We start from the raw sequence: 288,358 nt of genomic DNA, 5'->3' as shown, positions 1-288,358 counted from the left end.
AATGAACTAAGTTATAGTCACTGTAACTCCCTAATATCATCTGTAGTGTCTTTATGCATGTGCAAATGAGGGGACTCGGAATTTGGTACAACACATCTCTCTGTCGTGCCTGCTGCTAGCATGTGCTAAATGAAATTGAGCACTTTCGTCTTTGATTTACAAACTTTGATCTACCACTTAATTCACTTTCTGCTCCTCCCTGTGACGGGTAAAGAAAAATCTACAGAAAAGCCACACCTCATTATAAGCCACATTGTTCAAATCGTGGGGAAAAAAGTAGTGGCTTATAGTTTGAAAAATACAATAATCAAATTTGGTTTTAAATTTGATTTTAAAAATCCACACCTGCACCGGTGTTCCTCAGTTCTGTCTTGATTTCTCTTTTTTCACTCGCCTTGGTGATGTTATCTCTTCCCAATGATTCCCTTAGAACTGCTATATCACTGATGTCCAACTAATTAGGCTTCTAGATGCTACTCAGCATGTTTGACTGATGTCTCATTGTGGATGGCAGCCCACCACATGAAACTAAGTCCTAACAAGAGCTTCTACACAGCCAGAGAAACTTATCACAGATATCTGGACATCTCTTTTGCAAACTCATTTATCGCTCCCTCTGAGAATGCAATAAACTGTCGTGTAATTGTTGAAGGCCAGCTGTCATTTTCAGATCATGTCACAAAGATAATTCAGGCATGTATTTTCCTCTTAAAGATTCTGAGAATTTGTTCTTTTCTCTCCAGGGAGGCAATCATAGTACTTGTAATCTCCGAGCATCAGCACAGCTAATCTTCACCACTCAAAAAACATCATTCTACTATTCTATTCATTTCACTGGCTTTGTCTACCAGGCCAAAAATGGTCCTCTTCCATCCTATTCAATGGTGACTCTTGAATCCCAATTACTCTGAAAAGCACTTTAATTAAACCTAATGAGGCTGTTTAAACAAGATATTTTCACAGGTTGTTTAATAATTGTGTTTGAACAGTATTGCACATTATAGCATCTTTCTGTAGCTTTCATTCTACATTTTAGCACTGACAGGGTATTTTTTAATTGACCTATTTGTGCTAACTAAGGGTAAAATGATAAGGGTACAGTATACAAATACTGTACAAAAGGCCGGGACTCTTATTGTAGGATTTCTTGATGTTGCGTATTGTTTCCTGTTTCATCAGCCTGTATTAGAAATGGACCGGTCTTTTCGTTGGGCACGCTCAGAGTTCAATTCTGAATCTTTCCTTTAAGCAAAGTTCATTTTAGTTATTTAGTTAATTGTGGTGGCATTTCTTTACAGTCAATGACGAGAAGTAAGTCATGCTGTTGTTTCGTGGGTATCTGTTTCGTTTACTTAAATCGTCTGTAAATCCGTATGTATGCTAAGTTAGTTAGCATATTGTTCGGATGTATTGTGTAGCCTATGTTTCCCTAACGTGCCTACAATGTTCTAAGTACAATGCCTACATATTTCTGAGTTGCCTGTTATTAGTGTATTTTCTCGTACAGCACTATCGGCCTCGATGCTGTATGAAAATACTTAGAGTGAAGTTTTCATTTGTCCTCGCGAGATAGACGTTGTATTTGCACTACCTATTTTGGCCTCTAGATGGCTCCTGAGACTGTAAAATGCCTGTTTCGTGACTGAGCTGTATTTATTACTATTAAAAATCGCCAGTGATTTGTATTTATATTGGTAGTGTAATACAGGCACTTCACTGTTGACGTAATTACAGATCGTTATTTGTATTTTATAGTGCCTTATTTCTTACTTCTATTTCTTGTTTCATTTACCCTCTCAGACTGTGTGTGAAATGTCAACTCATCTCGCTTTACTGTGAATGTGAATTCACAACGTCAGTCTATGGGTATAAAGCTGTAGATATGAATCAGTGTGGATGTTAATGCTACCGGTTTCAATATTGAGTCAGAATACAATTCATTAACCAAGCCCATCGTCTCCTCATCATTCCTCTACCTGGCATTCTGACCAATGTCCCATGTTGGATGACGCCTAACACCTAAACGAATTAGCTATCCTTATATCTCCCCAACATTGGTCCTTCGAGCCGGATAGGCGTATTCAAGATGGAGTTTGGTGAAGAGACCATGCCTGTCGTGCGTCCTAAACGGCAAATACGTCAACCTCCCTGGCTTGATGACTATGAAGTGGACCATTACATGGGCTCATCACCTCCTGCAACAGGAATGCATTCAGGTAATTCAAGGCCCCTAACCTCGCAGACTCGTCCTGGTAGCCGCCAGAGTGATGCTGCTCACAGTGAGATCCCTCAGCTAGCCATCAGCTGCTTCCAGAGGAGGGATCTGACCAGTGATGACCTCCTACCTGAATACCATCACCTGCAACGCTCACACCTAGGCCCCCACTCCTCAGCGGAGTTTAGAGCCATCCAAGAGGAGAACGCTAAGCTGCTCCAAACAAGGCTTTACTTTGAGTCAGGCATAGCAGAGCTCAACAAGGCACGAAGCGAGATCAAAGAGCTAATAGAGGTGGCACGCTCACTGAGAACAGAGATTGGGCAGTCCAATGCCCCCGCATCGAACTACCCCACTCACCATCCCCCTCCACGCAGTACTGCAGATCCAAGTCGTTCCCTCACGGTACAGCCTAGGGCGGAAGAGGAGGAAGAGGAAACATGGCCCGACCCTTCAGTGTGGTGCAAGCCTGAGGAGGAACTGAATGAAGGTGTATACAACCTAAAGCTTGAGGCACCAAAGCAAGGCTACAGCCAACCCTCCTATGCCTCATTAGAACCCATGTACACACCTTACAAGCCTCCACCTCCGGTGCAGTCTCACCCCTCACCTCCCATGTCTGTGCTTCGTAGAAGGGTACCAGCCTACTACGCACAGGCAGAGTACCCCCAACAGCTACCTCAACCTCCTGTATCACACTCACAGCCAATCGCTCATCCTGCTCCAGCCTATGCCAGGACATGGCCTGCAGTGTCTAGCTTAGTCTACCCTCCAGCATCATCCTACAGAGTGGGACCTGCGGCACCTACACCTTACCTACCACCGCATCCCTCAGTGCCTGAAGAACATTATAGGGGTCCGAAACCCACTACCCCCAAGTTTGCTCGTCCAGATCCTAGTGACTTTGCTCGGCTACGCATAGCTCTGGGAAACCTGCTTCCATCTAAAGCTACAGAACTCTTTAAGTACCAAATACTTGTAGACCACCTGAAGCTAGATGAAGCTAAGCTCATCGCTGATGCCTACCTGAACTCACCAAAACCTTACTCTGACACAATGGCTGCTTTATATGATAAATTCGGCCAACCCCATCAGCTTGCCCTTAGAAGGATACGGAGTGTCCTGGGGGGCCCGGAAGTCAAGCGCGGTGACATACCCGCTTTCGAGGCGTTCTCCCTCCAGATCCAATCGCTCGTGGGCCTATTGCAGAACGTAGGACCCGAAGGGGAGATTGAACTCCACTGCGGCTCACATGTAGCCAACCTTCTTGGTAAGCTCCCTCCTGAACTACGAGCCAACTTTCGCCGATATCAGTTAAAGCACTCCAGAACCGCCCACACGTTGTACAACCTGACAGAGTGGCTCCGCCATGAATCCTGGTGTCAAGGCACAGACGAGCAGGTTCCTAAGAAATGCAGTAAAGAGAAGCAGAACACAAAGAGTGATGGCCGTCAGGCAAAGAAGACAGTGTCAGTCCTGCATGGTGCGGGTGAGGTCCTACAGTCCGCCTCCCAGTCACCTGTGCAGAAGAAACCAATGAAGAATGCCTACTGCGCCTACTGTGAGAGTACTGAGCACTACCTCAGTCAGTGCACTGATGTTGCCAAGCTCTCCAAAGATCAACTAAGAGAGTGGATCCAAGTCAACAAGCGCTGTTGGCGCTGTGCCCGAGCCCACCAGGCAGCACAGTGCACACTCAAGAAATCCTGCAACCTTTGCCAAGGGAAGCATCTCCTCGCCCTCCACGAAATAAACATGAGGACGGACAAGGCTCGGAGAGATGTAATAGCTAAAGAAAGTAGCGCCGTAAACAGTCCTGCCTCTGACACACTCTACCTGGACAGACCCGGCGCAAGCAACCGTGCACTGCTGAAGGTTGTGCCTGTGCTTGTGCACTATGGTGGAAGGACCTTCGACACCTTCGCGATCCTCGATGATGGGTCTGAGAGGACAATGCTGTTGCCCTCCGCAGCTAAGTCCCTCGCCATACGGGGAACTCCTGAAGCCCTACCACTACGCACAGTCTGTCAGGATATCCAGGTACTCCACGGACACACAGTTTCATTCCGCATCTCTCCTGCTGCCACACCTCAGGTCAGCTACAAGATAGATGGTGCCTTCACAGCAAGCAATCTCACCTTAGCTCAATACACCTACCCTATTGAGCATCTTCAGCACAAATTCAGACACCTGCGTAGCATCCCCCTACCTGCATTCCAGGGAGCCAAGCCATGCCTCCTGATTGGCTCTGACCAGCCTCACCTAATAACCCCTGTCGAACCTGTAAGACTTGGACCACCTGGTAGCCCGGCAGCCATTCGTACTCGCCTGGGATGGACTCTTCAAGGCCCTGTCCAACTCATGTGGCGGCCATCAAACTCCACAGAGTGCCTGTTCATCTCTGCCACCCCACCGCCAGAAGAGCTCTTCAAGCACGTCCAACGGCTCTGGCAAGTGGACACACTACCTCACCAGCGAGAAAAGGAAGTAACCAGGTCAAAGCAGGACAAGCAGGCAATCGCTCTGCTTGAAGCTCAGACCGTCCGTGTCAAAGTGGAAGGAGTCCACCGGTATGCTACTCCCCTGCTGCGCCATACATGTATGCCGCCACTGCATTCACCTAAAGAGTCAGTGATGCCGTTGCTGCGTAGCACGGAGAGGTGCCTCCTCAGAGACCCCCAGCAGGTAGATGCGTACAAGGTAGAAATGAACAAGCTCATTGAAGCCGGTGTGGTGAAGGAGGTCAGCGAGGAGAGTTCCTCAAACTCTCCTCTGTGGGCAACACGGTGGCTTGGTGGTTAGTACGTTTGCCTCTCAGCACTGGGGTCTTGGGTTCAAGTCCCTATCTGAGTGGAGTTTCCATGTTCTCCCTGTGTTTGCGTGGGTTTCCTCCGGGATCTCCGGTTTCCTCCCACAGTCCAAAAACATTGAGGTTAGGTAAATTGGCAGTCAACAAAAAATTCTTCGAGTGTGTGTCTGTGTCTCTATGTTCAATAAAAAGTAGTGTCTGTGTCTGTGTGCGTGTGTGCTTGTATGCCCAGTGGTGGATGGTGCTTTGCCACTAGGGTCTGTCCTCTCTCCCCTTCCTGCACCCCATTCAGTCCCCCAGAGGGCTGTGGCTTCCGGTAGAGAGTATGCTGTGCGCAATTGGCTGCCGCTTCTCACCAGTGTGTGTGTGATTGATTGTCTGTGACTTGTACCTGTGTTAAATTGTAAAGCGCCTTGGGAATCTGGAAAGGCGCTATATAAATCGAACATTCATTCATTCATGTTTCACCAGGTCCACCTCCTCCCTGATGATTGTCACCTCTTAAGATTCCTGTGGCGTGATCTGAAAGTCAGTGAGCCTCCTAAAACCTTTGAGTGGCAAGTCCTACCATTTGGTACTACCTGCAGCCCCTGCTGCACTGTGTACGCACTCCAACGCCACATAATTGATCACACCAAGCCTGATGACAGCCTGAGGTTCTCCGTGGAGAACTGTTTTATGTTTTTAACTGCCTGCAGAGTGTACGATCAACAGATGAGGCCAAGCTGCTGGTGGACCGACTCCAGGAACTGCTGGTCTCTGCAGGCTTCCAGCTGCGACAGTGGGCCTGCAATGACCCCAGCGTACTGAGCCACCTACCTCAAGAAGCCAGATCAGAAAGCCTCGACCTGTGGCTAGCAGAGGATAAGTCCAACCCGCTGGAGTCCACCCTAAGCCTCAGCTGGAACTGGCAGACAGATACCTTCGGCTACAAACACAGACCAGTTGTATATGATGCCCCAACGCTGCGCAACATATACAGAGTCGTTGCCACACAGTATGATCCCCTGGGCTACCTGTTGCCCTACTCCACCCGGGCAAAGCTCATTATCCGGCAGCTGTGGGACAAACAGCGTAGCTGGGATGACTCCAACCTGCCAACTGACCTCCTGCAATCCTGGTCCACTTGGGAAAGTGAACTCAAGTCCCTACCCCACATCGCCTTTCCTCGTCCTTATGCGCCAGCCGAAGCCAGCTTAGAGGCTGCTGCACGAGAACTGCACATCTTCGCGGACGCCTCAGAGCAAGCCTATGGTGCGGTGGCCTACATGAGGACTGAGAATGCTGATGGCCACGTGGACCTGTCGTTCCTTCTTGCACGCTCTCGAGTAGCGCCGAAGCGCATGCAGTCTATCCCACGCCTGGAGCTGTGTGCTGCTCTGGTTGCAGCCCAGCTAGCTCGCGTCTTTGAGCGAGAGCTCACCTTGCAAGTGTCCCGTACTGTATTATGGTCCGACAGATCTACAGTACTAACCTGGCTACACTCTGAATCTTGTCGCTATAAAGTCTTCGTAGGGGCAAGAGTAGCTGAAATTCAAGAGTTAATGGAGTACTGCTCCTGGCGCTATGTCGACTCGGCGAATAACCCTGCCGATGACCTGACTTGGGGCAAATCCCTAGAAGCCCTTGTGGAGCCCAACCGTTGGTCTCAAGGACCTCCGTTCCTGCTCCAGGGCCCAGACACATGGCCAGAGCAGCCTAGTGCAGAGCCACCTGAGGACAAGACAGAGCTGCGCAAGTCTGCATTCTGTGGAGTGGCAGTCACCTCTCCCATGACTCAAGCATCTGATAAAGTATATAGCATAGATTTTACTGCATGCGAACTCCAACAGAACCCCAGCAGCTCCACCCCTACTGCTGGGGAGTATCGCCAGGCAGAGGTGATCATTCTTCAGCGAGCTCAACAGCAGTCATTCCCTGATGATTACCGACTACTCTCTGCCGGGAAACCTGTCCTGTCTGGTAGCCATCTCATTACCTTGGCTCCTGAGATGGACAAGTCCACAGCTCTCATTAGAGTTGGTGGACGACTCAGGAGACTGGAAGGGCAAAGCGACACGACCTTGCAACCTGTTGTCCTGGATGCCTCTCACCCAGTTACACGTCTGCTCATCCAGAAGTACGATGGAGACCTACATCATCCTGGTCCCGAATGTGTCTTTGCAGAGCTGCGGCGGTCGTATTGGGTGATACATGGAAGAGAGGCGATCCGAAGACACCAGCGAACCTGTGTGGAGTGTCAATGCTGGAGAGCTCAGCTGGCCGTCCCAAAAATGGCTGATCTCCCCGCCGCCCGTTTACGACTATACAAGCCAGCGTTTCATTCCACGGGTGTGGATTGCTTCGGCCCCATGACTGTGAAGGTGGGTAGGCGCCATGAGAAACGCTGGGGGATCATCTTCAAGTGTTTAACTACCAGAGCGGTATACCTGGATCTCCTGAACACTATGGACGCTGATGCCTATCTCATGGCTTTAAGGCGCTTCATTACGCGGAGAGGCACTCCAGCTGAACTGTGGTCCAACCAAGGGACTAATTTCAAAGGAGGTGAAAGGGAGCTTAAGGAAGCCTTTGCCAGTATGGCACCCACCTTGAGATGAGCGAGGTTTAATACAGGGAATACCAAAACCAGAGTCGATAAAACAGGCAGGGGTCATAACATTAAAGCAATCCAGACACGAAACATGAACTGACATCTTGAGACAAGAACAGGGAAGACTCACGGACTAGGGATCAAACAGGCTGACAGAACAACGCACGAACCGACGGAATGACAAAATGAACAAAGCACAGTGTAGACAAAGCACAAACAAAACCACGGATGACTCGACTGGGGAATGACGGGACTTAAAACATAGAACCAAAACAAGGAACAGGTAATAACAATGACACGGGGGCGTGGCAATAAACAAGGGAATCACAAGATAAACGAGCGGGGCGGGAACAACAGGCACGCCGGAGTGACAGCCAAGGGAGGGGGCGAGGCCATACGTGACAGTTGGCCTGTAGCTCGTGTAGATTGTGGTGTGTGTGTACATATTCAGAATGAAACCTCATGTTAACCCATTTGCATGGCTTGCATTGCAAATAAGTAGGGGTGTATTCAACTAAGGATTTTCATAGTCGAATCTGATTAGTCAGTTTTTCCCTTTAGTCGACTAATAGTCGAATTGGGTTGTTTTTATTTTTTTTATTTAGAGCACCTTAAACGGGATCCCGTTCTCATTCAGGACTTTTTTCCTCTTCAAAGAAAAAACCTAAAACACTCAGATAAATGAATAAACACGATAGGTTGGCTTTATTCAGCTTTTATTTATTTACTTATTTATTTTTTAATTAAACGTTAGAGAACATTAACCATCAGTGCCATCAACTGTTTTTTCGCCTTACACATTTTAAATGGTATGCCATGTTGGTTGTTGTCGTGCAAAATGAAAGACGTTGATGACATAACTTTACTTTGATTCATCTTTATCTTTTTCAAAATACTTTAGAAGTTTTTTAGTAGCCATTATAATCTCGGCAGATGCTGCGTATTCTGTAGCGTGTTCAGCTCCGCTCGTTTGGATTGTGCAACTGCAGGGTGTGATTTATTAATGTGCAGTAAGCAAGATGCCTATTGTTAATGCGCAAACATTTTAAAATATTTATTAACAGAAATTAGGATGATTTTATTTGACAAAAGGCTAACAAAATATATAACGAAAACAAAGACATTTCATGTAACAACTAATGCTTAGCTGCATCCTTGGGCACCCCCATGCAGTTAGAATGGTACATTCGACTATGACGTTCATAGTCGACTAGGGGGTATAGTCGACTATAGTCGAATCAGCGACTATTGCAGGTCACCCCTGTCAGGGTTGGACCCAGGCGCTTTCCTCCGGTCGCCACAAGGAGAAGCCCACGAGCTAGACCTGGGGGCAATCAGGCGCAATAGGCGGCAGGTGTTTGCAGCCTACTTAATGCGAGCAACTTCAGCAGTCCATTGCTGAAGTTGTTTGTTGTTGTTACACTCACAGCCCAAGCCGTTTGTTCTCTCTGCGTCTCATTCACATTCTCTCTGGTTCTTTCTTGCTGAGTGTTCTCAGTCCCTCTCTCTTTGTCTCAGTCCCTCTCTCTTTGTCTGTCTTCTTCTCTGCTGTTTCGTTTTTCTTTTGTTTCAATGTTGGTTTGTCTGCCAGTGTTCTGGTTGACAGACCGACAGGTAACCCAGGTAGAAGCTCCAGGTCTTGCACCTGAGCTTCACGTTCCCTCCCTTGCCTCTTATATTACTCCTGACACGTTGAGCTGTTCTCCGTGTATTTTTGGTTTTCCCCGTCTTTCTTTTCAGCAATGCGTTGATTATTATTCCGCGTGTTTTTCGTTTGTTATTTACTTACCTGGTTTGTCGCACGTCGAGACTTCTCCGTGTCATTCTGCTGTTATCCCTTCGGGGTTTTTGTTTTCGTTTTCCCGCAATCGCAGAGGTTTCTGTTGGCTGTTTTTGGCATTCAGTTTTAGAGGTTTGCACTTGAGTCCACATCACGTTAAAACCAGCGCATCACCGCCGTGTTCGGAGGCAACGCGTTACAACTCCTACAAATAAGTAATCAAAAGCACATGTAGTGTCTGTGCCTATGTAATACTTTATGTAGTGATTAAGTTTAAACTGTAAGTGTCTAAAATTCATTTCTCTTCTTGCTTATGGTGAGTTGAGCTGGACAAAGAGGTTGAAGAATGTGGTTTACATATGTTTTTTGGTTTAGGTGAAAAGGGGCCCTAGTCTAAGGATCAAAGGTCTGGTGGGCCCTTTTTCCTGTCTCTGTTTAGACTAAGTATTGAGGCCCTTTCTCACCCTACTCGTCTTTCTTTTTCAATATGTATGATATGGTTTGCAGATGTGAGGGTCCCCAATTGGCCTGAGACATCTCTCAAGCAAGACCTAGGTGCTTGATTCGATACTGTTCTTTTGTAATAAATGTATTATTGACAACTAAGACAGTGTTGACGGATACTTCTTCATTCATCATCACAGCATTGCTAAAGAAGAAAATACACCTCACACATCTTTTCATAAGCTTCCATCCAGCTGATGGATAAAGTGGCATTTCGTTGGGTGAGTCATATGAGTGACTTTAAGCACTGCAACCTCTATTATTTCTCCACCTATGCATTTTGACAGGTGTTTGAATCTTATCAGATCCTGAGATTTTTAAGGTTGCTGGCAGCTACTGGCTTGCTTCTGATCTGGAGGCTACTGACACTGACCAGACCGCCATCACCTAAGATCATTCACATTCTACTTCTTTTGGACGAACCAGCTGGCCTCCACACCTCACTCTACCACCAACACAGCTGGTCCCCACACCTCACCTTGCCACCAACCAGCTGGTCCCCACAACTCGCCCCACACCTCACCCTAACACTAAACAGCTGGTCCCTACATCTCACACTGCCACCACACAGCTGGTTCCCACACCCCTGCCTCACTCATCACCCCACACCTCATCCTACCACCCACAGAGCTGCCAATCAACTGCACATGTTACTCAGCCTCTGTGAGCAATGAGACTGGGGTGGGTGATGGACAGGTGCACCACATCTTTGCAAAAGAAAAATTTTCTGAGGTTTTGCATCTAAATAAAAGCAACATACACACACGTGCATTATCCACGTGCGCACACACTCATTTGCCATATGAGGAGGGCAGGTAACAAGGTCACAGCCTTGCAGATGATTGTGCTAGTGACAGTTTTTACCTCCACATGTTCTTCACTCTGCAAGGAACATACACACACACATACACACATACAATCGCTACAGGTAACATGCATGCACATGCATTCAGGCACACACACACACACACACACAAGCACACACGCGCACACACACGCACACACACACACTCAAACATAGGCCTGGTAGAGGTGGTAGCAACATTAAAATGCACAAGTAAGTAGCAGTCTCCAGGGAGCTGTTCTACAATGCATGCCCTACCACTCTACTCCCCCCTCAAATTAGGGCTATAGCCATTACACAAACTTAAGAAGGACAAATTCTGTTTAAGACCACACTCTCCTCTGTCATCAACACAAGTAAAACCCTGTAAAGTACTGGTAATTAAGAAAAAGAAGACAACATTCAGACAAAGAAAACAGCCAGCATCTTTATCATTGTTCTGAAGACAGCTTTCGCAAACTCAGGCCTAAACTTCACTTAAGAAGACAAACTGTGTTTATCAGGATAAACCCCTTAAAAACTCTGCCTAGAACTGGTGACATAACCCTGAAGAGACCATTAAGCAGTTTAATGGATATTCTCCAAATGTGTGAGCAAGAGTGACTTCAGAGCATTCGTGGCTTATATATAAATGTGATTTAGGAGTTCTCAAAAGATTTTATGTCACCAAATCTTCAATAGGAGGCATGTACCACAGTTACAAGATATAGCTAGTGCAAATGTTTAATGATCACAGAACCTTCAGCTTCTGACAGGATTCCTCTCTCACATACTGTCTTACATAGAGAGGGACTGAAAAAATCTGTGACTATGAAGAAAAGGAGCACATCTTGTTCTAAAATCCCTCTCAGATAGAAACTCACACAGAGCAATTTGTTCCAGTTCAGAACTGTCTGTGTCATGAGAGTATGTGCAAACCCCTCTCTGACGGAGTTGTTACTTGCCATATGGCTGTCACAGCCGAGCCTAGGCGCACACTCTGTTTCCCACCTGCTCTGCAAACCTCTCCGACAGCTGTTGAGTGCCCCCCTGTGGACAAAACAAGCATTGCGGCAAACACCTGCATACAAACATGAGAACAGAATGGCTGGATAACACCTCCACACAGCATAATGGCTTGCAGCTGCTTCCGGGAAAACACACACACACACACAATTCCTCTTCACATAAGAGGGAAGTTGACTTGAGTATATAGGCGTGGTAGTGCAAAACCTGGCACAGCTAACTCATTCTCACCCCATACAATTTTTGCTGTATAACATACAGGAAATTTGCCATTTGAAACATCTGAAACATGTCACCTCTGGTGATTTTTAAGGTTATATTATGCCTCAGTTGAACAGAACGAAGTTGCTTCAGGTGTGCTTCAAGATTTTAATAATTTTGTATTATTTATTTAATATATTTATTATTATATTAAATAATGTCAGGCATGAATATATATTTAATATATTATTTATTATTTATTACTATGAATTCAGCTTATTTTGTATTGTGAGAATTCATCATTGTGAATGTTTTCACCACATACATATGTTCATAAATAAATATTTACCACTGATTTTATTTCAGAATTCAGCTGTTTTGAAAGAACCGTTCCTTACTGCTCCTGCTCTTTGACTTAAATAATTCACGTAATGGGTGAAAGAACTCCATTTCTAAGTACAGTCTTAATACAGTCATCCACAGACGTCTGAGGTACAGGGAAGAGCAATCAGAACCGCATTCAGTGAGTCACCAACTGCAGGAGCAGCAAGGAACTACTCTCCTCTCACACATCGCCTGATCCAGAGAGCTTATCTCCTAAGATAGCTTCTTCCTAACACGCCAGTGGGGGTGGTTAAGTGATACCGGGAGAGTGCGGGCACAACAGGAAGAAAAAGGAGTGGATTCCTAATAAGCCCCTAATGGCTTGTGTGTAGATCACTCCTTATCTGTTATAAATGTCAGTCGTCATCTGTGTATTTTTGCCATAGTGCGACATTCATGGGAGAGAAACCAAGTCACTCTCTCTCAAGCTGTTTGTCACATGTTCAACCCTCTTAATCATCCCGTTAGCTTTGATACAAAAACTGTATATGAGCAGGAATTTTTTTTTTTTTGTGGCCCACCTCAACCCCCATCTTTGGAGGACAACTTTGTTTTTATGCACGGATCAAATTATAACAATTCTGTATAATACATTATAATAGTGATAACAATAATTGGGGTTAGGTGGATCATACAGGAGGAGAGAAAAGAAGGGGAGAGAAAGAAAAAGGGAAAAGACAGAAGGGCAGAAAAAAAACCAGCTCAAATTACCACTGCAATGGTTCACCAACTGCGGCTCCTAAAATAAGAGCAGAAAGTGTACCTAAGACATACAGCACAAATGACTGTGATGTAAATGCAACATAGGATAAATGTACGGAATGCACTTACTAGCAAGGGTAGAAAGTTGCAACAACATTCCCCCAGAGGCCAGAGGCAAGCAGATAAAGACCAGGGAATCCCACCCACCTGGGAATCCCACCCACCCGCGGCCCCTCCAGGAGTAGTGGAGTCCCAGGGCCGCACTTCCTAGTGACCCCCGCATGCCTGCCCCAGTGGGTGGGAGAGGGAGACCCCGGACAGCACCCTCACAACCACGGAGCGCAGGTCTGGGGGAAACAAAGGAAACAGAGCCACCCCCAGGATGCCCCCCCACCCACGGGCCAGCAGCAAGGCCCCAGCACCACACGCCCACGAGAGCCACCCATCACCCGGCAGGGCCCCCCTCAAGCGGAGGTTCCCCGCCCCGGACCACAACCGCCCAGGGGAGCCCCCCCCTCTTTAATTATATTTGCCGGGCCCCGAAACACCAAGCCACCCCCCCTCTGGAGGGGAGAAGTAACCACAGGGGAGCAGCCGGGAGAGGACTGGGCACGAAAAGCCCCAGACCCAGAGCCAGCTGTCCTCACACATACACTCAACCTCATATATATATTCACCCCTATATATACACCCACACACATATTCACCCGCACACCTTCACCCCCATATACACCCACACACCTTCGTTCACACCCACATACACTCCTACATACATATACACACCCCCTTATATACACCCTCATTATATATACACCTACACACAACCATATACACACACACACATACCCACCCACACTCACCCTCATATATAGACCCTCACACATATATACACCTACACGCACATGTACATCCACACAAACATATACACTCCCCCACACATTCACCCACACCCATATGCACTCTTACGGACATATATACACCCACAAATGTACGTACACACTGACCCCAATATATACAAACACACACACCCATATATATATACACCCCTCCCCCCAAACATGTACACATTCACCCACCTATACAAAAAGAGACAAGGACAAAGACACACACTCATCCATATTTACACACCTTCTGAGACGGGGGCAAATGGATGGTCCAACCAAGATCGGCAGCAGCCCCAGGACGCCTCTAGCCTAGCCCCGCACCAGCGTCCAATTTCTGTCCCGGCAGGGAGCACGAAGTGGGTGAAGGAAGGCGTGTGTAGGTGTTGGTGTACATGAATGTATAGTAGTGCGTGAAACTATGGTGCAGTTTAAATTGTGGGGACAGGTGCTGGAACAAATGTGGGCAAAGCCCCGGGCCACTGGTTTATCCACGCTGTCCCCTCAAAAGCCCTCAATGTCTAAAGTGCAGTAAAGAAATGTATTAAATCTACCCATAATACACCAAATTGTCACTGACAGGGTATATGAGGCACATGCATGAGAGAGACACACACACACCTTGACCTTGAACTCTTGAGCAGATCCAGGCATGGTCTCCAACAGGCGCAAGATGCCTCCTGCTGTTCTGGAGTACATTAGGAAATAGAGGAAGGAGAAGTGGCACAGCTCCACCCCAAACACAGAGCGGATACACACTCCAATCTCCTCTGTTAGTTCTGCAAGTAGAGCACAACACACACACACACACACACACACACACACACACCCTATTCATCAAAACTGTGTACAATCAAACCTGATTATAAAAACAAATGTCACTAAAAGTTATTTTTTCCCCATCAGTTTCAGCCTTGGTGTATTTGAACCACATTGGAAATCACATCTGGTATAGATAAGATAACATGCACCTGTAACTTTTAGATTTAGTTCCTTCTATTAGTTCATATTAAATCAGAATTTGATTAATGCTTGCTTCTTATTGGCTTACTAGCATTATACTAGCATTATGTAGGGCAAGTTTAATGCAAATAAGGGCAGTACAGGCCACAATCTTTGCACACCCTTTGATATGAAAATGAGAAACCAGTGTTGTGGTGTATATTCTCTTGCAGTTTCACAAATCACTCATTGACCACTTCATATGTCACTTAAACCTGTGTATAATTTCTATGCACTACTGCTGAATAAGCGCCAATATAAATGCATTAAGATGCACAAATGTTAACAAATATGCTTATCTAAACCTTTTGAGTTTTTTTGCAACCTATCAAAACTGTGATAAAACAAAATGCAGTACCCCATGAGGAGATGACATGGCTACTGATGACATTGTTGTGAAAACGAGAAAGGAGACAAACAGAGGTGATTAGGGCAATAGGGGAAGGACAGCTGTAGCAGTGTGTGTGTGTGTGTATGTGTGCAGATAGAAAAAGATTATGTCAGTTACTGAGGATTCATCCAGGAAAGAGGAGGGGCTTGGATGAAGGAGTCCAGAGGCCTGATGAACAGTACTTACTAAAGAGTTGTTCTACGCAATCCACCGAGGTCCAGAGGCAGGTTCCATTCCATAGTTCATAGGACATCAATACCTCTGTTACTACTGAGAACTCCAGCACACCTTCCAACAGGAAGGTGTATCTGACATTTTCCAGAGGAGTGGTGAAAAGCAGGAGAGGGTGAAGAAAGAGTGATGAAATTAAGATACCAGAGAGAGTAATGGTGCAGTAAACCAGGCAAAATGGAAGAATGTGAATAATTATATGAAATGCAGAATGAAGGTTTGAAGGGAACAGCACGAAATACATGAAATAGTTTAGGTATTTGTAAATATGGGATGGCAAGATTTGGTTAGTTGCAGAAAAAGGAAAAGTGATAAGGATAAGGTATAGTGAAATCAAGAGGCAAACAGAAATAGAGCCAGTTCAACATGGCACGCAGAAATAGAGAGACTCCTCCAGGAGGTAAGGTCACTTAGAAAGCAGTGGAGGTGAGTAGCGGAGGAGGAAAGAGAGGTTATTAATATACCACAGAAAGGGCTGATAGGTAGGCTGGTAGTGCTGAGGAGAGCGGTCTGGAGAACAAGGAGATAGAAGGGGCGAAGCAGCCACCTTTAAGAATCCTTGTGTAGTATGGAGAAATTTGGGAGCTTAAAAGTTGGAAGGAATTTTTATTTTTTTAAAGGTGCCATATAAATGTAATTTTTTTCATTCATACAGCTTTTTGATGGTGTATATATATATATATATATATATATATATATATATATATATATATATATATATATATATAAATTTTTCACACTCCTAAATATTCCACAGTCAACTGTCAGTTGTATTATAAGAAAATGGAACTGTTTGGGAATGACAGCAACTCAGCCACGAAGTGGTAAGCCACGTAAACTGACGGAGCGGGGTCAGCAGATGCTGATGCGCATATGAATGAATGAATCTTCAACTTATATAGCGCCTTTCTATATACCCAAGGTCGCTTTACAATTTTAACACAGGTACAACCAATCACACTCCAGCGAGAAGCGGCAGCCAATTGCGCACAGCGTACTCTCTACCGGGATCCACAGCCCCCTGGGGGACTGAATGGGGTGCAGGAAGGGGGCATAGTACGAAGAGGTCGCCAACTTTCTGCAGTCAATCACTACAGACATCCAAACTTGTGGCCTTCAGATTAGCTCAAGAACCGTGCACAGAAAGCTTCATGGAATGGGTTACCATTGTCGAGCAGCTGCATTCAAGCGATACATCGAGTGCAGTGCAAAGCGTCGGATGCAGTGGTGTAAAGCACGCCACCACTAGACTCTAGAGCAGTGGAGGTGTGTTCTCTGGAGTGATAAATTGCGCTTCTCCATCTGGCAATCTGATGGACACGTCTGGGTTTGGTGGTTGCCAGGAGAACAGTACTTGTCTGACTGCATTGTGCCAAGTGTTAAGTTTGGTGGAGGAGGGATTAAGGTGTGGGGTTGTTTTACAGGAGCTGGGCTTGGCCCCTTAATTCCAAGACATTTTGGACAATTCTATGCTCCCAACTTTGTGAGAACAGTTTGGACCTAAGGGTTTGAAACTACACTTATAATAATTGCACATTGTTGCTTGTTTCCCTTCAGCATGTTATTGATTATATTATTCACTTATAAAATTATATTATTTACTATTATTCACATCCAACTAAGCTGGGTTTGTATGACTTGTCCATTGCCTATGTTTCCATAGGCAAGGCTCATGTAGCTAATTTGCTGCATGGGTTATATAAAGGAAAGAATTGTATGAAATAACTTTATGCTCATGTATGGAGTGAAGGTGCTTGTGTAGGGTCACATTATTTAATGGATCTCTCTGTGTATCTCTATATCTCCGTTAACGACCCCCGAAGTGTATGCCAGGTTTTGCTTCTTATGAATAATTCCCTGGAGCAGTCACGTGATTGTGTGCCGAAATGAAGCTTTGGACGTCATTATTCATATGTGATCACATGATCAATGTAGAACGAATCAAGCATCGGCAGTGATAGTTCTCGGTTTACTTTGTGTATTTAAGTCCTGTGTTTTGTCACTTTGTTGGTTATTGTGAATACATGTTGTAAGTTTGACTGCAAGCTGTCTTGCTATTTGCCTTTTCCCCATTTATCTGTACATATCTTCTACGTTCTAACATGGTTTGTATTGTTTCCCTAGTGCTGTAGTGTTTAGCTTCATGTTGGTTTAGTTCTCCAGTATAGAAGGTATCAGTTCCTTGTGTCCTTATCCCCTGAAAGTTCCTTACTGTGTGTCTTCGTGCTATCTGGTAATTGTGTTTGTTATCCTTGGTTTGGTTAGGTATTATGTTCTTTGATAGTGATTTTCTTTCTGTTGATTCTTTATTAAATACTTTCATTCGTACCTGCTGCAGAAATGTTACAATGTGAAGGATAAGGTTTACTTTAGCTTGAATGTGTGGAGACTGGCTGTATACTTTAAAGTGAATGAATGAATCGATATGTCTGGCAGGGATTTCTAGTTGTGCAGGTTGTTTGGATTATTGCAGTATGAACTGGCATCAGATCCAAGCAGAAAACACTTTTTGGACTTGCATGTGGTTTTCTTAGATTTAGCTAATGTGATGGGTTAAGTGCAATATAACCTCTTAGATTAGCTAAATATCTGTTTCGAAGGCACCTGGGTTCTTCCAGATATGGTATAACATTAGACTGACAAAAGCTTATTTTGAAGCTATTCTGTTTTCTTGTAATACAGAAGAGTATGTTATGTACTGGCAGTGATAGGAAACTGGTACACTGACTGGTTATACCATTTAGCATTTACACATGAGCATTTACAATAGCAGTGGAGGTAATAGGGCTTTAAGTGAACTGTAGGTGTAGAGTATCTGGAAACAGTTCTTGGCTTCCTCCAGTTATGGCATACATGGTTCAAATGACAATACTGACAACTACTTTGCCATGTATCCAGCAGCTGCTAAAGTTAAACAATGAGTCTTTGATGTACAAGGATGAAAGGTAAACCTAGCAAGTTTAAGTCAATCGTTAATGGAAAACTTGTGTGGAAAGATTTTCAGGTGGAAGGAGGACTGATACCTTCTATACTGGAGAAATCAGAGTTTAGTTTAGAAGCGTAGCATTAAATGATGAACTTGGCCTAAAGATGGAATTGGTGAAGGCTACTGAGCTTTAAGAAATTGTTTACTAGAAAAACAAATTGTGGGGCCTTCAGTTTGGTTTCCTGCCTCATATTAGATGGCCGTTAACAGTTTGAGGTCCCTGTTACAGAAATAGAGAGGCTGGAAAGGACTGTGACCAAGGTTATAAGAAAAAGGCTAGGGATGGTGTGGTGTTTTAAGTACTGAGGTGTAGTATGGGACGGGAGTGCTGGAGATGCCACTGACAATTTCATAGTTGAGGAAATTTTAGTGCTAAGGCAAATCATGAGATGATTTTGTTGGTTTAAAGCCCCCCAGCGAGCAACTAGCTGAGCAAATGCTCACGCGGTCAGAAGCTACGGTAGCATAGACCAAAAGAAAATGGCTGGATTAGATAGTCTGACAATGAAGAAATATTAGGTCTTGTTACCATAAGTACCACGTGACACTGAAGTGTCATGTGACACCAAGCAAGCTTCCAATTGGCTGGTGACAAAATGTTGCTGAGCCAAATTGCTCAGGCGAGCGCACAAGGTGAGATTTCGGGCATACATGCCTAAAAATATCAAACATGTTAGATAAATGTCTCACAGGCATGAGAGGCAGAAAATGTTGTCTCAAGCGTCCGCACACGACAAGCAACTAGCTGAGCAAACGGGCAAACTTGACCATTTGCTCAGCTAGTTGCTCGCTGTGTGTGGGGGTGCTTAAGGATGCTGTAATAAAATAGTGACCAACTTGGCTACCCATGGCCAGAGAGGTGGGGTGGTTGACTGCAGAAGACAGACAGACAATTAAAAAGGAGGTAATGGGGGTAACTTTCCCAGAAAGAAAGCCTGAAGGCAAACACAACAGACAGCAGTACCCCAAAGAACAGGAGAGAGGTAGACTTGGGGCGATTGGGCAGCTGAAAAGCCGGTGGCGCTGGCTGGACAGGACCAGGGGAATGCTCCTGTATCAGCCAGGGAAGGTGTGTCGTATTGTGAGGGCATGTGGGGTCCTGCACAATGTTGCACACAGGTATGCCATGCCATTGTTGGTGGTAGAGCAACCAGCGGACCCATAGCCAGGACAAATTAATGCGCAGCCTAACCCAGGTGCCATACAAGCAAGGCAACAAATCATAGCTACAATATAAAAAGGTAAGAGACAGCATTCAAATTTTAATCAATTCTTTTATTGAGTTGCTGATGTGAGCGCATCGCTGATATTTCTTAGGTGCATTATATCATTCTGCCAGTGTGACAATTTTTTTTTCCGCGCCTCTACCTCATTCAGGAGCATCTCCACTTCACATTTGGTGAAGTTCCTCTTCTTTCCCCGTAGACATGGTTTGTGATAGATCAGAGAGGAAACTCCTCCGGTGCAGGGCAAATTTAAAACCCTTATATGGTCCAAGGGTCTGTGGGACCCATTTTTTTTAAATCAGCTTAAAAAAATTCTACAATTTTGATTCATTGGTCCTTTGCTCATTTTCCGTGAGCAACATAAATCAGAAAATATTTTCAATGACCACCCCCCCATACCCCCCCCTTCACATTTGTATTACATACAGGGTCCAGGGTCCACTGGGCCCAGGGCTAGTCAAAGTGGGCAATCAACATTGGGTTGGGTAGTTGATAGTCGTCTGTATGACTTTAAAGGATATACAAACAAAGGACAGAGGTTTTTGGCATGCAAAGGTGGGCAACCATCAACACATGGTTGCCACATCAGGGGTTGATTGCATATTGTCAGACAGCAGACGAAGAATCTCTATAGAGACAAAGGGGTGAGATCTGATAGAAGCATCTTTTCTCTCAGCCCTCATTATCCCTCCCTCCTCTCTGGACCTGTGTGTGTGTGTGTGTGTGTGTGTGTGTGTGTGTGTGTGTGTGTGTGTGTGTGTGTGTGTGTGTGTGTGTGTGTTTGTGTGTGTTTCACCCAATCATGGGGACATGATACTATAAATGCTAAAAATGCTATAAAAGATGGCAAAGCTATTCTCAGTTCAGACTGCCTTACAGCTGATATTGGAAGAGACAGAGGATTTTGATGGTGATTCAGAAGAAGAAATTTCAGGATCACATTTCTGAAATATCAGAGTCTGATAGTGATAATGAAAAGGAGGATGAGCAGCAGCCAGCTCCGTTAGCACCAGCCCGTGAGCAGCTAGCCATAGGACCAGCCTGTCAGCCAACATGATTTATGATTCATTTCCTTATTGTGTTACATTTTAATAAAAAAGTAACTAATAAATAAATAAGAGCAAACTAATTTAACATATGTATTGTTTATTTTACTTGCAATTGGGCTAAATCTGCTGATTATTTTAACAAAAATTGCAATGGGTCCACCACACCCAGCCAGACCCCAAGGGTGACGAAAAAGCCTGGATCCTACCAGGGGTTAAATGAATTTGCATATTTAAAGGGGGGCGTGTCACAAGAGCAGCCAGCCACTCTCGACTGGGATGTACCAAAGAAATGTGCGTGGATTCTGGCATACGCACGGTTTGATACATCCGGATTTTTTTTTTTTGCTTACGCCATTTTCTGGATTTGTCCGTACCCCAATTTTCAGTTAAAAATCCAAGTCTTTGTACATGAGACCCCTGGTGAGAATTGTGGGTGATGGATGTGAGTCACACCAGGTTTGTGCTTGGACCAACTTACAACATCCTTCCAACTCTCCAAAACCCTGCACAGTGGGTAGAGAAAGACCCAATGGGCAGTTATGAGTGTGGGCTGGCATGCTGAAATGTCATCAGCGTGTAAGGTCACAGGGACAATATACGTGGAGACATAATCAAGTGATTAGTATAGCATATTTGTTCAACAGTAAGCACCTAGAGGTAAGCATATAGCCTAGTGGTGACAGTAATAAAGTGGTTAGGTTTGTGCATGATGGGCAAAGTATTGAAGTGCAAGTGTATGAGCATATGAATGCTGGATGCAGCCTGAGGAGGACAATATGGTTTTAGCCCAATAGGTTAGGAAGTGACAATGCAGTTGTGTGGGCTATTGGCTTATTCTCTAAAGTCCATCTAGAAGTGGTAGCACTGAGCATGCAGTGTCAATGGGGCAGGATACAGCCTTATTCACCAGAGGTAGGGCAAGAACCAGGGCAATCACATTCGTCCTACGCTATCTGAATTGCACTTGCTCCCAGTTAAATATGAAACTGATTAAAACATTCTTCCTTTGAGTTATAAAGCACTCAATGGGCCTTAATATGTGAGTGAAGTCATTGCATACCATAATCCAACTCGCCTGCTACGCTCTCAAAATACAGGATTTCTCTTAGTTTTGGAAAATGAGCAAGACTACAGCCAGAAGAAGCAGAGCCATCTCCTTTAAAGCCCCTCAGTCTTCCAGCTCAGGCTTGCTCATTAGGGATCTGGATAAATGCGTTTTGTGACACCCTGGGGAAAAAAGCACTTAATAAATGAATGAATGAATGTTCGATTTATAAAGTGCCTTTCAAGATACCCAAGGTTGATTTACAATTTTAACACAGGTACAAGTCTTACATGACCAATCACACCAGGGTATCTGCACATTTTTAAATCTCAAATTCAATGAGTTTTAAGACCTTTTTAATACCTCTCACAAGAAAAAATAATACTATTACTGGGGATGCAGGTGTGTTCCACATCGTTGACAGGGGGGGGGGGGGGGGGGGGGGGGTTGTGAACGAGAATTGTTGACGGGGGGGGGGGGGGGGGGGGGTGTTGGCGAACGAACGTTGTTGAGGCCGTATACTCCAACGCTAGGAATCTAGCACTAGGACCCTGGAGCGGTTATTTTCTGCATGGTCCTAGCGCTAGATTCGGCAGAGTTCACATCGCGCCAGAACAACTGAACAACACACACTTATAATAATTTAATGCCTCCCCTCATAAAATTCCAGACATTTTAAGACATTTTTAGGCCTTGAATATGGAAAACTAAATTTAAGATATTTTAAGACTTTTTAAGGTCCCGCGGGTACCCTGCACACACACCAGCGAGAAACGGTAGACAATTGCACACAGCGTACTCTCTACCAGAATCCACATTCCCATGGGGGACTGAATAGGGTGCAGGAAGGGGAAAGAGGACAGAACTTAGTGACAGCACCATCCACCACTGGGCATACACACATACACAGACAGAGACACAGACACAACTGTTTTTATTGGACATGAAAAGACACACAGTCACACATGTGTCAGTTACTGCCAATTTACCAAACATCCAAACTTTTGGACTGTGGTGGTTGAAGAGAGTGGGTTGGCCCTCTGTGAAGCTCTAATAGATTGGCATTGTATATTTTACATCTTACCCTGTGCATAATTTACAAAGTATTTTACAAATTTTAAAAGTACTTCATATATTTAAAAAAAAATTCAAACACTGCTTTCCATGTCCATGTTTTTCAGCCGCATACATAAAGCCCAGAGCTTTGAAAATACAAGTACTGAGCAATAAATGCATTACAAAGTGCAGCCTTCATGTTCTTCATGGTCTGAATATACAGATCACGAGTAGTGTGGGTATTTTCCTTCACTTCTGTGATTTTGTATGTGATCTCCTGCCTACAGGATCAGGGTAGTTATAGAGCAGGCGCCTCACCTGTAGTCCAGATGTGCCTGTCCATGAAGGACTGGAGCACCATGCTGTCCAGGTGCTCTGTGTTTGGTGTCGTCATGGGCTTCTCCACAGACACAGTCTTACAAAAACGTTCAATCTGATGAACAGAGAACAAAGCACAACAGATCATGGTTTAAACACCCTGGCAGTAAAAACCTAAAGGGGTGCTTCAGTGCAACACGTAGGGCATTTTGAAACACTGTAACAGTAAAAATATAAAATCGCATGTACATTTTATGCCATCTGTTACTAAACTCAGACCTAATCTTGAGGTAGCTGCTTCAGGATCCCCCTATTCATATTCAATACACCAGGGCATCAGAGTTAATCTATACTGAAATTCACCACTCCTCATAAGACATGGTCTGAGTTATTACAGAAAGGACCAGAGCTTGACTTCATCTCTCCCAGATAAAAAGAATGCCATCTGTGAGACATATATAGCATACAGCACACCAGAAGACAGAGAGACACTAAAGTAATTGCATTTGTGAGGAACTAAGTGATGTGATGTGAATTCACACTAGTGACAGCAACCTACTCTCCAAGGAACTGGATAAAGTCCATCAGCACCAGAGGGGAGAAGGAGGGGATGTTGGAGGTGTAAGTTCTGATTTTAGCATTAGCGCCACCCATGTGGTGAATCTTCATGCCCTCTGTGAACTGGGGGTAGACCTCCAAACCAAGCTTTTCTGTGAGCTCCATAACATGTGTCTGTGAACTGAGGGAACAAGAGATTAAATAAGATGGCAGTGATGATGAAACATGAAACATGTAATGTTCTCTAATATTCCTGTCTGATACAATCTGCATTTAAAATTCCGTTTGTTTTTTTCAAAGAAACTCAAGATTTCTCTGATATAGTTGAAGTCAGTGCCCATGTTCTCAGTTAGTATGACAACTTGTTCAAATTATCTGCGAGTTACTCGGAGAAATACTAGCATCGAGTTTTACTGTAATAACAAATATAAATGAATGCTAAAAACGCTGCATTTTCAAATCCCCACCTCAGAGTTATTATCAGGGCTCTCAAGTTTTGGATTCATGTCAGAGTGCAGGGTTGCCAACTCTCACGCATTGAGCGTGAGACACACGCATTTGACCGTTTTAACACGCTCTCACGCCACACTTCCGATATCTCACGCCGAAAAAAAATATCCAGTTTATTTACCTCAGATCCACATATATGATTCAATACGTTACTAGTTCGATAGCTCTGGCGCCATCCACCGGCGATATAACACTGAATCTGTGTCCATTTTACGTTCGCCACCCCCCCATTAGTGATGGGATTTTCGGCTCTATTTTGAGATGCGGCTCTAACGGCTCTTCTTACTGTGGAGAGCCGGCTCTTTCGGCTCCCAAACGGCTCCCCATATATATATATTTTACATTATTAATTAATTAATAGCTTAAACCTAATTTTATAACATTTTGTTTCATTATTGACATTGTTAAGCACTTGTGATGAGTAAAAATGCGGCATAACAATGCTTTATAAATAAAACTTTTATTATAACCAATTATTTAATTATCACAAAATAGCACCAAAAAGAACGCAATACAGCTTGGCCAATTGTCTGCCTGTTTCCACAAAAAAAGTGGAGATAACATGTTTTTTCAGTGTTTTCCCACCACGTTATTAACTGAAAGCTGCGTGTGATTGGTCAGATGTGTGGAGCACACGCATGACATGCGGGCAGTGGAGACATTCTTTGCAGTGTTGTCCGAAATGATATGTGGTAGTATAAAGAAACACCCCTCAAAAACAGGGGAAGGAATTTACCTGATGTTGCATTGTGTTCCAGGTTTGAAAAGTGCTAAAGTAGGCACTACAAGTACTTGAAAATGCTTGAAAATGTAACTGCTTGAAAATGTAACTGTATTTTGTTTCACAACAAATAGCTGTCTGACTGAATCGATGTGATAAAAAAGCGAATAATTTCGAATAATTTTGAGTATATGTATAAATATTTAACTTAAGTTTAAGGTGCTGGGAAATATTGAAAATGGACCTTGAAAGTGACGTACAAGTGCTTGAATTCCACCTTGTAAAGGTGTATGAACCCGGCATACATAACTTTGTTCATTGCGCTGAAGGTGCACGACCTCGCTTCTCACGGGTGTCCTCACGCAGGGGCGGAGCCACCGCGATTGCGTCATTTTCGGCGCCAAGGACTGACTGAGGAAATAAACTCTCCGCTCTCTACCACTGGCAGAAACAGAGCAATACGCGCAAGGAGAGGGAGAGCCAGCGAGGCACCGAAGGACAAATAAAAACGATGTTGGGAAAAAAAACTGTGGCACTTGCAGAGCACAAGCGCAATACTGAAGGAAAAAGCGGCTCCCAAATAGGATCCTAAAACGGCTCCCATTGTGGAGCCGGTTCCAATCGTTCACTACAAAGAGCCGGCTCTTAGAGCCGGATCGTTCGCGAACGACACATCACTACCCCCCATGGAAGATGCTGAGTTAAGGTTAGAACACATACGCGGCTTAGCGATTAAAACTACAGTATTAAATCAAATGAGTATTAAAACCCAGGATTAAAAACACATATCGCAATCATATCGCATAAACCGCTTTGTACAACATTCCACAAAAATACTTGAGTGACCGCACCTTTGCCCTCCAAAACTAACACTTTCCAGTGTTTCTGCCTCTTCAGGAGGCGATATACGGTCTCTGGTTTGAACCCCCGCCCCCGTCTCATTCGTGTGTTGCGCAGAAAAGTTTGAACATTAAAAACTGGAAGCAGACGTTCGCTTAGGCCCGCCCACGTTGTAATTTGGGAGAGTTTTTTGAGGTTTTTTTTGCGCATCGCGTTAGTGCTTCGTGAGCAAGTATGTCTCGAAGTGTAGTTTATGTAACTTTACACTTAAAATCGTTCCTATTTTACATTGAACAGTGCTCTTGTCTTCGGCATCCGATTGTTTTTCTTTCATGTTTTCTAACCTTTTGTTTTGCTGGGTGGAGTCAGTCACCTGAGACCTGTCTTAGAAAAGCACAGCCTGTCGTCATGCCACCATTTTCCTTCTAAACGCAGGCAGCAGGTTACTCCTGCGTCTAGGCGTTAGTGTTTGGAGCTCTGCTTGTCTATAGCGCGAATATGACAGCTGATCACTGTGAGTATCCTTCTTTATGATGCTTTACTTCTGTGTTTGAATCTGGTAGAGAATAAAACTACTGTGTCAGTTGACTGTGTAACCTGTTCAAAGACTGTACATATTTTGCCTCAATAAATCATTTATGTGAAACATAATCTCCACTAGAGTTGGAAGACATCATCCGCTTGTTTATTTGTGTAAAGCCTGTCTGAGAAAGGCACACAGACTCAGCATGTTATTAAGAGTAAAGTATAGTGAAAATCAACCAAATGATTTTGATGTGTCACTGCAGGAAGACCAGAGGCTTGGATGTTTGGTTTTATATAAAATGGCTTCAAGTCAGACCTTTGTAAACCTTGACAGGTAACTTCTTTCTTCACTCCAAACAGATAGCCTATAGTCTATTGATCTCTTGTTTCTGCTTTCCGGTGTCAATTTTGCATGGAGGTTTCTAGTGTGATTCTGTTTTCATTATGTTTTGATGCTTGGTTGGCAAGCTAACCGTACAAGTGTGCTTACACAGGCATTTTGTGTAATCAGTATATGCTGATGTCTCACTGTCTCTGGGTAATGATGGAAAATGTACGCTCAGATATGATTTCTCTCTTTGTTGTTTGGTTTCACTGTTTTGTCAGACACAAGTGTTCCCCAAGAGATCAAGTGAGATGAACACCCAAGCACCAAATTCAAATCATAGTGTGCATCACAGAAATCCCTGTAGCTGCCTAATCTTGTGATCATTATATTTCTCTATTTCCCCCCCCCCCCCCCTACCTTCTTTCTTTTATCTTGCACAGATATCTAGGAAGGCTCAGCATTACATACACATGGTCTCCATGGTCTTCTTTTGCTTTATTGTATGCAGTAACTGTATATCTCAGTACAGGTATGTTCCCAGCAGTCTGTCTTTAATTTCCTCACGCATGTGTCTGTGGAATTTAAATTATTTTACAGTGTCTCCAGCAAAGGTTGCTGTTCTGTTAGTAGTACCTTGGCTAAGCCCAAGTCGAATGACTCTGACCTCTATGTTTTCAGTGAGAAAAGGACTATTTGTTCAAGAAGTGCACTCTCAGAATGAAACATTTTGATTAGAAGGTGATTTTTATTTTGCAGAGAGAGAATAGAATGAGACTCTAAAGGCCTTCGGGCCTTGTGTCTGAAAAGAGTCTATGATAAACACATTATCTCCTTTAAAAAAAATCCTGATGGACACAATTATGTAAACATCAGAGAACCAGTCCTTGTTGTGCACCGTTATTCTCAGAGACCTGGTAGTCATGGAATAAAGCTGTGTTTGTAATGGATCCATGTCTTTATGGTGCGCAGACATGACCCTGGCAATGACGGTGACGTCCAGTGGACCTCAGACCTTACATGTGGCCCAAGAAAACCCAGCAACACTAAACTGCATCTACACACCTGATGTTGAAGACATGGGAGACCTGGACATCGAGTGGGCACTGATCAGTCCAGACACCACCAAAAAAGACCAGGTGGTGAGTAGAGGGATATCTCAACATTAAGACTGAGTGGTTCCATACCTCCTTGATGTGCTTTATTTTTGTTTATTTTTGTTTTTTTGTTTTAATTGAATACACTAGCTAAAATTTGAAATGTGAGCAAAATTAGGAATTTGTAAAATAATTTGAAAGAATAAATGTTGCACTTGAATTGTGGGGACATGTGAATGGGGGGTGTCATACACTTCCTTTGTGTACTTAGAAATAGGGAGTTATTACAATAATGTATTATGCAGAGTACACTACTAATATTTACGCGATTCGATGCAGCAGTAAATTTGTCGTTATTTCTTTTTATTTTTTACCAGATCTTATCGTACTCAGGTGGACGTAAATATTTCCATGGTGACCCAGAATTCATGAAACTTGTGGACTTTTCTGCCAGCGATCCATCTCAGGGTGACGCATCCCTCGTCATTGGCTCTGTGACAGTTACCCATGCTGGAACATATCAGTGCAAAGTGAAGAAAGCTCCAGGAGTGGACATGCAGAAATTGTCTCTAGTCGTTTTGGGTAATGTAGTGCTTTTGCTTGTTGGCTTGTAAGCTTTGAGTTCAGAAGGTGTAATTCTATAGATGTGAGTGCACAACAAGAACTTTCCTTAATCCAGTAATGACAGGACATTCATTACTCCAGTAATGAAAGGCCTTTTCTAGTGCACCTGTCAGTTTTGTTCTTGTTTGGGGGAGGGGTGTTACAAAAATGCTGAACACACATTGGGACAAGTCAGGCTGCTTTAAGCTGCTAGGCAAGATTTACAGACGTCCCTTGAATTAATAGAGTTTCAGTTTCTTATATAACTGTGCCACTGAAGACTTCCATTTCCATAGACAAAACATTTGATTTCAGTCTTCTCCTGGAGATGTAAATTTACTGTTGTAGTTCCTTTAGAGCAGGTTTCAACCTGCATTTTTTTTCTGTAGAACCTGCTGGCAAGGAGAGCCAACACACAGCCAGTCATAACCAGGGCCAGTCATAACCATGGCCTTTTCACACTGCAGAATTTGGACTCACCAGACTCACTGGTCTGAATGTTTAGCATACTAGACATTTTCTGGGACTCTGAGTGATCGATTAGATTCAGAGATAATATAGCGGTCAAGAGTCTCACTAGGTTGTTTAATTTTAAGTAGAAAGGGAGTGTCCATCCCTAGCAGTAGCTTGTTAGATAAAAATCTAATGTTACCAAAATTAAAAGCCAGAAAACGTACAAAACAATTGTGTATCATTCATGCATTTGGCATAGTTTGCCAATTGCTAAACGACATCACAATACTGTGGGCAGCAGAGAACCGATAATGTTCAGTAGAGACAGTGATGACAGTTATTCCATAAGGCAGAGAAACATGTGGAGGGGAAGATACGATGGCGCTCTGAGCTCTAGTGGTTTGGTTGGTCACAAATGATTTCATTCAGCCTTTTCTACCCTCAAAAGTCTTGTTAACCAAAAGTCTTCTACCCTCAAAAGATGCACTGTTCTAAAAACACAATTTCCAGTGTCTAGTTAGGCCACTTTCTAACTATGGTCACTATGGTTATACAAAGAAACTTTAGGTAAAGGCTACTGTGACCTGCGGCGGCATCAAAACAAGCTTAATTTATTCAACACACCCTGTTCCCATCACTCTTGTTCACATTTGGCTTTAGTGATATGACTTTTCCACCTCATCCTACTGTAAAAGTCTTATGTGTGGAAGATACTCACCTGCCACTTTATTAGGTACACCTGTCCAACTGCTCATTAACGCAAATGTCGAATCACATGGCGGCAACTCAATGCATTTAGGTACGTAGACATGTCCAAGATAATCTGCTGCAGCTCAAACCGAGCTTCAGAATGGGGAAGAAAGATGATTCAAGTGACTTTTAATGTGGCATGATTGTTGGTGCCAGTTTGAGTATTTCAGAAACTGCTGAATTTTCACACACAACCATTTCTAGGGCTTACAGAGAATGGTCCGAAAAAGTCAACATATCAGTGAGCGGCAGTTCTGTGGGCGCAAATGTCTTGTTGATGACGGAGGTCAGAGGAGAATGGCCAGACTGATTTGAGCTGATAGAATGGCAACAGTAACTCAAATAACCAGTCATTACAACCAAGGCATGCAGAAGAGCATCTCTGAACACACAACACATCGAACCTTGAGGTGGATGGGCTACAGTAGCAGAAGACCACACTGGGTGCCACTCCTGTCAGCTAAGAACAGGAAACTAAGGTTACAATTCACACAGGCTCACTAAAATTGGACAATAGAAGATTGGCATTGCCTGGTCTGATGAGTCTCAATTTCTGCTCTGACAATTTGGCGTCAACAACTACATGAAAGCATGGATCCAGCCTGCCTTGTATCAACGGTTCAGGCTGGTGGTGGTGCAATGGTGTGGGGGATATTTTCCTGGCACACTTTGGGCCCATTAGTACCAATTGAGCATCGTGTCAACGCCACAGCCTAAGTATTGTTGCTGAAGTAGCGGATATATTGATTAATTATGAATTTTAAAATGAGGCACCATCATGATCGCTCAGGAACCAAGGTTTTGATAATGGGAACAAGTGGAATATTGTTGAAGTCTTTTTATCGAAGGGTGAATACTGAATCTTCGCAGTGACCTAATACCATCGACCAAAATATGTATTTACTACTGTGATCAAATTAATGAATAAATGTTCAAATTTATTGAATGGTTAATATCACAATTATAAGCATTACATGTGGGATGATTTGGCTCAGAAGAGTAGCTAATCTTAAGTACGTTTGCTAGTACAAATCAAAAGGAAAGCCATAAAATAACTCATTATTAGCTACATAGTCCATTTATAGTTATATAAAGTAAACTTTCCGTAAACAACATGGGACCAAAGGGAAAGTAAGGACTTTAGGAAGAAATCAGAAAGTGCTTAGGAAGAGCACAAAAAACCCCTCGACAGTGGCCAATGGGAAGGGCTAATCGTATTAAACCAGACATTATGGAGGGAGAGATCAAAAGACTGCAATCAATCAAAGACTGGCACCCCAAACGTGATAGCGGCTTACTTGGAGAATGAGAGGAGTACACGTACGTGGGCGGTCAACTGTCAAAAAGTTCATGGCTGACTTATATCTGTGTGCCTGCTTGAAGTGTGGATCTTGGCCTTGCAGTTAGCGCTTCCATGACCCAGGTCACTTCTTCGATACTAGTTCTCAGACATTCAGTATCAACCTCTTTCAGGCTGCTCCCAACTTCCTTGGGTACCGAAATCTTCGCAAGGTATCATTGCGGTGGCTCGCAGGTGCTCAGTCAGACATTCGTTTGCGTTGGTTATCTTGCCATGGACTAACTTAAAGCTACACTTATATCAATTACGACCAAACCAGATTAACTTTAATTCAACTGAGTGAAAAAAAAAATTGACTTAAAAGACTAGATGAATGAGAGCAAATTTTGATGACATAAACTCAATTAAGTACTTTTCTCAAGAAATAAACAAAGATCTTTCTTGCAGACTGGAATTAAGTTTGAACTTAGTAGCAAACTTTGGCATCAATCCAGCTCAACGATTCCTTCACGAGAAATGCTATTTAACTGTCTTTTAGGGATGTGATCGTAGTACAACTATTGCCGACTATTGGAACTTAATAAATTACCTCTGTCGCAAAGCAACCTGTCCTTAAGCGCAAGAGAAAAGATGGAAGTGTTGAAATCACGGGATTTCCCCAGGTCCAGCTAACAGATAACTACAAGTTGACTAAGCAGAAGCAGAAACGTGTTTCTCTGAGACAAAGAAAATCTCCTACTCCTAAATAAATTGACTATCACTTAGCATAATTAAGTATTAGTTTGGTTCCTTGTCATTCTAAACACTGAGCCATCCTTCATTTATGCTTTTAGATGATAAATGGAACCTAATGCATAGACAGACATGAATCTGAAGTAACACACTGAAGTACATGGATATGCATACGTTTGAAATAACACAGCACACATACCTCGATATGCCTAGATTTAAGATAACATATCATACTTTAAAATATGGTTATGCCTAAACCTAAAAACACACAGCACACACTAATATCTGGTCATGCATAAATCTAAAATAACACAGCACATGCATATGAGCATATGATCATACAAGAGTCCACAATATCCACAATGGTCCACAATAATCAATCCATCAATCAAAATGTATTTATATAGTGCTTGTTACAACAGTTGATTGTTTTGTCACAAAGCAGCTTTACAAGTGTCTGAGTCCAAGCCCCCAGTGAGCAAGCCAAGGGTGACAGTGGCAAGGAAAAACTCCCTAAGAGCATGAGGAAGAAACCTTGAGAGGAACCAAAACTCAGGGGGGGACCATCCTCCTCTGGCTGATTCCGGTAACCAGAACAACAATTACAGATACATAAACAAAGAAAAGATGGGAAAGATAAATAATTCTCATCTTTGTGTGTATTTACATACATGAGTTCCCTATGTAATTCCTATTCAGTCCTAAACAACTTGATGGTTGGTAATAGTAGTCCAGGGCAGTGGGTTGATCCTTCATCATAGCTGGTTAGGTGGCTGGCCCAAGGTGGATCTTGGGAAAGGCTTGTCTCTTCTCGTCTCAGTATTTCTCGGGTAGGCGGGCAGATATTTGGAAAAAGATAAGAGGGAAAATTAGTTCTGTATGGGATCATATGTGGGACAGATGAAATGTAAACATTTCTGGAGTGTGGCAGCAACTCTGGCATTAAATGATTACAGCCTAGATAAAAAGGCAGAAGGTAAGATAGATTTGGGAGCATTCTGAGACATTGGCATCCATCCACTACACCATCAACAAACTTGAGTGACCACGTGCAGTGACAGGATGACCTCACCAGCACCCCAGTTTACCATATAACCCTGTGCTCATGAACCCCTGGATCTGTAGCCTTTATCTAAGGGGGCACAAACGCTAAACTAAATAAGTAAGTTTTCAACCTAGACTCAAAGATTGATAATGTGTCAGAGTGTCAGACACGTTCTGAAAGGTTATTCCATAGTTGGGAGGCCTTGTAAGAAAAGGCTCTTCCTCCTGCTGTGAGCTTATTAAATGTTGGAACTAATAAGAGTCCAGCATCCTGTGATCTTAGTGGGTGTAGGGGTTCATAATAGGAGATAAACTCCTGGAGGTAATCAGAACCAAGCCCGTGCAGTGCTTTATAAGTCTGTAGAAGAATATTTAAATCAACATGGAATTTAACTGAGAGCCAATGCTGGGCTGATAGGACTGGCCTGATATGATTGAATTTTCTAGTTCTAGTCAGAACCCTGGCTGTGGCATTTTGAACTATTTGAAGTTTAGTTTTAGATTCCTGTATGAGCATTGTTGCATGCATGCGCACTTTACAGGACTAACTCGATAGGCATGGTGTTTAATCGGAGGATGATCACCTACATCAATATTATGAACCATCTCAGTGGTCTGAGTAGGAACATCCGAGAACAGACCAGGATAACGCAAAATTAACCCCTTTACTGATGTTCGCTCAGCCGATGTGAGACCCGATAAAAACTCATCCAGATCTTTTCAAGTTTCAGAGTTGGGCAAACGAGCAGCCAACATGGGTACTGAGGGAGATATTTCATCTTCTTGTTCAGCACTTTGAGAAGAGATAATTTCAACAGCACCTACTGGTGACAACTCAACTGTTGGAGAACAGCAGGATATATAACGCTTTAGCATACTAATGGGGCACACACAGGTTTTACATCTCTGATCAGGTGTTTGAATTATGTAATTGGTGTCACTTAACTTGGATACCACTGGGTACGGACCAGAAAATCTCGCTCCCAAAGATTAAGCAGAACCAACACCTCATCTCCTGGTTTAAAAGAACATGCAACCACTCATTTGTCATACGTTTTTTTCATTTCATCTTGAACTCTGGCCAGTTCTTTCTTTGCCATTTCACAGGCAAACGTAGACGTTCTTTAAAACAGCTCACATATTTGAGAAGATTCACGAGAGACGTTGCTGTTTAACCATTTCTCTTTTAAAAGTTTCAACGGTCCTCGAACGGTACGTCCAAACACAATTTTGGCTGAACTAAAACCAAGAGACTCTTGTATGGTCTCCCTCACTGCAAATAAAACCAAAAGAACACCCTCATCCCAGTCATGACCAGTTTCTAGACCAGTGGTTTCCAAACTTTTTTCCTTGGAACCCCCCCTACTCAAGTCCAAAAAAAGCCAGCCTACACAAGCATGTCAAAAGAATAAAGGGATTAGAAATTAACATTTATTTATATAACAATAAAGAATAAAGGGCAACAAGTGTACCATTTACAACCGGAAAAACAAAACTATATGCACTATATTAAATATAACATTTGAACTTCAAAACTGTTTCATTACCATATTAAATCTACATTCTACAATATATTTTCCACTTCTGTTTGCCTCTAGGTGTAAGAAATAAAAACTGAAATCACTGAAATGACCAGTCCCATGTCTCTCAACCAAAAATAGTGCTTACTTTTCACAGCTGTATCAGCACCCAGAACTAAACATACAACTCGTCATACATACATGCACAAAGAAAAATAACTGTAACTAAAAATGACTGCTGTGCAATCATTTCAATAACAAAGACCATAGCCATAACCAGTAATAAACATAGCTAAACACACAGCAATAAAAGTATTAACTTTAAAAGTACTTTTTACACTTCAAATCTGTTCATTTATAAACTAATGGGCACCTTGGGCTTGCATATCTTTGCCAGGGATGCGATGTTTGGTTTGATGGTTGTGACAGCCAGTCTAAAGTCCTGGTGAACATCGAGTCTGTTTCTTGCTTTTGTTTTTATTGTTACCAGAGCGCCGAAAGCTGACTCCGACAGGTACGTAGTGCTAAATGGGAGAATACCTTTTGTTATTGCGCGTTTGGCAAGTGTAGGAGCGACAGCGTGTCCTTTTGGCAATACAGAACTGATGAGTTGCTCTCCAATATTTTGTGACTTTTTAGTCTTCGCAATTAACAGTGCACATTCAAAGGAGGCCTCCGTGTCTCTGTGTTTATCACTACTTAGGCCTACTCTCTCAAACACTTTTCGGATGTCACCTAATTTTCTTGACAGTGCAAGCTGTTTTTTCCTCTCAAAATATTGTCGTGCTTTACCAAGTTTCGCGGTGTCTCCTCTCCTGATGTCGTTTTAATTTGCTCGGCTTCATGCTGTCATTAGCTAGCTTCTCACCACAAATTACACATTCTGGTTTTGTTTTGTCCTGTCCCTCCATAAACCCAAAGTCCAGGTAGCCATCAAAGTATTGCCTTGTCTTTTTTGATGAGGAGGAGGACTCATCTACACTTTTACGTTTCTCAGCCATATTTAGGCATGTGCTGCTGGCAGAAAGTGCATGTCTGCGTGATGCGGTGCCGCAGCCCTAGCTTATTTAGCTAGCAAATCTGAGGTTCAGAGGTGAAAAAGTTTTGTCATAAATAGCTAAATATTATTTAATTGTGGAGCTGAATGTTTAATTTAATTGATAAACATTGCAGTAGTAGAGAATTCAATGTGTGTATAAAAAAAAATGCTCAAAAATATTTTATAACCTCAAAGCAGCTAGAGCGCCGCGGACCCCCTGTGATCTCTAGGGTACCCCAGGTTGGGAACCAAGGTTGTAGGGGATGACCATTTACTTGCCTATGGGAATAAATGAGGATATTTTACATTAGGAACTATTTTCAGTAATTTAGCAGAAGGATTACAGTATAAAAACAAGTGGTGAAGTTGTTTCAGTAAATAAATGAAAACAAAAGACAAAAACGAGAAAGACAAAACATTTATGATCCTATTAAATGATTACTACAGAGAGCTCCAGTGACTTGTATAAGATCCAGAATCACACAGAATGAGGTGAAAGAATCTTACTTCTACCAATTCGAAAAGATCAAGTCCAATTCAGTTTATTAGTTCATATGTAGATATTACAGACCTATTATCTTTATACTTCGTCTTTCTTCAAAGCAGACCGCTTCATAAAAGAGACAATTTTAAATTTTGATTAAATTTGTGAATCTGTGAAGTATCAATGGAATTGGACAACGCTATGGCTTTTGGAAAACCACATGATCAGTATTATAGATTTTTATACACTTGTATTTAATTCTGTAAGGGGACGGGGTCTACTTGTAGATCTACTCGTGGACTTTACTGGGCTGAAGCACCCTAGCACTCCAGCACGATTGAGATGCTAGCAGCCCTAGATTGGATACACTGACATTGTAATGTCCCAGAGCATATACAGTGCACCATATACAGTCACCATAACAATTATAGAGATAGATATATAGATCTATAGAGAGATATACATATACAAAGAAAAGATGGGAATGATAAATTATTCTCTATTATAAGAGAATGATAAGTAAGTCCTAAACATCTTGATGGAGTTTATTTTCTTTGACAGAGTTTTAGCAGAACTGGTTCTGATTGAGTTTCACAGGCTGGTTCTTTTTACATAGCATAATGTTCCACGTGGATGTTCTGTCAGAGAGACCATCGGTGCCAAAGTGTTGGGTGGAGGGAGACGAGGCCGTGGGGAAACCTGTGTCCCTTCACTGCAAGTCTGATCAGGGATCTGCGCCTCTGTGGTATGTGTGGAAGAGAGAGACCAGTGGGCCCCTTCCTCCTGCTGTTAATCAAAGTGAGTCTGACCTCTAGTGGTGGAATAACAGATTACAACAGCTTTACATATGCAGAGTTACTGCTGTAGAATAATTTAGACATAAATGTTAGAATTAGAATCAATAAAATATGCATTGCTTATTATATGAAAATGTTTTTTTATCTTTTTCTCTGAAATTAAAATTCTCAATACCATTAGACTTTTACACAGATTTCACTCCCAAGTATGTATCCAAGTAAACAAAGCACTGCCGTGGTGTTTTTTTTTTTTTTTTTTTTTTTTTTTTTTTTTTTTTTTTTTTTTTACTGCCTTGTTTTTTTACGTGTATTTGTCATCAGACACCTTCCAGGGGCAGCTCTTAATCTACAATCATTCTGTGGATTTTGCCGGTGTCTATTCCTGTGAGGTGACCAATGCAGTGGGGAGACAGCACTGTCGAGTAAACCTGCAAGCTATAAAGCGTAAGAATGCCAGCACACACAACACAAAATAGTACATGTAATCCAAGGGTTAATCTCTCTCTCTCTTTCTCTCTCTCTTTCTCTCTCTCTCTCTCTCTCTCTCTCTCTCTCTCTCTCTCTCTCTCTCTCTCTCTCTCTTCCTCTCCACATGTGTGTATAGCTGCTAACAGGGCTGGGGTCATCGCTGGAACTTTGGCTGGATGTCTGCTGCTCATTATAATCGTTTTCATTATCATATGGCTCATTGTCTTCAGATGGGAACGAAAAAACTACGAGAAAGACTTTTCCAATGATATCAGGTAGCAGCAGCGTTGTATGGGACACACTGGGGTGGCATCAGTAGTGTTGTATAGGATACACTGGGGTGGCTGATAGCTTATCAGGAAGACAAATTTGACAGCCCATATTTATAATAATTTCTTGTCATATTGAAGCTGGAGAACATGGCTGTGGTTGTGGAAGAGTTTCTTGCTCGTGCATTTGCAGGTCACACAACACAATTCACAATTCCCGCCACACTAACTCAGAAGATTGCCAAATGCATCAGCTCATATACTTTGACCATCCTGGACCATCCTGTGTTTTGCTTTCCTCTATGTAAGAAGCAGAGTGCTTCTCAGTCCTAAACTTTGCCCCATGGAGCCTTCAGAGGACTCTGTAAATGTACAGTAACTGGCAGCAGAGATATAAAAATGTAGTTACTGTAATTAGTATTTACAACACTGTGCTGTAATGTTAGTTTACAGTGGTGCTCTGTTGCACTTTTTTACGATTTTTTTCTTATAATAGGCTATATGCACTATATTAAATATAAATAGAGGCAATTTAAAAAAGTCAACATTCTTAAAAGAATGCAATAAACTGTGTTTATTATTTAAGTTATGTAAGTTAGTTAACCCTCTACTGCACGCATTATTACACCAACATGCAAAAAATTTTTACAGTGTTTTTTATCACTTAAAATGAACTTAGATTTATATATTTAAAGTTTTTTTAGAAATATTTATTTTTTAAGGGGTACGTTTTGGTACGTTGCCATATGGCAACATTGTGCAACAATGGAAACAAGATCATACAGATCATAGAACTTTCATAGATGAGTATAATTAGTTTTGTTCACTGGAAAATGTTACAATTGATTAATCAATAAGAAATTTGTAATAAAAAGTGACATCTCATTCCTAATCCATAGGGTTCAATATGACGTTGGTCCACCTGTTGCATCTAGAACAGCTTCAATTCTTCTGGGAAGGCTGTCCACAAGGTTTAGGAGTGTGTTTATAGGGAATATTGACCATTCTTTATAAGCGTATTTGTGAGGTCACATACTGATGTTGGATGAGAAGGCCTAGCTCTCAGTTTCCGCTCTAATTCATCCCAAAGGTGTTCTATCGGGTAATGGGCAGGCCAGTCAAGTTCATTCACACCAGACTCTACCATCCATGTCTTTGCGTTACTCCAAGGACCTTGCGTTGTGCACTGGTGCACAGTCATGTTAGAAGAGGAAGGGGCCAGCTCCAAACTGTTCCCACAAAGTTGGGAGCATGGAATTGTCCAAAATGTCTTGGTATGCTGAAGCATTCAGAGTTCCTTTCACTGGAACTAAGGGGCCAAGCCCAGCTCCTCAAAAACAACCCCACACCATAATCTCCCTCCACTTGTACATGCATGGCTTGGATGCAGCTGCTTGTCCATGGAAACCCATTCCATGAAGCTCTCTGTGCAATGTTCTTGAGCTAATCTGAAGGCCACATGAAGTTTGGATGTCTGTAGTGATTGACTCTGCAGAAAGTTGGCGACCTCTTCACAGGTCTTCAGCATCCACTGACCCCACTCCGTCAGTTTACGTGGCCTACCACTTTGTGCCATTTATCTTATGACATGGTACACAAAAGAATAAACATATTTGTAAGCATATAAGCATATCTGTAAACATATCTGTCTAGTCCTACACCATTTATCTATCTATGTGTCTGTCTAGCTCCACTGACTATATTGTTCCATTGTTGCACAATGTTGCCATTTGGCAACGCACCTAATTTTTTGAATAAAAAGACAATATTATCATAATTTAAACATTTTTCTAATAAAATTAAGTCATAACGCCCCACAGAATCTGTCAGTATTTTTTGTAATGCTGTAAATGGACGAAAAAATGGCAAAATCATTGTAGATTGAGCAGCTCTTCGTCAGGTGACCTCAGTATGGGAACAGTGTGGGAAAAAGCACGACTTTGGAAGGAATAAATGTCATGTGATGTCCCCCAAGCACATAATTGGTTAAACTAAGGCCCCAGGTTCTATGTAAAAGCCAATCAGTATTGAAGTTTCTTTTTAAATACCAGGAAATTGCAAAGAAATGGTATGTTGCCATATGGCAACACCGTGCAGTAGAGGGACTTTGCCCCATGGAGCCTTCAGAGGACTCTGTAAATGTACAGTAACTGGCAGCAGAGATATAAAAATGTAGTTACTGTAATTAGTATTTACAACACTGTGCTGTAATGTTAGTTTACAGTGGTGCTCTGTTGCACTTTTTTACGATTTTTTTCTTATAATAGGCTATATGCACTATATTAAATATAAATAGAGGCAATTTAAAAAAGTCAACATTCTTAAAAGAATGCAATAAACTGTGTTTATTATTTAAGTTATGTAAGTTAGTTAATACTAGCTCATTAGTTGCTACAGTAATTTTGACTCAACTGAGCCGTACTTGAGGTTTGAAATACTATCGCATTGACCATTTTCTCAAAACAAGGTGCTAGTCCATTTCTGGCCTTGTAGTCGAGCAGCACTAGGGTTTTAAATCTGGTGTGAACAGCTACTGGAAGCCTGGTAAGCGAACATAGCAGTGGAATGACACAACTTTGAGTGAACTTCAAAAGACTGAAGATTAGTCATACTGCTGCATTCTGGATCAGCTGTAGAGGTCTGATGGCCTGCAGAGGAAGACCTGCAAGTACTGAGTTGTAGTAATCTACAGTACGTAATTGGCAAATGTACTCATCAATTACAAATATAAAGTTTCTTTATTGCTTCCTTTTGGGTCCTTAGTTTTAAATGTACAGCTGATGATGTACATTGTACAGCGCTATACAAATATATTTGATTTGATTTGATGACACTGTTATCAATTTACTACAATATTTTTTAGGTTGACGTTACAGTAGTCATACAGTAGCCATAAAGATCTTGCACTGTGCCACGTCTGTAAATATTTGTTCAAAATGCAACAAAGAATCCTGTATGAAACTATAAATCACATTTAAAGTAACATAGTTTTGTTGAAAATACAGAAATTCTTTACAGTGAAGGAAAACATAAATCCTGCAGTGTGGGGCTGGACTCCTGAGCTGTAATGTTGTCTGGATAAGTGATGCCATGTGTCCATGTCCTTTAGGGAGGATGCTCCAGCACCCCAGAGTCGGTCTGCCAGCCGTGGTCCAGGATGTGGAGTGGCCTACAGCCAGATGGGTCAAACACACAAACAGCACCCACCATCCACCAGTACCAGCTACTTCACCTCTGCATATGATAGCAAATATGACAGTAAATATGGACACATAGTCTGACAGATTTGCAGGACTTCTCATTGTGCATTTCTTTCAAATTCACTGGCCACGGCTGTACTTGATTCAGGACTCTGTGTGGTATGCTGTGCACATAAGGACTCAAGTTTCTCATTTTAAAGTCTGAGTGACGTTTGTGAAAATTATTATTTATTTTATAATTTTGTAATTGGGGCATTATATTGGTTTTGTGAATGTACATTTTTAGTAGCAAACTGATAAATAATTATTATTTACAGATGTTTATGTTTTGAGTTAAATCACACATGATTTATGTAAAACCTAATACCCATGATTGTAAATAAGGGTCTGCAGTAGACTGAATAGTTACTGGGTCTAGCATTTTGACACATGACAACCAGGTAAAGAATGATGAAAGCTCGAGTGCTTGGATCTTGAAAAAAAAATCTGTGAAATTTAGTGAGGCATCCAAAAATTCAAGTTAAAATTCAGGTTTAGGTCGAAATTCAGGTCGGGAAAGCATCTGGGGTAGAAGAGCAAACAAACTGAGATCTAATCAAACTGCATCTGGCCAATCACAAAACAACTTGATCCACTGGGTCTTGGTTCCCAATGTCAGGATGTGGGGGTGGCAATGTGATAATTTTACAGCCCCCTGGTATAATTCTGCTGTTCATCTAGTCCATAAGGAGGGTAATGAAGCCACTTATTTGGGATTCAGGATTCTGCACACTTTGTGGAGTTGAATCTTATTCAAAATTTTATCAGATCACATATTTAATTGAAATGTATTTATATATGTGATAGCGGTTTTGTTAAATTGTAACAGTTTAAAACTGTATTATAACTTCTGAACTTCATCTATAGTCCCACTGGCTATGACTATGCTGTAACTTATTTTGCAGACTGTAAATTGCATAAGTCCAGGAAGGTAAAAGCCTGAACAAAGCCAGGCTAAGATATTGTAACCCCTTACCTGAGGGTGCCAGTTATTAAACGCACAGTATCGTAAACAAGAACTCTGTACATCCTGCTTCCCTGTATCATATTTTGACATTGGAGCAAGGCAAGCTGAAATACCCTTTTCATATGCCTGCAGTACTATCTCAGGTTGCCATGTATGCATACTGATCCTTTGTGAAAACATGCTAAACTTTGTAAAGTAACTACATCTGTCTTGCTGTAATTTGTATGCATATGGGCTACATGCAAAATTACATAATGTTCAGCAATTAAATCAACAAACCATATGAATGGTATGAAGTTTATACACTAAAATGTAAGCACTAATAATGGTACAACATCAGATTTATTCCATTGACAGGATGGACTAAGAACAGTTCACAATATCTTTTACATGCACTCAGTGTCCTTTCATCTGAAACTCACATGAGGTATTACACATTTTACTGTAGAACACTGACGTATGGACAAACAGCAGAACACCCAAATGTAATGGCACATACAAATATAATTAAACAGCATAATGGCAAATGTTCATACATAACAAATAAATACTGTATTTATGAAATATGTAAACATTCTTCTGATAAGTGCAACATAAAACTTTTAATTTACACAATAAAGCTCAAAAACGTTCAATGTACAATGTTCAGCCAATCAAGAGACCAAAGGCGGTCGACCATTACAGAATGTGTAGGAAAAAAGTTTCCTTTTTTAGTTCATAAAAATGAAAACAAAACAACCAATGCATAATACTACTAAATGTTTAAAACCTAAAAAAAGTGTACAGTAAAAAGCATACAGCTCCATATGACTCCTACAACAAACTATGAAATGGACAATCACACCATAGAACACGATCATAGCATCCTAGGATTTGGTAATGAATAGTATTAAGAGGAGCTGATGTCAACCCTGATGTCAGCTGGCACACTTGACAGTCAGTGACAACAGTCCAAAAGGATTTACATGCAAGGATTTATTTTATTTTTTATTGAAGTCACCTGTGCTAAAATTAGTGTTGTACTGCTTTCCAGTATACATGGTTGTCCTGGCAAGACAGCCAATCTGTTCTACTGAAGAACAAGGCAATACAATCACTCTGTCCATAAAAGGACTAAAGGTTTCCTCTAATAAACTAGTTGCAATGTTGTTTTACACATAAGGCAGCACACAGGCATCTTATTACTGCATTGTTGCAACAATTTTCACAAACTTTATATAACGGTCTGGCAACAATTACATAATATACAATGACCAAAAGCAGAGACACAGGATGTTGAAGTACAGGGGAGAGAATAGGAGGGCCAGGTGTGAGGAGCTGAGAAGAGAAGGCCAGGAGAGGCTCAGTGTTTGGAGTCTCGAGGGTAGAACTCTGCCAGCGTGTTCTGTGGAATTCTCTTCAACATCTCTTTGGGGAAGATTCGCATGAGCTGCCAGCCGATGTCCAGGGTTTCATACACACTTCGGTTCTCATATGCCCCTGCACACCAAAGCAGCAGTGACACAGCGACAATACAGCACTGATTTCTTTGATATTACCTGTGTCGTAAGACACACAAATATAGCACTATGCAAAAATATTTGGCCACCCAAGATATTATAATCTTATTATTATCAAGTAAGCAAGTATTTTTGGATGATAAACAATATATAATACACTAAACATATATAATAATTGGAAATTAATACAAACAGAGAATCAACAAGAATTAGTTCTCTGACATCTTATGGTTAGAAGACAAAAGGGTCATCTCCACAAACATCTCCTTGATATCTTTGAACGAAACTGAGATCCACAGATAAAAACTGGGGCAGTCATGGCCTGGTGGTAGGGAACTGGTCTTGTGACCGGAGGGTCGTGGGTTCAATTCCCAGACCTAAGGCCATGACTGAGGTGCCCTTGAGCAAGGCACCTAACCCCAACTGCTCCCCGGGCGCCAGGCTAGGGCTGCCCACCGCTCTGGGCACGTGTGATCCACAGCCCCCTAGTAATCACTAGTGTGTGTGTGTGTGTGTGTGTGTGTGTGTGTTCTGACTGCACAGATGGGTTAAAAGCAGAGGACAAATTTCGATTGGGGTGTAAAAATCACAATTGACAAAATATGGCACATTTACAAAAAAACCAAACCCTTTATTTACTAGGAAGAAGTCTACCTTTCAACGTACGTAAAGTTGGGTAAGATTACTTGATAAAAAATAAAGAACAAATCTGGGTGAATAAAAATGCATTTTTGAGCAAATAAATCCTTAACTGAACAACCTTTTAAACATAATTTCCTTGAATGGTCTAGGACTTCTTCAAAGTACCATTCTTTAATTTTATTCCGGAATGTCATCACAACCCCTCTCACATGCTTAAGGCACTTACCTTGAGATATGAAATTCTTCTCAAACTTCTGGAGAAACTCCAGATACAACAGATCATCAGCAGTCAGGGCCTCCTCACCTACCACAGCCTTCATGGCCTGGACATCCTTCCCAATGGCGTAGCAGGCATACTGGCATCAAAGGAGCATCACACAGCCTTAACATTGTTGTATAGTATCTTTCCTGTGTACCTCTGGCCAGTTCTAAACCTGTCATAAGGAATTTATTTCAAAAACACTACTGCAATTCATCCTTGCATACTGAAAGTGATTACCGTTTTGACACAATGAAGAAATTGTCTCTGTGATTGTACTGTACTGTGTGATCAAAGAAAATAATTCAGTACAGCTTCGCAGAACTTGACATCCCATCATGGTGTCTGCCATTTTGCAAAGGCACAGAACACATATAGAACTATAGAGTGTGTGCACAGAGCACAGAAGTGTACTGTGTGTGTGTTTGGGGGGAGCTGGACTCCTTGGTGAAAAAAAACATTAATTTAACAGTAAGTACAACATACTCTCAAAAGCGGAAACAAAATGTGAAAAAAATGACAAAAATATATGACAATCATATAATTAATAATTTAAATGTAGAAAATATTCAAAGTGTCCTCTGTGTTTCAGGGATGAAGGCTTTGACCAAATTTACCAGCTGGTTGGACACGTCCGAGTGGTCCCTGCGCGTCATGCCCTCACCGATGGCCGACTTCATGAGTCGAGACAGAGAAGGTAGAACATTGATGGGGGGGTAAATCTGCATACAGATGTGCAATAGTGGTTATTATTCTGGGAAATAAATAAGCATATGAACCAACTTGTGGCTGCTTGAAACATCAGGACAGATCATAGATTTATTCCTAGTCCCATGGGGAAAACACTTAACCCACAACTTGTTCCAAAGGGTTGTCCCCACAAACTTTGGCTAACAGGTTTAATGTTGGCACAGGCTTACAAGCCAAAAGAATTAAGCACCGACACACATAATGGGTGCTGGTGTCACGACACTGACATACTACACATGTAATGGGGGATGGTGTTATGATACTGACACACTACATGTAATGTAAAACAGACAATGACCTGTCTGTTGTGAAGCTGTCTATCCACATAGATCTGTCCCTCTGTGATGTAACCAGTCAAGTCAGGAATAGGATGTGTGATATCTGTGGGAAGCAAAGAGAACGAACACACACACACACACACACACACACACACACACACACACACACACACACACACACACACACACACACACACACACACAAATTAATATCATACAGGTCCCAAACAGTCAGAGTTTGTTGGGCGTATGTGTGTAACATGTGTGATGTGAAGTGAGCAGCCAATGATATTCTGGGAGGTACTGATGACCCTCTGAAGGGCTTGCCTGTCCAGAACTATGCAACTGATGTGCCATGTACAGGTGCTTTGCAGGCTCACCGTCGTTGGGCATCGTGAGGATGGGGATCTGGGTGATGGAGCCATTGCGCCCCTCCACGCGCCCAGCTCGCTCATAGATCGTGGCCAGGTCAGTGTACATGTATCCTGGGAAACCCCGGCGTCCAGGAACCTCCTCCCTTGCTGCTGACACCTTGGAAGAAGGTTAAAATAATGACATTGCCAAATCACAGATTTGTAAATAATCATGTATGACTAACCAAAAAAAAAAAAAAAACAATATTGACCATTTGTGTCAATCTGGATCTTTAGGAACTAGGATGAGAAAAAAAAAAGATGTCTAGGCATGAGATAAAACAACATCATAATCAGTGACTAAGCTCCTTGTCCTTCACCTTTATACCTGGGATTGAGATAAGGATTAGCTAGGATTGGGGGTTTATGGTGAGGATTAGTGCAGGCATGGCGGAATGGTTGTTTAAAGTTACGGTTGGGTTAAGGGAGTTCATGGTGCTGTTAGTGCCAACAGCGGCGATTCCTCACACCTCTCTTAAAGCCTCGGCATAGGAACTCATATCTGTCAGGATGACCAGCACGTGCTTCTCACACTGATAGGCCAGGAACTCTGCGGCGGTCAGTGCCAGGCGAGGGGTGATGATGCGTTCAATCCTGCACATTAATTCCACTTTATAGTGCAGACTCACATTGCCTCAAGTCCATCAACAAAAACATTACGACAAAAAGGAGTCTAAGCGTGAACAGAGTGTCACGAACACTAATATCTGAACCCGAATAGATATTCTGTTTGAAAGATCAGAAAATCTCTATATGTGTTTCAGAGAGCACTTACGTGGGGTCATTGGCAAGATTGAGGAACAGGCACACATTGTCCATGGAACCATTCTCCTCAAAGTCAGACTTAAAAAATCTTGCTGTCTCCATGTTGACCTAAAGACCAATTTAAGGAGTTATATAGAATATAATTTTCTAGTCGCACTTGTAAGAATAGCGTTTAAGGATGGTTATGGTCCTCAGTGTAAATTCCCACTCACTCCCATGGCTGCAAACACAATGGCAAAGTTATCTTCATTGTAGTCCATCACGTCTTTGGACTTCTTTACCAGGCCAGCCTGCCGGCAGATCTGGGCCGCAATCTGGATTCACACAATGTACAAATCCTACATCTCTGATGCTTTAGACATCTGGAGTGTCAAACTGTAGGTGGAGGAGAACTGTATACTCTAGTGTAGTTCATTAGCAAGTCATGAACAGAGAAGAAATCCCACTGAAATATGCAATGCTGTGCCCACACAGGACAGATAAATTATAGAAAAGCTACTAAAAATTGGACATCAATATAAGGAACATCTTGGAAAGGAAGAGAAACATTTCTCATTTAACCCAGATTAAATTTAGCTGTGTCTTGTGGTAAATACAAGGATGCTCAATAGGAAACTCAGCACTGAGAATAGGACCTCGTTATGGGGGAGACCAGCTGCAGAGAAGATGGGGATCTTCTGGCCCCTGGCAATGCTGTTCATCCCATCGATGGCAGAGATGCCAGTCTGGATCATCTCCTCAGGGTAGATACGACACTGTGGGTTGATGGGCTGGCCTAGAAAAAGCAAGAAAATCATCTAGAGACCAAGTATAGAAATATTCCAACAACAAAAATCCAGAGTAAATAAAAATGTAAAAACTTTGCAAAGATGGAGGCTCAACATTCCTTTAATGTTGCATCCCACCTTTAACCCAGACTAACAAAGTATATGTGGGTCATAACACTGTCCACAGAGCTGTGACAGATTCAAAACTGGACACCAAAATCACCAGTCAGTACAGTACAGTACTGGTCAGTACAGTATAGTAGTCATTGTATCATACTGAAGATAACAGCCTCTGTTTACCCATAATGTCTAAGTAGTCCTCCGCCAAAACAGCAGGACCCCGATCAATCGGCTTCCCTGACCCATTGAAGACACGGCCTAGGAACAAATTAGATTTGACCAAAGTTATGTTATTATGAAGTTTTTATTAGGTATGTAACAGGTATGATTGACGCTTTTGTTGTTCTTACCAAGCATGTCCTCCGACACTGGTGTTTGCAAAATATCCCCTGTAAATTCACAGCTCGTCTTCTTTGCATCGATACCCGATGTTCCCTCAAATACCTAAAACCACATTACAGATGATGATTCACATCAGAGATGAGCTGGTCCAGTGCTTACATATTCCGATGCTACACAGCTTCATAACACCTCATGTTTCCACCATAAACCAACAGGGAATGATATTTGGTTGTTTTAGCCATATTGGAGTCAGACAGTAAACATACAGATGAATTAGTAACCACAGGTAAAATGCACATTAAACTGGTTCATCACCTGGACAACAGCTTTGGAGCCTGTGACCTCCAGCACCTGCCCGCTACGTTTGGTGCCATCGGGAAGGGTAAGGTGGACGATCTCGGCATACCTGGGAAACTGCATCAGACATCAGATGCAATCTCAGTAGGTTCATGTCATAACAATCATTATCAAAAGACTACCTTTTAAAATACTACTTAATATAAAGGTTCCAAGGTCAAATGTCTAATACAATGCTGTGCTGACCCTATAGGCCATCTAGTATATTTTGGTCTGTGGTGTAGGCAGTGGCACTGGACCCAAGTGGTGAACAGGAGCCTGGGTCTTCTCTGCTCCATTTTGTTTTATTTTTCCTGTTTGTAAACTTTATTTCAACAGTTTAATGTGAATATAACAACATTTTGGTTGAAACCACTACTGAATGCTTTCCCCATTTGTTTGTTATGAACAACTAGCTGGACACCAGCTCATAACACTGCACTGAAATCAAATTCAAATTTCAAATTTATTTATATAGCGCTTTTAAAAACACATGGGTCCAGATCCCTAATCAGCAAGCCATGGGCAAGGAGAAACTTCCTAGGCAGGGATTAAGAAGAAACCTTAGGAGGACCAAGACTTGGAACGGAACCCATACTCCATTGAGTGGCCCAGCTAGTCAACTGCAACAATGCAAAATGGCATCACATGCTAGCCTGACAGACAAAATAATTCCATATGCCCCAGATGAATCATCAGATCATGTAGCAAAGCCATTTTAGACATATGAGCCATGTTCTAGTATAAGTCATGTGACTATCATCCACACAGTAAAGCAGAGCAAGGTACATTGGTCTTAGCATAACCATTGGACCATATAGTTTCCTCTTACCACTTTTCCATCAAGATTTGGTGCCTGTGCCTGTTCCTGCAAACTAATAAACCTTTTAGGAACAGACCCACATTTCCAATGGTTTGAGAGCCCAATGATTACATGTGGAAATGGGTGTTCCAAGTCACGAGGCTTCATATAAACTACATGGCCATATTGCAAGTAATGCGACTGTTTCTTCCATGGACAAGTGCTGATCCATTACAGTGAGTCCCAGCTTAACGACGGAGTTAGTGACTGAAAAGTCTATCGTAAAGCAGTTTTAGTCGTTAAGCGTGACCCTAGATGTAGATACGCTTTGATTGTAAATACAGTATAGAAAAAAACTAACAATGTTCTCGTGCGTGTGTACAGCGTGAGAAAGAGTGATCGCGTTGCCTAGATGGGCTGCGGTAGAGGCTCAGCTTATCATACACAACACTCCACAACACTCCGTGCACTGCGCGAAATTTTTAAAAAGTCGGTCGTAACTCCGGTCCGTCGTTTACCAGACCCATCGTTTAGCGGGGACTCGCTGTACTGCGATTCTTGTGCTTTCAGTTGTAAATGGTGGTATGGTCGGTAATCAGCTCTACTACATGAAGCCAGGACCAACCCCTCAGGCGCATGTCACAGAATGGTTATATTAAATACGCAAATTTAGTGCTCAAAGAACAATGTATCTCTACATCCAGCATAGGGCATAAAGCACTCAGCACTTCTCAGTTCTCCATGAGATGGTCTGCATTTCTGCTATGTCCCACACATTAAGAATACAGAATATACCCTAAAAGTGTACTGTGGACTGGGTTTGAGAACACAAGGTCAGGCAGATCCCAAGAATCAGACTGATACACACCGAGTACGGTACAAACATTAAGATACAACAGAACTGTGCGATACCTTTACTTGGTCCAAAATCACCAATGGGCCATTGACACCAGACACAGTTTTATATGCTGTGGACACAAAATGCTGGTAAGTTCACAGTGAACAAGCATAGTTGTATATTTTGTTCCAGTATTACACCACAATCTATGACCGCTGAATTTTATGATACATAGTTTGATTTGAGATGTCTTTTGTTGTTATCCTACTTTATAATTTACATTTCATTAAATACAATTTACACACAAATGGAAATTCAAAATTATAAGTATCATATGGACCAATCTGCAATAGCATGTTATATTTAGAAAAAAACAAATATTTTTAGATTCATCATTCTTTCATTTCTTCAGCCAAAACGACATTTGTGAATAGACTTTAGAAAATAGCTGTGCCAAAGATCCAGAAGTCTGGGCATACACCTGTCAACACACAGCACCCATAAGTCAGCACGCTGGACCAACAGAATCAGCCCATTAACCTTTCTGCAGAAGCGCCCCCTGCTGGGCGATGTGTTATGTCACCTGTTCTCGAATTGCAAAGCTACATCTGTCTACTCTTGAATTCTGTCGTTTTTTTATTGGACTGGAGTGTGGTGGTGGCTTTGACAGCTTTTCTCACCTCTGCCTTGCGAGGTGTGAATGGTGGAGGGGTAGTGGGCCAATCAAGTAACTGCAATAACGACAAGCTGACACGTTTGAAGTGATTGATAGCTGTTCTAACCAAGAGTTCACTCAACGCTGAAAAGATTAACACCTCACTTGCCATTCGTGAATGTTTGTCTTTGACAAGGACATGCGCAAAACAACAAGCCAGTTGGGTTGTAAAACCAAGGATATAATAATTAACGAAAATGAATGAAATTACGAAATCAGGAATTGAAAAAAACATTTTTGTTAACTCAAATAAATAATAACAGTAATTAAAAGGAAAAAATGATAACTAACTGTATTACATGTTTACAAAACTAAGTCTTGTTTATAACTTGTTTATAAGTCTTATGGACATGTGGAACACTTCTCAAGGGGAAAACCCCCACAAATCTGAAAGTCCATTTGAAAAGCTTACACAAGAGGGCTAACAGCCAGTTCCTTGCCAAGCTAGGCTCTCTGAGTAGCTCCGATGAAAGAGAAAACATCACGGCTAGGTAGCTGGGAGACAACCATAATGGACTGTTTTCACCAGTGATCAAATAGCTGGTTAGTTAATACCCAGGAAAACAGCAAGTGGGAGGATGCATTGGTTAATATGTTTATTGAGACTGGAATGTCCACACAACTGTGTTACTCAAATGCCTTGAAAACATTTAGCTTTTTACTCACACCAAAATTCACCTCACCAGGTGCTGCAAGAGTGCATAACCTTATTGGATCTGACCTGTTTATTTAGCAATTAATAAACTCAAAATAGACAAAATAATAAATAACAAACAGAAATTACATCAGAAAACCAAGACTTAAAAGCCATAAGTGCAAATAATATTGTAAATTGTATTTAAGAAAAAGTGGCAGTTTGTCAAGCTTCGCAAACATTTCTGCCAGTGTTAGATGTGTAGGACCTTTCTTTTTGTCTTCGGTGGTATTTCGCTAAATACTTGATTAGATTGGATGTACTAAATGTTCTTACAGCTTTACGACAACGGTTGACTTTATTGTGGCATATGTTGCACTCTACCTCTTCGTCTTTGTCGTCCTTTAAGGTAAAATAATCCCACACAACTGACATTTTTACCGATAATTTCAAATTTACATAGCCGTCTTAATGGTTAGGTTGTGGAGATTCTATGCTCGTGTGCTAAAGGTTTGCTGGAAAATGCAGACCGGATTTTACTCTCACTGGTGAAAACACAGCAAAAACTGGAATGGATTATCTAAATGGGTGCGCTGGAAAACCCGGATCGGACTTAAAAAAAAAAAAAAACTGGATCGAAAGTCTGGATCGGCATTTTCTCGTGCCTGCCGATCTGATACATATTTTTTGCAAATATCGGCGGCCGATCCGATCCAAATATCAGATCGGGACAAGCCTAATAAAAATACAAAAAAATTTATGAAAAGTCTGCCAGCTTTATTTTAACAGTGCCACATAGAATATCAAAAGAAAATTACATGAAATGATAAAAAATAATTTGCATTTCATTGAGTGAAATAAGTATTTGATCCCCTAGTAAAACCATGACTAATGTTGGCTCCCACAGACCACTGACACACCCTAATCACAGTGAAGTCGTTACCTGGATGAGAGACACCTGTCCCAAATTGTCACCTGTATAAAAGGCCACCTGCCAACAGTCTCAGTGACACTCCAAAATCTCCACCATGGTGCAAGACTAAAGAGCTGTCTAAAGATGTCAGGGACAAAATTGTTGACCTACCCAAGGCTGGAATGGGCTGCAACACCATAAGTAAGAAGCTGGATGAGAAGGTGACAACTGTTGGTGCAATTATTCGGAAGTGGAAGAAGTACAACATTACTGTCAATCGACCCAGGCCTGGAGCTCCATGCAAGATATCACCTCGTGGAGTCTCATTGAGCAATTGAGCATGAGAAAGGCTAAAAATCAGCCAAGAACTACACAGGAGGAGCTGAGTAATGATCTCAAGGCAACTAGAACCACATTCTCCAAAAAAAACACTGGTAATACACTGAGAAAAGAGAGCCAAAGTGTCCAGTAGAAATGGTATTGCACATAATTTAACTATTGCACTCAGTTAAAAAAAGTTATTGCACTGTTAATGTTAGGTGATCCTTGGAGTTATAGTGTATAGTAGGCCTGTCGCGATAATTACATTATCGACTTATCATATAATTTTTTTAACTGCGATCATTTTCTGCTGATGTCGATAATTGGCCATTGGGTTTCCGCGCAAGTTTGTTTACATGAGAATAAACCGCAACTACGTTAGATTTCAGAAAGGCACGCAGTGCTGCTCTCTCGCACCCCCCGTGCAGTACACGGAGAGCGTATGCGTCAATAACGGTGCCTCCACACACACAGGTGGAGATGTGTTAGCTCGCGAACGTATTCGAGGCTAATAGGACTTTATATGATTCGAAATAATTCGCTTTTTATCACATTATTTAATGCTTGTTTATTATAGTGACCATAGCGCGCGTTTCCGCACACCTCCCGCGAACCTCAGCGAACGGTGGAAGCGTTGTTGTTCGAAACAACAAGAATAAAGAAACACCCCTCAAAAACAGTGGAAGGAACATTTACCTGACAAATTTTAATGTTGCATTGTGTTCCAGGTTTGAAAAGTGCTGGACGAAACATGAGAGAACGTGAAGATTGGGCGTTTTGAAAAATAAACAACCATTAAATAATGTGATGAAAAAGCGAATTATTTCGAATCATTACGAGTATATGTATAAATATTTAACTTAACCCTTAGATGCATAAGTGGGGTCAAAAATGACCCCAGGGGGTTTTATTCTTCAAAATCTCTGAGAGTAAATTTTTTTATACTTCCATATTCCAGGTAGTCCTCATAAAACTTGTTTGTGACTTGAGGCCATTGAATTTTTTTGTTTGTTTTTATACATTTTATGAAATTGCAGTTTTTGTGTCACTACCCCAGTCTTCCATAAGTGGGGTCAAAAATGACCCCAAACAGAATCTCATGGTTTTGCATTAGGAACCTTTGTTTCTTACCAACTGTGACTGTTGTCAACTCCTGAATGCATGGGATGAAGAGCCCATCGGTGGTATTGATTCTGGATCTGATGTCTCAGATATTGAGGATGCAGAATATCGTCCACCAGAAGAGTCAGCCCAGTCTGCCACAGAGGAGTCGTCTGAATCTGCCGAAGAGGAAATGAATGTAGATTCAATCAGAATGAGCCGCAAGGGATCTTACTGGGCAGAATTGCCTCCCACTCAGGCTAGAACACCAATCCACAATATAGTGAGATTTCGGCCAGGGCCTGCACCTGGGTTTAGCACCATCTAGTAGATGCATGGAAGCTATTCATTACGGATAATATACTGGAAGAGGTGTTGACTTGCACAAACATGGAGGGGAGAAGAGTCGCAAGAAACAAGGGCAAAGAATGGAAAGTACTAAATAAAGTTGAGCTCATGGCCTTTATTGGACTTACCATTCTTGCAGGATGTGAAAGGAGCTGGGACGTACCAATCCGTGAACTGTTTGGGAGTCCTCTACAAAACCCCATATACAAGGCCACCATGGCCATTGGACGGTTTGAAGACATTCGGCGTTTCCTGCGCTTTGACGACAAGAGAACCAGAGCCACACGACTGGAAACGGACCACATGGCAGCGTTCCGTTATATATGGGACATGTTCCTCGTCAACTGCAGGCAGAAATTCATCCCAAGCGATTGTGTCACAGTGGACGAACAGCTTATTCCATTTAGAGGGAGGACCAAGTTCTTGCAGTACATGCCAAGCAAGCCTGCCAAGTACGGCATCAAAATCTTCTGGCTTTGTGATGCACGCACACCGTATGCGGTGGATGGGATTGTGTATACAGGGAGACAACCCGGGGAAGAAGCGCAAAAGAACTTGGGTGAAAACATTGTCCGTCAGCTGTGCAGTGGTTTTAGACACACAGGTCGCAACATCACCACGGACAACTTCTTTACCAGTGTGCCTCTTGCAGAGCATCTCCTGGAGAACGGGCTGACAATTGTGGGAACGTTGCGCCAGAACAAGCCAGACATCCCTCCAGTGATGAAGGCTTCTAAGTCAAGGGTAGTCCACAGCACTGAATTCGGATTCAATGGAAGCATGACCATGATCAGTTATGTGAGAAAAAAGGGAAAGGCTGTGATGCTTCTGAGCACAATGCACCACAGCAAGACGGTGCATAAAAACACCCCAAAGAAAAAACCAGAAATCATACTCTTCTACAATGAGACCAAAGGAGGAGTAGATACTGTTGACCAGATGGTTGGCAACTACACCTGCAAGCGCCAGACACAGAGGTGGCCCATGGTGCTGTGGTACAACATGCTGGATGTAGCGACTCTAAATGCATACTCATTTTTCAGGGCTCAGCACCCTGAATTTTGCCAAGGAAGCTCCTGCCGACTTGTCCTCATGGAGCTCTCAAAGGAGCTTTTAACTCCGCAAATGAAAAGTCGCTTGGAAGGTACCCCGAACCTACCAAGCTATGTTACTGAGGCAATGGGAAAGTGTGGAGTGGAAAAACAGCAAGAGGAGACAGTCCCAGAGGGCAGTCAGAAGAGAAAAAGGTGTCAGATATGTCCAAGAAGTAGGGATCGGAAAGCCACCCGTTGCTGTTATAGATGCAGTACCCCAGTGTGCAATGCTCACAGCAAAACACAAACAGTTTGTGACAATTACACACAGTGAATCAAGAATTTATCATTATGTGTGTGCAAATGTGAGTGGACAGGGTTCTGGTGTTATGCATGTTCATTTTCATTGGATTTATGTGAAATATTGTTATTAATATTCATTTATTTATGCTTAATTTTAATATTTATTTGTTCTTTCTTGTGAAAAATAAAAAGTTATACATCTGTATGTTAATTACTTTTGTTCACACAAATACAATAAATATAATCACTTTATTTTTAGTCAATTGCAAAAATACACGGGTGGGGTCATTTTTGACCCCACTCATGGAAGAGTATGTTTTTTTACTTATGCATCTAAGGGCTACTTAGGTTTAACGTACTGGGGATTATTGAAATGGACCTTGAAAGTGACGTACAAGTGCTTTAATTCCACCTTGTAAAGGTGTATGAGTCCAGCAAACATGACTTGTTTCATTGCAAATTCAAGAGGTGCATGACCTTGCGAATCGCCAGCGCGCACGAGCGGAGCTACTGCGATTACGTCATTTTCGGTGCACGGAAGTATAAACCAGGCTTTACTTTGCATAGTGTGGGTGCTTGCATAGCTTAGAGGGAGGGATCGTTGATCCTCTTTTTGACTTCAAGGCTCGAGATCTCACAGAAACATGGTTATCCGAAGAGGTCCCTGACAATGCCATCGAACCCGCGGGGTTCTCTCTGCACCGTGTCGACAGATCCAAACAGCTCTCCGGGAAAGGCAAAGGAGGAGGTGTATGTTTTCTGATTAACAATGCTTAGTGTGATCGGAGGAGTGTGCACTTCATTGAATCTTTCTGCTCACCGGACTTGGAATACCTCATCGTGTTTTGCCGACTGGCATGGTTGTCGTGCGAGATAATGGGTCTGTGTCTGGTCGCGGTGTACATCTGTCCGCAGGCGGACTCGGATCTCACGCTTGGGAAGCTACACGAGGCTATCAACAAGCAGATGACCAGAGGCTGCACTTATTGTCACGGAGGACTTTAATCGGAATAACCTGAGAACTTTCTGCCCATTCCTATTCCAGCAGGTAACATGTTTCACTCGGGGGAACCGAACTCTAGACCATGTTTACTCAAACATCCAGAACTCTTACAAATCCCTCCCCCGACCCCGTTCAGCAAATCAGATCACTCCTCCATCCTGCTCCTGCCCACCTACAGGCAGAGATTGAAACGAGGGACGGTCACTACCAGGGAGGTGCGCCGTTGGTCTGAAGAGCCTTCAAACGGGTGAACCTGCGCAAAGCAGCAGGACCAGACGGCATACCCGGGAGAGTGCTGAAAGCCTGCTACAGGGAATTAGCAGGTGTTTATGCAGACATCTATAACACCTCACTGTCTGTCTCTATCGTGCCAGCTAGCTTCAAACTAGCCACCATTGTGCCAGTCCCAAAGTCAGCCAGCATTACCTGTCTGAATGTCTGGTGACCTGTGGCCCTGACCTCCATCGTAAGCAAATGCTTTGAGAAGCTGGTCAAGAACATCATCTGTTCCTCACTGCCTGCCACCCTGGACCCGCTGCAATTTGCGTATAGGCAAAATGGATCCACCGATGATGCAATTGCGCCGACACTAGGGGTGGGTATCACCACTGATTTTCCATTTCGATTCGATTTCGATTCACAAAGTCCCGATTCAATTCGATTTTCGATTCGATCTGATTCAATATCGATTCTTGTAGGGACATTTCAGTTACAATAAAAAGTGTAGTTTGAATGTGAAATGTTGTAATGATACAAGGAACACTCAAACTTTATTAAAATGTATTAAGATATTAGTGTTTATACTGTGAACAACAGTTACATTCTTTTTTAATATCAATTAATGCACACTCTTCCACATAGCTCCTTTACCAGAAAAGGCATTGAAAGAGGTTTTGAACAGCCTTTTAATGTGCAAATTAAGTTTTTTTTTTTTTACATGTAACAAAAACATTTATGAACATAGTTCTGAATATTGTAAACATTAAGGTCCAAAAACTAAGATTTATTCATGACTGCTTTTTGACATCTTGGAGATTGTCACATTTTTCTGCAAGAAAAGGAGCTGATCAACATGTTGAGGAATGAGACAGCTCCTTTGTGCAGTAACAATATTGCCAGCTGTTGAGAAAACTTCACAGCTTTATACTTGACGGGTCGCAACGGCGTGAGGGTCCGCGCGCCGAAAACGACGTAATCGCGGTGGCTCCGCTCGTGCACTGTCGCTTCACGAGCTTGTGCACCTCTCGAATTTTGTAACTTTGCGCGCGCGCTGCACTTCAGCGCAATGAACAAAGTCATGTTTGCAGGGTTCATACACCTTTATAAGGTGGAATTCAAGCACTTCGGTTATTTTTTTGGCATGGGGAGAACTTGTAGATAGTTTAATCGCACATGCCTTCTCTAGTGGAGTTTGTTTGGGTTCTGACGTTTTTTGAATATCAGGATGGTGTCACGTATTATATTATTAGTATTATATCGCGATCGCTATGCTAGTGTGCTGAAGGTGTGCTGGAAAATGCAGACTGGATTTTATTCTCACTGGCAAAACTACAGCAAAAACTGGAATGGATTATCTAAATGGGTGCGCTGGAAAACCCGGATCGGACTTTTAAAAAACTGGATCGGATTTTTTGCTCCGATCCACGCATTTTTTGCTAATATCAAATTTTTGATACGCATTTTTTGCTAATATCGGCGGCCGATCCGATCCAAATATCGGATCGGGACAACCCTACTTAAAACAATACTTATTTTTATTTTCATGACTACAGAGTAAGATTTTATATGTACATACACTAGCTTAATTGTTTGTAACTTATACATCTTTGTAAATTGTGGAACTCACACACAAGTTTATCACTCACCTGTGTCCCTGTACTCTGGTAATGTGACAATAAATCTGATTTGACTTGATTTGATTTTGATTTGATAACTTCTATTGGAATTTTCTGTTCTTTCTGTAAGATGTCCAACATTGTTTTGTTTTAGCAAAAAAAATGCTCTTTGATGATGGACCAGAGTCTTGGATCAGGGTGTGCCACATTTGGACAAGGGTGTGGTACTATGGACATTTAATGGGCAATGTTGTGTAAGGGTTTAATGTATTATCCTGTTGTAAATACCATGCCATGGGACTGGTATGAGCTGTATGGAAGCTGTACTGTCCCTGTGGCTTTTATATATCTGCAGCTGGTTGGTTAGGCTAATTCCTCCCTTTAAGTGCCCTGTGTGACTCTCTATAATTATCGTTAACTGATAATTAAAGTACCGGTATGCTGCTCTTTTCGTAGGTGCTATTCAGGGTGTGGTCCCAATAGTCCCCGATCTCAGCTCAGCCACGTTTGCTGCAACATGTTCTCATGTTCTAACAGCAACTGTCAGAAATAGCAATCCCTCCGACGAGCTGTGTCTGTAAAGATGAGTCACAAATGCTTTATTGGCTGAAGACATGAAGGGAAGGAAATAATTAAATGTTTTATTTCTATATTATTTATTCAAATTTTTATGCAGGTCACCTAGGTTGTTCAGTATACTTCTGTCATGAATTGTGTTTGGGCTTAAAAAGTGACTGGACAGTAACTCACGTGAAAGGATTTGATCAATGTTTCGCCTTTGATCGCTTACAGTGAGGTCATATATTCTGGCAACCACTCATAAATAGTAGTCTAGTAGACTAGTCACCGATTCTTTCATATTTTTGTGAATATTTAAAGACTGTTATTTATCATTCACTAATACTTGGTGTTACAGGTCAGGTTACAACCACCAATGTTGCTTTTCTTAATGACTTTACTTCGACGGTCACAGATTTAGGTGAATCCACATCTTTTCTGTGTACTTAAAAAATATTGAGCTAACATACCTCAGACACCATCGAATTAAACCGTGAAAATAAAACTTAGCTGCATTGACCGAATACAGCACCACCGACTGACTTATGTGATTGTAACGTAATGTTCATGCAAATCTAGTTAGGCCTGCAGTGCCACTATTAACTCACTGAGGTTGAGCTGACATTCTTCGCAAAAGCACAATCCTGCGCGTTTAGGCACACAGGCTAACCAGACATGTGGGGACCTAACCAGCTTCAAATTGTATGTCTGATCATCTTGGATGATGTCCGAACCATCACTGCTACCTAGAACTGTCAGACCAGTACAGGACAGTCGACATGTTCACCAGACCAGTACAGGCAACATGTTCATCACAGACCAGTACAGGACTGTCGACATGTTCATCACAGACCAGTACAGGACTGTCGACATGTTCATCACAGACCAGTACAGTCGACATATTCATCAGACCAGTACAGGACTGTCGACATGTTCATCACAGACCAGTACAGGACTGTCGACATGTTCACCACAGATGGCGTGCTCAGGGTTGTCTTCGTCTTCATGCTTCGTTCAGCCGTGCTGCTAGTGCTCCTAGTTTAGCAAGCGCAACTGGGTCTCAGGCCACCGTAGCTTAGCTGGCTAACTAGCTAGCTAGCTGAGTGGCTACAGACTTCTCATTTTTGTAATAAATTCGCTACTCACTTAATCTTGGTTGGGAGATGTAGTCACGACTCACTGCAAGGGCATGCTCTCGAGCAGCAGGGATCTTGTGTCCACTGACAGCCGATGAGATTTCGCTAACGGCTCCACTCACCATTCCTCGAAGAGCCTTCATGATTACCTACGCTGAGACAAGAACGTCGTGACAGGTCTGCTCATGCGCAGTTTTGCCTGCATTCCCTTAATCTTGATGCAGTTTGCAGGTACTGCCTAGTGCACAGGTGTCAAACTCAAGACCCACCGCGTCTTTTTATGTGGCGTTATGACAGCTTAAAAAGCCTAAGTGTCCAGAAATAAAAAATCAAATACATGCAGTGACCAAAAACTGCATTTCCCACAATTATGTTACCCGCGACGTGACGGCATCTCAATTTCGGCAGTGTTTCCATAGGCTATCGATGCGATTTTCCCAATAAGTGTAAGAAATGCAAATAAAGATCCCAAAATGTCCAGGAAAAGTAAAATCGATGCAGATGGTAGGGTGTTTCTAGGTCGGCATTTTGAGACCAAACACGGATAAGTACTATACCAAAATTAGACATCAAGAAAAACAACATCGCAACAGAATGGGTTCACAACCACAAACAATGCGGCAGTAAAAGCTGAATGTTGTGGCTGAATATGCCGCCACGCTTTTTCAGAAGGAGCTTTTTTGAAGCACAATTGCTATTTTCCGTTATTTGATATTTCAAGTTTTGAACAAAGTAAATGTGATATCTTTGATGTTATTTTTCTTTATTCACTTGGGCAGTTTGATCGTTGATTGATGGAGTAATGTGGGTTTCATAACCTAACACATTAAACTAATAAATGTTATAATAACATAGAAAAAGCAAACATATTTTTTACATCTATGCCAATATATATGTAATTGTAACTTGAATAAGTAATATATTCAGAGTTATTTAACATTAAGTAGTTTATAGGTTACATGTGATATGGCCCCTCTGTGGGCAACCATTATGCTGATGTGGCCTGCGGTGAAAATGAGTTTGACACCCCTGGTCTATATGGTGTCCATGTTCTATGTAATAAATGTCTAGATGTTTCCACCACTCGAGTTCCCTTCCCTGTCATACAACGCACATCGTGTATATTACTGTAAATATTACATATTATATAATGTATAATATTATATACAATAGACTACTGTAAATCTAGCCATAGAATCCCAGATAAAAGGATAAATCCCAAAGGAAATACAGACAGGGTTATGTGGAAAATCAGAACATCACTGTTCTCAGTCAACAGTCAGTGACAGCATCATAATGCCAATTAACTCCTGGATCTACACCTTTACATAAGAGCAGAGGTATTTCATAAAATGACTGACTATACAAAGGTTATGAGCATAACCTTAAATACTGAGACTGGTTAGAGTCATGAACAATGACAGGAAGATTGTTCCATAGTGTGAGAGCTTTATAGGAAAAGGCTCTGACCCCTGCAGTATATTTCCTTGTTCGTGGTACTAATAAAGAGCCAATGCAGTGTAGCTAGGAGTAAAATGATGAACTTTCTAGTTCTAGCAAGAACTCTGCTAGCTGTATTATTTTAGGACAGCCTTTTGCTATCGTTCCACATTGCAAAGACAAAGTAGTCAAATCTGCATGGACTAGCTTTTCTGCATCATGTCAAGACAGTATGTTCCTAATCTTTGCAATGCTCAATAAATATAGTAAGACTGTCCTAGAGATACTACGGTACTTACATGAGGTTTCAATGAGAGACTGGGATCCGTAATTAGACCTTTAACTATTAAAGATGGGAGACCAACAAGATTACACAATGATTGGGAGTCTAATAGATGTATTTCTGTATTGTCAGGATCTAGTTTCAAGGTCTTTTACACATTCCTCATTAATTTTAATATTATATTCAAGGATTCAAGGAGTTTTTATTGTCATTCGCATCACATTTGCATGGGGTGGAACGAGATTTTTATACTCAAGGTCCCGGTAATACAAATATACATTAATTATCTAACAAACAAATTAAAGTAAAGAGCAGTAATGGAAGCTAGTATTTTAGAAGAATTATATATATAATATATACACACAAGGCATAATTTAAACGCAAAATAGTAAGTCCACAATAGCAGCAACATGATGTAAAGTGACCAGAGTTCAATAAAGTGACCACAATAAAGTGACCAGAGTTCAATAAAGTGACCACAGTGAGTAAAGTGACTTGAACAGTGTCAGAGCAGTGAGTTTGTTAGGTGGAGTCTCACAGCTTCCGGAATGAAACTGTTCCTCATTCTGATTGTCCTACACTTTATGCTCCTCAGCCTTCTACCTGAGGGGAGCAGGACAAAAAGTGAGTGAGCTGGGTGTGTGGGGTCCCTCATGATGCAGGTGGCCGTCTTCCTGCATCTGGAGATATAAATGTCCATGGTGGTGGGGAGGTGACCTCCAACAGTCCTCTGTGCAGCCTTCACCACTCTCTGTAGAGCTTTCCTCTCAGCAGCAGAGCAGTTTCCGTGCCACACGTTGATGCTGGAGCACAGGACGCTCTCCACCGCACAACTGTAGAACATGGTGAGGACTGAGCTCCCAAGACCAGATCGTCTCAGCCGCCTGAGGAAGTACAGTCACTGATGTGCTTTCTTCACCAGACTAGAGGTGTTGTTGCTCCAGCTGAGGTTGTTGCTCAGGTGAACACCCAAGTATTTGTAGCTGGAGACAATCTCCACCTCTGATCCTCCGACATGCAGGTGTGTGTGTGTGTGTGTGTGTGTGTGTGTGTGTGTGTGTGTGTGACTGCTCTTTCTGAAGTCCACAATCATCTCCTTTGTCTTATTCACGTTGATGCAGAGGTTGTTGTCACTGCACCAACTCTCCAGATGTTCCACCTCCTGTCTATAGTTGGACTCGTCACTGTTTGTGATGCGTCCAACCACTGCTATGTCGTCCACAAACTTCACAATATGACAGCTCGGATGGGTAGGTGAGTAGTCATACGTGAGCAGTGTGAACAGGAGGGGGCTCAGCACGCAGCCCTGAGGAGAGCCAGTACTGAGGATTATGGTGGAGGAGGAGATGTTGTGGATCTTCACTGACTGTGGCCTGTTGGTCAGGAAGTGATTTGTGTGTGACTTGTGTATTTGTCTGTATTTTGTGTAATTTGTGTGTTAACGGGCCACCCAATGGAGGATGGGTTCCCTTTTGAGTCTTGGTTCTCCCGAGGTTTCTTCCTATTCCCCACCATCATAGGGAGTTTTTCCTTGCCACTATCGCCTTTGGCTTGCTCATTAGGGTTCTGGACCTGTAGTATTGTTAACCTTTTAAATCCTGTAAAGCGCTTTGTGACAACATGTGTTGTGAAAAGCGCTATACAAATAAACTTTGATTGATTGATTGATTGAAGTCCAGGACCCAGTTGCAGAGGGAGGAGTTTAGTCCAAGTGAGTAAAGTTTGTTTACCAGTGTTTGAGGAATCACTGTATTAAATGCTGATGTGAAGTCCACAAAAAGCATACGTACATAAGAATCCTTTTGCTCCAGGTGGGTGAGTGCATTGTGGACCACAGAAGAAATGGCATCCTCTGTGGACCGGTTCTTCCTGTAAGCATACTGGTGTGGATCCACAGTGACGTTGATGGTGACTCTGATGTGTGTCATAACCAGTCTTTCAAAGCATTTAGCGATTATCGGTGTGAGGGCTACTGGTCGATAACCATTCAGACCGGTCACTGTGGAGCTTTTGGGTACCGGGACAATGGTGGCAGCCTTCACGCAGGTGGGTACAGCTGCCTGGGTGAGGGAAGCATTAAAAATGTCTGCTAGAACATCTGAAAGCACTCCGGCACATTCTCGTAGTACCCGTCCGGGGATGTTGTCTGGGCCAGCAGCTTTCCGGGGGTTGATCCTTCTGAGGGTCCTCCTTACTTCCGCTGGAGTCACGCTGAAGGGTTCTTCTCCAGGTAAGGGGGGGGTGGGGTCTAGTGCTGGAGGGGGCGGGTGTCTAGGTCCTCAAAGCGGGCGTAGAATTTATTGAGGGCTTCCGGCAGGGAGGGGTCATTTGGGCATCGTGCATTTTTGATTTTGTAGTCTGTGATGCACTTAATGCCCTTCCACATGCTCCGTGGATCCTGGGATGAAAAATGTTCCTGGATTTTCTGAGCATAGGAAGCTTTAGCTCTTTTGACTCCTGTGTCCAGCCCTCTTCTAGCCCTCCTGAGTTCCAGTGAGTCACCAGACCTGAAGGCAGCATCCCTGGTTTTCAGCAAGGAACGCACCTCTGCATTCAGCCAGGGTTTCTGGTTCGGGTAGCAGGTCACGGTCTTTGTGGTGGTGACGTCTTCTACACATTTGCTGATGTACCCGAAGACAGCAGATGTGTACTCCTCCAGGTGTAGCTCCCCTTCACTCTCAGCAGCGTCCCTGAAGACCTGCCAGTCCGTGCAGCCAAAACAGTCCTGCAGCACAGCATCTGCATCGCTAGGCCACACTGTGATGGTCTTCTGTGTGGGTCTGGAGCGTCGCAGATGGGGGTGGAAAGCGGGGGCCATCATTATGGATATGTGGTCTGAGAGGCCAAGGTGGGGGAGGGGTACGGCTCTGTATGCGTCTTTGATGTTGGTGTAGACACGGTCTAGTGTATTGTCTCCGCGTGTTGGAATGTTCACATGTTGGAAAAAAACGTGGGAGACGGTCAGTAAGATGTACGTGATTAAAATCACCTGCAACCACGTAAAACGCCTCCGGATGCTTATTCTGAAGAGAGCTGATGTTGTCATGGAGCTCCTTAAGTGCGTTGTTAGCATTAGCATCCGGTGCTATGTAAACAGCAATGATAAACACAGCCATGTGTCATAAACACACATGCCTCCTCCCCGTGTTTAAGATGAGCGCTGGTCCCGGTCTGCTCGGAAGAGCTGCCGGTCGGTGAGCTGAAGAGCAGAATCAGGAATGTTGTCCTTTAACCAAGTCTCTGTAAGACATATCACCGCACAGTTCCTCATCTTCGCAGAAACATTCATCCTCAGCCGCAGAATATTTGTCCTCTGGTTTGGCTGAAACATATTACTCAGTATCATTAGCATTGCTGTGGAAACTAATGCAGAAACAAATAATAGTCAAAGTCAAATTTCTTTATATAGCGCTTTTCACAACACATGTTGTCACAAAGCATCTTTACAATCGTATGGGTCCAGATCCCTAATGAACAAGCCAAAGGCAACAGTGGCAAGGAAAAACTCCTTATGATGGTGGGGATTAGGAAGAAACCTCAGGAGGACCAAGACTCAAAAGGGAACCCATCCTCCATTGGGCGGCCCGTTAGCACAAGTCTGTGGTGCGCAGGATGGTTCTACAGATAAAGTTAAGGTCCTTGTTCCTTGGCCAAGTAGTCACAGTCCCTTTGGTGTAGATGGTGAGCCTCGGGTGGGAGCTAGCATCAGCACGTCCTCTTGTGGAAATTGCACATCCAACCCCGGCATCAGTACATCCACCGGCAAGCCAGACCATCTCCCAGGTGCTTGTAGGTGCTTGCATGCAATCGTCTTGGGTGGAAGCATGCTAAAAAGATAGACAATAATACAAACTAACATCACTGTACTGTGTCAATGCAAAGCAGGGTGGATTGTCTGGAAACAATAAGGTATTTAATGAAAGGTATAACATTTCTTTGCAGATGCAAAAAATATGTTTAACATAGAATGTAAATCCAAACATGCAGTGTAACATGACAGTGTAACTGGACATAAATAGGTAGGCCAGGATCTTGAAGAGAAGGAAGAGTTGGAGTTTAGGGCACCACTGCAAAATAGGCAGGGGACCAGACTGCAGGCCATTTAATACAGGACTGGACAGTGACATGGATTGGACAGAGATCTGGACCACATGGATAAGGACAGTGACAGAAATGGACACAAAGGCAGACACTGGGATGGAGAGGGTGATGTTGATGGGCAAAGTCACAATGAAAGTGACTGGGACAGGCCACCTGGCTGGGAAAAGGGGGCATGAATCTGGAGCTGGACTGTTAGGCAGACTGGGAGGCAAACTGAGAGAAAGCCCTGCTTTGGCTCCCTGCTGCAGTACTAAGTGACTGAGGTACTGTCTAGAGTGCAGGACGTCATAGAGACAGGGCCCGTTACAGCGATGAGGAGTCAGGTATGGGTAGAGCACCTGCGGAAGTGCAGTGATGGTCTCCTTCAGGCACACAGCCATGCATTTCAGCACTTTGACTTGGAATGTAGGATATAGTAAGAGAGAGAGAGAGAGAGAGAGAGAGAGAGAGAGAGAGAGAGAGAGAGAGAGAGAGAGAGAGAGAGAGAGAGAGAGAGATGGGCCCATCAAGGAGCTTGTAACGCCACCCCCCTCCCCAACTCCCCAAAGGAAATTCCAGGGCAGTCTCCCTCTTCCGGGCATATGGGCAGCTGAGCCACCAGTATTGGTGCAACAAGAAGCTCTGGCCCAAGCTGGCTAAGCATACCAGAGTTATCTCAATTGGCCTCCAAATTGGGAGCAGTTGAGGGAGGTGACAGGTATTGAGGTTGGGAGAGTCATTACCTCCTCCCTCAGAGGAGTTCCCTTCTGGATCAGGCCTGCCTCATGCTTGTCTAGAAGTGCAGATAACTGCAGACAGGAAGGGCCAACATGTGATCTCCCCTGCTGGTGGAGTCCCTCCCAATGAGATTAGCCAGACACATACCTCTCAGCATCATAAGCCCAATCGTCATCAAGCAATCCATCCAGTACTGGGGTCCTCTAGCCAGCACCTTCACTGCACTCTCTCTTCTTGGACTCGTGCATCCTTGGTGCTTTGGCTGTCCAGTGAGTGTGAGACAGGATGAAAACATGAGCTGGACAGCCAAAGCAAAAAATGCTCACACTAAACATGAAATCAAACATGCATTGTAATACCAACAGTATCAAGTAATTCACAGAGATATTCACCGACAGTGACAGAGCGGCATTGGGTATCTGCTCCTGTTTGTGAAGAGAAGCCAGAGGAGCACTCGCAGCATCCAACATAATGACCTCCAACAGCTGTTGGTGTTTCTCACCAAACCTCTCACCTCAGACTCTATGAGTGTGTCATGTAGGCCTGACATTCTCTAGTGAGACCTGAGAAACCAGCCCAGCACTGTGTCGCTCAATTGGCACTTGGTGGAGAACACCAGAAATGACAGGTCCACCACTGCCATTGGTGAACATTATACATGCTGCAAGATAAAAAAAACACCATTCAGCATGACTATGGTGCGAGGAGGTAAATCCATGGAGGGTCGCACAGTCATCCATGTGACAGCCAATGGTAGCCTGACTGCTGTTAGGTACTGGGCTGAAATCCTAAGAGACACTATCAGACCACACCGTGCCTCAGTGAGCCCTGGTTTCCTTTTGTTGTAGGATAATGGTCAGCTCACTGATGGAGAAAAGGAATATAAACACAAGGCACATGGTGACATGCTGACAGGATGAGGACGAGGGGATAGAGGAGGGAGCGATTAAATATACACCAATAAACATCTCCAAATGTGGCTTTGAATAACCAACTATTATTTTCTGCACCTTTACTGTACCAGCTACATTGCCTACACTGCACCATCTTTCCTGAACATATGACCCTTCCTTACAGATAATTGACCATTGGCTTACTGAATGCTTTATTGCTTGACATACATGAGACCCTCTGCAACAATCTTGCCAATATGTGTAAATTACAATGACTCAGTGGAAGTGTTATGTTGATGCAAAGAACCCTCCCTCATGCTCAGTGGACAATAAATAAGAAGTCTAACACAGGAAAAAAGCATGCACTCATCTTCATGTAGATGTCGTTTAAACCAAGCTCTACATTGATTTGTATTTTTTGTTCTAAAATGACCTTATAGCATGGCCATTTTACACAGAAACGGAAATTCAACGTTTTGTATTTTAATTATGTCTAAAGTAAAGCACAATCACATAACAAACGTTAAGTCCAGAACATCAGATTCATAGTTATAATACAAGATAATTATAAGGCCTGAAAAAACGTGTTACGTTAATGTATTATATAAACTACATTTTCTTTTAGAGGTCTTGCGTAAAGGTGCCTACGTCGATGACGTCAAAAAATATCCGGGTTTAACCTACGATTGTGTAGGTTCACCCAACTCAAACTTCACAGAAGTTGAGCGTCTCTTGCCAAGTATTTCCCCTCCAGCTTTGGAAACATGAGTTTAAGGAAACACATTTTGCTGGTACTGCTGGCTGTTCAAGGTAAGTAATGGTTATTAAAGCTATGACCAGCGCATCGGTGTTGGTGTTCTTTCAGACAGAATCAGTAGACTCTAAAGAGAAGGCTTAGATTAAGGCGCTCGTAGGAATTTAACTTTTCTGGTACTTTGCGCAGCACACGAAACAATCAAGTCAAGGCGTAGAATGTTCATACGATGCTGTGGGAAACTCTTTATAACTGAGCCATCTGCCCTGTTTAATATAACGTAAGGGATTCGTGAACGCTTACGGAACAAATTACAGTAAATCCATGGAATGTAATAATATATCCTTGAAAGAGTTGTAGCATGTAGAGTAAAACAAGAAGCTTCAGGTAAAGTGCATATGAATATACGTAGTATACAGGTATTAACAATAGAGTTCGTGCCAGAATACCAAGAGGCAAAACGATGCTGAGGAAAATATTACAGTACATACTGCATGTACTAGTACAAACGGTACACAATACTGCTTATATTCTAATATTTAATATGCATTCTCTTTTTCTCAACTGTTTAATCATACTCTTACTCTCAATTGTTTAATATGAGATCCGTTGTTTCCCTCAAATTTGTAAAAAATTGTTTAACATACCCAATTCAAACTTCATTGAAGTTGAGCGTCTCTTGCACATTTTGTTGGTCCTGCTGGCTGTTCAAGGTAAGATATGGTTATTAAAGCTATGACCAGCGCGTCTGTGTTGGGGATCTTTCAGACAGAATCAGTAGACTCTAAAGTGAAGGCTTAGATGAAGCTACGTTTGACGTTTGATATAAAAAACGTTTGATACAAACACCGGCCAGTAACATAATATAATATAGATAATATAGGTATTCTTTTTAAAATGGGCTCCGTCGGAGTTGTGTAATTTTAAACAGCAACCGGCGTGATTACGTTCCTGAAAGGGTATGAACATCTGTGCTCCCGACAGCATCTGAAAGGAATTATCTTCAAGAATGATCATTTTGTTGTAGGGTGGTTCGGTCTAGTTGTCTTTTCAAAGTCAAAGCTGCAAAAATGATTTTAAAAATGTTAAAAATCGTTTTAAATGAACAGAATTTATGTAGTACGTTTTATAATTAAAAAAACAAAGGAATGCATTAGCCTACAGAAATGTGAGACTTGTGATTGCAAGAATGGAGAATTACACAGGGTTTTGTGACTGACTGGCTACAAAGCAGGCAGTGGAGTGGAACCACATTGAAACAGAATCATCATGGTCAGTTAGTAGGAAACCTGCTTTCTCTCTCTCCACTTCTCCCATATCTTTCTCTACCTCTCTCTCTCTCCCCCTCTCTCTCATCCTGTCTCTCTCTCTCGCCTTCTCAAACAATCTTTGTCTTAATCTCTTTCTCTCCTTTTCTATATCTGACAGTGATCTTCTGCTTGACCCATCACATTACATTCCTTAATCTGCCTCAAGTCCTTTTACCCAACCCACCCGTCCTCTTGTTTTAGCAGTCTCTAATGCTGGCCATTAATGGACTCTTTGTGTGGTGAAACTTCCTGGGCCTTTATCTTTGCCTCAAGCCCCTGTCTCTACACTGACACATTACTTTGTGGTTATGTTTAAACACAATTTTGTTCACAAGTTAGCTTCTATTTCTAAACTGAACTACAACTGTGTAACTCTAGTGTAAGTACTGTAATGTAAGTACGTATAGACTACAATTATGTATATATGTAAAACTTTTAAGTGTGTAAAACTTAATAGTGTTTCTAAATCTTGCATCTACACTAACAATCTCTGACTGTTTCTCTAAATGAATCCTAAAAAACCCAATACTTTAAAGCTCAATGATTTTCCTGGCATCAACACCCTTGACTGAAATGACCCTTAAAAACAGAAATTAAACTATTTTGTGCAGGTGTGTAGTGCTCGCAATAGAAAGGAAAGAGTTCAAATGTAGACTCTTTATAAATGCAAAAGTGATGATTGTAGGATCGGCCGTAATGTAGCCCTTGCTCACTGAGGGAGTGTCACTTGGTTTGAAACATGTGCACAGGTACACCAGAGCAGGATGAAACCTGCCTACACAGTTCACCAGAATATTGGAATGGTGCGTGTTTGGTGCACAGGCTTTTAACCATCACAGCTAGTTGTTTAATTCTTTATAAGTGACACAAAAACATGCAATAATATCACACAAACTGTCCACTAAATCCAAGAACAACTGTAATGTGTTTTAATATGTCCAAACACAGTTTTAATGTGGTTTTAAATGCAGATTTTGAATTTTTTTCCCTAGAAGATAACAGATATTATATAACAGATATGTGATTTTGATATGTGATTTTGAATAACCATCCTCTCTAAAATTCTCTGAATACCTGTGCTATAGGTTCACATGTTACACTAACAGATCCTCTGTGAAAGATTACCAAAGTACAGTTTATATGTTCAGTGAACTCACTAAAGCTGTAATTGACAGAAATGAGCACATGTATGCATGCGCGCATGCACACACACACAAACACACATTCACACACACACAAAATACACACACACAAGCACACACACACCTTCCTTGTTACCACTATTACATGCCCACTCTTGTGTTCACTCCCTTGTGTAGTGTGGAGTAACACTGGCCAATGACGTGGCTGCAGCACAGAGATAAGCAATGTATGTGCTCCAACTGAGTTTAAGCTTTCACAAGTCCTTCACAAGCCCATCAATAATTTACCATGCAAAAGTTATAAAAAAAAACTATACTAACCAATACTAGCAATTGCTTATCTTAAATTAGAGAAAATAAGAATAAAGATAAAAATACAATTATTCACATGCCATGGTTGTTCCTTGTTTCTGATAAAGGTCTGTTTGTTTGAGGCGGAGTACACTCATGGAATCTGTGCATGTCTAGTCGAGAATTGTACTTGTCTCTGCAGGTTGGGTGTGGCGGCATGATGCTACTCTGTGTTTGTGTGTGTGTGTTTGTGTGTGTGTCTGCAGGTTGGGCCGTGAATCAGTCCTGGGGTTTTAATGTGGGGACAGCAGGAGCTAAAGTATTCATTGGACCAGAAATGGAGGAATTTGGATACACAGTGCAGCAGTTCAGCAATCACCAGGGCAAATGGTAGGAATTGTGTTATCACTAATCAAACCGAAGTCTATTATTCTGGTGTATATGCATGGATCATTTTGTTTTGTCTGCTTTTTTCGCATCACCAGCATGCCCACATTTTCATATCTCCATACATGTCCAATGCCAACATTCAGGCAGCTAAACTTAAAAGAACAACACATACAGATGTTTCCCGTCTGGCTCTATAATGCTGTATGCACAGTGGCGATTACTATGGGGCCCAGTTTCTTTAGAATTTATCTCAGAAGAAATGAGTTCCTTCCTTGTTTGGCAACACAAACAAACATGATTCTTTTGACCACATTTTTCAGTGTGGCCACAGATATAGCAGCCCCAATGAGAGCCAGGCACTCTGCTCCAGCCTTTATGTAAAACATGGAACCTAAAGGCTTTTGTCCTCAACCCTGATTCTAAGCATATATTTACATTATGCTTTTGACACTAACAGTTCCTCCAGTTCTTTCAGCACCTTGCATCATTGTCCTAGTCTAGTAGGTGTGTGACATTGTGACTTCCATTCAGGGCAAATATTTCCTGGTTAATCTTAATGGTGGTTACATAATTATTATTTCATTGTTATTCAGAGTAAATTCTAAATAGAGTGTAAGAGAATTCCCCTTCTGAGTTCATAATAATGATGCGTTCGAGGCTCGATGAGACATTTCCTGTGTTTGATTGGCCAATAATGGTCAGAGCTGATACAGTCACTTCAGCCTCACTCCTCAGATTTAGCTGGCTACTCATTCTGACCCAGTCACACATATCCAAAAATAGGACTTCCTGTCTCAGAAAATAAACCTTTTGTTCTCTTTACTGGAAATGTTTCATTCACACTTCACACTGTTTACTGAACATGCTGTGCTGCAGCCATTAGACTGGACAAGGCAACTGTGGAGTCAGACATTTTTATCATACTCTGTGAAGAACTATTGTAAAAGTACTAAAATAAGTATTGTAGAACATACTGTAGAACACAAACCAACTATTGATAAACTTCTGTAGTTTTGGTCAATATCATCTAACTGATACTTCCTGGCAGTTCTTCAATGTGGAGGGGACAGGAGTCCCCTAGTCTCAGGTACAAATTTCAAATGCTACAAATTAGAAACAACCATATGTTATATGTTTTCTTAATTTCCAAGTGCCCCTGTCCTTCTCCTGTCCTGACTTGTCCATTAAACATGAAGGATCCCTCTCTTGGTTTCAGTTAGTATTGTAGATAAGATTAAATTTAGGATTTAGAAACCCTAGTGCCAGACCTAGTACTATGTCAGGTGAGTGTGATCAAAGTCTGTGTCATGACTTACTGCCTCTAGGGTATGTGTAATGGTGTGGGTGTGTCAGCATCCTGCAGTGTGCAATCAAATTTATTACACACACACACAAACATGCATGCACACACATATTTATGATTTTACTAATTTTCACTTAACTACAGCTACATCTTTCTAGTTTAAACCTATATAAGTTTATTAAATTGAAATTGGCAATTGTTCCACCAGTAGGATTTGTATATATGCAGTGACAAGCCACAGAGAGAGAGATAGAGGGAGACAAACCCACATGCACATATATCACATACTAATGTAACAATAGTGGCTGGGACAGATACTGTTTTTATGCATTCCAGTCCAGTCAGATCCTTTTAGATTTCATACTCTCATTTCTTGTTCAAGCTTATAACCTGCAGGAGCTTTCAGATAAAATATATATTACAGACAGGCTTAAGTTTGTAAGATCAGTAGATCAGTAACAATTGTTACAATGCGTGTGTGTTGTAATCATGAGGCAGACACACATGCTGAGGAGAGTGATTGATATTCTTATTGGGGTTTCACATTTAACATTATTCAATGTGACAGATGTGAAACGGGCAGAATGCGAACGTGGCATGGTACACACTGTATACTAACTGAGAAACGGAAACAAGGAACGTTAACAAAGACTTAACCAAATACACCAGACTACACATTAACAACCACGCATACATTCAAACTCTCAGGCATCATACATGCAACAATCAAACTGGGAAGAACCCTGAAACAGACCAAAGGATTTACAACCGGCTAACATAAAACCACGAACCAGAAACACTAAACACAAAGATTTTAAACCTGAACTCTTTACAAAGATGTACTACTCGAAAATCCTATACCAGATATTCTTACAATACTCTTTAGAAACAAGACGCCTCGAAACAAACTCCTAAGACAATGAAACCCGAGGGTCAACTTTTTACTCCTACTATATAATCACATTAAATTAGGGACTGAAGTGAAACAGCTGTGTAGGCCACGTGTAGGGGCATGGCACAAAGAAATAAAAGGAAATCACTGAAACATAGGTCTGACAAGCGTGTGGGGGCAGGGCCAGGCGTGACACTTTTCTTAAGTGGCTGAATCTGTGACTTTGAAAATGTGTGTGAGTTATGTATGATGTAACAAGGCTGAAGATTAACTTAGAGGACCACACCTGAAACTCCTTTCTTACAGCTAAATTCAACCTTTTCAGATTCTTATCTTCCCCTACAGATCCCAGTCAAGAAGGTTGCATATATATCTACACACATTAGAAACCCACCCTCTCCAGTCTTACCTTTCCTAGATTTGATTTTTGAAGTTAAGTTGCCACATTTTGTTAACTTCAAAAGAGTGTGATTGTGGGCAGTCATGGTCTTGTGGTAGGGAACTGGTCTTGTGACCGGAGGGTTGTGGGTTCGAGTCCCAGGCCTGAGGCCATGACTGAGGTGCCCTTGAGCAAGGTACTTAACCCCTACTGCTCCCCAGGCGCCAGGCCACAATTGACAAATATGGCATATTACATTTCATATATATTTTTTGTTGTTGTGCAGGTTACTGGTGGGTTCTCCTTGGAGTGGTTATCCTCAGAATAGGAAGGGAAATGTTTATAAGTGTGAGATCATGGGTTCTCAGGCAAGCTGTGACAAACTCAACCTTCAGGGTAAGTTAACACATCTGCTGTCTCTGTTAACCCCTGTGTAATGTTTGAACAAATCCTTCACAGAAGTTCAAGACATCTGTAAACTTTGAGGTTTCAAACTTCTATGTGGTGTCTGGATTTAAGTCCTGAGTGTGGTTTATGGAGCCAATCCTATGTGTGGTCTATGGATTTAAGAGGACTACTTAAATTAAGGCAATGTAACACCACTTATAAACTTATTATAAACTGCAAAAGTAGTTTGTTTAGTAAGCATTCATAAAAGCATAGAGAAAATAGTCTGTCTTGCTAGAGGATGTGCTGATACTGGGGATGGATGTGCCATTGCCACCAGCGGATTCAGCGATGCAGACTCCTACCAGAGGCTCAACATTTACATTTACATTTATGGCATTTGGCAGACCTCCTACCAGAGGCCCAACATCCACATTGGAGGCACTGTGACTGAGAATGAGTGCCCTTGTGAGTCTTGGTCCTCCCAAGGTTTCTTCCTAATGTGCGCCTAGGCAGTTTTTTGCCATTGTTGTCACTGGCTTGCTCATTAGGGATCTGGACCCATATGATTGTAAAGCTGCTTTGTGACAATGTGTTGTAATGTGAATAAAAAAAATTGCTTGATTTGACATCCTGTACATTTAACCACTCATTGTTTCATCAACATATTTTTCAGACTCTATCAATATTCAAGATGTGCACAGCATCAACACAAACATGAGTCTAGGTCTGACCCTCGCACGAATAAGCAAAAACAATGCATTCATGGTAAACCTGTGCCTGGAATACGTTTCATATTGTACCATTTTATATTATATCATATTATACCTTTTTCAGGATGTATAGATTTATTTACTGTGTGCGACCATGTTTCAGACATGTGGTCCACTCTGGGCCCAGAGCTGTGGCAGTCAGTATTTCTACCCAGGAGTGTGTGAGGAAGTGAGCCCTCTGTTCACTCCCCAACCTGCATTCGTCCCTGCACTTCAAAGTAAGAATGTGACCTTATCTCCCCTCTTCTACTCTCTCTCCCACTCTCTCTCAATAACAATACTTCTAATAAGATTATTATGTCCAACATTGCCACTATAAGTAACATAGTATTAATAATAACAGTATTAATAACAATAATAGTAATAATATTAGTAAACATTATAATAGTAACAACAATAATGATAACAGCAGCTACAACAACAACAACAACAACAACAATATAGCCACAAGCTGCGATTGCGGGTTCACATGAATAGGCATTTTGGCCTCAATAGGCAACAAGAGTTCCAAAAGGTCCATTAGACCTAAAAGTTAAATGATATGAAATGGATAAATGAATGAATGTTCAAAAAATTATTCAATTGAAGCACTAAAGGCTCAAAAGATCAAAAGAAATTGTATTGGCAAAATGATTCAGACAATAGAACTAAATCACCTGCTGAGATTAGCTTTGTGTGTATGTGTGTGTTTGTGAGGTGTTTCATGTAAGCAATACTTTTCAGTCAGTTCCAATATTTGGCCAGTAGATGGATCCCAAGTACTACCATACTGACATTACAGTGACAGTGTAAGACATTTTAGTTCATTAAAAGGTTGATTTCTGGTCAGACAGTGTACTTTTTGTTGTGTTATAATTACAAAGTTATTTAGCTCATTGATTTGCATCTTACAAGATCCATGTCTGTATTCTGCGTAAAAGGATCGCAGTGTGGGTTTTTATGATTTTTGAGGTTTTGGGTACTGTAGCGCCCCCGGCAGGCCCATTTGAACCAAACTTAGCATACTTCACAAGACCTTCAATGTATAAAACTATTTCAAATTGAGAGTATATCACTTGTATTGTTTATACATTTATTGTTCGTTCGATTGATGCATATTAATCTGGTAGCCCTCCGCAATAATCAGTATCCAAGAAGTAGCTCCCAGTTTCAAAAAGGTTGGTGACCCCTGCAGTGGCGGAGCCAACAGAGACTGTGCCACCCCTAGTGCCACCCCACTTGCGAACCACTAGCGATTGGTCGATCGCGATATAATACATAATTTGTATCCATTTTACACTCGCAAACCCCCGTCGACCCCCCCGGTCCACATCATTTGTATATGGACCCCTCTGATAAAGCCTTGGCCACCCCTTGAAAAAAAGTCTAGCTCCGCCACTGGACCCCTGATCTAGAGATTAGGCCCATATCAACTTTGCCATGATGGGTAAAATTCCTAGGAGTAACCATTTTCTTCATGTTAATGCGTCCCCAATTGGACAATCTTAGCCAGCTTTGACCTCTCATCTTAAAGTCATGTATCTACTAACTGTTGTAGTAAATTAGGCCCCACCTCAGAGGTATTGACATGTGACAGACAGACTCTATGCAAATATCACAATTTTTGTTGATGATTATCGATAATGACATTCTTGTGAATAGTGTGACACCAAGAATGTGGTATGTGCTTAGGTAGTCTGTCATGCTGTACTGTTGATTTAGGACAAAATAACACTTAATTTTACTCTGTAATTTTGATTGAAATTTCCAATAAGTAAAATAGTTTTGTTTAAGTTGTTTTGTGATTTGGGTGATTCTAACTGGGTTTGTTGTTACTTTCTGGACCTGAGTATGTGTAGAGGTAGTGTGCTGTGTTAGGGATGCACTGAAATGAAAATTTTGGGGGCTGAAACCAAATCAAAAAGAAACATTTGGCTAAATGCCAAATATTTAACATGACTAAACCCATGACAATTGCAATATAAAATGATTTATTGAACTGTATACACTGAAAAGTGAAAAAATGAAGTACTTTATTGCAACTACACAGGGTATACAACAAAGGAGCAGCCCCGGGACTGACCTGGTCATGTCCCTTACAGTGGAGGTCTGAAAATGCGGCTAGTCTAAGGTGCTTTAGTCCCTACTGAATTTTCCTCCACAATAGCCCTGCCCCTTGTAGGGCACCTGTTCCTTGTCTAGTTTGGTTAATCGGTATGTATTTAGTTCCAACATGTTTGATCTGTCTTTGTGGGTCAATGTTTCATTGTTCAGGGTTCTTGTTTCTTGGTTGTCATAGTTATGCTTGGTGTGACGCGGGGATTGAGGCGGCCGAAGGCGGAGGTTGTATGTTACACAGTTCAACACAGTTCAAAAATGAAGAGCAGTGAAAGCTTGAGGGTGAGCAGGTCCAGTGATGCGAGGATTTCTCAAAGGAATGTGCAGTACTAGAGAGTGCGACCTGTGAGCTTAAAAAGGGTGATAGGCATAACAAGACACAGGTGCTAATAGTGAGGTGATTGGGACCTGGGGAGTGGTTTGGTGCTCAGGGGAGTGTGCTGTGTGGGTGTGTGTGTGGTGGTGGCCCAGCCTCCTCACCATGACACTTGGAGATTTATGGTAATCATTCGCTATTCGTTCTGATGGTAATCAAATCAAATCAAATCAAATTTATTTATAAAGCACCTTAAAATCAATGTCATTGGCCAAGGTGCTGTACACAAGTAGGAGCATAAAATACATATAAAAGACAACCACAGTTACAACAAAAACAACCTCTCAACACACACAACATCTCAGACTGGGTTAAAAGCCAAAGAGAAAAAATGTGTTTTAAGAGCACATTTAAAAGCAGAGAGTGAGTCAGCCTGCCTGATATGCAAAGGGAGATTGTTCCAAAGTTTTGGGGCAGCGACTGAAAAGGCCCGGTCACCTCTCATCTTCCTCTTAGTCTTTGGGATGACTAAAAGTGACTGATCAGCTGACCTGAGTGAGCGTGAAGGGGCGTATGAGTGGAGGAGGTCAGATGGATACGATGGGGCAAGGCCATGAAGACCCTTAAAAACCAATACAAGAATTTTAAAATCAATTCTAAAACGAACTGGGAGCCAGTGAAGTGAGGCTAAAATCGGTGTAATGTGCTCACATTTTTTGACACCAACTAAAAGTCGAGCAGCAGCATTTTGTACCATCTGTAGTCGTATGGTATTCGTATGGTCATAATTATATTCGTATGGTCATAATTATACTTATACTGCTTCCTGTTTCTGTACGATTTCCTGTTCTATCTATCTATGATGTATTTTTGAGTAGTTATTGCTAATTTGGTTTAATAGTCACTTATGTTATAGTGTCCTACGTCTTGTTCTCAGGGTATGTTTCAAACTAAATGTATGTGTATATTCTACAGTATGGGTTTATTGTTTATTGTGGTTCATGTCCTTTGTAGGTTGTTTGTATCTTGTCTTGTTACGCTGGTATGTTAGTATCACCCCTGTGTTCTAGCTACTTACTCTGCATTCCTGTCTACCCTGTCTCTCCCGGTTGTGTTTGAGTGTTAAATACATATTATCTTTCATTTTTGTTATTTCTTTGTGGTGTCTTGTTTATGATGGTTAGCTCATTTTATCGTTGTCTTTAGTGTCTCCTTTTTATGTTTTTCCTGTTTTCATTTCGTGTCACTGTTTCTCATCGGTTTTCATCATGGCTCATCATCCGTGCACTATTCCTTTGTCTTTGGCTAAGATAAAGCAAGATGTTACCAATAAAACCCACCCACTCTCGTATGTGTGTTTACCCTATACTCTCTTAGAGCCTCCCACGTCATACTTTGAAAGAACTACCCAATATTTTTATGACAGCCCTTCACGCTCTTGGTGTTCTGCTAACCAACTTAATGCAGCAGCACCTATGATGCTTTTCCACACATGCAAAGCACTTGTAGAGTGAGGAACTAAAGTTCAGAAATAAAACCGAGGGTTCATTTAAAATTGTCTGTGCTCTCCCCACCCAGTGCTGTCACTCCTTGCAGACATAAGCCCTCTTGACAACTCAGCAGAACAATGTCTACAAATGGCTTCCACGCAGCCAAGATGTTTGCTGCAGTTACAAAAAGTGCTTCACTTCACATCAGAGAGTTCTTCGTAAATTCAGCACAAGCTAGGTAGGAAGTCCAGGTATCAGGATGTTCATGGAAGTAAGCATGGAGAAACCTACCCACCTGCCCCTTAGCCTGGTGATAGTAACTAGAAGTGAGACTCACCATTACATTGAGCTTTCTGAAGAACAGCCTAGATGTTAACTGGACCTGTCTTTCTGATAATCTGTGACAGCACTGCTCCTACTCCTATGTCTGAGGCGTCAATCTCAACAACAAAGAGATGCTTCGGGTCTGCCTAGTGCAGTACCGGGGCAGAGGCAAACGCAGAGTTAAGAACCTTGATTGCTCGCTCAGCCTCCTGTCTCAACTTAAGCCACATCCCTCCACACCGGAGCAGGTCAGTGAGAGGCTTAGCTAGGGTGCTTAGCGATCAGATGAATCGCTGATAGAAGTTCACGAACCCCAGGAACCGTTGGAGCTTATGGTGCATCTGGGGTTTCTTCCATCTGATCACAACCTTTCATGGTTGCATGCGCACAGAGTCCTGCCTGATAATGTAACCAAGGAAGCCCAATATTGTGTGTGTCATAGGAAATGCAGGGACTTTGTGTCTGCAACCAAGGGAGGCAGAGTGTGACTGCATAACGTATATCAGGGAGTATGTTGAATGAAATGTGCTTGGTATGTTGCTGAAAGGATAGACAGGTGCTGGGAGTGCGATGGGGTATGAACCCACTGCCCACAGGTCTGCCATCCAGTGCTAAAACAAATGATGTGAGAGGAACCAGCTGCATCCCCTGATGGTCGGCAAAACTCCGGCTCATCAGGTTGTCAGCGGTGCCCAAGTCCACTAGGGCAGACAGAAGGAAAGAACGTCACTCGTATGATACCGTGACAGGCAGAGTAAGCAAATGAGGAAATGGCTTGTCACTTACCCTGCTGCTCCCCCATGGTCTGCACGGGGAGCTGGTGATAGAGGATGGGTGACGCCCAGCTGCACTGGCTCTGGGGGAGTGGCCGCAGCAGCCGGGATGGATGTTCCTTGATGTTGGAAGGGGACCATTCTCTGTAAGCCCTAGTGTGGGTCGATCGCGAAGGACATGTGGGTAGATCGCATGACATTAAAAAGTAGTGGATGAATGACAGGCTATCGTCCATTTGCACTGACTGTTGTATTTTGATTGACATACATGGTAGCCAATCTGACGTCTAGGGTTTGACACACATATGCCCTCTTAAAGTATGTAGGCATACAGTATTATTTTCATGTTTAACTGAATAAACCGTTGAACACGAGTAGCCTACATTTTATTGAGCATGTTTTTTTTTTCTTCAAGTATTAAAGTAGAACAACTTTCTCAAGCAGTCATTGATGCATTTTGGAAACAGGAGATGAGCCCCTGGTCTAATGCACCCTTGGTATTAAGAAACCCTATTTCGAAAACTGACTTTTAGTCATTACTTGGGTAGCACGCATATTCTGAATGAGCCATTTTTAGATTAAGCCATAGATTAATCTAGATTAATTTAAAGATTTCAGTGAAATTAATCTAGATAAAAAAAAATGTATCTATGCCTCACCAGGATTTTGCCCAGGCTTCCTGGATTGTGTTGATTCCACTAATTTTACCTGGATTGCTAATTAGAAAATCTAGCAAGCTTGAGCAAAATCCTGGTGAGGACTTTTAATCGCGGCACCTGGAATTGACAGCACTAATATATATATATATATATATATATATATATATATAAAATCAGTGGGGAACCGTCAGGGCCCTCTATGCCCTCTCAGAGGGCCTAAAAATATTCTTAAAACATAAATATATATAATATAATTTATCCAATTTTATTTTATCTACCTACAGTTTGACAATCGACATCTAAACAATTACAAAAATATAAGCAAATAAATTATTCAGCCGGTGAGGGGTTAAGTGGAAGCCTGTGAGCCTGTGTCTCCCCTTATCAGGACTGTGATGCCTCCGCAGAATGGTGGTGATTGGTGGGCCCGCTGTTCATTTACAGAGGGCCTGGCAGTTATAATTCAGCGCAATACCAGTTTCAAATGACAGCAAAATTGACCAATCATATCTTCCCTCTTAGTGGGCGGGCTTAACTATATGATAATTTCTGCCCACTGTGGTGACCCTAGCTGGCGTTAGCGTACCACCGCTAGCTAGTTTCGATTCATTCCTTTGATGCCCTCGTGCATGTTGTATACATATTCCGCTTCCGAGGAACACGGAGCTGTGAACCTCATTTTGTTGGAACCTTATTTTGCTTAAGAAGTTATCTAGTACAGATATTATTGTTTATTGCGTTTCTAAAGCTGTACTGTCGTCTCAGTTTTTTTTCTTTATTGCAGTTAATTAAGAGAGGAAAATTCTTTTTTTTTCGGGGGAGGGGGGGATGGGAGTGGGCCCAGGTTTAATGGTCACGGTTCGCTACTGATATATCCTCTGTCTCCCCATTTCTGCCCCCTCATTTGTTCTTTCTCACACAGAAACATTTACTGCTAAATACTAGGGGTGTGATGATACACTCGGCTCACGAGACGAGACACAATATTGGGTTCATGAGAACGAGACGAGATTTTAAGAACACTAAAATGACAAATTATATGACTGGCCAACAGACTTTTATTTAACTGAGTTAAATTTTGAAATGTTTTAGTATAACTCTTAACATGCATGATGTAAGCATGAATTTTTAATAAACTTCTTCCTCTACAAATTGAAATTAAATTAAAATTTCATAAAAGTTAAAATAAAATTAAATTAATATTTCTCCTTTTTTTCAATCGCAAACAATATTACAGTGAGTCCCCGCTTAACGGGTTAGAGACTGAAAAGTCCGTTGTTAAACGTAACCCTAGATTTAGATATGCTAAATTGTAAATACAGTAAAGAAAAAAACTAATAATGTTCTCGTGCGAACAGCGTGAGAGAGCGATCGCGTTGCCGAGATGGGCTGCGGTGGAGGCTATGCTGCCTCAGCTTATCGTGCACAACACTCCACTGTGCAGCCACTACTCCTCAGAAAAAAAATCGGTCGTAATTCTGGTCCATCGTTAACCAGACCTTTGTTTTCATACAATGTTTGCATATGGTCCGTGTCTTATCAGTCACTCTCTTGCCATTTATCATTTCCGCCGGGTACCCAAAATGCTGCCAAACAAACGATTTGAAAGTGGCGGGGGCATCTTCAATAGTAATACCTGTATTTTTGGCTGCTTGCTGGATCTCAAATCCCACGAGACGAGAAATATCGCTGAGTTACGTCTCGCGAGATCTCGTGACACGAGATCTCGTCATACACCTACTAAATACATTTCTATACTATACATTTATAAAACCACCTCATACATAATAATATCACTTGATATGTTTAATTTCCTACAGCTTGTGGTGGTCCAGTGGATATTGCTATTGTTTTGGATGGATCAAACAGTATATACCCCTGGCCTGATGTTCAGAAATTTCTTCACAAACTTCTGTTGAGTCTTGATATTGGACCTGGCAAAGCTCAGGCACGTGTTTACACTTATTCCTAGTGAAACCTGATTTAACCTGTCTGAATTTTATCCACCTTGACCATCAAGATGATTGTTGCTTGTTGCTGTTTTGCTTTCGTCAGGTCAGTGTAATGCAGTATTCAGAGGATCTGGCTTTTGAATTCTATTTGAACACATATAAAACCCGAGACGGAATGCTCAAAGTGGCTAATAAAATGGACCAGAAAACTGGACAAGTAACAAATACGTTTGCAGCTATTGATGCTGCCAGGTATGTGTTCCTTTCAGGTCACCATGAGCAACCCTGCTGTCATCTTGGAACAACCTTTATATTCACACTCTACAACTATGAGATCAGCTGGAATGTTGTGCAATAGGGTGATTTGCTATAGCAGAGTTTTATATAATTTTCTCTGCTTTTGTCAGAATATCAGCATTCTTGCCTAAGAACGGTGGTCGCCCGGGAGCCACCAAAGTGATGGTGGTGGTCACTGATGGAGAATCAGCAGATGCTCATCTGAGTGCAAGCGTCATGGAGCGCTGTAACAAAGACAAGATCATTCGCTTTGGCATTGCTGTAAGTCTGAGACTAATGAAATGGTAGTTTATATGCAGTCCACTTAAATCCAAATAACTGGAGTAAAATTTTAAGAAATAGTTCGGTAAAAAATCTCTAAATCCCTAAGTCTGTTCTTTAGTTTACACGCTAGTTACAAGGCCAATATGGTGGTTGGGGTTGTATAAATAAATAAAAAAAATTAACTTGTTACTGTGTTATTGGTGTGTTTAAACATATGCAGATCCTGAAAGAAAGTGCAGATATTAAGAAATTCATTGAGGAAATTGAGTCAATTGCAAGTGACCCGAAAGAGAAGCATGTGTTCAATGTATCATCGGAGGCTGGTTTAGTTAACATAGCGGGAAGTCTTGGAGACCGGATTTTCACCATTGAGGGTAAAGTATGCATCATGGATTACCTAATGTAATTGACCACCACTGGCATAAATACAAGTTAAGACCATATCAAATTAACATTTTTAAAACTAACGTGCATGTTCAATGTCGTTGAAAGCAGTTTTTTGGAGTTTGCTGTGTATTTTATTTTTGTGGGATTGGGGCGTGGCTTAAAGGCACAGGGAAGGGTGAAGACTTCCAGATGGAGATGTCCCAGGTTGGCTTCAGTATTCACCAAACCATGAAAGAGGTGTGTGCATATAACATAAAATTGTAGTTCTGAATGAACAATATATATTATATAGCAAATATGGTGCCATGTCTTCCCCAGGGTGTGGTGATACTGGGTGCTGCTGGGGCATATGGATGGTCTGGAACAGTTGTCCACCACAGTGCTCAGGGATCAAAGATTTTGCCGAAACAAGTGTTTGAAAGTGTCCTGGAGGACAAAGGCCAGATGCACAGTGCCCTGCTGGGTGAGCTCGCCTCTCTGAGCCATGCAGACGTCCAGCTGATGTCTGGTTTGTTCCTCCTTTAGAAGAAGAATATGGAAATCAAAATGAAGTGTGAACATTGAGTGTGAAAAATCAAATGTTGTAACTGGGTAGAAAACTATAGACTTGAAAAAAATGGCACTATGTTGACACAGTGTTGAGTTTTTGTGTATTTTGTAAATAACCATTTGTTGAGATGCTTTAATATATCCAAGTTCAATTTTGTGTTGTCAGCCATGTGAAATTGTAACATTTCTAAAAGATCAAATTTACTTACATTGCATACACTGCACAGTGTAAATGTAAGTGAAAAAATGGGTGCTTAGCCCCTTATTACATTTCAGCATTCGATGTAATAAGAATTATTTTTATTATAGTTATTATTCTCTTATTAATCACTACATTACAGCAAGGATATGAATGTCCATGTGAGCTCTAGACATTTTGCATGAGTGCAGGCCAAATATCTGTACACTTAATAGATACTACTCAACAACCTAGTCTTGTAAATTAGATTCTCAAAGTTTCAATCTTACATGTTTGTAATGCATCATTTGCAGTGTCTGTGATAAAGTGTAATTTGTAGTGTTGCTTTCCTGTGCTGTGGCTTGTTCAGGATACAGTGTGACCACACTGACTGATGGCTCCACCGAGTACTACGTGGGTGGTGCACCTCGCTCCAACCATACTGGCCAGGTTGTGGTCTATACTCTCAACAGCCAATGGCAGGCCAAAATTTTAGACTCCCAGAGAGGAGAGCAGGTACTGTGTCTGAATTTGCTCTGGTTATACCGGAATACATTATTTTGTCCAAAAATATTCACATTATTAATAGTCATTGTAAGCTCCCAGTCCAATACAAAGCAGGGAGAGTTGGGTGTGTACCAAGGATTCCCTTCTTGGCCAGAGTATGTGCTTACTGGTAATGGAACTGAACAGCTCAGAACAAAATTGTCAGGAAGTCGATTTTTTTCAGCTTTTCTCTCCCTCTTGGCCCCAATTTGTTGAAATTAAAATAAGATTAAGATAAAAGAATTAAGAATTAAAGAAGATAATAATAAGTAAAAGATAAATAAAATAGGCTACATTTATGGCACCTATACTAACCAAAAACCAGTCCAAATAAGTTTTTATCTTGGATTAAAAAACATACAACATTGGAACTCTTCTGGTGTCTTCCGACAGCTGGTTCCATTTAGAAACAGCATAATAGCTAAATTCTGCCTCAAATCAATGCTTAGTTCTTATCTTTGGCAGGACTAACTGATTAGTCCCTAGTGATGTAAGATTTTGCCTGGCTCACAGCTCTGCAGCATGTCAGATAAGATACACTAGTCCTACACCATTAAGTGATTTATAGAGCAGTAGTAACACCTTGAGGTATGTCCTGTATTGTACTGGTAGCCAGGTTAAGATCTTGAGAAAGGGGGTGATGTGATCATTTCTTTTGCTGCTAGTGAGAACTCTAGCAGTTGCATTTTGAATCAGCTGTAGCTGTTTGATTGTATTTTCTGAGAATCCTGATAAGAGGCCATTATAGTAATCAACCTTTCTAGAGACAAAAACATGGATAAGTTTCTCATGATCTGGTTCTGATTTTATTGATATTCCTAAGATGATAAAAGGCTGACTTAGTTACTTATTTTATGTGACTGCTAAAACTGAGATCAGAATCTATTACAGTTGTGTGCAAAATTATTCAAACCCCATAGCAGTAAAGGGTTTTAGCAAGTTTAACATTACATTTTTTTTATCTTCACAATCAGATCAAATAAGGGTTTGGCTAATAGATAATTGAAACTTAAATTGCAACTATTGCAAATATTTCTTCTAGTATTCCAACAAATGTCCTTTTTGTGATTCCTTCTTCAACAAAATTCTTCAACCCCTTAGACACATTCAACATTAGTACTTAGTACAACTTCCTTTGGCAGTAATAACTTCCAGACATGAAACATAGCTTGACACAAGTTTCTTGCAATGATCAACAGATATCTTGGCCCATTCCTCATGGGCAACGGCCTCTAATTCATTGACATTCTTGGGCGTGTGTGTTGCATCTGCCTTCTTCAAGTCCCACCAGAGATTTTCTATGGGATTTAAGTCGGGTGATTGTGATGGCCACTCCAGAATCTTCTAGCCTTTCTGCTGCAACCAAACCCAGGTAGAACTGGAGGTATGCTTGGGACCATTGTCTAGTTGGAAGGACCAACATCTTCCAAGCTTCAGCTTAGTCACTGACTGCATGATATTTCTACCCAAGATCTCCTGGATTTAATGTCTTTCCTATCTTCTATGTCTAGAAAAAGCAGTGTCCAAGTTCTTTTAAATCTGCTTAATGGCTGCTCAATATGGTTGTATTCACATCTACATGTTCGAAAACACTTGATTAAAACCTCTGTTCTTGAGAGTGATTGTGACGGGGGTATAGAGGCGGCTGGAGGCAATGGCTGTACGTCATGCTCTTTATTATCCATGAAAGTACACAAGCAAGAACAAAAGCAGAAGCAACGTAAAGGCGTGTTGTCCTCGGGAATGTGCACAATAACCCTGCACAGGTGTTAGTAGTGTGGTGATTGTGACCGGGGTAGTGGCTTGGTGCAAGTGGGCATGTGTCGTGTACGTGCACGAGTGGGTACACGCGCCCTCTGGTGGCCTCCTGGCCGACCCACCGGTGGCCTCCCGGCCGACTCTAGCCAATGTACTCTCAGTCTTCCAGGACCCCGAGGCGCAGGACTGTCAGGATGAGCCCAGTGGAAGAAGGCGATGAGGGAGGGGTCCAGCACCTGGGAGGCCAGAACCCAACTGCGCACTTCAGGCCCGTAGCCTACCCAGTCCACCAGATACTGGAGCCCCTTAGCTCTGCGCCTGGAGTCCATCAGCTGGTGTACATGGTACGCCGGCCCATCTGGAAGTTGCAGAGGGAAGGGTGGCCTAGCAGTGTCGTCGTCGCTCAGGGGCACTTCCCGTAGGGGTGTCAGTGCTGACACATGGGAAGCTCAGGAGACACGACGATCCCCTGGCAGGCTGATTCTGTATGTCACCGGGTTGAGGCGCCTTGTGATATCATACAGACCCATGTAGAGATCCACCAGCTTACCTCTTGGGCCTAGACTTCCATCCCCCATGGAGACCCAAACCTTGTCAAACTATGCTCTCAGGAATCTCCCCAGCTCCTGGTTTGTCCTCTCCACCTGCCCGTTAGCCTGTGGGTGATAACTTAGACGTGAGGCTCACTGTGATGTTAAGTTTAGAAAGGAATTCCCGTCATACATGCGAGGTAAACTGCGTTCCCCTGTCTGACACGATGTCCGAGGGCAGGCCGAATTGCCATAACACATGCCGGAACAGCAGATCCGCAGTCTCCCACGCGGTGGGCAGGCCGGGCAGGGGCACGAACCGCACCATCTTCGAGAAGGGGTCCATGATGGCCAAGATCGCGGTGTTGCCTTCTGAAGATGGGAGATCGGTTACAAAATCCAGAGGCTGTGCCGATCCGGGCAGAGGGAGCAGCTTACCTGTGGGTGGAGTGCGGGGAACCTTGCTACGCGCACAGTCAGGGCAGGAGGCTACATGCGCCAGCACATCGCGGTGCAGCCCGGGCCACCAGTATCAGGCGCTTAGCAGCTGGGCAGTCTTGGTTGTTCTCGGATGCCCTGTGCCTACTGACGTGTGTGCCCAGCTGATCAGGTCAGTACGCTGAGCTGGAGGCACATATTTTCGATGAGGTGGACAGCTAGTTGGGAGATAAAACCGGCCCATCGCTGGTAGAATCCACACTCACGGGAAATGAGTGGGACAGGGCATCCGCTCAAGTGTTCTTTGAACCGGGCCGGTAAGTCACCTGAAACTTGAAGCGCAAAAAGAATAGTGACCATCTCGCCTGACTTGTGCTTCGTACTCTTTAAGTATTCCGGGTTTTTGTGATCGGTGATAACTGTGAAGGGATGTTTAGCTCCTTCTTGCCAGTGCCTCCTTTCCTCAAAAGCTAGCCGCATTGCTAGTAACTCCCTGTCACCGACTCCTTAATTGCACTCTGCCGTTGTCAGCTTCTTGGAGTAGAACGCTATTGGACGTAGTGAGCCGTGCTTCTTGAAGCGCTGTGATAACACTACTCCGACGTTAGAAGCATCAACTTCGACAATGAATGGGCGTTTGGGATCAGGCTGCTGTAAAATGGGAGCTGTAACGAAAGCCTGTTTAATATTCTCAAACGCCTTCTCCATGACCTCAGTCCATTTTTAGCTCCCCTGCGTAACAAGTCAGTCAGAGGTCTCGCTATCAGGCTAAACAAACAGATGAACCACCTATAAAAGTTCGCAAAGCTGACGAACCTCTGTAGCTCACGCCATGTGAGCCATGTGAGGCTGCGTTCATCCTACCACCGCCTCTACCTTTCCCGGTTGCATGTGTATGGAGCCCGGCCTAATGGTGTAACCTAGGAAGTTCACTGCCCGTAGGTGGAACTCGCACTTCTCTAGCTTACAATACAGATGATTGCACAAGAGAGTGCCCAGGACTGCTTGTACATCCTGCACATGTTCCAGGGTATTCAAATAGATTAGGATGTCATCGATATAAGCAACGACGCATCTATTCAAGTATGCCCTCAGAATCTCGTTAATAAACGCCTGGATGTACGACGGGGCGGAGGCCAAGCTATAAGGCAGGACCTGGTACTCGTAGTGCCCAGTGGTGGTACTAAATCAGGCATGAAAATCTGTCACCTTTCGGCGAAATTTGCCGTTTTGAAGTTGAAAAGGGTAACCTACGTGAATCGTGTAGATCCGGTGAGTTTTTTGTTTGGGGGGGGGGATCGGGTGATTATATGTATTAATTATCATATTGACTTAATAAGCAAACAGAGCACTTCCGAAATCGGCAATTTCAATGACAGTGGCGAGCAGTTTCCGCCCAGAACCTTCATAGAGGCCAAATTGCGTTTCAATCAAACGAACGTTCTTCATTCATGTTATTCATTTACTGCTAAGCGGGACGAGAAGCAGGACCTAGTGCTACACCGGGGACAAGTCAGAAGAGCGTACATTTACCACTACATTTACCAGATCGTACATTTACCACTAAATTTACCAGATCGTACATTTCCCAGTGGATTTAATTGGGTTATTAATGGTTTCAATCGTTTTCATATTTTGCGGTAAAACAAAGTTACTGTCGTTCGCTACAGCGTTGAACACTATCAGATCTAGCCACAAGCTCTTGTGATAAATAGGTAGATAGATGGGCCTATTAAGTTCGCGTCAACCCCGTGTAGTTAACGGTGACATAAAATAAGAATCAAGATATTTTTTTTCTAGTGTGTCTGTAGTTGTAACTGGTGAATCCAGGGACGTGAGAGGACATTCGCGCCAGGGCTGAAAAGGTTGAAGATGAAGTTGTAAACGCTTGTCGTTTGAGTCTACCCTGTGCTTTAGCCCATGTTAGAAAATAAAAACACGTGAACCCTGGTATTTTACACTCATTTTCGCCGATGATGTATTTATTGGTTCATTAAGACGTAATGGTTTTGACTGAGCCATCTGGAATGGCGAAAGCGGCCTCTCGGGTTTACGGATCTGGCTCCATACATTGAATCCATTGACATGACAGTCAAAAAAGTTTTTTTAATGGATTTTACTATATTTTACGGAGCCCATAAGGTGACATCATGTAAAAAAAAATTAATAACGTGTGGCCACGACTTATTAACGCATGGGAACGAGATACTAATGTCGCCTTTCACACACGGCAACAAAGTTTATTTTTTCACAGCAAAGCAAGCAGATCCCAGGGATGTTCGCGAACTGACTGCCCAAGGAAGGTAAACATGGCTTTATATAAAGTAATACTTAATTATCTTGTTCGCACGCGTTAATTATCTCGTTCGCACGCGTTAGTAAGTCGTGGCCGCGTTATTATATTTTTTACATGATGTCACCTTACGGGCTCCGTAATATTTGGCATCACCTGTCGCTGTATCCCCATACACCCCCCCCCCCCCCCGTATACCCATGACGTCACATGTCAACGCCCCGTCGCCATATCCCCATGACGTCACATGCCCCGCCCCCGGTCTTCTCACCTTTTTAACCCCTGACCCATTTTCATGCCTGTAAATGCTGTCTTCCACTCATCCCCTTTGCGGATGAGGTTATAGGCGCTGCTTAGATCTAGCTTAGTGAACCAATTCGCTGACCTCAACTGCTCCAGTGCCGAAGGCACTAAGGGCAGAGGGTAGGAATAGTTGACTAAGAGGGAATTGAGCCCTCGATAATATACGCATGGCCTCAAACCTCCGTCTTTCTTCTTTACGAAGAAGACGATGGCAGAGGCGGGCGAGGTAGAGGTAACCCTGAGCGAGAGCCTCCTTAATATACTGACTCATCACGCGTTCCTCCTCCTGGGAGAGAAGGTTTCTTTGAGCTTCTTTGAGCATCACGCTACAGTCCCAGGGGCAATGAGGAGGAAGGCGTGTCACTTTAGCCACGCTGAATACTTCCCTGAGATCTCGATAATGCGGGGGTATGCTTTGCTGAGTCGCGATGTTGGGGCTATGCTGGTTGATTCCGCCAGCACCTTAGGGGGGGGGGGGTCTGACCTTCCGGAGGGGCGTGACCCACCCTACCAAATGACCTGTGATCCAGTTCATGCTCTGGTTGACAGGATGACGTGTGACGGGAAGAATGTAAAAGCTAATGAATTAAGTGCAACCCTGGATGCAAATACGGACTGGTGCAGTGCGTTGTGAAATGACGCCCCTGCCCACAGGCCGGCCATCCTGTGCGTGCACGCGACTCGGCTGGTCCAACTTCCTCAGGGGGACTCCGAACTCCTCCGTCAGGCTCTGCCGCATCAGGTTCCCCGACGCTCCTAGGGTCCACTAGGGTGGAAACCCCAAGAAAAACAACCCCATAAGAGATCTGAATGTGCCCGTTTCCCTGACGGGAAAGTAAATTGCCCATCAGGGATGTACTCACCTGGGGGTTCTACTGGGTTCCTCTCCTGGGTGGGCTCCGGCGTCGGAACGGGCATCGTGGGTGTAGGCATGGGGGTTCTGGCACTCTCCTGCAGGAGACGGTCGAAGGTGATCACCAGTCTCACCACCTCGTTAAATTACTGTTGCTCTGGACGACAGCAAAGTTCAGCTTTCAACTCCGGCTTTAAACTATTCAAAAAAACACCTGTGAGGGCTGCGTCATTCCATCCAATTCCTGCTGCCAGGGTGCGGAATTCCAGAGCATGTTTGGTCGCAGATCTGGTGCCCTGTCGCAGCCGCAGTAGGCTCTGCCTGCATGCATGCCCCTGGCGCAGATGATGGAACACCTCATGGAGTTCTTTAACAAAGGTGTCGTAGTTCAGGGTGAGGAGCGAATCCCCTGAAATTAGCGCCGCACCCCAATTAAGTGCCTTGCCTGTGAGGCAAGAAATGACATAGGCCACTTTCGCCTGGTCCGTGAGTTGCGGCTGATAAGTGAAATATAGCTGGCATTGGACAAGGAAGCCCTCACAGCCTGGAGACAGCCCGTTATTGAGTACATAATATTTCTCAGCTCATTTAATTCCTGCTGCTGCTTACCTATGGTCTGGCTCTGAAAGGCCCGAACCTCTAAAGGTGATGTCTCGCTGCCTTTGGCAATGGCTGTATGTCATGCTCTTTATTATCCATGAAAGTACACATGTGAGAACAAAAGCAGAAGCAACGTAAAGCACAGTAAAAACTCACAAACAGCAGAGAACAATTACAAAAGTGTAAACAAGACTTCCTCTCCTGCAGCGTGAAACTCACGTTAGGCCTGTCGCGATAATTACATTATCGACTTATCGTACGATAATTTTTTTTACCGCGATCATTTCTGCTGATGTAGATAATTGGTCATTGGATTTCCGCGCACATTTGTTTACATGAGAATAAACCGCAACTACGTTAGATTTCAGAAAGGCACGCAGTGCTGCTCTCTCGCACCCCCCTCCCTCCTTAAGGGAAGACTAATCTGTGGTCAGAGAGCGACATCTACCGGTTAGGAAATGAGTGCGGTACACGGAGAGCGCATGCGTCAATAACAGTGCCTCCACACACAGGTGGAGATGTGTTCGGGAACGTATTCGAGGCTAAAAGGACTCGAAATGATTTGAAATAATTCGCTTTTTATCACATTATTTAATGGTTGTTTATTATAGTGACCGTAGCGCGACTCCGCCTACCTCCACGAACGGTGGAAGCATGTATAATTGCTTTTCTTTGCAGTGTTGTTCGAAACGATATGTGGTAGTATAAGAAACACCCCTCAAAAACAGGGGAATGAACATTTACCTGACGAACTTTAATGTTGCTTTTGTGTTTCAGGTTTGAAAAGTGCTGGAATTTGTTCGTTTCACAACAAATAGCTATCTGACTGAACAGTTCTCTTGTATTACGTTAACAAATATGAGCCTCTTGTAATTCCAGGACGAAACATGAGAGAACGTGAAGACGTTAAGATTGGGCGTTTTGAAAATAAACATCCATTAAATAATGTGATAAAAAGCTAATTATTTCGAGTATATATATAAAGATTTAACTTAGTTAAGTTTAACGTGCTGGGTATTATTGAAATGGACCTTTATAGTGACGTACAAGTGCTTGAATTCCACCTTTTAAACGTGCATGAATCCTGCAAACATGACTTCATTGCGCTGAGGCGCGGCGCGCGCGAAGTTACAAAATTTGAGGTGCACAGGGTTGCCAGGTCCTACAAACATTTCCCGCACAAAGTCAGTGTAAAACCCGCCCCTCAGAAGCCTAAACTAGATCAAAGCCCAAAGTTGTTGGGGGGGGAATTGCAACTCTGGAGGTGCACGACCTCGCGCACGGGCGGAGCCACTGCGATTACGTCATTTTCGCCGCGCGGACCTTCACGCCGCTTGCGACGCGTCAAGTATAAATATAATATTATTATATTATTATTATTATTAAATTCTGGGACAATATATCGTTCTGAAAATGTTGTTATCGTGACAGGCCTAACTCACGTAGGAGGCGCGTTGTCCTCAGGAATGTGCAGCACTGGACTGCACGACCTGTGGGAAAATAAAGAGTGTACAATAACCCTGCACAGGTGTTAGTCTGGGGTAGTGTCTTGGTGCAAATGGGCATGTGTTGTGTACATGCGCCCTCTGGTGGCCTCCCGGCTGACCCACCGTGACGGTAGTAATCTTTAAGGGGTTAAATAATTTTGTCAAAGTGGAAATCACAAAAAGGACATTTGTTGGTATATTAGAAAAAATATTGTAATTTAAGTTGCATTTGTATACAGTCCATGACATAAGTTCTGTCGCTTATCCATGTTGTGGAAACAAAAGCTTATAACCTGACTTTAAATTCATCGATTGGTTTTAGAAATGACTCATATGAAAGCTGAAACCCTCCCAAATGAGATTTATTTTATGAAAATTAATTTGCTTTACTGCAGAAATATTGATCATTTAATGAACACAGAAAGGTCAGATTTTGGCAAGACAAAAGTTTTGTCACCCACAGAAAGTAAGGTGAAAATTAAACAAATAATTCACTTCATATACAAATATATGCTTCATAACACTGGTGAATGATGACGTGGTGCTATTAGAGCCATATTTAATATTTTGTGTGACTTCCACAAGCTTGAAGGACCGCATCCATGCTCATTTTGCTTGTGAAGTGTAGTTGTTCTGTGACTGATAAACCTCTTCTTAGACTGTAGCATGAGAGGATGGATTTGTAGCATAAAAATGCTTTACAGCATCTGTATTATTTGTCTGTGTATTGTGTGTTGCATTATGGGATGGAATACACCTTTATTTGGACTTCGGGACAGATCGGCTCGTATTTTGGCAGTGTGATTTGTCCTTTGGATGTGAATCATGATGGTGTTACGGACCTTTTGCTGGTTGGTGCACCCATGTACATGAGTGCCACGAAGAAAGAGGTTGGCAAAGTATACGTGTTCTCCATCACCAAGGTAAGCTGTTTATTGTCAAACTACAGCTTTGGCTTGAAAATCTCAGCATGTACAGCTACAATCATTTTAGGTGTATAATTATATATACAATATTATAATGTATAATTGTGTTTTGCAACTACGTATTTCTACAGAAAGAGTTCAGAAAGAATATGACAAGCAAGATGAAATGTCATTCAGATTAAACCTTTTTATCTTCCTCGTTTGTTTTGTCATTACCACATACCAATGCGCAAGGCGAATAACAGGGTGTGCTACCGCTAACAAAAGTAGATCTATCTTCAACACTACAGTAGTGAAATATAAACATATCTATTTAATTAGCAAAATAGCGCATTAGTGCTAGTAAAACACCAAATCAAAAGTGACACACACTTAAATACACAGATAAAAAGCAAGACATGGGTGCAACGCATAACGTTGAGGAGACAAGGAACAGGTGACACGAATTAATACAGACACTCACCGAAACACACACGATGTATGTATATGGACATTGGGGAAGCAACAACGAACACACGCGCAAAAGGAGGAGTGTACTGTGACACTAAGAAGAAGCCAGCCTACACATGTGTTTATAGTCTATATTTACAAACACATATAGAGCCATAGACATTCTAAATATCTTCTAAGAACTCTACTCCTGTGTGGATGAGATAAAGCCAATTCAGTTGTGAGTGATCCTAACTTTGAATAGATGGAACTTTAAAGGAAGCTAATATTTTTCTGAAGTTTTCATTTGTGAATCTGCAGGGCATCTTGAATAGTCAGACGTCTCTGGAGGGTCCCTCTCCATTGGTGCATGCTCGTTTTGGGATGGCCATCTCTGCTGTCCCTGACCTCAACTTGGACGGCTTTAATGATGTGGTTGTTGGAGCTCCACTGGAAGAAAACAACCAAGGAGCCATTTACATCTACAATGGAGACAGGAAGACCATCAGAAAACAGAGCTCACAGGTAGAGCAAATGCTGATAATGAATTTAGTTGGACCCCAGCAATACTCGATAGCATGAGACTTCATTTCTGCTTTTATTTTCCCAAATTCCAGAAGATTCTTGGCGCTAAACTGGACCCATTATTGAAGTTCTTTGGGCGTTCTTTAGATAGTAGTGGAGACATTAATGGAGACTCCATCCCAGATGTGTCCGTGGGGAGTTATGGAAAGGTCCTGCAGCTCTGGTGAGAGTATCCCCTGTGCAGTATATCTTTCCCATTATGCACTGATGAACCAAGATGTTAAGATTAACATTACATTTTTATAACATTACAAGATTATTGACATTACAGTTAGTTTTGTGTTTTTGTTTTCAAATAAAGTTATTTATATTTCCCTTGTCTTTTAGAAAAAATATTAATTTCTGTTTTTTCTTGTGTACACAACAGGACACACATTTGTAAACATCTTAGCTTTGTTATTGTTGCTAGCTGTGCTTAAAATTGTTTCACCATAGTATTACAATTTTGAAACCCAAAGATTGTATGTGTACAACTAACCAATAAATGTGACACCGGGACAGAAGCAGCAGGAGGCAGAGGCTGTGCACAAAAGGATTTATTTTCCATAACAGCAATGAATGAAAACACTCAGGCACTAAGGCAGAACGAACACAACAGAATACTCAACATGCACGAAGTAACGATGAAAGTCCCCAGACTAGCAGTCCAAGTGAGAAGCAGGTCTTTCCCACGTAGCGAGGCAAGGTTGCAGACTGAATGCACAGCACTGGACAGTGCGACCTGTGAAAATTTAAGTGGGCTTAACCCGATTAGTGGCAGGTGTCAATATTCAGGTCATTGAGATGGTGGGAGTGTCCGGGGATGTGAGGGTGTGCACTTTGAGGAGGTAGGCGTGCTGGTTTGTGAACGAGTGCGTGTGCGCGCCCTCTGGAGGCGTCTAGGCCGACCCACCGTGACAATAAAAAAGTGAAGCAAGTGTATACTTTTAAATATTGATAATTCAGTTATTCTCTGAATATGACCTTGGCAGGTTATTAGTGGCTATTCTTAAGGTGTCTTCAGTGAGGAGTCTCAGCTTTTCTACAGCTACAGGTGACCTGTTTTTATGTGGCTTCAGGTCCAAGGGAATTGCAGTTCTAACGGCCAAGGTCACATTCAGCCCAGACAAAATCAGCATTCTGAGTAAGACCTGCAGCTTTGGTGGGAGAATGGTGTCCTGCTTCACCGCTAGCATCTGCTTGAACGCAGCATTCAGACCTGCAGTCCCACTCAGCCCAGCAGGTACTATCTCACTCCCTCACTTTGAAAATTGGAAAAATGTCCAGATTGTTACTACTAAATAAATTCCTCTTCTTTAGATGCATTTGGATACATTTTATAACTTTTTGCACATGGAATAATTTAGCATGTTTATATGTTTTCTACATATTTTATTGAATATTTTCTACATATTTTTAATGCCACTACCCTATTAAAGTATTTATTTATTTATTATTTAAAATTCCTGCTTTTGGGAAATGTTTTGGGAAATATATAAAAATATTACCTTACACATACTGAATGTGTAGTTTAGTATACATCAACCTGTATGTTTTTAAAATTAGGCATCAGATACATCCTGACACTGGACACTGACCTACAGTCATCTCGAGTCAGTTCCAGGGGTCATTTCAGTAACCTAGAGAGAGTCGTCCAGCGGAACATCAGTGTGACCACATCAGAAGTCTGTGAGGACCATAAGGTCTATGTCCAGGAGTCTCCTGACCTCGTTAACTCCATAGCTGTGCGTGTCGATGTCAGGCTCCAGAACCCAGACCTATCCAGTCACGTCTTGGACATTTTAAGTCCTACTGCATGGGAATTTTTTGTGAGTGTTACCTTCTGACTTAGTCAAGGTTTTGTATTTTGGAGCAGTTATTTTATTGACAGTTATCTTCATTTCAGATTCCATTTTCTAAGGATTGCGGTCTTGATGAACTATGCTACTGTGACTTGGTTTTGACCGCACAGAGCCCGCCTCAGTATGTATAATAAAACTCCTTGTACCAGATTTTAAATGTGTAAATGAAATGTGTGTTGCCATTTATGTAAATACTGGGAAAAGAGCAGAAAGAGTAACTGAATAGATTTACTTTTGCAGTTGTATTTCTTTTAACCATGGTACAGACCAAATATGTTCCAAATAGAAATTTGCCTTTATAAATCCTTGCCCGTTAATTAAAGTAATTTGTGTTATAAACTACAATGAAGTTCATTGAAGGTGTTTTGTTGATTGTTGGTTTAAGTTGGATGAAGTTTTAAGTTGATGAATTACTGGGTGTAGGATTAGTGATCATTCAAGTGCCTTTAAAGGGTGCTGATTGCTCATATGCCTTTGGAAGAGGTAGAGCCTCAGTTTATTTTAATATCAGCAAGGCACTCTGCTGTATGTACAGGCAGTGAACATTTATTCCACAGTTTACATGCTAGTGAAATAAGAGTTAGAGTCTTCATTTTAGGCCAAATAGTTGAAGACAAACTGTAAACGAGGCATGAAGGTGGTGAGATACAGTGTGGCATGAGACGAGTAGGCAAGGGCATGACAGTCTACAGGAGGCCAGGAATATAGCAATGGAGTTGGGAGAGTGAAGGTGCCCAGTAGATGTACGAGACTTTGGAATAGGATATGTAGAATATGAGATGTGCGGTTACGCTCTGCACCAGCTGCAAGAGTCTAGTGGCATGTACAGACCTGCCAAGAGTTTGTTGCCATAGTCCAGTCTTTCTACCATTTCTACGAAACGCTTCCAGTGTCCAGGGTAAAGGATGGGGTCACTATATTGTGAAAGAGAGTTGAATACAAAAGATTGTATTCATCTAAAGTTAAACAAATTACATGACTTTGTTAGGGGGGCTCATCATTGCACATGATCTTAATGCTTATTAACTAAAGCCTCTTCTCTTTTACTATATACAGTGTATATGCAATGGGGAAAAATAATTCAGTCAGTCACCAAGATGACAGAGGCCTGTAATTGACATCATAGGTAGATCTCAACTATAAGAGACAAAATGAGAAAACTAAATCACATTGTCTGATTTTTTAAGAATTTATTTGCAAATTGTGGTGGAAAAATCAGTATTTAATCACCTCCAAACAAGCTTTCTGGCTGATTTCTGGCTGTCACAGGCCTGTAACAACTTCTTTAAGAGGCTCCTCTGTCCTCCACTCAATACCTGTATTAATGACACCTGTTTCAACTTATCAGTATAAAAGACACCTGCCCACAAGTTACACTCCAAACTCCAAATATGTTGTAGACCTGCACCAGGCAGGGAAAACTGAATCTGCAATAGGCAAGCAGCTTGGTTTGAAGAGATCAACTGTATGAGCAATAATTAGAAAATGGAAGACCTATGAGACTACTGATAATCTCCCTCAATCAGGGGCTCCACACAAGATCTCAGCCTGTGAGGTCAAATCCCAGAACCACAAGGGGGGACCTAGTGAATGACCTGCAGAAAGCTGGGACCAACGTTACAAAGGCTACCGTCAGTAACACACTACGCCACCAGGAACTCAGATCCTGCAGTGCCAGATGTGTCCCCCTGCTTAAGCCAGTACATATACGGGCCCGTCTGAAGTTTGCTAGAGAGCATTTGGATGTTCCAGAAGAGTATTGGGAGAATGTCATATGGTCAGATGAAACCAAAGTAGAAATGTTTGGTACAAACAGCTCGTCGTGTTTAGAGGAGAGTGAATGCTGAGTTACATCCAAAGAACACCAAACCTACTGTGAAGCATGGGGGTGGCAACATCATCCTTTGGGGTTCTGTCTCTGCAAAGGGAGCAGGACGACTGATCCGTGTACATCAGGGGTGCCCACAGTTTTCAGCTTGCGAGCTACTTATAAGGTGACCAAGTCAGAAAGATCTACCGGGGGTGGCGGCGAACGTAATTTGCTGAGCGGGGGGGGGGAACGTAATTTGCTGAGCGGGGGGGGGGGGGGGGGGGGGTGGGGTGGCGACCGTAATTTGTTGAGTGGATTGCAGATTGGCTACCGTGAATGTCAATCAAAATACAACCGTCAGTGCAGATGTGCGATTCATCTACTACTATTTTATGTGACGCGATCTACGCACATTCCTTCGCGATCGACCGACACTTCCTTCGCGATCGACCCGGTCGATCGCGATCGACGTAATGAGCACCCCTGGTGTACATGAACGAAGGAATGGGGCCATGTATTGTGACAGCCTCAAAACATCACTGCTCTAGAGGAGATCTGCATGGAGGAATGGGCCAACATACTGGCAATGGTGTGTGCCAACCTTGTTAACACTTACAAAAAACATTTGACCTCTGTCATTGCCAAGAAAGGATATATAACAAAGTGTTGAGATGAACTTTTGCTATTGACCAAATACTTATATTCCACCATTATTTGCAAATAAATTCTTCAGACAATGTCAAAGTCAAATGTATGTATATAGTGCTTTTTACAACACAAAAAGCAATCTTATGGGTCCAGATCCCAAGCCAAAGGCGACAGTGGCAAGGAAAATCTCCCTATGATGGTGGGGAAAGAAACCTCGGGAGGACCAAGACTCAAAAGGGAACCAATCTTCCATTGGGCGCCCCCCCCCCCCCCCCCCCCCCCCCCCCCCCCCCCCATAGCCATTGATTTCACCAGATGATTGAGTCTCATGTATTTCCTTGTCAGCCTTAGCATTTATCCCTCATTTCCTTCAATTTCTTGTTAATCTTAGTGTTTTTCCATGCCTGTTTATGTTTACGGTCTGAGTCTCAGTCTAATTCTCCTAGTGTTACTCCCCTTATCTCCCTCTATTTCTCATGGTGTTACTCGTGTGTTTGTCTATATCTGCCTGGTTTGCTTCGTTGTGCTAGTCCAGTGGGCAGAAAAGAGTACAACTGAATCACTGGGTAGTGGAGAAACATCACCTGGTCAGAGCCATCCTTTCTGTTGCACCATGCTGAGATGAACAGTCAGAATTGGACTGTGTGAATCAATGATCCCTTCCTGTGAGGTGTCAAAAGTTCATGCTGGTGGAGGTTGAGTACTTACTGGATTGTGGAATGTTTTCCTGGCGCAACTTGGGTCTTCTGAGGCCTGTGGATGGATGTTTGGACATTATGATTTAACTATGTAGTTCATCTCTTCAAAGTAACTGTTTATTATTTAGCAGGACAATGCCACAAGGTTCATATAGCCCAAGTCATATGGTTTCCAAGAATATGACAGTGAGTTTTCCTCACTTCCCTGATCTTAATCCTACAGATCAGCTCTGAGATCAAGTACAATTGGCTCCATATCATCTAAATTTCAGCTGTTGTGAGAATCTGTGCTGTCCACATGGTTCCACATGGGATCCTGCATGATTTCATCACTGGTGATCTGTGTCTCAGTGAACTGCTATGATTCTACATGGGTATGGGTGTATTAATAAACCACATGGGAGTATTAATGTGTGTGTGTGTCTGTGTGTGTGTGTGTGTGTGTGTGTGTATTCTTTACTGTAAAATTTTTATCTTTTTGAAGCTCAGAAACCATTGAGGTGATCTATGGAAAACGGCTGTCTTTCACTGTGACAGTGTTGAACAGGATGGAAAATGCTTACAACACAAGAGTCTCCATTCTCTACTCCAGCAACCTTTTCTACACCTCTATTACACCACCTGTATGTGTGACACACTCAAATCTTCAATTTTACTTTGCACTAAAAAGACTAACTCAGTACTGCCATTACAGTTTAACACTGACAAGGACATGTAACAGCCTCTCTGTTCTTATGTCTCTATTGTGACATGCCTCATATCAGTCCTCTGTTCTCAGAGTGATGGCACAGAGGTGAAATGCTCCTCTGCCAAAGATGCTGACATTCTGACATGTCAAGTGGGTTATCCTGCTCTCAGGGAATACCAATCGGTGAGGCTGAGCATAAAGGACTCTTGGATATATGTATGAGAATGACTTTGGGGTACATGTTTGAAAATGAGTATTGCCATTATTTTTGTAGCAGCAGTAGTTTTTAAGCCATACAGTTGTATCACTCTCAATGTGTCTTTTCCCATTTCAGGTTACATTTGAGATACATTTTCAGTTTAATTTTGGACATCTAGAAAACAAGGTCTCTGTGGTCTTTGAAGCCCAAAGGTAGGAGGTCTCCACACCATGAACATCTGTATGATGATTTCTTGTGTACATTGTGTCAATGATCAGTAGTCCTTGCATTCAGTACTTTTCTTTGCAGTGACAGCACAGAGGAAACTCCAGGAGATAACAAGGAGACAGTGAGTATTCCTGTCCAGTACAGCACAGGGATCATTCTCAGCAGGTAATGCTCCAATGCCTCCACAGACCACAGCAGTAGGGCTGCAAAGTCTCACTTATGCTAAACTAACAATATGGCTAAGTAATGGAATGGCAATTTCAGAGAAAAATAGTGCAGAGTGCAAAATAATATACAAAATAGACTCCAAAATAAATTGCTAAGAGGGTTTTATTTGGAGAAAAAAAATCTAATGTACCTTTGCGCCAACACAACTTTTCATTGTGTGTATTTTTTTCAACAGATATGCAAACATGAATGTTTATTTGCTTGAAAAAGCGGAAGATGTTCCAACCAAGATGAAGGCATACAGTGATATAGGTCCAGAATTTACATTCAGTCTCAAGGTCAGTGGTTCTTTAGAGGGGATTAAAATCTTGATGGAATTTCAAAGAAATAAGGGTGTCCTTCAGGCTGTTGTTCTGTGATTCCTGTCTTGGAGAACCAGAATGCCATACAGTACTGTGATTCCTCAATATTACACCTGCTGAAGGTCCTGATTACTGAACTGAATTGATGGACAGATAGTGTATGACTGCTGTGATGTGAAATAAACTCTATGTGGTGTTTCTGCAGGTGTCTGGAGGAAACTTCCCAATCGAACTGGCCTACCTTGATGTGGAATTTCCCATCAAGTCAAAAGCAGGGAATCATCTCCTATACGTCACCTCTGTCACCACTGCACCTGTAAGACCTTGGGTTTAATGCACAATATAAAATGAGGATGTATTTGGATATAAAGGGTGTCATTTATGAATTGATAGTGTTTTATTGACTTTGGTGCTCTCATTTTCATCTAACAGACAGCTGATGTTCAGTGTGACACCAGCTCTCTGACTGACCCCTTTAAGATCAAGGACAATGAATATACAGCCAGCTTCACCGTGGAAAGTTTCAGAGGGATTCAAGAACTGGTCAGTGTGTGTCAAAGTCAAATTTATTTATGTACCACTTTTTACAAGACATGTCACAAAGCAGCTTTACAAGCGCATGGGTCCAGATCCCTAATGAGCAAGCCAGGGGAGACCGTGGCAAGGAAAACTTCCCTATGCAATGATTTAGGAAGAAACCTTGGGAAGACCAAGATAAGTGAGAAATTAAGTAGTGGTGCAAACGATGGAAACAGGTTAGGGACAGCTCAGGTTAGCTTAACATTTCAACATTTAGGTTGAAAATGTCAAACTATATGAAAAAGACTGCAAATGATGCAAAGATGGCAATTAGACAGAAGGATGCCAAGAGTACTCACCCACAACTGATGTCATTCAAAAAACAATGTTCCTGAAACAGAACAAGTCCCATATAAAGAAGATGCACTGTCTCCACTGCTGTTGTACGTAGACCTGACACATCTCAGCCAGCAGAAAGAGTGGGCATGGCTACAGAGTCAACAGCAGAACTAATATCAGCCACTTGATATCAGCAATTTCCAGTACATGGATTATATCAAGTTGTGCACCATAATGTAAAGGGACATGGACTTACTGATCCACCTACAGCAAGGACATAGGAATGGAATTCGGGCTGTAAAAGTATGGCTGACTAAAAAAGGAAAGTACAGATGGAATTGGCAGGCAGTAACGAACATGTCCAAGCAATGGCCCCCAAGGGTGATTTGATGAGGGACTACCTCAGTCAGATGGGGGACGTGGTAATCATGGAAGCAGAGATGGCAGGACAGACCCCCCCATTGTGTCAGTGCCATCTGGAGAACTTTACAGTACCATACTTGTTTTTTCCTGCACTGTGACACCCATGAAGTGAAAGCCAGTAAGGCAGCTACATGATCGAGAAAACTGTACATCTCTAATGACACTATTGAGTTGTCTTTGAGCAGTTGTGCTCCAAGCAGAGCAGACTGCTGAAATTCTCATTCTGGACATCAGTTTTCAGCTCTGTAATGAGGACCATAAATGTTTCAGTGGCAATGCTGTGATCTTTCACCTTTATTCCTCTTATTGCAAAGTGACTATAACAGTTAGGCAAAATATCATGTGACGTATGCCAAAGCAACAGCGATAGAATAAATCCACTCTTCCTTTTTTGTCTATGAGCTACTTCCTATGGAATCGGTTTGCTTTGTACTTTAGTCAAAAGTCCCACTGATCCCACAGGTTATGTGCTTGTCATTTACAGAACTGCAGGAGTGCGACATGCAAGCCAATGAAGTGTGTGCTGAAGAACATAAATGTGCAGACTCATTACTACGTGAATGTGACGGCCTGGATTTGGAACGGCACATTTTCAATGGTCCCCGTAGCTTCACGTTTTCTGATTATAATCTTGCTATGTCATATATAATCTACTTATACAATGTTTCATGAAACCTAGTTCACTGCTTTTGTAACACCAATTTATTTAAATGGGCAAACATAGATTTACTTTATTTAAAATCAGTCAGTATTTTCCTGCTGTGCAGCATCACAAGGTTGTTCTCTGTGTCCGCAGGCTGATTTCCTCTCGGTTGACCTGGCTGTGAATGCAAAGATTGAGACATCACAACCTGAGCTAATCTTAATCTCACACAAAGATGTGAAGGTACTAAATGATAATGAACAACGTTACTTATTTCATTTTATTTCATTGTTGCATTGTGTGCTGGCCAATCAGACCAGAAGATTAAAAACATAACTGCTACCAGCTCACCTACATCTAAAAGTACTTGGGAGGAATCTCTTTGGACTCCAACCCTTTTATAAATCCTTCACAGCACATATTCAGTAAATGATCAATTATCAAATCCTGGTAGTTTGGTTGTTCCAGATGAAGTGGTTGGTTTTAACAGGTCAGCGTCACTGTGAGTAAACCAGGAGCCAAAGCAGACGTCCCTGTTGGAGTGATTGTGGGCAGCGTTATTGGAGGTCTAGTTCTATTGACTCTTCTGGTTACAGCTCTATGGAAGGTATGACTTTTACTCAGCCTGGCACTCAAACCAATTTTTGGCCACCTCCAAAACATCTCTTTGCTATCTGTGTCCTTTTTCATATTCTTTCATAATTACTTGATAGAAATAGTTTCATGCATAAAAACATGACATTTTGGTTTAAATAGCAGCAAACAAACAACAAACTTTGTTTGTGATATCCACAGTTGGGCTTTTTTAAGAGAAAATACCAGCACTTACAAACTGGGCAAGATGCCGCTGAAACAGAAGGACTGCAGGACAATCAGCCAACAAGCACCAGTCCCGAATCAGCTTAAGGACTATGGCTACTGTGGCATCGGCTAAAATACACCGATTTCAGATCAGCCAAAGAGTCAACAATAAAGAAACCCACAAATATGAATCCCAAATTCATTATACCTCACCCTGGCTGTTACAGCCGGTCCAGACACCAGCGGAGAGTTGGGGTTCAAGCAGATGCGTGGGTCCTAACAGGAAGAGTGGGGAGTATGCGTGAAACTTTGACCCAGTTTGACTCGGGGCAGCCAGGCAAGTCTGAACACTGCACAGAGCAAACAGCAGGCCTGTTGTGCAGCTTTCTGGATTCTTTCTCTTTTTGTTTTTTGCATCTGCTTCTGATTTTTCTGCATCTTCAACACATTACATTTTACATTTACATTTATGGCATTTGGCAGACGCCCTTATCCAGAGCGACTTACATTTTTATCTAATTTTTATACAAGTGAGCAATTGAGGTTAAGGGCCTTGCTCAGGGGCACCTCAGGTCTGGGGATCGAACCCACGACCCTCCGGTCACAAGACCAGTTTCCTAACCACCAGGTTTCCTGCCCTACAGGAGTGTGACACTGGAGTGTCTTTCAAATGGGGGATTTTCGCTCAGCATTAGACAGTCTTGTAGCTGAACAGCATAAGGAATGGAACAGCACACCAACATTACAATGAAATTATTACTTTTGCCCTTTTCTGTTTTTTTGTGTTAGATGAATATTGTAAATACTATTTGAAATATAAGACAGAGAAATAAAATGCAGGTATGGCACTCTGTTAATTACTTGTAAACCAATTAGGGACCAATTAGAGTTTCAGTGAATTAATTTTAGGGTAACTATCCACACACAATGAACAATTTAAAATGTCTACACCTTTTCAGCAACCATTCAAATGAACATTTTTTAAATTACACTACTACCTAATCAGTGGGTAATGACAGATGCAGAATTTATATATAAAAATATATACCTAATGTGCTATGCTAAAATAGTAGTGCAATTTTATTGGTACACCTGTAAAGTATTATGTAGTCCAGGAGAAATGTGCTTTTATAGATCAGATCTGGAATTATGTAAAATGTACCTTGAGCCCCTGAGTTCCTCCATCGAATCAGAGCAACCTTGTTCATTTGTCTTTCTCAGGAATATTCAGAGATGCATGTTGCCACTGAATTAAGACTACTATGACTTTTTGTACTGTACTCTTTATATAGACTATAGTACCAATTTAACTTGCTGACTGCTTTGTACATTACACTATAAACAAGATATAGGCTCACTATGTCCTCAAGGAAAAGCTTGGGATCCATCAAGTGTCAGGCACTTTCAAAAGCAGCTAAAGACAGTTTTTCTTTAGCAATTCATTTATTTAATCTTTTTTTTAATTCTTTACATGTGAATTTTTACAATTCTGTGAAATGTGTTATTCCTGTATTGTCCCTCCTGCTACACTTTGGAATGCATTTGTATTTATATATGATCCTTGGTAGACCACAGTGAGTTACATTTACATTTTAAGATTATTAGTGATTACTTTAAACACTGTACCTCTTTTTCCAGGCTATCAATGAGTTACTGTGTGTGTCTTACTAGTGAACACACTGATCTAGAACTTAAGATCTAGAATTTAAAAATCTTTTGAAATTAATCAGTGAAGAGCACTGACCATGCACAAAAAGCTTTAACTGTTTACAAATTACACTGCTATGTTTTGTTTTTCCAGAAATACTGCAGACAGAATACTGCTTTTGTAATTTTATTGTAATTAATTTGGCAATAATTAAATGTTTTATCTGCATAAAAGCATCATTGTTTTCAATACAAATATACATACTTGTATACTATGCTATGCCACAATTATGTTGTTAGTCAGTAACACACAAGGTCAATGAACTGCAGTTTAGTGAAGGTGGAAGGTCAGCTTGTCTTACTTCCTGCCCACCGACACTCTCTGTTCTCCTTCCAGCAGGGCTCCTCAGATTCATAGATCTCCTTAAGAGGAAACCACATGCAGCATTTTACAGCAGTTAATTGCATTTAAAAACAACATCCTAATATTAAAGATAAAATGTAATAACTATACTAAATCAGTAATACAGATAGTTCACAGCTAAGAGGACTTTTGATGTTCACAAATAACAATTCACATTCTGGTTTCAGCACACCTTTTTCCAGATAGGGACAGTAGCTTTCAGAGTGTCTATGCAGTACTTCACAGCCTCTAGAGAATCATGCCGATGAGGTGATGAGATTGCAATTATAACACTGGCATCTGTAATAGGAACCACACTGCAGATGCCCAGTACAATCAGTACGAAACAAGGTCTTCCCTCCAGGTACCATATTGCAATATCTTTTAGGTCATATTCAAATAGCTGCTTTAAAATGTATCAGTCAAACATCTGACTTTTTAAAAAACAAAAAGCATGTGTTAAATTAAACTTGAGACAAATTTAAAAACAATATATTTACAAAGATGGACAGATTTGAATTCTTGGATTAGTTTAGACTCAAGGCTTTGAGAATTCAGATAAATTTTAGGAAATGTTTTCATTTTGTATTTAAAAGTGAGTGTATAATAAAATTTTGTTTAAATGTTGGTTGAAAATTAACTGAGCAGCTATATGCCATCCACATTTGTCAGCAAAAATGTTTGTCTACTAAAGGTTTGCAAATTTTGGAAACTGGATTTGCTCACCCAAGCCTGTGATGAATGCAGATGTGCCGGATGGTCGGCCATGTTTCTCTAATATTTGCACATATCTTCCTTAGCTCAGACTCCGCCATTGGGACATATGCTTCATATTCCAGCTGAACTACCCTCTTCCCCTCAAAATAGTCTCTGGTAGTCCCTGTAGCAAGCAGACCAATTTTACGTGAAGACGGAAAGTGCAATGTTAAACAAAATACTTAAACATTTTCTGGGCAACTGAAAGTTGGTATCACACCGAGAAATAACGATGTAGCTCCACACGAGGAACAGGTTACTGAGGTAGATGCTGCATCAATAGAGAGCTTGTCAGTAGTGAATTTAATCAGGTCAAGATAATTGCCTCCACCCTCAGACATGTCTGTAATTTAATACAAAATAAACATCAGTTGCAGTCAAATCAAGTTTTATGGTCTTAAATGATTAATAGAAAAACTGGTCTCATGTCGGACTGACAGCTGTAACAAGAAAAGTGTTACATGATAGTGATGTGTCGGTCGCGAATGAACCGGTTCAAAGAGCCGGCTCTTTTAAGTGAACGACGAGAGCTGGTTCCCCTCTAAGACCGAGCCGGTTCCCCTCTACATTCAGCAGCAAAATTAATTTTTCCAATAGGCCTATTCACTTTATTGGAAGTGCATTTTTAACAGTAACAATGTATTGAAGCAGGTTCGGTAACCGAGGCATAAACTGCTTAATCCAAAAATCCCGAGGAGGGAAACTTTATTGATAATGCAACCCTGGCGCGGAGGCCCCGCCCCCCAGTGTCACTTAAAGGGCCAGACACCTTGAGTGGCCAAGTGTCCTTAGTGAATTCACCGTGAGCAGTAGTAGTAGCTACAGTATCTCCTGACATTACGTTTGTGTAGCTGCGCGGTATTATTTGTAAAATTATTTGTAAACGTAATACAAGCGAACTGTTCAGTCAGACAGCTACTTGTTGTGAAACGAAATACCATTACAATTTAAAGCATTTTAAAGTAGGCTACGTTAGTCAAAATTCCAGCACTTTTCAAACAAAGCAACATTAAAGTTCGTCAGGTAAATGTTCATTCCCCTGTTTTTGAGGGGTATTTCTTTATACTACCACATATCGTTACAGGAGGACACTGCAAAAAATGACTTGTAAAACGTGCTCGCGCTCTCATAGGGTCGCGTGCGGAGTGGAGCGCTACGGTCAGACGCAAAAGTAGAACTGAGCCAAGAAGAAATAAAATATATATATTTTACAAGGGAAAATAAAAATAGTAACACACAGTTACTTGGATAAGTAACTTTAATCTGATTACTGGACTGGAAATAGTAGCGCGTTATATTACTTGTTACCGAAAAAAGTGGTAAGATTGGAGTAACGCGTTACTGACATCACTTTCCCCCCCCCCCCCCCCCCCCCCGTCAACAAAGTACGTTCGCCACCCCCCCTAAGAAGGAGCCATTTGGGAGCCGAAAGAGCCGACTCTTTATGAGGAGCTGAGCCAAAAGAACCGGCTCCCTAAAAAGAGCCGAAATTCCAATCACTATTACATGATTTCACTAAACACTATCAGTGTTTATGTTTAATCATTTCCTATAAAACAAATTAACTAACAAGTGAGAATTAAGGTAAAGATTACTTGGAAGACTTCAGTCCCCACCTCCAGGTCCACTACCCTCCACTGAGAGGCGGGATCACTGCGACTTCGTCCCCTTCACTCAGGCTCACGCGCTGTTCCCCAAGAGGTACGTAGTCCTGACGCACCGCGAGCACCACTTGCTCACGGACAGCAAATAGTCTGTTAAGAAAGATTTATATTAAATAGTCCAACCCTTGCATTCACCCGCCTTTCAACACGGTTTCCAGAACATGTGGATACAACACCTTCCACTTACTTTGGATGACGCTTCTCCAGTTCTTGCCACAGCTGAATGGACGTTAAGTCTGATCGGACTCTGATCTTCTCTGATTTCACACCAGCTAGTTCGGCACTTTTCGCAAAGTACAACACTGACACCTAAAACAGTAGCACAAAATTAATCCGCTATCAAAATAATATTATAAACTATCGACTGCAGAAAGAAAGTCGTATTATATATTCCCATTTATGCAAAGGCTGCATCTACTTCCGATAGTTACTAAATAAAGTCTGTAAGGATGGTCGATCAAAGAACTACACGATGTACTATCATACCTCGATACTCATGAATGCTGTTTTGAAATGCACTGACGTTCCAGAAAGGCCTTGGTGTAACTGTTATTGCTGCACATTCTTTCTAGGTTGTCTTCCTGGCACCTTAAATCTTATTGGTCCTGCGGTAGGTCATTCGGCTGCGGAACAGGAAATACAGTCCCATTTCTCCGGATAAGCCCGTGGTGGAGCTGAAACGCTGCTGAACCCATGTCTATGTGATAATCAAGCGCGGCACTGCGGCACATTTTCTAGTGTTCAGCGGAAATAAAAATGTGAACTGTTAATATTATAGTACCGCTAGCAGATTTCTCCCATACTTCACAGCACTGCTTATCTAACCCCCCATTTGATTAAACCGGGTAGGCTAATTGTTGGAATAATTCTAGACAGAATCATAGCGTTTTGCTACAAAATTCAGACACATTTAAATACTATTTTTAATTTAACGATATCATATTTAACAATAATAATATAAAATATAATACCGCACAGAAAAGTGTGTTTGTTTAGCTATTGTAGGTTTAACTGTGTTTGGGCCATCATCGCTTGTCTACCGACAGAGGGAAGTCGAGTCAATGTTTTCATGACGATAATTAGACTATGCACATACTGAGGAACGTCTACCCGTCATATGTCAGATGTACAGTCATGGCCAAAAATTTTGAGAATGACACAAATATATTTTCACATGATCTGCTGCCCTCTGGTTTTTATGTGTGTTTGTCAGATGTTTATCACATACAGAAATATAATTGCAATCAAATTATGAGTAACAAAAACTTTTATTGACAGTTAGAAGGAGTTAATGCAGCAAGTCAATATTTGCAGTGTTGACCCTTCTTCAGGACCTCTGCAATTCTCCGTGGCATGCTCTCAATCAACTTCTGGACCAAATCCTGACTGATAGCAGTCCATTCTTGCACATTCAATGCTTGCATTTTGTCAGAATGTGGAGGTTTTTGTTTGTCCACCCGTCTCTTGATGATTGACCACAAGTTCTCAATGAGATTAAGATCTGGGGAGTTTCCAGGCCATGGACCCAAAATCTCTATATGTTTTGTTCCCTGAGCCATTTGCTTTATGGCAAGGTGCTCCATCATGCTGGAAAAGGCATTATTGATTACCAAACTGCTCTTGGATGGTTGGGAGAAGTTGCTTTCAGAGGACATTCTGGTACCATTCTTTATTCATGGCTGTGTTTTTAGGCAAGACTCCCTTGCCGATTCCCTTGGCTGAGAAGCAACCCCACACATGAATGGTTTCAGGATGCTTTACAGTTGCAGAGGTGTCAATTCCAGGTTCAGAAAGTAAAAGTCCTCACCAGGATTTTGCTCAGGCTTCCTGGATTGTGTTGATTCCACTAATTTTACCTGGATTGCACTAATTAGAAAATCTACCAAGCTTGAGCAAAATCCTGGTGAGGACTTTTACTTTCTGAACCTGGAATTGACACCTCTGTACAGTTGGCACGAGACAAGACTGGTGGTAGTGCTCACCTCGTCTTCTCTGAACAAGCCGTTTTCCAGATGTCCCAAACAATCGGAAAGGGGATTCATCACAGAAAATTACTTTACCCCAGTCCTCAGCAGTCCACTCCCTGTACATTTTGCAGAATATCAGTCTGTCCCTGATGTTTTTTCTGGAGAGAAGTGGCTTCTTTGCTGCCCTCCTTGAGACCAGGCCTTGCTCCAAGAGTCTCTGCCCCACAGTGCATGCAGATGCACTCACACTTGCCTGCTGCCATTCCTGAGCAAGCTCTGCACTGCTGGTAGCCCAATCCCGTAGCTGAAACACTTTTAAGAGACGGTCCTGGCGCTTGCTGGTCTTTCTTGGGTGCCCTGGAGCTTATTTGGCAACAATGGAACCTCTCTCCTTGAAGTTCTTGATGATGCAATAGATTGTTGACTGAGGTGCAATCTTTCTAGCTGCGATACTCTTCCCTGTTAGGCCATTTTTGTGCAGTGCAATGATGACTGCACATGTTTCTTTAGAGATAATCATGGTTAATAGAACAGAAACAATGATGCAAAGCACCAGCCTCCTTTTAAAGTGTCCAGTGGTGTCATTCTTACTTAATCATGACCTTGATCTCCAGCCCTGTCCTCATCAACACCCACACCTGTGTTAATGGAGCAATCACTGAAACGATGTTAGCTGGTCCTTTTAAGGCAGGGCTGCAATGAAGTTGAAATGTGTTTTGGGGGATAAAGTTCATTTTCTAGGCAAATATTGATTTTGCAATTAATAAGCTGATCGCTCTTTATAACATTCTGGAGTATGCAAATTGCCATTATAAAAACTGAAGCAAATTTGTAAAAATTAATATTTGTATCATTCTCAAAACTTTTGGCCATGACTGTACAGTCTTACCTCGTCTTAGTCAGTCGGGCTTCGAACTCGTTCGTCCTGTTCCCTGCAGATGGTGTAATACAACACCCCACCCAACCGCTAGAGGATCTGTTGGTTTAAATTTGTGCTGCATCCGGAGGACGAAACTACTGTCTCAACTACTACTAGAGTGACCTTACGTCCAATATTATCGGTAAAAAATTGTCACGTTAAAAGAGTAATACTCATCGTCTTAATGTAAACCTGACTATCACTCACATGAAAATGAAATGGCGCAAATAGCCATCATGTAAATGTTACGGCTTCATTGATCCATCTTAACACTATTCGTGCTATTAGTACGTTTTGCATAATGTTCTTATTATCAGTTTCTAAGCGTATAAATGTCACCTGATAATTTTTTTGGTGAGAGCGCTGTTATAATACTTTCCCCACCCCCGTCAACTTTTGAAGACCGCCCACCAAAAGACATTCGCTTGTTGACCCTCATAAAGATTTAAAAAGCGAGACTGAATGTGTTTGTATGACAGTTTCTGGGCGCAAACATCGTAGGAACATCAGGAAAGTGCCCGTACACCCGATTTATCAAGGATGCTAGAGTTACCGCAGCTTCGCCAGGGCGTGATCGCGCTTCTCATATGGCTCGCGCACTTCTTGGAAGAATATAAAGTGCAGGGTAATGACGATTTATTGTAATGCATTTATTTGCATGGTCAAGAGTGGGACATGACGGTGACGCAGTGTCTGATATCGTATCAGGCTGATTCGGTATGAAGTCAGTAAACATAGTGTCTCTGTGTGAAAAGAAAATAACAACCACAAACTTACAAAAACAAAACTTGCGGTTGTCAGTAATGTTCCTTATTTCACGAAGTAGTATAGTGATTTCGTGTATTTGTAATCAACTGTACTAACAATGGTACTGTAGGTTATAATATAATACTGGTAAACTATTGGCTACCATGTTAACAATTAAGACAAAAATATCGATAACTTTTTGTAGTTCTTAAATGTATGTAAATGTTCCCTGAAATGTTAGGAGGTGCGAAATGTAAAATATTTATTACTTTTTTTCAATTTAATGACATTTTAAACATGCTAATATATGCAATTTTAAATGTACTTATTCATGCTTAATCTACTTCACATCAGACAAGCCTGTAGCCAAACGCTCAAACGTTCTTGTGCACTTCACGTAACCACGATTGCTGACAGGGCACGTGCGCTAAGCTTTGACCAAACAAATCGTGAAATCAGCCGCTTGCGAAAGGGTAGTAACACACTGATTATTTCCAGCTGGTAACTGCTGGCTGGAGCAAGGGAAGAACGGGAGATGTCAGGTCCTCTACATGTCTGGGACGAGTCGCGAAGAATGTTGTAGGAGTGTGCAGTTGGGCGCTGCGTGGACCGAGGAGGACGTGCCCAGCAACACCTTATTTAGATGGCTGCTACTCAGTGGAGGCGCACCGAATTGTGTACCATGCAAAGGTAAGACTGATGCATCTTTGCCAAATAGGGAACCACGTAAAGGTCTCACTCCTACAGCACGTTTGGTTTTTCTTGCTTGATTGACCCATTGATTGATTTGTTAGAAACATGTGATAATGTGGACTGTGGCTCTGGAAAGAGATGCAAGATGAACAAGAGAAACAAACCACGATGTGTGTGTGCACCTGACTGCACCAACACCACCTTCACGGCACCTGTCTGTGGCTCGGATGGAAAAACCTACCGCAATGACTGTGCTCTTCGCAAAGCAAAGTGCAAGAGATACCCTAACCTGGTCCCCCAGTATCAGGGCAGGTGTAAGAGTAAGTAAGGAGATATGGATTCAGATGTTAATAAGAGTAAGCTAGAAGACTTGGGTTCAGAAGTTAATAAAAGCTAAAAATGTCCTTATTTGCCAGTGTTCACATTTCCCCAACATTGGCGGACATCACTACTACACAATAACAAACAAACATCACTTTGTTTGGAACATAGCCCTTGGAGAATTTTTGTGAGCCTAAGTTAATATTGTTGATAACTCCAATGGTAAACTTCATCTGTCTGAAAAACAAGTTTAGCACACAGCATCTTCACAAAAGCATGTGTGTTAAACAAAATAAGTTAGAATTCAAAATATGGTAATTGAAATATGGTAACTTCTCTTATTCTGTACTTAACAGAAACCTGCCGTGACGTGCAATGCCCAGGCACCTCAACATGTGTGGTGGATCAGGTCAACAATGCCTATTGTGTGAGCTGCAACCGTGTGTGCCCTGAGGTCACGTCAGCTGATCAGCACCTGTGTGGGAATGATGGCATTGTTTATGCCAGCGTGTGCCATCTCCGGAGAGCCACGTGCATCTTGGGAAGATCTATTGGGGTTGCCTATGAAGGCAAATGTATAGGTGAGGATGAGGTCGTTTTGCAGTGGACGGTTCAGCTCAGCTCACAGCTAACCTAGAACCGTAGGATGTTATAGGATACAAAACCGGGCCAGAACTGCCCCAATCTTCAGGCCTGAGTTTATGTAATGCTCTGTAAAACATGTGGTCCTCATTAGTTTGCTATGGTGCAATAACACATCATTCCATCATCTGAAAACTGAGCAATGTATTACTGTGCTCCTGCTCATTTGTGCCTTATCCAGCCATCTTTTAGATTAGTCAAGGCAGAAAAAAAGCAGTTGTCTATGGGCCGAACTCTTTGATTAACCCTCCGGTTTGTGTCCTCAGATGCCAAATCATGTCAGGATATCCACTGCCCCGAGGGGAAAAGGTGCCTGTGGGACTCACAGTCAGGACGTGGTCGTTGCTCTGTGTGTGAGGACGAGTGTCCGGAGAGTCGTCCTGGAGACAGTGTGTGTGCCAGCGACAACACCACCTACCCCAGCGAGTGTGCCATGCGGAGGGCTGCCTGCTCCCTAGGCCTCATCCTGGAGGTCAAGCACTCCGGTTCCTGCAACTGTAAGTAGACTGTAATGCTGTAACAGTAACGCTTAGACTGGATACACTGCTCGTCTGGTAGGAGCAGCATCGTCTGACCTCTTATTACCTTCCCATCAGCTCAGCTCCTGTGCCCTCCCAGCCTTTCTCTTCATATGTCACACCACCAGGAACCGAAGAATTCAGAATCTGTAGGGCACACATGCCCCCTCATGCTGTCTTATAACTTATAACTTCTTATAATTTAAGTTTAAAACCCAGAACAGCTATGCATTTCTAAATTAAAACAAAAGAGTGCATTGTTAAAAAAGGTTAAAAAGAGCTAAATTACTGTTACGATCTTGTCATGTGGAGAGCACATGGGAACACAATCATTTTCCTCTGACTACAATGGTGAGGGTCATGTGATAAACAGCTTAGCTTGAACATAATATTTTGTATTATTCCGGTTTCATATTCCAATTCACATTTGGACCCTATTTTGGACTGAAATAGTTGTGTCTAATGGAATAGCATCAGTGTTTTGATCAGCAGAATCATTTGTAAAGTTCAATCAAATTAATTTTTTTAATATAGCGATTTTTACAACAGTTGTTGTCACAAAAGAGCATTACAAGTGTCGCCATGAACATGGGTTAACAGGACAATCTCTCCTGTATTAAAAAATCAGGTTCAAGTCCTGTCAATTTGCTCATACACAGGTGCAAATTTGTTGTATATTTCTCAAAATTCAGAAGACAGAAAACTAGAACTTCTGATGATGTCATCAGAGAAGGTTTCCAGAGCAGAAATGGGGGCCTGGGGACTGAATGTCTTAAACCTGTCTCTCTGATTGATGGCTCCTCTCGCTAGAAGCATGACCCAATGATGATGCATCTCTTGCATTCCTTCCAGCTGTACGTGACATTTGTATGATACTGAACCTGATGCTGAAGAACAAGCACATTCCCCATTCAGCTACACATTATACACAAGCTTTCCAGAAATATCAGGCAAACATTTAAATTTGGCGCAAAACTAAACTTAATATCTGAGTGGTTATAGTGGTATAGTGGTTATGTCTGTAGCCTATATAAGACAACTGTTCATTGTTTTGATTTTCCATGGCAATATTAATAGCATTAGTCTCAGGTGTAAGAAAATATTTCCATGAGGTATTCTATGAAGTTTTATTTTCGCTCTCAGTATCTTTTGAAGAACACTTCAGTAATCTGTCAGTCAGTAGCTGATCAGGTAAGGCATTCCAGTAAACCCTTGTTGAAAATGAAAATGATAGCACTTTTCTCTTTGCTTCCAGGTGTAGACCACTGACCTGCACAAACTCCTGTACCCATCTGACTCCTGCAGCGCATGGCTGGCTGCCTGCCTGCCTCCTAGTCAGAACCACAAACAAACATCATCATTTCAAATGCTTTGCTGGATACAATTAACCATTACCGGTTCTTTTTGAAGAGACTTTCCTCCTTTCAGAGGTGAGATTCAGGGCTGTTATGTGTCACACTGATGCAGCAGCTCCTGTGGTGCTCCATGCAGCCATCTCAGAACTGATGGAGGAGGATGAGGATGAAGATTATGGACTATACAGATTATGTTCACATATCTCTGGTAATGACTCTGAATCACCATCAGTAACAGGACTTCAATACAGAGTCAGTATTCAGTCTGTACATAGATGTAATCGTATTTATTTCCCAGGGAAAGAAAAGAGGAAGATTTCATACAGCTCTAATTTCTCTATGTTTATTTATAAATTTTTGTCCTCTTATTTATACATTTATAGTGTTTGACCCTTTTGTGTTTCTTGTATATTATCCTAAGAAGAAAATAACATTATTTATTATATGGTGCAATGAGTTTATAAAGTGTTTACTGAGTGTGACCTAATATATGCGTGTTATTTCCTACAGTGTCCCTCATGGACAATCTGCCAGGTAGCATGTATGAAGGTATGTTTGGTAGAAATCCAAAGTTCACTAATAGACAGAAATTAGCCAGATTTGCTTCTGTTTACAATCAAAGCTGACTAAAAGCACTCTTAGTGAAGAGAAGTTATCTTTCGTAAGCCATCTTAGAAAAAAAAGCAATTTCCTGTGAAAATAAAACCATGAGGGAGTAAAAAAAAAACATGAACATTTAAATGTAGGTTTTTTGTACATTCATTGGATTTTTTACATTCAAAAATTTGTGTGGCCTCTGTCAGTACTTCTTAAAAATATTTCCATTTTCAACAAATGTGTAGGATTAACCATATCACTTATATTACAATTTTTTTCTGTTTTTATGATTTTGGAAATTCAGTTATAGATGGATAGTTCTTTTTGTTTTTATGCTTGGCGTACATAAAGTAATGATGCTGTCTGTAAACATTCAAAATGACAAATTTAGGGGAAAAATTGTTTTTCCATTAATCTTTTCACAAATTCCTCTCAAAGAAGGACATAATTAGACATTCATGATAGGCATGGAAAAAAACAATTATAGAATAGAAAACAATTCTTATCACTTAGCTTTGACATGGAGAACAGATCTCTGTTAGAAGGGTTAGTACCTCAAGGCTATTTTTGAAAAGGGGGGCCTTATGTCCTCATTATTCTGTCACATTAAAATGTAAGTAAAGGCTGACCCATGTGTTGTGAGTCAAAGCTTGGGATGACAGAACGGTGGCTTTGGCTCCGTCTGAATCAGCAGTGAATCCAGATTTTCACCATGAGCTCTTGGCATCATCACGATCAAACAAACATGAATAAAATGGCTGATCTGTAACCTGGTCATATAAGGGGTTCTGTAATGTGCTTGTGTATTACATTGCAAATTCTCATTATATATAGTAACATATATATATATATATATATATATATATATATATATATAGTAACATAACTGCAAGATAACTCTTGAAATGAGAGATCGATGAGAGAAATACAGACAGAAAGATAAAGGAGTGTAATTTAATGAAATAATAAGAGAAATGCTAAAGGTTAAAAGTAAACATGTAAATACGTAAAGTGAAATGGAGAGGCACACAGAATGTGATCATATTTGAAAGTGATTACTGCAGCAGAGAGATTGTAATCAGAGTCACAGCATGCATGGCTGTTTTGGAAAATGGAAGCCAGCCTCTGTAACTACGTTAAAGAAATGCTGACAGAGCAGTCGGAATGAAGCATGAGGAGTTTTCTCACGAACACAAGGACACACTGCAATGCCTGTGACCTTCACATTGGTTAGAAGACTGCAGTGACAGATCATCATTGAAGTTGAGGAAATAAAGAGTCATTCTTTATAGATATCCTAAGAATCCAAAGAAGGAGTTTGTGTGAGGATAAGTGAGGAGTGATTTTTCCTTGCACAGCTAAAGTGGAAAAGACAACAGCCCCAGCACCACAGCTGCAGAAGACAGCAAATCTGTCCTCGTTGCTGAGTATTACATCTGCAATGTAATGTAATAAAGGGAGGACTGGCTACTGGCCTGGCCTCCCAGTGGAGGGGGAGTTCCCTCTGGAGTCCTGCTTCTCCCAAGGTTTCTTCCTCAGTTCCACACACTGAGTATTTCCTTGTCACCCCAGGCTTGCTCATTATGGATCTGGACCTATGCATTTGTGACATGTGTTGTAAAAAGTGCTATTTAAGTAAATTTGCCTTAAGTGACTGTGGTGTGGAATCCAAGACTGTAGGTTTGCTGCTGTTGGGTTGGAGCAAGCCGTATGATTCTCTGGGTCCAGCAGGTTCCTGCATCAGCTCCAGACATTAGTTCATTGATACTCATGAGACACAATCACAAATGTACATTGGGGTACAAAATGTAGGGGACAAAACATGCTCTCTCTGTCCATACATGTTTGATGAAGGTACATTGAAAGGCTTTTTGTTACAGATACTATATCCTTTAGGCTAGTACTCCATGCTGGGTTAATATTCCAGTGTGTAGAGGTCTTTCTTCTTTTGGAAGGCGGTAAGCAAAAAAATCCATCTGTGCCCTGCAGAAGCAGCTGATGGCATTAGAAGCGCATGTCAGCTAAAGTCTTTTTTCCTGACCGCTTGGGGTCATTTCAGCAAAACACAGAGAGTGGTTAAAGGGGTCTTGGCAACTCCTTGAGATTTCCTTTAATGCAAAGTGGCTAATGGACACCGTACCTCCTCAGTGTGCCTGAAGAGATTATTACAATTTTTAGCAATAAGCAACTTCACCTCACCACAAAAGAAACAAATGCCCAGTTGCAATGCCCACTCTTTTTGTATTAATATATTGCTTCAATTTGTATTAATATACCAAAATAATTATTCCTACCTTCATGGTTTACATCAGCTGTGCATCATAACAGGTCTGATCACAGACACAAAACAAAGACTAGTGGAGAGCTGCCCACACTAATCGAGATGGCGAACAAGAAACGTTCTGATAATGGTCTCGTTTTATGCACTGGAGATAGAGGAGACATATTTAAAAAGTAACATAATACTGCCTGCCAGACTGACACTGAATGAAAGATTTAAAGTTTTTGTCTTGCAGACAGCTTTGTGGAATTGTTCAGACATAGATAAAGATTAAAGATTAATCCCAAATGTTTAACTGTGAGCATGCTAATATTTGTCTGGGGCTGCATGCTACTTGACTTCTTTCAGATATGTTGTTGAGATATCTTCCAGACATAAAGTCTCAGTTCACAAAAGACTGAGATCTGTGAGTTCTCCTTTAGAGTCTATTTAATTTCATTCCATTTTATTCCAGCAAAGAAAGTAAAAAAAAAAAAAAAAAAACCCAAACAAATTCAAAATGGTATAAAATTTGAATATTTATGGCTATATACAGTATATTGCAGATTGCTATACATTTTGAATTGTGAGTTGGACATGTACTTTGCACAGCACACACCATTGTCCGGCTAAGCCCTGAAGACACTTACTCACATTTTAACACATAAAACTGCACCAAGAAGATAGGCAGTCAAACATGGTACATTAAAAACAAAAACAAAACAATACACACTCTTAAAACATCTAGCCATAGAGTCCAATCTGACTTTGATCTGCTTTTCTGTGACCTAGCAGACCTTGCTAAGCTAAATCAGCAAGTGGAAAGAGAGGTAACTCCAGCCTTTATGGAAACTCCTACAAACCTACAAGCATTCAGGGGAGTGATCTCCGACCAGCAGGGACAATGAGGCATCCGGGTAGAGTGGGAACACGTGTGTAAAAAATAAAAGTAAAAATTCACTGAGTAACAGCTTGGCTGGCCGAGTGGGGAATGCCTCAGCCACGAGAGGGTTCAAATCAGCTGAAAAAGGGAAGCATTTGGAAGGTCAGGGTGTTGTAAAAGGCCAAGCTGGAATGAACCAGAAACACAGCAGGGATGCCTCCAACCAGAAAAGCAATAGTTGTATGGGCATTTTATACCAATGCTTGTTGTAAATTACAAACCAAGAAGGAAGTATTTATGTAGCTATACCACACTGTAAAGAAGGGCACAGAAGCTTTTCTATTGGCAAGACTTGGTTTAATCCTTACACAGGAAAACACTAAAATGTTTAATAAGTGTTTTTGTTTAACCCATACCCAGGAAAACACTAAAATGTTTAATAAGTGACTTGATCCACATGTACATCTTCAGTTAGTCATTTAAGTATTTCTTCACCCATCCAAGGCCCACTCACGTCATCACCCATCTGAGGCCCATTCACGTCACCACCCATCTGAGGCCCACTCACGTCATCACTCACCCTGGGGTTTACTCATCCCAGACAACACACCGCATCTCTCAGCTTTTATTTAGGCCATGTTCTCAGTGGAAATTAGCCATAAATTATAAATATACACAGTTAATAATTTTGTAATCAACTTGAACTTGAGTAAACTGCTGAATGTGGAGATTTCTTCCAGTAGAAAGGCTGTCCCATGCCCGCCCCCCCCAAAAAAAATGTAAAAAAAAAAAAAAAACACCTGTAACAAATGTACAAATAAATTCTTAAATTACAAAAGGCAGCTGTATTGTCCAGGCGGTTAAAAATCTTTTATGTGGTACCAACACAAGATCAGGGTGCTAAATGTCGAGCACAAAGACAACATTTTCTGGGTGTCACTGGGATTTATGACACTTTGGAACAGGTTTGGAACACACAATCACATGAACAGTCTACAATTACTCTGGGCACTCTAGTGTGGCCTCCATTCTGAGTTCTGGAGAGGAGCGACAGAGCAGACCCAGTGGGCGACGCACATACGTCTAAAAATGTGCAGGCGTCTGGGTGGAGTGGCTGTGCAAATGAGCAGTTTGCATTTCAAGGCAACAGTACAGGAGACAGATCTCAACAGATATGATGCTCTCTACCCAAATACAGTAAACCATTCCAAAGTATTCACTCTTCACCAGTGACATTGTTCATGTGTGGAATGTTTTATGGCTCTGCTGCCAATGATGATTATAATAACACACTGAATCTGTCAGGTGAATAATTACTGTCAATAATTACTATTAAGAGACGACTTGTCATACAGATAAAACAAACACATTTGATTTGCTCTGGGTTATGGAAAAAACACAGACTCACATCAGTCTAAAGTATCATAATATTTCAGTGGCTTTAGTGAAAATTGATTTGATCTTTAAAAAAAATATTTTAAATCACCCTTGAAACATACAAAGAAAACGTCAAAGAATGATTAATGACGCATCTATAAATCTATACATTACAAAAAAATATAAAGCCACACAATTTAGTGATAGGCCAGGACAAAGAAGTCATTTGTGTTTTTAACTACAAGTGGTGACTATTTTATGGCCCCTATTCTTTAAGAAGTCACATCTACAGACAAACGTCACTTGACACACTTGTCAATTTATCATTTGGTTACTAACACATCCGCACATACTTTAAGGCATTATAGTACAAAGTCATCTGTTGCACATGCGCGCACACAGCACAAAACAAAACAGTCCATCACACTAAGAAAAACACATTTCTCTACATACCATGTGAGTGATGCACTTGATCAATTAAGTAGCAATGTGCAACTAAGTCTGTATTACAGAGGACAAACAAATACATTATATGTGTTAGATAACTGGCGATAGTTATCACGCGTTGTACGCTTGTACTTGGTTAATACAGTTTTGAGGAGAGAAGGCATCATAGTTGAAATATGATGAACCCCATTTTTTTCTCGACAGATATGAATCCTTACGCCTAAGAGTTCATGGTGATCACGTGATTCACTGCTCAATTTGTTAGGCTTCAGTGCAGAAGGCAAATTTGCAAACCTGCAGTGCTCAGTGGTCATGCAAAATAGGTGCAGGCTCTCTAAATCGCCTCTAGCGATGTAGCAATTTGCAGTGTCTGGGGAAAGGGACGCTGGGATGTGTAGTTTCCAGCAGGTCATATCCGTCCTGTCTCCTGGTCCTTCTCTTCTAGCAGGTGGATGAGCTGGCTGAAACTCTCCTTCACAGCATCAATGTTGTCCACCGTGCTGCCCTCCAGGAGCCAGCTTTTACCACGAGCCAAAGGCTCCAGCTCAAAGTATTTCTTTATCTGTTGGGAGAGACAGAAAAGAAGGCAGAAGCATTAGAGGAGGCTGGTTATATGTATTCATCTAAAAACATTAATCTAAATGGACTGAGGGAGTGTGGTTCCTCTGGTGAGCAGCAGAGGCATTGGCCCATGTGGTTTTTGCTGTAATTTATTGTTTTCTTTTCTTTATGGCCTTTATGGTTTATGTAGCATTATGGTCATGAACATGGAAGAATCTGGTACTCAAGAGTTTTTTATGTTTGCCTTCTGGACAGCTGTAAAGATCATGTACTGCTGTATAATCTTCCGACAATAAGTCACACAAAAAAGGAGCTGGATGGAGACAAAATGAAGTTGTATGTATATCACAGCTCTTTAAATACTGGCAAACATATTATTATGGAACATTCTAGATCAAACTCAAGGTGATTCAGGTAAATGCAGGGTCTCTTGAGTTGGGATTCGGTGGACTTGGTACTGTCCCGTTGGAGAGGGTTCCAAATGTATGAGGATGGTGGGAGGTTATGTTAACCAGATGTGTAGGAGGACTGTGGACGGGTATGTTACAGGAAAACCCATGCAAAGAACAAGTAAAATAGTTTGTTTTATTTTCGATACGTCTTTGAAGCAGAAGAGACACCGTAGGAGGTCAGAATCTATACAAGAAATAAACAAATGCCAGAAGGAGCTGAACAATTTCAGACCAGCAGCGTTAACCTCTAGATATGAGATAATTTGACAAACTGATAAACCAGTAGATATGGTACAACAGCACCCACTACCAGAACATGGGATTAGGGGTCAAATGTTGGAACTTGTGGGCAGTTAGACATATGTGGGAACTGGAATAGATAACTGTGATATACAGAGGGTACAGAAAGTATTCAGACCCCTTTAAATTGTTCACTCTTTGTTTCATTGCAGCCATTTGCTAAAATAAAAAAAAAAAAAACAGAAAAGTAGAAATTTTAGCCAATTTATTAAAAAAGAAAACCTGAAATATCACATGGTCATAAGTATTCAGACCCCCTATACATGATATTTAAGTTTTTCTTTTCTAATAAATTGGCAAAAATTTCTATATTTCTGTTTTCTGTCAAGATGGGGTGCTGAGTGTAGATTAATGAGAAATAAAATGAACTTTTTTGATTTTAGCAAATGGCTGCAATGAAACAGAGTTTAAAGGGGTCTGAATACTTTCCATACCCTCTGTATAGGGACTTCTAACAAAAATGTAGATAAGAAATGAAACCAAAGATATATAGGCAATTACATTTTAGGCAATTACTTGTTTATAAACAAACAATTGATGTTATTTTCATTGGATCAATTTTAACACTTGGTCCTTTAGCGTGGTATAGTCATTTGAAACTCAAGAATGGAAACCAGTTGATGAAATTTACAAATGTATTGACTAAGATTATAATGTATTGACTATGATTATAAGATTATAATTTGGATATTTCCGACAGTCAGGTAAGGAGAAGTGCTAACGGTATCCCTTGTAACCCTTCCTACAGTCTCCATGGTGAATGTGAGTGACGTCCGTGAGGCAGAAGGTATAAACCTCAGAGGAGCAGGTGTAACAGATATACTCTTTTACATAATTTTTTTTGTTTAAAGGTGTGTTTTGTCTTGGGTTATATTTCTCACCAAGGACAATAAACATAAACATACATAATCGAAGCAGCTCTGGTTCATCATGGCTGAATGATATGAACAAAATATTGAATTGCAATTACATTGCAACATATTGCAACATACTTTGCAATCCGATGTACCCTGTAATTTATTAGAAATAAAATTTACCTTTCTGTGAATGGTGATATTATGATGACCAAACCTATTCATGACCTGGATGCCTTGAAAAATAAGAAAGGTCTGAGGTCATGATGCACACAGCAAATACATTCAGAAAACCCAGTGAATTCAATCAATCAAAATGTATTTATATAGCGCTTCTCACAACAGTTGTTGTCACAAAGCAGCTTTACATGTGTCCGAGTCCAAGTCCACAGTAAGCAAGCCAAGGGTGACAGTGGCAAGGAAAAACTCCCTAAGAGCATGAGGAAGAAACCTTGAGAGGAACCAAGACTCAGGGGGGAACCCATCCTCCTCTGGTCGACGCCGGTCACCATAACAACAATTAAAAAGATAGTAAAACAAAGAAAATATGGGAAGGATAAATAAATCTCATCTTGGTGTGTATTTATATACATGAGTTCTATGTAATTCCTATTCAGTCCTAAACGTCTAGATGGTTGGTAATAGTAGGCTAGTCATAGAAGGGCAGAATTTGGGGCAGTGGGTTGAACCATCATCATAGGCAGGACGTGGCTGGCCCAGGATGGATATAGGGAAAGGCTCATCTCTCCTCGTCTCAATATTTCTCGGGTAGGCGGGCAGCCATATGGAAAAGTAAAACGGACTTCTTGGATGACCTTTGACATAGTGTAACCCTCTGCGATAGGAGTTGTGTAATGGGCACTACTGCAAAGCTGAATATGCAAAAAAGTAGCGCTACAGTACCACTGCAAAATGAGCAGTTTTTTTCAATGCAAATGACTGAATATTATTTTGGTAAGTGTGTGAAATGGTGTTAAAATGTCTATCCATTTCATAGGAATTTTATAATTTCATGTAATGACATCACTGTGTAATTTCAGAAAAGATTATATAATACATCTGGCACTAAATTTGGCAATACAAAATACAAAATACCAAAGTCTTTATTCTGTGAAAGGTTTAAACATAATAAATCAGACAAAAGACATTCCAGTACACCAAGGGATAACAGCACTACAAACTCCGACACCAATCTTAAAATTGCAGCCAGGATACATACACCTTGATAGTACCGACTCTGACCCCCTTTTGCCTTCAGAACTGCCTTAATCCTTTGTGGCACAGATTCAACAAGGTACTGGTACAGTGAACTCATTGTTGTGGTTAAAAAACCAGTCTGAAATTATTCATGCTTTATGACATGGTGCGTTATACTGCTGGAAGTAGTCATTAGAAGATGGGTACACTGTGGTCATAAAGGGATGGACATGGTTAGCAACAATACTCAGGTAGGCTGTGGCGTTGACATGATGCTCAATTGGTACTAATGGGTCCAAAGTATGCCAGGAAAATATCCCCCACACCATTTCAACACCACCACCAGCCTGAACTGTTGATATAAGGCAAGATGTCTCAATGCTTTCATGTTGTTGATGCCAAATTCTGACCCTACCATCCGAATGTCACAGAAGAAATCGAGACTCATCAGACCAGGCAACATTTTTCCAATCTTCTATTGTCCAATTTTGGTGAGCCTGTGCGAATCGTAGTCTCAGTTTCCTGTTCTTAGCTGACAGGAGTGGCACCCGGTGAGGTCTTCTGCTGCTGTAGCCCATCCGCCTCACGTGTTGTGCGTTCAGAGATGCTCTTCTGCATGCCTCGGTTATTTGAGTTACAGTTGCCGTTCTAATAACATCAAACCATTTTGGCCATTCTCCTCTGACCTCTGGCATCAACAAGGCATTTGCACCCACAGCAACTAGCTGAGCAAACGGGCATGCATGCCCGTTTGCTCAGCTAGTTGTTCACTGTGTGCGCACACTTGAGACGCTACGCTACCGTCAGTACCACGTGACACTGAAGTGTCATGTGACGCCAAGCGAGCTTCCAATTGGCTGGTGACAAAATGTTGCTGAGCCAAATTGCTTGGGCGAACGCACACGGTGAGATTTCGGGCACGCATGCCTGAAAATATCAAACAAGTTAGATAAATGTCTCACAGGCATGAGAGGCAGAAAATGTTGTCTCAAGCGTGCGCACACAGTGAGCAACTAGCTGAGCAAACGGGCACGCGTGACACTTTACAATTCTCCGTCAACCCTAGAGACAGTTCTGCATGAAAATCCCAGTAGATCAGCAGTTTCTGAAATACTCAGACCAGCCAGTCTGGCACCAACAACCATGCCACATTCAAAGTCACTTAAATCACCTTTCTTCCTCATTCTGATGCTGTTTGAACTGCTGCAAATCGTCTTGGCCATGTCTACATGCCTAAGTGCAGTGAGTTGCTACCATGTACCATGGTACCATGAGTTGCTACCTACCACAGGCTGATTCGACATTTACAATTCGCCCACGTGCCTTTAGCTTTAAATGTGCAAATTATGCTTCCAATTGTGTCTTTGCTATCTTTTTATAACTATATATCTTATGAAGAGCACGTACCTCCTCTCTACACTTCTTTGAGCATTCACCATGTTGCACAAACATTAACTGTCTAGAAGGAGCAGTGTCCAAGTCCTTTTAAATCTGCTTAATGGCTGCTCGTTATGGTTCTGTTCACATCTACAGGTTCTTTCTATGCCTAATTGAAAACACCTGATTGAAAACTCTGAGAGTGGTAATCTTTAAGAGGTTGAATAATTTTGTCAAAGACAAAATCAAAAAAGGTTTTTGTTGGTATATTAGAAAAAATATTGTTGTAATTCAAGTTGCATTTGTCTATTATACAAGCCCTTATTTGATCTGATTGTGAAGAAGATAAAAAGATGTTAAACTTGCTAAAACTTTACTGCACTTTATTTTTACTTTTTGCAAGACTAAAACATTTTTTCCTTCCATTGCATTAAAGTCTGTGTGTCTTAATGAGATATTTACTGTCTAAGTCATCACCTGCTTGGGCCCTAGCTCAAATGTACCCTCTTAATCACACACACAAACACATTCTCATACACACACTCTCACTCACGCTACCTCACTCACGCTACCTCACTCGCTCCTGAAATGTACACTATAGACTACAGTTAATCCTCTATTTTTCTCATTACCAAATGCAACTGTGAAATGTCAGCTAATAATAACATTGTAATTGTTCTTGTGAATATCTGTAAATTGCAGAAATCACCAAGTGAGCTGAAAAAGAGAGTGTATTAGTACTACCAGTCTCTTCGCTTGATTTCACCAACTGAAATGAAATCTGATCATGTTTACAAGATGGCTGTTCCTTACAGCTTATTCTCCAGCTTCTCATCAAAACATCATGTCAGCCTTAAAACACAGCAGGCCAATGGAAGACTGTTTGTTTTTTCCATGTGGTTTGAATGTACTAGAGCCACAGTGTAATTAACTTGATGAATGTAGAGATGGTGCATACTTTATTAGTTTGGGTACTATTCTCTCCGGCTCCGTCAAGTTTGTACCAATCTTTCTCTTTTCCGTACCCTGAATTTCCTTCAGTTAACGCCTAAACTTGAATAATCATGTTTTTTTTTATAAATATCCAAAATGAACAGATAACTGTCGGTTGCAGATATGGCACTGAACAGTGCTAAAATGCTATTTTGTCTGGTTTAATGCACTCACTAGAGTGGAGCCTGTTCCCCAAACTGGGTTATCAAAACCCAGTTAAATGGGGAGAAAACACTAGTTAAGCATGTGACCTGTCTAAAAAGGTCCAGCTTTTATCAAGTGACCTGCTCCAACTAACATGGCTATTATTAAAAAAAACCATCTCTGGTTGTGATTCTTCATCTGGGTCATAGTTTGCTATAGTAGGGTGTCTATTACTAAACAATGCACAATAAAAACAACAAGGAGTGACCCAGTTGTCAGGAGTGAGCCTGAGCCTACCCAGGTTCCTAGCTCTATCCTGGCTCGGCCTTCAGGATGTGTTGTCGTAGGGGACAGCATACATGGCAGCCTCTGTCTCCATGAAGGAACCTATCTGTCTTAATCACATGGGATGGGAAATGTAATTACAAGACAGTGACATGAAGTGACATCATGCCTTTTTGTATTGTAAATTTGTAGCTAATAATGTATAATCTCAAACAGCCATCCATTAATCCACTATCTTTACCAGATAGTGTCTGCTAGTCAGAGTCACGGAGTGTGTGTGTGTGTGTGTGTGTGTGTGTGTGTGTGTGTGTGTGTGTGTGTGTGTGTGTGGGAGGGGGGCTGGGGGGTTGTCACAGGGGGCTGGAGCCAATCCCAGCAACAAGCGAAGGCAGAGTACAACATGGAAGGATAGGTGAAGGCAGGGTACAACATACGCAGGTCGCCAGTCCACCACATGGCCAACACACACACAAACACACACACACACACACGCGCGCACACAGGCAATTTAGAGTGACAAATCAGCTCAACATGCACGTCTTTGGACTGTGGGAGGAAGACAGAGTACCCAGAGAAAACCCACGCAGGCACAAGGAGAACATGCAAACTCCACAGAGCAAACCGCTCTGCTGTGACCACCTTGCTGTGAGGCGACAGCTCTAACCACCATACCACCATGCCGCCTAATCACAAACAATTACTAGACAATTATGATGCTACTGATGACTGATTAATACTGAAGGATAAATAATAGAAATGTGCGTATATGCAGGCTTCAATATTCATGGAGCTATACTGGCCAAGCCACATATCTATTTTTAAAAGTCTAGTTAAAATATTTAAGAAGCTTCGGACAAATTGTAGACTTTCACAGATTTATGTCCAGAGAAACATCTGAGAGCTGAATAGCCTGGTTCTCCATCCATCCATTTTCATCCGCTTTATCCGGGTTTGGGTGACGGGAGCAGTAGCCGAAGCAAAGAGGCCCAGGTTTCCCTCTCCCCAGCCACCTATTCTATAAACCTCTTCTGGGAGGATACCGAGGCGTTCCCAGGACAGCCGAGAGATATAATCTCTTCAGCGTGTTCTGGGTCTTCCCTTGGGTCTCCTCCCAGTTGGACATGCTTGGAGCACCTCCCTAGGGAGGTGCCCAGGTGGCATCCGGACCAGATTCCCGCACCACCTCAATTGGCTCATCTCTACGTGGAGGATTAGGGATTCTACTCTGAGCCTCTCCCAGATGACCATGCTCTGTACCTTGTCTCCGGGAGAGCCTGGACACCCTGCGGAGAAAACTCATTTTGGCCGCTTGTATTCGCGATTTCATTCTTTCGATCACTACCCAGAGCTTGTGACCATACACTGTAAAACATTTACTGTAGAATTTACAGTAATTAACTGGCAAAAAAGTTGCCAGTAATCTACTGTAAAAAGTGTTGTTAATTACTGTAAAAGGAATTACAGTATGTTACTGTAAAAGGAATTACAGTATGTTGTTGTAACTCAGATTAAAGTTTTTCCCTGTATTTAAATTACAAGCATTTCCTGTGTTTTTTTACAGTAACCTCTTGTAATCCATACTGTAGAATTTACAGTAATTAGCTGGCAAAAAAGTTGCCAGTAATCTACTGTAAAAAGAATTACAGTATGTTAGTGTAACTCAGATTATATTTTTTTCCTGTTTTTAAATTATATTTACAGTAATTTAATTAATTTAACATTTACAGTAACTACTGTTAACTTTCGGTTTAAAGCAATTTTCTTTAATATAGTACTTTACTGGCATGAAGAGTTGCAGTAGATTTACCCTGAAAATTTTGAATTTTTTCAATTCTAGACATTAATGCTAATCATATCCTAGTCATATGCATATTCATCAATACATTAAATTGAACTGCATTAGAATTTCTTCACAAAAGAAGACAGCCACACTGTTAAAATGTAAAACATTTATGAATAATGTTGATATAAGGTTGGACTAAAAAACATGTTTAAAATTCATTCAAGGAGTACAGGTGCATACAGGGCATTGTGTCAACATGACATAATCTGGAGATTTATAAAAAAAATTATAATTTAACTTTCTACTATATCTTTAGACATTGTGACCTCTCATATTTATCACAAACACTGAAGAAATTAATGTGTTTACAACAAATGATTTAATTCTGAAATGGCCTTTAAAAATACCTAGACAACATATTCATAAACATGTACCAAAATAAGAACTACAAACATTGTATGAAATATCATTTAGCAAAACAACTTAACCAATAACATTTCTGAATACAATTTTGAGCAATATATGTACAACTGGAATAATATGTCCACAAAGTTCCTTGGTTCGTTCTTTAGAACTTTTCAAGCCATACTCACACAGACAGCCATTCAAAGTCCATTAATTTAAGTATCTGAGAAGAGTACACACGTGTGGGTTGACCGTGTTCTTTTTTGCCAAGACCTTCCCACCTTTCTTGCCGATGGTTGGATTAATTCCAATGAAGTATCTAAAATGAAAAATAACATAGCCCCATGCTTTATATCAAAGTACATGTTTGATAGGCTCCATGTTTCACATTTAAAATAAGATGCAATTCTAAATTATACCTGGTCTTACTTTAAACCATCATTATCCCATGTCCTTAAAACAAATGTTAACAATTATATTTTGGCCTTTTCTGAACAAGCTGGCATAAACTACTGCAGTGTAGGTGTGGTGGACTTGTACTGCTTTTATCTGTCAACCAAACTTTAATTCCAAGTTCAATAGTTTTTTTTTTTTCTTTTCAAAAGCCTGGTGTGGCTGTAGGGTCAGTGAAGATTTATCAATTAAATATTCTGACCATTTGAGGTTATAATAGAAAATATGAATGAGTGTAAAATATATCACTTGTATGTATCAAAATGTTCAGTGATACATCTTTGCTAAGTTATCTATTTGGTCTTCCTAACACAGATTTAATTAAATGCAACCCGTACTTGCGTGTTAGCTTATAACAGCATTTAGAGGCCACGGTGCTGAACATGGAAATATCCAGTAGTTAGCCTCATACATGCAGCATGTAGAACTAGTAGTTCTCAATACATAACACTTCTCCACTGAACAGCACGTTAACAAGTAGCTACTACCAGGAAAAAAATGGCCACAGCACTACAAAATAAAATAAAAACGCAGAGAAGAGGAGCACGATGATTTAGTTGGTTCAGGTGCTGCCGCAGCAAGCTTATTAACGACCAACAAAGTCTGGTAAAAACGAAGGAGCAAGCTTTAACTATGACCCACACAGCGTTAGAAAAAAACACGTGCAGTCGTGCACCTTCTATAACTGAATGCCAAATGTCGTTGTAAACGTAGCTATAAACGAGAGCACTAACCTGGTTGGTCAACTATTTCCATTATTACGGAGCAAATAAAGTAAGATTTAACCGAAGAACCACCTCACACATTTAGCACTAGCAGACCGACAGGGAATACATGAAGCTAACGTTAAACACTTAGCCTCGTTTTAAAAATGAACTTGAAACTATAAATTGCTGTTGAAAAATGTAATGTTGGCTCAAGAAAAGAACGCCTTTTCACAATGTCGACACACAGTGACTATGAAGATATTTGTGCTGGTAGAGTTGTAACTCCAGGAGAAGAGTAGCCTAGCGAGTAGCCGATAATTGAGCGAGGTGCGTCCCCTGGAGTGAAAGCACTTGACACAACTTGGCTAATCTAGCTAACAAGCGAACGGTGTCCATAAGCAACATTTACGAGTAATATTGTCCACAGTTTATTTTTACAAGGTAAATACTGACTAGCTGTACGTATATTATTCGTAGGTTATCATATTTTGCCAGCTAGATGTGAGTTTTAAGTAATATTAACTTGAACTTACCAGCTGTGCCGTATAAAAAATGGCGTTCTTCAGGCTGTCTTCTCCTCTCTTCTCCTGTCTTCCCGCGCAATCCATTCAAGAATTTTACAGTGTATTACTGTACACGACGGAGTACACAAAACGGAGCAGTATCTCCCTGACATGACAAGACACAGATGTTGTACAGGCTATCAGTGCTGCACTAAAACCAGTTAGTGCATTCACAGATATTTTGTCTGGAGAAAAATGTGTGTCCAGTTCATGTGTACACCCCATGCTTAAGCTGTGCAGTGAAGAAATGTTAGTTGCCTCAGACAACGACGTGCCACTAACCAAAGCACTAAAAGCTGGCACCATTGTCAAGTTGGAGGCCAAATACAAAAATGAAGATGACCGAAAATTGCAGAAGTGCACCATTTTAGACCCTCGATACCGTGGTGTATATAAAGCGGATGGTGCTTCTTTGAGTGAGACAAAAAGTTGGTTAGAGGAAGAGATGTTGGCGATCGGAAGCTGCAGTGTGTGCAGTGGAAGAATGGAAAGACACCGGACAGGAGGAAGACGCGCAGTCTGAACCGCTTAAAAAGAAAGAAAGTTGAACAACCTCATGCAGAAAACAGCGGCAGCCAGCGCACCTACCAGGTTTGCAGAGGATCAAGCAGCAGCTTAAACAAGGACATGCTGTCTGTCATTATTCCATAAATCCATAGTGCTGACATGTGTTGTCATCCCCCGCATCCGGTAATACCGTATACCATCATTTAATTTGAAGACGGTATGAAAAAGGTCAATACCACCCAACCCTAGGCTGAGCAGTTTCAAATATTCCTGAAGATCATATGTGCAAAGGTGTTTAAGATTATCATCATATATGGGGTGAATAAATACACTAACCTTACATTAATAATCAATCCATGAACCACTCCGAAACATTTATGATCAATGCAACAAAAGGTTTCTTGGAAGGCCTGTATGTACACGCATGCATGCACATGCACACAGACACACACACTTCCCCTCAACAGAATTTTTTTTCATTTTATAAAGCCAGTAACTCAAACATGGGACACTGCAATGCCTTGCTTCACTCACAGCTGCAGTACAACAGTGCTTCACCAGCTGTTCCTACACCCCAAATGTGAATGTGTGGCCTGAGTAGAGACATTTTTTTTATGGCAAATCACAGACCTATCTGAGGCCTCCACACACTCCCACCCAAGGGCCCCACTCACACACATGCAAGGCCCCCAGTCTGTCCAAAGACTAGAGGCTGCTAGCCTTTTCTGCAGAGATTTCATGTAAATAAATGGAGCAATATTTCAAGCAGAACTGCAAAGACATGTTGCTGGGGATTCCTTAGAGGATAGACATTCCTGATGAAGTAGCTCAGCACCGGACCTTCCGCCAAAATCATGTTCATGTTTCAAAACAAAAAAAATGTGCTGGCCAAGCAGTGTGACTATATGTGTGCGTGTATGTGCTGTGTCAATAGACTTGTTGCTCAACAGGTTCTGGCACAGAAACATCTCAATCTTGAAAAGGAGCCTCTACAATTCAGTAACATGGATCAGAAAACCACTGATATAGAGGCTTCTATTGTTATGACTTCAAGACTCAACTGTCACTTCCTACAGTGATCTTGAATCTAAGAAACAACTGTTTTCAGCCAATAATCTGAATTCACCCAGAACATATCGATATATGAAACCCATGGAGTATAAAATAACTGTCTACACTTATTTAAACTGGATATATATTGAAGGAACATAGTTTGGTGTCTAGTAAACACTGCTGATCAAGGCTTCTGCATTTCCCCTCCTTCTTTGTGTTTCACTCCCAAAGCAAGTTACTCAGCTTGCCAACATTAATAATATAAAGCACATTTAGAGTGATGTGTTGGTGTAGCTCAGAAATGGTTGCATGGTTGCATGCATGTGCAAAATATACAAGAGTTAAAGGAACAGCTTCTACTCCATGGTACCATGAGTATTAAGGCAGCAAAAGTGTACTTATACAATTCTAAAATGTAGACCAGAAAACCAACACAAAGCAGAATGACAATGTCCATTAAAACCATTAATTAAAGGGGGCGGGGGGCTGAGACCTTTATTAAGACTTCATAAGACACCAAAATGAAACAAAATGAAATTACTACAGTAAAGAGCAAAAGAGTAGAAATATGAATACGAGTTTGAAGAGGTAAGCTGTTATAAAACTGCGAGGAGTCATTTACAATGATGGTGGTTTCAAAATAGAGGTCATAAGACTGACCAATAACTTGTTTCTCTGATTTAAGCCATGCAATATCTATGCACCACAAAATGTAGTGTTTTTAAATGTCATTCAACTCATTACTTGATCATGAGACCTATTGGAGAAGATGTGTCACACACACACAAGTATTTACAAGGCAAAAAGGGTATGGTGCAGCAGTGTGGTACACCACTGACAGAGTTACCACAGTTACCACAGAAACACAGAGTTAACACAGAGTAAAGTGATGTCAGTCTCATCACTGTCCAACATAAAGGCTGCCTTGAACACTCACTGCCAAAACAAATGGACCGACGATAGAATTCGAATTATAAGAGCGAAATTTCACACACAGAGAGAAATCCCCATCTGCTGCTGCATGGAGCATGGACGTAATTTTGGGGGGGGACATGTCCCCCCCACTTTTTCAAAAGCCGGCTTTGGTCCCCCCCAGTTTTTACGGTTAAAACCAAATATTTAAATAGCGACGAATCCATGTCCCCCCTACTTTTGAAATCAAAATTACATCCATGGCATGGAGCATGGCCTTACAAACACACACACAGGAAATAAATGATATAACATGATAGTGGGCTGCTACGTAAGGAATCATTCAAGCTACATTGAGGTCTAGACTGCTTCTACTTATTCTGACTGCTCTAGAACATTAGAAACACACCATTGGGGAGTGCACCCCCAACTCCGACCCACGGATAGCTTCTCCTTCGGTTAAGCCACACAAACATCCACAAACTTTAGCCTCAGACCCTGCAATCCACATCAGACATCTACCAGCTGCACCCTAACTGGACACCACCTTAAGCAGTTCTCTTCTCTACCTCAAACAGAAACGTTAAGAGTGGCCAAACATTAATGGAAGCTGGTGGGAGCAGTTAGCCTGATGCAATTTGCATGATTCAAATTGGCTCCTACCAGATAGCACTGATTCCTAGCAATACTGGCATTTTTGAGAGAAGTATGTCAAGTATTGCACACTAATCCAGATTCTCCGTCTCTTTCTCTGTGTCTCACACAAACACACATACACCCACCCACATAGTAGTGTTTTCATGTAGACATCATGTAGACAAACTCACCCACACAGACACAAAACATAGACAAGGCAGACTTGCTGTTTAGACTCAAATGTAATTGAATGAATGAATTAATGAATGAATGTTTCAATTTATATTGATTGATAAAAAAAAAAAAACTAATAGGAAGGAGCAATAGTTACCCATGAGGACAATGATTTGATTATACAAGATATAACATCTGAAAGGATCTGAACAAAAAAAAAAACAAGCCATTCTGAAATGTCGGCAGTGTGTTTCAGATGCTGGTCAGAGGGTCCAGTTGATTTGGAAGAAATGCTGATTGTTCAGAACTCACGACTTCACATAAGTACCATCTCATAGGTTTTCCCGTCCAAACTCCCAAGGCTCCCAAAGTTTACTGTTGTCATTGCGGTGTACAGGTGACAGGTTGTACAGGTTATTGAGCTTCCTGTGAGGAAGTGACCAATAGCAGCACAGTGTGTAAATAAAACCACTTACTAGACCCAAAGGAATGTGTGATTCAAATCCTCAGCACCCAACAGATTATGTTCTTGACTATTTAACGTACAAAGTATGTTTTTCCATAAGTAAAATGTATAATAACTATATAAAGGTCTAAAGAATTATAATTATTAGTAGCAGGAAAAGCAATTTTAGGATAGTTTTACTAGTAAAACTAGATCCAATTACGTGTGTTGTGAGTTTCATGTAAGTCTCAAAGTCAACATATTGGTTTCCCATTTCCAAAAGTACGTTCCTGCCCACAAAAAAATTCTCAAAATACTTTTTTGGCAAATGAGTGTGTACAGCTGCAGGTGCACCTGTTGGACATGTGGGCAGCTCTGGGACCCGCACAAAAACCAGGCGCCATGCCAGCCTCATACAAAGAGCAGGGGCCCTCAGCTGGGCACTGACCCCTCGCACTGCGTGCAGAATAGCCGAGTCAGGCCGCCCACCATGCCATACAATGGGCACGCTCGCTTTCTCGCCAGGCCAGACAGAATGCAGAGGACATCCCAGCCAGACAGGCCGGCAACAGTTCACTCTCCTTCAGGCACACAAGATGCCCTTTGTCTGCACATCTCAAATACGGCTTTCACGACAGGCGGGTGAGGAAAAAAAATGCCACAATCCAAAAAAACATTTTTCAATAGATGGTGCCTGAAGACAATGAGGTTTCTCAACTTTTTTTCCAATGATCCCCTCAATCTTGTCCTTCTACTCACAGAGATTATGTAAAGCATGTTTAATGTGCTGGATCTTTACACACTGACATTATGGATTAAAAAATATGAATAAAGTCCACAGGTTCCAAGGACTAAGGAATGTTGCGAACAGCAGAAGAGCACAAAAGCAAGAGGGACTGGGAGACTCCAGAGGGACTAGGAGAGTCCAGACGGACTGGGGTAATTCAGAGGTACTGGAGGTTTGAGACAGACTGGGTGAGTGGGCTTTTGTGCTCATTCTGTACTCCCAAAGACAAAAAAGATCTATGTGCTGTAGGTGCCTTATAAACAGGCTTCTCCAGAAGCCTATGTGCTTCTGCTTTTGATGGCCTGGACTGTAATGTATAAATCTGCTTTGTGTGAACAGCCGCTGTATAAAGCACTATATAAATACATTTCACTTATATATAAATACATATACAGTAGAACCCCGGAAGAGTGTGTGTGAGTGTAAAGAGGGGTTTCCACAATTTCATTAAACACAGAGGCCAAGTTGTGTATGGCAAAAAGTGGCAAACAGGGATACTTGATGACCACAGTGATGACTGCAGTGCTAAACTCTACAGTGCTTCGGCTATTTCAGGTGTGGAGCTCCAGAGTTGCCAAAACATCAAGGCAGAGTTGCAGCAGCACAAACTTTCTCTATAGGATGAAGAAGCAGTTTAAACTTGCCTTTGTGCACACATACATGTACTAACACAGATCAAATTATTACAATTTATATCAAATTGGTTATAAAGACATGAGATTTACTCATTCAAACATAAAATAACTTGTGAATAGTGGTTGAAACCACACACACATCATCAGCCCAAAATAATTAGATTTTCAAACAGACAAGCTAACAGCCTGGACAAGTTATCCTGCAAATTCAAAGGAACCTGAGTAAGTTCATGCAAAGAGACAGCACTAATCTTGGTTCTATAACAAAGTTCACAAGAGACCGTAGGTCCAGACAGCATGCATGTGTATGTATGAACATGTGTGTTGGAAACCATGCCAATGTCGTTTGAGCCAATTCCAAACATCTAGGGTAAACTACAATTTGAATACAGCAAACCAACTGATCCAAGATAAGAGAGAAATCATTAATGTCTATGGCATACTGACTTACAGTACACCAAAAACCCATATTATGTTAGTTTAGAAATAAAACATTTTAAATATTATTTTAAATGATTTCATAATAAATCACTTATTTTCATCAGTACACTTACATAGGAATAATTAAATTCTTGTCATGCTTTTGTGGTTACACCATTTGACAATTTAATGTGACTGTGATTCTTTAATTGGTAGAAATGTCATATCAAATGCTATGGCACAAACAGAAATGCAAACTATACATCTAAACAAACATCTAGCATGTTGTTTTAACATGTTTATTGCATATTTGTGATTTGGAGGTTATACCAACCCTTATTTGTCAGTGACTCACTAATACACTGTAACAATACTTACAAGAGAAACTTATAAGAGAAAAAAATACCCCCACCCCACCACACTGGGGGTAACTGCAAATTCAGCTAACTGGTTTGACACCACACATGGTATGACATTACCAAGTCAATCAAGAGTACTGTTACAATATTTCAGAACAAACCACAATACTCACTGTACAAATTTCAGGTCGCCTATGTGAATAATAATAAACCTCGGGTTGGCCATTTGTGCAGGGGGAAGTAATTCCAGGTAATTTTTCATGTAGTTGTTGAAAACCCTTAGCAGATTGGCTTATTCAGCTTCAAGGCAATCACTCCCCACTGAGACATAATGTGATCCTTAATATACTATAGTCTTCACACATGTAAACATTTCAACACCATGTGTTGTGTTTCTGCAAAATCATGCTTCAGCAGGGAATAAAGAAAAAGAAGAAAATGCTTTTGAAACATTTCACAATGGAATGTGTCTTTAATTCACTATGGAACATGCATATTTTAAAGGGCACAATCAAGCTATTCACATAACTTTTAATGACCTAAAGGGGAACAGTGTCAGTGCTGGATACATCAACAGATGTATGATTTTAATCCATTCTTTCCAGACAGCTCCATGCTGCCCTAAAGCAGCAATAACAATAGGTAAGAGACATCTGTCTGAGCTGTTTGGTGATTTACAAGCCCACCCATACTCACGTCCAGAAGACGTCGGCCTTGCTGTAAACTGAAAAGTTTCTGCCAGTCCAACACCTTTATTCAAGTAAACTGGGACAGAGCATGAGTGGAGATTGAAAGTCAGAAAGTTCATGGTGACTGAAGTGATAATGCAGTTCAACTCACACTGAACTGATAATGATAATGAATTGGGAATCAGAGGAGGAGACCAAGAGGATGAGGTACAGTGAAGCCTCTTCCTCATCTGTCCTTAAACTGAACAACTCTCCCAATAAGAGTACAAACCCTCTAATCTGAGCAGTGCACTTCTGAACATCTAAAACTGGACAAACATGAGGTCGCATAGGTACCAAGGGACCAGACACATTATATCTACTGCTGTATGACCTTCAACTTGACTCAATTGACCATAACTACAACCCCTGGCAAAAAGTATGGAATCACCAGTCTGGGATGAGCACTCATTCAGACATTTTATTCAAACTCAGATCAAAAACATGATACAATAATAAGGTTAAGTTGGCTTTTGTTGGCTTTCAGAAACACTAAAAGAAATAAAAAAATTAATATTGTGGAAACAAAGTAAATGTTGCTTTTTTTGAGCAAGCACTTATATTGAGGTGTGCTCTATAGTCCAGAAAATATGGTACTCAATTTATTTCTCTCAATTTAGTTTAATTTAAAATCCTCTGTTGATTTCTTTAAATACTTTATTTAATTAATTTCAATATCCATTTTATTTCTGTAAAATCTTTTAAAAATAATTTTTGGCAATGACCTTCCCAAGGTGACAGATCTTGGGTTGTAATAGGAGCACTTTAAATTGCAGATGTGTATTAAAGGTGTTATATAAATCAAACTTGCATTGCCTCTTCTACATGTCATAAAGCAAACTTACAGAAATGTGCTTTGTCGAGTGTTTGCGTTTTAGAGGGGGCACACAACCTGTTTATTATTGCTAAATTAACAGTATGCAATAATGCTCAAAAGGAGTCCCTGATATACAATACGAACTACTAGAGAGGAAGGAGTTCATCTTGTACATCAGTAAACATCGATATTCTGACAGTTTGAGGTATTTGATAAAATGAATATTATGTAGCTTTGGCAAACTATGGAAATACTTCAGTGCCAGGACACCAATTTTGTCTTCTAAAATGTATATTATCTAGACTAGAACAAAACCTGCATAAAGACTGGCATTTCCTAGAAGAGTAATTTTTATGCAATTCAAAAATACAGAGATATTAGCAAATATTCATAAAGCATTGGCTGTGGTAAATGAGGTTTGTAACAACCATTCAATCACTTTGTTAGGTTAACAAAAGAGAGTGCACATCAATATCTACAGAGAGAATTGAGGCACCCAATTGAAAAAAGCCTGATATATACTTCTCCCTCAGGACCTCTTCACGGTCTGTTAATTAGTGGTGCAAGCATTGGCCTATACCCTGCAGCCCGCAAGACGATTTCACCACCAAATACCACGGATGTTTGTTTGTGGGTGTGAACATGCACAAAAACACACACTTCAACAATCCAAATGAAGTGTCAGATCATGTATGTGCCAAGCTACACACGGGCAAACACATATACAAGAATACACAAGGCATGAATAATCCAAGCTTTAAAATCAACAAAGGAATCGTGAAAAAAAACTCTTACAGAAGAGGCTTTCCATACAATCCAAGTGTTTTACATCTTAAAAGCAGGTTTAACATGTTTAACTCAGGTTTAACTCATCACCAGGGTTCAAACTTGGCCAAGAGATTCTGAACATAGCAATTAAAAAAAGCAAAATACACCATTAGAACATGAAATGAGAGAATACTCTCGCCCCCACACATTATATTTTGGGAGGGCTCCTTAGTAAAAGGCCCCATTGTCTGTCTTGCAATGTGGAAGCTTTGAAAAAGCAGACAGGATCATTGGCGCAGCTTTGCAGTGGGTGGAGACAGAATCCTCTTGGGCTCTGAGGTCCGTCACTGTTTGCACACAACAAGCTGACTCCTGAATGGAGCTGGAGTCAAACCGAAGCCACAGCTCAGCCATGCTGACCAGACGCTGGGATGAGCAGCGGCTGCTGCAGCTCACAAGCTTTACATGGGCAGCTTAATCAAGAGTACTGGCTCTTGATTAAGCTGACATTAAGGAGTCATTAAGTCTGAGTTTTGGTCATTCTCCTTATTGTGAAACACTCATAGCCACTATCAATATGTGAAAGAACCTGGGTAGAAGCAGCTGCTTCTTCTTGTTATTTTAATAACAAATTATAAAAATCACTAAAAGCACATTTTGTATTCAGTCACACATAGATCTCTATGTATACTAATTGACATATCAATGTTAATTTCCTCTGAACATCTTTTAAGGAAAAATGTAAACACCATCCAAATGAGCGTTTTGAATTTGTCATAATGGATGTTCAGTGTAGAATCAGGCAGGCAGTTAATTTTCCACCATACAATTTAATTTTTCACCATACACTGAGGAAGTTTGTTACCGTTTTTCTGGGGTTTCTTTTGGTGTTTGGTTGTTTTGGAGTTTTTTTTTGGAGGTTCTCCTGAAGCTGGCGCAACGACCAGAGAGAAACAGTGCCTTGTGGTGTCTTGAGCAGTGGAGTCCACCTGGTCATTGGGTGATACTAGTGATTTCTGGCTTGAGTTGTAACTGGCTGTGTGAGTTCAGACTGATGGTTTACTGCCGGGTCTATTATGAGAGAATTCGATAAGTGTTGTGAGAAGTAATGCTTATATGCTACCCATTTATTGTATTTGTGTATAGTGCATAAATGAACATCATTGTGGATTCTGGGGGTTTATTTTGGTGTTATTAATTTTAAATTGTAAGGCTGGGCTGCCATATTCTTTTGGGACATTTTCACCTGTTTACGTTATAGGGACATAGGGAAGGTTTATGTATTTTCGTTAAGGTTAACTCAATTGAAATGGGTGATTATGGATTTTTGTTTGTTATGCTGGCCTTAGCCCAGCCTGAAGTTATTAATTTTAATTTATTGTTGGTGTATATATATATATATATATTAGTGGTGGGCTGTTATCGGCGTTCGATAATGTGATACTCTTATCGGGCGATATAAAAGTTATCGCCATTAATCTATAATCTATTCTTAAAGTTGGGTTGGGAGCTGGGTCAAACTATGATGACTTTCACCTTGATAGTTTAGTTTGGGTGTATTCCTAACCAAATTGCACAGTAGGGGGCGAGAACGAGTTTTCTAACCTGTAAATTACAACAACAAATCGCATGTGTGCTTACACGGATGCCGCCACGAAGCCGCCAGGTTTGCTTCATGGAAAATTCATTTTTAAGAAGCTTCCTAATGGAGAGATTGACAAGACTAAAGTTGTTTGCAGCTTATGCAACGCGGAATTCGTTTATTGTAGGAGTTCTACCAGTCTGAAGTACCATTTAAATGCAAAACACCCGTTTGCTAATGCTGCTGACGCTGAGTCAAGGACTGATGCAGCCCTGGGGAAGAGTCGCCGCCGAAATTGAGCCCTTGTACTAAATGTTGACTTACATTTCAAATCTCATGTTTAGCCGAATAAACATGTTATCAACCCCTTTTAAGGTACATTATGTAGGCTTACAAATTCATGTTTGACTGAATGTGCCCTCTTAAAGTATGTAGGCATACAGTACTATTTTCATGTTTAACTGAATAAAGCGTTGAACACGTAGCCTACATTTTATTGAGCATGTTTTTTTTTCTTCAAGTATCAAAATAGAACAGCTTTCTCAAGCAGTCAGTCATTGATGCATTTTGGAAACAGGAGATGAGCCCCTGGTCTAATGCACCCTCTGTATTAAGAAACCCTATCTCAAAGACTGACTTTTAGTCAGTACTTGGGTAGCACGCATATTCTGAATGAGACCACCTAAGCCCAGCAGGCCAATGGCAAACTCAGCTGCTCTTTTTTATGCAATAAGATTTTTCAGAGTGAAAAAAACATTCAAAACATTGGGGCCCCAGGTAGTCTAAAGTGGACCTGGGCCTACTTACTGCAGCTCTCTTGGAGAAGTTCCTGAAGGGAATCCCTCCATGTCAGAACGTAAGGTGCATCTCAGATTTCAGCATCAATGGTAGGATCTAGATAGGCTTTTTATGAATGACAATAGGGTCAACAAACCTTAACTTTAAACCTTATAGGTTTACAGAAAAGAGACCATTCATAGTCTTTGGATCTTGTTGACTGTAGACACTTTCTTGGAAAGTGAAGAAGTGAAGAAGAAGTGAAGAAGGTGAAGAAATCAATCATTTCTCAGATTTCAGCTAATCTCAAGATTTCTTAATGATTGGATTACTTAGGTCATTGTCCTGGCGCCAAAAAATAGCAAGTTACTATCCTTTGGTCTGACAATAAAAAAATAGAAAATTGTCACCATGAAGACAACAGTGTCCTTGCAAAAATATTCACCCCAAGTAAGCCATTGTTGGGGTCTGGTCATCAAGTCATCATTCAGACACCTTGTCACGGTCACGGTGACAGATCCGGACCGTGACTTTTTGTGTCAATTAAACGTGTATGTTTCACTGGATCTCGTCGTCATGCCTGCCTCGTCTGCACGTCACAGAAAGACGAGCCACAGAATACAGGATGAAGGGGAAGCAGAAGGCCAAGCGCCGTCACGCATCTTCATCAGCCACGGTGTACGTGAGGGAGAAGAACGCAGAGGCATTCTTTGAGGCAGCGTGGAGAGAGGGCAACCACGCACTTATGCAAGAGGCTATCCCACTGGCGTACCCTGAGGAGGAGTCCAGTGAGCCCATAGTGGTGGGTACAGGTGCCTTTTCCCTGACCCCCTCCCTCAAGTTCGAGTTCGGGAGCGGAGGAACGAGGAATGTCCTCTCCTCTCAGGCACCCCTTCTCGGACCGCACAGTCGCCTCCGAGTATACAGAGGTGCTGTCTTTTTCCTCGCTCTCGCTGTTGTGCTCGGAGGGGGGCGGCCAAATGGACGGAGGGGGACTGACGTTCTCCTCCTCCCCATAATACTCGGTGGACTCAGAGTAAATGGATGGAGGTTGACCTCTTCTTCCCCATAATACTCATTGGGGGCCGAGTAAACAGATGAAGGAGGGCTGACCTCTTCCTCTTCTGCACCGCGGTGCTCGGTGGGGGTTGAGTGGACGGGCGGAGTAGGGCTGGCCTCTTCTTCGCCCTCCCAGAATACAACGTCGGCACCGAGCACAACGAAGACGGGGGGCTGACCTCCTCCTCCTCCTCCTCCGACGTCCGAGAAGCTGCAGACCCGGGGGGGGGGGGGTGGGGGGGGGGGTGGGGGGGGGCAGCTGGCCTCGCCCTCGCTCTCCTCTTCCGAGTGAGGGCGAGGCCAGCTGCTCCCCCCCGTGTCTACCGCCCAGAGCTCCACTTTTCGTGTCAATTAAACCTGTATGTTTCACTGGATCTCTTGTCGTCGTACCTGCCTCCTCCGCATGTCACAGTCACAGCAAGTACTTGTATCAAAAGCCACCCATATTTTTGGATGATAAGCACTATATCTTAGAGGCACCATTCCTGCTCATTTCTGAACTGTGGTGGTTATTCTGCATGTCCAGATCCAGCTCTGGATTGTGTCCAGAGAAAGTGTTGCTTTCTGAGTGGGAATCATTAGGGATCACACACTCAATAAGAGTGAGACACAAGTGCTGACTTGTCCATTCATTGACTCTACTTACAAACCATGAGAAACCATGTCTGCCAGTGGTTTTGACTGTACCTGCACAAGTCTTCTGTGAGTAAGGAGTATTATTTTAAAAAATAATAATTGGACCTCGCCAATGAACAATTACTCTGATCAACAATGATAACACTGATTACAGTGCATCCGGCAAGTATTCATAGTGCTTCACTTTTTCAACATTTTTACGTTACAGCCTTATTCCAAATTGTATTAAATTAATCTCTTTCCTCAAAATTCTACACAAAGTATCTCATTATGATCATGTAAAAAAGTTTTCTTGAGAATTCTGAAAATTAATTAAAAATAAAAAACAAAAAAATCTTGAGGCTGTAGTTGCTGCCAAAGGTGGTTCTACAAAGTAAATTTTCAGAACTCCCAAGAAAACTATTCACATGGCCATAATGGGGTATTTTGTGTAGAATTTTGAGGAAAGAGATTAATTTAATACAATTTGGAATAAGGACGTAACGTAACAAAATGTGGAAAAAGTGAAGCGCTGTGAATACTTTCCGGATGCACTGTATACAGTAGTTTCGGTGCTGTTGATTTCTTTCTTCCCGACTAAACATAATCACTTGTGTGGCAGCATTAAAGGGCTGCAGACCAGGACTAGGATAAAGAGCTGTAAAACGCTCATCACTGCTGCATTCAGTGCATTTGACATCTTCTCACAGGCTTTTGCCAGATGTGAAGTAGCACACCAGAAATGGAAACATGCTCAGTTCTAAATGGCTTCTCTGATCTCAAGGGATGTTTCTCTAAACACACAACATTTGTGTAATTGGTTGGGCCTACTGTGTATGGAAGACATACTCAACTGACGGACCTAGGTCCGAATGCGGACCCAGACGCAATGTCATCCAGACCAAGAGAGAAAGCTGTCTTTATTAAAGATGATGAGTATGATTATTGTTATTGTTATTATTATTATTATGATATTTTCAAAGTGTTTCAGGCGTAATTATTTGCCGTGCTATACCGTGGTGTAGCCTAGTGCACTTTGTATTTTCAATCTCAAACCAAGTTTGTTTATCATCACTATGACAACTCTGTGAACATTACACACGTGCACATTTTTTTCTGTCTGTGTCGGTCAATAATTTACGAGTTATCAGTTGGTTTTCGGCAAGCAGAAATAAACATGGCGTGCTCCAAACTGGAAAAGAAACGAAAGGTGGATTCAGAAAACCGAGAGTTTAAGGCAGAGTGGACAGACAAATATGCATTTGTACTGTCTGCAGGGAGCCCAAAACCAATGTGCCTTATCTGCAATGAGACTGTTGCAGTCATCAAAAGTGGAAACGTGAAGCGGCACTATGAAACAAAGCATGGGCACTTCGACCAGAGCAATCCCCAAAACACCGAGGTGAGAACCAGAAAAATTTATCAAATGCAAGAATCATATCAAGCATCACGAACTGTGATAGTAAGGTCAGCAACCCAGCAAGAGCGCATGACTGAAGCATCACCGTGAGTGGCATGGGTCTTAGGCAAGCACAAAAAATCATTCACTGACGCCGAATTTGTCAAAGAATGTATGAACGAGATAGCGATCGCTCTGTATGAGGGAACCCAGTTTAAAGATAACATTAGAGGTATGCCAAAAAATCGATTCATATTTCAAAAATCGATTCTCATTTACTACGATTCAGAATTGATTTTAAATGTCCCAAAATCGATTCTAAGTCGTGGTGAAGTCTCGCGTTATGTAATTACAAAATTACGCGAGACTTTATGCAGCAGGTTCTGGGACACACTCATGCGCGGAAAAGGTTCAAAACAGATGGAGGAAAGAGATATTCAACCTGTCTGGTCTTCATTTAAGGCAAAAATATGGGTTCATTTTGGTTTTTACCGAATGCCAGGGAAGACAGAACTGGACACTAGCTCTTCCTCTTAGTTTAGTTATGATGCTATGAACTATTTAGCTTCTGAAATTGAAGTCTCTGAAGAATCATACTTCACGATCAGATGCCTCCTCTGCTTCCTCTTGCTATGAGAAATATAGTAAAGCCAGTGCTTTTTTGTCCTCCTTATCCAATGCATGAGACCAGACCAGACCAGAGACATGCCATTAGGAACAGAAGCTAAAAGGCTTTGCATGGATGCTGAAACCTTCTAGTCAGGGTCATGGGGGAGTACCCTGAGAAAACCCACGCAGGCACAAGGAGAACATGTAAACTACACACCAAGCGAACCAGACCAAGAATTGAACCCAGATCACCTTGCTGTGAGATGACAGCGCTAACCACCACACCACCATGCAACCACAAATGGTTGCTGAATAAAGGGAACAATCCTTTCCTGGTTTGGGCCAGGGAGCATTTATGCTGGACAAGGGACCAGTGGAGATGACATGGAGACCACCATCAGCCACTGTTGTCACCAGACGAGCCTTTGGGTGTTGTGGTGTTACAGTGTGGGCGTCTACAATCTAGTCAATACAGAACTGCCCTACACTTTGTGACAAGTCTATACTACTTTAATCCAGTCATTGTGCCTCTGCATGAACATGCCTAATTTCATCTTGATGGAGGACAATAGTCCAGCTCATCAAGCATACATCATTAGGGAACGGCTGCTGGAGACTGGGTTACCTCAAATGGTGTGGCCTGCACTTTCACACCTAATTTCCATAGAAAACCTATGGAATCAACTGAGTCGTCATGTAGAGGCTCGTAACTCTGTACCCCTGAACCTCAACAACCTGAGGACTGCCCTTCAAAAAGAGTGGGATGCCATGCTTCAGTAGACAATCAGTCGACTTGTGAACAGCATGAGACGTTGTTGTCAAACTGTAATTGATGCTCAAGGACACATGACAAGTTACTGAGACATTGACATTTTTTGTTGTTATACCCACCACTATCAATGGCTTTTGTTTCAATACACTGTTTGAGATGAGGAAATCAACATTCCATGCTTCTACTTCATATAATATCACTGTAGTGTGAACTTTGAATGTTTTCCATAAATTTCACTAGAGAGCCAAATATGTATATGTGTATATCATCCATCATGTTACTTTTCCCCCTGTCTGAAGTCAGCTTGTAGAGGATGGGCTCCTCTGGGGCCACATGTACAAACAGTGCGTATGCACGAAAACATTGCATACGCTATGTTTCACGCAAATGGTCAGATGTACTAAATGTTATTTGAACGTGAGAAAGTGCGTACACCCACGACACTTTCACTTCAGGCGTACGCATGTTTCTAATGTGTTTTCGTCAATTAGCGACACTTAGAGGTGATGCATTGAAATTACAACTATTAAGATACTATTTACGCACACATTGTAATAAAGCCCATATTGAGTAAAATAAAGTAAATTAATAAGACAATTAAACAGTAAATTAATCAGACAATTTCATTGCCTTACTGAAATAATCATTCAATGTGTTTCCACTTAGTCTAGCTTATATAAACATGCATTAAATGTTGCGCTGGAGTTCTTGGGAGATGGCAGCGTTGGTATTATTGGAAGATATTGCTAATAGTCAAATTCGCCGTTTTCCATGACCATTATAATTTTTTGGCCCATGATGATGACTGGCTTATAAGCCGTTTCAAATTTCCAAGAGTTGTCCTCTTGTGCTGAGTTAATTCCAGTTTTGGAGAGAGAAACGCGAGGAGTTGCGCATTGCCAGTTCCTTTACAGGTGCTGACAACGCTCGGCTTCCTGGCGACTGGCTCATTTCAAAGAGAACTGGCAGACCAGTTGGGGATGTCCCAGTCATCTTTGAGTCGGGCCATGCCAGCTGTTTTGAATGGGATCGTCTGCATATCAGCTAGTTATATAAAGTTCCCATATAAAGCGGTTGACCAGGCAAACATTAAAGCGCAATTTGCAGCGATAGCCGGTTTCCCTAATGTAATCGGAGCGATCAACTGCACACATATTTCTATAAAGGCACCATCTGAGGAGGAATTTGCTTATGTGAATAGAAAGCACTTTAATTGCATAAACTTGCAAATAACCTGTGATGCAAAAATGTGCCTTACTAATGTAGTGGCACGTTGGCCTGGATCAACCCAATGATTCGTACATCCTTACAAACAGCATGGTTGGGATAAGATTACAAGCTAGCAGCGTGTGTGATGGGTGGTTTCTTGGTAAGCAACAAATTTAAAGCATTTAAATAAAAGCATTTGACATTTCCAGCTTAGAATAATTTATTTAAAACATTGTTAATTATTAAATTACTTGTATGCAAAATTAAAGCTTTTGTAGCTAATGCGTTTGTACCTATTCAATAATAGTGTAACAGCGAGGATCAGGCTGAGTGATGAGATGAAAGCATGAGACACACACGATTATTGGGAATATATATATAGCGCAGCTATATGACAAGAGCCACAGGTGAGACTGATAAACATACTCATGGAAGTACACCATGAGTAGTATATAGTATAGTAGTATATAGTATATGGACGGAGATGACAAACACACACCTATATCGGCTATATCGTGAAAAATAGTTTTCATTTTGACAGGATATTTGTGTTGTATGGAAAATTAAATGGCAAATATATGTAAATTATTAAAATATCTACAATATTTTCTGACCGTATTTCTGACAACAGGTCGTAATAGTGATGCGACCTGTTCTGTGCCCATGGACACAATTATATATGCATGTGTGTGCACTTAAATATATATACAGTATTGTGTGACGGTCTTAGGCCACCAATAAGATATGTGATGAAATCTTGTGCCTCCATTCTATTCAGGTTTAAGAAAGCCAGGATACTGCTATTGTGTAGTGTGTAAGGGGGATTACACTAAGCACTTATAGTCTACAGATATATATAGATACATCTATATATCCAGTGTCGTCTACAAGATTTGTTTTATCCATTTTAAACTGTTTTAGATTATACATCATTATACCATTAATAAAACAACAATTGTAATGGCAACTCAAGACTTTTGCACAGGGCTATCTCTCTGTGAGTGTGTGTGATGTCCAACACTGCCATTAAGGATAAAGATGAACCCAGGGTTCTGAGGGTTTGGTCAGTTACCTCTTGCACAGAGCGGGCGGCAGGTTTGTCCTGGTGGTTGGCGAGTATGAGGAAGGGTAGTGTGCAGAGCTGTGGGTGTTGCAGGGCTGAGTGGAGCTGTGTCCGAGCCACCTCCAGGTCCTCGTCCGATGAGGCACTGTCCAGCACAAACACCACACCCTGAGAGCCCTGGTAATACCGGCTCCAGTATTTCTTAATGGAGTCCGCTCCTGCAAGTCAGGGAGAACATACACATTCACTCCCATACAATCTCTGCAACTTAGAACGACCAAAAACAACCTTTGCCAGACAGCTGAGGATAAAACTCCTACTCACTCACCCCATCTTTTTGTGAGTGTAAATCAAATTGTACCGCATCTAGGGAGAAAATAATCTTTAAAAAACTGTTCTAATGCTAACAAGCTTAACAAAAATATTTTGGCAGCTGAAGCAGGGGAGAGAATTTCAACATTGCTCCAGTTTGAGCATGGCTGGAATATATCGGGAGAGGACCCCCAGCCTCCTTTCAGAAAACCATTGTGGATCACTGTAGTATGCATTTTTATGACTTCAAATTGGCATGCCAAATTGTGTGTCTGTTCAGGGGGCCTGTGTATGGGGAAAGGGTTCCACGGAACAAGATGCTCATGGCTGCAGCATCGTCTTTTAAGTCGACCCCAAGAGCATATTAAAAGGTTTTCTTGTGATGGCCAGTCTACAGCACAGTTCAAATGGATCCACTTTTACAGTCAACATATGGTTTCCCATTTGCAGAGCAATTTTGAGGGGCACAAAAATATGCGGCCACCATGATACACAGACAAAGCATGGCTTTGGTTAGCACGAGACACTGAGGGGGGAACCCACACCCTAAAGAGACTTGGCTTAAACAGGCCTCCATCGCCCACCTGTCTGACACACTCACAATCAGAGCATGTTGCACTAATTCCAAAGTGACAGCTAACCACACAAAATCTTTGCACACTGGCATTCAGTGTTTCACTGATTTATGCTTAATGCAACTAACAGTGAATACAAATCGGTAGCAATTTTGCATGCAGTAATTTACATGCCGTAATATAAATGATCTAATTAGGTCTCTCCCATAGTTCCCACTATGGTACCTTCTCTGTAGTTACCATGCACTAATAACCACCACTTTAACCGAATTAAACATTTATTCATAAATGAGATGATGAGTTGAATTAGCTGTGCTGGGACCTGTGTAAAACAGCAAAATGTACAGTGGATCAGTGGATGGATGCTAGATAATCAGGAATGAGGAACTTCCCACGGAGCTTTTAAATTGTTTTCTAACTACAGCTTCTCCGACCTTTTGGATTGTATGTAGTGTTTTGACAAACAAAGTAAATAAAATAAAATCCAAATAATGATGTCACGAAGATTGTCTGCGAGTCTTAGGAAGCAACATTACATACATACATATATATATATTATACACACTGCTCAAAAAAATAAAGGGAACACTAAAATAACACATCCTAGATCTCAATTAATAAAAATCTTTGAAATCAGTTGGAAATCTCTCATTTCTACCTGTTGTCTGTTCCATTTGCACAAGAGCAGATGAAATTGATTCACAATCAGTGTTGCTTCCTATCTTAACACGAAGTGTGGATGACTTGGAGTTACATTGTGTTGTTTAAGTGTTCCATTTATTTTTTTTGAGCAGTGTATATACACACATACACACACACACACACACACACACACTAAAGTTCAACATTCTTTGGTGTTTTAAAAAAAATCAAAAGCTTGGCTCTGTTTATTCCAATTCACCCACTGTAGTTAAACAAACAAAATCCTGCTATAAGCTGTGACAGTAGGTGCAGAATTCCTAAACATGAAGTAAACTTCGTTTCCAGAGAACATGACGGTTCCTTCTTTTGGACAGACTTGTCTGAAAAGCGGTTGGCAGACAGCTGATGACATATTTCCTTGAAACGTCATACACTCACATACAACTCACACACTATTCACACAGCCGATTCCAAACATGGTCAACCCCATCCACAGACACAGCAGCAGTTATTAGATAAGCAGAGTTAAACCATGTGTTTAATCTTCCCATCACTGCCATAAAACAGTCCACCATAGGCTCTACTCAACGTCACCATCTATTGGTGACAACTGAAACTCAAGCACAGCTGTAAAATGCCAGGGAGACGGGCAGTCATCAAGAGAACGGTGTGCTCCATGTTTAAACAAACATATGCTTTAAGCCAGGAGCAATAAAGGGAAAAAACACCATCCATCACTGATTGGCTAGAACATTACAATCTTGAGCTAATACAAGAAAAACACATTGCCACAGAAATCATTAAATGATGGCCAGGGTCCCATGAAGCAGAAAGTGTGCGGGAGTGTGAGCTAAGTGTTTTCAGATGGCCATTTCAGAGACAGCAAACACGAGCATGTGGCGCGTCTTCAATGAGCCAGCCTGTCAATTCCCACGAATCATACAGGGCGTCATCATCATGGCGCTAACGGGAAACGTGCACAGACGGCGGTCTGCTTTGTTAGATGCCACCCCCACCATCCCCTCCTGTTTCCCATCCTCCCCCAAATGTGGGCCAGTCCAACAAAATAGGGTCCTTGCAGACGACAGGCAGAACTGACGGTGGTAAAGAGAAAACGGGATAGAGTGAACATCATGGTCCTGCACTGCCTCCAGTAATAAACCACTGTACGGGGCAGTGGCAGCAGGTGGCACACAGTCTTCATAAGTGACATCCCATTCCTAATCCATAGGGTTCAATATGACGTTGGTCCACCCTTTGCAGCTAGAACAGCTTCAACTCTTCTGGCAAGGCTGTACACAAGGTTCAGGAGTGTGTTTATGGGGATTTTTGACCATTCTTCCAGAAGCACATTTGTGAGGTCACATACTGATGTTAGACGAGAAGGCCTGGGTCTCTGCTCTAATTCATCCCAAAGGTGTTCTATAGGGTTGAGGTCAGGATTCTGTGCAGGCCAATCAAGTTCATCCTCACCAGACTCTGCCATTCATGTCTTCTTGCTTTGTGCACTGGTGCACAGTCATGTTGGAAGAGCCAGCTCCAAACTGCATGGAATTGTCCAAAATGTCTTGGTATGCTGAAGCATTCAGAGTTCCTTTCACTGGAACAAAGGGACCAAGGCCAGCTCCTAAAAAACAACCCCACACCATAATCCCCTCGCTACCATACTTTACACTTGGATACAATGCAATCAGACAAGTACCGTTCTCCTGGCAACCCAGATTCGTCCATCAGATTGCCAGATGGAGAAGCGCAATTCGTCACTCAAGAGAACGCACTTCCACTGCTCTAGAGTCTAGTGGTGGCGTGCTTTACACCACTATATCCAATGCTTTACACTTAGTGATGTGGAAACCCATTCCATGAAGCTCTCTGCACACTGTTCTTGAGCTAATCTGAAGGCCACATGAAGTTTTGATGTCTGTAGCGATTGACTCTGCAGAAAGCTGGCAACCTCTTCGCACTATGCGCTTCGGTATCCGCTGACCCAGCATTTCACTGAGCTCTTGAGAGCGACCCATTCTTTCAGAAATGTTTGTAAAAAAAAAAAAAAACAGTCTGCATGCCTATGTGCTTAATTTTATACACCTGTGGCCACGGAAGTGATTGGGACAACTGATTCCGATCATTTGAATGGTGAATGAACGTAAAAGGAGCTGTAATACTATATATTTTTATTTCCATTATAAAAAATAGGGGATTTGTCAATTCCAAATGGACTGCTACATACATTTTAAATCTTTTATTTCTCCCATTTCTCTTATTTATTTATAAAATGTATTTCTAAAGCACATTTTTACCAAAGTGCTGTAAATGTGGAATTGGGGAGTAGGGGTAAATGTGGAATAGGGGAATAGTGGTAAATGTGGAACATAGGTATATGTGGAATAGGGGAAAATGGGTAAATGTGGATTGGGGTAAATGTGAAATAGGGGTAAATGTGGTTTCTTTTTTGTGCTGGTAAGACAACGATTTGTAGGGTTAGACAGCTAACCCTAGCTGCCGCATTCTGCACTAACTTCATATGGCTATTGAGGACTTGCTGACACTCATATACAAGCTGCTGCTGTAGACTTAGTGAGATGTAACAAAAGCATGAATCACCATTTCCAGGCCCTAAGATGATAGAAATGCCTTGATCTTGGTAGCTGATCCCAACTGATAAAAGGAGCTCCTAACAACAGAGTTAATTTGGTTGTCAAACCTGAGGTCAGGATTCTTTACTTGGGGCTTCACATGAACCGACAGCCCACCGGGAGAACTCTGCAATTAATGGTAGAATAACTGAATTAACCAACATGCACAGAAATGTAACTATCACAGATTATTTAAACCAGTCAATACTGCAACCATATGGTCAAGATGCTGAATAGGTTTTGGTCAACAGTGTCAAAAGCAACTGTAAGTTCCAACAAGACCAGAATGGCTCCCATTCCTGTGGCTACAGCAAGCAACATGTCATTGGTCCCCCTTAGGATGCCTGATTTTGTACTGTGGAAGGGTTTAAACCCTGATTGAAAGCATTCAAAAATGCTTCGTTGAAAGCGTTTTTGGTCAAATTGTACTCAAGTAATTGAGAACAGTAGCATCAATATTATTAGACAGCGACATGCTTTAAAACAGGTACGAACAATGCCAGAGGATAGAGAAGAATTAATTATAATAGTGGGCTATGGTCTTATTATATCAAACACTTCTTTTAGTGGGCAAAACGTCACCAGGAGGTCGTAGGCTTCACATGAGAACATTGATCTAAGACAGGAGAGGGAGTTGGAATCAAAAGAATATAAACTGTCCACAAATTCAGAATATAAGGGGGAGTCTACGAAAGTGTGAGGCAGATTGACTAATATTCCTCACAGATTTTAGGGGACTCATTTGGAAAATAAACTGGTGGATTCAGAGCACTACTACCCTGGGTTTATTAAAATATCTGAAAGCAAAAAAGCTTTCCCTAACTGTTCTAGCTGCTTTCTGGAAAGCAAATAGTGATCTTTTAAAATTTTATAGGAAACTATAGGAAGTTTATTTTTCATCCATTTATGCTTTGCTTTCCAACACTCTCTTCTAAGAGCATGAGTATCTAACCAGGCCAGAGATTTAACCCTAGCATGTCTAGTTTTAAGAATAGAGTGAAGAATAGAAGAACTGGTGGCATCAAAGGCAGCGAATAAACCTCAGTACTCTTGAGAAAGTGAACTAGGCACAGTCCACTGTACCATGATGAGCTTTAGAAGAGAGACTAGTGGTGTGACAACTGGCGATAACAATAACTCAGTTGTAGTACCAGTGCCTTTCTCAGGCAATGACATTTAAAATTACTGATTTAAAATGATTTATGATTGGAAAAACCAAAGTCATCAATTTCCAACTTAATAATGGAATAACCTTATGATAAAACAAGATAAAGAATATGACCATAGTTATGAGTTGGGCTGGTAAAACACTGCACAAGGTTAAAAGAATCCAGAGAGAGAGAGAGAGAGAGAGACAGAGACACAGACAGACAGATAGATCTTAATTTCCCTGAGGGAAACCTCCCAAAGGGATCAATAAATATTCCAGCAGCATCCTAACAGTAATAGAAAATAGAAAAAAGAGTGGATATATACAGATTAAAAAGATTAAACTAGTACTAATAGTAATAAATAATAAAAAAACAATTGAATATACAGCCAAAGAGGTATTGCACATAATTATTGCACTCTGTTTAAAATATTATTGCACTGGTAATGTTTTAATGAGCCTTTAAAAGTTATTGTATGTAGTCGGGTTAGTGTTTGATCAGTCCGTTTTCCTGTGACCCATCCTCCCCTGCAAAGAGGAGTTGTACAGTCCAATGGCATGAAGGACAAAGGAGTTTTAAACCTGTTGGTCCTGCACTTGGGAAGGAGCAGTCGGTCACTGAACACACTCCTCTGGTTGCTGATGATGGCATCGTCCACAGGAGATTCTGGCAGATACCGAATGATCGCAGCCTCCTCAGAAAGTACAGCCTGCTCTGTCCCTTCCAGTACAGGTGGTCGTGGTTGCAGGACCAGTCCAGCGTGCTGTCCAGCCACAGCCCGAGGTACTTGTAGGAGTCCACAGTCTCCACCTCAACACCCTCTATTTGAACTGGTTGTGACTTTGGTCTGGACTTCTCAAAGTCAATGACCAGCTCCTTGGTCTTTGACTAGTTGAGCTGCAGGTGACTGCTGTTGCACCAGACAGTGAAGTCCCTCACCAGGCTCCTGTACTCCTCCTCTTGATCATCCCTGATACACCCCACAATTAGGGCTGCCACAAACGATTATTTTAATAGTCGACTAATCACCGATTAATTTTTACGATTAGTCGACTAGTCGGATTGTACGTTAATTGAATATAAAACATACACTCGAATGCAACTGCTATTATATAACCATCATTAGATTTCAGCTATAACTAAAAATAAAAACAATTAAGATCATAGTTCATTAAACCTTTAATGAAATATGCAGCTTGTTGCAACAAACAATTATTAAAATAAGGATAAGGCACTGCCTTAAAAAACACAAAAATAAATAGGCCTACATTAATAAAGAATTTTTTTTTAGGTTTTTCTTTCTTTCATTAGTCTCTGGCATCAAACTTCGCTACATTTAAATCAAATTAGGTAGGGACCTGAAACTAAGGAGTTATTCACAAAAATAAAGTTTTGGTCTCACTGACGTTACAGAAAATACACGAATCCGTGCTAAGGCAAATGAAACAAATCGCCATCTCTAATGTTAACTTTTACAGCTACAGCGATAAGCAGGGTTGCCAACTCTCACGCATTGAGAGTGAGACACACGCATTTGACCGTCTTCACACTCTCACACACCCGATTTCTCACGCCGAAAAAAAATCTAGTTTATTTACCTCTGATCCACATCTATGATTCAATGAGTTACTAGTTCGCTCTGGCGATAACCACTGGCAATCGATCGCTATATAATACTTAATTTGTGTCCATTTTACCCCCCCCCCCCCAAAGATCAAATCTCACTCCAAGTGATCTTGAAAAGTTGGCAACCCTGCGATAAGTAAGTTCTAAGTTAACGCTCTGTTTATGGTAACTTTAGCAGCTAACTAGCAATTTAGATTACAGAGATGACGGTCCCTATTCATCATTGTTGTCACAATTAGCCACAACATGCTTCAGGTACATGCTTCAGGTACATGCTCGTACATCGCGGTTGTGCTGCCGTGGAAGGCAAGTTCTGCCTTGCAGATATTGCACGCGTTTCGGAACCCGACTACGGAAAATGATCCCGCACTTTTGAGTTCCGTATCCGGGTAGCCACGATACCAGAACCTGTCTGTATAACGTCCTGAGATGTCGTCAACTGTCTACCCCGGTTTCCACTACTGCGCATGTGCGTCAAGGACAGAAACGCAGACGCAGCAGTGGAAACTGTCGCAGCAGTAAAATTAGTCGTCGACTATTTTAGTAGTCGACATAGTCGTGACTAGTCGACTAATCATGGCAGCCCTACCCACAATAGCTGTGTCATGGGCAAACCTCTGAATATGACAACTCTGAGTTGTAGCAGAAGTCCGTGGCATACAGGGTGAAAAGAAAAGGGGCCAGCAATGTGCCCTGTGGAGCTCCAATGCTGCTGATCAGTGTCAGACATGATGTCCTTCAGTACTGTGGCCTGTCAGTAAGGTAGCTGTAAATCCATGTGACCAGGCAGGGGTCCACTTGCATCCTGTTCAGTTTGTCCTGAAGCATAAGGGGCTGGGTGGTGTTGAAGGCACTCGAGAAATCAAAGAAGAGGATCCTCACAGTGCCTTTTCCCTTATCCAGGTGTGAGTGGGCTCGGTGTAGAATGTAGAGGATGGCATCTTCCACACCAACACCTGGCCGGTACGCAAACTGTAGACAGTCATGAGCATGTTGAACCTGTGGTCTGAGGAGACAGAGGAAGAGCCACTCAAAGGTCTTCATAAGGTGTGACGTGAGTGCCACTGGTCGGAAGTCATTCAACTCACTGGGCCGGTTCTTTTTGGGCACTGGAACTATACATGAAGTCGTCCAGAGAGTAGGCACTCTCCCCAGTTGTAAGCTGAGGTTGAAGACATTGAAGTGGTTCACCCAGTTCCACAGCGCAGGTCTTTAGTAGACGTGGACACACCTCGTCCTGGCCTGCTGCTTTCCTAGAGTGAAGTTTCCTCAGTTGACCCCTCACCTGGTCTGCAGTGATGTGTGAGGGAGTCTGTGATAAGATCGGGGTGGAGGAGGAGGAGGATGCTGCAGTAAATGATGGAAGGTGTGTTGAGGGAAGAGGGAGATATGACTGCAGTGAGGGAGAGGGTGAGGGAGACATGGACTGATTGAGCAAGGCTTCCACTCTATCCATCCATACTGCTAATCTTTTCATCTCTACCTCTGATTCTTTACTCCATAACACTAGCATGAAAAGGCCGACAGTGTGGTTGCATGCTCAGATGCAAGCAGCATGCCAGAGACATTGGAAAAACTTCCTTTAACAGTTCGACAAAGGGAAGCTGAAAGTCCCTACAATACATCCAGCACCTACAGTCCTGGGTAACTAACATTTGCATCTTACATCTTGGTAATGTGGTATAGGAGGGTAATTTGATGAGTGGTATTTGTTTCATTTATATATTGCCTTTTACAGACCCAAAGTCACGTTAGAGAAGCAGCACAGAAATAAAATAAATGTGCGTGATGGACAAGAATGGAACATGGAACACTCACATGAACACACTTTATTAAGATTAGTTTACATTAGTGTATTATCTCTTATGCCATGGATTATATACATTTTGGATTAATCTTATACATGGATTAAACTTTTGTGTAGCTTTAAATTTTTGTGCAGTACTGTAAGTATTATAACATTAACTCTTACGTGTCTTATAGGTTTTATGACATCAGGCTTATATTAGCACATAACCTGCTATTACAAAGACTTACACAGCAAAGCAAGGATGCTATAACCCACAGACGAAACGCTTACCACCCAATTCCTTGACGTTCAGTATGGCGTTCTGGAAAGGCACTGCTTTGATGCTAAAACCTGCGTTTGAAACAAGAGCAGAATTATTCAAGGTCAACAATAAAAAGAAATCCTTTAGCTACTCTTTAAAAGTTATACATCTGATATTTATCAAATTACCTTTCTATTTTATTATTATTTAAAAATATATTTTTTCTTTTATTCAGCATTAAAGCCAGAAAAAGTGGTATGGTATATTATGATTACAAATGATAGTGATGTACTGTATAATGATTGTATAATGCACTTAAATATATTGTTAAATTATTGCTTGCATGCTCACTCTCTCTCTTAGATATCTGGCAACCAAAGTGAGTACACCTCACAGTGAACATGTCCAAACTGTGCCCAGTTTCTATGTTTTGTGTGCCCACCATTATCTAGCACTACCTTAACGTTCATGGACATAAAGTTCACCAGAGCTGCACGGGTTGCACCTGGAATCCTCTTCCACTTCTCCATGATGACATCACGCAGATGGTGGATGTTATTAATAATAATAATAATAATAATAATAATAATCTTTATTTGTATAGCACCCTACATACATGCATCTCAAAATGTTTTACAGAATAAAAAAAGAAACATTAAAAGGAAGCAAAGATAAGAAGACAAAAATAAAATATTAAAAGAAATTAAAGATAAAAAGGAAACAAACACAATAAAATAATCTAATAAAGTAAATAAGATGGAACAGAGTTAGAGTTTCTTAACTAAAAGCAGATCTAAACAGGAAGGTTTTGAGATTCTTCTTGAAGCTGTGCAGGGATGAAATGCCTCTGAGCTCTTCAGGAAGAGAGTTCCAGAGCTTTGGGCCATAGTGGCTAAAAGCACCCTCGCCAATCTTTAATCAGCTTTTTGAAATCACCAGTAGATTACTGTTTGAAGACCTGAGAGACCTGATTGGAACATATCTAACCATTTCACTGAGGTAAAGAGGAGCAAGACCATGAAGACATTTAAAAACCATAATTAGAACCTTAAAATCTATTCTAAAGTTGACAGGTAACCAGTGCAAGGAGTGGAGTGCAGGTGTAAAATGATATCTCTTTTTCCTGCCCTTGCAGCAGCGTACTGAACTCACTGTAGGTGAGACTAAAGGCCAAGATATACTTGCTGTTAACTACGCGTTCGCATCATGGCTGCTTCGCGTATCCTGCGTCGGTTTGGCGCGTAGGTCTTGCACGTCCTCCAATAGTTAACGTGACGCGTACGCAAACGTTGTCTACGTGAACGCATGGGCAAACAGCAAGTATGTTTCCAGCCATAGAGCTCTCTGAAAGAGCAGATAGAACAGTGTTACAATAATCTAGCCTTGACGTGATAAATGCATGGACAAGTTTTAAACTGTGAGCAGGAGAGAGCATATCTCGGACCTTAGCGATGTTTTGAAGGTGAAAATAAGCTGTCATGCATGTAGTCATTATGTGTGATTTGAAGCTGAGCTCATTTTCAAAGGTGACACCCAGGTTCCTAACACAATGTTTGGCATTCAGATTCATTTGATTTAAATAAGTCTGGACATCATTGCTTTGTGAATCACTACCAAGAACAAGAACCTCTGACTTCTCTTTATTTAATTGTAGAAAATTGTCAGACATCAATGTCTGTATATCATCTATGCAGTCAAACAGTGAGCAAATTGATTTTAGGGCTTTAGGTTCTAGAGAAATATAAAGTTGAGTGTCATCTGCATATTGATGATAACTAATACCATGTTTGTTAATGATATGTGGTAACAGAAGCATATATAGGTTGAACAGTAACTGCCTAAGAATTGATCCTTGCAACAAGTTTTTTGTTTGACGTATATTTTGTACTAATATTTTTTCGTCTGATTACATTTTTATTTAGATTTTGAGAGCCATGCCACCGGCTATTTAAAAGAACTGGAATGTAACACTGACTAGGAGCATGGGTTCCAGTGTGTCAGACCTGAGAATTCACAGAGTGTGCAGGAGAAGTAGGTGAGTTCCTAGAACTTGGCCAATCCATCACCTTTACCTTCAGTTTCCTCAGAATTGCCAGTTGTCATCTTGGATGTGTGTTTGGTGGCATTATCATGTTGGAAAACTGCCGTGCGGGCCAGTTTATGATGGGAGAGGATCATATCACACAATGGGGCACATTTTGGACATGTTCACCGTGCTGCCAGCTTTTTGGACATTAATGCTCTGTGCCGAGTTATTTTCAGACAGTAAATCTGTACTGCTAAAAAACTGTACACAGTACTCCAAGTTATATCCTAGTAGTCAATTATATAGTGTTGATACACAAAAAGATACAATAAAACAATAAAACACTCTAGAAACAGAAATACATCACAAGGCCTAGATATCTTAAATCTGTTTACGCCATCTGCTTTACTAAAAGTTACTGCAAAAGAAGGAAAAGAAAATCATTCACTGCACTACCCTGCATCCACATATTAGTATCTCACAAAAATAGGTGTGTGTACGTTTGTATGATGTATGTGGGTGGGTGTGTGTGATGTATGTATGTGGTGGGTATGTGTATGCATGTGTGATGTATGTATGTGTGCGTGCGAGGCTGCTGTAGTGTAGCAAAGGTGTGTGTACGTGTGTGGTGTGTGTGTGAGAGACTGCTGTAGTGTAGCAGAGGTCTGGGGTTTCGCACTGACCTGTGGTAGGGACTATGCTGTCTGTGGCTTCGTTACAAAGTCTGGAGAGCAGACTTGTCTTTCCAGAGCCTGTGAGTCCAATACACACTACATCGTACTCTGGTCTGGGGGGAGGAGGTCCTTTACAGCACAGCGTTCTAAAACACTGGGGGAGAGAGAGGGGTTTTTAACATACAGAAAATATATGAATGAAAAGAAGCAGATACAAAAATCAATGCATGAAAAGAGATGAGAGAAGTATGGGACATATTAACTCTAACTACTTAAACAGGTAGAACAATGTTTATCTCCATCACACAATACAAGTGAGAGTGGGTGTGTCGGCATGTTCATGCATGTGTGTCACTCTAGAAACTGAAATACATCACAAGGCCTAGACATCTTAAATCAGTTTACGCCATCTGCTTTACTAAAAGTTACTGCAAAAGAAGGGAAAGAAAATCATTCACAGCACTACCCTGCATCCACTGAACTCATAGGGGCAGTATTCCCAGAACATTTTGTAATAATGACCCCAATATATCTCTTACAAACTCAGCATGTAGTCTCTCAGTTGTTGTCAATGGTTTTTGTTTGACATCTTGACGATGTAAAATATTACATGGCCTACATCTGTTATCACAACATGACACCAATAATGCATAAGAGATCAAATGTCATGTAGTAATATAATAAACAAAATCAAAGCTCTCAGGATATGGAGGTGGGGGTTGGGGGGTTGAAGCATTTTTGTATTTTAGCATCAATTCTTCTCCAAGAACCCCTGTCCCCCAATTCTGCCTGCCCTGTCCAGAAACATGAACTAGGAGGATGCTACATCACTGCTTTAACTACAATAGTTTTAACCAAAGACAAATCAGTAAACATTTAAAACTTGAAATAAACGAGTAGACTAGAGAGAGACACTGATTTTATTTGCAAATGGTCAATTCTTCTTTCTCTCCAACCATAGTACAGTGTAGGCATAGGGATGAGAGAACTCATCACATTACACATGTACATATCGAGGAGTAACCTCCAGCCCTCCAGGCATGGAGACAGCAGTCTCGCATTAGATGTATACTGAGCACAGGCCGATCGTGTGTAGAGAGTGAGAAATTCTGACTACAAAATGAGCAGGAATGGTTGAACAGAGAAAGGGTGCCCTCTAGTGGACATAACTTCTTTCATTTCCTTAAGAACACTGGTTTAAGGTAGCATGAACGTTCTATTTCTATGAGTGCAATTAAGTATAAATGCATTTTAATCCAAAGCTTTTAGAGACGGTGGTGCCTGCCATGGATGTTTCATTTGAATGCTTTGGGGCCACACTGTACTCCAAGCACAGAAACATATCAGACTGTACACTTTTGTTGCTGTTTTTTGAGTATCTTTCTGTGTGAGAAACAAGCATGCTCCACAGCTTAGAATGTGGAATAAAAGATCAAAGTTAAGATCAAAGTCTTGCTAAGCTTTCTCTGAAATGCTCATTTTAGATATACTGGGGAATAGAGACGTCATTAGCTCACCTCTCTCCTCAATTGGGAGTCACTTTTAGTTTAAATGTGACAATAAAAGATAAAAGTCTGCTTGAACAGGAAGACCAAAAAATATATATCACCACAAGGTGGCGTGAGAAATATGGATGGAAATATGGGTTTAACCTTTTTTAAAACACATTACATCAAGATTGCAGAGGCTTCTTTTGAAGATTTTATCACAGAAGGTAGGGTTTCACAAAAGTGCACTTATGGGTTCTTTGAGCTAAACGGTTGTGGGAAATTTTTGTGATTTGTTTTCAATTTTATTTATTTTAGTGACAGAGAAATTTTCAATACCCCTTGATGCACTGTTGAAAGTGACGGATGAGACAAACAGAGGTGGATCAAAATGTGTTTGCTGATCTCGCAGTCTCAAAGGACATCTGCTTTGTCATCCATGATGACTCTAATGGTAAATGATTTGCTCTTACATGATAAGCATTAGGGCTGCACGATTAATCATATTTTTATCGTTATCGCGATGTGAAGTTTCACGATAAACACATCGAAAGAGCCACGATAACTCCTTGAATAACAGCAAACTCAAATTGCATTATCCTCGTCCAGCAATAGAGGGAGCTATTCGCGCTGCAGACTATGATCACGTGACGTAAGTAGGCAAGTCAACAAGTCAACACTAAGAATCGATCGCGATATAATACTTAATTTGTCTCCATATCACACTCGCCACCCCCCCCCCCCCCGCCGACAACTTACACTCGCAGATTTTGTGCGGAAAATTTTTGTAGGACCTGGCAACCCTGGAGTGAGGTGAATACGCTCATCAGACACGCGATTTGGTTTAAGCCTGGTTTACACTTGATGCGGCGCGAGGGTCCGGGAGGCGAAAATAACGTAATCGCGGTGGCTTCGCCCGTGTGCAATGGCCTCGCGCGCTGTCGATTCACGAGGTCGTGCACCTCTCGAATTTTGTAAGTTCGCGCGCGCCGCGTCTCAGCGCAATGAGAACAGTCATGTTTGCAGGGTTCATACACCTATACAAGGTGGAATTCAAGCACTTGTACATCACTTTCAAGGTCCATTTCAATAATTCCCAGCACGTTAAACTTAATTGAATTAAATATTTATACATATACTCTAAATGATTCAAAATAATTCGCTTTTTTATCACATTATTTAATGATATTTATTTTCAAAACGCCCAATCTTAACGTCTTCACGTTCTCTCATGTTTCGTCCTGGAATTACAAGAGGCTCGTATTTGTTAACGTAATACAAGAGAATTGTTCAGTCAGACAGATATTTGTTGTGAAACGAAGTAGTTACAATTTCAAGCATTTTCAAGTACTTTAGCCTAAATTCCAGCACTTTTCAAACCTGAAACACAAAGCAACATTAAAATTGGTCAGGTAAAAGTTCATTCCCCTGTATTTGAGGGGTGTTTTTTTATACTACTAGGCCTACATATCGTTTCGGACAACACTGCAAAGAATGTGACACGGCAAGATTAAATGCTTCCGCCGTTCGCGGAGGTTAACGAGGTGTGCGGAGTCGCTCACTCGTGAAAGTATAAACCTAGATTGAATCTATTGTTGAATAAACCTGCAAAATATTTGGAATTATTCTAGATTCATTACACAGTAAAAAACAAAACAAATTAACGTGCTGCTGTTCAGAGAGACACTACATTTCTGTATTTTTATCTTAATTTATCGTGGTTCACATCGATATCGGGATATCCAACAATGTTATCGCACATCGCAATTCTAGTCCATATCGTGCACCCCTAATAAGCATGTGTATATATTAATAATATAATAATTTCACACACTTGTATATTGAAACAGTTCTCACAGATTCTGCCACAAAGCCATCCTCACCCAGCTTGACAGATACAATGTCCCTGACTTCTTCAAGCAAAGATAGTGACAGTGATGCATTCTACCCAGTTAAATGAATTAGAAGGGAGGAAGAAATGTTGCAAAACTCAGCAGCCAAGGATAACCGTCTTTAGGCCTTCACCTATGGTGTTCTAATTAAACAATGTTTATAGCCATCTATAATTGCACGGTCTGTTTAATTATGTTGATTTTGTGACATTTTTATTAGAGGTGGGACGCGAAAAAAATAATTTAACGAATTAAGCTTTGTAATTAATTAATCAAATTTAATTGCATTTTAATCGCATTTCACTATTTAACATGAGAAATATTAATTTAAGTTTGAATTAGGAGTGCACGATATGGACTAGAATTGCGATGTGCGATAACATTGTTGGATATCCCGATATCGATGTGAACCACGATAAATTAAGATAAAAATACAGAAATGTAGTGTCTGAACAGCAGCACGTTAATTTGATTTGATTTAGGTTTATACTTTCACGAGTGACCGTAGCGCGCGACTCCGCACACCTCGCGTGAACCTCCGCGAACGGCGGAAGCTTTTAATCTTGCCATGTCACATTCTTTGCAGTGTTGTCCGAAACGATATGTAGGCCTAGTAGTATAAAAAAGCTCAAATACAGGGGAATGAACATATACCTGACAAATTCTAATGTTGCTTTGTGTTTCAGGTTTGAAAAGTGCTGGAATTTAGGCTAAAGAAATTGTAAAATTGTAACTGAAATTGTAACTACTTCGTTTCACAACAAATATCTGTCTGAACAGTTCTCTTTTATTACGTTAACAAATACGAGCCTCTTGTAATTGTAGGATGAAACATGAGAGAATGTGAAGACGTTAAGATTGGTCGTTTTGAAAATAAACAACCATTAAATAATGTGATTTAAAAAAGCGAATTATTTCCAATCATTTCAAGTATATGTATAAATATTTACCTCAATTAAGTTTAAAATAGACCTTGAAAGTGACGTACAAGTGCTTGAATTCCACCTTGTAAAGGTGTACGAACCTTGCCAACATAACTGTTCTCATTGCGCTGAGATGCGGCATGCGAGAACTTACAAAATTCGAGAGGTGCACAACCTCGGGAATCGACAGCAAGCGATGCCATCGCGCATAGGGATGCACCGATCCGATATTAGGATCGGATATCGGTCCCGATATTAACAAAATTAGCTGGATCGGGTATCGGATAATCAGGCCGATCCATGGGACCAATATAATTTGCTTTAATTTGTTTGCGACGCGTGCTACGCCATACGTCAGCAGCACGTGTGCAGCGTGCCAGGAGACTTAGAAATAGGCACAACAACATGGAGCGAGGCAAAGAGTCAGCTGTGTGGAGGTATTTTACGCTTGCTACGCCAACAAGTTCGACGGCGACGTGCAATATCTGTAAAACAAATGTTGCAAGGGGTGGTGGTAGCACTGCAAAATACAATACAACAAATTTAATTAAGCACCTTAAAAGCTACCATGGTAAAGAGCACGCCGAGTTCACAACGTTACAGTCAAATAAAAAAAAGACGCAGGAGACAATACGAAAGTTAACTTTGCGGATGCCCTGCAAAGACGTGAAAAATTTCCACCCGACAGCGTGAAAGCGACAAAAATAACAGAGAAAGTTCTGGAACTTATTGTTTGGGATGCGCAACCCATGTCGGTGGTCGAAGATGAAGGCTTTGCCAGAACTGTACGAGAAAGCATGTGGACACATATCAGAACAGTTAAAAGATGTTAATGTAATGAGCTTCACGACAGATATCTGGAGCTCAAACGTGTGCCCTATGTCACTTTTAAGCTTAACTGTCCACTGGTTAGACGCAAGTTTTACGCCTCACAGTGCGATGCTCCAAGCAAAAAACTTTCACGGATCACACACCAGCGACTCAATTTCGACTGCCATGAGGGAAATGCTCGATCAGTGGCATATTCCCTTGAACAAAGTGCACGTCATTTTGAGGGACAATGCTAGCAACATGAAAAAGGCGATGGACAGCATGGGAGTGCGTAGCTTGGGCTGCTTTGCTCATATGTTGCAGCTCGTTATTAACGAGGGACTATTGTCACAATGGAGAGTGAGTGATGCCATTGCTAGCGGCAGGCAGATTGTGGGACATTTTAAACATTCTCCACTCGCATATTCACGGCTACATGATATCCAGCTCCAGATGCAAATGCAACCTAAACTTCTGCAACAAGACATCAAGACAAGATGGAATAGCACGTACTTTATGATCGAGTCTCTTCTGGAACAGAAGCGAGTGCTTTGTGCTTACGTTGCTGACCATGACCTGCCCACGACACTGACTGCTAACCAGTGGGCCTTGCTAGAAAAAACTAACTGTTCTAGCACCATTTGAAGAGCTAACTAGGAAAGTAAGCTCATCCACCTCCTCTACCGCTGATGTTATTCCAACTGTCACCGTCCTCAAACGCATCCTGGCTAAGGAAGGTGAGGCAGATACCGGCATAAAAACAATGAAAAAGACCCTGTTGCAAGCTGTTGTCAAACGCTTCAGCACTGCAGAAGATGAACCTGTCTACGCTCTTGCTACATTGCTGGACCCGAGATATAAAGACAGGTAAGATTCTAAACTTATTGCGTTATAGTATCTTTCTCTCTTTCTACAGCACCACAAACAGTACCTTGAAAATTTCAATGCAATAAGATGCCATGATGTGCATTAAAAAATGTTAATTAGAAAATATAAAAGATAAATTACATATCCTTTTTATACATACTTTTTCATGTCTATATTACTTTGATCAGCCTTAAGTTTTATTGTTACATCCAAGAATTTAGTGTCTCAATGAGGTGTGAATTTGAACCAGTGTTTTATATATTTAACATGTTTGATTTTTGTGTCAGATATTTTACAAATGCAGAGTCTGCAAAGCGTGCAAAAGATGCACTAACAAAGGAACTTGAAGAAGTCTTGAGGAGCAGCACAGCTGGAGCATTTGAGACTTCAGAGCCACCAGAAAAGTCCCCTCGGGTGGAAGCAGCAGCAGCAGCAGACACAAGCAGCTTTATGAAAGAATTTGACCAAATTCTAGAGGAGTGTGAGGGACCTGATGCAGCAAGCAGCTCAAGCCCTGCTGTTGATCTGTGTAGATTTTTTACTGAGAAAACAATCACTGCCTCAGACAGTCCATACCAGTACTGGAGAGTCAACAAAGATCGGTTTCCTTGTCTTGCTGCCACTGCCACAAAATACCTCTGTGCCCCCTGCACTAGTGTAGAAAGTGAGCGACTGTTCAGCACAGTTTCCAACATTGTGGATGAGAAAAGAAACAGACTTACAGCAGAGAGAGAGCAGAAATGCTTGTTTTCATGAGAAAGAACATGCCATTGCTGCATAAGTGAGCATTCAGGGCAACCACAGGCTGCAAGTTGTGCGAGACAGCACTAAATGTTTACAGTGTTTGATTACTGCGTATTCTCAAGTTTACCTGACAGATTACTACTTACACTAAATATTTAAAAATAAGATTGATTACTGTTTGAGTGTTTGACAAAGTGAAGCTACTTATTTTCAGTTTTGGATGGTACATTTTATTTATTTTAATATATTTGTAGAAGTCTTTTTTTTTTTATTTGAATGCTGTCAAGGTCCTGCACAATTGTTTATTATTTTAGTGACAAATAAATAGCAATTTGGTACATTTATATCTGTGTTAGATATTTTATTTAGATATTAGTTAGATATTTTATTTTATTTTATTTAGCAGAGTTAGTAATATTTCTATATAAATATAGTAATATAAAGTAATATTTAAGTCAATCCTGCTGCCTTAAGTCTCTCCCACATTCTGAGGTATGAGGTTTATTAATTCAACAATGGTATCGGATCAGCATCGGGTATCGACTGATGTGCAAAATTTATGTATCGGGATCGGAACTGAAAAAGTCATATCGGTGCATCTCTAATCGCGCACGGGCGAAGCCACCACGATTACGTTATTTTCGCCTCGCGGACCCTCGCGCAGCGTCAAGTGTAAACCAGGCTTAAACCAAATCGCGTGTCTGATGAGCGTGTTCACCTCACTATGCCTCTTGCCTGCTTACGTCACGTGATCATAGTCTGCAGTGCGAATAGCTCCCTCTATTGCTGGACGAGGATAATGCAATTTGAGTTTGCTGTTATTCAAGGAGTTATCGTGGCTCTTTCGATAGGTTTATTGTGAAACTTCACATCACGATAACGATAAAAATACGATTAATCCTGCAGCCCTAGTTTGAATGATGAATGAATCAATGAACATAATCATAAACTTCAACATCTTGTTTATTTTTCTACCAGTCTACTACACAGACCAATAGATAAGAGCAGAAAACAGAGCAGTTTTCAAAACAGTTTTCAGAACACTGGAAATTCTGACCAAAAATGTTGTTTAATTTTGGGAGTTTTGCTCAGGATACTGGAAGAATAAGAAGAATTGAAGTAAATTAGATGATGTTTTTAATACCATTTTAGATGGTACTTTCTTTAATTTCCCAGGCCTCTGCCACAGGCATCTCCATAGTGCCTAGAAGTGGTCTTCTGCATGCTCAAAGCAAATGACTGGATCTTCCATTCATCATCTATAATATGAGCTGTCACACCAAGATAATTCTTGTTGCTAACAGAGGTCCAGTGATCCCCAGTCAGCCACATTTGTGGCGCTCTTCACAATAACCTGTTTTACTTCCCTTTCCTCATCATACAGCTGCTGGATTTTCTTCGACATTGTCTTTCTGGATGGCAATTAGTAACTTGCATTAGCTGACGCAATTTGCAGCGCTTCTTGTAAGCCTTTATCTTCGACCACAGAGAGCGAACAACACTGCAAATAATGTGACGCGTCAAGTTTAAACAGGATGTGAAATACGGACATGTCCCGGGAAATACGGACGTTTGGTCACCCTATCTTACTAGGAATACATTTAGCAGCTAAGTTATCATTAGTGTCCTGCGCATTAGCCCCAACGTGTTTTGCGTTGAGGTGGTAACGAAGGGTGGAAGTGCTCCTGTGATAAGCGAACTCCTTCCTTCATAACGTGCAAATAACACTATTTGTGTTTGTACTTCCATCTGGAAGTTTCTTATATTTAAATTTCCCCATCCACCAGCGTAGCCTCTTCAGTCATGTCCATCATGATCTTATTGTGCGTCCATATAATCTGTATGCCTGGAACTCATGCACTGAGAAACATTCCACGTTGCAAAAGTGTCTCATGCGTTAAATGCTTTAAATTGCGTTCATTTTTTTAGTTCGTTAATTTTCCTGTAATTAATTAATCGAAATTAACGCATTAAAGTCCCACCACTAATTTTTATCTGTATTATCTGCTCAGCTAATAAATGAGATTCTTCTCTCTAAGCCTGGAGGAACAGTGGTGCTTAAAAATATGAGGATACAGGAATTATTTGTGACAGCTCAAGAAGGCAGATGGTTAATATCCTTGATAATATGACAGAAACAGAGGGGTATGTTTTATTGTTACATTAACAAATTTCTACATATTCCGTCTAAAGGGTATATACATTTACGTTGTTGATTGCTGTTTGAAAAAGAATCCCACGACATACAAAAGAAGTACGCTCTTGGAATAATCACTTTGTTTTCTGCCCTTAAAGATCCACTTTCTCCAAAAGGATATGTAAGTGAATTGTGTGTATGTTAGATGTCCACTTTTATATCATTGGACATGTGTTAATCAGAATGTGGCTTCTCATCTTTATCAGGAGCATTTTTATGATGGTCAGCGTGGGTCAGGCTTTCTGGCATGGCGTCTGAAAACCATTCAAAGCTGGAAGGAAGACAAAGCTTGCTGTTAAGTCAGGTGCTCCGAAAGTGAAAACAACTGAAGGGCCAACATTTGGGAGGAACATTATTCACCTTGACAACCAGCTATCAGAGGAGTCCTGCAAAGAGGCCATAGCTCTAATGAACCATACTGGCAACAGGGAGACCATACTGCTGAAAATGCATGAAACGTTCGAATACAGGCAGCGACTGGTTCATAATAATAATCCTGAAACATCATCTACAATACTCTCTGTATTCCCCCGAATGTTGGATACAAAAAGATTGGTAATTAAATGTTTCTGAAATTATATATTATTTAATAATTGGACTTTGTGTAATGAAATGTACTTATTGTATGGTATCCATGTATGGGTTTTTTTTAGATACTTCAGGATTTCAGCCTTCTTTTTGGCACTGATACAGCAGCTAGATTATTGGAGAAGTGGCATACTTCTTACAAAATGAAGATAATAAAAGAAGCAGAGACCCTCACATCCACACCCCTTTTACAATGACTTCTGAGATCAGCCAGGGAGCAGCAAGGACCACAATCATCACAATCACCGTTGCATGTCTTGCCACCTCAGTATCCGGGAAGAAAGAAATCCCAGAAGATCAGTGCATGCCAGGCTATTGACCATCTTGTGATGTTTCACAAAGTATGATCTTTACTGCATCTTTTTGTTGAACAACAAAGTCTGATATTTACTTAGGGTCTCTGATTCTATGTATATTTGTAGTCTTGCAGGAGCCTACAGGAGCACATTGAGGGAGAGGGACCACAGCAGCCATACCTTCTTGCTTCACGGTCCTCCAAGCAGGCCATCAGCAACTTCTACATCGTCTTGGACAAGAAGCTCATTCCATGCAAGGGAAGAACCTCATTGGCAGCATTTGATGGACTTTTTAAGGTTCATTTTGTTTTCAGTTTGAGCTATGATGAATCTCTCAGCAGCATGTACACATTTCTCCAGACAACAGTGTATGGAATTGATGTAGGCACCACAAGAGAGAGTCCAAAAGTTAAAGAACTGAGAGCTAAGTTTATGAACAATATCATTCCATGATACGCCTGGCATTTTGATTCAGCATATTAAGTTATTGCATGGTTTATATCCAGGAAAGAAATTTAGTCTGATTTGTTCTCAGGATAATTGTTGTTTGTAGTTCAAAAGTTTTGCAGGCTTTAGAAAGGACCTGAAAATAGTCCATGAAAGTGATTTGTTTGATGCCACATCTGCCAGTAGCGTCTCAGTGTCCACAGCTTTGCATTCTAGTGTAGAACATGTTGTGTCTCAAGCTGGTCTTCCTGACACAACTATAGGTTTGCCAGATCAGCCTGAAACTCGCCAGATCCCCACTGAAATGTGTGCTTCTGTGATTGCCAAGCTACAGGGCAGTGGTGTTGCCAAGAATGTAATTTTGTCAGCAGTAGAAAGAATGGAAGAACTTGTAAATGAAGTCCACACAACAATTAAAAGTCAAGTATTAAAGGTAGTGACCCCAGGAAATTCCAGTTGAAAGGCAGTAGAAGATATTTTTGAAAACATATGCAATCCTTTCAGTGACTTAAACACAGATGCTAAATGGAGAAAGTACTTCAGTGTGAAATGGAGAGTTGTTGAGCCTATTGAAATTCATTTAGGTCTAAGATATGATTCAAGAAGAAACAAAGTCTCTGGAATGTATGAACAAGTACCAGTCAATGACACTCATTTATATACCCCTTCTAAAGACATTGGAGTTCATTTTCAAGAACAAGGAAATTTGCAGCCAGATTCAGTCGATACACGAGAATGACATTTACCGTGATTTTTGTGATGGTAGCTATTACAAAAACCATCCACTCTATTCACAATGCAAAAATGCCTTACAGATTCAAGTTTATTCTTTTTATTCTTTTTCTTTTCTATACATGGAGAAGTTAAATTCAATTTTTGCTCTCTCCAAAACTGTTTTTGTATGCATTTGTCATCTTTACATCATGATCATGTACAGAACCACATGACTTGAGGCATGATACGTCATCGTTTATGCGAAAAACCCTTTTCCATCCAGTTTTTCCGAATTTTGGCGATGCGATAGTCTAACTTTTCCACCTCCTCCTAGCGTAAAAATCTTTTTGCGATATTTGGAGCTTTTTTCCAATTTTGGTCTTTTTCCATCCAGCTTTTTTCAAAAACTTGGTGGATGGAAAACCCTCTAATGGCATATTGACTTGCTCGGTACACCAAAAACATCTTAGTTTACAAATAAAATATTTTAAATATAATTTGAATGATTTCATAATAAATCACTTTTTTACATCAGTACACTTACATAACTTATAGAAGGCTGAATTATTTAATACTTGCTTTTGTGGTTAGACTGACAATTTAATGTGACTGACTCTTTAACTGGTTGAAAATTGTAGAAATGTCATATCAAATTCTATGGCACCAAAAGAAATGCAAACTATACATCTAAACAAACATCTAGCATGTTGTTTTAACATGTTTAAAGCATAAAGCATATTTGTGATTTGGCCATTATACCAACCCTTATTTGTCACTGACCCAAAAATACCTTTTCAACTTTTACCAACTGTGAATGCCCTATTATTTGTTGACAGCAGTCTTCATCCATGTGAAATTTCAAACCCCCCCAAAAAATCAAGGACGGCTGTCTTTTTATGCCTGTTTTCAAAAACTTTCCAGTGCCTTGAGCTTATTTTTTCAGATTCACAAGCTTTCAAGAATTTCAAGGACCCGTGGGAACCCTGTCATTCCTGCTCATTCTTCCTAATACCCATCTACCTCAGGTTTCTGTCTGAAGTACTCACTAAGCACTTTTATTTTATTTATTTTTTCCATTTATTTTTAGAGTTGTAAAGCACTTTGGAGCAAGGGCTCAAAAAAGTGCTACATAAATAAATTTACATTTAACTTTTTTTTTTGTACACCATCACTTGTGTCCATCTTCCTGGCCTACTCCTGGACCTTGGATGTTTCATTCTGGATAATGGAGGAGACTGATTCTAACAAATTCTCATCAACCCCCCCCCCCCCCCCCCCCCCCAACCTTTTGTGTGGACTCAGAGTGCTGGATTCATCAAGAAACCCTCTCTACATTGTAAAGTTTCCTTGAAATTTAGGTCAGTGTATTCTCCTCTGTCTCCTCCTTTGGCCAGTTTATGGCAGTGTAACTAATGAATGGTGGAGAGCAGGTGTTCACATCCTAGATAATTGGTTTGAAACTACAAATTTACTCAAATGACAAGTGGACAGAGAGGTTTTCCATCCTTAAGCCTGGTGTACAGGGTACACAGTTTTAGTGTTAGGAGTTCCAAGACTGAGAGGTGCACGTGTGCATGAGACAAGGGACACCTTCACACACACTTATGCACTCACACACTTAAGTCTCCAGGTACAGGGGTAATTCAGGGCCCTTGAAATATTAAAATTTTGAGATGTGTTCTCAGTGCCCTTAGATGTCATTGTCTTACAAATATGCATCTGTAATGGACATCACGGGCCCCAGCTAAGAATGTGCAGCACAGACAAATATTTCTTAGGTATTTGTCTGCATAAAGTAAGTTCATTCATCTTCTGTGATTAACAGTCAGTTAATGAGATAAACAGATATCCCTAATGATTTTGCACTTTTTTGTAAGTTTGCACTCAGTTTGTAAAGAATTTTTAACTTTTGAATCACTTCCGTAATTAAATATCCTGTCATTGACATTAGCGTTTGTGTATTTTTTGGCAATCCTGAACAAATGCCTTATAAACAAGGGCAAATTATAGCCTTGGTCTCCTAGAAGGCTGGGAGACCTTATACACCCACTGCTCCGGGAGTTTGTAAAGGAAGTCTCTCTTTGTTTTACCCAGTCAGTGGAGGGGGCTGTTTTTGAATGGCATCCTGTTTGGGCTCACAGAAGATCCTAGTTTCCCAGCATCATGCCCTGAGGCATGAGCCCTGGCCATTTTGAGATGCAGCCCTCTTTGAAACGGAACTCTGAAAGCTGGTCGCTATATCCTGCCTTATCAAAGCACGGAAGGGCAACACGTAGAATACATGGTTTCAGTTACCATTCCTGCATGATCCCAAAATGTGACCATCATCAGCAGACACACTAACATAACCTATACAGAAACCATTCGTCACCCACAGGAATGGACCATCTTTACACATAATCAAAACTACCTGACCATCTTACTACAGATCAACTGTCTGACTGCCATACACGAAGAACCTAACTTCCAGTCGCATCCTAAACCTGAAGACTAATTTTAGCAAGAACCTCCAATAATCCTAAACTTTTAAAAAAGGTAAAACAAGCAAGCAAAAAAATGGTCACTAAAAGGATAATCAACCAGAGAGACATATGCCTATAGTATCGGGATGGGCGATATGGGGAAAAATCTTATCACAATCTTTTTTTTCATATCAGTCAATGTCGATATACATCACAATATAAATCAAATCACTACTTCCTTTATACTTTAAGTGAGAAGTGAACACAACTATAACACAACTCTTGTTTCTGGCTAAACCTTCAGATTTGTTATACAGTGTAAACGTTTTGATATCGTCTTCAGACATGGATCATAACCACCAGGGTTCATAAACAGCATTATAAATTTGTTCAGTCCACAGTGTGTTAACATGTAATGAGATACTGTATAACAACTCTTGTTTCGAGTTAAAAACCTAGAGTGATATTCCCTTCATCTTACCAGGTTATGTTTAGTCTCTTTTGTGTAATCGTTTTGAGACATACTGCATTATATATCTTACCCGTGATAGCATTTAGCTTACCCGCGATTATAAGACAGACAGAAACTAAGATTTTAAAACCCTGATAAAAATCCCATTTAACACAATGTAAGGTCTATCTAATTTATAAACATATATATAGATGTGAAGATCATACACATATAATATACATATACACACATATATACTTTATATATGTTTGCAGGGTTCATCCACCTTTACAAGGTGGAATTCAAGCACTTGTACGGCACTTTCAAGGTCCATTTTCAATATTTTACAGCACCTTCAGCTTAATTAAGTTAAATATTTATACAAATACACATATGGTCGAAATGATTTGAAAGAATTCGCTTTTTATCACATTAAAAGATAAGTTTTTTATTTTTACTGCAACTGTCATGCTATATGATTCATTCACTACTTTAGTGCTACAATTTGAAGACTGATCATGTGATGCAATGCAAATCTATATTGCATGTAATACTTGGGTGGAGTCATTTTTCTAACAGTGGAATAGGGTACTCTTAACCACTATACTGCAGTAATTATTTCCGTAATCAATGCAGTTAACACATCATGCATGGGGGGAAAAACCGTCAAATACCATGAAACCGATTTTCATAATTTTGAAAAATACCATGATATAGAATTTTAGCCATACCACCCAGCACTAATTACATATATATATATATATATATATATATATATATATATATATATATATATATGTAATTAGTGCTGGGTGGTATGGCTACACACACACACACACACACACACACACACACACACACACACACACAGTGTTGGGAACGTTAAAAAGTAATTAGTTATAGTTGCTCACTACTTGTTCAAAAAAGTAACTGAGTTAGTAACTGAATTACTCTATAATAAAAGTAACTCGTTACCAGGGAAAGTAACTATTTGCGTTACAGTTAAAAAAAGGTTATATGCCAATTAATTAAGTTTTTTTTTTTTAAAGCAGTTTTCACAGTCAGTTGAAATGAGTAGATCAGAAAATTGTTTAACTTTTGATATTTATTGCGCATCCACAGACCAGTGCAGGATAAAATCCTTTAAAATCCCAAATCTTTGGAAAAAAAAAAAGCAAAAGTAAACAGTTACACTATATAAAGTGCATTTACATCTATGAAATTAAATTAAATTCTCTCAACCTGAGACAACTGGTTTGTTTACAACAGAAGTAAACTTAACAATAAAACCTCTATTCTTAATTAAATAAATCAAATACCCAGTCTGGTAGACATTCAGGAACTTCAAGTATTTTCTTAAATAATGTTTATATCGCCTTGAAAGTTCTAATTTTCTTCGGCTTGCATCTGACGCCATTTCGGCCCTCACGGTTTTGGTTTCTATTCGCTTGCACGTTGAGTCTCCCGTATTGTTTTGTTTGTTCGTTCTGGGTCGCTGTGCGCGTTTCCCTCTCGCTAATACATGTGACGAGTGTCAAACGTATTGCTTTTGCGAGCCGGCACTCGTGTCCACCCTTCTCTATATTATTTCACGCTGTGTGTACGTTCCCGTGCTCACCGCGTTACACACGCCTTGCACACGAGCTACATTGTGTCAAGTTTGGTCTTCCCTGGCATTCGTAAATACCAAAATGAACCCATATTTTTGCCTTAAATGAAGACGGAACAGGTTGAATATCTCTTTCCTCCATCTACGTAATTTTGTAATTACGTAACGCGACTTAGAATCAATTTTGGGACATTTAAAATCGATTCTGAATCGTAGTAAATGAGAATCGATTTTTGATATATGAATCGATTTTTTGGCACACCTCTAATTAGTATATCAATATATATAGTGTAATGATCCTTAGGGGATTATTGGGTTACTGTTTCTTTAAGTTAAGTTGTGTGTGTGAGTGGAAAAGTGTGCGAGGAGCGAGAGTGAGAGAGTTCAGTTATTTTTCTCGAGTGATTTCGCTTGTATTAGTGTTTAAATAAAAGAGACAAGCTGTCAACAGTAAACTGTCCTGGTATTTAACGAACGTTACAATAGTAACGCACCGCTTTTAATGACCAGTAACGTAAACGGCGTTGTAACGACAGGAAAAGTAACTAATTATATTATCCCGTTACTGACAAAATGATGACGTTACCTAACCTACCTTTTTAACGGCGTTATTCGCAACACTGCATATACATATACATACACACACACACATTATATTAGTGGTGGGCCATTATCGGCGTTAACGGCGTTCGATAATGTGATACTCTTTTTGGGCGATATAAAGAATATCACCATTATTCTATTCTTAAAGTTGGGTTGGGAACTGGGTCAAAATAGGTAAGCAAACTACGATGACTTTCACCTTGATAGTTTAGCTCGGGTGTATTCCTAACCAAATTGCACAGTAGGGGGTGAGAACGTGTTTTCAAACCTGTGAATTACAAAGACTACCACAACAAATCGCACATGTGCTTACATGTATGCAGCCACGAAGCTGCCAGGTTTGCTTCATGGAAAATAAATTTTTAAGAAGCTTCCTAATGGAGACATTGACAAGACTAAAGTTGTTTGCACCTTATGCAAAGCGGAATTAGTTTATTGTAGGAGTTCTACCAGTCTGAAGTACCATTTAAACGCAAAGCACCCGTTTGCTAATGCTGCTGACGCTGAGTCAAGCACTGATGCAGCCCAGGGGAAGAGTCGCCGCCGCCGAAAACACGTTAAATGGGTGATTCTCATGAAAACCAGATTTAAAACGGTTCACACTTGAAAAAATTCAAAAGGCATTTGAATACAAAATTTCTTTTTGTTATGCAAGATTAGGGTTTGAACTTCTTAGAAACACTTTTTTTTAATTATTATTATTATTTTTTTGTATATTTTGCACCATTTTAGTCAGTCAGAGCACACAAATTCTCAGTACCGCAACATGATAACGCAGAACAGATATGGTTTAAAAGTGACACATTTGTTACTTTTTAAATAGATATTATTAACAGTTGTGCTAATATGTGTATATAACCCAGAAAATATTATGTTTATAAATTTCCCATTTTTTTCAATTTTATGATTTGTCTCATTACCGCAACAGATTTCACGATTCATGTCCTGTCTTTTCAGGATATTTAACTGAAAAATTACATGTATAATTACTTATTTAGTACAAATGACGTATGAAGAAATACAATTCATCCAAATATCATTATAAACTAGAATTTGTTTTATAACAGTAAAATAATGAGTAAATAAATGTGTGTTGCGGTAAAGAGAATGGTGTTTCGGAAAAGAGAGTCAATGTTTCGGTAATGAGAGTTTTGTATGTAGTAGTAATATTGAACAAAATGTGGCATTTGCTATTGAAAATTCTTAGTAAGTTTTTTTTTTTTTGTGTCCCACCTCCACCCCCCATCTTTGGAGGACAACTTTGTTTTTATGTACAGATCAAATGACAACAATTCTGTATAATACAGTGCAATAGTGATAACAATAATTGGGGTTAGGTGGACCATAAGAAGATAGAATATAGAAAAGAGGAGAAGAGAAAAGAGGGGGAGAGAAAATAAATAGGGAAAAGACAGAAGGGTAGGCAAAATAACAAAACAACCAGCTCAAATGACCACTGCAAAGAAGAGCAGAAAGTATACCCAAGACATATAGCACAAATGACTGTGATGTATGTGTATGTGTGAGTGTGTGTGTTTGTTAGTGCAACATAGGATAAATGTACGGAATGCACTTAATAGCGAGGGTAGAGAGCTGCGACAACATTCCTCCAGAGACCAGAGGCAGGCAGAGAAGGACCCGGGAATCCCACCCACCCGCGGCCCTTCCAGGAGCAGTGGAGTTCCAGGGCCACACTTCCCAGTGACCCCCGCATGTACCGCACACTGGGATGGGAGGGGGAGACCCCGGAGAGCAACCCCCCAACCAAGGAGCGCAGGCCCAAGGGAAGCAGAGGAAACAGAGCCTTCCCCCCCCCTCCCAGGATGCCCCCCTCCCCACCATGGGCCAGTAGCAAGGCCCCAGCGCCACACGCCCCTGAGAGCCACTCATCACCCGGCAGGGCCCCCCTCCCACCGAGGAGCCCCGAGCCGCCCCGGACCACAACCGCCCAGGGGAACGGGCCAACCGCCACACCGGAGCACCAAGCCAGGCCCCGAAACCCCAAGGCGTCCCCCATCTGGGTGGGGGAAGTAACCACATGGGAGCAGCCGGGAGAGGACCGGGCATGACAAGCCCCAACCCAGAACCAGCCGTCCTCGCTCATACACTCAAACTCATTTACATTCACCCCCATATATACACCCTTACATACATATACACACCCCCTTATATACACCCTCATTATATATTCACATACACACAACCAGATACACACACATACACACACACACCCTCATATATAGACCCTCACACATATATACACCTACACGCACATGTACATCCATACATGTACACCCCCCCCCCAACACTCATTCTCATTCATCTACCTATACAAAAAGAGACAAGGACAAAGACACACATTCATCCAAACTAACACACCCTCCGTGGGGCAAATGGCTGGACCAGTTAAATATGGTGCAGTTAAAATTGAGGGGACATGTGCTGGGAAAAACGTGGACAAAGCCCTGGGCCACTGGCCAGTGTTTGTCCACACCGTCCCCTCAAAAGCCTTGGAGTTCATTATATGTGTGCATGTGTGAGCGCACATCTGCCTCAGCCTCATGTACACGCCTGTCTTTCACAGTTGTCTCCACCTGTGTGTGTGTTTTCCTATTATCTCCCCGTCACCGAACCTCTCTCTCTCTTTCCGTCTGTACTCCTCAAGTAGCTCAGGATTGTTGTAGATTTTCTCTCTGAACTTAGCCAGCCTAGTTTTTGCGAGAGCAGTTTTATAATGAATAGATTCTTTTCTGGAAGGAAATAACATTGCAGGGTTGCCAACTCTCACGCATTGAGCATGAGACACACGCATTTGACTGTCTTTACACGCTCGGCGATATAATACCCCCCCCCCCCCCCCCTTAACAATTTACACTCGCCACCTACACCCCTCCAGGTTCAAATCTCACTCCAAGTGATCTTGAAAAGTTGGCAACCCTGACATTGCATCTTATAAGTAATAGATATATATATATATATATATATATAATATATAATATATATATATATATTAGGGGTGGGACGCGATTAAAAAAATTAATCGAATTAATCGGAAGCTTTGTAATTAATTAATCGAAATTAATCGCATTTTAATCGCATTTCAGTATTTAACATGAGAAATATTAATTTAAGTTTGAATGATGAATGAATCAATGAACATAATCATAAACTTCAACATCTTGTTTATTTTTCCACCAGTCTACTACGAAGACCAATATATGTGTAGTGTGCAGAAAACAGTTCAGAACATTGGAAATTCTGACCAAAAATGTTGTTTAATTTAGGGAGTTTTGCTCAGGATATTGGAAGAATTGAAGTAAATCAGAAGATGTTTTTTAATACCATTTTAGATGGTAGACTTTCTTTAATTTCCCAGGCCTCTGCCATAGGCATCTTCATAGTGCCTAGAAGTGGTCTTCTGCATGCTCAAAGCAAATGACTGGATCTTCATCATCTATAGATTCATCATCTATAATATGAGCTGTCACACCAAGATCATTCTTGTTGCTAACAGAGGTCTAGTGATCCCCAGTCAGAGCCACATTTGTGGCACTCTTCACAATAACCTGTTTTAATTCTTTCCTCATCATACAGCTGCTGGATTTTCTTCGACATTGTCTTTCTGGGGTGAGTTTCCCAAAACGTTCTTAGTGCCAAGTACTTCGTCACCTCGTTCTTACGTACGAGGTTAAGAAGTACTTGGCGCTAATAACGTTTTGGGAAACTCACCCCTGGACGGTAGTTCGTAACTTGCATCAGTTGACGCAATTCGCAGCGCTTCTTGTAAGCATTTATCTTCGACCACAGAGAGCGGACAACACAAATAATGTGACGCATCATGTATAAACGCGTGCGGAGTCGCGCGCTACGGCCATTCGCGAAAGTTTAATCCAGTCTTAATGGTCCAATGAAGGTCATTTAAAAACGGACGTTTGGTCACCCTATCGTACTAGGAATACATTTAGCAGCTAAGTTATCATTACTGACCTGCGCGTTAAGCTGGGCGTACACTGTGCGATTTTTGGCCCATTTTCAGCCGATTTTTCACTCGTTTCGGCTCAATCGCGTGTCGTGCATCGTATAGTTTACACAGGTAAACGAGGAGCGATTCACAACTCCCGATCAGAAATCGCAGCGTCGCAAGAACATCAAACATGTTTGAAATTCAAATCGCTCCTCGTGAGAGTATCGCACTGTTGAAGCAGCTCCACGAGCCGACTCTCCCTGCGATTTAGTCGTACAGTTTGAGCTGGAGCTGAGTACACGATTTAAAATATCGCAGTGTACGCCCAGCTTTAGCCGCAACATGTTTTGCGTTGAGGTGGTAACGAAGGGTGGAAGTGCTCCTGTGATAAGCGAACTCCTTCCTACATAAAGTGTAAATAACACTATTTTTGTTTGTACTTCCATCTGAAAGTTTCTTATATTTAAATTTCCCATCCACCAGCGTAGCCTCTTCAGTCATCTCCATCATGATCATCTTATTGTGTGTCCATAATCTGTATGCCCGGAACTCGCGCACTGAGAAACATTCCACGGTGCAAAAGTGTCTCGTCCGTTAAATGCGTTAAAATGCGTTAATTTTTTTAGTGCGTTAATTTTCCTGTAATTAATTAATCGAAATTAACGCGTTAAAGTCCCACCACTAATATATATATATATATATATATATATATATATATATATATATATATATATATATATATATATTACTTAAAACATTCATTTCTCATTACCGCAATAGTGAATCTCTCCACCGCAACAGGCCTTAAATTGTTGCGGTGTATGAGAAGGCTGTTGCGGAGTATGAGTGACCTTAACCTTCTTTGATCTCTGTGGGGCCACTATGATGCCTAGCTAAACTTTTGTTAGCTTTTTGTATTTAGACTTCAAAAACCTTTAAAATTCCCAAAACTCAACAAAAATAAAAAAATTTAAACATAGAAAACTTGCTGTTTCGGTAATGAGAAACAAAAAGTTGTGTATGCTTGCTGACAACCAAGTTTTTAACATTTATCTGGAGAGGTATAAAATGAAGGGCTTACTTGGTAGTCATCTTGGGTGTTACAGTAAAAGGTGTTCCCCTCCTCAAAATGGCTGGTTTTTTTCTGTTCCTTGTGGTCTTAAATGGTGCTTGAAAATTGTTGCGGAGGCTGAGAACATTGGCTGTGACCAAAGTTCTTTTTCTAAATATTTTCTTTTCTTTTACCAATGAATTCCAAGTAATACATTTTTATTGACTGTAACAATTTACTTTATGAGATACATTTAAGTTTTTTATTATTTATTTATTTTAAATATAAAAATCGTATAGTTGAAGAGCCGAGATTCAGCAATGGACGCGTTGCGGTACTGAGAATTTCACACTAAATTATAAAAAATATATAATTTAAAATATTACAATGTCTTCTTTTAATCACTTCCAATATAGCCTATGATGAGATGTTTATGAACCAGTGTTTCCCAAATTGATAGGATTTACCTGTTCATCACAATCCTTAATGCCACCTCATATGTCTGATTTCATGAGAATCACCCAAATGCTTACATTTCAAATATCATGTTTAGCTGAATAAACATGTTATCAACCCCTTTTAATGTACAGTATGTAGGCTTACAAATTCATGTTTGACTGAATATGCCCTCTTAAACTCCAGCTGGTTCAGAACGCAGCAGCGTGAATTTTAACGAAAACTAAAAAGTTTGATCACATTAGTCCCATACTATCGTCATTACACTGGCTGCCAATTAGATTCCGTATTAACTATAAAATACTTTTATTAACATATAAAACACTGCATGGCTTAGCTCCAGAGCATCTTAATGAATTTATTGAACATTACAACCCAGCACGTTCACTTCGTTCGCAGGACGCAGGGTTATTAACTATTCCTAGAATCAAAAAGATCACAGCAGGTGGAAGAGCTTTTTCTTATAAAGCTCCACAACTGTGGAATAATCTTCCTGCCTCTATTCGGGACTCAGACACGGTCTCAATGTTTAAATCTCGACTAAAGACTTATCTGATTACTTTGGCCTTTGATTAGTCTGTTACATGTTTACCACATCACGTCTTTCTTCACCGAGGTTCAGGTTCAGCTGGGGAGTAATACTGCAGTCGGAGTCTACAGTACCAATATTACTGCTCTGACACAGAATGGAAACCTGGTGTTCATCACAAAACATTTACATTGACAATATCAACACCCAGAATTTTCTAGAATTCTAGTTACCTTATACTTAGTTTGATTGTGTGATTTGTGTGTTTGTGTGATTTGTGTATTCGTCTGTATAATTAAATTTTGTGAGACTTGTGCTAACGGGCCGCCCAATGGAAGATGGGTTCCCTTTTGAGTCTTGGTCCTCCCGAGGTTTCTTCCTAATCCCCACCATCATAGGGAGTTTTTCCTTGCCAGTTGCCTTTGGCTTGCTCATTAGGGATCTGGACCCATTTGACTTGACTTGACTTAAAGTATGTAGGCTTACAGTACTATGTTTAACTGAATAAACCGTTGAACACAAGTAGCCTACATTTTATTGAGCATGTTCTTTTTCTTCAAATATCAAAGTAGAACAGCTTTCTCAAGCAGTCATTGACGCATTTTGGAAACAGGAGATGAGCCCCTGGTCTAATGCACCCTCTGTATTAAGAAACCCTACCTCAAAGACTGACTTTTAGTCATTAATTGGGTAGCACACATATTCTGAATGAGCCATTTTATCTAGATTAACTTCAAGAATTCAGTGAGATTAATTTAGATTAAAAAAATTAATCTATGCCCACCCCTAATATATAAATATATATTTAGGGTTGCAACGGTATGAGATTTTCACGGTATGATAACCATCTCAGAAAATACCGTGGTATCACGGTTATCACGGTATCACAGTTTGTTACATATATTATTAAAAGATACACTGACCCTTAAAGAAATTACAACAAAAGTTTTTTTTTTGTTCAATGAACTATTTATTGTAGAAACCTGGAACTATTGTATACAAAATGTCTCCTTTAAAAAAAATAAGCTGTACACCTGTTTATAAAAATACTGCAAAATTAGAGAAACCTAAATCTTTAAATAAAAATTATTGTCTCTTTAGAAAGAAAAATACTTCTTTGTAAACATAAATGTGAGAAAAGGATTCTTGAACAGTTCTGCTGAGATCAGACTTTTAGTGCAGCAGTCATTTGTATTTAATATTCATGCCAGATTATGATGCAGACACTAGGGGTGTGATGAGATCTCGCGAGACATAACTCATGTCTTGTCGCGTTAAAAATCTGTCTCGCGAGATTTGTGATCCAGCAAGCAGCCAGAATGACGTCAGAAAATACAGGTATTACTATTGAAGATGCCCCGCCACTTTCAAATCATTTGTTTGGCAGCATTTTGGGTACCCGACGGAAATTATAAATGGCAAGAGTGTGACTGATAAGACACGAACCATATGCAAACATTGTATGAAAATAATGCCGTACACCGCGGCCAATACGAGCACAATGCAGAGACATTTACAGCACCACCACAGCTCAGTACTCAATAAGTATGGTCAGTATGGCCACAGCTCAGTATGGCTCAATAAAGACAATAATCAAGATGTCTTCCAGTGTGATGTTGATGCTGGACGAGAGTGCATCATTAAGGTACTCTGCATCTACATGGGTGAAGATCCAGAAAACCTCATATGGGAATATGTGGTATGTCCTTGAATCAAATTATTCTCCTTATTTGCATGGGATTCAACTTTTTAATGTGGCTTTTTAACGTTTTGTCTTCCTCAGTTCTAATGCTGGAGTTGGAATCATTCTGTACAGGCACTTTGTCATCAGGGGTGTTTCGGGGGTTGTGTCTGTAAGGGGGGGGGGGGGGGCTAATGGAGTGGCCAGCGTCTGACCAATGGGAATATACTCAAATATGTGACCACCTCGGGGCAATTCACACCCAGGTTAAATAATCCAAGTCCTACATCAGAATTAGAACTGAGGAAATCTTGACAGTGGAACAGACAATTTCTTCAAGCTCTGGATATGAACTATTGGACTTTGCAGTAACCTACTGCCCAGTTTAATTTTGAATCATCTGTTTATTGACATGGCTTGGTTAATGTGTTTATTTACTTATCCTTGTTTGGAATAGGGCATAGATGAACTTTCACTTGAAGAGGCACTGGAGGGCATAACCATTGGCATTGCAGTTGTAAAAGGGTGCATCCCAACAATGCCAGAAATCGGGCATCCCAACTCAACCAATCCTGGACATTGTGATAGTTATTGAAGGTAGTGAGGTGGTGGAAGGGCTTGGCAATGTTGCCTTAGCTGTTGCGATGCTTTTGGCCTCATATACACAATCAATCTTAGTTATCCATCACAGCTGCGCTACACATTTGAAATCATGCAGGTGTTTATGGAGCTGGATGCTCAAAGACTCTCCATGAGAGCACTCACACTGAAGCAAAGGCTCCTGTAGCGTAATTAACCACCATGTTGCATGAAAAGCTTATAAACCCTTAGCAATATCAGGCATGACATGTCTCTCTGTCTGTCTCTGTGTGTGTGCGTGCGTTAGTGTTGCACGGTATACCGATACTAGAGTAGTATCGCGATACTTCGTCATTAAAAACGGTACTATACCCAGTTTGCTTAGTATCGGTGCTATAGGACTAAGTGCGTTTTTTTTTTTTTTTTTAAGAGCAGTATTTCCAAAGAGTGCCACACGGGGGCAGTGTGCGCGTACAGCAGTGCAGTGCTTGCCTCCTCTCTGCAGAATAAGAAGAAACCGTGTACGATGGCTGATAATACAAGCAATATTGCGGACCGTCCTCAGCTTGTTGAAAAACTACACGCACGAAGCGAAATATGGAATTATTTGCATACATTTCTGACAGTCATGGCAACCCCGTGGACACATCAAAACCGGTCTGCAAATGATGCTTTAAAGCTGTACCAACCAAAGGAGCCAATCGATTCTTTTTACATAAAATGCGCTTTCGTTTGACCCACCCAAGGTTCCGTAATGCACAGAACAGTTGGTAATGCTGAAATGGCAGCTAAAACAAACGCAGTGTGTTCGCAGCTCGTCTTAATTAAACAAGGAAAGCAGCAGAAGTGCTGTGTGGAAATACTTTGGATTCGAAGCAGATACAGATGGAAAACCGAAGGACATGAACAAGCCAGTTTGCAGGCGGTGCTTTCGGAACATTTCAACGAAGGGCGCTAAAGCCTGGTTTATACTTGACGCGCCGCGAGTAGCGCGAGGGTCCGCGCAGTGAAAATGATGTAATCGCGGTAGCCTCGCGCGCTGTCAATTCGCGAGGTCGTGCACCTCTAGAATTTTGTAACTTAGCGCGCGCCGCAGCGCAATGAACAGTCATGTTTATAGGGTTCATACACCAACAAGGTGGAATTAAAGCACTTGTACGTCACTTTCAAGGTCCATTTCAATATTTCCCAGCACGTTAAACTTTAGTTAAATATTTATACATATACTCGAAATTATTCGCTTTTTTTATCACATTATTTAATGGTTGTTTATTTTCAAAACGCCCAATTTTAACGTCTTCACGTTCTCTCATGTTTCGTCCTGGAATTAGAAGTTAACGTAATACAAGTGAATGGTTCAGTCAGACAGCTATTTATTTCAAGCATTTTCAAGCACGCGGACAAGGTGTGCGGACTCGCGCGCTACGGTCACTCGCGAAAGTTTAAACCTAGCTTAACACAACGAATCTGGCCAAACACCTGAAGGCACGCATATTTGTACAAAACATTCCAAGAGGTTGGTGATTATTCCCATTTCTTGTATTATAGCATACAAAATTGTGTGTCCGATTATGGTATCCTAGCAAATGTCATATTCTTGGTTTAAGAGCCGTAAGTGCGACAGCATACAGGGAGAAAAAAAGAGTGATCGTACTACAATGGATCAATCATCTATGAATACTGAACTCTAATACTGAAGTTTTAGTTACTTAATGAGTTAAAGTTGTTTAAAGTATACTTAAAATACACTTTTTGCACTAGACTTTTTTAACTTCTAAATGTAAATTCCAGAGTGCACTACTATTATTTATGTTAATTTATATTAATGTGCAATTATTTATTTTTCTGTTTTAATGTGGTAGGGACTACACCTTTTATTTATTTGACATTTGTGAAACAAAATACAATATTCATTTGTTTGTTTATAAAAAATAAATAAAAAGTAGGGGTGGGACGCGATTTAAAAAATTAATCGAATTAATCGGAAGCTTTGTAATTAATTAATCGAAATTAATCGCATTTTAATCGCATTTCAGTATTTAACATGAGAAATATTAATTTAAGTTTGAATGATGAATGAATCAATGAACATAATCATAAACTTCAACATCTTGTTTATTTTTCCACCAGTCTACTACACAGACCAATATATGTGTAGTGTGCAGAAAACAGTTCAGAACATTGGAAATTCTGATAAAAAATGTTGTTTAATTTTGGGAGTTTTGCTCAGGATATTGGAAGAATTGAAGTAAATCAGAAGATGTTTTTTAATAGCATTTTAGCAATTTCTTTAATTTCCCAGGCTTCTGCCACAGGCATCTCCATAGTGCCTAGAAGTGGTCTTCTGCATGCTCAAAGCAAATGACTGGATCTTCATCATCTATAGATTCATCATCTATATGAGCTGTCACACCAAGATAATTCTTGTTGCTAACAGAGGTCCAGTGATCCCCAGTCAGAGACACATTTGTGGCACTCTTCACAATAACCTGTTTTACTTCTTTCCTCATCATACAGCTGCTGGATTTTCTTCGACATTGTCTTTCTGGGGTGAGTTTCCCAAAACGTTCTTAGCGCCAAGTACTTCGTTACCTCATTCTTACGTACGAGGTTAAGAAGTACTTGGCGCTAAGAACGTTTTGGGAAACTCACCCCTGGACGGTAGTTCGTAACTTGCATCAGTTGACGCAATGTGCAGCGCTTCTTGTAAGTCTTTATCTTCGACCACAGGGAGCGGACAACACAAATAATGTGACGCGTCATGTTTAAACGCGTGCGGAGTCGCGCGCTACGGCCACTCGCGAAAGTTTAATCCAGTCTTAATGGTCCAATGAAGGTAATTTAAAAACCAGTTAAGTTATCATTACTGACCTGCGCGTTAAGCTGGGCGTACACTGTGCGATTTTTGGCCCATTTTCAGCCGATTTTTCACTCGTTTCGGCTCAATCGCGTGTCGTGCATCGTATATTTTACACAGGTAAACGAGGAGCGATTCACAACTCCCGATCAGAAATCGCAGTGTCGCAAGAATATCAAACATGTTTGAAATTCAAATCGCTCCTCGTGAGAGTATCGCACTGTTGAAGCAGCTCCACGAGCCGACTCTCCCTGCAATTTAGTCGTACAGTTTGAGCTGGAGCTGAGTACACGATTTAAAATATCGTACAGTGTACGCCCAGCTTTAGCCGCAACATGTTTTGCGTTGAGGTGGTAACGAAGGGTGGAAGTGCTCCTGTGATAAGCGAACTCCTTCCTACATAAAGTGTAAATAACACTATTTTTGTTTGTACTTCCATCTGGAAGTTTATTATATTTAAATGTCCCATCCACCAGCGTAGCCTCTTCAGTCATCTCCATCATGATCTTATTGTGCGTCCATATAATCTGTATGTCTGGAACTCGTGCACTGAGAAACATTCCACGGTGCAAAAGTGTCTCGTCCGTTAAATGCGTTAATTTTTTTAGTGCGTTAATTTTCCTGTAATTAATTAATCGAAATTAACGCGTTAAAGTCCCACCACTAATAAAAAGCCTTTAAAACGGAAATGAGCACAGTATCTGACTTTGGTATCGAAAATCGTATCGAATTTCAATACTTTTTAAAGTATCGTATCGAAGTTGTAATTCTTAGTATTGTGACAACACTAGCGTGCGTGTGTGTGGGTGAACTGAAAATCCAGTGAAATGTGACCTTGTTGGTGAGCAATCAGTTGTTCCTGTTGCTCTTTAGACTTCTTATAACTGACATTTTCTTCTTGCAAGTGCAAATGTTACCACATGGGAAAACCGTGCTCGCTCTCTCTCTCTCTCTCTCTCTCTCTCTCTCTCTCTCTGCTGGGTTGAAATATTAACCTTTTTTTGTTATGTGAAATTCAATACACATTGTTACGGAATTCTGACTCTGTGCCTTTAAAAAAAAATGTCTTTTGTGTTTGCACATGCTTGAACACAAGCCCGTTGACAGTCTTGCTGGGGCCCGGGACAAGAAAGTTTCATGTGAAACATTTTTCAGTATCCAGTTAATCAGGAATGAGATTGGGTCCGGACAGGACTGCGTTCAGGTCCGGAGTACCCCTGGCCTACGAATTAAAATTAAGTAAATTCAAAGAGTTTTTTTCCAATGTGCATGACCCCGTAAGTAGCCAGGCAGCTGCATTCTGCACCGACTGGAGACGTTTGAGGGAGGACTGGCTGACTCCAAAATAAAGTGCATTACAGTAATCCAGCCGAGATGTAATAAAGGCATGGATTACTGTTTCTAAGTGTTCATGTGCTAAAATGGACTTCAACTTCACCACTTGCCTTAGGTGATAAAAGCAGGACCTCACTACTGCACCAATCTGACAATCCAGTTTAAAATCACTGTCCATTTTAAAACCCAAGTTAGAAATGACTTTCCTCTCATGCTGCTTCAGGGGGCCCAATTCCACAAGGGTTTGGCTCCACAGAAACCACTGGGACCAAACACCATTACTTCGGTTTTTTCTTCATTAAAACCCCATATCGCAGGGGAACAGAGGAGGATTTTGAATTTGCCAGCTTCACACACAGGGTTCTATCTGACAAATATGACCTAAACCATTCCAAAGCCACCCCACAAATGCCCACTAAATTCTGCAACCTGGAAATTAAAATGTTGTGATCCATTGTGTCAAATGCTGCATCACATGATCACCAGAGTCACTGGACAGGAAGATATAATTAAAAACCCTAATAAGTGCTGATTCTGTGCTATGACGGGTTTTAAAACCAGACTGATGATCTGGTGATCCTGAAAGCTTTATCTGGCCCACCACATCTTCCAGGTTCAACAGAGTCACCGCCTCAAAATTTTTTAAAACAGCCAAGCTTGGGGCAGTGTCAGACCGATCAAAGGCAGGATCTGTTATAAAAGCTCTGGCAGGGACAACCTTATCTATGAAAAAGTGCAAAAAGTGGTTACACGTTTCAGGGGAATCTTCCAAGCAGAGTGGCTATGGGGCCCTTAGAACAGAGTCAATTATCTTAAACAGTACATGTGGGTTATGCCGATTTGTGATTATAATTTTGGCCAGATATTCCCTTTTAGCTTCTTTAATAATGTTTTGGTAAGAACGCCAGCAATCTTTAAAAATTTGAAACGAAACTTGCAGTTTGTCCTTCTTCCATTTGCGCTTGGCTCTGCAATACTCCCGCTTTGCTGCAAGAGCTCTGTCCACCTTGAACCAGGGCTCAGGTTTAACTCTCGGCTGTCTGGATTTTAATGGAGCCACAGAGTCCAGAATGGTTTGGCAGGTGTGAAATATAGAGCTAAGCTCCTCCGTATCAACAAGTTCTGAGTCCAAACTGCCTCTAAGTAGATTGAATGCAGTAGAGAACTGAGCAGCAGTGAATGGGTTAAAACTCCGACAGAGCTGAGCAAGAGCTCGTTTTGAGAACGAAAATTGTTGACGTTGTTGAGGCCGTATATTCCAACGCTAGAAATCTAGCACTAGGACCCTGGAGCGGTTATTTTCTGCATTAGCGCTAGATTCGGCAAAGTTCACATCGCGCCAGAACAACTGAACATTACACACCTATAATAATTTAATGCCTCCCCTCATAAAATTCCAGACATTTTAAGACATTTTTAGGCCTTGAATATGGAAAACTAAATTTAAGACATTTTAAGACTTTTTAAGGACCCGCGGGTACCCTGCCTTTTCTGGTAAAGGAGCTATGTGGAAGTGTGTGCATTAATTGATATAAAAAAAGTTGTTCACAATATAAACACTAATATCTTAATACATTTTAATAAAGTTTGGTGTTCCTTGTATCATTACAACATTTCATGTTCAAACTACACTTTTTATTGTAACTGAAATTTCCCTACAAGAATCAATATTGAATCGGATCGAATCGAAAATCAAATTGAATCGGGACCTTGTGAATCGGAATTGAATCGAACTGGGAAATCAGTGGTGATACCCACCCCTAGGTTTAACACAGACAGACCATAGGAGATAACCATATCTAAAGTATGTCCATGTTCATGTGTGGCAGACACCCACTGTATTATATTTAAATCCGTTACCAGTGGCTTATCAGGACAGCACACATGTATGTTAAAATCCCCGACAATAAGGACATGATCGTAGTTCGGCATATATCCAGCCAGGAACTCGGAAAAGTCAGTCATTCACGAAGTCCTTGTTGTATTTAAGGGGTCGTTAAATGACCGCGCACAGCACCGGGTCAGTGTGACCCACCTCATATATATTCGCTTCAAAACTGTAATGAGTATGGCATTGTGTACTGTCTACATTTCAAATCTTTATTGTACACAGTCGCCGTCCCTCCACCTCATCCAGACATCCGCGGTGAATTAAAATAATTACAGCCAGTCGCAATCCAAGTCTCTGTCACACAGAAAAAATCCAGACTTTGAGCACTGAAAAAGTCCAGGATAAAAGTTTTGTTTACCAGAGCAATCCTAGTCGGGGTTTGGGCCTTTGGTTCTGCAAGTCTTGGGGCCCAGAAAAGCACCTTCAAATTTTTGTGATTTAGGCTACCCTGTGCTGGCGGACTATTCAACACTTCTGTTTAACAGCAGAATATATATAGAATATATGAAGAGTTTGGTTCCAAATCGCTATAAATCCATTTTGATCAATTTGAGTAAAAATGTGTTTTCTTTAGCAAGAACGTGGTAGGCTGAAAACCACTGTTTTCTGTTTTAAACTTTCAAATACCATACTAAGGTTAAAAAAACACAAACAAATCAAATCAAGATTTTAATATTTAAAGATTTATTTAAAAAAAACAATTCATTTTTTCACAAAACGCAATAAATCCATGCCATGTTTTTTTCAAAATGTCTTGTATATCCTTTGGCATCAATAGAACATTTTTTTACTGAAAATGTGCAAAATAGAATAACAAATAACTGTAAATTGTACATCTTAATATAATAGTTACCATTGGGCCTGAAAACACAAATTTCAAAACATTTCATTAACGAACAAGACATTGTCACGCTACAGCCCCGAACCCCTCCCTTCGAGCGTGTGTTAATGTTGTCCGTGTCTTTACATGTACGTCCGTTGGTGTGTGTGTGTGTGTGTGTGTGTGTGTGTGTGTGTGTGTGTGTGTGTGTGTGTGTGTGTTCACTTGTCTCGTTAAGACTAATGTGTTTCACGCGGTGCTTGTTAGGCTACGTGTATAGTGTGTGTTTGTATCGTTTAGTGCTCGTCTTTAACGTGACATTCGTTGTGTGTGTTATACCGTGTCAGCACGCCGTGAGCGTGTACTGTTTAGTGTATTCTACTGGTTTTATGATGCGCCGTGAGCGTTTACTGTTCAGTGTGATTGACAGCTGTTTCAAGACGCCGTGAGTGTGTCCAGCGTCAAGCTCAATAAACGTAGCCTTTGAACGCACAGTCTTTGCATCCTCGGCTCCCTCGCACCCGTTACAGACATAAATAGTAAAATGGTATAACTATTAACATAAATAGTATAACTGCTATACAAACAGGCTCCTCTATACTATCAAAACCGTTCATTTTCGCGTATTTTGAGAGTGAAAAACGAGATATATTTTAACAAAGTAGGCTACAAGAAATGCCGAGCGGCTCAACAGGTCGATGTTTCTATGATGTTTCCATATGTGGTGGTGCGCTGTGATTGGATGAGTGGAGATGTGGCGTTCTGCGAGAAATCAGGAGTGGCGTTTGTTGCATCTTGGAAAGAAAGAGAGAAAGTAGGGCAGTATTACACGGCGGATGTGGCGTTTTGATAAAAATTGAATATTGGCTTTTCAAGAGTGGTCACATACCATTCTGATTCCGGCTCTAACTCATTTTTTTTTTAATGGCGTTTATCGCGTTTTGGAACCAAACTCTTCATATATAGAACCTACTATAAAACTATATAATAATTATATACTATATAATAATTAACACTGTAGAATAACAATTCTTAAACGTTAGGGTGATCTACCTCAGCCAAGAACACAGAAATGTCTGGAAGAGTTCTTAAAATCGCATATTTAATTCTGTTGATTTCTGAACCAAAAGTGAGTTTCTCTCTACTGAATAAAGATCGAAAACCACATAGTCCAGATACCTTGGAGCAAGGAGTCCATTATGGAGATTAGACTGATAACTGGGCTTTAACACGCCATTAGCGCTGTGAGCAGATCAGACAGGGCAATAATGACTCGTTACACTACAGAGCACTCAAGCAGAACCTTCAAACCCTCCAACTCGTGTGCAGCTCTGAACACCAGCTACCACCCTAAAGTGGACCACCCCAGTCCACCTCAGTCACACAGCTGTACAGAGAAACACAAAGACTGACTACAGTAAAAACAGAAGAGGACTGTTTTTGTTTGAGGGAGTGGTGTGTTGATTTATCAGTGGGAGACAAGGGGATTGGTCATGTGTTGACCAAATATTACCATGGTAAAAGATTAAAACAATGCTCAAGAACGTAGCACACAGTGCACAGATCTTCACAACAGTGTGAACGTAGCACACTGCATTGACCTTCACAACAGTGTGAACACAGTGCCCTGATCTCCACAACATTGTGGACAGTTAGCCCACCTCACTCTCAAATCTGTCCCTGCTGCAGAAATACCTGGGAGGGGAGGGGACTTTCTCCCACCAATCACAGCAATCTCTGTTTGCCCTCTGTAACATGACCAAGCATGCTTCTACAAGACCACACTGGATCCCACGAAGCCTAGGCCACAGCCTAAGCGCATGTGACATGCAATCATTTGTCTGAAAATTTATTTCAAAGACCATCACTTATGATGGAAAAGAATGTGGACACAGGCCCAGAACACAGGCTTCCTTGAACTCCATCATATCTTGGGTTCTCAGATGACTAATCCTTCTGGCTGACTAATTATTATTTTGCTTTAAAATATTAGTAAGTGGTGGAATTTAGGTTATCCCTCTTAGAAAGGATTATGATCTCAAAAGATGAGGATATTGGTATTGCAACACATTTTGGCGAAAAAATGTGGAAGACAAAAGGTGAACGGACATCCTGGCCAGCCGTGTGCCAGTGGAGAGAGCCCAGGTTTGCTAATGACTCTGTTTAGGCTAAGAAATACAATCATATCATATTTCCAGAAAGCAAGACTGACAACAGGTTCAATTCACGAAGTCTGAGCAAACTCATCTCAATAAAAAGATCAGGCATTACCTCAATAAAGTGATCGTGGAGCAAGAAGACTGCTCTTTGCTCTATGAAAATCATTTGCACTTCCTTCCTCTCCTCTTCTGCTCACTCTGTTCAGCAGACATTAAATAAATTACACAAAAAAACAGCTTAATTCCGTCTTCAAATGTGACTTTGTTAAGAAGGAGATGACTAAAAGAACAAAATAGTAAGGAATCACTCAGAAAACCACTGTTGTTTCAGAAAACCACTGAACAGTCCAGACAAGGCAACATAGCGGTACAGCTCCTTGTATTTTGTTCTAGTGCTTGAGCTGCCCAGGTTTTAAAGTAGCTAGCATGTTAAGTGGAGAGCCGTTGCATAGCTAATGTATAAACGGAGGGTCGTGGGTTCGATTCCCAGGCCTGAGGTGACTGAAGTGCCCTTGAGCAAGGCACCTAACCCCAACTGCTCCCCGGACAGTGGGCTAGGGCTGCCCACCGCTCTGGGCATGTGTGCACCACAGCCCCATAGTAGGCCTGTGTTGAAAAAATCAATTTTCGGATTCAGAATCGATTCGCATATGATGATCTGATTATCGATTCGTACGTCCAAAGATCGATTTTTTAGTGAACTTTTACCCCTGCCTCGTCACTGAATTCACGCAGGCGTGCTCGGTCTAACTAACTGTAAAACGACTTGGTGTCGGACAGTGCCGGTAACGACGATAGTCAAATCGGAAATCTAAAAACAGAAGGACAGTTTATCCAGTGTCAGTGACTATTTACAGTTAGTCCGTGTCACTGACCGTTTACCCAGTGTTTTTACAGTTTTAAAAAAGTTTAAAATGTTCTTGTAACGTTGGGCGCAAGGCGATGGACGAGACTTTCCAAATCGTTACGTTTATTACATTTACTGAAGCGCAGACAGCGCACATAAAACACGTTTACATAGAACATGTGTGACTCAAACAATGACGAGCACAGGACGCTGCACGAGCGCAAATTAAATAGACAAACCACATCAACCCCACATGATTACGAGACGAGCCACAGGTGAGGACTATCACAAGACGCACCCGCGGAGATACACCGACGTAGACGATTAGACGCAGACGATGTTAACACATCGGGGACCGTAACGTGAGAGTTCTGTTCTTATATTCTCACTTTAAAGAAAAATACACGTTTACATTTTATACTTTCAGTTTATTAAGTGTGAGCACTTTTAAAATAAAAATGCATTTGGTAGCAACAGCTTTTGGGTGAATTCTTCATTATTTCAATCATAATAATAATGCACTGGTTAGTGTCCCAGTAGGAGCCCAATGTTGCAGATATAGACACCTCAAAGATATCCTCTGTTTATTGTCCTGGATTACCTTTCTTGAAGGTAGATTTATGATGACCCTTTTCACCAGTCTTCCAGCCATCAGTAACTACCAACTACCAGTAACTATTTGCTGATTAATATCGATATAATACTAGTTTTAACATGTTGCTTCTGTACACAGTCAGGAAACAGCTCAAATACATTTTTAATAACACTAAACCCCGAATTGGGTCGAATTGGATCGAATCGGATCGAATCGATTAAATCGGATTAAATCGATTCTTAATCTTTAGAATCGGAATCGGATCAATTCTTGGAATTTGAATCAATACCCAGCCCTACCCCCTAGTAATCACTAGTGTGTGTGTGTATGTGTTGGGGTGTTGTTCCAGCAATACCTAGCTGGGATTTAAAGGAAAATAAATCACATTTAAATTTTAACATTTCTTTTTCATGCAGTTACAATGCAAGTACATGCCTGATCACATATTTTGCTTCTTTCTTCTTTTTTGAATTCTTATTATTCTTTAAAACAATACAATATTTAAACATAATAACAGAATGGAATGGAAACAGAAGTGTACTGACTGAGTAATTTCATGCATAATGGTATTAAAGGAGACCAAAGGAGCATAATATGATTTTGATTAAACTGTTCTTCTAGGGCACAGTTAGAAACTGCTAAAACAGCACCACTGCCGCTTCATGAAAAGTCAGACCTGAGTGACAGAGCTACAGGGAAACATACACAGTGTACATTTGAGTGGCGTCCCCCGATAGTGACTAACAACCAATAGCAGGCATGGAAGGGTATGAACACAGAACAAAAGCATACAAACATGCAGCAGACTGAATGTGAAGGAAACACTGTCCTCTGAGAAAACATAACACAAAGGCTCCCTGGATTTGACTGGGAAGGAAATTCACACTGGGACCACACTGAATGACACGAGTTCTCTCTTTCCATCCACTCACAGTGCACCAACACAGACAATCAGATATTTAATTTTCTTTATAAATGTTATCTGACATGCCAAAGTAGGTAACTGCTTAGTTATATACAGGTTATATATATAGGTTAGGTTATTATAATTTTTAAAGACAACAATCATCAACAAAGTCCTTTTTCACTCATGGAAAAAAAGTTAAGTTTCAATGTAGCCTATGTGAACATATTTATATCACAATTATTGATCGTGTTTTTAATCCACATTCTGCTGCTTCCCAAACAGTGGTCATACTTTTCCCATAACCTTAATATCAAATAAAGCATTTTAAATACATCTCTCCTATAGTGAAAGTATATGGTGTGATTTTTGTTTCAATAGTTCCACAAAAGCAAAAGTAAATCCAAGAGCAGAAAGTATATGTTATGAATGCAAAACAGAAAAATATATATCAAAAGTATATATTTTTTATATAATTGGTTATTTGAAACTTATTTTTGTTTGCATTTTGACAAGTTTTTGGTTCCATTGTTTTAGTTTTTTTGGATTTTCCCAGTAAGGTCTTTTGCTTCTGGAATCTCTCTTTGCTTCTGGTTCGTTTTTTGCTTCTGACTTTTGGAACACATTTCACGTGTGGGAGGGTCTTAGATGAAGGCGTTCCTCTGCAATCTCCATTGGTCACTGATTCCGGACTGACACAGGGCTCTGAGACCGCCTCTGGGACCAAGCCACGCCCACCCCACCAGCCTCCCAGCGTTTTCAAACATGGCGGAACGCGGTGGTTCTGTTTCACAGTAGCATGTAAACTAAGTTTTACCATAAAAGTTTATACAAAGGTTATAATTAATTGGTAAATGGTCTGTAGATATTGCAAATGTACACTGTATAATAACTACATTAAGCATGCTCACCAGCACGAGCTTTTTAAAATTTTAGTGAACTGGATGGAGAGAACATTGATGTGTGGAAGAAATATGAGTATTTGCAATATCTGGTATGGCGACGGACGGGGGGTGGGGGGCAGCTGGTGTACGAGAGGTGATGCCAAATATAGTAAAATCCATAATAGTAAAAAATACCAAAATTAAAGCAATACTGAAAAGTGGCCACCCTATATACAACCAGCTTTGTTCACTCACACTGTTTTTCAGTGTTCTGCAGGTACCACACACAAACACACATCACATGCATCTTGTGCTGTCCATATTTTATTAAGAAGTGAACAATATTCATTGAACCATTGAACATAGAGATACTAAACATAATACATGTCAGACATGACATTCAGACACTGTCCGACTCAGAGATAAAAAAAAGATTTTAACTTGGAGGGGTGGGAGTAAGAAGAGTAGTCCATTGAAACGCAGAGTGCGGATTAGTTTCCTTCTCACTTTAGACCCGCGGGGACGCTAGCGAATGATCCAGGAGGAGCGAGTAACTAGTCGCTACTATTGTGAATGTAGCAAAACGGTGACAGAAGCTACAGCAGCGATTAAATTAAAAACTAGATAGGCAAAGTTTGTGAACAAACTTTATGTTGGCTTGCAAAGCAGTCGAAACGCTGTTTTGAATGTTGATGGCCTAATGTTAAAGGTTGTTTTAATGTTATCATTGTTAGATTATGTTGCGGTTAAGGAGTAGTTTAGGTGTTTGGGGTAATTACTGCTGAGGGGTAATTGGCTGTGGTGTAGTTGACATTGAGGGGTTATTGACCTGTTGGGGTTATTGTTGTTGATGGCTATTAAGATTACTGTGTAGTATCTGTTAAAAGCTTGTTTAGATGTTGTATCTGTTGTTGAGGGGAAATTACCTGTGGTGGGGCAATTACTGTTGAGGGGCTATTGCCATTGTGGTAGTTAATGCGGATGTATTTGATATTGTTGAAGGCTATTCGTTTAATGGTGTTGTTGCGGATAACAGGTAATATAGCTGTTTGGGGCAATTACTGCTGAGGGGTAATTGGCTTTGGGGTAATTGATATAGAGGGGTTATTGACCTGTTGGGGTTATTGTTGTTGATGGGTATTAAGATTACTGTGTAGCTCCTGTTAAAAGCTTGTTTAGATGTGGAATGTTTTGTTGAGGGGGTATTTACCTGTGGTGGGGCAATTACTGTTGAGGGGCTATTGCCATTGGAGTAGTGAATGCAGATGTATTTGTTATTGTTGAAGGCTATTAGTTTAATGGTGTTGTTGCGGTTAATAGGTAATATAGCTGTTTGGGGCAATTACTGCTGAGGGGTAATTGGCTGTGGGGTAGTTGATATTGAGGGGTTATTGACCTGTTGGGGTTATTGTTGTTGATGGGTATTAAGATTACTGTGTAGTTCCTGTTAAAAGCTTGTTTAGATGTGGAATGTTTTGTTGAGGGGGTATTTACCTGTGGTGGGGCAATTACTGTTGAGGGGTAATTGGCTGTGGGGTAGTTGACATTGAGGGGTTATTGACCTGTTGGGGTTATTGTTGTTGATAGCTTTAAAGATTTCTGTGTAGTTCCTGTTAAAAGCTTGTTTAGATGTTGTATTTGTTGTTGAGGGGCAATTACCTGTGGTGGGGCAATTACTGTTGAGGGGCTATTGCCATTGGGGTAGTTAATGCAGATGTATTTGATATTGTTGAAGGCTATTCGTTTAATGGTGTTGTTGCAGTTAATAGGTAATATAGCTGTTTGGGGCAATTACTGCTGAGGGGTAATTGGCTGTGGGGTAGTTGATATTGAGGGGTTATTGACCTGTTGGGGTTATTGTTGTTGATGGGTATTAAGATTACTGTGTAGTTCCTGTCAAAAGCTTGTGTAGATGTGGAATGTTTTGTTGAGGGGGTATTTACCTGTGGTGGGGCAATTACTGTTGAGGGGTAATTGGCTGTGGGGTAGTTGACATTGAGGGGTTATTGACCTGTTGGGGTTATTGTTGTTGATAGCTTTAAAGATTTCTGTGTAGTTCCTGTTAAAAGCTTGTTTAGATGTTGTATTTGTTGTTGAGGGGCAATTACCTGTGGTGGGGCAATTACTGTTGAGGGGCTATTGCCATTGGGGTAGTTAATGCAGATGTATTTGATATTGTTGAAGGCTATTAGTTTAATGGGTTTGTTAATGTTAAGAGGGCATTTAGCTGTTTGGGGCAATTACTGCTGAGGGGTAATTGGCTCTGGGGTAGTTGACATTGAGGGGTTATTGACCTGTTGGGGTTATTGTTGTTGATGGGTATTAAGATTTCTGTGTGGTTCCTGTGAAGAGCTCGTTTAGATGTGGAATGTTTTGTTGAGGGGGTATTTACCTGTGGTGGGGCAATTATTGTTGAGGGGCAATTGGCTGTGGGGTAGTTGACATTGAGGGGTTATTGACCTGTTGGGGTTATTGTTGTTGATGTGTATTAAGAATATTGTGTAGTTCCTGGTAAAAGCTTGTTGTTTATTTATTTATTTATTTATTTATTTTTGAGGGGGTATTTATTTGTGGTGGGGCAATTACTGTTATGGGGCAATTACTGTTGAGGGGTAATTGGTTGTGGGTTAGTTAAAATTGAGTTGTTGTTCAGTTATACAGTTAATACTGCTGCAGGGACTGAGGGAGAGAAGAGGTTCCGTGCGTGTGTTGTGTGAGCCTGTGGGGATCTCCCTTACGGAATGTTCAGTTCTGAACATTCCGCCATTCATTCTCTATGGGAAAAAGTCAACTTTGAGGACTTGTCCTGAGGACACCGTATGTCCGATATGTCCCAAAAGCACAAGCACACTTCTTCCATATGAGATCTGTGAACCTGCCAGTTTTCAAGGTTCTAGCTCAAAAACTGCGACCTGTGAAAGTTACCGAAAAGTCGAATAGAATAATAATAAGAAAAAGAAGAATAGGGAGAACAGTATGTTGGCTGCTTCGCAAGCCAACATAATAATTTAAAGGCTAGCTTTAAACACGCTCTTCCCTGTTGACTTCTCTCACGGTAATGTCGCGCTGAAAAATATTGACCTGTCTTGTCAATATATGGAGCCAGATCCGTAAACGCGAGCCGCTTTCGCCGTTCCAGATGGCTTAGTCAAAACCATTATATCTTAATGAACCAATAAATAACATCAGCGGCAAAAATGAGTGTAAAAAATACCAGGGTTCATCATTTAGAACTACAAAAAAATCTCGTTTCTTATTTTACTATCTACCTATTTTTCATAAGAGTTTGTTTTACCGCAAAATACTTCAAAAACGGCGAATTTCGCCGCAAGGTGACAGATTTTCATGCCTGCATCCAGTTCACTAAAATTTTAAAAAGCTCGCGCTGGTGAAGTGTGCTAAATATTAACTGCCATGCTTAATGTAGTTATTATACAGTGTACATTTGCAATATCTACAGACCATTTACCAATTAATTATAACCTTTGTATAAACTTTTATGGTAAAACTTAGTTTACATGCTACTGTGAAACAGAACCACCGCGTTCCGCCACGTTTGAAAACGCTGGGAGGCTGGTGGGGTGGGCGTGGCTTGGTCCCAGAGGCGGTCTCAGAGCCCTGTGTCAGTCCGGAATCAGTGACCAATGGAGATTGCAGAGGAACGCCTTCATCTAAGACCCTCCCACACGTGAAATGTGTTCCAAAAGTCAGAAGCAAAAAACGAACCAGAAGCAAAGAGAGATTCCAGAAGCAAAAGACCTTACTGGGAAAATCCAAAAAAACAAAAACAATGGAACCAAAAACTTGTCAAAATGCAAACGAAAATAAGTTTCAAATAACCAATTATATAAAAAATATATACTTTTGATATATATTTTTCTGTTTTGCATTCATAACATATACTTTCTGCTCTTGGATTTACTTTTGCTTTTGTGGAACTATTGAAACAAAAATCACACCATAAAAGTATTCTTGAAGCACATCTTTCAAAAGCAACATAAGCCCCAAAGCACGAAGATGTTACTTAAGTAGCAAATTAACAGTACTTTCAATTCCTTTTTTAATTAAGAGAATTTAGAACACTGCAAAGTTTTAAGGGAAATGGGACTAGTATAACAGCAAAGATCACTTGAGTTTCTGCTAAATGACCAGCTACTGAATCAAAGGCAGCTGTATCTCATCAAATGAACTTTTACAGCTCAAGGTCCAATTTAAGAAACACACTGTTAAGACTATCCTTAAAACTGCACAAGTGATTACCGGCTTCATCTTATCTTGGCCTATGCACAATAACATTAAAAACAGCAACATAGTCGACATAGCTACATCACTGACTCACTGGGTACTGTTACTGTACTCTTTACTATTCAGGACAACGAGGACTTTATGCTCAGACTACTTTAGTACTAATGAAGCAACATAATTAGCCAACTAACGCAATGCTAATCGTCATTAGGAAGGTACATTAACTTATTAAACTCATTACACTCAAAACATCTAAAATATCTACTTCGTATAAAGTAGACTTAAAACATTTCTGATAAACAGAAATAGAACTCTAAACAGAATGGTGCCTAAATAACTAATTAACTAACAATCCATCTGGTAAGCCTGTCTAACGTGAGGACCACAACTGTGTAGTCAGCGCAGATAATACTAATCACTAAACTATGTCCTTGGCTCCATTACCTATACAATACCGATATGGACAACTAAACAAAATAATGACTGTTTTAACACCGATGTTCATTACCAGCCAGTTAGTTAGGTTAGTTTGTTAGCTCTGTCCTACTGAGTTACATGCATCTACCGCGCTAGTACGGTGTAAACAGAAATGTGAACCGAGGGTGTGAGTTAGCTAGCGGGTTACACACCTCAACCAGGGACGTGCGTTTGAAAAATTAGAGAAATGTAGCGTTACTTTACCAGATAATCCATGTCATGCCTTAGTTGCTTGTCTTCAGAAAAGCGAAATCCTGTTTGAATCAGAATATGAAATGAGCTGCTGGCGTGAGGTGAATCATTCAGAACCGCCCTGACGGCTCAGGCTCCAGTCCGACAGACATCGTTATTAATACAAGAATAATCAGCGAACGAGGGACCGATAACTCGCCGGTGTCCAAATGTAGTAATTCCAGCGGCGAAATGTAATCTTCTACATTTACATACACTGCTACACCTGAATTGTTCCGGTCTAGATAGACCGCCAAAACACTCGGCCGCGTTGGACTAGAACTGTAGAAGCGCCGCCAGATTAAAACAGACGGACCCGCCACAGATCACCCTCTAACGAGAGCTCAGGGTTATGGATCCAAAAAACCAGAAGTAAACTTCATTTTTACACTTTACGAGAACGTACGTTTGTTTTAAGACATATATAATTCATATTAAAATCTATTCAGCGAGATACAAAACCTTATTAGTATCTTATAACAATTTTATAGTGCATGTTCTCGTTTTTTAACTATCTTTGGCCTATCCACGTGACCATGATCGCGAATAGCTGTAAGGCTGCGCTGTTTCTTCGCTTGTATGTTAGTACATGTAACGAATAGAAATCTTTGCATTTTGTGGCGACATCTACTGGTACATAAACCTCATTGTACTCGAAATTAAATAATAAATTTAATAAATGTTAAAAATTACCCAACGTCAAACAAGTTAAAGTTAAAACAAGTGTAATTAAAACGGATTTGGCAAATGTACCGACCACATGCAGGACAGGACCATATATCCAAGGAGCTGAACACCCCCAAAAGTCCAAAATGGGAGGAACCACAGAGAGTGATGGAGAACAAGGTGCTATAGTACATCCAAACAGCTATTCAAAAAAGGAGACAACAAACCAGACGTTGTGAAAGTGGACAAGATGCAGAAATCAGCAGTGGCAGCCCCAGGAGATGGAATAGACACCAATGTTTCAAAGAAAAAAAACAGAAAGAATGTGGAAGGACATCAGCTGGTGGTACTATGAGGCTTTGGGTCTGTGACAGCTACACAGGAGGAGTGACACCAGAAGACCCCAGAAATGTCAACACTACAGAACCAGAACCACAGTTCAGTCCAGAACTGTGCAGTCCTAGAGTGAACATACCAGCCATTATTTATAACAGCCATTACATGAACAGTGCATTAGTTTAATATTGTAATAATTATCTGCTTTGTGTCTGTCACTTTTAGTCTTTTTGTGCAGAGAAATCAACAGTCAAAATGCCCGTTCCTCAGAAAATGTTATGCACATAATGCACCTAAGTATATCTGCTGTGGCAGATTGTCTTATCTGGAAGACTCCTTATGACCAAAACTATGTTTTGGGAATATGATAAAAATGAATAAAAGAATATTCACCTAACATGACAACACCTAACATTAAAAATGCGAAGGTAAAAAACAACAACACAGGTTATACAACACAATGTTTAGGTCGCTTCTAAGCACACGTATTTTATATATAATTATATACTATTTACTATTACATAACTATTATAACTTATCACCATATACACATATTCTTAAAATATGTTCACTTTTAATTTATAGAAAGCTATGTAGACAGCGTTCCGTAACCTCACTGAAAGTGCGTTTGGGTTTATTTGTATCCTTCTGCCTTATTACTGCGCTACTGGCTCCACCCACGATTATTCGGGTTACCAGCGAGAGGAGGTAGGGTGACACAAAACCTAGAACTATACTGTTCTCAATAGATGCAAAAAAAATCGCATAAATATTGTACCGGTTTCTTCGCAATATTTCGACGCATCTTGCTACACTACACGGGCTACACATTGCAGAAGTTTTTAAGTAGGATACGATGAGGTAACTTTGGCAACTGTCTCACAAGACTCCCACGTATCCAACTAACTATGGCGCTTAGGGCGAGAGTTCTATATGATTTTGTTTCCGAAAATCAAGGCGAGATATCGGTAGTCGAAAACGAACTTTTAACTTTATATAGTGAAGATATTGTCGATGGCTGGTTAGAAGGAATCAACAATAGAGGTGAGACGGGACTCTTCCCAGCATCATACGTGGAAATTCTAAGGACAGACGCTGGAATACCAGTACAAGGGAATGGAACAGCTGGAGATGCACACAAGACTGGCTCTGCCACAGCTGGGACCGAGTATTCCTACCACATACATGCTCAGAAAGGGGACACATCAGGAAACTCAGCGCCGACTAATCTGGGTTATGGGCAGCAATACAGTTATCACCCGAGCCAAGGCAGTGACGACGACTGGGATGACGACTGGGACGACAATCAAACTGTTGCAGACGAGCCAGGTGTGTTTCATGGCAAAGGTGGCGCCACGCAGCGGTTCCTGTCCCCAGAGTCTGACAGACGTGGTAGCGCCCAACAATCAAGGAGTTCTGCAACTGTTGGCAAAAACCTTAATAGGTTTTCCACGTTTGTGAAATCGGGAGGCGAGGCTTTCGTTTTGGGTGAAGCTTCGGGGTTTGTAAAAGATACGAATAAAATATGTGTAGTTATGGGCCCGTTTGGTCCAGAATGGCAGGAGAACCCGCAGCCTTTCACATGTACCATTGATGACCCCACGAAACAAACCAAATTTAAAGGAATGAAGAGTTACATGTCCTATGGGCTTACACCTAGTCATACACATAATCGGGTAAATAGACGTTACAAGCATTTTGACTGGCTCTACGCGCGACTTGTGGAAAGGTTCCCCGTTATCTCAGTTCCTCACCTGCCCGAGAAACAGGCCACGGGCCGCTTCGAAGAGGACTTTATCTGTAAGCGGAGAAAAGGTTTAATATGGTGGATGAATCACATGACGAGTCATCCTGTTTTATCCAGGTGTGATGTCTTCCAGCACTTTCTTACCTGCAGCAGCAACGACGAAAAAGCTTGGAAACGAGGCAAACGCAAGGCCGAGAAAGATTATTTGGTCGGTGCCAACTTTTTCCTTACGATAGTCCCACCAACTGTTCCACTTGACCTGCAAGAAGTGGAAAACACGGTGGATGGTTTCAAAGCATTCACCAAAAAAATGGACGAGAACATTATGCAGTTAAACGTTACGATAAACGAATTTGCACGAAAGCAAATGACCGGATTCAAAAAGGAATATCAGAAAGTCGGGCAAGCATTCCAGGTTTTAAGTCAAGCATTTGAGTTCGACCAGCAAACGTATTCCGTTAAACTGAATCAGGCAATCGCTTTTACTGGAGCGGCCTACGAGACCATCGGGGACTACTTCGCCGATCAGCCCCGTCATGACCTGGATCCGGTGTCGGATCTTTTAGCCATTTACCAAGGACATCTGACAAACTTTCCAGATATCATCCATGTTCAGAAAGGTTTGTTTAAGTCTGCTAGTTAACTGTTCGTCATGACACATGCTCTGCTGAACATTGTCCAAAAGAATGTTTGAATTTAGGTCAGGGGGTCACAGTGATAGCTCGCGTATTTTAAGGCCCAGAGCCGGAGTGGCTAATCGGGAGATTCGGGAGTATTCCCGATGGGCCGGCTCATGTCAATCTCTAGTTTGGGCCGATTGGGATGGAAAAATAATTTTGGGCATGAAACTCCCGGGCTGATAAAGTGGCCTACTCCGGCCCTGTATAGGCCTATGGTTTCCACACAGACACGTCGCATGGATCAATTAAAAGTTGTATATACTTTAATTAATATGCACCCTTCCAATCTCCTATTAGTCACTGTGCACAGAAAAGTCCTCAGATATAGTTTCCCTGGTTAATACCCACTACAAATGCATCTGGATAAGATATTTTTGTAGTGTGTGTACTAACCATATGAGAGCCCTGGGAGCAGAAGTTTGCGTATGTCTGATATCGAATTCGAAAGACAAACCTAACTGTCAAGTAGGGCTTTTAAAACCTAAGTGTGAAGCAGTGCTTTTAAAACACAACTGTTAAGTAGCCTAGTGCTTTTAAAATGGCTTCTGTTGAAGACCGTTCTGTGTTTCCTTTAATCTACTCTTGAATGGGCTCTTTAAAACGTATCATAACAAAATTGACGCATGCACGTGGCAGTGATCACCACTAATTAACCTGATGTTACTAGTTCAATTGTCTGAGCTCTGTGTCTGTGGTGACAAGAAACACACACTGGAACGTCAAAAACTGACCACATGTCACTTTTCTTACTCTTCCAAACTGACACCTAGCAGCCATATTTATTGTTTCCTGTTAAGATTTTTGGTGAGGCTTTGAATGGGTCTTTATTAAACTATAAGTAACAATACTATCAGTATGTTAACAGACTATCAGTAACATATCAATGACATAGCAATAGTGAAGCATCTGGCTACATTCGGTATATTATTCAAGAGACTTAATTGAATAATAATAATAAGATTTCTTAAAACATCTCAATTCATCAGATTATAATCTTAGCATAATATCTTAACATAATATCTTAACGTTATTGATATGCTGTTGACAACATTCTGTTACTGGAATTTAACTGGATCTTGATTTGTGTTAGGGCCAGGGAGAGGGTTTGGATGAGGTTTAGATTTGAGGTTTATGGTTGGAGTTAGAATTAGGATTAGGTGTTGGATTGATTTTAGGGTTAGTTGTGTTGGTCTGGATTCTGATCGCTGGTGTCTGACACTTGAGCCCATGTCAAAGTTAAATGGGCAAAGGACAGAAACAAATCTTCAGATTTTGTACTTGAAATGACTATTAGAAACACATATAAATGTGAATTCCTATTATTAACTCTTGCATCACTTCTTGTCTCAACAACAGCTCCTCACTTCAGGAACACAATGGTGCATTACTTGACAAAAACCATGCTCTGTAACCTCTGACCTATTCCTTAACACCCCTCTCCAGGAGCCCTGACAAAAGCAAAGGAAAGCCAGCGCCATGGAGACGAGAAGGACAGTCCCAGCATAATGGGCATCAGCGATCGTTGCAACATCATTTCCTGCGCAACACTCGCTGAGATCCAGCACTTTCACAGGACGCGCATTCGCGACTTCAGGGCTCAGATGCAACACTACCTCCGGGAGCAGATTGCTTTCTTCCAGAGAATCATGACAAAACTGGATGAAGCCTTGCACATGTATGACCAGGCCTAAAGGAAATGACCAGCCCAAGAGTGTTCTGGATGAGATCTGACACATATCCACCTGATGAAACATCAATAAATATTTAGAGCCCAGTACATTCAAAATAACTGGCATATGTACAGGTGTATGCAGTTACTGAAAAATACTAGATGTGTATAAAGGAAAGGTTTGAGTAGGGTTTTATATTTGGATCATATTTAGTTTCTATTATGCTAAGTCAGCTAAAATATAATCCCTAAATGTAAGTTTCTATTTTATTCTGAGTACATATGTTCGGTCATGAGTGTCTTGATTCCAGGAAACAGGTGCCTTATTTTAACTTGGCATAATTTGTGTTATATTGCCTTTTGCTTTGAACTTTGTACCTTTCTTAACTTTCCTTAATTTTCATTTTGAACCGTTTTAATACAGATCTATATTTCTGAATCTCTGACATGTCTAAGGGGTTCTGATTTATTTCAGATACTGATCTCACATTTCCTTGGTATAGACCTTTGTCTACACCATTAGGAAAAAACAAGTCCACATCTGTTTCAAATTAAAACTTCAAAAGATTGCATGAGAGAGGAGATGCACATTCTCCACCACTGAGGCATAAACCAAGAGAAGCATGACCTAGAAAACATGGGGCTGACCCTCGGTATCTGGAGGACATTCCACACGTTGCACAGAGGATCACTCCAGGCTCACAGGCTCAGTTTACTCCTGCATCTATTATTCAGATAACATTAACCCTTACTGTGCTGACGCCAGAGGCTGTCTCAGGACAGCGGGAATTTCTCAAAACTGATTAGATGGCTGTCCAGACGGCTGTGCAGCATCCAGCATTGAAAAAATCTGGTTTGTTGTGTCTCTCTGCTTTTTGAGATCTGGAAAAGATTAAACATGAAGGAAATGCTCAAACCATTTTTTGAAATGACCTTGTTGGCATATGAATATTATCTGAATCAGATTTGAATATATATGTTTAGATGGGAGTTTTAGCTGATTACACTTCATGGAAAAAAATCTGATATCTGTCAATGAAATCAAATTTGACAGTCTATCCAAAAATCTGCAACATCTATCCAAAAAGAACCACCCACAACATCACTTCCTAACACAATAACATGCACTGTTTGGGCTTATACAATGCCTGTCAAGAGCTTATGTCCAAGATAATATGTGCTTTGGAAATTAACATTGAACATATTTAGTGGGCCCGTGTGGTGGACTGGCGACCTGGGTTACCTTGCCTTTGCCCAATGATGCTGGGATTGGCTCCAGCCCCCCCGTGAACATGACTAGCGGGATTAAGCAGTGAACATGATGGATGGATGGTATTTAGAGGGCCCGTGTTTTGGAAAACTCAAGTTTTATGGTAGAACAACTCATTGACATACCTACTAGTATGGTAAAGAAACTTATTAATATACTTCTGCCTATTCAGTCTACACTAGTTTAGCCCAAGCCACTTACAAGTTCCTAAGCTTGTTTCTGTTCATATTGCTTTTGGAATGAGGTAACCAACCGGAACAGAGCTCATTTAAATATGTCAAATATAGTAACAGTAAGAGCAAGGCTGTTTTCAAACAGCTCTCTACATATTACTTGTATGTATACTTGTGGGCTCCCAATCAATATGTTGGATGCAGTATGCAGCCAAAATGAATTTCTGAGGTTGTGAAAGATACCTGGATAACTTCTATATCCCTTCTTATAATGGTAGTGGAAACACAGATTTTTCAGGTAACCCTGTAGTATGGTTTGCATTTGTGGCATACTGGACATTACATACTACTATTGGAAGCAGTATGCATACCAATGTATACCAATATACAATATGCAGTAGGTAATTCCAAACACAGCCCCTATTCCTGGGGCATATAGAAATTATTCCTATGGTATATGAAAGTTTGGAAAGTAGTCATGTAAGCATGAATTCTAAGTATTTTTGGAACATAAAGCCACATTGTTAAAATTTTACCACTGCAAGTAGTATAAAAACTAAAAGAAAAATGTAGGATTAAAATGTTTAACTTTAAACATCTTAACAAATGTTGCAACAATTGCCTCTTACACTCAGTTATTTGACATTTGTATAATCATACATTCTAAACAAACTCCTTAAAGAATCACTGCAATACATGTCATTCAGAAACACAGCATGCAGCAGGCCTGGGAGAGTAAACCATAAACAACTTCCATGCCTACTGCAAGGAAGCAACTGAGCTACTCAAAGTGCACACACTACAGTTGAATTATTTATAAGAGCTAATGTTCACCTTTCTTTTCAAACACACACACACACACACACAAACTACTACAGCACTCACACCAAACCGATGAAACATTTAGCAGCTCTCATGTTCTAAAAAAAATGATTAAATACTTTGTTTGTGTAAATCATTTTAAAGAATGTTTGCTTAGTATATGCATGTTAGTTTTAAACTTAAACTAGTGCATATATTGTAGCGTCGGCCCAATGGGGAACAGCGCTACTTTCCCATGAGCCCCTGTGGCTCCGGTACTAGTTCATGTTATATGTAGTGCTATGATGTGTGTTATTGATTATGTATTTGATTATGTGTGTGTTATGTAGTTTAAGTCTCCCCTTTCCTGTTGTAGTCATACTGTGTGAGTTACCCCCTACCGTGTCTGTGTAATGTTGTGCTATTAATACCATTCCCTCATGTGCCGTGGATGTTTGAGTCGGTTCTGCGTGATCACGGCTTCATGCGTGATTACGTTGCTAAGGCAATTTAAAGAAGTCTTATTGTGTTAAAATGGATTGGTTTGCTGTTTCTCCTTCCTACACTACGCCATAATATATATATATATGCAGTGTTGGATTGTTATAATACTATAATTGACTATAATATGGGTGGATTTCCTACTGTTTTAAAAGCATTAATAAGATTTACCAGTTGTATTTATTATGAGTTTACTGACCCACATTTATTAGAGTATCTATGCCTAGTTTTTTTAGTACAATTTCTAAAATGTCTCTGATTATCCAAAGGCAGATTGGGATTGAGGAAAATCTTCAGCACAGTGTTGATGGTTCCTAGTTTAATCTTTCTATTTCAACACATGCAGTATGAGGAACCAAACACGCATGGCAACTGCGTCATGCATTCACACTGCGAGTGCCACAATTTTGCTACAGAATTATGCACAACACGCCTGATTATGTAAGTGTAAGACTGTAAGTAGATAACACCAGGGATGCAAAGAGACACAATGTGGAAGATATAAATAGACCAAATAGTTATTGGATAGAGATTTGGGTGAAAGGATGTTGCGATCAGCCCTTCCTGGCCTCTGTGTTGCCCTGTCTCGTGTCTGTATTTTGGCTTAATCCTTTTTCTTCATTTGGAGATATGGCCCTTATTTAGTTTTCTGCCTTTTGTTATTACTTTCCCCTGTGTCTTGTTTTGTTATTGTTAACCCATATTTCTCTGTATTCGAAGCCCCTATTTTCTGTTGCTAGTCATTGTTCTAGCCTCAGCTGATGTGCAGGCCTTTTGGTAACATTCCAGTCTCCATTATAATTTCGAGTTGTTTTTGTCATTTGTTATGTCTTTTTTGTCATTTGTTACCTGGATCCTCTTTGCTCTATGATCCTGGACTTTAATGACCCTTATTTTGGATTTGACCTAAATAAATTTTGCTCTTCTCAACAAATGCGTGCGCCTTGTGATTGCACTGCATTGTTCGGGGACATTGGTCATCAAAGCTGAGCCACCTGCTATACCGGGACCGGAAGTTTGTTTATTGACTTTTTTTAAACATAGCTAAGATTTTTTGACTTGATGAAAGTCATTTGGCACTTGCAATATGACGTTTTTAAACTTAATTTCATTTATATATCAATGGTCAAACTGATTTGTTGAATCTTTTTTTCAAAAATACGTTTTTCATTAAAACATAGCTAAGATTTTTTTGACTTGATGAAAGTCATTTGGCACTTGCAATATGACGTTTTTAAACTTAATTTCATTTATATATCAATGGTCAAAATGATTTGTTGAATCTTTTTTTCAAAAATACGTTTTGCATACGTCACATACATTCCATTGTGGTCCGACGCCTGCAGGTTACAAATTTTAATTGCAATTCTACGAGAATCCACTTGAGGGTGATATCACACTTTATGTTGTGCGTTCCAATACTACCAAAGAAGTGCTCATCGGAATCTGATAAACAAATGATCTAATCGAACAATTTATGTAAAATACATTTAATGCGTTGCGTTCCTGTAGCTTTGTTGACCACATTTTCAAGGCGATATTCAAAATTCTTCAAGAGTGGAATATGCAAATGCTGTTGTTCAAACGTGCAACATTAAGTCATTATAGAAAACATCTATATTTTAGCCTACTATTTTGCAGACATTACATTGTTTCCAGACAATGAATGAAGATTGCAATGAAGAATTCTACGCTGTGCTGAAAGAAAATAAATTACAAAAAACTATTTCACACGTGCCTGACGCAGGCGCTGGAGCAGCTTAAATATCTTGAATAGCAGTGAAAACACTCTGATCTGAGGATGACAGCTGGAAACCAAACAATAACCGACAAGACATGGAAGAAGCAAAACAGCTAAGCAAGGCTAGCGGACAGGATCTCTGTAGGACTGCTGACTGATTTAGAATTATATTTTTCATTGAATAATTTTTTTACTACATGCAATAATATGCAGAGAAATACTACATGTAGGTGTCCTTAACTTTCCTCTAGTGTTAGGGTCGTTGTCGACCCGTTTGTAGGTTTTAAATGCATAAAAGTTTATTTATATCAATACTTTTTGACTTTGACAGGAACTTCTATTTAATTTTTTACTAAATTATAAAATGCTCTTGTTACAATTTTGACCTTTCTGTTGTTAGGATCAATTTCGACCCAGGTATAAAACAATAATAATTGCCAAAACTGAAATCATAAAAACACTATATACCAACAGCCCACGGCCAACTCTTCCTCCAACTACTTGATCTTCAGTTATGGGCTTCTGTCTTTGCATTTTTAAAAAAACAAGGTAAACATTTCCATACATGTAAGGCCAAATCAGTTTAGAGTTGGTGTTTTGCAGAGTCAGAGGACACACAACAGCATACTGAAACAGATGAAGAGGAAGATGATGTGGAGTATCAACTGGAAGACACAGACACATCTGATCAGTCTGATAAGGAGGTCAACATTGCCGAAGCTGCTGAAACATTCTAATCCAAAAGTGGAACATCTATTAATGCTGAGTACCTCCTGACGTACATGGCACGGCAGCTGCTGCAAATTTCATCAAAATAACCCCTTATGAGAGTAAGTGGCCTCAAGACATGTTTGATCTGTCACTAAAAAAGTCATCATTGCTATGACAAACCTTGAAGGAAAAAAAAAGTCATTGGAAACATGTGGAATGATATGATGATTTCATGGATGTCTACGTTGGTGTTCTTCTCCTTGCTGGAGTGCACAGATCCAGCACTGAGGCCACTGACTCTCTGGGAGACTTCCACAGGCAGGAATATATTCCGGGCAACAATGTCACTTCAGACCTTTCAAAAGTTCTCAGATTTGACAACAGAGACACCAGAGTAAAATGTGACAAACTTGCTGCCATCAGGATGTTTTGGGAGAAATGGGTGCAGCTACTTCCACTGATGTTCAACCGAGGGCCAGAGGTGACAGTAGATGAACATTTTCTCACTTTCCGTGGAAAATGCCCCTTCCCGCAATACATGCCCAGTAAGACAGGAGTTACACAGGCAAGTTTGCAAACGCCATCCCTGAAAATCAACAAGGAAAATGTGTAATGCTCGAAATGACAACTGGAGTGCAGGGTCACAAGATTACTTTTACATTCACAACATTACTGAGGATTTCTTTACCAGCCATGACCTTGTACAAGAACTTCTCCGGAGGAAACTCACCATGGTGGGCACAAAACAAAAAAAGAAACCTGGGTTGCCCGCTGAAATGTTGCAGGTAAAGGACAGGGCTCAACTTTCCTCAGAGTTTGTTTTTACAGAAGGAGTGGACAACCTGGACAAGCTGACTGCCACCTACACTTGCCAGAGAATGACCAGGAGATGGCCAACTTGTTGTATTTTAACAACATCCTCGATGTGTCTGCATACAATGCAGTGTGGACCCACATTCACCAAGGGTGGAAGTCAAACAAACAAATAAGCAGAGGATGCTTCTTGAGGAACTAGGAAGTTCCCTTGTCAAGGCACACATTGAGCAAAGAGAACGTGTGCTCCGAGCCACTGCAGCCTTGTTCAGACAGCTGCAGACATCACCAAGCATTCCGTCCACACCCACAGCAACACGAGCATCAGCGCCAGCATCCTCCTCTGCCAGCCCTGCCTCAACATGAGCCACAACCCCAGTGAGACCACCTGATTCTAAAAGAAAGAGTTGTCAGGTCTGCCCTAGCAATAAGGACAGAAAGACACATTGTGCTTCACCTGCAAAAAAATCTGCAAAGAACACTCTAAAAGTGTTTGTTACACATGCATCTAGAAACACACAAATATGTGCATGTTCTTGTGCACAAAGTATTTATAAAACTAGTACTTGCATTATTATTATTATAGATGTTTATTACTTACTACTAGTTCTGCTTTTCATTTTGTATTTGTGTCAAAATATTAAAACCAATACTTTCATGGATAAGCCTTCCAAGGTAACTAAGAGTTAAGCAACTAATTGGATGATAAATAATCTCTTTTTAATGTATGTAATGGTCAGCCATTTGAGACACAGGTCAAAACCGACCCAAGCTTTAGTAACCTGGAAAGTGCTCAACAAGCCCAAACGTCCATGAATACATGTGATACCACAGCTTCATCTTACTAGTTAATCTCACCATTTCATCTCACTGCTCTACACAGTCCACATGTAAGACGTACGTAGCATTACTACACTCAGAAAGCTCCAGCCTTTGCCTTTTCAAAAATGCTGTGTTGAGTTATTAGGGATAAATGTTGGCTGGCTATGCAAATGAATCTATGACTCTGCTTTTCCTTCAGAACTCCTCTGAAGATGCTCTTTGTGAACCCACATGACACTGTTCTCTGGATGAGTTGGTATCATTTCTCCACAACTCTTAATTGTTCCAATGTGTAGCGAATGGAAAACTGGAATTATAGACACATGAGTGTATGTATTATGTGCAGATTTTAGTGTGGGCTAGTTCTGGGTCGGTTACATAACACACATTACTTTCCAGAACAGAGAGCAAAGCCATATCCGTTGTGCTCATTGCAGTTCCATGGAATGTGCAGAGGCAGTGGAGTTTCCTGGATCAGTGTTGGGTTATTCAGCCATCCAACAGGAGGCAAAGACCTGGTGACATCTAGCAGGCCTCCCTCTCACTTGCGTTCACTTAATTTTTAACGATTATATTCAAAAACTTTGGCAGGCATTTCAGTTATTTCTGTATGAAACTCATAAATGGAATGGTGCATATTTACACAGTATTAATCAACCCAAACAAAAGCTTTATATGCAACCATATTTTAAATTTAGTACAGTATAATACAGCTGTATAGGAATGCCTGAAAGAGACTTGATCCTAATAGCTAGTGTATGTGTTTAAAGGAATTCTACTGACATCTAGTCAAAGTTGTTTAGAAAAGTTAGCTGGTACTGCTCTAAAGTACTGCTCTAGTTAGAATGTGCAATAAATGCAATAAAGAGTGAATCTTCCTGTAAGTATTACTCATTGCAATATTTTCTCAACATGTTCCATAACTGCTGTAGTGGTATAATGGTTCAGTCCAATTGATACCATATTTAAATTACTGTAGCACATTTGTAAATTATTGTGCAAAATCAAAGCCCATTTCTGTAATCTAATGTTTTGCATCACTAAAATGCTGGTTAAATGTCACCACATGAGTTTGTGTTGAATATTTGTTGTTTGGCCAAAGTGGCTGTAATTGGGTGGGTGGGTGGTGAGGACTGCTCTTGGATCCAGACTGAAACAGATTAAAACACCTACACATAGGATCTCATTTTGTTTCCTTATATACATGACTGCAAAGCTCTTCTTCACTAAAACCAAAGTAAGTGAAGGATTGAGAGGTGTAACTCCACTGATTTAACTTAGATGGCTTATATAGAATGGGTCCTGACCTGTAAACAAAATGGGTACCCAGAGCCATGCTGGTATTAAAATAGCAAACCATCTATCTAAAATTAACATTTTGCAGCTGGAAAGGTTATTGTCATGTTCAGTAATGTTTTTAGATAATGTAATTTGATGCCACTGTTTTGCAATTAGTGTTGAAAGTGAGCATGAGATGAAAGTGTATGTCTTTTGCACACCATTCTGCTCTGTTGTGTATTTGGACAGAGACACACAGCAGAGCTAGATTTCTGGTCTGGACCAGTCTACAGAGGATGATCCCTGTTATTTATCCTTATCTCCAACAGTGTGTGTGTGTGTGTGTGTGTGTGTGTGTGTGTGTGTGTGTGTGTGTGTGTGTGTGTGTGTGTGCGCGTGCGTGCGTGCGTGCGTGCATGTGAGAGAAACCTGGCCGCACTGATTGAAGCTTCAGGTTTTCCTGAGACCAGGACACAGGGCTTCGCATGAGCAGGGCCTTTTCAACAGGAAGGAAGACCTGGAAGGGAGGAGCCCAATGCCACACAGGGATCAGTGGGAAACTATGACAACAGACACCTGGGCACTGATCTTCACAACACACTGCATCTATTTTCTCCCCTAATTTGAACAAATGAACTGTTACCTATTAAAGTTTCCCTCTATAAAACTAACATACAATATGACCTTTTTATACCACTCAAAATGAGTAAAACCATTGACAAATACTCATATTGTAAGTACAAACCATATTGTGATATGTTCACACATTAGGTTTGACTTGTAGAACAAACACTCATGTCCACCCTGCTCCTTCCTTTCCTTCTCCCAGGGTCCGCCTGTCAGGGCTTGCACAATAGCTACACTCACACAGCTGTGTTTACCACTCCAGCACCACTTCCAACTCCTTCCTGAACTTCGGTACAAGGGCCATACACACATGCACACACCAACACCCAACAAGACACAGACAGCCGTATTTACAGGTCCCCAGTGCGACTCCCACCAGGGCACAGCACACAGAGCCATACACACAGAGTGATACACACAGACACACGCATGACACCCCCCAGGACACATATAGACATACACACAAACACGCACAAGGACGTACTGCAGTTTCCTCATGGTAATGGCACTAAAGTAGCTCGTACCAACATAACACACCATTGACTTTGTGCTGCCTCAAGCAAGTTGGCCTCTGAGAGGCCTGGTCCAGCATGGAGGACGTATGGTTATTTTTCATGAGAGAGTGAGGTCACCAGTCTTCACTGGTGCTTGTTTGTTTTTTCAGAAGGTAGGCTGCCATTCCCCTTCAGTTAGCTTTCTCACATCTTCAGAAATCGTGCCACAGGCACCCACATACAAATCACACACTGTTTTGCCCAGTTGGAGTATGTTTATGCTTTAGAAGACTATGGTAAATGAAGGGATGTTTGACAAGAGTTTACAGTTTTATTCCTGATCATCTGGGAACATCAACCTCCAGTATTGTTTTGAAGAATGAACAAATGATTACATATTTGGTCATACAAACCAAATCTTTCACTAACCATTTCATAAATATACTTTTATTTTCATTCCTCAGATTTAAAGGATGGGTATTTTTGTGAAAGACTGAAAAAAATCTGATGTCTGATAGACACCTGGTCTAGAGTGTCATTTGGATTAACCAAATGATGTGAAATAGTCTCTCAAAAAGGTCAACGTTGCTCGAGTCACTTCCAAACACACTCCCAAAAGCCGTGCCAGCCATGTGTTTACTGTGACATGGACAGACACGTGTTGGATTGCGGCATGACATGATACAGGCACTGTTGTTTCTGTCTGTGTTTTACCATTTCAAGCACAGATGAGAGAGAGAGGGAGTGTCTGGTATGGGTGTTCTCCTGTTTCCTCCTCTTCCTGAAAGTGTCCCCTCCCCGATGTTTTTCCCAGTCAGCTGTACGTATTGTTCCCACACTGAGTCTGTCTGTGTTTAAGTCCTTGCACTGACATCCACTCCCTTTCCCTTGAGTACAAACACACACACACACACACACACACACACACACACACACACACACACACGGATACATACCCTACAAACATTCACACATATAAAACACACAACTTGTGATGATGGCCATAAAAATTGAATAATTTTACAGTAACTACAGAAACATCCAGTTAACATTGGTCAGATAAGAGGCAAACTAGACAAGCAGCCATCAGGACAAAACGTATTCTGCTTTATGGCATCATCTTTATGATGTCATCTTTATGACGAATGTTACATGTACAAGGAATATGATCTTTGCGTCCAACCTGTTTGCATCACATTCCAGCACCTGCAGTGAGACCACACACTCATCCCTGTTGGTGTTTGAACTCCCTGCAGTGAGTCTCATTGTCATATCGCCAAATTCATGCAGTGTTACATTAACTTCAACAGAGAGTTAATTAAACTTTGTGGGACCTTCTGTGTCCTTTCATTGTCCTCGTCATAAGAAGATGACAACAAAAAAATAAACCCCAAAATATATTTTAAATGCAAATTTTACAAGCATACTTTCAAAAAGTCTTTCATTACTAAGAAACAGTTGTTGTGTTTTTTTAAAGTGAGATCATCAACAGCATGACGGTGACTCATGGTCGTCACAAATGGCCTTCAAAAAGAGCGTGTCTGTTTTCGGTGTTTTGACCATATCGTTATTGTCACTCCAGTTTTAAAATGACAGTACTGGGAAAACAGCATTTACAGGAAATCGTTATTTTATAAAGATACAAGTATAGTAAAGTTGTTCAGCTAAATCAATTCCTAAACGGATAAAAGGCGTTTAGTCATATGAGGTTTGACCGAGCTTGAAGCAGTTAGCATGGGACACAGAACTCCTAAGTCGAATACACAGAGGGATCTGTGTCTCAAAGTCGACGGAGCAAAGGGGATTAGGGGTGTCGGGGAAAGGGGGTGACTCAGGCTTACTGTAAAGCGATGACTCACTGTCTCCCCTTTTATCTGCGTGCTCGGGCTCACAGATGCTATAATGATTGCGTCTAATGTCCTGCAGGTTTTGTTTGTTTTATCCGATGGAATTTCCATCGGATGTTTTTTTGGAATGTTTAGCGCCTTGTTTTGTGCGCATACACTATAACCCGGATGCGCTGCTGGGCTATTAATGTAAGTGATAAGTCAAAACATCAAGATGGTACCCAAGAATCAATAAATACATGTGTTTTTTAAATACCCTATTGCAGTCCAAAGTTAGGTCTTCAAGCTTGCAAGAGAGACTCGCAGAAAAACATCCTTACAATACAAGAGCATGCGCCTAGTTAGCTAGTTATGCAACCTTGGGTGTCTGTAACAAAACATAATCACATGGAGATTCAAGAGATTGGATTCCCCGTAGGGTTTCGCTTGGGTGACTGAGCGTGCGTGGGTGTTAGCGGGAGAAGTGCTAAAGGAGCGTGCAGTGCTGCTATTCCGGGAGCACTCTTTGAGGCACGAGGGCTTCGAGGTCGGGGCACGGTAGGCGGGATCCGTACCGAGTTCAGTCACGAAGACTACTGAGCTCAAGTCTTACCGGAAGCCCACGCTGTCATTCAGATGCCTCTTGGCTGATGTGGGCGATTCGCACCGTTCAGTAACGATCTCTTATGGGAGGGTTATTCTTGCGCGGGAGCTGAAGAGCTTTCGCTTCAAATGCATTCCACCCACTGACTATCTCAGTATTAGTTAAAAGGCGTTAGGTTTATATAATGAAAACTCCCACTATCCTAAGGAGATAGCTTGCGCATTGACCACGCCTTAAAAGTTGTACGGATAGGCTGTTATTATGGTAATTCTAATGTTTTGATGTTCTTTCAACATTCACTGACCAATATAAATGACTTACTGGTCCTCGCTACTTACTGCCGGCCAGGTGCTGTTTCGCCCTGCTAATGCTATTCTTCCTGTTGGCATGATTAGCGTTTGGGAGGAAACCAAAAGTGTGGGGTCTCCAAACACAGTCTACAGCAGAAGCAGTATGGTGTGTGTGAAAAAAAGACAACAGGCAAAGCTTTAGAAACCCTCAGACAACAAAATGAAGTTCACCGTATATACAGAACAGCCTTTTTTGTTGAGAGCGTGCTATATTGTCAAGATATGTGAAATACAGCACGTTTTGATAGGACTGTGACCTATAGACACTCCTGTGGTGTTAATAGTGAAGTGGCAGTGTGGGAATTTCAAAATGTCCAGTTTACAATACAGATGTTCTAGCCATAATGCATTTAGCTGGTAACACTTTGTGTATAAGGGCTGGCTTAGTTTCAGCTGTACTGTAAGCATATGCATGGTGTATTTACAGTAACCAAGAAAAAAGTGTGAATGTACACACCCTTTTTGCCTAAATAAATGTTATTAAAATGTCATAGCAAAACTAAAGTAAAATATTAAAATAATTAATTCCGATTACTTTCGATATAATTTTTAGAAAGAAACATATTCAATATCGCAGTATGTTTATAGTAAGTAAGTAAAGTAAGTAAAATTTATTTATATAGCACTTTTCTCAGACAAAGGCCACAAAGTGCTTTACATATAGAAAATACAACTAAAATATATAAAACACCACACAATATATAAATAAAACAACACAATTCACGAAGACATAATGCGTTTCTGTCTGGTCCATTTATCCAAATGCTTGTTTAAACAGGTAGGTCTTTAAATGCTTTTTAAAAGATTCCACAGACACAGCCAATCTTAAAGACAGGGGGAGTGCATTCCAGTTTGGGAGCAATGACCGCAAAAGCTCGATCTCCACGAGTCTTTAAGCGAGAACGTGGAACAGTCAGTGAATTCAAATCACTCGATCTAAGAGAACGAGCTGGCACATATGGGTGAAGCAGATCAACCAAATAATTAGGGGCCTGGCCATGCAACGCTCTGTAAGTAAGTGTTAATATTTTAAACTGGATCCTGTATTCAACAGGAAGCCAGTGTAAAGATATTAACAGAGGAGTGATATGCGAGCGTCTGTTAGATTTAGTAATTAGTCTTGCTGCGGCGTTTTGAATCATCTGTAAACGGTCACGGGCTGATATTGTAAGTGAAGAGAAAAGAGCATTACAGTAATCAATGCGAGTTGAGATAAATGCATGCACAAGCATCTCCAGCTCTGAATCTGAAACTACCCTCCTCAATTTACTGATGTTTCTTATTGTACTGTAATAATAATATCGGGTAATTGTAAGAATTATTGGACAGATCATTAGACACGAATACATGTGTAACCGTGCTCTATTTCTAAAAGAAAATACAGAACTACACTAAGGAGCAAAATGTTTCAGTAAAGTTCCTTTAGGCTTTTCAAACGTTTCAATGTTTTGAACATTGATTGACGTGGAACTGGCCACTAAAATCGCTGGGATGTTTCAGCTTCCATGTCGTTGGCAGTGATTGGCCACTTGCGCTATGGGCGGGACAGATTTGCAGTAATGGTCTCCGCGCTACTGGAATTCGATAGCAGTGCCTGTGGTCTGAAACTGGACTAAGCTGCGAGACTAACAATGGAAGTTATGGAAAATTACATTTAAGTTTCCGAAGGCGCTTAATTCTGCATTAGCTGACATTTGATTAAGCCATTTGTGAAGTAAGATTCAAAACAAAGGAAGACTTGGCTTTAGAAGCACACTGGAACTATTTTGCACACTTTTTGGATTTTCTGATCGAGTGCCGTGGTTCTTCACGTCAGCACATTTTTGAGATTCGCTGGTAAGTTTAGAGCCGTAATGTAAGGGGTTAAAGTGGATCAGTGGGCAGTTAGTGCTATAACTGCGTTTACTTGGCTTTGAAATTGTATTACGTGAAATTATAGTCTTGGTTATTTAGCATTATGTGTCTGTCCGCCCCAGCGACAGCTGTAAGGTTCAGTAAGATTGCGTGTTAGGTGCGCAGCAGGCCCGCTCCTAAAGCGCAGCGCCGTCCTTTACCATCACCACGGGCATAAAATATGTTAGAGCAACATTCATTTATTTGTTTTGAGAGACTTCAGCCGTGTTGTCTCCCCTCCTCAAACACGTTTGTCATTGATTTCCAGATGGAGTTAGGAGGCATTATTTGACGGGCTGTTGTGAGTTTCAACACTGCAAGCAAGACGTGACGAAGCTTGCTCAGCTGCGTCAGTGTAGAGATCAGTGTATTAATATCTATGCATTAATATTAATAACAACTAGTTCAGAAGTTTTATGGTGAAGGTAACAATGTTGGTTAATTAATACTTTACACTGAACTATTGTCATTTATGTGGGCAATATTCTGAAAGTAAAAAGAGCTTTACCTGTTCACTATTTCTCATAAAGAGATGATATTGAAAGCTTTCGTTAGAATGCTATCAAAAATATGTACATGGATATGCCGTAACATCCATAATCTAATTTAACAGCATCTTATCTCTCTTTCTCTCTCGCTCTCTCTCTCACCCCCACCGAGCTTTTAGCCTAATGCCATAACAGTGTCAGGAGAGCTAAGAGCATGTAGACCTTTAGGGCAACTTTAGAGCAAACGCTAGACAGCCTTCCGCTGCGTACTGATGGATGTTGACTTCTCCCTCAGGCAAGAAAATGCCACAAACGACTCCCTTTGCCTCCACGTTTTCCCCAAGCCCCTACGTCGGACCTCAGGCTCCCTATAAACGGGTGGAGGAGAGCTGTGGTGGCCTGCTCTACCACAGCAACAACCTTGTGTCTGGTTCGCTTGAGGCTCTTATACAGCACCTTGTTCCCACTGTGGACTATTACCCTGATGTAAGTGCGTGGATGTGTCGATGGAAAACCACAATCCTCACCTCCCCTTAGTTAAAGCTAGGCATTTGATGTTCATTTGTTGTTTTTCTCTCAGAGGTCATACATCTTCACCTTCCTGCTTAGCTCACGGCTCTTCCTGCACCCATTTGAGCTAATGTCCAGAGTTTGCTATCTGTGTGTGGAACACCACAGGGTGGGGGACCCACAGATTGATAAGGTATGTTCTCTAAGGTACTCATATTATTGTAATACCTACATATTGTTGAAGTACTCACTGTAATGTACTCAAATTCATATATACAGTAGGGTGCGAAAGTTTGGGCACCCTTGTTAATTTTCCTGATTTACCTTTATAAATCATTGAATGTTTGGATTAAAAAATCAGTTAAATATATCATATAGGCTAGGGAACAAACACAGCAATATTTGAGAAGTGAAATTAAGTTTATATCATTTACAGAAAGTGTGCAGTAATTGTCTAAACAAAAATAGACAACTTTCGCGCCCCAATGTATACCCAGACAAATTACTTTTACTGTTTGTTTTAGACAGTAAGGACAAAATTAGAAATGAACAACCACAAGAAAATCATAAATAATCATTTGTGCAGAGAAGGTAACAATAACAAATGGGGGGGCTTGTTAACAATGTCAGGAACATTAATAGAAAAAAACAGGAAAGGGTGCATTAAAAATATCAGTTTATAGATATCATTATGGTATGCACGAATAAGTTTCTTTAGTACATTTAATATATTATACATTTTTATGTAAGTGCAATAATGCACTGATTAAATTAAAACAATCAGTTGGATTTAATCGGGTGCATTAGAGACATTTCTTTCTCATAAATGTTCAGTTGATTGCTTCAAGAGTGATGAACTGTAGCAATACTATAAAGCATGTTTTCTGGTGAACAGAAACGGATCCGGGATATCGCTCCAAAGATCGTACAGCTCCTCACAGAGTGGACAGAGACTTTTCCACACGACTTCAGGGATGAACGTATGATGCGTAGCTTGAAAGAGATGACCCATCGGCTCGCCTTTGGAGATGAGGTCAGTGCTCACTGTCACTTTCATCACACTATCACTATCATAGGAGCTGATGACATGCTCTCTTCTTTATTCTGTGCATGTTATGCAAGGTGTCTTTGAGCAGTCACTAGCCAACACACTGTGCCAGCCACTGGGGATCTGATGTACTGGAGTTTAGGGTTGTATAGTGTTGGTGCTTGTATTGAAATGCAAAGTGCAAGTGCAAAGTCAGAAGCATGAGGAGATCACAGTGTTATCTGTGCCTCATATAGTGTCAGGGACCTGTGTGCTGAGTGTTGACATTTGAGGGTCACTGGATACATGAAAACTGAACACAAAGACAAAAGGTTACCATAAATCTTCATGAATAGAAACAAAATATAATATACAAAAAACTAAATGTATTAATAAACAGAATGGTTTTCCATTCTGAATGGTGACCTGTTGGTGCACGTGCAGTGTTCCAAAGTAGTGTGAGAGAATTCACGGCATCTTTGCTCCTATGTCTCCTGTCATCGTGCAGTTGTCTCGGCGAGCCATGCAGAGGCTGATCCAGAGGCTTTTGCGTAAGCTGACTATCCTGGGACAGTATGAGGAGACACTGGCAACACCCACCGGCACACCCACCACCAGGCCAGAGAAACCAGCTGCTCTGAAAGCTAAGCAGCATGTGGCACGGAGGGAGGAGTGTGTCCTCACTGTGTGTGATGACCCCTTCATCCTCGCTCAACAGCTTACCCACATCGAGATGGTGAGTTTGGGGTTGTCGATTTGTCCTACCTTGTCGAAATGTCCTACCATAGCGCATCTTGATAGACGTGTCTGTCGAATATTTCCTACAGTGTCCGAGGGCATTGCGTATTTGTAGACGTATCTCTGTAGAGTTCGTTTACCTTATGAAAACATCATAATGTAGCACAAATCAGCTTTTAAAAGGTAGGATAATCTTTAAATTAAAAGTTTTATTTTGCGTATTCATGTATGCATTGTTATTAATACAAGCAAAGCAAATTGGATTGTTTACATCTTTGTATGAACATGTTTTTAGCCTGTGTGAGAATGAGGAGGCAGGAAAAATCGATGGGTGTAGTAGCCAGCCACCAAAAACATGACGTAATATTGACTTGCGCATGCGCAGTAAGTCTAGGTAGGAGCGCTCAACAGGTAGGAAAATTTGACAGAACACTTGTTTAAATAGACTTCACGTGTCCGTAGCACGGTCGATAATTGTTTCTCAAGGGACACTTTTTATTGCTGCGCAGCTAAGCACAAATGCCACAGAGCTCAAGTCTAGCTTGCTGAAAACGAGGGACATTCTGAACCAGAAATTCTAAAAAAACATTGAAGTAAAAGATGATGGCCCAAAGGAACTTTGCCAAAGAAATGAGCCGTGTCTGTTGTCAGGAACTACATAGGGTTTTAAAGGTCAGACGTGGAGTGGCGCGAGGGTCCGCGCGGCGAAAATGACATAATCGCGATGGCTCCGCCCGTGTACGAGGGTCTCGCGCGCTGTCGATTCGCGAGGTCATGCACTTCTCGAATTTTGTAAAGCCTTGTTTATACTTTCACGAGTGACCGTAGCTCTCGACTCCGCCCACCTCGCGCAAAACTGCGCGAACGGTGGAGGCGTTTATACTTTCCGTGTCACATTCTTTGTAGTTTTGTCCGAAACGATATGTGGTAGTATAAAGAAACACCCCTCAAATACAGGGCAAGGAACATTTACCTGACGAATTTTAATGTTGCTTTGTGTTTCAGGTTTGAAAAGTGCTGGAATTTAGGCTAAAGTACTTGAAAATGCTTGAAATTGTAACTACTTCATTTCACAACAAATAGCTATCTGACTGAACAGTTCTCCTGTATTACGTTAACAAATACAAGCCTCTTGTAATTCCAGGACGAAACATGAGAGAACGTGAGATTTACGTGGTCTACCACTTTGTGGCTGAGTTGCTGTAGTTCCCAGACATTTCCATTTTCTTATAATACAGCTGACAGTTGACTGTGGAATATTCAGGAGTGAGGAAATTTCAGGACTGGATTTGTTGCACAGGTTGCATACTATCACAGTTCCACGCTGGAATTAATTGAGCTGCTGAGATTGATCCATTCTTTCGCAAATGTTTGTAAAACAGTCTCCGTGTCTAGGTGCTTCATTTTATACACCTGTGGCCACAAAGTGATTGGAACACCTGATTCCGATCACTTCGAGGGGAGCGAATACGTTTGGCAATATTGTGTGTGTGTGTGTGTGTGTGTGTGTGTGTATCAGTGGGGAACATAAATATTTATAATAAAATGTATCCAATTTTATTTAATCTACTTACAGTTTGACAATCGACATCTAAACAATTACAAAAATATAAGCAAATAAATTATTCACCCGTGTCTATTCAATCTGTGCTGGAAGGTGAGGGGTTATGTTAAGTGGAAGCCTGTGAGCCTGTGTCTCCCCCTATCAGGACTGTGATGCCTCCGCAGAATGTTGGTGATTGGTGGTCCCGCTGTTCGTTTACAGAGGGCCAGGCAGTTATAATTCAGCACAATACCAGTTTCAAATGACAGTAAAATTGACCAATCATATCTTCCGTCTTAGTGGGCGGGCTTAACTGTATGATCATTTCCGCCCGCTGTGGCCCAGGTTTAATGGTCACGGTTCACTACTGGTGTACTACACACACACACACACACACACACACACACACTCTACAGGCCAAAAGTTTGGACACACTCTCATTCAATGCACTCATTCAATCTTTATTTCCACGACTACATTGTAGATTCACTGAAGGCATCAAAACTATCAATGAATACATGTGAAGTTATGTACTTAACAAAAAAGATAAAATAACTGAAAACATGTTTTATATTCTAGTTTCTTCAAAATTGTCACCCTTTGGTCTAATTACTGCATTGCACACTCTTGGAATTCTCTCAGTGAGCTTCAAGAGGTAGTCACCTGAAATGGTTTTCAGGTTTGCCTGAGAGAATGCCAAGAGAAAAATATTAAACATGTTTTCAGTTATTTCACCTTTTTTTTTTGTTAAGTACATAACTCCACATGTAATCATCCATTGTTTTGATGCCTTCAGTGAGAATCTACAATGTAAATAGTCATGGAAATAAAGAAAGCGCGTGTTTGAAGGTGTGTTTGAAGGTGTGTCCAAACTTATGGCCTGTTTATATAAATGGGTGCTTTGCGTTTAAATGGTACTTTAAACTGGTAGAACTCCTACAATAAACTAATTCTGTGTTGCATAAGGTGCAAACAACTTTAGTCTTGTCAATGTCTCCATTAAGAAGCTTCTTAAAAATGAATTTTGAAGCAAACCTGGCATCTTCGTGGCTGCATCCATGTAAGCACACGTGCGATTTCTTGTGGGTGGTAATTCACAGGTTTGAAAACTCGTTCTTGCCCCCTACTGTGCAATTTGGTTAGAAATACAGCTGAGCAATATGTTTATTTATTTTTCCTGTGACTTAACAGAATATGTGTAATGGCATTATATATTGTTCTGATACACGGTAAATATTTGATTCACTCCCCATCATCTCATCAGTGTGGTAAGGCAAACAGGATTATTGCTGCATTTTTAACAGACTTGATCACCAAAACCATCAGTTTCTGTTTGAATAGTACTGATCAGTGCTTTGTGTCCAACTGCAGGACAGACTCAGTTACATTGGCCCTGAGGAGTTTGTTCAAGCGTTTGTGCAGATACAACCCTCAGGCAGCCACAAGGTGAGTGTGTCACACAAAATACCAAGATGTCATTCTATGATAAAAGCTGCTTTAGTTAAGAGTTAGGAGTGACTCACTGAACCGGCTGAAATTAGTTATACATGTAAACAACTAGTTTTTTTAATGAGATTTCTAAATGACCCAGCAGAGAGGGTGGCTAAATGTGGAAAAACCCCATTTGTAAGTTATTTTTTTGTTTGCTTGTTTGTTTTTTTACTCAAACATGGAAATGTTCTGTTTACAGAATTTCTTCAGCAAAAGACGAGGCAATAACCTGGAGGCGTATGTTGAATGGTTCAACAGACTGAGTTATCTGGTGGCCACAGAGATCTGCTTGGTGAGCGAACATCAGTACTGCTCTGAGAGAAAGAAGCAGAAATTGTAATAAACTGTGTTTTTCAGCCATTTTTGTTATCATTTACATTGTTGTGATACAGGATACATGTATCGGAGTAGCTTAAAGTCAGTTAAAGAGATATCAACTGGAATGTATTTTACCATGAGTTCACATTTTAACAAATTTTTTGTCTTGTATTTTTCCAAAAATGCCCTTCTGCTTTCCTGTTTATCCTGTAATTAACACTCTGCTGCCCTCTGGTGTGTGCGCCTGGGCCTGTCCCTGTATGTGTTTGTGTGCGTGCGTGTGTGTGTATGCATACTTTTTAGCCAGTGAAGAAGAAGAACAGAGCCCGTGTCTTGGAGTTCTTTATTGATGTAGCACGAGAATGCTTTAACATCGGCAACTTCAACTCAATGATGGCCATCATCAGTGAGTGCATGCATTACTTCCTGTTGGGAATGTATACTTATTTATTATATTAACCTTTACCTGTGATTTATTAAAGACATTTGGTTTAACCCCAACAGCCGGGATGAACATGAACCCAGTGTCCAGGCTAAAGAAGACCTGGGGCAAAATCAACACAGACAAGTTCGAGATCCTGGAGGTAAACCCTAGCACAACAGTGGGGAGAGCAGCATCTGAACAGCATCCCTCATCTGGAGGATTTCAGTGTCTTCCAAATGTTTGTAAAACGAAGCTTGCTGCTGTTTGCTCTTGTAGCATCAAGTGGACCCCTCCAACAACTTCTGCAACTATCGCACAGCACTGCGTGGAGCCAGGCAGCGCTCCAGTACAGCTCACACTGCCAGAGAGAAGGTAGTGCACCTCTCTCACACCCCAACACAGTCTGATGAAGACTGACCTTGATTCTAATGAGTCTTATTGTTGAAATTTATTTTGTGAATCTTCTTCCCTGGTTGTGTCTTCTCTCAGATTGTGATCCCGTTCTTCAGTTTGTTCATTAAGGACATCTACTTCTTGAACGAAAGCTGTGCCAGCCGCCTGTCTAATGGTCACGTCAACTTTGAGGTGCGTTGGCTTTACTGAGCAGTTGAGAAGCCTGCTATTGCCTATGAGTGAACATGCCTGCCATTATGGTTATATTTGTTTTATAATTATTGCTTAGATTCTTGAGTTTTTACAGTTTTTCTCATCAATGACAGAAATTCTGGGAGCTGGCTAAGCAAGTCAGTGAGTTTCTGGCATGGCGGCATGTGATCTGTCCATTTGAAAGGAACAGAACAACACTGCAGTATCTCATCAGTGTCTCAATTTTCACTGAAGAAGGTGAGTGTTCATCCTCTTCAGATACGCTCCCATTGCAGGGCTCCCTTGTTATCATCATCACCATCATCATCATCATTACCATCACCATGCTCCTACTTGTTGTAAAACAGCACAAGTTGGATGGACACATTGGATTGGCCTCTTTTCCTTTTCTTCTGTTGTTAACTACCTCAGAATAATCAGATTGATTTTTGTTTTGTTTTGTTTTTTTTTTTTTTTTGTTCAGTGATATTTGTTCAGTCCAACGATTTCTTTTGTAATCACATGATTCAATTGTGTCTTTTTGATCGTCTATAACTGTTGTTGAACTTTTTAGTAGCGTGTGATTGCTTGGCCCATCTTTGATGTGCTACAGACTTCTTGTTTCCCTTTCAGAGCTTCAGCTGGCCTCCTACGAGAGTGAGGGCCCCGAAAACAGTGTGGAGAGAGACACACGTCGCTCTCTCAGGTGGTCACTAGCTCCAGAGACATTCTGCACTGTAGAAAGAAAAGTCTCGGCTCAAAACTGGTGCATCGGAAGCATGTTTTAATTAGCTCAGTGCCGATGATCACTTTAGGTGTGCATGTCAGATTTAAACTTCAAAGCATTCACTGAGGATATAAATTCAGTTTGGTAGCTTTACTAGACATTCACATTTTTAGGTCATTCTAACCATAAGTGTTTGGTGTGTTTTGTCGCAGGTCATCTCTTAGCAGGATGTGAACACTGCTGCTTTTGGACATTTGATCTGGCCCTGAATGATGATAATCTGTAAACTGAAAGACTGCAACCAGATACAGGAATGCTGAATGGCTGCACATTGTAAATGTTTGTAAAGTTTTTGTTTGTATCAGTACTTTTGTATATTTTTGTCCACCCCCCAGGCAAAGGATATGAGACTGGATTCTCATTACAGCAAAATAATTATGTTAAAGGAAACTTCTTGTGAACTCCTGTTAAAACAGTGGGAATAAGCTTAGTGTGTTGTGCATGTCGTCCTAGCTGAATGAAGAACATGTCGCTGGACGATCTCTTTGGGTTTTTAAGCTTCTTGTGGGCTGTTTTTGTACTTGCAGAAAGTTTGTGTTACAATCTTATAATTCCTTTTATATGTTTTTGGTGTTTATATATGTGTTTATATACAGAATGTTGTCATAAAAAAGTCTAACCGTATCAGTCTCAAAGAATGTGTTCTTCAGTGTATATAGTTTTTTTTCCTCAAGTATCTCTAAGCGTATGCAGAGGTATATTTGCAAACAGCAGCAGACATAAAAAGCAGAGTGCTTTGATATGTCATTCATTGAAGTAAAATCAATTATTATATTTTATGCACCTTATATTAGAATTGTTCCTGTAGCACCACCTAGTGTCTAAAGCCATGTTGCAACGTTCTGGACATCACGTTGCTAGTGATTGGACAGTTCAGTTGTAGACAGCGTGACTGTCAGTACGCAAGCAACATGCAAGTGTATGTCGTGTCCCCCCCCCGACACCCCCCCCCCCCCTCCCTGTCCTGGCTTTCCCAAATGAAAGTATGGTCACCCTAATGTATAATTGTATGCATAATGTGTCAATATAGACTACACTACACGAAAGGAAAATCCCTAATTATTTACAAGCGTTACAAGTGCTTCTATTTTTACGGTGGCTGTCTTATAAAAGGACAACGGATAGATCTGTTATAGTTTGCGCATGCTCATTGTACCAAGACAAGTTAATTTGTAAGCGTTTGCAGCGCACTGTTTTAGAAAAACTACTGTCTGGACTTCAGGGCTTCACAATTTGCTGAGCGGGGGTCCGTGGGAAGAAACCGATTATCAGCTCTCTACAATGACTCAGCGTGCTTTAACGTTTATATAAGAAGAGAACCGAGTCGTCGCCAAGGAATAAAGCGGGTGTGCTTCACCTCCTCCATGCGTCGTCCTTGATGTGGAATGCGTCGCGTGGCTCTTAATTTTGATGTTGTCACGTGTTAAGGACAGAGCAATGCCTGGAAATGGGGATTATGTTTGTACAGAAGAAAGGACATCCACTCTTTGGTTCCAACTTATGACTATCGCACTTTTAACATTTATGTGTAAAGGGGACGACAGCACTTGCAGTGGAGCGTTTGATTTATATTTTGTGCTGGATAGGTAAATATTACAGTAGGCTATTAATTTCAAAATTTTATGCAGTTATGTTGTATTTCACATGACAATTACCGAATGCTTGATTGAATATCTGAAAATTACATATTACAAAATCTCTCTCTCTCTCTCTCTCTCTCTCTCTCTCTCTCTCTCTGTCCCTCTCTCTCTGTCCTCGCACACACAGTCCAGCTCAAACTTAATCAATCTTATGTATGTGAACACACGAGTGTTACTGAAGAAATATCAGTTGACTATTTTCGAGATCCAAGTTAATGGGCTTCTGCCTCACATTGCTGCCCTTGTATGGGCCTGTTTATTTGACAACGCATGAAAACATTCACCATCATTCCAGATCTGGGAGTGTGTCGGACAACTGGCAGGACATATACTTATTTGTGGAGCAGCTAACTAATCTCTTTGTAAGGTAAGCAGTCCCCTATTCAGCCCAACACTGTTGCTCCCAGATTGAATCTCAAAATAAATGACCAACTTAGAAGAGCTTGCAGATGGTGTTTCCGTAGCAGAACAAACCACATGCACCCCAGAGAACAGTCAGAACTGTTATTGTGAACATATGTGGGACTACATATAAAGTTAATAGTGGATTACTATCTTTAACTATATAAATTTTATGGGTTGTGTTCAGTGTAGAGTAGACTGTGGCTGTGTGGCCTAGTCTGAATGCTAGAAAACTTAACTCCAAACTCAAGGATGTGTGTTGCTCATTTTGTTATCAGCCACCACACTAGGGTATTGTTTTAATATGATTTTTGTCAGGACTAGATGGAAAGCATTCTACATTTTGCACCAGTAACACACACTGGAGGGTCTAATATTTAGTTTACAGTTTGTTTACCCCCCCAGTTCCTAATGCACACATTTATTTATTTATTTTCTTTGCAGTCCAAAGATGAGAGTCTCATTCATCGTCTTCTCCTCCAAAGCAGAAGTGATCCTGCACCTTACGAGAGACAGGTACGAGAGGCAGGTACAAGATATTCACATGCTGTCAGTCCTTAACAGCGACTGCTGCCCTGGAGACTTGCCCCTCTGCTGCCCTAGGGAATTTTCCTTGCCATTGTTGCCCCTGGCTTGCTCATTAGGGATCTGGACCCATGTGATTGTAAAGCTGCTTTGTGACATGTTGTAAAAAGAGCTATACTGTATAAATAAATTTGACCTGGAGACCTGCCCCTCTGCAAGGTTCATTGCTAATGAAGAGGGCAAGCTCACTGGTGCTCAATAACATCCTTCCCATTAATTAATTATAACTAAAATTCTAAAATATGAAAGTAATTGAAATGTGCCATATTTGTCAATTGTGATTTTTCACCACGTTGTCCACATTTGACTGCATTGTCCTCTGCATTTACCCATCTGTGCAGTTAGAACACACACACACACACACACACACACACACACACACACACACACACACACACACACACACACACACACACAAACACACACAAACACACTAGTGATTACTAGGGGGCTGTGTGAACCACATGCCCAGAGCAGTGGGCAGCCCTAACTTGGCGCCCGGGGAGCAGTTGGGGTTAGGTGCCTTGCTTAAGGGCACCTCAGTCATGGCCTCAGGCCTGGGAATCAAACCCACAACTCGCCGGTCACAAGACCAATTCCCTACCACAGGACCATGACTGCTCATAAATATGAAGGGAATTTGTGAATGAGGTGCCTGCTCAAAACACACAAGCTAGTTTGAGAATCTTTTTGGTGGAGTACTTCCCAACGTGGGATTCGAACCACCTTCGTACACATGCATTGTAGACTTCAGCATTGTTTGTACTTGGGAGCACCTTGCTCAACACGTTGAGCTAATGGAGTTGACCCAAAAAAATCAGATAGGATTCGTCATGTTCTGAAGTCTTATTTCTAAGTTGTTAGAAATTCGGCCTTCAGGAATCAGATTCAGGAGTCAGGAGACTGGATGGCTTCAGTGTTGACAAGTTTATTTACACACAGAGCATGTAGCAAAGTGGATCACGACCAGTTCTCCTGTAGTCTATTTGGGAGGACCTTATATACATTGTAGAATGTGGGAGGAGGAAGGAGGAGGAAGATGAGGAGTTTAAGGGGGGTAAGTGGGGGATGAAGGTGAGGAGGAAGAGGAGTTTAAGGAGGGGTCACTGTGGGATGAAGGTAAGGTAAGACTTTAAAGGATATACAAACAAAGGATATACGTGTTAGGCATGCAAAGGTGGGCAACCATCAACACTTCTCAGGGATTCTGATGGTTGCCACATCAGGGGTTGATTGTCTCTGGAGATTATTCTTCGTCTGCTGTCTGTCTACATACAAAGGGGTGAGATCTGAAAGAATCATCTTTTCTCTCAAAGACAGCAGGTAAGGATGTACCTTACTGATGTACCTTAATTCCATTAAGACAAATCAAAATACATATACAAAACACATATACAAAATATGCATTTCATGTAATGATTCTCAGGAAAACTCTTATTTGGGCAGTAAATATGATGAATGTTTATTGAAATCCAAATAGGTAGTCTAGTGTAAACATTTTGAGGTAATGTTAGAGGAGGCTTGGACTTTTGGTGTAGTTTGTATGGTGCTGCTGTACTGATGGTAGCTGTGAAGGTGCTAATTAAACCCAAGCAGTAGAAAAAAAAATCCAAGCAGTAGAATTTAACAGACTGGACTTCACTGAGCCATGCGTCTCCATGCACCTCCATGTCAGGGTGCGTTCTCTCAACCAGATTCTCAGTTTTTACCATAAGGATGTACTGAATCAGCATTCTTTGTGATGGAAGTATTGTGCCAGTTTGGAATGTGCACACAGATAAGACAGGGATGGATGTATTGCTTACAACACATTTCTTACCTTTGACAAGTATTAATTACAAGTAATGTGAAAAATGTTCTGTGCTTTTAGGACTGCTATAGATGAGGGGTTAGAGCGTTTGAGAACGATCAGACCCGCGGGTGAGACCTACATGCATGAAGGGATTATAAAGGTAAGCATGTACTATTCATTCACACTCATTATTGATGTTATTGCATGTGCTATATTGTTAATAAAACATTGAGCTGTTGGTTGGATTGGTAATGTGTTGGTCATTTGTGGACTTGATCAGGCCATAGAGCAAATGAAAACTCAAGGCACAAGAGGGTCAAGCATCATTATCGCACTGACTGATGGGAAACTGGAGGTCTACCCTCACGACCTCACCGTGAAAAAGGTGAGGATGTCATCTAGCAACAGGCCACCAGGACTGTCCAAACCTAGTTCTGGTGCATCATGGCACTGCATACTTGATCGTGCTCTGACACACCCAATTAAGTGCAAATAAATAAAGCTTTGCTGAATTCAAGCTGGAAATTTGGAGCGGATGAACTGTAAATTGTGCTTTTGTACTCTCAAGCACACATAATGCACTACACCTGTCACATTCCTGAAACTTGTGCACGTGTGTGTGTGTGTGTGTGTGTATGTGTGTGTGTGTGTGTGTGTGTGTGTGTGTGTGTGTGTGTGTGTGTGTGTGCGCGCGTGTTCAGGCTGATCTGGCCAGGGATTATGGTGCACGTGTGTACTGCGTGGGGGTGAAGGACTTCGATGCTCAGCAAGTATGTCATCTGTTTGCATGGCCTTAACATTGTGTAAAAGAATACTTGCATCCCAGTTCCCAAAGAGTAGGCAAAAACATCAGCGTTGAAGTAAGCAGTACGGTATGTTTTGTGTAAACACTGTAGGTGTTCATTCATCACATTGAACACCTACAGTGAACTATGTGGTACCATTTTGAGTTACAAACCACTAATGCAAAATAAATTAGTGAATAAGCTAATTCACTAATTCTCTCAACCAGAGAGTGGAGTTTCCATGTTCTCCCTGTGTTTGCGTGGGTTTCCTCCGGGATCTCCGGTTTCCTCCCACAGTCCAAAAACATGGAGGTTAGGTAAATTGGCAGTCAACAAAAAATTCTCCCTGAGTGTGTGTCTGTGTCTCTATGTTCAATAAAAAAAGTAGTGTGTGTGCTTGTATGCCCAGTGGTGGATGGTGCTCTGCCACTAGAGTCTGTCCTCTCTCCCCTTCCTGCACCCCATTCAGTCCCCCAGGGGGCTGTGGCTTCCGGTAGAGAGTACGCTGTGCGCAATTGGCTGCCGCTTCTCGCCGGTGTGTGTGTGATTGATTGTCTGTGACTTGTACCTGTGTTAAATTGTAAAGCGCCTTGGGAATCTGGAAAGGTGCTATATAAATCGAACATTCATTCATTCATTCATTCAAATTAGTGAGATAAACAGTAGAGAGTGTAACTAAAGTACATTGTAATACAAACAAGTACTCGCAGAACAGTCTGGTCTAGATCGCTTTGGATAATTTTTTGTAGAATTGGTGTATGAAAGATTCTATAATATAAAGAAAGCGAGAGATGTAAGAGTGATTTGTGAGGGATGGGAGGGTTAATATGAAGCCGATGTTCCAGCAGGTCCATGTAATTTGATCTGGGGAATTAGATTGCGGCAGCTAGGCACATCCTGCTTGTACAGTTGTTGGAGACTAGAGTTGAAAGCTCCTAAGTACCAGTATGGAAATGTTCCCAAGTCTGTATAAATGAATGTGTGTGACAATAGGAATACTTAATGGATTTGGGTGTGTTATGTGTATGATATATGTGTTTATTTCCAGCTTTCAGATATTGCTGACAGCATGGATCATGTGTTTCCTGTATTAGATGGATTCCATGCACTCAAGTCTATCGTAAATTCTGTAAGATAAAGGCAATTTCACAATACATTGTGATTAATATATTGCATGTTGCCATCTAACAAATGTTGAATTTGTTTTTCACAGATACTCAAGAAATCGTGCATTGAGATTTTTGCTATTGAGCCCTCCAGTGTTTGTGTGAATGGTATGATGTGCTAAGCTCCAAAATAATTTTAATTCAAATTTACTATCTAGAGAATGCTGGCATTGTTTTGCATAATAAAAACAATTCTGAAACAATTCTCTTTCAGAATCATTCAACATTGTTGTGAGAGGGAGGGGCTTCACTCAGGGGCGGAGTTTAGAGGGTGTGTTGTGCACACTCTCTGTCAATCAGCAAGAATCCTACAGTAAGCCAACAGAGTTGCCATGTTACACTTACCAGCTGCTGCAGACAGCAACAGGCCAGATTTTACAACCCAATCAGGAGGTTAGACATTAGCTACAAGGATCTGTAATTTGACTTACCTCATAGTAATTTGGCTATGACAGAACGAATCATGGAGGACCACAATCATGTCATTATTTCTAACAGGATATCAATGTTCTTGTATCCGCAAATAAAAGCAGCTCTTTAGCTAACTTCCTGAGAGTTTCATAGTGATGAGGAATACTCCAACAATATTTTATTCAAGATTTAGAGCAGTGTAAATAGTCTTAGGGTGCGTTTTGTCAAATTATTGGTTATATACTATGTATAAATTATACCTTGGAAGCCAATTTGTGACACTTATAAAACGGAAAAAAAAATTATTAATAATTTGTAAAAACTACCGTGAAAGCTCACTAAAATGTGTTTTTGTGGATTCATACTGCAGTATCACTAAAATAAAATTATAAAAAAATGATGAAAACTGTGTTTGTTCTGCCATTTACTGTGATCTGTATCCTCTGCAAGGGAACTTCAGCAGCCATAGGAACTTTTCTCTGATCAGTCTGAGAGTTCATCGTTCATCACATTAAGTGAAAGCACTGAGTCCAGGACACTTTCGGTAGCACACAGTGATCTCATGCTGTTGTCTCTTCCTGTCAGATGAGAGGCCAAGTGTTGTGAAGGATGGTTATGTGCTGTGTCCCACTGCAGTGCTGACGGAAGCCGGACAGTGAGTAGCATTCTTCTCTTACTCTTTTAGAACAGAGCCTCTCTCTGGACAAAGCTACTGCTGTTAAACTCTAGCTGGCAGATTAAATAAGACATATCAGGAGTTCCTGTTGACTTCTGTTTTGGTTTCTGTAACCATGAGACTGCTGATAAAGAACAATCACATAGTGAAAGGGTCAAGTACAGTGCAGTGGGTGTTAGGCTTGTCCCGATCCGATATTTGGATCGGATTGGCCGCCGATATTTTTAAAAAATGTGTATCGGATTGGCAGGCACGAGAAAATGCCGATCCAGACTCCCAATCCAGTTTTTTTTTTTTGAAAGTCCGATCCAGTTCTCCAAGGCACCCATTTAGATAATCCATTCTGGTCCACATTTTCCAGCACACCTTTATGGGGTGATTTCTGTATCAAAAGTTCCACAGAAGCAAAAGTAAATCTGCAGGCAAAATTCAAGAGCAGAAAGTATATGTTGTGAATGCAAAACAAAAAAAATATATATCAAAAGTATATATTTAAAATATAATTGGTTACTTGAAACTTATTTTCTTTTGCATTTTGACAGTTTTTAGTTCCATTGTTTTTGTTTTTTTTTTTTTTTTTCCCAGTAAGGTCTTTTGCTTCTGAAATCTCTCTTTGCTTCTGCTTCGTTTTTTTGCTTCTGACTTTTGGAACACATTTCACGTGTGGGAGGGTCTTAGATGAAGGCTAAGTTCCTCTGCAATCTCCATTTGTCATTGATTCCGGACTGACACAGAGCTCTGAAAAAACGCCTCTGAGTCCAAGCCACGCCCACCCCACCAGCTTCCCAGCGTTTTCAAACATGGCGGAATGCGGGGGTTCTGTTTCAAACTGAGTTTTACCATTAAAGTTTATACAAAGGTTAAAATTAATTGCTAAATGGTCTGTAGATATTGCAAATACATATATTTCCTCCACACGTCAGTGTTTTCTCTCCATCCAGTTCACTAAAATTTAAAGTGTGCTAAATATTAACCGTCATGCTTAATGTAGGTATTATACAGTGTAGATAAAGGGTTAATATTTAGCACACTTCACCAGCGTGAGCTTTTAAAAAAATTAGTGTCTTCACTAAAATTTTGTTTTCATGTCCATCTCTTCAACTTTTTGGTTGCTTCATGAAAGAATTTTCAATACCAGTTTCTCTCCTCCATCCAGTGCATGTTTGTATTAACAGAAAGACTTCTGTCATTATAAGAGAATTGTTGTGCCTCCGGTGGATGATCCTTTGTAAGAACACACGTGCTGTTTCTATTCACAGTTCCATTGAAGTGCTGATCAGCTTTGATCATGGACGGTCCTACATCTCCAGCCCCATCACAATATATGCCCAAACATGTGTGAGTGTAGCACAGGATCTCAGTTTGCTGTGTTCATTACTAATATTGTGAATTACTAGTGCATGTTACACCATTTTCTATGGCATTAACTTTGTATTGTAATTATGCATTATGGGTATTTGGAGATATTTATATACAAAAGTGACATTGGCACTGTGTTGGATGTGTGTGTGTGTATGTGTTTGTTGGATATGTCAGTGGAACGGCATGGTGGTGCTGCTGGTGTTGCTGGTTCTGCTGCTGCTGGCAGGGGTGCTGTTGCTCTGGTGGTTCTGGCCTCTCTGCTGCACTGTGGTGAGTAAACAGCACATGGAACAGCTCACAGAAATACACCTCATAGGTTAGATACCCATTCACAAATGGTCAGTAAAACTATGAAGTACTTGTACATGTCATAATAAAATAATGTAATACGTCCTTACCATACATTAATTAAAAAATGATTAACATTCATTAAAATGTGAAATATGTATGTGAAAGGCGTCAGAATGTAAAACAATTCTATATGTTATTTATAAATTTACATATATAATATTGTGATAAAATTATTTTTACAGATTATTTGCATATAGTTTCAAAGTGCTTACCAACAGTACTAGGGAAATGTTGGATAATTGTGGATTGAACATTTGTGTCATAGGTCATCAGGGACCCTCCTCCATCTCGACCTCCTCCACCACCACCACTTCCTGTAAGTGGACTGTGGAGTAAGATTTGTGATTCAGTTAATCAATCAGCAACCACTAAGAATCACTGATTTCCTATGTGTGTTTAATTTCTTCTTTTTTAGTCAGTTCCTAGATTTTCTTCATATTTACTATATTTATCAAGAAGATCTCTTTATTTGGCTGTGTCTGGCCCACAGGAGCCAGAGGTGGACCCACCGCCTAAGAACAGGTGGCCCATGGTGGATGCTTCCTATTATGGAGGCAGAGGTGCTGGAGGCATCAAACGCATGGAGGTTACTTACGCTCCATCCTAAGCCTAAAACAAAACACCATCATTTAATAGTTGCAAAATGTGCCAATGGTTAGTTAGTACCACTGAATTATCCTTAAGCAAACCAGCAACAAAGTAATACTGAATAAAATAAAGAAGGCATACCCCAATAACACTTGAAGATAACAGGTCCCACTTTATTGTAGATCAGTGTTGGTGTGCAATTGAGACACTTTCCTGAGGAAGTCCCACAGGGGATGTCCCCCAAGAGTCAAAGTCAAATTTATTTATATAGCACTTTTTACAACACGTTTTCCACAAAGCAGCTTTATAATCGTGTGGGTCCAGATCCCTAATGGGCAAGCCAAAGGTGATAGTGGCAAGAAAAACTCCCTATGAAGGTAGGGATTAGGAAGAAACCTCAGGCGGACCAAGACTCAAAAGGGAACACATGCTCCATTGAGCGGCCCCCAAGATAATTCCAGAAAATGCCCAACACATATACAAAGAATTCACATATTTATTTTGTGTTCAGAAATGATGAAATTGCCCCACCTTTCTTGACATAGTGTTATATAATAATAGTGTTATTATATAATAATAAATTATTCAATATACACTCACTGGCCAGTTTTAGGTACACCTTGCTAGTACTGGGTTGGACCCCCTTTTACCTTCAGAATGACAGACAGACAGACAGATGGACTATGTCTTGACACAATGTCAAGAAAGGTGGGCCCAAAATGTGCCAGGAAAATATTCACCACACCATTGCACCACCACCACCACCACCAGCAGCCTCAACCTTTGATACAAGGCCTGTCTGGCACCAACAACCATGTCACGTTGAAAGTCACTAAAATCACCTTTCTTCCCTATTCTGATGCTCGGTTTGAAATGCAGCAGATTGTCTTGGCCATGTCTACATGCATAAATGCATTGAGTTGCTGCCATGTGATTGGCCTATTTGACATTTACGTTAATGAGCAGTTGGACAGTTGTACCTAATAAGGTGAGTGTATGCTAATTAAAATCCATCATTATGGAAGTTTAAAAATTGATATTATATCCCATTGGAAGATTTTTACTTGGGTCTGTTTCCCAGGCCTGCTAAGAGACTGTTCAAGAATGTCTCTTTCCCAGGCCAGACTTATTTCTTAACTTTTACTTGTAAATGTTTTAATTATCTCACTAGCATAATATATACTTATTAAACTTATATAAACTTCAATTAATAAGAGTGATTTAAAAGTAATTTAAAGTACCTTAGTAGCTTAAACGATAAATGTCTTGATCCCCTGTCTTAGTAGTGTGGGTAAAATACATTGTTACTTATGGTTTTGTATACAAGTCCTGACCCTGCACCACATCCTTCAGGGTTCTCCCAGCTCCAGAACACTGATTAAGGCAATACCTTCACCTGATGATTTGAATCACTGGACTATTAGGGGTGATCACTAAGATATGTAGTGCAGTGGTACTATAGGCACAATCCTGGCCTAAGACATGCCCGAACCAGTCTTCTGCCCTTGCTAGGTTCGCTGGGGTGAGAAAGGGTCCACAGAAGAAGGAGCACGGTTGGAGAAAGCCAAAAATGCCATAGTCAAGATGCCTGAGGAGGAAGTGGAAGATCCCATTGTAAAAGCTCCTTTAAGGCCACCTCCTCCCTATCACCCTCCACCTCCATCCAAATGGTACACACCAATTAAGGTGAGTCCATTTCCAAATGGTACAGACCAATTATGGTGAGTCCACCTCAGAGTGCAAATCTGGGTGGCTCATTTTGGCTGTTATCTGGGGGAATGCATGGCAAAGTAAAGATGTTTGTTCATTGATGCTGGATGTCCAGGGCCGTTTTGATGCCTTGTTGGCACTGCTACGACGACAGTATAACAGAGTTGCTGTCATGAGACCCACGGCAGGTGACAGGGTATGTTACTGTTTTGTGTTGTTTATGTATGACATTGTCCATTGTGACTACTTTTAAGGAAATCAATTCTGGGTTTAGGAATATGGAGCTACATGTTTCCTTCAAAAATAAGATTATTGCTCCAGTGACAAAATGTCTGCTGAGCATGACTGTTGCTTTGCCTGGCTGAAGGTTACTGTGCCTGGACTCTTAATTAATAAGGAAGCAAAGGGTTATGTGCAGATGCAGCTTTTGTGAAAATTGTGTGAATGAGTCATGGCTTGCATGATATAGACACACAAATTCTATGGTTTCATTCAAACAGGATTCTTAGGATGGTCATGAATAGATCCTTAGCCAAAGAATTAAGGATCCAAAAATTATATCATTAGCCGCATAATGTCATTAGCATCTGTGTGGCAGAGATGTTTGAGGCAGTTTATTTTGTCATATTTTAGACTGAATGAAATCATAAATCCGAGCAGACAAGGACAAGTCATTTTAGAGGAGGACACTTTAAAGAATCTCAGAATATGATCTTTGGCCTTTTTTGACACCTTGCTTTTATATTGTTTATGTTTCAGGGTCGCTGCATCAAGTTCACAAGGATTCAGAGTCAACAGGCCGGCCGCTAGTTGTTTTTAAAGTGTCTGCTTTGGCAGTGTAAACAATCTGTGTGCCTTGTATGTGCACATTTTTGTAATTTAACAACAGAATTATTTTTGCATATATTAGTTGTCATGTTTTTCTAATGACTTTTTATAATTTTAATGTTTCACTTCAGTGTGAAGGTTTGGTCAGTTATTCTGATTTTGACTGTGCAAGCTATTGGTTTGTATGTATTTTTCTTGTGTGTGTGCACATGCATAAACGAATGTGGGGGGTTGCCAAAGCAGAGTGTGACTATTCGTGGTTTCATAAAGGCCTCATGAACTTATGACTGTGGTTGAAATGGCAGTTTTTGATCCTTGTTCCTAATCTGACAATGTATGAGCGCACACACACACACACATACACACACACACACACACACACAGAATTGCTTCTTCCTACTTGCAATTCAGAAGCATTTTGCTTGCAGGGCTGATGGACGTCTGTCCAAAACATCCTGTTTCTCTGTATCTGGAAACTTTGTGTACTTTACTACAATTTTTAATATATCTATGTATATTTCTTTGTCTCTCTCACCTACACACACTATATAATATACACTACCGTTCAAAAGTTTGGGGTCACTTACAAATGTTCTTATTTTTGAAAGAAAATCAGTTTTTATTTCAATTTAGCTAACATTAAATGCATCAAAAAGAGTATATACACTCTATACATTATTAATGTGGTAAATGACTATTCTAGCTGTAAACATCTGGTTTTTAATGCAATATCTACATAGATGTATGGAGACCTATTTCCAACAACCATCACTCCAGTGTTGTAATCGTACATTGTGTTTGCTAACTCTGTAAGGAGGCTATTGGATTTTTATAAAACCCTTGAAAACCCTTGTGCAAGTAGGTTAGCACAGCTGAAAACAGTTTTGCTGATTAGAGAAGCTATAAAACTGACCTTCTTTTGAGCTAGTTGAGAATCTGGAGCATTACAATTGTTGGTTCGATTAAACTCACAAAATGGCCAGAAAAAAACAACTTTCAATTGAAACTCGACAGTCTATTCTTGTTCTGAGAAATGAAGTCTATTCCATGCGAGACATTGCCAAGAAACTGAAGATTTCCTACAATGGTGTGTACTACTCCCTTCAGAGGAGAGCACAGACAGGCTCTAACCAGTGTAGAAGGAGAAGTGGAAGGCCCCGCTGCATAACTGAGCAAGAAGACAAGTACATTAGAGTCTCCAGTTTGAGAAATCGACGCTTCACAGGTCCTCAACTGGCAGCTTCATTAAATAGTACCCGCAAAACGCCAGTGTCAACGTCTACAGTGAAGAGGTGACTCCGGCATGCTGGCCTTTAGGGCAGAGTGGCAAAGAAAAAGCCATATCTGGCTAATAAAAGAAAAAGATGAATATGGGCAAAAGAACACAGACATTGGACAGAGGAAGATTGGAAAAAAGTTATGGACAGATGAATCAAAGTTTGAGGTGTTTGGATCCAGAGGTGGGGACTCGAGTCACATGACTTGGACTCGAGTCAGACTCGAGTCATTAATATTAAGACTTTTGACTTGACTTGAAAAAATATTCAGAGACTTAGACTTGACTTGGACTTTTACACCAATAACTTGGGACTTGAATTGGACTTGAACCTGTTTACTTGCAAAGACTTGATTTTTTTTACCCCAAATCTAAATTTTAAAACGCATATTAATATTTATAAAGTGCGCCCCATTCATTTCATTTCCGTCCTTCTGACGCAGACCGGTCCTCTGTTTTTCCACACTCTGTACGTGTGTGTGTGTGTGTGTGTGTGTGTGTGCATGAGCTGCAGCACAACCAATCAAATGGGGGGGGTCAGCGAATGTGAATTGTTACCGGGCGGGGTGTAAAATGGACACAAATTAAGTATTATATCGCGATCGATCGATCGCCAGTGGTTGGTGCCAGAGCGAACTAGTAACTCATTGAATCATAGATAAGGATCAGAGGTAAATAAACTAGATTTTTTTTTTCGGCGTGAGAAATCGGATGTGTGGCGTGAGAGCGTGTGAAGACGGTCAAATGCGTGTGTCTCACGCTCAATGCGTGAGAGTTGGCAACCCTGGGTTCTGTATCTGAACTCAGGGAAGAGAGCCTCTCTCTGTCACCATCATATCCAGTTCTATCTCAGCATGGATTGTGTATTTGAAGACATCTACGTCAAGAAAAAATATATTGGCAAAAGTGGAGCGAGTTTTCAGCTATGGGGACATCATTCTACGGCCTCATCGTGCACAAATGACATACAGACTTTTGGCCAGTTTGGTCTTTTGCAAATGCAATGCAGAATAGTTTACTGAAATGTCTAAAGTTGCATTCCTGATTCCTGTTAATTGTTCAGTTCTTATATTTGTTTGTCTTGTGTCACTCACACATGGACACACGTTCTCCAAGAAACCAGATAAGAGAAGAGAGGGAAAAATGCTGTTATGGTTCTTTGTATTGTACTGTGAAAATATCAGCACTTTTTATTTGAACATGGAGTTCTACTTATGACTTTTTCACAGAATATTTATTTCTGGAAAATTGTAGTTTAAAGTATGAATATTTTTGCAGCGCATTTTAACAAATTGAACTGTGCAATAAAGAGGTGTAATTAAAAAATTTTTTATACTTCGTGTTTTCAGTTGCACATGTTTTATCAAGATTTGAGGAGAATGCAGATTTAAAAAAGAACACATGTCTATTATTTACATTTAAAATATACCTGCAACATTGGTTAAAAAAAAAAAAAAGACTCGAAAGGACTTGAAATTCCAAGTTTCAGACTTGGGACTTGACTGTTGCCTGTCTTGACTCGAGACTTGACTTGACTGTCTTTGCTTGAGACTTGACTCGGGACTTGAGGATAAAGACTTGGACTTACTTGAGACTTGCAAAACACTGACTTGGTCCCACCTCTGTTTGGATCACACAGACGAACATTTGTGAGACGCAGAACAACTGAAAAGATGCTGGAAGAGTGCCTGACACCATCTGTCAAACATGGTGGAGTTAATGTGATGGTCTGGGGTTGCTTTGGTGCTGGTAAAGTGGGAGATTTGAACAAGGTAAAAGGGATTTTGAATAAGGAAGGCTATCAATCCATTTTGCAACACCATGCCATACCCTGTGGACAGTGCTTGATTGGAGCCAATTTCATCCTGCAACAGGACAATGACCCAAAGCACACCTCCAAATTATGCACAAACTATTTAGAGAAGAAGCAGGCAGCTGGTGTTTTATCGGTAATGGAGTGGCCAACGCAGTCACCAGATCTCAACCCCATTGAGCTGTTGTGGGAGCAGCTTGACCGTATGGTACCAAAAAAGTGCCCATTAACCCAAACAAACTTGTGGGAGCGGCTTCTGGAAGCATGGGGTGAAATTTCTCCAGATTACCTCAGCAAATTAACAGCTAGAATGCCAAAGGTCTGCAATGCTGTAATTGCTGCTAAGGGAGCATTCTTTGACGAAAGCAAAGTTTAAAGTAGAAAATTATTTCAAATAAAAAAAAAACATTATTTCTACCTTGTCAGTGTCTGGACTATATTTCTATTCATTTTGCAACTCATTTGATAAATAAAAGTATGAGATTTCAGGGAAAACACAAAATTGTCTAGGTGACCCCAAACTTTTGAACGGTAGTGTATATATATATATTAGGGGTGGGCATAGATTAATTTTTTTAATCTAGATTAATCTCACTGAAATCTTGAAATTAATCTATATTAATCTATATTAAAATGGCTCATATGCGTGTTACCCAAGTAATGACTAAAAGTCAGTTTTTGAGATAGGGTTTCTTAATACAGGGGGTGCGTTAGACCAGGGGCTCATCTCCTGTTTCCAAAATGCATCAATGACTGCTTGAGGAAGCTGTTCTACTTTGAAACTTGAAGAAAAAAAACATGCTCAATAAAATGTAGGCTACTCCGGTAACACTTTACGTTCCTAAAAATGAATTTTCCATGAAGCAAACCTGGCGAGTTCGTGGCTGCATCCATGTAAACACACAAACGATTTGTAATTCACAGGTTTGAAAACTCGTTCTCGCCCCTACTATGCAATTTGGTTAGGAATACAGCCAAGCTAAACTATCAAGTTGAAAGTCATCATAGTTTGCTTACCCATTTTGACCCAGTTCCCAACCCAACTTTAAGAATAGATTAATGGCGATAATTTTTATATCGCCCGATAAGAGTATCAAATTAACGAACGATCAGGCCATGACTGAGATGTCAGGCCATGACTAAGATGCCCTTGAGCAAGGCACCTAACCCCAACTGCTCCCCGGCTAGGGCTGCCCATCGCTATGGGCACATGTACACCACAGCCCCCTAGTAAGTCATAGATTTGATTATGTAAGCCAAAAGGAATACACTGAAAGATATAAAAACATTTATTAATAGCAAATACATTCCTTACCACCTTAGCTAACTTTAATTACATGCAAGTAAAGTAAACCTGTAACCACCATCTATAACCTGCTGCTCTGCTCTGCTCCGATGGGTGAAAGTTCCATCATGATTGCTGTACCCTGCGTTGCTCTACCTGGCGGTTGTTCCACCACTGCTGCTGCACCCTGCTTCGCTCCACCTGGCGGCAGTCCCATCACTACTGCTGCACCCTGCTCTGATCCACCTGGTGGCTTTTCCACCATTACTGTTGTACCCTGCTGTGCTCCACCTGGGGGCTGTTCGACCTCTGCTGCTGCACCCTGCTTCGTTCCATCTGGGCTGCTAGGACATCCAGCCCACCTAATGGTTGTTCCACCTCTGCTGCTGGGACAACCTGTAGTTTCTCTGTGGATGAGGTGCGTGCTGAACTACGTAGACTGCGCCCGGGGAAGTCGGCTGGCTCAGATGGGGTAGCACCTAGGCTACTCAAGGAGTGTGCTTCTGAGTTGGCTGTGCTGCTACAAACTGTTTTTAATCGAAGTCTTCACACTGGGCACATTCCTGTCCTGTGGAAAACGTCCTGTCTCGTACCGGTCCCTAAGGTAAGGTTAAAGATTATAGACCAGTGGCACTGAGGTTATTATGAAGTCTTTTGAGAGGTTTGTAGTCCATGTTCTTAGGCCACAGGTACAGCAGGCCGTGGACCCCTTGCAATTCGCATATCAGGAGAAGATGGGTGGTGAGGATGAAGTTTTATATATGCTGCACAAAACTATAATTCCTGGATGGGTCTGAGGGGTATGTTAGATTTATGTTTTTTGACTTCACCAGTGCTTTCAATACAATAAATCCCAAAATACTCAGAGAGAAACTGGTGAGGTTTGGGGTGGATCCTACATTAATCGAATGGATCAATAACTACCTCACTGAGCGCCAGGTTGGGAGGGAACATATCGGACGTAGTAGAGTAGTAGAGTACAGGGCCCCTCAGAGTACAGTACTGTCGCCATTCCTCTTTACACTATACACTGCTGATTTCTCATACAAGTCTGAGTTATGCCACATTCAGAAATACTGAATGTATTGTGGCGAGTGTAAATTATTAGCTGTGAAGACAGTCAAATGCGTGTTTTCCACTACGCCGGTTTTAAAAGTATCAGCGGCTCGCTAGGCTTGTAAACTAACCGCGCACCACGAAAATGTAGCAGTGTGTTGCCCCGTTTGTGCAGGTGAGCCCGCGGACCGGCTGGGGAGCCGCATGAAACCAGGCAAAGAGCCGCATGTGGCTCGTGAGCCGCGGGTTGGCCACCCCTGTTATAAAGCATCATTTTCAAGATCGATGGACCTTCAGAGAAGGCTTTGAAGGCCCTGACGGTTCGCTAATGCTATCGCCTAATGTCAATAACATGAAGTCACAGCAGCAGATAAACCACACTGATGAGTGGAAGAAATATGAGTATTTGCAATATCTACAGACCATTTAGCAATTAATTATAACCTTTGTATAAACTTTGATGGTAAAACTCAGTTTACCTGCTGCTGTGAAACAAAACTACCGCGTTCCGCCATGTTTGAAAACGCTGTTGGGAAGCTGGTGGGGTGGGCGTGGCTTGGTCCCAGAGCCGGTTTCAGAGCTCTGTGTCAGTCTGGAATCAGTGACCAATGGAGATTGCAGAGGAACGCCTTCATCTAAGACCCTCCCACACGTGAAATGTGTTCCAAAACTCAGAAGCAAAAAACGAAGCAAAAGCAAAGAGAGATTCCAGAAGCAAAAGACCTTACTAGGAAAATCCAAAAAAACAAAAACAATGGAACCAAAACCTGTCAAAATGCAAACGAAAATAAGTTTCAAGTAACCAATTATATTTAAAAAATACTTATGATATATTTTTTCTGTTTTGCATTCACAACATATACTTTCTGCTCTTAATGCTAATTTTGCTTCTGTGGAACTTTTGACACAAAAATCATACCATACACTCGTGCGCCCTCAAATAGATTGCGCCCTGGTCAGTCGCCCACATTACCCATAGCTAAAACTCGCCCTGAGTGTTTGTAAGGAAGTTCTGAACATGTTTTATCACGCTGTTGTAGCAAGTGTTGTGTTCTTCGGTGTCGCTTGCTGGGGGAGCAGCATTTCTATAAGGGATCGTATCAGGCTTGATAAGCTGATCAGGAAGTGTGTGACTGTGATGGGTGGGAGAGCGGACCATGTGAAGGAGCTAGCGGAGAAGAGGGTGAGATGTCTGGTGCAGACCATCCTTAACAACAACAGACATCCGCTGCACGAGACTGGCAGCTCAGATGAGCAACCGTAAAGTATCACCCATCTCTAACCATCTTTATCCGTAACTGCAACAATCTAGTTTCGATCATAACCGGAGGCTGACACAAATGCAAAGAGTCAGGGTTTTTATTTATACATTCAACATTAATGGGGTTAGAATTCAAAGATACATCCTACAGACAAACTTGGAAATGCACAACTAACAGACAACCTTGAAGCACGACGGACTGACGGTGCATGTATGCAAAATTCAGATAACACAAAGAAACATATTCTGAACAAAGGCAGACTAACGAATAATACAGGCGATAACCCAACAAAGAAAGGATAATATAAGGGAAACAAAATACTCACGGTTATAGAATCAAGTATAACCAACCACAAGAAAACAAACCATGCACTCAGCCTCACAACACAAAATTACGCCTAATAGAACCAAGACACGAAAAGACAATCAATACAATAAACTTAGTCTCGCAACATACAACTACCGCGCAGTGAACCAACCAAACGAACTAATCTGCTGTACGTTTCAACCCACACCTGATGACTAACAGAACAACTCACACAGCTAAGTGACAAAAACATTACAAACAAGAACACCCAAAACAACCACAAGATAACGATCGGCTAGGGACGATGGGCTGGAAATTCTAAGAAGCAAAACAACGACCAACAAAGACGGAATCTAAACTAAGGATTTAAATAGAAGATCAAAATGAGGAAACGAGGCACAGATGCACTTAAAAAGGGGGCTGGATCTAGACAGAGAAAGGAAAACCACTAAAACAACAGAAGAACGAAAATAATTGACAGTGGGGGCAGGACCATGCGTTACAGTAACCGTCTATAAAAATATATATTTTTTTTTAAATACAAAAATTATTACCTGCAATTAAATTAACCATACTGTTTTACATAAATACGAAAAGACAATATGAGAAAGATCATATTGTATTACACATTTTTTATTCAATATTTGATACATATACATAACCACATAAGGAAGCTGTGGTGTCGGATAAAGAGCTCCAAGGCCGGAGAGTGCCACTGCGCGCCGTGGGTAATACTAACAGGTTTGGTTTGTTTAGCGCAAGTAGTTCACGAGCTGGTCGGTTATAAATATAATGTGATTAGAAAAATAAAGGGGACATATGAACAAGGCATTGGATGGTTACCTTAAGGTATGAAATGTCCTACATTTTAGAATATAGCTAACGTTAATCCGTCATAAGATTGTTTTAAATCGCCGCTGTTATCCTAGCTAACGCTAGCTAAGCTATATATATTTCCTTGTAGCATCATCAGCCTAAATGTGGATGGATCCGCGCAACCCAGCTGATTAGATAACTAGACAGCGATAGCGTTAATACCAGGAATTTCCTTGATAAAGTATTGGTCATTTTATGCAAACCGAATACAATGATTTTTATTAAACCAGAATGGACGGCAGGGTTTAACATGTTCAAGTCCCAGCCAGCACGAGTAAGGACAAATTCACCAGAATGTATCAGTAACATGGATCTGGCATGTTTGGTCCACAGTGCTCTTATGCGCTATCTGGTAGCTACAACAGAACTCCGAGATGCCTCAAAAGATACCGAAGAGTGCCCATTACATCGAACTGGGGAGCTACCAGTACTGGCCGGTTCTTGTGCCAAGAGGAATCCGTTTGTACACTTATGAACAGATCCCCGTGTTCTTGAAAGAGAACCCGTACATTACAGACGGATACAGGGCACACCTACCCTCGAAATTATGTCTGAAGAGGTACATTTGTTCCTTTTCTAGACTGTAAGGAAGTGTGGAACTTGACTAAAATGTGTGGAACATCATATGGGACTGAAATGTGTGTGCTTTATCCTCTTAGCATGTTTGTTCTTTCTAATGAGACTGTGAATATTTGGACCCATCTGCTTGGCTTCATGCTTTTCTTCCTGCTGGGAGTCAATGACATGTCCACGGTGCTGCCGGCTGCAGGTGCTTCCAGAGAAGATTATGTCATCTACTCTATAGGGTTGTTTTGCTTTCAGGTTGGCATACATGCATGCACACACACACACACACACACACACACACACACACACACACACACACACACACACACACACACACACATACAGGCACATATACAAATTTTTTTTTTTTTTGGCTTTTATGTCAATGCATGCATTGGATATATTTGAGTAACAGACAAGATTAGATCCTTTAATTAGATTAATCAGATTGGATCATTTAAATTTATATAGCACTTTTCTGACACCACAGGACACTTCACAGACCAAAATCAGCTCTTACAATCAAATTACACTGGTGAATGAATGAATGAATGAATAAGGGCGAGGGAGGTTGAACCAGGACAGAGCACCAACCATCACTGGACATACACACACACACACACACACACACACACACACACACATACTCCACAGATCTGTATCTGTATACATACACAATTCACATTCATATAGGACAACTTCCATGTTTTGGACTGTGGTAGGAATGCAGAGAGATAACCCACAAAGACACAGGGAGAAAATGAAACCTCTACAAAGACACAGATGCTAACGCTTAACCCCAGTTTTGAGAGGCAGATGTGTGGGGAGCAGCCAGTCTTTGCATGACTTGCAAAATGTTCATTCATATAAGGCTTAATCTGCATTGTCCAGGTTTTCTTCAACCGTCAACTCTAATCTAACATGCGTGAACCATTTGGTCAAATCACAGCCTTGAGTGTTATGGTTGAAAATGAAATAATCAGTAAGAGTAGGTTTATACACCTTGTAAAAGAAAACAAAGGTGTAAATGGGTGTATGTATAAGTATGACTGTATAATAACACTGTTGACTGGTTCACCGTGTTAAGACTGTAGAATAAGACTATAATAAGTCTGGACTGGTTTGCTGTGGTGCCGTGTTCAGGTGTGTATGCTGTGTTAAGAATGTATAAAAAGGCTTGATTGGTTCACTGTGTTAAAACTATTGACTGTTGACTGGATCGCCGTGTTAAGACTGTAGAATAAGACTATAATAGGATTGTTGAATGGTTCGCTATAAGACTATAAATTAAGACTTGACTGGTTCACTGTGTTCAGGTGTGTATGCTGTGCTCTGTGGGCTATCACCTCTTCTGCTGCCATTGTTCTGAGACCACCAGCCGCCGCTGGCTTGGGCTAGACTACGCCGGGATCTCCGTGGGCATTCTGGGCTGCTACGTCCCCGGGGTGTTCTACGCCTTCTACTGCAACAGTGTAGGACACCTGTTAAACAGCACTGTAGTACTCATTTGGACAGCCTTGTCACTTCTGAATTCAAAAGAAAATCATTTCTTGAAGGTATTTCTTGAAATTACCACAAACAAATATGTAAGAAGAAAGTGAGGGAAAAGGGAATTAGCACACACTGTACTTACAGTTATATATAGAGAACTGCCAGTCTAGCTAAATGACCCTCTTTAAGTTAACCACTGTGTTAGTTCTAAAGAAGAAAACAGAACAGAGAAAAAGCTACTGGTATGAGTGCCAGGTCTCTCTTGCTCACTCACACTCTCTCTCTCTCTCTCTCTCTCTCTCTCTCTCTCTCTCTCTCTCTCTCTCTCTCTCTCTCTCACACACACACACACACACACACACACACACACACACACACACACACACACACACACACACACAGGCTACAGGCTTCTAGTCAGCTCCAGGTATTTATTATGCACACACAGAAGCCAAGGGCAACAGTGGCAAGGAAAAGCTCCCTAAGAGCATGAGCACAAAACCTTGAGAGGAACCAAGACTCAGGGGGGGATTCCTATTTGAGCATCCTGACAGTAATGAGTTACAGTAGTCTAATCTGGGGCTAACAAAGGCGTGAACAAATTTTTCTGCATCATGCTGGGATAATGCATTTCTTAGCTTGGCAATGTTACGGAGATGTAGAAAAGCTATCCTAGTAGCATGACGCAGAGATTTTTGAGTCAGGTGTAATGGGGAATTCTGCTAGATTTGGCATTAGATCTGGTGTTTTCTGTCTTGTGGACTTTGGGCCCAGAAGGAGAACCTCTGTTATGTCACCATTAAGGTGGAGGAAGCTTAGCGATATCCAGCATTTAACATCTCTTAAGCAGGCCTCAATTTTTCCTAATCTGGATTTGTCATCAGGTTTGGCTGATATGTAAAGTTGGGTGTCATCTGCATAGCAGTAAAAGTTGACACCATGTTTGTTTATAACTATGCCCAATGGTAGCATGCATAATGTTTAGAGCTCACAGTCATACTATGTTGGTATTCATAGTCTGTTAGGAAGGGCAGTGCTGGTTATCCTCCTGTCTGATGCAAATGCAATGTCTCTGCAGTAATTTACTATTGTTGTGTCAACTACATGTGCATCTTGTTAAGTCCTGTTACTACGTCCTGCTGTCCCTGGCTCCGCCCAGTTTTGGAGGCAGGTCTACCTGGTCACGGTGCTGTCGCTGATCCTGGCTGTGTTCGCGGCACAGATCCATCCTCTCTACCACACGCAGGAGTGGAAGATGATGCGTTCCTCCATCTTCTGCTCGGTGGCCGCCTATGGCATTATCCCTGCCTGCCACTGGGTGTGGCTTCATGGAGGCTTCCACGCTGAGATTGTGCAGGTATATTTGGCTTGGCTCATGACAGGCTAGGACATAAGGAATGGGGTCAGGTCCATCTGTTCAGGTGGTAATTACAATTTCTTAATAAAACTACAGATTTTGGTTTCATATGAGTTACAACATGATTTGGAAGTTGACTCTGGTTTGAGCGGAATTAACCCACTTTCCAAACAGTCTTGTGACTATAAATGTGACTATGTCGAGGTGTAAAGGTGCAGCGTGTGAAATGTTAGAAGCTGTTACGAGGAGTATGAGGGATACAAGGGTTATGAGGGTTCTCTTCTCTCTTGGCAGGTGTTCTTCCCGCGGGTGGTTTTCATGTACTTGCTGGCCGCTGCTGCTTTTCTCTTCTACATCAGTAAGATTCCTGAGCGCTACTTCCCAGGTAGGTCCTCGTCTCTCCACATGCGTTCACATCAAGACATCAAGAAGAGACTCATTTTAAAGATATTGTAAACTTTTCAAGGAACCTACTACACACTAGTAATCACTAAATTACTAACCTTTGTAGTATGATGTTAGGCTGCAATGGTAGGAAATGTATTTAGATGGGAACTGGGCTAAAATGAAGCTACAGTTCTAATGCAGTGCTGCATTCCTCCCAGGGCAGCTGAACTACCTGGGTGCCAGTCACCAGCTGTGGCATGTCCTGGTAGTGCTAATGTTCTACTGGTGGCACCAGACTGCTGTCTACATCACGCATTACAGACACAGTCAGCCGTGCCAGGTCTATGGCAGTGGCCATGCCTAGCGCCTTTCCTCTCTGTGGAACGGGAGGCTTCCCGACACACAGCACTCAGACCTGGAACAAATGCTCCCAATCCTGGACCTAAAGTTTCCTGGCACATGGCATCATCACTGATTTCACACAACATATTTAAATCAGCAGCTAATTACCAAACGCTTTATCAAACAAGGAGTGTTGGAGCTGGGTATCACATCACTGCATCACATCCGCCATTAGGAGACCGATCCATCTTCTGCCTGAATGACCTTACGCTGTAACAGTCTGGATCAGGACGGGAAACCATAGCAGCAAAGCACTGGGCTTTTCAGTAATAGTTTGGCTTATTAAAACTTTAAAAAATCTGTACTGTAGCAGTTTTTGAGCAGGAAGAAACTCAATTAGAGTTGGTACATACAGAGTTGGTACATACAGTCAAACGAGATGTAGACATTTAAAGTTGCCTGCAAAACTTTACATGAACATGACCTGAATTCCCTGTTAATGATGACAGTCAGTGATGGAAGAAGTAGAATATTTGAGTTCTCAGATATTCAGACATTTCAGAAAATTACTTTTCAGATGTAGTGCTCCCTCCAAATTTGCATAATTTTTACAGGGTGTGTGTATAATCCTTAACCACACTGGTCTGCATTACTGTAAGTCTGGTTTTGGCTTAAGTAAGGCTATAATGGTCTAAAATAAACTCTCATTTTTGTTCTTGAAAGACCCTTTTTATTGTAGGTCTTAAACTGTATGTGCAATTCAAGAATTTAGCACAGCAATTAAGATGCACTTATTTACAAAATGCGTATCCATTGCTGATAGTCAGGCCAGTATTTTGTAAGTCTCACACAGTATGAATTGATTCTTGCCTACCTTTGAGCTCAGCACCTCTGGGTTCTGGGTGGGTTCTGTGTGGAGAGTACCACGAGTAGGTCGATCAAAGGCTGGTGGAGTCTCATCACCATGCGCTCCTCCATATGTGCCTGTGTTGGAATCTTGGTCCTTGTGTGCATGGCACTGGTCCAAGAGCATGCTCTGCCTGCATCTTCTTTACTTTATCTCTGAGTTCTTTCAATTAGTTTGTGCTGAAAGAAATTTGATTGTGATTAACATGTACTTGTGTGATTTATCTTTAATTTGCCTGGTTTTCTTTCGTAGACTCCTGGTACCTTGTGAAAGGTGTTGTTTAAGTTGAGGTAGCAGTGGTGACATGGTACTGCACTTTTTGAAGTGACCTATCATTCAAGACATAGTCAAGAGGGCATTTCATGTGAACTATAAGTACTGTAACCAAGGGTTGGACCACTTGTCTCATATCTGAGCTTGCGAATATGGTGCACATTTGAGCAGTCGCTACCAGCCCTGGATTAATGTAGCTCCCGTCTGTTTTACTGATGTTTTTTTTATTATTATTTGTCTTTTTTATTGTTTGCCTTTCATTGGACACTTTAATATTTGGCAATCATTTATGTAAACTGTACCTGAATGCTGATACTGAATAAATACTTTATGCATATGTCGATATTCTTAGTCTCTTGTACCTTTATCATCTGTTTCTTTCACATTGAGGTGTTTTATTTTGCTACAGGAAACAAATATACATTAATCATAAGACTTTGAGCTTCTTGCAAACTCTTATGGTGTTTTGGGTATGAAGACCAAATGGCAGGGTTCCTCATGCAGTTTTGACAAGGGCTTTGACATTTTTCTTCACATTCAAAAATCTTTTGTAATTGCCATTTTTTACACATTCATGGGAAAACGCCAAGCAGTTGTCTACTTGGGGCAGTCATGGTCTGGAGGTAGGGAACTGGTCTTGTGACCGGAGAGTTGTGGGTTTGATTCCCAGAGGCCATGACTGAGGTGCCCTTGAGCAAAGAACCTAACCCCAACTGCTCCCCAGGCGCTGGGCTAGGGCTGCCCACTGCTCTGGGCACGTGTGCACCACAGACCCCTATAGTTATCACGTGTGTGTGTTCTAACCGCACAGATGGGTAAAAAGCAGAGGACAAATTTCGATTGCGGTGAAAAATCACAATTGACAAAATATGGCACATTTAAATTTTATATTTACATTTACTTCCTGTTGAATAGAATAGAATAGAAACAGCCTTTATTGTCCCACAGGTGGGAAATTTAGGTATAAAAGCAGCCACAGATGATAAACAAAAAAGACAGATTATAAAAACAGCACAGTATCAACAACAATAATAATAATATATACTGTACAGAACTATACGGGTTCACGTGGAAATGTACATGGTGTGCAAGCATATTGAACCCTAAAACAGGTCAGGCTATTTACAATATACTATACCATTTACAATATATTAATCTACAATATCCCCATTGTAGTTTTGTTGTGAGCAGTGGTGGTTATATAGCCTTATTTACACTTTTGCGAGTTATACTTTCGCTGTGATCAGATGCAATCATGCAAAGCACTTTTGTAAGTCGCTCTAGATAAGAGCGTCTGCTAAATGCCCTAATGTAACGATATGTGGTAGTATAAAGAAACACCCCTCAAAAACAGGTTAATGAACATTTACCTGACCAATTTTAATGTTGCATTGTGTTTCAGGTTTGAAAAGTGCTGGAATTTAGGCTAAAGTACTAGAAATGATAAAGACTTCGTTTCACAACAAATAGCTGTCTGACTGAACAGTTATCTTGTATTACGTTAACAAATAGGAGCCTCTTGTAATTCCAGGACAAAACATGAGAGAACGTGAAGACGTTAAGATTGGGCGTTTTGAAAATAAACCACCATTAAATAATGTGAATAAAAGCTAATTATTTTGAAACATTTCGAGTATATAAATATTTAACTTAAGTTTAACATGCTGGAAATATTGAAATGGACCTTGAAAGTGACGTACAAGTCCTTGAATTCCACCTTTTAAAGGTGTATGAACCCTGCAAACATGACTTGTTCATTGCGCTGAAGCTCGGCGCACGCGAAGTTACAAAATTCGAGAGGTGCACGACCTCGCGACACGACAGCGCGCGAGGCCCTCGCCCATGTCCACACAGAAATTTATGTACTCCATGATGCAGTCCGTGATGCTGTCAATGAAGCTGCGAGAGAATTGGGTTCGGGGGTCAATATTTACTTTCCAGAACCAATCGATACACCAGATTATAGATGACATTAATGTATTCCAGAAAGACTCGTGTATACAGGGACTATTGGGATGTCTGTCTCATTACCCTGGATGGGCTTATCTTAGACTTATATTTGAATGCAGGTCTACATGTAAAATGCTTTGATCACAGGAATTGAACTTCAAATGTCAAATTCAACTTGCAATCCTGGATCACTGAACGTGGCACAGTCAATACCAACTAAAAAATTGTGGTGATTTGGGTTGTCACAGTGTGTCAGTTGTGTCAGGTGGACTAGTTACACTGTGAAGCCCAACTCAACGTACTATGCAGACTCAGACGTACCATGAACTACAGTATCATAATACTGCTTTTGATCAGATTTTTATGAAGGCAAAAACTTTCTTGGTAGGATTGACCAGCATCTGTGAGGTAATGACAATACCCAGTGTCACCCAATGAGAATTTGTCTGATTCTGGTAACCAATATCAATATGTATCTATTCATCCTATAGCCTTTGAGTGAAAGGACACTTGTTTTAATTTTCTTAATCTTCTGCAACTGACCTCTAAGGGCAAATGTTGTATTTTGTTGCAAAGTGCACATATACTAACTCTAACCCAGCAAAATAGTATGCTAAAATAAAATGCTTTAATCAATTAAGCAATGGTCAAGAATCACTACATCATAAATGATTATTTCATGGGCATCATTGCCCTCTGCTGGGACAATTAAGAAGACACAACCAAAACGTTTGTCTAGTTAATGTGTTGTATTTCTCAGACTATTTCTCATAAAGCAAACTACAAAGCAATAGCAATATTTTGTTACATTTCCTTTGTAGATAAATGTTGGTTAATCTGCCAAAACTGCAGGGTACTTTTCCAAGCTACTGTTATACATAATCATGAGTATGAGTATTGTGTCTGTTAAAACGTCCGTCTCTGGCTTTGCACAGAGACCAAAGTGAGACTAGATGCAGACAAAGACCCCGTGCTTCACATATTCATGGATAGCAGGGTGATGTTGGATAGGTTTTGCTCAGACGTCCTCTCCACAAATCCTCAGCAAGGTATCCCGAAAGTCCCCTGAAGTCTCAGACTGTAAAAAAGCAGTTCAAGCTGTTTTTTTATGCAACTTTTTTTGTTACACAATTTCATATTCATTTAACAGCACAGGACACAAATCTCCAAATGATAACTGGCCAAATTTTACACTTATCCTTTATTCTTATAAAATGCCAAAAAAAAAAAATGTTTTCCCAAATTCGAACTTCATGAAGTCATGGCCATTGTGAAATGAGCCCTTGCAGTTATGTGATTTTGTTTTAATGTTCTGATAAACAGCTGGAAAAGCACAAGACTGATTGAAGAGTGTTGAAGTTTGAAAAATGTTGCCTTGATTTCCACAATGGCTAGAATCACGCCGAGAGTGAGACAGGCAATCTGATGAGCACAACCTCTCAGATTACATCATGACATCAAGATAAATGAGAAGCTTGAGATGATGATCCAGACACAGATATGGGACTTTCTTATGAACAAATAGAAAGAAAAATAACCAATTTGACTCTTTATATGATCAGTGGTACAGGGAAACATAAACAGAACTCTTAATGCCAAAGACAAGCCATCTTCATCTCCTGCCAGTCAGGAGACCCTCTCTACACACCTGGACATCTACAATGGAGACAGTCTGCTTTTGAAAAAACCCAGCAGTTCAAAATCATTCAGAAACACACCCATAAATCAATAATCTACTTCAGCGATAAACTGATAAAACCGAACAAATCAGAACATGCATGTGAAAAATAAACACTCACACAGACAGGAACTAACTGCCAAGGAAATTAAGCAGTAACTCAACAAAACAGACTGATATTTCTACATGAGTACTGTGGGTTTGTGTTGACATTGTGCTCTGTAACAAAGCTTTCTTTTGTCCTTTAGAACATACCTCAATAGCAGAGTACAAGGAGCAGCCAAACAGCTTTTTATACTCCGACTTGATGTCCATCAGATCAATTTCTGAGCGTTTCACCAGAATCCTTGTAAGAGTGGATTCAGTGGTTCCCATGCCCTGAACAAACAGAATCATTTTATATGGTGAACCAAGGTTTAGAGAACGAAAAAAAAACCCCACACACAAACAAAAAATATCCTGTCCTTGTGTTGCCGTGCTGTTGCTAACCCTAACAGAGTGATTAGTCATTGAAGAACTCTAGTTCACATTCATGTTTAGCTGTAAAAATAGAAATGAAGTACTGTTACACAGTGCAATAGTGTGAGTAGGCTCAAAGCTATTTAACCATACTGTTTACAGTTCCACCCAGGCAGCGCTAGCTGTGCTTACCTTCATACTTTCATGTAAGCACTCAGCCAGATAAGCTGGAACACTTTTCACACATTTCACTACAAAGAGACATTTCAAATCAGCGAAACTGTGTTCTGAAGAATGTCTATAATCAATTATTCCTAAGTGAAAATGGCACATAAAATATACAATATTTACAAAGAAAAAAAAAAGGAATAACATACCTATGGCCACCAGAACCCTCTCTAATTCTCTAGACATCTCAGACTCAATGCTCTGCTGCAATGTCTTCCCTGTCAAATTCTTATACTCCACCAAGGCTTTTAAACACAAATCAGAGAACAATGTAACTGAAGTGTGGTCAGCAATGCATTTTAACAGCAGTGACACACAAGTTAAACCTCCACACCATACTAGACACTTCCATGAATATTTTAATTTAGTTTTCTGCAAGTTTCAGTGCAACTCGTGCAGAATGAGGAGTAAGAGGAGGCTCTAGTCTGGCTGTCCCAAGTGACCAGTGACCACCTGGCTGTCCCACGTGAGCAGGGACCGCCTGAATGTCCCACGTGAGCAGGGACCGCCTGGCTGTCCCACGTGAGCAGGGACCGCCTGGCTGTCCCACGTGAGCAGGGACCGCCTGGCTGTCCCACGTGAGCAGGGACCATCCTCCAGTTCTCCATTTACTAGCAGCTCTTACTCTTTCTGAGCTGAGGGACACTCCTGTGACACAGGACGTCGATGAACGTGCCCTCATCCGTGCCCCACCTCTTCTCCCCTGCTTCATAGAGGACCTTCACACAGCAGACAATGAGAACCAGTTGAGGTAGTTGGAAAAAAAAACCCAGACCTGGCAACCATAACAGTTAATGTCTTTCATGAATAACAATAATAAGAAATTTCATTTTATTGCCTGTAATGTCAACTTAATGTCAACAGCCATAACATTGAATGTCTTATGTATAAGTGCTACATACATTGTTGTGTTTTGCTGTTATTATTATTATGTTATTATTGTTATTATTATTATACTATGGGGAAAGTTAGGTCTGAGTGAACATTAAAGACAATTACCGGTAACCAACATCTTCTGCAAGACACTTTGAGAACTACAGCAACAGTACATCACAAGGAAATGAAAGACGGTACTATAGTCGAGACCTTTACTGAAAACAACTCCTGTGACTGTGCTGTAGATTGCTAACAGCTTGGCTGAGCATAGACAGGAATTTGGTGTTTCTGGTCAAGTGCTGTACCTTGGCATCTGCTTTGGCTTTTGCAACATCCACATTTGGACTCTCGTCTCTCTTACCCTGCAAGATCAGGAAAGTTAAGGGGAACCATGACTCATTGGCTGCATCTCAATTCAGGGGCTGCAGCCTACGTAGACCGCGTAGACCGCAGCCCACGGTGGCCACACACTTCGAAGGCCGGGTAGGCTGCATCTCACGGCTGTTAAATGAGACAGTCTAGTCTTCGCAAGACGTATGTTTGCGTGACCACACTCTGCCCCGTTTCATACGTTACATACGTGTTAGCGCGTTGTCCGACAAATATCACATCACCCACAAATGCCTAAAAGAAAATGCGTTGAACATGTATTCACATGTTTGGCGGGAAGTATAACTTCATAACAAAATTCAATGTATTTTTATAAACGTTACTCTTTAGTAAATACTCAAAGCACAGGTTTACCTGCAATATCATTAATAACTGGCATGTTATTTAGCATCTCATTGCAGTATAAATGTCCATATTTAAAAAATACCGACATTTAAAAACGAATTCTTCGGCCCGTACACTAGACTCCGCCTGTTTATTGTTCATAGAGCAATGAATCCTGGGATATGGTGGGACACGAAGGATACTCAGATGCATCCTTCGTTTTCGGGGTTTTGAAGGCTACATTCGTCGGCCGCATAAGAAGGAGCCCACGAATTGGGACAGCCTCGGCGCGGCGCAGTGACGTAACCGGCCTACAAATGCGCACTTCGTGGGCTGCAGCCCCTGAATTGAGATACACCTATTATCTATACAAATCAGCCACAGAGAGAGCAGCCCACCTCAGCTAGAAGTAGTAGACATTTCCCATAGTCTCCAGACACCTCGGACTGCAGGTCATGATGTAATGATCTTCCAGTTTCTGAAACAATTTAACATTAAATCAGCACTTAGCATTTAGACCTGTAAAATAAAAAAGAGTAAATACTCAAACCTTTCAAATAAGCATTGCACAGATCCTTGATTTGACAGTTTGTTTGGGATGCAAATATCTCTATCAGCGTATTGTCCGAGGTTCCAACTCCCTGAGAAGCCAAAGAAGAACCACACAATCACCACATTTTCCACACAAGAGATTCTTAATATAGAAAAATGTCTTAGGTTTCAACCTGCTTTACATTAATTATCAGTAAACTTTATGGTGGTCAGAGTTACTTTTGAAGTTGTCAAGTCCATTAAAAGCCATGTTAGTACAAAACTTCTTAAAAGGATTTTTTTTTCACAGTTGTAATATGTAAAGAACATGTTTCTTACTTTGATTGCCTGTTTAAATTGCTGGAGGTCAAACTGAGTGGGTGGTGTGATCAGAGCCACCAGGATGTCCTCAAAGTTTCCATGAGTGTCCCCTTCCAGGTCATCAACAAGAGTCTAGCATGCAAGAGATCACAGATTAATAGATTCATCAAGGAGCAGTATCTATGCACGAGAGACAGCCACGGTTTAGTATTTTTAGGAAACTGAAGGCTAAACCAATCGTTTAGGAGATGAAGAAACACCAAACTACACTACCACGGGCTTCAATCATGGAGATGAATAAACACTAAACTGCAGTGCAAAGGGCTTCTCGAGGTCCGTCCCTTACCCTTCCGGTTGACTCTACGTAGGACTTGCAGATTAACTGACGCTGGGCATTGCTTCTCTGAGTGAGAATGTCAATCACAGTCTTTTCTGTGGTGCCTGATAGTCAAAATACGCGCACACACATTTTTTTAGATAATACTACAATTCGTCACTGCAACAAAAGCATGTTAACGGTTCTGGAGTGTCTCACCAATGCCCTCGATGGCCTTCCTTAAAGCTGCGGCATCTTCATCTGGTCTGAAACCTTGCTTATCTTCAATAGTTCCTCTGGCATTAGACTAAGAAACATGAAGAGAACATCATACTGACGTGACCTGATCTGTTACCACTGCGTGTCTCCAAAGTGCGTGAGCTTGTAAGTAAGGATGACTCAGTACACAGAAACAACGCCTTACTGTAACTGAGAGCGAGTCTGGCGAATCCAGAAGAAGATTTAAATCATCCTAAAACGGCACACAAACATGATATAAGGATTCATACTTATATAAAATGTCAATGGTAATAAAGGGAACTGGCATAATTACTCACCCACACGGAAGACATTCCGGCATGTACTCCTGTATTCAAACAGCAGAGATTGGTCACTTTCCTTCAGATCTGACGTTCCTTTTTATATAGGGGTAATAAACTGACAACCGTTTAGATTAGTCGTTTCAAAATCTATAATAATGGCTGTTTACGTAGCCCAACCACGCTGACCACGAAAGTCACCAAAGTTCAAATCACGGCAAACTGAGATAGCAACGGCGCTTAAAAATCCTTTAACTCTATCCTCTTCCGATGAGGATATGAAACGATCGATTAAATTCTATTCCCAATGTTTTTCTACCGCACAATGTCAGTCAAACACAACACAACCCGTCTATGTTAACAATTGCACATTTAAGTTGGTTTTCTTTATTCGGTAAGAAAAAACTTTACCTTAATGTAGCTGCTTGTACCGTAATCTGTTCCAAATACCAACAAGGGAAACGCCCATCCGTCGCAGGAAACGGATCACGTTTTGGATTTTGGCCGAAAGAAATAAGGATCCCTCAAGTAAAACATCTCGAGAAGAGAACAGACTCGGGGAAAAAGACGAGGAACCAGTGTGTCTTCATAGTACAAACAGCATCCAACAGAGGAACTTAAAACTAATTGGTGATCATTTTTTTGTAATATTTTAATCTAAAATAAATGATAAAGCTTGAAAGTGACGACCTCATAACACTTGTACTGTCGAATTGCAAAAATGAAATCTAAATGTGAACAATCAATGCAAATGTGAAATTAAATTACAACTATTTACTTCACGCGATCAAAAGAATTATGGTCAGATAATCAAAATTCCATAAGCCCACCAGCTTTGCATTACTTGCAAAGTTCAAATCAAACGTATTATTTCACAAGTTGTCACAAAGCAGCTTTACTATAGGTCCAGATCCCTAATAAGCAAGCCAGAGGTGACAGTGACAAGGACATTAAGGAAGAAACCTTAGGAGGACCAAGACTCCAGATGTTGCCCATCCTCATGGGCTGCCCAGCAAAACAGTCCATGCTGCACTGCAATTTCGATGCAGATGTGGAAGAGTCAGCTACTCTGGTGTATCTGGTGTGGGTGAGATGTGGGACTGTCAGCTACTCCGGTGGGCCTTCGGGTCTGTGTTTCTTCACTGGAGTTGATGGGCTGTCTGGATAGACATGGCAGCTTGAGTTCATCTACTGGCAGCTCTGGGACACTTTGAGGTGGCTTCTTAAATTCTTTCACAGATGTGCAGATCTTATTGAGTGTTGGCATCATCTGTACATCATGTTGTTTAAACAGAAATTTGGCATTAGAACTGTAAATTTGAATAATGCATGAACAGTCCATATACAGTAGATATGCCTGTGATCAATGCGTAACTCCAGGTTGCTGGTCTGTAGGAGCAGAACTGAAATGGACAGCCAGAGGGTAACCACAGACTTCATGTCTCTGAGACATTACACCCATAGACATCACATCACACCCACATCATCGTCACAAACGTGTGTGAACATACAGTGAGGAGAAAAAGTATTTGATACGCTGCCGTTTTTGCTGCTTTTCACACTTGCAATGCATGTAGAAATCTGTAATTTTTATCATAGGTGCTCTTCAAGTGTGAGTGATAGAATCTAAAAACAAAATCCAGAAAATCACACTTAATGACTATTAAATCATTAATTTGCATTTTATTGCAGGAAATAAGTATTTGATACCTTACCAAACAGTACGAATTCTGGCTCTCACAGACCTGTTAGTTGCTCTTTAAGAGGCCCTCCTGTTCTCCACTCGTTACCTGTATTACCTGCACCTGTTTTAACTAAATAGTATAAAAAGACACCTGTCCACACTCACACACAAACAAACTCCAACCTCACCACAATGGCCAAGACCAGAGTGCTGTGTAAGGACATCAGGGACAAAATTATAGCCCTGCACAAGGCCGGAATGGGCTACAGGAAGATAGGCAAACAGGTTAATGAGAAGACAACACCTGTAGGCACAATAATTAGAAAATGGAAGAAGACAAAGATAATGGTCAACCTCCCTTGGTCTGGAGCTCCCTACAAGATCTCACCTCATGGGGTTGTACTGATTGTGAGGAAGGTAAGGAAAGAGCCCAAAACTACTCTGCAGGACCTGGTCAATGACCTGCAGCAAGCTGGAACCACTGTTTCCAAAAAAACTATTAGTAATATATTGCGCTGTCATGGCTTAAAATCCTGCAGTGCATGCAAGGTCCCCCTGCTTAAGCCACATTTAAATCTAAACTTAAGACTCAACTCTTCTCTCTTGCCTATGATCTCCCTGCTCCATAATTTTCTTTGTACTGTTTTGTATTTTGTTTGTTTCCTTATGTATTTTAAGTGTCTTTGGGTTTCAGAAAAGTGCTATATAAAAATAAAGTATTATTATTATTATTATTATTATTATTATTATTATTATTATTATTATTATTAATATTATTATTTATTAATATTATTATTAATATTAGAAGAGCAAGCTTTATTAAGGGAAATCTGAGTTGGGGTCCTTGTCCAGGGTCATGAAGCCACCACAAATATTGTGGAGCTGAACATACCAGCAAAGGAAAATGAACCAGCAGGGAATAAACAGATGCAATAAATATAATTTTAAAAACAAGACAGGATGCAAACACAATGTCCCAACAGAACATTTCCAAACATAATAACCTGCCCTGAACAGGGCTTAAATAGGGCAGAATAACAAGGGAATCAAACTAGGAGCAGGTGGAACAGATTAGACATGAATGGAAAAAGGCAGCCTTACTGACCTTGCATATGTGTGTCAAATGAAAGATCAATATCAATAGTGACACCAAAGCTTTTTGCAGTAGATTTGCAGGTGTTACTGAAAAACCATCTAGGGTAAGAGGACGCACTTACCATGTCTACAAATGATTGTGCTCAGCAGTACCATATACAATGATAATAATATGGGGCCTAATACAGATCTTTTGGGACACCATATTTTACCTTTGTGTTTTGAGCATTCATTATTTACTAGTACAAATTGGTAATGATCCGTCAGGTAGGATTTGAACCAGGAAAGAGTGCTTGACCTCTTATGCCAATGAGTGTGTCCAGCCTATCCAGTAGAATGTTGTGATCAATGGGGTCAAAAGCAGCACGAAGGTCTAACAGTATAAGAAAAGAAACCTGTCCATTATTAGAGGATTTTAAAAGATCATTTACTACTTTAGTCAGTGTGGTTTCAGTGCTGTGGTGGGGTCTAAATCGAGTCTGGAATAACTTGGACATGTTCTCTCTGTAAAAAAAAAAAAAAAAAAAAAAAGTTGCAAAGAAAACAACTTTCTAAAGAACTTTTGGAAATAAAGGATTCTATTCTTCTGGTATTCCTGTGTGGGTCAATATCACTCAGTCTGAATCTGTACTATGGTGTTTCTCATGGATTGTGTTTCTCTTTCTGTTAATGTTCTCGCAACCAGTGTTTAGCTTTTCTGTTCCTGCTCAGGTTTAGCCTATTCCTTTCGTGTATGTTTCCCTGTTGAAATTTGGTTTGTTTGATGAGATGTATTTGTAACCTAATTATGCATAATGATTGAACTTATCTGTAAGTTTACAAATATCCTATATGGATAAAGCCACAAAACTGGCCGGTGACTGAGACTGTGTGAGTTAAATGCAGTAATTTGAGTGTCACACTGAAGATGCATTTATATTTACATCCCAAGCGGGGTTAGGCAGCGAGGGCTTTGGGCATGCACAGTGCATAAAATTTTCATCAACTCTACGCTCACCAGTTGATGTAGCAACTATGTAATCACATAGCCGCTTATTCATCTTAGGCTGCCTCCTCTCAGTCCTTTCCAAACTTGGATCACACTTTACAGCCATTTCCTCCACCTTTCCACACAACCTCAAAAAAAGCCTCACTCCTGTATTGCTGCAATGTATCAAGTAATGATTCCACAAGATTGACCACTGCTGCTAGGTCCAGTGAGGGAGACTGTAGCATGTCCGACAAAAACTTGGACCCAGAACCACCTTGAAAGTAACCAAAAGTCCAATAAAGCTAAGATCAATTTGGGCTAGTAAGCCGCGAGTATCTACTGCCCGATCACCATGACTTTCCAGTCCAATGTCTTCCAGTAAATGGTACACTGCTAGGAGTCTATCAAACAGACTGCGACAGGCTGTGTACCTGCAAGCCCACCTAGTGTCATTTAGGTTAGGAAGTTCACGAGGCTGACCATAATTTCTCTCTGAATGTCATGGAATTTTGTGTGCACATATGATCCAGACAAACAATGTAGTTTTTGAAGAAGTGAGAAAAAGCAATCAGCCCCAGAGACTGACTTCACACTATCAACAATCACAAGGTTCAAACAGTGAGCATTACAATGCACATAAAATGCATATTTGGCAACTTCCTGAATCCTTGTACACACACCTGAGTGTTTGCCACTCATGACTGCAGCGGCGTCATAGCCCTGACCAACCAGGTTAGTGCAATATTCTAGCCCATGTTTTTCAAGGCATTTTATGATTAAAGCAGTCGGCCCTGCTGCATCTAGGCTGTAAGCTTTCATGAAGTCAAGAAAGCCCTCATGTATGACCACTGACACTTGTTCTTTTTTTCTGAAGGTCTTTGGTTTCATCAGCTATTATACTGAACACCTCACTCTGTTTTACTTCCCTTATTATTTCCTCTTGAACCATTTCTGCCAGGCATTCTAACATTTCATTTTGAATGGTTTTGCTGGTGTATTTAGCATTACCATGAGCTTTCATGCGCTTCTCTAGAAAGGAATCATGCTTAGCTACCTCTTCTAAAATAGCCAAAAAGTTGCCTCGGTTATCAGAGTCTGTGTGGCAGTTAAAAGCAGGACTTCTGCAATAGTTTTAATATATTCCTGGTTCTCCATAATTTTCCTTTCTCTCTCTTTGTTAATAGAATCTATTATGCATGACTTTGAGTGGCCATTTCATGCTGCTTCCATGCAAACATGGCATTTCGGTGGTGCTCTGACTGGGAGTGGTCTTTTAAAGCCTCCTTCATTACATAAAGCTTTCTTCCAGTTGGAGAAGCCAGTTTCTATTCTGAATACTGAGGACGGGGCATTTGGAAGGGAAAAATGGAGGCAGGCATAAAATACAGAGTCTCTGCTGATGGAGTACTCCAACCATGTGTGGTCTCTGTACCACAACTCATTGAATGCCCTCTAGTGGTTGTCATGTTGCGTCTTGGGGAACATCTTAAGGACCGGCTGCACTGGGCCTCCTGCTCTTGACTGGGAAATGTCTGGTGAGAAGCAAATTAAATAAAAGTTGGAGTCAATTGTAATATCCTTCAACTTTTAACTTTCATGGCATTCAGCAACAGTAAGTGAATGAGTGCATAATTCACTGAAATTTAAAGACCATTTACAGAATGAAAAGCCATCAGGTCCTACTGGAGCAGAACAATCATTTGACATCTGCACAGGATTCTGTGCACCACACTGGAAGATGTCTGAAAGCAGCAAATGACAAATTATTTAACATAAGCTTCGTGTCACAATACACCAGGGTTGCCAACTTTTCAAGATCGCTTGGAGTGAGATTCGAACCTGGAGGAGGTGGCGAGGGGTGGCGAACGTAAGTTGTTACCGGGGCGGTGTAAAATGGACAAAAATTAAGTATTACATCGCGATCGATCGATCACCAGTGGTTGGCGCCAGAGCGAACTAGTAACTCATTAAATCATAGATATGGATCAGAGATAAATAAACTACATTTTCTTTTTTCAGCGTGAGAAATCGGAAGTGTGGCGTGAGTGTGTGTGAAATTGGTCAAATGCGTGTGTCTCACATTATTATTTATTTAAAACTGAAGGAAAGACTTGGAAAGCTTAAAATATAAAGTGAGTTGTGGTACATGTGGTGATATATGAACCAATAAAAATTAAAGCCATTGCATTAAAGTTATGGTAAATCTTATCACTATGAGGTGTAAGAATTCAGTGAACTTGTGTGCCATTTCACAAGTTACAATATCAGACACTTCATACATTACAGCATTAACTGTTGTTGCTCTCCCTAAATGATTTCTGACCTGATGAGAGACTGGAGGTGCCCTGCTCCTGACCAGCCTCTGGTCTAGTCTTCTGCTACTCTCTGCCCCCTCTCTGCTCTGTTTCAGTGTCTGGCTGACTCGATCTTTTGGCCAAAAACTGCTGAATTCCTGCCTGACACTGACCCTTTCTTTTCATATTCTCTATCATTGCCAAACATTATATTTAATGTTAACACACAAATGTAAGTTACAAAGAAGAACATCAATTTGCATTACATTTATTAGCGAAATACTAACATTCATGTCTAAACACAAGTAGGGCCTCGGTTAACACTACTGTTAACTAATGTTAGCTTTGCTTCTTAATTTAATGTTTATCAGACTTAAGCTACGTGACTGCTGTGAATAAACAGGGATTTATGACTTACCAACCAACTCCTCAAAAGTGCCATCAGTTGTGGAAAGAAACTTTCTCTGTGGGATCGTGCAAATCTTCTGTAAGCTTTATTCATGCTGGACATTCCGATTTGGCCCCACTAGTATTTGGGTATGGAATTGCATCCACCTATAATCTGATCATCGCTCTTGGGCAAAGGACAGATGAGTGACAGGACAGGGGCACTTCAGGGGGCCAATCAGATTTCAGCTTGGGCCAATGCCGCTGTGGCCCCACCCCTAGAACCGCCACTGCTCACTCCTGAGGATTTTGTCATCTTCTTTGAAGAGAAGATGAAAGCAGTCCATCAGTCTTTCTCCCCAGTTCCCAACCTTCCTATACTATAGTATCTCAAACCCAACACTCAACTCCTTGGCTTCTTTCTCCCCTCTCTCCTCAGACATCAACTTCTGACTTCCAGCAATCCTACTACATGCCCACTGGATCCAATTCCTTCCACTCTTTTTCCAGAATATGTCAAGAGATCTCCTTCCATTCATCTCAGCAATCATCAACTCCTTAATTTCGGGTCATGTACCTACCGTGTTCAAGATGGCAAGGGTGGTATCAATCTGATTGGAACTGCTTTACAGAATAATTAAATACATATATACACTATATACACCATGCGGCCCAAAGGCCGCAAGAAAGAAAATACCAGATCTAATGCTAAATCTCAGTGTCATACTCTGACCGATCATTTGATTAATACATATATAATACAACTAGGATAGCTTTTCTACATCTCCGCAACATTGCCAAGTTAAGAAATTCATTATCATAGCATGATGCAGAAAAATTTGCACGTCTTTGTTAGCTCTAGACTAGACTACTGTAACTCATTACTGTCAGGATGCTCAAATAGGAATCTAAATAAACTTCAAATAGTTCAAAATGCCACAGCCAGAGTTCTGACTAGAACTAAAAAATTTGATCATATCAGACCAGTCCTATCAGCCCTGCATTGTCTCCCAGTTATATTCCGTATTGATTTTAAAATTCTTCTGATTTATAAAGCACTGCATAGACTTGCTCCTGATTACCTCCAGGAACTTAGTCCATATTATGAACCCCCATGTCCACTAAGATCACATTGTGCTGGCCTCTTGTTAGTTCCAGCAATTAATAAGGTAACTGCGGGGGGGAAGAGCCTTTTCTTATTAGCCCCCCCAACTTTAGAATAACCTTCCAGAATATGTCCGGGACTCTGACAAAGTGTCAATCTTTAAGTCTAGGTTAAAAACGTACTTATTTAGTTTAGCATTTGATTTCTAATGTGCCCCCTTAGATAAAGGTACAGATCGAGGGGTTCATGGGCGAAGGGTTTTATGGTAAACTGGGGCGCTGGTGCCATCATTCTTTCACTGCACGTGATCACTCAAGTTTGTTGACGGTGCAGTGGAAGGATGCCAATATCTCAAAATGCTCCCAAGTCTGTGTTACCTTCTGGTTCTGCCTTTTTAACTAGGCTGTAATAATTTAATTTAATGCCACACTCCAGAAATGTTTAAATTTCATCTGTCCCTGCATCTGCATATGACCTCATACAGAGCTAATTTTCCCTGTTTTATTTTTTCCACATGGCTGCCCGCCTACCAGAGGAACACTGAAATGAGGAGAGCCTAGCCTTTTCCGAGATCCATCCTAGGCCAGCCCCCTCCTGCCTAACCAGCTATGATGAAAGATCAACCCATTGCCCAGACTAACCAGTGTGGATGAAGGATAAACCCACTGCCCTGGGCCCTCTCACTGCCCCAAATTCTCCTCTGCTATGTCTACCATTACCAACCATCAAGACGTTTAGGACTGAATAGGAATTACATAGAGAACTCATGTACATAAATACACACCAAGATAGAAAAGATGTGAGGGATAAATAAATTCTTTGTTTTTCTCTCTTTAAATTGTTGTCATGGTGACTGGTGTTGGCCAGAGGAGGATGGGTTCCCCCCCCTGAGTCTTGGTTCCTCTCAAGGTTTCTTCCTCATGCTCTTAGGTAGTTTTTCCTTGCCACCGTCGCATTTGGCTTGCTCACTAGGGGCTTGGACACTTGTAAAGTTGCTTTGTGACAACAACTGTTGTAAAAAGCGCTATATAAATCAACTTTATTCGTTTATAATAAACACCATAACCACAACGAGAGTGATACAAAAACAAAGAAAAGATGGGAATGATAAATAATTCTCATCTTTGTGTGTATTTATATTCACTGGAACTAATGGGCCAAGCCCAGCTCCTGAAAAACAACCCCACACCATAATCCACCCTCCAACAAACTTTACACTTGGCACAATGCAGTCAGACAAGTACCATTCTCCTGGCAAATGCCCAACCCAGACTTGATTGCCAGATGGAGAAAGTGTGATTCATCACTCCAGAGAACGCACCTCCACTGCTCTGGAGTCCAGTGGTGGCGTGCTTTACACCAATGCATCCGATGCTTCGCGTTGCTCTTGGTCATGTATGACTTGGATGCAGCAGCTCAACCATGGAAGCCCATTTCATGACGCTCTCTGCACACTGTTCTTGAGATAATCTTAAGGCCACATGAAGTTTGGATGCAGAAAGTTGCCGACCTTCAGCATCTGCTGACCCTGCTCCGTCAGTTTATGTGGCCTACCACTTTGTGGCTGAGTTGCTGTCATTCCTAAACACTTCCATTTTCTTATAATACAGCTGACCGTTGTGGAAGATTTCGGAGCGAATATGTATGTAATGTTTCACGACTGGATTTGTTGCACAGGTGGTATCCTATCACAGTTCCACTCTGGAATTCACTGAGCTCCTGAAAGTGACCCATTCTTACACAAATGTTTGCAAAAACAGTCTGCATGCCTAGGTACTTAATTTTATACACCTGTGGCCATGTAAGTGATTGGAACACCTGCTTCCGATCATTTGGATAAGTGAGCGAATACTTTTGGCAATATAGTGTATATATGTTTTTATTTATTCTGTAAAGCAGTTCCAATCAGATTTGATTGATTTGCATAGCATTTTACTTCCTTGTGATTTTTTTTTTCCTTTTAGGCAATGGTATTTGTGCCTATTTGCACCATTTCAAAATATAAAGGACTGCTTGATGTCCTAGTTGTCCTGGGAACCCTAACTCCAGAGTTTTGTTCCAATGCACCTGAACACAACGAAACACAATTGAACACACCTTAACACAACCGAACATACCTGAACACCCCTGCTACTGAATATTTCAGTTTTTTGCAGCTGCTGAGACCCAAAAAGTGATACTTAAAGCACAATTTTGGAAACCATTAACCCAGGTAGTCTATTGACCCAGTGCAGTAATCCTTAAGCACATTCTCTACCTTACACTCATTTAGCAATTCTAAAACACACTTTGTGCAAAACATTAAGCACAGTTCACAGTTACATAAGACACAACATTCAAAACTGAAAACCGTTCAGGTTGAAATTCGGTCGGGAATGCATCCGGGATACTTAGGATGTTTAGGATGAACAAACTCCGAGCTAATCAAACTGCATCTGGCCAATCACAAATCATTTCAGAGGTCATTGGGAGGTGCGTCTTTCTGCTAAATTTCCTGTAAGGGTGCAATCCCTGTTTGGCGTGTAAGTAGCATGTAAGCAGCACGAAAGTGACCACTGTGCCACCCAGAAATGGCACCTTGTGGCAGCTGCCACATAATCGTGGCACATATGGCGCATTTCCACACGGGCCTGCTTGGCGCGGTACGGTTCGATTCGCGACGGTTTGTGAGTGTTTCCATTAGTACCAGGTACAAGTTTGCCGATACCTTCAGGTACTTTTTTCGTACCTACTTGCTCGAGGTTCTAACCGTTCCAAAGCAGAAAACTTCTGTGACGTGGAAGAACACCATGACACTGATTGGCCAGGGAGTGTCGTCACAGGAGAGCGACTCCTCCGCTATCGACTCCTCCGCCATTTTTAAAACCCAAGGAGAGAAGAATGGAGAGAAGTCCATTGTTGTACGGTGTTGTGGTCGTATACAAATGATGTCACGAAACTACAACCCGCGCACCAACAGCGACTCCACCCACATTGTGGTGGTCCACCATTGTAATGGAAATATAACGCGACCGTACCGCTCCGTTGCGAATCGAGCCGTATCGAACCATACCGCACCAAGCAGGCCCGTGTGGAAATGCGCCATTAGTGTGGCCAGTGCTGCGTGACTGTGGCCTCCGTCATCCAGATACGCCGCCTGCCTCTGCTGGGTGACTCTGCATATCGGCCACTCGCTTAAATCATCCCGACGAGCTCCAAATCGCATTTGTTGCAATGAAGATGGTTCATAACTTTTGTTTGAAAATTATGTTGAGTGAAAGATACTAGACGACATCCAGCTAGACAGCTCTATATTACTCGTTCAGAATACTGTTTAGCGATAACATCGACAGCACTAAATTTAAAGGGTTTATAATTAAAGATGTATGGTTATCAGTGACTGTTCCTCCATGCCATCAGCGTAATTTAAACCTCTGCGAGCGAGTGGAATCGGATTTATTATTTGTGCAATTTGTAGTATATTTCGCTATCTTGCCATCTTGTTCACAGATGTGTCAGCAAGACGTGCACCAATTTGTCCTCTTTTGAACTCTGGTATGTCACACATAATGTTGTGTGCATTGCAATATTTTGAGCAAAACTGTGCTTTTTCCCTGCTAATTGAACCTTCACACTCTGCTCTTACTGGTGCAATGTGCAATTAATGAAGATTGTCCACCAGGCTGGTCCAATTTAGCCACTAAACATTCTACACTAAAATGACAGGTGTTTCAGTTTCATTGTCCAACCCCTGCATCTATCTATATATCTGTCTGTTTGTCTACCATATTATCTAGTTACTATATACCATATTATCTAAAGTTATTACATACCATATTATCAGTGCGTCCACTCAGTCATCCAAAAGTGTTTGGAAAGTGTGAAGAATTTCCTTGCATGTTGATTCATGATCTCAGACAGACCGATCACAATTCGACACTCCAGTTTACCCTGTCCTACATGATACCCAATAAAAAAATATTTAAGTTAGTTATAAGTCAGTATATGTCAGTTTTAAGTTAGTCATAAGAAGTTCCAGACCTCTCCACCTATCCGGGTCTTTTCTTGCGTCTCTGACAAAAAGTGCACAGCAGATTGTCACAGATAAGGAGATACAGAGCCACCACAAGACACATGATCCCACTGAACACTGCAAAGGACCAAAGGTTATGGTATATATTTGCTGACCACAGAGATAGAAGACAGACAGAAAGAATGTTGAAATGAAATATGCATACAAATGTGGCCAGTGATGCTTTTAGCCCTGTACACACATTAGAGCATCACTTTGTGCTAACGGGTGCCCAATGGACGATGGGATCCCTTTTCAGTCTTGGTCCTCCCGAGGTTTCTTCCTAATCCCCACCATCATAGGGAGTTTTTCCTTGCCACTGTTGCCTTTGGCTTGCTCATTAGGGATCTGGACCCAAACAATTGTAAAGCTGCTTTGTGACATGTGTTGTGAAAAGCACTATATAAATACATTTGACTTTGACTTTGTAGATCACTGTGAAGACAAGCAACTAGAATGTGTGAGTTTGTGATACAATGTGATAAATATTGAAAAGGAAGACAAAGCAACAACAAATGCAAAAGAAATGCTGACATGGCATAAAGAGATGGTATAAAGACATTTCCCAGAATTGAGTATGAGTGTGTGTGTGTGTGTGTGTGTGTGTGTGTGTGTGTGTGTGTGTGTGTGTGTGTCAGTGTCGGAATGTGTGTATGTTAATGTATCTTTTTCAGGAGGCGGTGTAGTTTCTGAATCCTGTCAGGGGGACACAGGGACACATCCGGATGCACAGTTGCAGATGTGGAAGCTCCATTACTGCTGCGGAGCTTCATTTTGCTGTGTGTTTACTGCCGTCTTCATTTGAGTTTCAGGAGAGTCCATGTTGGACTGTTCTTAGGATTATATCCTAAGATATGCAAAAAATTATCTCAGATACAGCCATTGTGTTGACCGTCTGCCCATCTCCTCTGTGTCTAATAATGTCACTGTCATATGATAACATGCAAGTTATATGTAGATGAGGTTGAAGAATGTATGATACTTGGTACAAATGCCACAAATTCCACAATATACAAAGTGAGTCTGTATGTGAATCTACAGTTGCTGGACCATCACTATACTGCTGTTTAGCATATCTGCAGTTACATTACACTAGGAAGCACAGCTAACCATGTAAAACAAACAAATTTCTTCTGCTCCAACATACAAAATCCAGCCTGTGAAATTACCTGATGAGTAACCTGGGCACTACTGGGATTCATGAAGTGCTTGATAATGGATGTGCTGTTGAAAGAGAACCACAACAATATTAAATGGGGGTCACTCTTTAGACTTGCTGTGTGCAGTTTGTCTCCCCCTGTTGATTGTTTTAGGCATGACAGATAGGGCCATTTTCTGGAGGCAGAAGCTCAAACACCATTAGCCTGTATTCTGAAACTCTTTGTTCTTTCAATATTTTCCCCACTGAAAATCCATTGCTTAATTGATTAACTGATTATTGTGTTTGCTCGTTAATTCAATGCATTATTTAATTAATTCAATGCATTTAATTAATTCAATGATTCCAACTATAGTCTTAATAATAATAATAATAATAATAATAATAATAACAACAATAAACTTATATAGCGCCTTTCTAATACCCAAGGACACTTTACAAAAATCCTATGGAGAGAAGAGAAAAAAATAAATAAAAAATTAATCAATTAATTTAAAAAAATGCTGACTAGGTGGAAGGGAGAAAATTCGCCCCCCCGAAATTTTCTGACGCCCCCTTGTGACTACCCGATCCGTACACCCTGCCCGATCCGTACCGAGCATGCGCGAGAAAATGTGCGCATGCGCGTTGCGATTGGCCCAGGCACGTATCGGGCAGATATTTTGCGCATGCCTTAACACTTTACGACACTACTAGATGCGAAGTAGTGAACGGAGTGTGTGATCGTACGAGAAGCGTTGTAATAAAAAAATGAAGGATTTCAGATTTTATGGCGAGTTAAAGGAGTAAATCTCCCACGGTTTATTCAAATCGACTTGTGATAAAAATATGCGACGTGAAATTCGTCGTGTATCTGAAAATTTTATAGTTAAGTATAGGTAAGTTCCTAGGTAACAGTCGGTCCTGTCGTGGAATATAAAGTTCTTATAAATATGTTTATAAATAACAATGGTGGAACGTTTTCTTTTTATGTTAAGATAACCGAATGTTTTACATCGGACCAAACAAAAATTATATGCGTTTGGTTATGTTGACTGAAGAGGAAAAGAGGTCTGCTCTGATCGAGTGTCATAATAACCCTGGCACCGGTAACCATCATGGTGTACGACGCACTAGAGACAGGGTTATTGCCGGTTACTTTTGGCCTACCTTTTGTTTGGTCCGTTGTAAAACATTCGGTTATCTAAACGTAAAAAGAAAACGTTCCACCATAGTTATTAACTTTATATTCCACGACAGGACCGACTGTTCTTAGGAACATGGTTTGAATTTAGCTTACCTTTAACTATAAAGTTATCAGATACACGACGAATTTCGCATATTTTTGTCACAAGTCGGTTTGAATAAACCGTGGGAGATCTACTCTTTTAACTCGCCATAAAATCTGAAATCCTTCATTATTTTATTACACTTCTTGCACCCCAAACGAATGTTCTCCCCAATGTAACCAATGTATAAATCTATCTCTCATATATATACATATTATAATATATGTGTATGTATATATCCGCAGTTACAATTATAATAAATATAATTTATTACTATTATTATTTAATTATTATTACTACTATTATTTTTTTTTACTGTTTACAAAGGTGTCGTAAAATGTAACGGTAGTGTCGTAAAGTGTTAAGGCATGCACAAAATATCTGCCCGATACGTGCCTGGGCCAATCGCAACGCGCATGCGCACATTTTCTCGCGCATGCTCGGTACGGATCGGGCAGGGTGTACGGATCGGGTAGTCACACCCCTCACTGTATATGTTCTGGCGCCGGCAAATACTTCTGTACAAATACTTTTGTACTTCTGGCAAGTACAAATACTTCGTTACCTTACTTAAGTAGAAATTTTGGTTATTTATACTTTAGTAGAGTATTTATTTTTCTGCTGACTTTTTACTTCTACTCCTTACATTTTTACATTTACATTACATTTACATTTATGGCATTTAGCAGACGCTCTTATCCAGAGCGACTTACAAAAGTGCTATGTAGTTGCTTGGAATCTCCAAGGTAGAATAGATAGTCCTGAACACAAGGTACTCTAAGCTGGAAAAACCACTAGACGAAAGTCAAATGATACCTAACAATTATACCTGAATATACACATCACCTGAGGAAAAAGACAGTAAACAATTCCTATAACCCAATTATGCACAATACCTGAGGAAAGAGACAATAAAGTACAATAGACAAAGCATAATTATGCAAAGTGCACTTGAAAGAGGTGGGTCTTCAGTCGGCGTCTGAAGACAGCAAGTGACTCCGATGTTCGGACACACAAGGGAAGTTCATTCCACCACCTTGGAGCCAGGACAGAGAAAAGTCTGGATGCTTGTCTCCCATGTGTCCTGGATGATGGAGGGTCAAGACGAGACATACTTGAGGCGCGGAGGGCTCTAGGTATGCATCTGGGTTTTACCATGGCCATCAAGTAAGGAGGAGCTGGACCATTCTTTGCTTTGTAGGCCAGCACCAGGGTTTTATATTTGATGCGGGCAGCTACCGGAAGCCAGTGGAGGGAGGACAGCAAGGGAGTGACATGGCTGAACTTGGGAAGGTTGAAGACCAACCGAGCTGCAGCGTTCTGGATCAGTTGCAGGGGTTAGATGGCATGCATAGGAAGACCAGCCAGTAGGGAGTTGCAGTAGTCCAGTCTTGAGATAACAAGGGACTGGACAAGGACCTGAGTGGCCTCCCTAGAGAGAAATGGCCGAATCCTCCGAATGTTGTGAAGGGCGAATCTGCATGATCGTGTTGTGTTAGCAACGTGGGCCGTGAAGGAGAGCTGATTGTCGACAACTACACCAAGGCTACGCGCTTCCATGGATGGAGTGATCACGGTGTTCTCGAATGAGATAGAAAGATCACGATGAGGACTGGCTCTTGCAGGGATGTACAGCATCTCTGTCTTGCTTGGGTTAAGCTTTAGGTGGTGAGCTGCCATCCAAGAGGCAATGTCTTTCAGACATGCAGAGATTCGAGCTGAAACCTGTGTGTCAGAGGGTGGGAAGGAAAAGAAGAGCTGGGTGTCATCTGCATAACAGTGATAAGAGAAGCCATGTGCAGATATTGACTCACCCAGAGAGCGGGTATAAAGGGAAAAAAGAAGTGGACCCAGCACTGAGCCTTGTGGAACACCGGTGGAGAGTTTGCATGGCGTGGATGTTGATCCTCCCCATGTTACTTGGTAGGAACGACCCTCCAGGTAGGATGCAAACCATGTCCATGCATTGCCAGTGATACCAAGGCCTGAGAGGATGGACAGGAGGATCTCATGATTGACTGTGTCAAAGGCAGCCGAAAGGTCAAGCAGAATCAGAACTGATGATAGTCCATTTGCTCTAGCCGCATGGAGTTTCTCAGTTACTGCAATGAGTGCAGTTTCCGTAGAATGTGCCGGCTTGAAGCCAGATTGGTTGGGGTCCTGAAGCTGGTTCTGTGAGAGAAAAGAGGATAGCTGGTTGTGTACAGCCCATTCAAGGATCTTAGAAAGGAATGAGAGGAGAGATACCGGTCTGTAGTTGCTGATGTTGGTGGCATCAAGGTTGGGTTTCTTTAGGATTGGCACCACCCTAGCCGCCTTGAATGATGATGGCACAATTCCTGAAGATAAGGAGTTGTTGATGATGGTCGAGATGAAAGGGAGGAGTTCGTGGGAGATTGTCTGGAGGAGTGTGGATGGGATGGGGTCCAGAGGGCATGTGGTGGGACTGCTGGATGTCAGCAGCTGAAGCACCATCTCAGCTGAGAGAGGAGAGAAGGAGGTTAGAGAAAAGGGAGGAGTAGGAGGGGACACAGTGGGAACAGGGACTAGGGAAAAGGTGCTGCGAATCGTATTGACCTTCTCTTCAAAGAAGGTGACAAAATCATCTGCAGTAAGAGAAGTGGGAGTTGGAGGGGGGGAGGGTTTGAGGAGAGAAGAGAAGATTTTGAACATCTTGCGTGGATCTGATGTAGATGCCTCCAGCTTCTCTCTGTAGAATGATGTCTTGGCAGCAGTTAGTTCCATGGAGAATAGGGACAGGAGAGACTGATACAAGCGAAGATCAGCAGTAAGCTTCGATTTCCTCCATCGCCTCTCAACCATCCTCAGTTCTCGTCGGTTGTTACGTAGGGTGTCCGAGAGCCAAGGAGCAGGTGGGGAGGATCTTGTGGGTTTGGAAGAGAGGGGACATAAGAGGTCAATAGATGAAGAGAGGGAGGACAATAAAGTCTCAGTGGCGGTGTCTGTGGAGAGACAAGAGAAAGAGTCATGGGACGGGAGGGCTGTGGTGATAGTAGAGGCAAGTACTGATGGAGAGATGGAATGAAGGTTACGACGGATGGTGGTAGTGCCTGTAGCAGTAAGGGTGTGACGGTGGGGAGGAAGAGATAAGGAGAAAGATACAAGGTGATGATCTGAACAGTGGAGAGGAGTTACTGCAATGTCCATCACTGCAGGTGGTCTAGTGAAGACCAGGTCTAAGACATTGCCTGCTCTGTGTGTTGGAGAAGACGGGGTGAGGTTGAGGTTGAATGATGACAGCAAAGGAAGAACGCCAGATGATTGTAGTTTATCTGTTGGGAGGTTGAAGTCACCAAGCAGAAGAAGAGGAGTTTCATCATTAGGGAGGACGCTCAGAAGTGTGTCTAATTCCTCAGTGAAGTTACCTAGGGTGCAGGGTGGACGATAAACAACAATGATGTGAAGTGTGGTTGGGAAGCGTACAGTGACAGCATGATACTCAAATGTTGAGATGGTAATTTGTGGGAAAGTGCAAGGAGTAAAGCGCCAGCAACTGGACAGAAGCAATCCAGTGCCACCTCCCCTTCCAGTCTGTCTTGGAGAGTGCGAGAAGGAAAATGCAGATGACAGGGCAGCAGGAGTAGCAGAGTTCTCTGGGGTGATCCATGTCTCTGTTAGGGCCAAGAAGTCAAGGGACTGATGAGCTGCAATGGCTGTGATGAAGTCTGCTTTCTGGACTGCAGACTGGCAGTTCCAGAGCCCCCCGGTCGCTATGATCGGGGTGTTTGTTGAGAGTGGAGGGTAGATGAGGTTACTGGTAGTGCGTTTTCTGTAGTGATGTTTGTATTGACGGCGACTATAGGGAGTAAGAACAGGGATGGAAAAACACATGATGAATAAATGAATGAAGGTAGTATATGATGTGTGTCAAGGCGTGATACTTAACCAAAAAAATGAAGATGGGCTTCAGTTGATTGAAGAGTAGAGGATGTCTCTAACCTGTAGCGGACTGCCACTTATTTAAGCAGCAGTCAATATGTGGTCCCGCCTCCTCAGTTATTCACACTTCCTAACCCGAAACTAAGACAGCTGATTTCACTAATGACAACAATAGATACCAAGTAGACTACAGACTAGCAGAATCAAGCTGAAAGTAATGTAATCCAAGGCCTACCTTAAAACCAGAAGACAATCCCAAGAAAAACACAGCACAACTAATTCCACAACTAATTTTACACCATTATCTGTACTTTCTACTCCTTACATTTAAAAAATAGCCTCGTTACTGCTATTTCATTTCGACTTGTTTTCATTCCGGCGTGTCATGTTAAAAAAAAAACCCCTATCCTGACTAACCGAGAAGGGTAATGCTGCAATCAGTGGCACGCGACACGCTGGACCAGCATCAGCAAAAAAATTAATAATAAAAAATAGAGCACGATCCTCCAATCGAAATCGCTACTCAACGCTCTGCTCGGCGGAGGCGTTTATACTTGGCGATCGATCGCGATATAATACTTAATTTGTGTCCATTTACACCTCCCCTCCGCTAACAATTTACACTCGCCATATATATATATATGATGTAAATGATGCAATACGTGCAATAAAGGGAAAAAAACATTAAACTGTCGTTCCAGAATAACAAGTGAGAAGTATTTTAAACTTTGATTTAAAAATGTCTAAAGTCATGGCTCTTCTAATGTTTTTATTCAGCTACTTTTGTGCAAGAATGGCATATACTTCTGTTTAAAGAGCTTCTCCGTGCAGTTTCCGCTTTCATTTGGCAGATCTGTTAAGATGATTGGCTGCAGTAAAAAATGATTGACAGCTAACTCTGGCTGATAATTGGCTTAATAAAAATTGATTGACAACGAAAGTCTAGTATCTGATTGGCTGCATTCGAAAATGATTGACACATGCTCCGCCCTTTACCCACGCCCACCGGGGCTCTGGGCTGCAGCATTACATATATGTGTGGACTAACCGCGCTATCCGGATAGAGTGAATTTGATTGTGGTTGGATGAGAAGTATAAACATATAATATTCCGACACCCTATTGGTTTGTACGTGATCCATCGCACCTGCATACGTCACGTCACACTCCAGCGAGGGCATAGCAGACGTAGCTTAGTATAAAGATGTCCGTGGCAGACTCAAGAGAATTCGAGCGAAGTGTCCCAACTAAGCACCAGCGAGGAGGTTGGTATCCAGGATGACCAACCAACCCTTGTACTAAAATACATTCATTTTCAATGGGCATATGTGCTCATTTTTCAACATTAACATTTTAATATAACATAAAATAACTGCTCCTAAACTGGTTCTTCGGGAAAGTTGGCCACTGACAGCAAATGTTAGCCAGTTAGTAAAGCTACTTACTTTAGTAAACGGTGAACAGGAGTACTCGGTGGTAGAGCGACGTCATCGGCTATAGCTCGTGAAACCGTTGAGCGTCCGTTAACTGGTTAGCTCGCGCTACCTTTTTAAATTCGCCACGAAGATTACAACAATCTCGCGCATATTAGTGTTTCGCGCTTAAACATACTATCAGATAACTAAAGAATATTGTTTAATAAACAAGCGTCATTACTAAATGTTTCATACTTCCTTGATGTCACTTGTATGAACTGGTGATACTGCGGCAACGCGCTGTGGTTCTGTCTGAAATGCGAGTTAATAAAGGGTTTATAGTATTAACTGCCTTCCATCGTGGTGTTTCGCTGCTACAATACGAAACGGTGAAAGGCAGTTATTGAATGGACATAACTTTTTGCGTGTCGCGTTCATATGTCAATTTTAAACAGTCACGGAATCTGTGCTGTCAAATTACAGATCAGATGTAGATGTAAAAAAAACACCTCTGTGGGCTAGTGCACTATAGACCCCTGTGGTGCGACCTAAGCTTGTGTCCTTAATGGCATTTTTTCCTTACATTACTTTTACTTTTATACTTTAAGTAGTTTTGAAAGCAGTATTTTAACACTTTTACTTGAGTAAAAAGCTTGAGTTGATACTTCCACTTCTACAAAAGTACTTTTAAACCCTAGTATCTATACTTCTACTTGAGTAATGAATGTGAATACTTTTGACACCTCTGGAAAAGGTAGATAAAGCTTTGTGTTCTGGGATTAAGTAACTATCACCCTTAACTATAAGTGGAAGGGAAGATGGAAATCGCTGGTATATATCATGAATTTTGTTTTTTGAAAATGCCAGAAATTCTTCACAATGTTCTGTGCTGCTAACATGATCAGATGATGCACGTTTTGTGAGTTTATTAATGGTAGCAAAGAGAGCTGTGGGCCTATTACCAGACATAATAATAGCTGAAGAGATATAGGTGGAGTGAGCGGACTTTAAAGCAGAGCAGTAAATCTGCATGTGGTTTGTGTATGCTAATTGGTCAACAGAGAGACCAGTTTTTTTGTAACACCCTTCCAGATGTCGACCAGTGGTTTTCATAATACGGAGTTCTGGGGTAAACCATGGGCAAGAGCGTCCAGCAGGAACCCGCCTAGTCCTCATAGGAGCAGTTTGGTCCAATATTTCAGACAATGTATGATTGTAAACAGACAAAATCTCATCGGGACAGGACAACAGTGTGATGGAAGCTAGAGGAGAGGACTGAAGAAGAGTATTAAATGTCACAGGATTGATAACTTTTGTGTTCCGGTATGATACTGTTGATTTACCACAGCGATCAGAAACCATAATGTTAATTGTGGCTTTGATAAGCTTGTGGTCAGAGACCCCAACAAATGATCCTGTTACATCAGTAACTGACAGGCCAGAGGAGCAGATCAAGTCCAGCATGTGACCATGGAGATGGGTGGGAAAGTTGACATGTTGTGTTAGGTTAAAACAGTTCAGTACGACAGCAAGCTCTGATGTTATTGAGCTATTAGCATCAACATGAATGTTAAAATGTCCTAGCAAAACTAGAGCTGGGCATGTAGAGCTGGCCGGGGTAAGTAGCTCACAGAGCTCAGAAAAGAAGTTGGTAGAAGCCTTTGGTGGACGATAGATAAGCAAGAACATGACAGAAATTGAACTGTTCAGTTTCAGTGCCATAAATTCAAAAGAAACCACCTCGTGAAATTCACAGGGACTGATATTAAGTGTATTTTGAAAAACAACAGCATGCCCACCAGCCTTCCCATGAGATCTAGGTTTAGCGAAATATTAATGGCCAATAGATGCTAGAAGATTTAAATGAAGGTAATCGTCCGGTGGCTGCCATGTCTCTGTGAGAAAAAACATACTGAGGTTATTGTCCATCATGAGATCATTTAAAACGTCAGCTTTATCTGTGATAAAGCGACAATTCAGTATTCCAATCCCAAGTCTATTTTTAGTTGGTGTTTCGTAGCATTTTGACGAAGCCATGGACGTGATGCAGGGTAGAGTACGTAAAAGGTTCCGGTTTACACTTCGTAGTCAGCAAGTAGTTGTAGGGCGGCTAATTCTATTGGTCCAGATAACAGGAATAGTAGTGTCCGATGAGCGATGGATGATGAGACGAGATCTGGAACCACTGTGGATATAACGGGGACGACAGATGATGCCAAGTGACTGACATAATTTATATGTAGCACTGTCCAGACGGGATGGAATACAGAGGTTTCTGAGTTGCACTGTTGTGTATGTAAGTGCCATACTCCGGTTGTAAATCTTAGCAGATGGGTAATTACTAAAATATAGTGATCAGACCTTTCAGTGAGAGCTTTAGGACGAAGCACTCAATGTTCGTTGGAATACAGCGCTCAGTAACCTCACAATGCTACGTTAGCCGGTCCGCTAACCAAACACCAACCAGCAACAAGAACAGCAGGGTAGCCCAGCACAACCATACAGATCGAAAAGCTGGCAGCATAAATCATAAAGGAATGAGTGCAAGCTCACCCAGAATGAAGCAGCTATGGGTGTGGATCAGAGGAGAGAAAGCTCGTAATAAATGAGGTAAAGCGCAAACAACACAAAAGCTCACCGACACGAGTTAACTCGGAGTAAAACGTTTGTTATCCAGGATAATGGATATTGCATATAGCTTTGGCAAAATAAATCAGTAACAGACAAGAGCAAAATATGAAAAATATGCCAAAATAAATAAATAATCCAGTTAGAAGCGGCAGCACAAGTGCGCACAGCGTGCTCTAACCGGAAGTAATCCTCAAAGTAATTGGGAGGTCGGTTCTGATTTAAAATGATAAACTGGTTTGTGGTTTGAAATGGTTCATGGAGAGTTAAGGTTTCTAAAAGTAAAAATATTAGTTAGGTGTGGAACAATGTGTTTTTTCACTGATTTATTCAGTAACCTGAGATTGGCATATTTTTGTATTTATCAAATTAATATATTAAATAAATATAACAAATAAATAAGCACTACTCAAAAATAAACCAAATTGTATAGCCGAATGCTAGTGGCCTGATTCTAATATTTTAATGAGCACGTTTTATTGACAGCCCTTCGTCACAGACTCACAGGCCGCTACTTCTCAAACAGCCCTAAATATAGTGGCGCGCGAAGGGAGACTTGGAATCATGCGGCAGTCCGTGTATGAGCCTACCAATTCAGAGTTTCAGAGTTAAATAACAGGTTATGTTTTGAAGGGAGCCGACCCCTCTCACCCTGGACACAGAGTTGTTGACCCTCTCCCCTCAGAAAGGAGGTTATGGTCCATTCGGGCCAGAACCTCCTGCCATAGGAACAGTTTCTTTTCCTCTGCCATTGGACTCATGAACAATAACCCTAACACTGTGACCACCACCCTCCACAAACGCTCATGACCCTATGTTTATGCATCTGTCTGTCTGCACTGATCACTGCACTGTCATGTTCAATTACCTGACTATAGTTTACATAGTACTATTTCTATGGTCAATTATCATGTCACTTTAGCATTCACCTGCTGGTTTATGCTCTGCACTAGATGTTTACAACTCATCTCGGTCAAACTACATACTGTATATTTTGTAATATTGTTATAGTTATAGTGTCTTATTGAAGTATTATTCCATTTTATTTCATATTTATTTATTTATTTATTAACTTATTTGTTTTTTATGTTAGCACCAAGTACCGCAGCAATTTCCTAATATTGTGAACCTGTTCACTAATATGGCAATAAAAACCTTCTGATTCTGATGACAATATGATAAAATATGATAATATATGATGATAAAATATATGCTTTGTCACAAATGGCTAGTTCAGTGGGTGCTGAAATGTTTCTCTGCGCAAAAATGCCTAGTTTAGACTTCATATGATTTCTACACATAGTCATTTCTGTAGCCTACGTCAAGTAAAGTTACAAGCTGTATACAAAAATATTATTCGTACTTGTTGAAAGAAAATAAATGTTAGCAATGTATGTTTTGGCAGTGTGGCATGGTAGTCACAGCACACAAGTTGTAAATTGTATATCTAGGAGTGCAAAAGTAACCTTATTAGAAAGAAAACAGGTTCACATTTCTCTGGTTTTTAAAGTCAAAATGTTGGACCGTGTACAACCACTTGGCGGAGTCTTGTTCATATTTTCTGCAAAGGGAATGACTTCAGGGCTTTCATCAATTCCAAAGACATTAAAATAAAGCCGCAACACCCACCCCAGACTGGATGAAGACCGGGAGATGAGTGAAGACCAGGACAGGGATTGCATGAGACTGGAGCAAACAAATAAGATGAACTCCACTTTGTTCTGTTTTGTCATCCTTTCCAAACAAAATGTGTGTTCAAGGCCTCCTGGCGAACAAAAAACATATGTTATGCAGCTCCCCACTTCTGTTTCTTTGCTTTCTCTTCTTTCCCCTGTATGTGACCTGTGAGAAAAATTACATGCAGAAAGTCTAATCTCAGAAATGCTGCCAAAGCTCTAGTCACATGGTTTTTCTATAACTTCTCTGTTCAAAAAAATAGTGACTTAGTTGTTCCCTCTTACATTTAAAACCAAATGGCAGATTTTTGACCAAATAAGAGTAAACCCCATCAAACGGGACACTCCTCTATAGGCTAGGCCCCACTTCCTCTCACAGTTTCAACCCGAATACTCTACAAGATTTCAATCAGCGTGTAATTAATATTCCAAGGGAAAGAACGCATCAGGAAACAATTATTCACCAAGACCCACCCCACTGCCAATTCCTTAATGTGACAGTCAGCGTGCGTATCATGCATTCTCTCAAGTGTTGTGCTGGCTGGGTAATAACACAGTGTGCTAGTTTGGCGAGATCCCGGGTAGCCGTCTGCACCTTTCCCGTCTGCAGTCTGGCTCACCATAACCAATACGCAGTTTAACAATTATACAAGAACCAGTAACGCTGGTGTCAGATGGGGGTAAAGCAGCAGTCTGGAGAGCAGGCCAGCATCCTCTCTGCACTGCCTGAGCTGGAGTCCGCGCATGGGTAATTGAGATCAGATGCGAGGGCGACCTGGGCCTAGAGTAACCTGGAAGCATTTATTTTATGGAAAAGATGTTTAGTTAAGTGCAGTGCTGTAGTCTAATGAGTCTGGGCCTGGGCCTGTGATGGATATGATTGGTGAAAGCTCTGAAGCCTGGTTCCTGAGTCCTTCCTTCCTCCTGCATCAGGTTTCAGATTAGTAGACTTCCTGTCCACTCTATGCATTTCTATGCCAAATGATAGTTCTTTATCACACAAAAGTAATCATGCGTTACTTTGTATATAACATCTTTTCGTCTTCTAACTGCCGGAAATGGATAGTGAGAGACCTGGAAGCAGTCCGCTGTGGTCAGATATTTTTGTAAAATGACCATGATGCTGCTGAACTTGAACATGGTAAAATAAGTTAGGACGATCTAGACTAGATGTCACTTTTACTGTGGTCAGAATCATACACAATCAGTCTCTACTTTTATTATATCTGACAATAAATCATACAAAAATGTACTCAAAAGAGCTACTAGAACCTGGGCACAACAAGGACAGTGTGCTGGCAAGAACATGCTCGAAATAATATGGATTTAAAGCATGGAACATATTTTAAATTGATGCCGTTTTCACCAATTCACTGTTCTTTTTGTGTCTGCAGTAGTAGAATGCCAAATCGAACTAACGTTGGTACCTCGCATCTAAAGGCGCCCACGAGGTTCACGACCATGGCAGGTGCCATCTTTTCTGTTTTGTATTTAAGAATGTATGAATAATACGAACGGTATAGAGACCCCGCTCGCGTGCTGCTCCTCATCTTCCTCGCGCCCTGAGAGCGCTGATTACAGTCTTCCCGCGGGACGCGTGCGGCTCGGTGGAGATCGGGGTATCTAGTACTTCAGTCACTTAGGATCAAGACGAGGCAGGAAATCGTAGCGGACATAAAGCTAAATATATAATTCGTCCTGTGCTAGTAATCACAACGTCTGCGCGATTTGAAATGACAGTTTAACCACTCCAAACTGAAAAGACGCTCTGTTAGACGGGGTTACTCTGACGGCGGTGGAGCAGGCCCGAGCGTCGTGGGGTACCTCACCTAATGAGCACGTGAACCACGATGGACTTCAATTGCCCGCAAAAAAGGTCAAGTCATTCAAGCTGGAGTTGACCCGGAAGGAAACAATTCCAAGGCCTGGATTACCCACCTGATTATTGGCTACTTTTAATGTAACTAATATAAATACATAATTTTATGTTGCAGTAGGGCAATAGCCACGTACTAAAGCATCTGTTCAGGTGTGCATATTCAGACATATATAGCCTAGTCTAGTAGCTCAAACTCCAGCGTGCAAATCTTTTACCCCCTGCAACAATACTGCTCTGACTCACCAGTCTTTTTGTTAAGAGCAGAGAAGCTGATTAAAGTGTGTAATTCGTTAAGGAGGGCTCGAGTCGACCTAGGATCAAAAATGAATTATGCAGTCGAAAGAGAACGATCCACCTTGCGCTGCTCCCACCACGCCTGGCACGCGAGTTGCCATCAGAGCACGAGAAACCGCGTTAATTTCCCTTCGATTTGCATATGTAGTGAGCCTGCCCTTCTGGCACCAGTATCCTGGCAGAAAATCGCTCTTCGTTTTAGCCGAAGTGCATTTCGCCGTTATACTGATTGGATTCTTGATGAGACCGTCGGGTGGCTCGCGCACTTGAGAGGCGAGGACGCAACGAGCGTGCGGGAACCAATTCGGTGGCTCTGAAGTGATTAAATATGCCTCTCGAGTCCCTGTACCCATCGGAGCACCGGAGTGCGTGCGAGGAACGTAATCAGCGCTGCCTGGGAGAGAATAATAGCCTGCTTCTTCGCTGGAGACCCCGCCATCACATGAGAGCTCACACTCGCGCTGAACCAGGATATCGCAGTTCCTGCATTGTCACGAGACTAGCAGCATGAATAATGCAGTTCAATCCTAAATAATCTGCATATAAACTAGACGTAAAATTGGTGCGGAAAGGGCATTATGGAGCACGGTGTACGATTCCACCTTCTGTTAAAGTAGGGTAGGAAATAAGGAAGCCAACTGGTCGCTAGTCTCTGGCCTCCTCAGAATTCTGTGGATGATACACTTCTGTATTGTTGCTACCGAGTCCGAGGTTGGACGAGACACCTCTGCAGAAAGTGACAGCCACTCTTGCATCAAACAAGGAGCACACTTTCAATTCCAAAGTTTACAGAGCCAATTTATGCATGTATATTTTCAACGACACAGAAGGAAAAACATTTGGTCTCCCTGCTGCCATCCCGATCACCTCCATCATGGCCGCTGTAAACAGAGAAAGACGCGTAGTAATCTGCTTGATAAATGTAAAGCGAAATGAAGCTATCAGCTGAAAGCAATTTTCAGGCCAGTGTGCGGAGCCAGCGTCTCAGAATTTTCACCCCTCCATCGATCATGAGCCTCA

The 288,358-nt window shown here is 41.1% G+C and overlaps 14 protein-coding genes, 2 long non-coding RNA genes and 1 pseudogene across 39 annotated transcripts; 8 read left to right on the top strand and 9 right to left on the bottom strand.

Moving 5' to 3' along the window:
* The first annotated feature begins 26,000 nt into the window (after window positions 1-26,000).
* On the top strand, window positions 26,001-41,006 carry vsig8a (V-set and immunoglobulin domain containing 8a). 2 transcript variants are annotated; one of them, XM_077019212.1, is made up of 10 exons: window positions 26,002-26,365; window positions 26,640-26,710; window positions 26,983-27,007; window positions 27,145-27,233; window positions 27,674-27,843; window positions 28,176-28,380; window positions 36,369-36,521; window positions 36,842-36,964; window positions 37,125-37,263; window positions 40,367-41,006. In XM_077019212.1, the coding sequence occupies exons 5-10, from the start codon at window positions 27,676-27,678 to the stop codon at window positions 40,536-40,538; spliced, it is 960 nt and encodes a 319-aa protein (XP_076875327.1). In that variant the 5' UTR covers window positions 26,002-26,365; window positions 26,640-26,710; window positions 26,983-27,007; window positions 27,145-27,233; window positions 27,674-27,675; the 3' UTR covers window positions 40,539-41,006. The 2 variants fall into 2 exon arrangements, with proteins under 2 accessions (XP_076875326.1, XP_076875327.1); XM_077019211.1 differs by lacking the exon at window positions 26,983-27,007 and having other exon boundaries at window positions 26,001-26,365.
* Window positions 41,007-41,786: 780 nt separating this feature from the next.
* atp6v1b2 (ATPase H+ transporting V1 subunit B2) lies at window positions 41,787-59,402 on the bottom strand. Of its 4 annotated transcripts, XM_077019208.1 has the most exons (14): window positions 59,186-59,385; window positions 49,349-49,404; window positions 47,614-47,712; window positions 47,307-47,400; window positions 47,137-47,214; window positions 46,705-46,844; window positions 46,282-46,383; window positions 46,080-46,177; window positions 45,775-45,898; window positions 45,272-45,422; window positions 44,912-44,994; window positions 44,481-44,585; window positions 43,831-43,960; window positions 41,787-42,942 (listed from the first exon to the last, which is right to left on the bottom strand). In XM_077019208.1, exons 1-14 carry the CDS (start codon window positions 59,316-59,318, stop codon window positions 42,806-42,808), a joined length of 1,530 nt encoding a protein of 509 aa, XP_076875323.1. In that variant the 5' UTR covers window positions 59,319-59,385; the 3' UTR covers window positions 41,787-42,805. The 4 variants fall into 4 exon arrangements, with proteins under 4 accessions (XP_076875323.1, XP_076875322.1, XP_076875325.1 ...); XM_077019207.1 differs by having other exon boundaries at window positions 42,808-43,960; window positions 59,186-59,402; XM_077019209.1 differs by lacking the exons at window positions 41,787-42,942; window positions 43,831-43,960 and adding an exon at window positions 43,990-44,038 and having other exon boundaries at window positions 59,186-59,392.
* Window positions 59,403-63,146: 3,744 nt separating this feature from the next.
* On the bottom strand, window positions 63,147-68,857 carry LOC143525361 (uncharacterized). The gene is made up of 3 exons (XM_077019199.1): window positions 68,011-68,857; window positions 65,864-66,377; window positions 63,147-64,725 (listed from the first exon to the last, which is right to left on the bottom strand). Exon 3 carries the CDS (start codon window positions 63,975-63,977, stop codon window positions 63,147-63,149), a length of 831 nt encoding a protein of 276 aa, XP_076875314.1. The 5' UTR covers window positions 63,978-64,725; window positions 65,864-66,377; window positions 68,011-68,857.
* Window positions 67,278-106,346, top strand: itga2.2 (integrin, alpha 2 (CD49B, alpha 2 subunit of VLA-2 receptor), tandem duplicate 2). Its single transcript, XM_077019197.1, has 29 exons — window positions 67,278-67,419; window positions 70,373-70,496; window positions 73,357-73,466; window positions 74,134-74,225; window positions 74,334-74,448; window positions 81,710-81,837; window positions 81,945-82,093; window positions 82,249-82,399; window positions 82,623-82,776; window positions 82,953-83,026; window positions 83,108-83,252; window positions 83,887-84,032; window positions 93,104-93,247; window positions 94,001-94,204; window positions 94,297-94,427; window positions 95,323-95,486; window positions 95,810-96,072; window positions 96,150-96,226; window positions 99,746-99,884; window positions 100,040-100,132; window positions 100,284-100,360; window positions 100,458-100,541; window positions 100,780-100,882; window positions 101,112-101,222; window positions 101,339-101,449; window positions 102,672-102,785; window positions 102,984-103,073; window positions 103,321-103,437; window positions 103,626-106,346. The coding sequence occupies exons 1-29, from the start codon at window positions 67,374-67,376 to the stop codon at window positions 103,734-103,736; spliced, it is 3,567 nt and encodes a 1,188-aa protein (XP_076875312.1). The 5' UTR covers window positions 67,278-67,373; the 3' UTR covers window positions 103,737-106,346.
* Window positions 94,786-108,724, bottom strand: mocs2 (molybdenum cofactor synthesis 2). 5 transcript variants are annotated; one of them, XM_077019204.1, is made up of 6 exons: window positions 108,588-108,724; window positions 108,289-108,410; window positions 108,033-108,191; window positions 99,272-99,316; window positions 96,937-97,019; window positions 94,786-94,985 (listed from the first exon to the last, which is right to left on the bottom strand). In XM_077019204.1, exons 1-3 carry the CDS (start codon window positions 108,597-108,599, stop codon window positions 108,065-108,067), a joined length of 261 nt encoding a protein of 86 aa, XP_076875319.1. In that variant the 5' UTR covers window positions 108,600-108,724; the 3' UTR covers window positions 94,786-94,985; window positions 96,937-97,019; window positions 99,272-99,316; window positions 108,033-108,064. The 5 variants fall into 5 exon arrangements, with proteins under 5 accessions (XP_076875319.1, XP_076875318.1, XP_076875321.1 ...); XM_077019203.1 differs by lacking the exon at window positions 96,937-97,019; XM_077019206.1 differs by lacking the exon at window positions 96,937-97,019 and having other exon boundaries at window positions 108,054-108,191.
* Window positions 103,646-106,778, bottom strand: LOC143525362 (molybdopterin synthase catalytic subunit). The gene is made up of 5 exons (XM_077019201.1): window positions 106,658-106,778; window positions 106,408-106,561; window positions 105,875-105,998; window positions 105,641-105,701; window positions 103,646-103,907 (listed from the first exon to the last, which is right to left on the bottom strand). Exons 1-5 carry the CDS (start codon window positions 106,776-106,778, stop codon window positions 103,834-103,836), a joined length of 534 nt encoding a protein of 177 aa, XP_076875316.1. The 3' UTR covers window positions 103,646-103,833.
* A 2,694-nt stretch (window positions 108,725-111,418) lies between the features above and the next one.
* On the top strand, window positions 111,419-115,750 carry fstb (follistatin b). Its single transcript, XM_077019198.1, has 6 exons — window positions 111,419-111,612; window positions 112,233-112,424; window positions 112,529-112,747; window positions 113,105-113,329; window positions 113,657-113,887; window positions 115,164-115,750. Exons 1-6 carry the CDS (start codon window positions 111,528-111,530, stop codon window positions 115,175-115,177), a joined length of 966 nt encoding a protein of 321 aa, XP_076875313.1. The 5' UTR covers window positions 111,419-111,527; the 3' UTR covers window positions 115,178-115,750.
* Window positions 115,751-119,859: 4,109 nt separating this feature from the next.
* On the bottom strand, window positions 119,860-201,819 carry arl15b (ADP-ribosylation factor-like 15b). Of its 2 annotated transcripts, none has more exons than XM_077019195.1 (5): window positions 201,489-201,819; window positions 159,930-160,074; window positions 157,250-157,309; window positions 148,237-148,445; window positions 119,860-121,389 (listed from the first exon to the last, which is right to left on the bottom strand). In XM_077019195.1, the coding sequence occupies exons 1-5, from the start codon at window positions 201,498-201,500 to the stop codon at window positions 121,237-121,239; spliced, it is 579 nt and encodes a 192-aa protein (XP_076875310.1). In that variant the 5' UTR covers window positions 201,501-201,819; the 3' UTR covers window positions 119,860-121,236. The 2 variants fall into 2 exon arrangements, with proteins under 2 accessions (XP_076875310.1, XP_076875311.1); XM_077019196.1 differs by lacking the exon at window positions 119,860-121,389 and adding an exon at window positions 127,003-127,100.
* LOC143524957 (uncharacterized) lies at window positions 165,386-170,177 on the top strand (annotated as a pseudogene).
* A 1,400-nt stretch (window positions 201,820-203,219) lies between the features above and the next one.
* Window positions 203,220-210,277, top strand: snx18b (sorting nexin 18b). Its single transcript, XM_077019194.1, has 2 exons — window positions 203,220-204,884; window positions 206,388-210,277. The coding sequence occupies exons 1-2, from the start codon at window positions 203,426-203,428 to the stop codon at window positions 206,633-206,635; spliced, it is 1,707 nt and encodes a 568-aa protein (XP_076875309.1). The 5' UTR covers window positions 203,220-203,425; the 3' UTR covers window positions 206,636-210,277.
* Window positions 204,269-218,401, bottom strand: LOC143525358 (uncharacterized). The gene is made up of 6 exons (XR_013133624.1): window positions 217,948-218,401; window positions 216,559-216,801; window positions 215,153-215,240; window positions 207,366-207,495; window positions 204,409-204,523; window positions 204,269-204,315 (listed from the first exon to the last, which is right to left on the bottom strand). It is a non-coding gene; the product is annotated as an uncharacterized LOC143525358 (long non-coding RNA).
* Window positions 218,402-219,498: 1,097 nt separating this feature from the next.
* Window positions 219,499-229,052, top strand: rasgef1bb (RasGEF domain family, member 1Bb). Of its 8 annotated transcripts, none has more exons than XM_077019182.1 (15): window positions 220,162-220,460; window positions 220,786-220,818; window positions 221,301-221,491; window positions 221,586-221,708; window positions 222,411-222,548; window positions 223,051-223,278; window positions 226,195-226,269; window positions 226,514-226,606; window positions 226,936-227,038; window positions 227,137-227,216; window positions 227,333-227,428; window positions 227,546-227,641; window positions 227,776-227,899; window positions 228,275-228,456; window positions 228,581-229,052. In XM_077019182.1, the coding sequence occupies exons 3-14, from the start codon at window positions 221,309-221,311 to the stop codon at window positions 228,427-228,429; spliced, it is 1,494 nt and encodes a 497-aa protein (XP_076875297.1). In that variant the 5' UTR covers window positions 220,162-220,460; window positions 220,786-220,818; window positions 221,301-221,308; the 3' UTR covers window positions 228,430-228,456; window positions 228,581-229,052. The 8 variants fall into 8 exon arrangements, with proteins under 8 accessions (XP_076875299.1, XP_076875297.1, XP_076875293.1 ...); XM_077019178.1 differs by having other exon boundaries at window positions 220,786-220,866; XM_077019179.1 differs by having other exon boundaries at window positions 220,786-220,872.
* A 423-nt stretch (window positions 229,053-229,475) lies between these two features.
* antxr2b (ANTXR cell adhesion molecule 2b) lies at window positions 229,476-241,008 on the top strand. Its single transcript, XM_077019186.1, has 17 exons — window positions 229,476-230,014; window positions 230,364-230,435; window positions 230,915-230,986; window positions 232,926-233,007; window positions 233,128-233,232; window positions 233,549-233,617; window positions 234,681-234,761; window positions 234,846-234,906; window positions 235,013-235,111; window positions 235,795-235,864; window positions 237,145-237,223; window positions 237,422-237,517; window positions 237,864-237,914; window positions 238,089-238,184; window positions 239,699-239,872; window positions 240,012-240,092; window positions 240,656-241,008. The coding sequence occupies exons 1-17, from the start codon at window positions 229,839-229,841 to the stop codon at window positions 240,704-240,706; spliced, it is 1,515 nt and encodes a 504-aa protein (XP_076875301.1). The 5' UTR covers window positions 229,476-229,838; the 3' UTR covers window positions 240,707-241,008.
* Window positions 235,045-239,703, bottom strand: LOC143525355 (uncharacterized). Its single transcript, XR_013133623.1, has 4 exons — window positions 238,328-239,703; window positions 238,108-238,207; window positions 237,811-237,923; window positions 235,045-237,512 (listed from the first exon to the last, which is right to left on the bottom strand). It is a non-coding gene; the product is annotated as an uncharacterized LOC143525355 (long non-coding RNA).
* Window positions 241,009-248,267: 7,259 nt separating the features above from the next.
* paqr3b (progestin and adipoQ receptor family member IIIb) lies at window positions 248,268-254,267 on the top strand. Of its 6 annotated transcripts, none has more exons than XM_077019189.1 (7): window positions 248,268-248,450; window positions 248,932-249,157; window positions 249,258-249,420; window positions 250,482-250,721; window positions 251,816-252,013; window positions 252,308-252,398; window positions 252,619-254,267. In XM_077019189.1, the coding sequence occupies exons 2-7, from the start codon at window positions 248,973-248,975 to the stop codon at window positions 252,762-252,764; spliced, it is 1,023 nt and encodes a 340-aa protein (XP_076875304.1). In that variant the 5' UTR covers window positions 248,268-248,450; window positions 248,932-248,972; the 3' UTR covers window positions 252,765-254,267. The 6 variants fall into 6 exon arrangements, with proteins under 6 accessions (XP_076875304.1, XP_076875303.1, XP_076875307.1 ...); XM_077019188.1 differs by having other exon boundaries at window positions 248,268-248,463; XM_077019192.1 differs by having other exon boundaries at window positions 248,268-248,571; window positions 250,482-250,637; window positions 251,879-252,013.
* Window positions 254,268-254,794: 527 nt separating this feature from the next.
* On the bottom strand, window positions 254,795-262,061 carry anxa3b (annexin A3b). Of its 2 annotated transcripts, none has more exons than XM_077019174.1 (14): window positions 261,946-262,061; window positions 261,553-261,581; window positions 261,420-261,467; window positions 261,215-261,302; window positions 261,026-261,120; window positions 260,698-260,811; window positions 260,378-260,468; window positions 260,226-260,305; window positions 259,419-259,475; window positions 258,863-258,956; window positions 258,387-258,482; window positions 258,202-258,260; window positions 257,806-257,928; window positions 254,795-256,950 (listed from the first exon to the last, which is right to left on the bottom strand). In XM_077019174.1, the coding sequence occupies exons 2-14, from the start codon at window positions 261,565-261,567 to the stop codon at window positions 256,891-256,893; spliced, it is 1,020 nt and encodes a 339-aa protein (XP_076875289.1). In that variant the 5' UTR covers window positions 261,568-261,581; window positions 261,946-262,061; the 3' UTR covers window positions 254,795-256,890. The 2 variants fall into 2 exon arrangements, with proteins under 2 accessions (XP_076875289.1, XP_076875290.1); XM_077019175.1 differs by having other exon boundaries at window positions 261,553-261,652; window positions 261,946-262,038.
* Window positions 262,062-276,897: 14,836 nt separating this feature from the next.
* On the bottom strand, window positions 276,898-279,501 carry LOC143525348 (uncharacterized). Of its 2 annotated transcripts, XM_077019172.1 has the most exons (3): window positions 277,795-279,501; window positions 277,362-277,719; window positions 276,898-277,272 (listed from the first exon to the last, which is right to left on the bottom strand). In XM_077019172.1, exons 1-3 carry the CDS (start codon window positions 279,397-279,399, stop codon window positions 277,202-277,204), a joined length of 2,034 nt encoding a protein of 677 aa, XP_076875287.1. In that variant the 5' UTR covers window positions 279,400-279,501; the 3' UTR covers window positions 276,898-277,201. The 2 variants fall into 2 exon arrangements, with proteins under 2 accessions (XP_076875287.1, XP_076875288.1); XM_077019173.1 differs by lacking the exon at window positions 276,898-277,272 and having other exon boundaries at window positions 277,420-277,532.
* Between the last annotated feature and the right edge of the window lie 8,857 nt (window positions 279,502-288,358).

The sequence above is a fragment of the Brachyhypopomus gauderio genome, chromosome 10 (genome assembly GCF_052324685.1).
Source record: "Brachyhypopomus gauderio isolate BG-103 chromosome 10, BGAUD_0.2, whole genome shotgun sequence".
Lineage (NCBI taxonomy): Eukaryota > Metazoa > Chordata > Actinopteri > Gymnotiformes > Hypopomidae > Brachyhypopomus > Brachyhypopomus gauderio.
Note: the sequence above shows the minus strand (reverse complement) of the source record. Positions and strands in the feature narration are given on the sequence as shown.

Coding starts and splice junctions, on each gene's coding strand:
- vsig8a (XM_077019211.1), top strand. CDS start 26,676: ATGGCTTCAAGTCAGACCTTTGTAAACCTTGACAG. Junction 26,711..27,144: donor ACCTTTGTAAACCTTGACAG/GTAACTTCTTTC, acceptor TATCTTGCACAG/ATATCTAGGAAGGCTCAGCA. Junction 36,965..37,124: donor AAACCTGCAAGCTATAAAGC/GTAAGAATGCCA, acceptor ATGTGTGTATAG/CTGCTAACAGGGCTGGGGTC.
- atp6v1b2 (XM_077019207.1), bottom strand. CDS start 59,318: ATGAAGGCTCTTCGAGGAATGGTGAGTGGAGCCGTTAGCGAAATCTCA. Junction 47,215..47,306: donor AGTGTCGGAGGACATGCTTG/GTAAGAACAACA, acceptor ATTTGTTCCTAG/GCCGTGTCTTCAATGGGTCA. Junction 45,423..45,774: donor ATGCCGAGGCTTTAAGAGAG/GTGTGAGGAATC, acceptor CCTTCTTCCAAG/GTGTCAGCAGCAAGGGAGGA.
- LOC143525361 (XM_077019199.1), bottom strand. CDS start 63,977: ATGCTAATGCTAACAACGCACTTAAGGAGCTCCATGACAACATCAGCT.
- itga2.2 (XM_077019197.1), top strand. CDS start 67,374: ATGAGTTTAAGGAAACACATTTTGCTGGTACTGCTGGCTGTTCAAG. Junction 82,777..82,952: donor CCGGATTTTCACCATTGAGG/GTAAAGTATGCA, acceptor CGTGGCTTAAAG/GCACAGGGAAGGGTGAAGAC. Junction 94,205..94,296: donor TCAGAAAACAGAGCTCACAG/GTAGAGCAAATG, acceptor CCCAAATTCCAG/AAGATTCTTGGCGCTAAACT.
- LOC143525362 (XM_077019201.1), bottom strand. CDS start 106,778: ATGTCTGAGGGTGGAGGCAATTATCTTGACCTGATTAAATTCACTACT. Junction 106,562..106,657: donor AGCTACATCGTTATTTCTCG/GTGTGATACCAA, acceptor TGCTTGCTACAG/GGACTACCAGAGACTATTTT. Junction 105,999..106,407: donor TGCATTCATCACAGGCTTGG/GTGAGCAAATCC, acceptor GGGCATCTGCAG/TGTGGTTCCTATTACAGATG.
- mocs2 (XM_077019204.1), bottom strand. Junction 108,192..108,288: donor CTGGAGAAGCGTCATCCAAA/GTAAGTGGAAGG, acceptor CTTTCTTAACAG/ACTATTTGCTGTCCGTGAGC.
- fstb (XM_077019198.1), top strand. CDS start 111,528: ATGCTAGAGTTACCGCAGCTTCGCCAGGGCGTGATCGCGCTTCTCATA. Junction 112,425..112,528: donor GAATTGTGTACCATGCAAAG/GTAAGACTGATG, acceptor TTGATTTGTTAG/AAACATGTGATAATGTGGAC. Junction 112,748..113,104: donor GTATCAGGGCAGGTGTAAGA/GTAAGTAAGGAG, acceptor TGTACTTAACAG/AAACCTGCCGTGACGTGCAA.
- arl15b (XM_077019195.1), bottom strand. Junction 148,446..157,249: donor GAACGTCAAGGAATTGGGTG/GTAAGCGTTTCG, acceptor CCTGACTTGCAG/GAGCGGACTCCATTAAGAAA. Junction 121,390..148,236: donor CCGCCCGCTCTGTGCAAGAG/GTAACTGACCAA, acceptor CTCTCCCAACAG/ATAAAGAAATACTTTGAGCT.
- snx18b (XM_077019194.1), top strand. CDS start 203,426: ATGGCGCTTAGGGCGAGAGTTCTATATGATTTTGTTTCCGAAAATCAA. Junction 204,885..206,387: donor TATCATCCATGTTCAGAAAG/GTTTGTTTAAGT, acceptor ACCCCTCTCCAG/GAGCCCTGACAAAAGCAAAG.
- rasgef1bb (XM_077019176.1), top strand. CDS start 221,282: ATGTTGACTTCTCCCTCAGGCAAGAAAATGCCACAAACGACTCCCTTT. Junction 221,492..221,585: donor CTGTGGACTATTACCCTGAT/GTAAGTGCGTGG, acceptor TTTTTCTCTCAG/AGGTCATACATCTTCACCTT. Junction 227,217..227,332: donor ACAAGTTCGAGATCCTGGAG/GTAAACCCTAGC, acceptor TTGCTCTTGTAG/CATCAAGTGGACCCCTCCAA.
- antxr2b (XM_077019186.1), top strand. CDS start 229,839: ATGTTGTCACGTGTTAAGGACAGAGCAATGCCTGGAAATGGGGATTAT. Junction 234,907..235,012: donor CTCCAGTGTTTGTGTGAATG/GTATGATGTGCT, acceptor ATTCTCTTTCAG/AATCATTCAACATTGTTGTG. Junction 237,518..237,863: donor GGCCTCTCTGCTGCACTGTG/GTGAGTAAACAG, acceptor TTTGTGTCATAG/GTCATCAGGGACCCTCCTCC.
- paqr3b (XM_077019189.1), top strand. CDS start 248,973: ATGCCTCAAAAGATACCGAAGAGTGCCCATTACATCGAACTGGGGAGC. Junction 249,421..250,481: donor TAGGGTTGTTTTGCTTTCAG/GTTGGCATACAT, acceptor CACTGTGTTCAG/GTGTGTATGCTGTGCTCTGT. Junction 252,014..252,307: donor TCCACGCTGAGATTGTGCAG/GTATATTTGGCT, acceptor CTCTCTTGGCAG/GTGTTCTTCCCGCGGGTGGT.
- anxa3b (XM_077019174.1), bottom strand. Junction 261,303..261,419: donor CAGACTCGCTCTCAGTTACA/GTAAGGCGTTGT, acceptor CATGTTTCTTAG/TCTAATGCCAGAGGAACTAT. Junction 260,469..260,697: donor AATTTAAACAGGCAATCAAA/GTAAGAAACATG, acceptor TTGGCTTCTCAG/GGAGTTGGAACCTCGGACAA.
- LOC143525348 (XM_077019172.1), bottom strand. CDS start 279,399: ATGTGTTTTTCCATCCCTGTTCTTACTCCCTATAGTCGCCGTCAATAC. Junction 277,720..277,794: donor ACATCAGCAACTACAGACCG/GTATCTCTCCTC, acceptor TTTCTCTCACAG/AACCAGCTTCAGGACCCCAA. Junction 277,273..277,361: donor CCTTTATACCCGCTCTCTGG/GTGAGTCAATAT, acceptor TCTGACACACAG/GTTTCAGCTCGAATCTCTGC.